Source organism: Furipterus horrens, unplaced genomic scaffold (assembly GCF_987537825.1).
Source record: "Furipterus horrens unplaced genomic scaffold, mFurHor1.1.pri manual_scaffold_6, whole genome shotgun sequence".
NCBI lineage: Eukaryota > Metazoa > Chordata > Mammalia > Chiroptera > Furipteridae > Furipterus > Furipterus horrens.
The window spans coordinates 156,948,551-157,176,561 of NW_028327176.1; the positions used below are offsets into that span (position 1 = coordinate 156,948,551).

The following is a 228,011-nucleotide window of genomic DNA, read 5'->3' on the forward strand; positions in this document are numbered from 1 at the left end:
ATTTAAATAACTTTATACATATATGTACACACATACACACAGATGACATTCCAAAGGAGTCTCCTGCTTACCATATGGGGAAAAGGCTAAGTTCCAAAGACATATATCTGATAACTCCTCTCATGTTTACTATATTATCTACCTCGTAATGAAAACCTGCTCCTTGCTTTAAAAAAAAAAAAAATCTTTAATCAGTCTACTTACAGAAGAACAAGGTGCAATAATCACAAACATTCCTATAGCTCATGTAAAATAGAAATGAATGCTTACTGCCAGCAAAAAGGCACGAAAGGTTCCTTCTGTATGCAGCTGCAAGAGTGCTGCTAATGACTTATTGATTTGAAACTACATTCTTAGTATACTCAAAACTTCTTTTAAATAAGGAAAAAACTCAAAATCTTTTTCCCTTCATGATTAAATATTATTAAATGTATAATATTAGCATATAGCAATATACCACCATTGCATTTTGGGGTGAAGTTGGAAATTATACTCTATATATCAAATAAGAAAGTTTTTCTTGTTTTGTAAACACTGAAAAGAATTGTTAAAAATGGAAATGAAATAAATTAACTTCGCCTCTGAGAGCTATAGTTACAGTTTCAAATGATATGGTCTAAGTGAGCATGGTTATGAGAATTGCTTATTACTGTGATTACATATCTACAATGACAGAAATCTATGTAAGAGAATACAAATAATCCAAACTAAAGGTATGGCTGAGCTGAACTATGCTATGTAAAAACACAGTCCAAGCTCTCAGCTGCTATGCTGCTAGTCAATGAACTACTACTGATATTGAAAACATATCTTCCCAATAAAATAGTTCCTTTAAAAATATCCTCTAAGAGATTCTTATTAATAAGTCTTCAACTATGACAACATTAATTTATAAGCTCATTAACAAGTCAGAAATGTAAAGTATCCATTTTAGCAACACTTCCAGCCCTTGAGATTGTCTCTAACAAACTACTAAAAGAAGTCTAATTCAGTTTCATAAACTGTCATAACCAAAACAAATTCCACTAAAATATAATATCGTTAACATTAAATTACTGAATCCTATTTCAAATATAATACAGGGCCACACTTATTAAAAGAAAATTTCAGGCATGAATTCCTAGTGAATACACTTAAGCTATTTCACATGAGAGACCACTGGAAATTACTAATAATTAACTAAAGTCATCCCTTTTTTCTGACATCAAATGAAAAGACAACCATTGTGCCTTTTGATCTGCACAGGTAATTTGGTTCTTATTGAGACAGCTGTTACTTTATCCCTGCTTTCATGGGACTGAAGCAGAATAAGCTCAATTTGAAAAGCCAGAAGACTAATGGTAAATGTTGATACTATATGAGCTACTTCCTTAGAAGACAAGCATTTACATTTTCAAAAGTATAACTTAAAGGTTTTCATATCTAAGGAAGTTTTCCAATACATTTACTTTACAATTAGGTTACTTTGTATCCCAGACCAATGTCATTGTGATAACTTCCAAGAACATTCTAGTTCAAACCAACACAATAGGTTGTCTTGGGAGGAGAAATTTTTTGAAAAATGAAAATCAAAATTAAATACTGATGAATCAGAATACTACTAGTTTGATTTCCTCCCCCAAAAGCCTCTAAGGGTCTTATTATTCTAATCCCTTCACAAACTCCAGACTCCAGGAGATTACATTTTGTAATTCAAGGTTATACTTAAATTATCATATCTTAATTCTCTTTTTTTATGGAGTGTGTATATATTTTGGAAAATGAAATACATCAGCAGCAGTTTGTTAATTTCCCACTAAGTTTAATTATTTTTTACCTCAAGATAGATGAATTAAGTCAAATTCTGTAAGTTTTAGAAAACTTATTTTAAAAAATAAAATATTTTATCCTAACTAATATATCTGTAAGATTAAAATGACCACGTTTGTTTAAAACAATAATAACTATAAAATCCCCAAACACATAAAACCTAGGAGACATTTAAGAACCTAGTGACCCAAATAAATCAGTGATTATTTGCCCATTAGTACTATACTTTAGAGTGCCTTTATTTCCAAAATTATGGAGACTGAGGGGCAGGGGAGGAAATCCTTTTCAAAGAGAATGTAAAAATGCATGCTGTGTTTGTGACTTACCTCTTTCAGATGCTACTATCTATTTTACTGTAAAGGGTCATTTTTATAGATATTCATTTTTACAAGGCAGAATTGTTTGCATCAGATTTTGGGTACAAATTTACTGCTCCCTGAATGGCTCCAAACCACCAACATTAAAAAGCAAATGAACACATTAGAAAGCCAAGTTCTTACCAGTGACTAAGTCCCTCCTTACTAGTGTTAGGGGCCTTAGGATGCAGAATCGCTACAGTTCACTTCTTAGTGCCCAGATCGTAAGAACTAAGAAGAGTAGGGAGGACTCAGGCACTGAACAGAAGGCAAGTTTGATGTCCTCACAATGCACTATAATTGATTGTTGCAATATAACTATAATATAACTTATTGAGAGCTATAGGTAAGCCAGACTCTGAATTGAATGTCTTCCTGGCCTTACACCACATGTTTTCACTGTTGAAAACAAGAAGAATCTTTTCTAGGAGCAGTCTTTATATGAGTATATAAGCCTGGCAAGAAAACAGACATGTGATCTGCTCATACCCAAAACAATATTATCGCACTTGATTCATACCCCTTATTCCTTCTATCTCTTATTTAGTCTTGACTTAAATGAGACTTGGCTGCATTGAGAATACAGACCAACTTGTAAGGGTCAATGATTGCCGTAACAAAATACATTCAAAATAATGTAATGAATGCTCTGAAGGCAATAAAATATATAGTCCTCCACAATACCAACTAAACCAGGGAGAGACTCATTTGGAAGTTCAAATGATTACATGTCTACTTATGTATCAGCTGCACTTCATAGTGATATCATGTACCCCAGTACGACTAACCTGACCAAGTTTGTATTCTATGAAAAAAACCTGTTTGTAATGTACTTTATCTAATAAAAGGAATTGAAATAGTACCCGATTTAGATTTTGTTTTATGCTAGTGATAATTCAGATCCAAAGAAGACAGGTAGGCTTTTTCTTAGTTTCAGTGTTAAAACAGATACAGAACTGTTAGAATGTAAACATTTGAGATTTGGATAAATAAGCTATTGTTCCAGAGTCATTTTGTTAACCTTTCTTTTACAGTAGTGAAAGGAGGCCTTAACAGGTTTGCATTAATTATATATGGCTTTGCTTACATTAATATATATAGCATATAAGTAAAAAACCGTAAATAGTAAGGGACATGTTAAAATTAAATTATGTTAAATTGCCTTGTGATGAATTACTATGTCAGTGAAAAAGAACATCACACCAAAATTTCACACCCCTACGGCAATCCACAATCACTCTGGAAAAACAGCTGACCTATCGACAGTACTAAAGTCAACCAAGCCCCACAACCTCACCACCCCAGCACAGTGGTTGTTCAGAATACAATGGTTTTGCCGCCTCCTGTGCTACTATTAAAACACTTGCCTGCCATTGGAACTCTTGTTCAGCCAGCTTTTGAAAACCCCAAAGTACAACACAAGCTTCTACATGAAAGAAAAGAAATACAAGAATAAACAGTGTGTGCCTTTCTCAGAAGCTTTGCTGTGACCCTAGAAATCATTCTGCTTTTGTGAATAAACACACGCACACACATGAACAACAGATAAAAAGAAATCCTACCCCATTTATCTGAAGGGTGCTCTTCACAGCTTGGTCCTACAATCAGTAGTCTGAGAATACAGAATTTTTTTTCTTATATACTTTATCATATTTTCAAATGGTAATCTGATTTTTTGTCCTGATTAGATAAGCCCCTTTGAGACCACCTTACATCCCCATTCCACCCCCCACCCAACAAGCAAATCCACATACACACATGCACACAAAAAAAGCCTAGCGCAAGTCCTATGTCACTTGCAACTTTCCAACATGGCTCCTTCAGAGATCAGACGAGATCAGATGTGTTCAGGGTGGGGTGGCCGTAGACCAACATGGCTCCTAAAAAGAAATACGGAGAACTGTATAACACAGCAGCATTTCACAATGGGTCATTATTGCTGTGGGACCAACACTTGATCACTGAGTAATGCAGTTGTCCCCCATGTCCTGAGCATAGCGATCTGATATTGTAGTCCTCAGTTCATCAATGTCTCTCCGTAACTGGCACACATCTGACAGCTTTTTAGTGAGTGTTTCTGGGCCATGGTCATTCTCAGCCTCTTCAGCTGAACAGTTCAGTGCTGTAGAAAAAAAATATGGAGAGAATGTCTCACTTTTTTTTTCTGAACAAAGGCATTTTAAGATTTTCAACTTAATTATCGCTGGCAATATGATGTTGTACACTGAATGCCAGTCAGGGTCAGATTTAAATTATGCACCATTCAATATTAAATAGATCTTATCTACTCAGTCCTTTTAAATTTTTGTTAAAATGCATTAAATTCCTACAGTAATGCATACAAATTCAACATGTTTAATGGATGACAATATTCCAAAAGTAGAAAAGAGTATTCTCTTAACAACTTTATTTGGGCTCAACCAGAGCACTTAGTTCTTCCCATTTGACCAAATCTGAAAATCATTAGTGTGGTGAGGGGTGATCCCTTAAATTTTTTTTTTTTTTTTTGCATGAAAACAAATTTTCAAAATATATGACTAAGTGTATATATATATTGAATTGGGACCCTAAATCCCAAACAACCAAATCAGACTGATAGCACGAGGAGCCCAATGGCTGAATAACTGAGGATGAGTCCCTGAGTCAGATTGCTTTGAATTATCTACTCCAGTTCCTCTCTGTCAGCACAGCTCAACATAAAAGCAGGTGGAGCCAGTGACCAGTGATTGTAAAATAAGCCTTTCCTTATATTTTCAATGACCCTGGTAGCTTGTTAGAACAATAAGGGCCAGATAACTTACTTTAACGATCATTAATTGAACACCTGCCATGATCCAAGCACTACACTTGAAGCTGAGGTCAGCAAAAAGAAGGGATATAGTGGCTTACTCTTAATAATTTACATACACTTCCACAAACAATCAAGCCCAGTCAGGTATCGTTGATGACCTACTACTACACTAGACTCCAGAGGCATAAGGAAGAGAACAACCAGGCCTAACTGGAGCGAGGAACAGGTTCACTGGATGGCCAAAGAAGCAGGCTAGGCAAAGGTACAGAAGCAGAAAACCACAGTCTGATAGAATTTGAGAAACTTCAAGAAAATCAGTAACCAGCTTTAAAATGGTGGAGCACAAATTCTAAGAGAGGGGAGTGCCAAGAAATAAGGCTGAAGTAGGTGTGAGCTACCAATCTCTACTTCAGGGGAGTGTAAGTATTGGGAAATCAGAATCACAGTTTCAACAGATCACTCTGGCAGCAATGTGAAAAATGGACCGGGCAGAGAGGTGGGGGGGTTGACACAGAGACCAGTCCAGAGAAAAGCTTGAATTAAGGCAACAGTGCAGTGGATATGTAACGGTAGAAATAAATGCTAGAAGTGGGAAGAAACTGACAGAAATGATAGAGCCCAATCACCCCCGACTTGCACAGGGGCCAGGGATCGGGTATGGGACACATGATGGAAGAAAGAGGATAAAATTTGTGTTGGGGTGATGGATGGACGGTGGTGCTACCCACCAAGAGGAAGAATAGGTTTGCAGAGGAAAGAAAAGCAGTCTCTGTTGGACACACTGAGTCTGTGACACTTATGAAACAGCTGGTTCCTAATGTACAGATCAATATAATTAGGAGCCAAGAAGGGACATTCTAGGCAGAATAAGAGACAAATGCCTGTATGGGTCAAAGGTACAGTGATAACAGAGCACAACAACAGAACATGGATAAGATTAGTCAGAGAAAAAACATAAAAAGAGAAAAACAAAACAACAACAAAAGGTTTCTGGGAGATACAATATTGAAGTGGCAGAGAATTCCACAAGACTGAGACTGAGCAGTCATTAAGGCAGCAGCAGAACTTAGAGGATGATGCCATGGAAACCATGGTAGCAGAGTTTAAGAAGGGTGGGTGAACAGCATCAACAAATAAATCATCCATGGAGTGACGAGATGAGGATTCAAAAGAATTCATTCATTTTCAACAAATTAACCAGCTGGCTGAAATTTTACAATGCTGAACTGTAAGGTAAGAATTCTGGGGTTAAATTTTGAAGACTGGAAGGAGTATTCATTGGCAGGTGAATGTGGCAAGGTTCTGAAATCTCTCTTTTATTATTATTAAGATAGTTATCTTATCACTGAAAAGGTTAGTAAATATAGGAGTGTGCAAATGTAGAGTACAGAATACTTGAAAGTGACGATCTCTGAAAAGGTGAAGAAAACGAGGTTTTTGAGAGTAAACTTTTGCTTCTTGTTTCAAGAAATCATTGCTAACTAAACCACCCCGTATTCACCTGGCAAACTTCTCCTTTAAGATTCAAGCCAACACCAGCTGCTCCACGCAGCCTTCATAGCCCTTAGCAGATAGATTTAATGGTGTTCCCTTGTGCTGGCACTGTCCCTGTACACATCTCAGTTATACTTAGCACAATGCCCTAAGAATCTGATTAATGTGTGAGAAAGAGCTGTGTTTGAATTCTCTGCATTATCAGTACCTTAGTGCCTGGACTGTTGAAGTCATTAATGAATACGTACTGAGTGAATATACTTAAACTTTAATGTGTTTTTTTACATACTCACACTCATATATGTGAACACACATCTACGAAGTGAAGGGGGAAATTCTGCTGACATCTCTGAGCAGAGTTACATGTTTCATTTAACAAGTGATATACTTTGATCAAGAGTATTATGTATTTGGTTTGACAAAATATTATGATGCATGATGGCAGAATCTTTTTGATAAGACTAAAAAAAGCTAGTCTCCTCTTTAGGTACATATTTACTACCTTTTAAGGTAATAACTCAATACAACATATTGGCATACAAATATTATTGATCTTACTCCATTCATATCTCCTAACTAAAGTCCATTTCTTCTGTATTAAGGAGACCAACATGTCACTATTATAATTTAGAACCACATGCAGAGATGAGCGTTCCTATAACAGTTGCACAGAAGGGGAGTGACTCTTGGATTTCCCGTATCAGCTCTCATAACTTTGTGTGGAGGAAGGTAGAACTGAGGCATTGTGGGTGGGTGTCACATTGAAAGGGACAACATAGCAGGAATGCATGACAGGAACAACAGATCTGTAGGCCATGAAAACTGCTACAGAACATACACTACATAGGAACGCAAGTGAGTATTTTTTCTTCAATATTTTACCACATGAAAGCAAATAGAATGATTCTTTTTAGAAGACTAATCTGGAAATTACACCTATTATCACTCCAGTCACATATTAACAGATTCAGCATAGCTCATCCACACAGGCAGATTTGTAGGCATTCTGGAAAGTGCCAATCCATATCAGGTAAGACCTTGCTCACTTCTATAAGTATAATCAGGTAAGTTCTAGCAATGGAGTAATAACAAGTATTCACAGACTGATTCTGAGATTTATAAATCTATGTAGGAAAGGAGATTAAAAACAAATAGGGAAAATGCAATCAGAAATTCCTAACTCATGAAGACAGGTTTCTAACAGTTAAGCTATACCATAAGGACAAGTCATTAGCCACTTACATCTGATTCCCAATAATAATGAAAGATTAGGCTCCTTGCCCTGAGCACGCTGATTAAGAATACTACATAATGCCTTCAAGTCAAACAAACAATAGGACATTTCCTTGAAGAGCTGATCAATCACATTCAAATCAAACAGTGGTCGTTTGGAAGGAACTGTCTGCTGCCTGGATTGGTCTTCTTCCTGGCCCTGATCCAATAGAGAGCATGTCTCTTCTGTTTGTCTTTGGTTCTGCAATGAATAAAGAAAACAAAAATCTAGTGGTTAGAACAGAGAAAAGGTACTCAAAAGCCATATAGGTTAACATTTTCCCTCAAGTCTATAAATAAAACAGTAGAATATTATATTCATGTTAATCAAATTTAACTACATACACAGAGTAGTGGGAAGAAAAGAGAGAAATAATTTAAATTGTGGAAATGGTTCCTCTGTGCCAGTTGATCCTACAGAAGAAACAGATATCTAAAGAGTCTTAGTCTCCAGGAGTCTCTCATGCTCTCACATAATGAGCACCTTGGTTGTATATGTATTTTCCTATAGCAAGATTTACCCTAAGAACAAAAGAAACTTTACACCTCATCCTGTAGTTTTATCATTATTAGCATAGTAAATTAGTTACTTTGAAACCACTCTTTTGTATACGTATTGATAAAAAAGTACATGTTATATTAACGGGCAGTGTAAGAGAAAAATACAACCACAAAACTGGTTGCCCTGTACTGATGAATACCTAAGACTCCATCCCTTACAACATAACAGGTGCGATAGCTCTACCTAAGACACAGAGGCAAACAAACACAGGAGCCTGTCAAGGTGAGGAGACAGAGAAGTATGACTCTAAAGAGGGAATGGATCAAGGTTCTGGTAGGAGAACTAAGTGACGAGGAGATAACCAACCTAACAGACCCAGAGTTCAAAACACTGGTAATAAAGATGCTCACAGATTTAACAGATATGCTTAAGTATGGCAAACGCATAAGGGAAGAAGTGAAGTCTGTGCTAAATGAAATGAAAGAAAATCCACACAAAACCAGTGGTGAAGAGAAGGACACCGGGGTTCAACTCAATGAATATAAGGAAGAAAAAAACAGTCAACCAGTACAAAATGAGGAAACAAGAATTGAAAAAAAAGGGGTAAGGCTTAGGAACCTCTGGAACAACTTTAAATGTGCCAACATTTAAATCACAGGGGTACCAGAAAAAGAGGAAAAGCAAGAAATTGAAAGTTTATGTGAAAAAATAACGAAGGTACACTTCCCAGATTTGGCGAAGGAAATAGACATAGACATACAAGTCCAGGAAGCACAGAGTCCCAAACAAGCTAGACCCAAAGAGGACCACACCAAGACACATCATAATTAAAATGCCAAAGGTTAAAGATAAAGAGAAATCTTAAAAGCAGCAAGAGAAAAGCAGAGTTACCTACAAAGGGGTGCCTATAAGACTATCAGCTGATTTCTCAAAAAAAAAAACTTTGCAGGCTAGAAGGAGCTGACAAGAAGTATTCAAAGTGATGAAAAGCAAGGGCCTACAACCAAAATTACTCTATCCAGCAAAGTTGTCAGATAAAGTGCTTCCCAGACAAGGTAAAGCTAAAGAAGTTCATCATCACCAAGCCATTATTATATGAAATGCTTAAGGGACTTATTTAAGAAAAAGAAGATAAAACGAGGAACAATAAAGTGACAACAAACTCACAACTATCAACAACTGAACCTAAAAAATCAAAACAAAATCCACCTAAGCAAACCAGAATAGGAACAGAATCATAGGTATGGGGATCATTTGGAGGGTTATCAGCTGGAAGGGGGAAGGGGGAGAAATGGGGAAATGGTGCAGGGATTAAGAAGAATAATCAGTAGGTACAAAATAGACAGGGGGAAGTGAAGAATAATACAGCAAATAGTGAAGCCAAAGAACTTACATGCACAACCCATGGACATGAACTAAGGGGGTGGGATTGCTGCAGGGGAGGGAGGGTACTGGGAAGAGGAGAGCAAAGGGAAAAAAACTGGGACAACTGTAAAAACATAATCAATAACAAAGAAAACAATAAAAAATAAATAAAACCATCAAGGGAAAAGCTGCTGGCAAGCTACACATTCACACAGTTGCCTAAGCAGCACCCCACAGATAACCTGCTGTTTGCAGAGGCTCTAACATTACAATGGAAAAAATCAGTCTGTCACCACCTTAACCCTATGAGGTGAGTTTTGGTGTCCCTTAGAGTGGAATAACCAAACATATATAATTTGATGATGTGAACGGCACCTACAAAGTATTTAGGCCAAAATATGTTTGACCTGAATCTAATGATATCCTGAGCTCTAACTTCTAGCTTACAAGAAAATAGAGGGCATAGAGAACAAGACAAATGACTCCATGCAGAAGCAATCAGGCAAATCTAGAAGTCCGATCATCCGCACGGCAGACAACAGGCACAGTCTTGTCAACAAGTCACTAACATGGGAGAAGAAAGAGACCTTAGGTTAATAAGACAAAATAAAATGCAACTCACGGTCTTTACGTGAAGGCTGGTTTAAAGTCACTATAAAAAACATTTATAAAGAAGTGGAAAGTTTTTAAATGCAGATGGGGTATTATAGAATATCAAGAAATATTATTCGTATTGGGTGTGACATTGGTGGTATAGTTATATCAGAAAATGTCACTAATTTTTGAAGATGCATTCTGAAATATTTAAGTGGCAAATATAACGATGCCAGTTAAAAAATAAAGATAAGTATTATTTGTATGTGTAACATGTCCTTAAATGAAAGTATTTCATCTCATAATTAAGTGAAGAAAGTGTAATTTGTTTTAATGACAGTGCCAACACTGCATTCCTTAAGGATTTTCTAGGGTAACTTTGTTTCTATTCAATTTATGCCTTATTCCATGGCATTGGGGCCTAACTCTATCTAACATTTGACTTTGGTACAGTAAAGCCTGGGAAATTGTATTCTAAGACCAAAAAATAAATAAATTTGTCTTTTTATTATAATTTTAGTAAGAAACCTAATAGATTTAATTAACTGGCACATCAAAATCAAATCTTCAATTTAAAAATGTTTTCTGGATATGTACAAAAGAAGCATTTGTTTCAACTAAATAGGTACTGAATCAACCTTTGAAAGTAATTTGAATTTCTTCTACTCACATCAAGCAATGTTTCTGTTAATCTCTGTAGGTTTCTTTCTTTCTTTTCCAGCTCTTCAATCATCTTCTGTGTGGTCAGTTTTTCTTCAGAAAGTTTCCCTTGCAGAGACTAGAATAAAGAGATTTGGAAAGCAAGGCATGTTAACACTGGAAGCATAATGCAACCCGGTAGGTAACAAGGACACTGGCTCTGAATCCTTCAGATACACTGTCCTCCTCAGCCCCTTGGAAGGTGAAGTGCTCACATTCAGATCAACCCATATTTTAACTCTAGAGCAAATGACTAAAATGGGGGAAAAAATACCATCTTTTTCAAGAAAGTTTTTAGTCTGGGTAAAACATGTTAAATCTAAAGTTGCTATTTAATGCTATATTACAAACAGTTCTTATTTTATTAATAGGATTTTGTTTATGTACTGAGAGTGTATTAGCAAATCTATACCTTTTTCTACATTTTCTTATAATTAATAAGATACAACAAGACAATAAGATCATAAGACCACCCTTATTTTCTGTCATTTGAAACACAGTTAAACACCCATCTCAGCATACAGTATTCCAAGTCAACATAATGTTGCACCCAGGGCAAAGGCCTATTAGTTTGATAAACTAATCTCTTTCTTAACTCCATTATAGAATTACTAATTATCCAGACACAGTACTATTGTAAGAAAAGTTTGAGCATATCAAAGCAACATACTGGATATTTTATAAGTACTTGGGTCATTTCAGTTTATAAGCCTGATTTTCAGCTACACACCAAAGAAAAACTTGCAATGAACCCTGTAGTTACCAGTGATGTCTAGGGGTTTCTATCAACATTTTATTTTTGTTCAACAAGATCAATAAACTTATGATCAGAGAAGAGATTTCATTTTTTCCCTCAGGACTGTATTTAGTCTCAAGTCTGAAAATACTTCAGACTGCTGACCACCTAAATAGCACACAATCTATATGAAGGTTATTTTCCTTACATTATCTCTGAATGGAGTTAGAGAGGTAGTTGTCACTAGGCGCTGAGGTAAGACTGGAAATATGAAACCGTTTTCTCAACAACAGATATTCAACTCTGTTGCTTCTTACTTTCATCTGTCTGCTAAACTCTGAAAAATTGTTACACTGAATAACTCAGAAGTTGGATACAAATGAAGTAAGCTCTATAATAAGTTCCTTTCCTCCTAGGGAAAACTTGTTTCATATTCTACAAAAATGAATCTCACAGCGCAAAGTCACATGGGTTCTCTGAGTATATATATATTTGGAAACTAAAATTCCTTTGTAATTGGGAAAATTATGCAGTGTGTATGCAGACAATACCTTAGGTGTCTGCCTATCACAAATCCCATGAGTTATAAGTAGTCATATTTGTACAAAGTCAAATTCCTTCCTTAACTATCATCTTGCTACCAGATATAACTTTTAAAAAATCCACTTGAGAGTTCTGCTTCTAGCAAGATGACATGAGGAGCACATGTGAATATTATTTTTAAAAACACACAAAATTTCTGAAAATAGTCCTAAGGGCATACAGTAAATGATGAAACATATATTTAAGAAAATCTACTAAAACTCAGTAAGAATAGCATAAGTCTGTGACAGTTTAAGCAAGATCCACTCCATCCCCACTCTCTGATAGCTCAGCGCAATGGCAATTCTACTCCAGCCTAGGACAGCCAGTAAACACACAGGGCTCCCTCTCTCCCCAGCTCCCAGCGGAAGAGCTATCTTCCCAGCAGAGGCAGGAAAACAGCATTTCTCATCCTCACCTCAGCTACCTGTAGCTGAGGCTAAGTTCCAGGCAAGTGCAGGCAAAGGTGGGGCTCTCTTCTGCCCAGACCCTCTCATGAATGGAGGTTTCCATTCCTTAGATGGAGAACCACTGAGAATACTGGGCCCTTGACTGCCTTGCTTTGGCTTCTGGCACAAGGGTTCCATACTGGGAGAGGCAAGCTGAGATTTAGAGCTGCTGCCCACCCTCCCCAAATGGTGCTCATCTCCCAGGGAAGACTCATCAGAGAAGCCTGACACTGTTCACATTCTTACTGACCTGGCTCAGAGAGCGAGAAGCAGGCCACACAACAGAGAGCTCTGAATGTCTCCCTAAAAGAACTAAATTCGTTTACCACTGAGTGTGAAGTGCGAGCCTAAGGCACTTCAAAAACAGTTAAGGTTGTGGTGAAGGGCAGTTCAGAGGACACTGTTAAGATTGATCAGAGGTATATAAGCTTAAGTGTAGGCTGGCTAGATTCCCAGAGAGAAAGAGAACTGGGAAGAACATTCCTGGGAACAGAACAAGTTTCAAACATTAACCTAACAACTGTTCTTCAAAGGAGCCCAAATGGATCAGTCTATGAAGCAATTTATGCCACAGGGCACTGTTGAAAACAACAAAGTGATCGGCTGGCAATTAATGACTTCACAGTTAGTGTGGTGAGAGAGTCACAAAAGACCACATATTGCATTTATATAAACTGTCTAGAATAGGCAAATCTATAAAGATGTAAAGTAGATTAGTGACTGCTCAGGGCCACAGAGGTGATGGGGTTTAAGGGAGTGACTGCTAACAGGTACGGGGTTTCTTTTTTCAGACAATAAAATGTTCTAAAATTGACTGTGGTCTTTGTTCCAAATACCCACATATTGTGTATATTAAAAATTATGGAAACGTACACTTTGAGTGACTTTAGGTTATATGAATTATACTTCAATAAAGCCATTATCAAAGCCATCATAATATAAAGAAAAAACCTTTTTTATTTTTGCCTGGTTTCCTTTCCCCCAGCTCCTGATTTGCTTTCAGGCTTATGAGCAAGAGCTACAAAAACAATTTAAATGTGTCAAAACCACACCCAAGTATCTCAGAAGCAAACTTTTTTTTTTTTTTTTTAATCTAAATCTTTGTCTTCCCTGTCAATTCCCACTTTTGGTCCAATAAGCATGCTGAGGATTATTACAATAGTTCCTAAAGGCTCTAGGACTAGGGCTATTGCCAGGCTATGAAAAAGAACTGCCTGGGGAACTTGTTAGTAATACATATTTCAAGTTTTATCCCAAATATACTGATTCATTAGGTTCACAATGGGGCCCAGAAATGTCTATTTTAAAAACATGCTAAGTAATCTGAATACTCATACAAGTTTGATGACCACTCATAACACATACCGGCTCAAGAATATTCTTTCATGATTCAAATGAACTCCCTTCCTACGACTCCCCATCTCAGACACAAAGAACTGAATCATGGTGAATCATGACTGCACCTGCACAGAAGATTCTACATGCATGACTGCACCTGCATAGAAGATGCTACATGACCCCTGCTTCATTATAATAAATTAGCATCGCGGGCGCCCTTTCCCCTGCTGGGCAATGAAGGAAAATCATGGGAGACTGAATGCCCAGCAGTTTGAAAGTAATATAACTACTTGTATATGCACAATAAAAGCCTGCCAAAAGTAGCCAGGAAATATCTGCCCTATAGGAAAACAAACCTGACTCCTGGTCAAGATGGAGGTATAGGTAAACACCTCACCTCCTCGCAAAATTACAGCAAAAATTACAACTAGATTACAAAACAAATAACACCCAGAATTATCAGAAAATTGAGCTGTATGGAAGTGCAACAACCAACAATTTAAAGAAGCCACATTCATCCAGATGAGTAGGAAGAGTGGAGATGCAGAGACATGCAGAGGTGCGGATGTGGAGTGGTGCAGAGACACCGAACAGGTGGTCCCACATCCATGTGTGGTGGATAAAAGTTGAGAGGGATACCCCAGGAGTGAGGGGTCACAGCCTCAGACCAGACCACCCAGCCCAGGGTTCCAGCACCAGAAAGATAAGTCCCTATAACTTCTGGCTATAAAAACCAGAGGGGGTTGGGGCAGTGATAGAAAGTGTGGGATTCTTGGGGGACTCCTTTAAAGGGGCCCAGAAGGGACTTAGGACTTACACAGATTCAGCACCAAGGCAACTGCTGGAAGGGTACCAGTGCATACAGGAAGAAATTGAAGTAACTGGCATCAGGGTGAGTGCTGGGAGACAGCTTCCTCCTGGCCAAAACTCCAGAGGATCAGGCAGCAGCATTGTCCCCTCTCTGAGCCTTCCCCCAAACAGAGCCATAGAGCAGTGATACCAGCTGCCCCACCCTGGTGATTACCTAAGGCTCCATCTCACGCAATTTACAGGTACGCTTTTCTACAATAGGCCATGCTACTAAGACAGGGAGTCAAAGCAGCTCTACCTAATACACAGAGACAAATACAGGGAGGCCCCTAAAAAGAGGATACAAAGAAATAAGGCCCATCAGTGGATTGAGCGTCGGCCTGTGAGCCAAGCGTCGCTGGTTCGATTCCCAGTCAGGGCACATAACTACGTTGCATGTCAGGTCCCTAGTTGGCGGCGCAAGTGAGAGGCAACCACACAGTGATGTTTCTCTCCCTCTATTTCTCCTTTCCCCTCTCTCTAAAAATAAATAAACAAATTATTTTAAAAAAAAAGAAATATGGCTCAAATGAAAGAGCAGTACATACCCTCAGAAAAAGAACTAAATGAAATGGAGATAACCAACCTATCAGATGCAAAGATCAAAACACTGGTTATCAGGATGCTCTAGGAACTCACTGGGTACTTCAACAGCATAAAAAAGACCCAGGAAGAAATGAAGGTTATATTAAGTGAAATAAAGAAAAATGTATAGGGAACCAACAGTGGAGGGAATGAAGCCAAGAATCAAATCAATGATTTGGAACATAAGCAAGAAAAAATCATTCAATCAGGACAGCAAGAAAAAAAAACAACCAACAACCAAGAATATGCTAAGGAGCCTCTGAGACATCTTCAAACATACCACTATCCAAATATAGGGGTGCCAGAGGAGAAGAAGAAGAGCAAGAAATTTAAAACTTATTTGAAAAAATAATGAGAGAAAACTTCCCTAATTGGGTGAAGAAAATAGACATTCAAGTCCAGGAAGAAGAGAGTCCCAAACAAGTTGGACCCAAAGTGGACCACACCAAGACATATCATAATTAAAATGCCAAAGGTTAAAGATAAAGAGAGAATCTTAAAAGCAACAAGAGAAAAGCAGAGTTACCTACAAAGGAGTTTCCATAAGACTGTCAGCTGATTTCTCAAAAGAAACTTTGCAGGCAAGAAGGGCCTGGCAAGAAGTATTCAAAGTGATGAAAAGCAAGGACCTACAACCTAGATTACTCTATCCAGCAAAGTTATCATTTAGAATGGAAGGGCAGATCAAGTGCTTCCCAAACAAGGTAAAACTAAAGGAGTTCATCATCACCAAGCCATTATTATATGAAGTGGTAAAGGGACTTATTTAAGAAAAAGAAGAAGGTCAAAATTATGAATGTTAAAATGGCAACAAAATCACAACTGTCAGCAACTAAATCTAAAAACAAACTAAACAAACAAGCAGAACAGAATCATAGGTGTGGAGATCATCTGGAGGGTTATCAGTTGGGAGGGAGAAGGGGTAAAATGGGGGAAAAGGTGCAGGGATTAAAAGTACAAGTCGATAGGTATAAAATAGACAGGGGTATGTTAAGAACAATATAGGAAATGGAATAGCCAAAGAATTTATATGCATGACCCATGTAAATGAATTGTGGGGGGTGGGGGAGCTTGCTGAAGGGAATGGGGGTACCAGGTAGAAGGGGAAAAGGGGAAAAAATTGGAACATCTGTAATAGCATAATCAATAAAATATCCTTTTTCAAAAAAATCCTTTTGACACTGAGGGTCAGTCTTTGAAGTTGACCCGTCCCCATGTTCTGTGGAGTGTACTCCGTCGGCAGCTGTCCGTCTCGAGAGACGATGGTGTAGCTTCTTAAGAGTCTATCTGCACTGCCAAGAATGGTTGTGCAGTCCGACTCGGGAGTGACACGGTATCTCTCTCCTCCTGTGTTGAATCGACATCTTGCAATGACGCTGGAGTGTCCTCTCCAGTGAAGCTGAAGCTACAGAGCCTGGGCAGGGTGATATGGAGGGTCTGCTGTTGCCCAGGCAGCAGACCCCCCCTCTCTTCGCAGCTGAAGGGTCCAAGGGAAAGACGGAGTCAATACAGCTTGGGTTCAGGTGCGCCGCAGGAGTTGCCAGTGTTGACTACAACGTCAAACCGCCTTAGGGACTCCGGCTCCGGATTTTCTGTCGGGGTTTACTCCCTTAGCCTTTCCCCTGAAGAGGTATGCCGCAAGGCAGCGGAGGTTTTTTGGAGTCAGAGTTTTCCTTCTCTGATGTGCCCTGACTGGAAGATCGAACCAGCGACACTTAGCTCGCAGGCCGATGCTCAATCCACTGAGCCAAACCAGCCAGGGTTGTGGAGTGTACTATCACTTAATAAATGTGCTCTCTTTCTACTATAAAATCGCTGTGTGTTCAGTTCAATTCGTTGTTTGCAATCACCAAGAACCTGGTTACCTGTGCCCACCTGCGACACTATGATCTTTCAATGGTAGCTGTGAATTCAGAAATGCCATTTTAAATCCATAATTTTTTTCAGTGAGGAAACATTTCAATAGATTAAAGAAGTAAACTTTTTTACTCTGTATTACTTCTGTCAAAAGAGTACAACAGTGGCAGCTCAGTGGGGACAGGTTTATGTAGGTGAAATGTGCGTTTGAGGGCTAATTGGAAGGAAGGCAATGCCCAATGAATAACTCATTCAACACTGACTGAAGCCATGTTTATGGAAATGATGGAGAACATTCAACTGAAAAATGCCTTTTTATATTGTATAATGACAGAAGAAAAACCTGTAGGGAAAGGATCCAATTCAGCCATACTGGTTTCATGGATGTAAAGAAAGGCAATATTTCTAAAGGATCAATGAGTAAACGAGATTTCCATGCTAGTTAACAATATAATCTTGACAGTTGAACAAAATAGTAGATAAATCTGTATTTTTTACAGCATTCAACTCAATTTTAAATTCAGCATATACTTTTATAGGAAGTACTACTTTTTCTATACAACTAGTAGAAGACTGATTCCTCCCCCACTTTCAAAGTTGTGAATAAACTTGCCACTGACCTAAACCAAAGAAGTATTTATTTGACTTCTGGTGCAAGGTGGTAAACTAGTAAAGGTGTGTTTTAAACACAGCATCTTCACTCTGTAACTGCCTTATTTTTATCTCCTATAAACTGGACATAAAATGAACATGGTAAGGGATATTTTTTTTCTCTTGTCATACATTTAAAGCCGTAGAATAACCTGCTTGTACCTAACACAAAATACTGATTCTCCAAATACTCCAAATCAGTCAAATAAACTACTTAAATTTGGTCTCTTCAATAGTCTACAGTGACAAAAAAAGGAGTAAACAACATGGCATGCTAATAATGCTAAGTTTGCTTTGTCTACTCACCTACTACTACTCTAAAACAGAACAACTCTCAAACACTATGGAAGATCAAAGAACATGCAATCTATAATGGCTGTGAAATTTTAGTATTTAGTATTAAATAAAATTAATACTATACTGAGAGCTAAAATGCATAATTCATGTTAACAATGGCTGGGAAGCTCTCTGCTATCCTTTATAAAGTATTTTGTATACTCTGGTTTCTCTTCAGATCATATAAATCTTTTGTCTTTTACTAAAGTATTTTGTGTTATTTTGGCTATGCAAAGGAATTGAAGAAATTTAAAAAACAGCCATAGCATATGAGAAAGACATAATCAACACAGGCATAAGGTTGGCCATTCTTTCTGTAAGCTGGTGGGAAAAAACCAGGCAGCTTTAAAGAATTAGTAATTGAAGGGAACTGCTCTGTTATATGCAGCAACTTGATAATATGCCCATTATCTGTAGTACAAAGCAACAAAAATACTTTTTTAACCTAAGTGTTCTCTTTAGGATTCTCTATGTGGTTTCCAATGCTAGCGAAGGAAGTAATTAGCATTCATTTTTCAGAACAGGCAATATTTTCAGCTTTTTACAGAGTACACACCTTTTATATCCATCACAAACCACCAAATAACAAACCGAAACCAGCTTTTTTAACCATGAGGTTTCAAAAAATAACAAGTTTAAATAAATAACATCAAAGTTGAAAAATGTTCTCACTGAGGCATATTTGTCTCCATCTATAATTTTTTGTCCAAATAACATCTTGATTAATATAGCTAAGTTTGCCAGCTATCAACATTTGCTTTCTGTTTTTGTGAACAAACTACATACTAGACAGAACCAGAAAGCCAAAAAAGCTGAGAGAGAGAGAGAGAGAGAGAGAGAGAGAGAGAGAGAAACCATTGCTTCACAAGACGATATAATTAATGAGTATATTGTATTGTTTGGTCCCAAATATTTGGAAATAAGTGCATCTCATTATTTGACTTCCATTCTCTAATTATTTTTAAGAAATAAAAGAATGTTTACTGAAGCATTTTAAAATCAAAGAATAGAAGGGCATATAATTACATATTCTTCTACATATTTGTTTACATATGGTCATGACATATCTGAATGTGAGCAAAAGACTTGGTTAATGTGTAAGAACAAATTGTATTAAAATGCCTCAACAAATGGAAAAAAATGAACATTTCAACTAATACAAATATATTCTGAACATCTATAATTTGAGAGATGGCATGTGATAAATAAACAAAATCTTATAAGTCTTATCCACCAACACTTCAATGCCCAAGGACAATGTTGACTTTCCTTAATTTGGATTAAGATAACTTTTCCTAGATTTACTTCTCAGAAAATGTTACCAAGTGAAAAGTAAATTCCCTTCATTATGGTCTATAGGTAAAATAATAATAGCTAAGAAAACCCAATCATCTTGGGATTCAACTTAAATTATGTCTGTAGGATAAAAAATTAAGAAATATAACCTCTGAGACTCCATCCAGCAGGCCCACAAACTTATTGATTAAATTGAAAAATTACTTTTGGCCCACTATGGCCAAAAGACAATCAGAAGAGACTACCACCCAAACCATTTACTTTTTCCTTTTTACTTCCATTTTAAAGAAGTAATATTAGAATTAGGAGGTATAAAATTATTTATTTTCTTCAGTTATATTTTTTATTTCATCTTTATTGTATTACTTTCCATTACCATTTAGTCTGCTTATACTCCCCTTCCTCTAGTAGTCACCACACTGCTGTCCATGTCCATGAGCCTTTTTCCTTTTTGCTCAATCCCTTCACCCCCTAAGCAACCCCCCACCCCCGCCCCACAAGCTGTCATCCGCTCTCCACCTATGAGTCTGTAGTAAAATTTGCCCAGTGGCTTTCATCATACTTAGAATAAAATACCGATACAAAGAACATATGCCCCTATGTCATGTGACCCTTTCTACTGTCACTTCTCAACTATCTACCTCACAGTCACTGCACTCCGGACAGCAGCCCTCTTGCTGGTCCCAGAGCATATCGGGCACATTCAGGACATCGGCTGCTCTCTTTGCCGGGAATGCTCTTCCCCTGCTTATCTTCATTCAGATCTGTTTAAATATTGCTTTCTCAGGTAAAACTTCATGATTACTGCATCTAATCCTTCTACTTTTTAAAACAGCTCATATCACTACTTGATATTGTATTTCATTTTCTCCATCTCACCCCACTAACATGGGCAGGAACTTGCTTTGTTCAAAGATGAACTCCTAGTGCCAAGAACAGTGCCTGCCACATATGAAAGTCCTCAGTAAATATGGAAAATCAAGAAAAGAATTTAAAAATCTACTTAATTCACAAAATTAAGATTGTGTATTATGGGTCAAATACTCTAAACTCTGGATATGCAAATAATATACCATCTTCTCTACTATCAGGACTCTAAGTAGAAGGTAAAGACACAAAATGTAAACAAAGTATTATACTTTGACAATACAGAAAGAATAATATATTAAGAAGGAGAAGACTCTTGTACTCACAGGACTAAAAAATAGTCCATTGTCTTTAATTATTAGATCACTGATGATCATAACCAAATGTATTCTTAGTAGCAGAGGTGGACTACACCCAATTAAAAACAGAACAAGTAAGGGCTAAATAATCACAATTTTTTGAAGAACTGATTTACTGAATAGCATTTTTTGTTCTAAAAAACTATTAATCTCTTCATAAAAATACATATATGCTTTAATAGTTTTTAGGCTGTGTACCGTTAAAGAGTTAATTGGCATATATCTAAATTAAAAGAAGCACAGAACATTCTTTACCTGTATTTCTAAAGTCATTCTGTCAATCTCATCTCGTTGGCTATCTATTATCTAAAACACAGAAAATATATTAGTCTGAATCAAGTTTTTTCCATTGCTTTTTAAAAGTATCAGTATTTCAAGAGAACAAAGATAATAACAGGGAATTATAAATTTTTTAAAAATCAGGGTGTTAATATTTTAATAGAAGTATTCATACCAAGTATCCTTTAAATAGCCACATAATTTGGGTCACACATATATAAAACTACAAAATACTTCCTCTACTTCTTGATCAAAAATTTCTCTAATGCAATTTATAAAAATAACTTTGAAACAGATTTGGAATAATTTAGGCAGGAAAAAGATACCTTTTTTTTTTTTTGCTAAGAATATAATTTCCTGAGTTTGCCTTTTATTCAAACTTATTTCAATTATTATCTTTCCAAATAAAAATATTCAAAATAAAATTTCCACCAGCTATTAAATATTAGCTAAAATATAAATCAATTAACTATAAATTATTTATCTAGACAAACATATCCATATAGTATAGATTTCATGTTTATTATCAAAGATATGTACTGACCTTACTAGCATTCTCATTTTGTTCTCTTAGGTTATCATTTTCATTTTGAAGCTGTTTTGCATCTAACATAGGAAGGCGAATTCCATCTTCAAGGCATCTTTCTACTTTTTGCTGCAAACTGTTTTAGAAAGACAATTATACAAAGAAAATAAGCTCTATGTGCTGACTTTGGTAGAAGACTTCAACATAAATGAAGCCCCTTCTTAGGGTCTAGACCATTTTTTAGTCAACCAGTAATCAAAATCTACACACAGTATATGAATAAGTTTGAGTCCTTATATTTCATGCAAGTAAGAAATATATAGGAAGCTGTATTTTCAAGAATGAGGCCAGAGTCAAGACTTGCTCAGTACATGACATCCATAGGCCCTCATTACCCTAGTCTGAGCTCTGCAATCTAAACCCTCTTCTTTACCTTTCCCCACCAAAAGCGGAGTTACTTGGTTAAGATGATGGTGATAGGAAGCGTAGGAATATGAATACACATCTTTGTCCTTCATTCTGAGCTCCAGAAAAATTTGTAAACATAGTTGTTGCCTAAACCAGAATTATATTTCTCCTTCATTAATAAGAGCAGCAATATAATATATGACGTCTGTTCAGTAAAAATCCAGCCATTATTAACATAACAAGAATGGTTTGCACAGCACTGATGTAACCTGGCAGCCAAGGAGAGTGGACTGGAATGTGCATGCATGAACAATGACAACTTCACTGTACTAGTCAGTGGGAGTGGTAGATGCCACTGTTGAGTGAGCATATGTACTGTGTGCCGATAGCATTCAAAATGAATGAGTAACGAATCTGTGTCAAATTTTGCTTTAGACTTGAACATTCCTCCACAGAAATTACCCGAATGATTTGGAAGGCCGCAGCTATGGACAACCGGTGACTGGCAGCTTCATCACGACAACACCCTCACTCGTGCATCATGTCTTGTGCAGTTTTTTGGCAGAAACATCAAATCACCCAAGTGACTCAGCCCTCACACAGCCCAGATTTGGTGCCCTGAGATTTCTGGTTTGTCCCAAAACTAAAATCACCTTTGAAAGGGAAGAGATTTTAGACTGTTGATGAGATTCAGGAAAATACAACAGGGCAGCGGATGGTGACTGGGAGAACTGTGTGAGGTCCCAAGTGCTTACTTTGAAGGCGAATGTCATGTCACTGCCCTATATACAATGTTTCTTGTATCTTATATCTTCTTCAACAAATGCCTCTAGTTTTCATATTACATGGCTGGATACCTTCTGGACAGACCTCACATTTATTAGTTGACCTAATAGTTTCTCATGCTATCCGTGGAATGGAATTGCATTTGGAAGAGGAAATGACAAAATATGCTCTGGTACATTAAGAATGAAAGGATAAAGGAGGGGATAGTTATCCTTGAGAAAAGAAAAATAGTCATGTTTGGGTTAAAAGGAACTATACCATTTACAATAATGCCCAAAATCAAAATATAACATCCAGATACCTAAGTTAGCTTGTGATCATATTCAAGAGTTGTTGAGTACTAAAAGAAATAGACTTCATTTTATTTGGATTTTGATATTTTCATTATTTTTCTTCAAGTATTATGGCTATCTTGTGTTTCCTGTCTTTCAAAAAAAAGGAAAATAAATTTAAAAAAATAGAAAGGAGCCTTTGAAATCTTGCTATCTGGCAATGTCCACAGTTTGGCTCAAATAACACTTATTAAAATTCAAAATTCAAAAAGAAAAAGAAGAAATATCATATCCAGATTGTGGACAAAGAACTGGCCATCCTAATGATACAATAGGGCTTCAGAAGTGTTGGTAAATAATGGCACCAAAGAAGTTTTAATGTACTACAAATGTAGCATACTGCTTTGTAATATATTACCTGTCATAAAAAAATATTTGCTTTTTCAGTCCAGAAGTGAAAAATACATTTCTAATTCAGAATGAGTCTTTTTTTCCAAATGCAGTGTGAAGGCACAACTATATATTTAAACATTCCAAAAGAAATAAGACTTTTAAGGTCTTCCTATTTTAAAAGATGAGCTTACTATAAAGGAGGGAAAAATGTTCTCAGTCGTGGAAGAATACAAAGCTTCCTTTCATGTATCAATTCTCATTTTCTTTATGTCATACAGCATGCTCACTTGGAGCAGTAATAGATTTTTTGATCAGCAAAGGTACCAACTTACCAACTACTGCATTACTAGGGATCACCCCTAGATATTTACTTACATTTTCATTTCTAATAGAAAATTTTTCTTATTTTATTTTGAAATCTCTAAAGTTATTATGTATTCATAAAGCAAAAAACTTAGACATATTATACAAAACAGAAAGCTGTAATGATATAATTCAAAGTCACATATACATCTGCAGTTCTTCTGGAACTTAAGGAATACTACATCATACAGCTGAGGAAACAGAAATAACACTCCTGCCCCAAAGTCAAATGACACCTTAGCCATACAAGTATTGAAGAATATAGAAGACCTTCTTTGGTCCTTTGCACCTACTTGAAATAGAAATTTCCTTTGATAATATATCAGAGAGTATCAAAATAAAATTAAGAATGGGATAATGTACTGTGAAATACACTGCACTGTCTTTCCAAATAAAGAATAGTAGGCTCAGAGTTCTACAAAAAGCTAAGAGAAAATCTAAATAAAAAAGAAGGTATAAAATCACATTAAATATGTAAAAGCATACAGTGTAACAATACATTCAGATTATTTTCAGATGTTCCTAATTCTATATTCATAAGACAATACAGCTTGAGTTTACATCATAATTTCCTATAAAACAACAGGAATAATTACCTCTTTTCATTTTATCAGTAAAATGAAAGAAGAAGATACAGAGTATAATTAGTAGAAATCAGAAAGCTATTCTGAGACAAGAGATAAGATACAAGACATGTAGTAAAGGTCCTCTAAAGAGCAAGAAAGCAGGAAACAGAAAAGAAAAGGTAGAGTCAAAAGTATCTGAATTTTTTGGAGCTTAGGTTAGAAGCACTGAAGACTAAATTAACCTAGAAACTGGAATTTTCTGCTCTGAAATCCAAGATAAAAAAGTAGAACAAGGCATATTTAAGGCTCTGAAAGTAGTAAAACAATACTAACTTGGAATTATCAGACAGATTTTGATTAAATGGCTGGAAGTACACTGAGATATATCACTGATACAAACAGGAAGAGATTGTATCTCTGAAATTTAGTTTTTTGTTGCTTTGTTGTCTCATTTGTCAGGATATTTGATCTATTTATGAATGATAATCTATTAAGTTTTACAGAGATTACATGTACATGCATATATAACATAGTTACCTATGTTTTTCAGGAATCCAATGCTTCCCAGCTTAAATATATTAGCTAAATATACTAACAAATGATATTCACTGTTAATTCTAACTGCAGTGGTTTAAAACAGAAGAGTCTGAGTAAACTTGGAAGCTCTGTAGCAAACAGTCCTATCTGTTCCTCCACAGTAGGTGCAATGGGGGCCGATTGCCTCACTTAGACATATCTCATTAAGGAGTGTACCTTGAGTATTTGGCTGCCCCTCTTTCCCTCTTTCTGTTATTTAGAATTTTTACTTATATTTTTAGAAAGACATTAGATAATTTTTTTTATTGTTCTCATCTAAAACCTTTGAGAAGATGTCAGTATGTTGCATCAAAATATTAAATAACACCCTGGCTACTGTGGCTCAGTGGACTGAGGGTCAGCCTGCGAGCCAAGTGTCACTGGATCGATTCCCAGTCAGGGCAAATGACTAGGTTGCATGTCAAGTCCCCAGTTGGGGGCGCAAGTAAGAGGCAACCACACAGTGATGTTTCTCTCCCTCTCTTTCTCCTTTTCCCTCTCTCTAAAAATAAATAAATAAGCAAATAAACAAACAAATTATTTTTAAAAAATGTTAAATAACAACTGAGACAACCTGTTTTAATGATACAATGCTTCTGGTTCTTCATAGGACATATTTAAGATAAGAATAATACAGAATAATAATTATAAGTTTATGTATTTTAAGTAAAATGCTTTATGAAAAATAAACAACTTAAAAATAACAGAAGAACTACTGAAGGTTTCCTTACCTCTGAACTGTAGTTACCAACTCCTTCTCTTTCTTCTTCTGACATATTAATTGTGCCTCTTTCTCTTGGCACTGTGTTTTTACCTCTTCAAGCTCTTTTTCCATATCTATCAGAGTCTCTTGCAAATTCTTGTTTTTTTCTTCTAGAACCTGCAGCTAATAAGAAATTTTTTAAAGTTCATAAAACATGAAATATTAAATGTGTTTCACTAGAAATTGTTACAATGTTATCGAGGATTCATACACTACGGTTAAAAATCACACTATCTTCATTTCATCTACTTAATAACACTCTCCTCCTCTGCAAAAAGAGAGCTGGGAGAATTGGGATTATGGAGAAGAGGAGAATGGAGTCAAAAACTTCTAGAAGACACAGAGAGAAGGTGAATGATCTCAATTTGGGGATTTTTAAAAATTCCATTTTTAATTGTGGCAAAATATATGCACAAAAAATTTACCGTCTTAACCGTTTTTAAGTGTACATTTCAGTAGTGTTACATACATGCACATATTGTGCAGCTAATCATCAGAACTCTTTCCAAAGTTTCTTTTTTGAAGTTTAAGCAGGAAGGAATGCCCCTACCTCTTTATTACAAAAATGGAATTGTACAACCTGTTTCATTAAATATATTGCATATCATGAATATTTTTAGGCTAATACACACGCAGCATTTTTTTTTTTCAGTTTGATTTAAATATTCCATAGCATGGATGTACTGGTGAATTAAACCATTCCCCTTCTGATGGAACCTCAAGGTTGACTCCAGGTTGTTCTTCTGTTTGCTTGTTGGGGCAATGGGGGGTGGGGGGGAGGGGCAGGGAGCGGTTTGTCATTAAAATAACAGGGCGATAAATGTCTTCGTGGCAATGAGTTCTGGTGCTTTTTTTTCTGTGCAATAGAATTTTTCCAAGTGAGACACACACACACATATCTTATTTTTATTGCTTACACGTTACAGTGGTCTTCATTTTTCCCACTTCGTCCACCTCCAGCCAATCCTTACCCACCCTTCCCTCAGACCATCAATCACCACACTGTTATCAGTGCTCATGGGTCATGCACATATGTCCTTTAGCTAATCCCCTCACCTTCTTTCGTCCAGTCCCACCCTCTCAACCCCAAAGGCTGTCGCTCTATTTGATGTATCTATACCTCTTTCAATTTTGTTCATTAGTTTATTTTGTTCATTAGATGCCACATATAACTGAGATCATATGGTATTTGTCTTTTCCTGACTGGCTTATTTCACTTAGCGTAATATTCTCCAGTTCTATCCATGCTGCCACAAAAGGTAAGAACTCTTTTCATTTTGCAAAGCAAACTTTATAGCATTAACGACTCCCCATCTACTTCTCTCCTCTTCCCCTGGCAACCACACTTTGACTACTCCAGGGACCTCAGACAGTATTTTATCTTTTTGTGACTGGCTTATTTCACTTAGGAAACTGGCCTCAAGATTGTCCATCTTGGAGACTGTGTCAGAATTTCCTTTCTTTTTAAGGCTAAATAGTATATGCCAAATTTTGTTTATCCATTTATCCACTGGTGGAGACTGGGTGGCCTCCACCTTTTGGCTACTGCAAATAATGTTATAAATTTGCATCATGTTTAAACATCTGTTCAAGACACTGCTTTCAATTCTTTTGGGTGTATACACAGGAATGGAGTTGATGGATTGTATGGTAATTATATTTTTAATTTTTGATGAACTATGATTATTTCCTATAGTGGCTACTATTTTACATTATGACCAACAGTGCATAAGGAATCTAATTCCTCCCATGGTTGTTGTCAACACTTGTTATTTTCTTCTTTTTTTGATATTTAGCCATCCCAATGGGGTATGTAAAGTGGTATGAAGTCATGTTTTTAAATCTATATTCCTTGCTGTTCCTGCTCATGCAAACTTTTGTCTCCCTTCTTTAGTTACCTTTAGTTTCACAAGTTGTAAGTTAATTTAAACAGTTGTAGGTCTACAGTCAGCAGAATAATGATAGAGTCAGCAGAATAGTGACACTACATGGATTCAATCAATGATTGCAACTGGGAGCAGTCTTTCCTCCTAGAGAACATTTTCGGTTTGGGGTAGAAGGAAGGACAAAGCAGTGCTATTGACATCTAGTAGGCAGAGGCCAGAAATGCTGTTAAGCATCCTTTAACACACCGGACAGAATCCTACAACAAACAAAATTATCCTTCCCCAAGTGTCAATAGTGCCGAGGCTGAAAACCCCATAATTAGAAAGACTTTGAAAAAAAAAAAGACTATAAAGTAGGTGGTTTATAAATAAGGTTTCAAGAGGACAGGCCCCAGAAAGACTTTGGTTGGGGTATCACTAAGAAAGAAAAAAGGTAAGAAAAGAAGTCAGAGGAGTAAATAGAGATCATAGAGTATAAGAAAGAATTTGTGGAAAAATTAAGAGGAATGGAGGAAGTAAATCAAGTATCTAGAAAGATACTCAAAAAAGGTCTTAGTGAATCTTGTGGATCCCAAGGAATGTTGGGAGAAGTCAGACTGTGGTGCACGCATGTGTGAGTATGGGATAGGTATGTCAGACTGCTTTAGAAACTACCTTTTAGAGTAGAATGTGAAGTGAGAGAGTTAGCAAACAGGTTCACTGGGAAGGCAACATGAAAAACAAGAAAGATCTATTCATGCTTAGATGAACAGTTGTTAAAGTTAATTATAAAAACAGCAATTAAGCAGATTTAACTTATAATTAGACAAATATATAACTAAAATTTTAAATTATAAAAATTATGACATTTCTAAAACATTACCTGAAAACATGTTTCCCATATAATTTAAAGAGCATTTTATTTCATGTTACCTGTAAACTCTGACTCTGTACATCATCGAGAGTTGGAAGATCAGCCAGATACTTTTCCAAGGTCTCAATTCTTCTCTGCTTTTCTTTGTTTTGTTCAGATTCCTTCTGGCATTTCTTTTTCAGGCTACTGATATATCTATCTCTGGTTTTAAGCTATAAAAAAATTATGAATCTTCAGTAGTTTTGTCTCATTAAGAAATAATAACAAAACAAACATTCTAATCTTACATTATCATTGACTTATCCAAAAGGTCTAGATTATAGTTAATACCACCACCAACTAAAATAAGATTTACTTTATTTCATCAATTCTAATATTCACATTTTTTTTCAAATTTTCATACCACTGAAATCCAGGTTTGAAATTTTTGTTTTCTTTTACAACTGATAGTATCCTATAAACTGCAGTCAGCCAGGTAGTAGTGATGATATTTTTATTGAATTTATTTAATACAGTTTGTAATGCCTATATATGTACAAATTTGGGAGATCAAGGCTATTCATATCCTTGGCTTTTCAACAGTGTTATGTACATGTTGAAACTATGTGCTAAGTTTAAATGCTACATTATAATTTGGCATTGAAAAAAGTTATTGGGTACTCAGCAAGACACAGAAACAGATCCACAGGATCTAGTTTTGAAACCAGTGAAGCAAGTCATTCTCTTGAGGAATGAGTCCAATTCTTATTTCTTGCAAAGCTATACTGAAATGGTTTATGTCAATTAAGAAAGGAAGATACCTATAAATAATGAAAGCTGTTCTCCTACTAACAAATTTGCAAAAGAATTACTTATCATGTACTACAGCAACGCAATTAAAGCCAGGAGCACTTACTAAAGTTATCAAATACTTAGGAACTGATAAGGGGACTAGCCAGACCATTCCATACCTCAATTAAGACTAGTGTTAAGGCACTGTGTCATAATTAAGCTTGGAGCATATGTTCTAAAAAATACATAAAATAAAGGTATGCCTTACTATTAATGTCACTTTAGGATTGATGAAATACATGATTCTAGTAAATCCCAATTTGTATAGGCCAGACCTCAGATTTCTATGTAGTAATTTTTTTCACTTTTGCATGTGAAATATACTGTCTTTAAATTTCATCTTATATTTAAAGCTCTTTCATACTTCAGATCAATTAAAAACAATATGTCTATACAAACTGTTGCCTAAAAAGTGAACTCCAGATCATATTTACCTTAAATTACCAGTCTTCCAAACACTTAACATTCTTTTAGAAATTTATAGGGTTCTAAAATTTTTTACAGCCTTTTCCCATATTCACCCAAGAAATAAATGCCAGTAATGAGTGCTATAATAGAATAGTCCTTTCAAATTTTATTAAAGCCAACCCTTGTCTATAATCTAGTTTCTTTCATGCCTTATCTAATTTCTTTTAGGTCCAATGTATAACAACTTTTATCAAAACAACTTCAATTGGAAAAATGAATCACATCTCATTCATTCCATCAGTAACATCAGAATCCATTTATTACCTTGGGTAAGTAGCAAAACTGGTAAAACAGACAAATTCTATCGTTTGCTGGTCTGACAATTTGATGTGTGATCTATTAGAACTCACAGACTACTGGCAATGGTGGTGACCTGAGAGACCACATAACACAAGTCCCTTTTTGAATATAAGGCCTAGAGATCTTTAGTGACTTAACTACAAGTCACAGAGACAGAGCCTGGATTTAAACATACCCTGTTTCCCCGGAAATAAGACATCCCCGTAAATAAGACCTAGTGCAATCTTTTTCAAGCTTAGAAAGATAAGGCCTCCCCTGAAAATAAGACCTAGCGGCAGTCATTGCTACAGCTCCCCTCAAATTCTTGATGGAATTCAGAGTTTGGCTGGTTATGCTGATGTTTGTGATGACATGACTACAGTATATTAATAAATGTTGATTTTTTGTTCAACAATAAATGTGAATTCTTGTTCATGGAAAAATAAGACATCCCCTGAAAATAAGACCTAGCGCGTCTTTACGAGCAAAAATTAATATAAGACACTGTCTTATTTTCGGGGAAACACGGTAGATTGTCTGGTTGAACTTTAAAGCCAATGTTCTTTCGGTTCTGTACTACTAATAACCAGGTTCCCATAAATTCTCTAGTGACCAGCTGTGCCTGGACTGCACACCAACAAAGCCTACTTTTGCCTCAGCAAATAAACCTGTAAGTTAGAGAAGTAAACATAACTAACCAGCCTATTTTCACTAAATGTTCCCTAATTTAACTTAGTTGTTTAAGTGTCTTAAATGTAAGACACAGTAATGTTCTCAAAAAGCAGCCACTGGAATAGGTCAGTCATGTTGTCTTCGACGATGCCAAGATGTCCTAGTTTCCTTCTTTTTCTTTGGTTGGTCAACCGCCTTCTTTGCCGTAATGCCAAGTTTGCTGCCCTTGATCACAAATTTCTGCCAACACTCTCCTACTTGATACTATCTCTGTTATTTGTTGACAAGTGGATAAGCCATAACCACTGAGCCTTGGGTTTTTTTTTCCCAGCCCTGCTCACTGATCAGAATTCTTTTTAGTGTTCTTTTTTTTTTAACTTCAAGGTTTGTGTTATTTCAGATTAACAGAGGTTACTGAAGTCTCCAGTAATTGCCTCCAGGTAAATGAGGCATAACTATAAATTTTTCCTATTCTATTTGTAAAAAGTTAAGTTTTTCATTTCCAGCGGGTATTATGCAACACTAAGACCATTCTTTAAAGGCAACAGGAGGGCTCTGTTTTAGAAGAGGTTAACAAATGAGTTTATTTTCCTTCATTTTAAATACAATAATAAGAATAAAATAGATTAATGAGGAAATTACTCCCTTAAATTTTTTGTAAATCATTATTAGAACCAAAGCATCAGCTGTGGAGCTCAATTGTCTTGACTTTTACTCCTAGCTTTTACACAATTCCTATCTACAGGCAACTAGACAAATTACTCAAATTACTTTTCTCAAAGCTTAGGGTACCTCATTTTTTAAAATGGGGATATAGGATATATTTTACAGGTTTCCTGAAGATTAGGATTAAATAAGAAATGCATATAATGCACACGAACAAGCTGTCTGCAACACACAAGAACTCGTTATAAAATAACTTCTATTACTATTATGCTTATTATTATCACATTAAATGTTGTTCTGTCAAAAAAATCAGTCTTGATCAGCATTACAGAGACTAAATGCAGAAGTAAAGAGTGCAACCCAATCTCATGTGGGTTCAAAGTGCTATTTAGTCAATGAATTATCAATGAATCTGTTTTCCAGTTTATACACTCCCTTCAGGAACTCAGGTCATCTCCATGCAGTTGACACAAACTCTACCCCCTCTACCCCCTACACTCACTACCCTCCTCAAGTTTCCCTGGCACAGACATGCCCAGTCTTAATTGCTTCACTCCACAGAGAGGCAATGCCTCTTCCTTTCCGAGAGTACCTCTTCCATCCCAGTATCTGTTATCAACCTTCCCCCATTTCTCTTAGGAACCTGCTCCATCATGTACCCACTCTGACATCTTTGATCTTTCTCTCTTATTACCCTTTCCCTTGTCCTTTGTTGGAGTTATCTCACTTCCTTCCCTTGGCAAAAATCACTTGAAAGCATTCACTGATTCATTCTTTGATTGGTTAATTGATTAATTGATTCATTCACTCAATATTCCAGGCAGCACAGCTGGTGACACATTCAGACACAATCCTGACTTCATGGAGCTTACAGAGAAATATTTTAAACAATGATTATTCAAAATTGTGTTAGGCACTAGAGAAAAAGAACAAATGCTCTAAGTGTATCTACATCTCAGAGGAAAGGCTTGAGGCGACTGAGACTTGACAAAATAAATAGGTGATGGGGGAGCGAATAAAGAAGCCAAGTATATACCAGGCAAAGAGGATACTTTGTGTAAAGACCCTGATACCAGACACAAACCTGTGTGTGCAACTGTGAGACACTATACCAATGACACAATGTACTAGGAGACTGGCAGAGCCTAAGGCTATATAATTAGGCAGGATCTTTCAGGTCATGGGAAGAATTTGATTCTTATTTTAAAGACAATGAGATGGCATCAATGGGTTTTAACCAAGTAAGTGAAATGATCAGATCTTCTATAAAAGGTTCAGTCCTTCACACTATCCAAAATAGATCTGGGAGGATGTAGAGTAACTAGAACTCATACACATTGGTAGCAGAAGTGTTAAATGGTACAAATACTTGGGAGAACTTAGGGAATCCCTTGTAAGTTACATATCTAGTCTATGAACTCTATGACCTAGAAATTCCTCTCTTAGGAATTTATCCAAGAGATCTGAAAACCTATGTATACAGAAAGTCTGGTATAAGAATGTTCACAGCAGCCTCATTCATAATTTCCTCAAACTGCAAACAATCCGAACATCCATGAACAGGAGCTACTACCTCATACTGGAAGGCAACTCAGCAATTGAAAAAAACAAACTACCATTACATGCAACAATATGAATATATCTTCAAGACCTTGAGTGAAAGAAAACAGACAAAAGAATATACTGTATGACTCTATTTATATGAAGTTCAATAAGACTCAAAACTATTTTATAGTGTTAAAAAAAAGTGTTTCCAGGAGGGAAAGATGACTAACTAGAAAGAAGCATAAGGGAACTTCTTGGGTGATTGAAAGGTTTTGTATTTCATTTTAGATAGTGGTTATATCTATATATACTATTAGCAATACTCATTAAACTGAACACCCAAGATATGTACATTTGGCTGTATATAAATTATGCTTCAAATTTTAATAAATATATAGAATTACAACACCCCTCCCCCCAAAAAAATGTGGAGGAAGGGAAAGAGCAGATAGGCTGAACAGGAGTGGAATCAGAGGCTATTACAAAAGCTCTACCCAGGGATGATAACTTGCATCAGGAGTTAGAAGACAGGCTGGATAGGCTTAGTAGTTTCTAGCATAAGTAACTGAGTATTTGGTAATGAACACTGAAGAGAATTTTGTTTTGTTTAATTTGAGAAGAATAGGGCAGGAGGAATCAAGTTAAGAATTGTGTTTTGGCCCTGGTCGGGTGGCTCAGTTGGTTGAAGCATCATCCCGTACACCAAAGGGTTGCAGGTTCGATCCCCAGTCAGGACATAGACCTAGGTTGCAGGCTTGATCCCTATTCGGTTGCATATGGGAGGCAACTGATCGATGTTTATCTCTCACACTAATATTTCTGTCTCTCTCTCTCCCTTCTTTTCTCTCTCTCTCTCTCTCTCTCTCTCAAATCAGTAAATACATTCTCAGGTGAGGATAAAAAATTTTTAAAAAATTGTGTTTTGGACATGAAATATTTTTAAGACATCTATGTAGAAGTTGCCAAATATGTAGTTAGTGTATAAATTGATTTTACTAAGCACTGGACACCAAAAGTAAAAAAAAAACATTTAGATAAAATCTAAATATAAATTTTAAAATTGTATCCACTGAGTCATCACAATTTTAACACAATCTTTTAATTAACAACTCTCAGGTAAGAAAATATTTTAATCCTTCCCATGTCTGTACAATTTCTCCTTTGCTTCTTTCAAATCGTGATATTGTATAAAGCCCCCAAAACACAGAAAAGAAACAAGGTACTTCCAAGTTAGCCAAGTTAAAATACATCATACAATAGAAATAGAAACCATGTAAAATTTTTGTCAGATTTTTTTGAAGATAAAAATTTTAACTTAAAATGGTGATGGAAGGAGATTTGACTTTGGGTGGTGAATACACAAAACAATATAAAGATATATGTTATAGAATTATATATGTGAAAACTATATATTTTATTAACCAATGTCACCCCCAGTAGTCAACAAACATTTATACACACACACACACACACACACACACTCTCTCTCTCTCTCTCTCTCTCTCTCTCTCTCTCTCTCTTTCTCTCTCAGACAAAAAGGTCAGTTTTAGTTCCCTATTAATAGCTCCAATCTCCCTGCAGAAATCATGGTGACCTGCTTCAAGATCACTTGAATAGAGGGTTCAGTTAATAGAATAATAAGTTGCATATATCAAAAGGGAAATTTAAAACCAGTGCTGCCTCTAAGTAGCAGTTTAAGGATCTGTGCCTCATCAGTAAATTAGGGCTAGCATGCGTCCTACTTTATCTTTAATAATATTATAGAGAAATGAGATGAAATATGTAAAAATAATATAGGCAGAGCAGTCAAACAAATGTACAGATATATTGTATATATATATATAGGTATTTGGCTTTTAGCTACTTATTCTGAACCAGGGGCTTCAACTTAAAGAACTTGAAGTCATTTGCTAATGAAAGGGAGACCAGCCTTATTTCATCTGCCAGTCCTTCATAGCAAGATGATAAAGAAGCAAGGCCCAGAATGAAAAAGGTATTATTGGTTTCACATCTCAGTGTAGGCAACAGACTTTAAAGGTTTCACTATTAGAAATATATAATATAAAATGTTATTTTTATCCCTCAAGAAAATCCCTAGATTTTTATAAATAGGGTTACTCAAGTTACTACAAAACTAACCATCACAATATAGCCTGGTATGATACCTGGCATAGAACAGATAAGAGACAAAATGTTCTTGACCTAATTTAACTTTATTAAAAATACCTACCTTTTCCTCTAGTTTCTTCTTCTCTTCACTAAATTGGCTTATTCTTTGTTTGAGAAACTGATTAAGCTGCAAAACCTCTTTCTCAGAAGATGCAAGCTTTTGTTCAAGTTCCTCTTGCTGAGAACTGGACACTGACTGATCTGAAAATGGAGTCTGGAGTGAAGTGTTTTCATATTGTGGCTATTGGAAAAAAACAAAACAGGTAACACGTTAAAAGTTTACTTGTATTTCCAGCACCGCCCCCTCAGCCTTGCCACCCTCACCTACCCCCCAATCCCTTTCCCTTTGTCTGAGACGATGGGTGCAGGATGCACTGTGAAGGTGATGTTTTATTGAGTCGTACACTTGAAATCTGTATCCTCAATAGCCTCAATTTAAAGCATTTTAAAAAAGCTTACTTGTCTTGAACAAATGGAAAGAAAATGGAAATGACACACAATAAAAGGAATACATACAGGCTTTAGCAACAAACAGAGCTTGACATAAACTCCAGCTCGCTAGCAGCTTAACAGTGTCACACAGGGAAAACATAGTAACACTGTCAAAGTGCTAAAATAGTTGCATGTGTGGTGGCTATGGAAAGACTACAGAGGCAAAATACAATTATCTGTTGTTTATTTGTTTTTCTCATTAGTTTGTATACTCTTTGAAGGAAAAACCAACTTCATTCACATTTATATTAGTAGAACCTAAAAGGTGTCTTATCCATAGTAAATATAAATAATTTTTGAAGAAATGAATAAACATGTCTTTATATACTGTCTCCCTCTGTGGGCTTCAAGATCCATGAAGACAGAAACCGTTCTTCACTCTTGTGGCCCCAGCATTTAACATATTAGATGTTTATGTTTAGTTGGATGGGCTCCTTTGTGAAGGTAGTATTCATTTGTAAAATGCTCATAAGAACCCAAGGAATTGGTAGCAGAAAAAATAGCTGAAGAAAAAAGAAATAGAAAAAAATTGTCTAAATGAAAAGAAATAGGATAAAATGGAAATAAAAGGAGGAATGATGCATAGATGAAGTGAAATAAATATTATTCAGTTGGTCTTTCCAAGGTTCACATGTATGTATATGGAAAAGAAAAAGAGTTCTTTTTTCACCCTGGCTGGTGCAGCTCAGTGGATTGAGGGCCGGCCTGTGAATCAGAAGGCTTTAAATTCAATTCCCAGTCAGGGCACATGTCTGGGTTGCAGGCCAGGTCCCCAGTTGGGGGCATGCGAGAGGCAACCACACAGTGATGTTTCTCTCCCTCCCTCTCCATCTCTCTAAGAAGTAAATAAATAAAATCTTTTTTAAAAAAAGTTCTTTCTTCTTTAGCCTTTAATGAAAGAAAAAGTCCTTCACATTTTGAGGCGTTTTTTTGTTTGTTTGTTTGTTTGTTTTTCTGTGAAGTCATGTTAACCATAGGTTGAAATTTTGGCATAAGGCATTTGGTTCTACCAATTCTGTCCCTAAAACAATCTAAGAGGTTTGAATGTTAGGAAAAGACCTGGATCTCATTTTCTACCTATGAGACTTGGTAATGTCCGTGTCTCAGATCATTATGACTATAAAGCTTTTAATAAGCAAATAGAAGTTACTTCTCAAGAACATGGTTTTCCATCTATAAATTCATAAAATATTATTTCAAAAATTTGCGTTATTTAACCTAGAATGAATAGAAAATTAAAGGTATTATTTTCTTTGTTTAGGTGTTATGGAATTAAAATTAACAAGCTATGACCCCAAAATGTGCATTTACAAAATGCTGTGCATTACAATTAATGCTGTTCATAGATCCAAGGTAAAAATAACTTTGCTAAAAAAATGTTCTATCATTACATTTGTTGTGTCTTCTAACCACTGCCATTTAATGAGCTCTCTATATCTAATTTAAAAGTTTATCTTATATATTTATCACAATCATTTAATATTTCATGTGTCCCTTTTTATTAACTTCCCTAATCTTTTAAAATCAAATTTCTCAACAATATTTTAATTCTTCACATAATTTAAAATCTTTCTAATATTTTTAGTAGTCTAACTCCTTTCCACTTCCTTCCAGATATTTCTGTCACTGCTGATGGGCCTGGAGAGCCCTCTACTGGCCTACTGCTGTGTCAAAAAGCATTTTCTTCAGCTTTAAGATACACATTACATCTTACATGCTTTTGGTAATATAATAATAATTGTATAATTCAAGTAAAGCCTTTATTCAGAATAATAAAATTACAAGGTTCTATTAAAATACTGTTATCAGAAATAAACCTTCACATATATGGTCAAATGATTTTAGACAAGATGCCTAGAACAGTCATGGGAAAGAGACAGTCTTTACAACAAATGGGTTCTGGAAAAACTGTATTATCCACATGCAAAAAAAAAAAAAAAGAAAGTGAAGTTGAGCCCTTACCTTACATCATATATAAAAATTAACTCAAAATGTATCAAAGATCTAAATGTAAGGCCTAAAACTGTAAAACTCTTAGAAGAAAACATATGGCAAAAGCTCCATGGCATTGGATTTGGCGATAGTTTCTTGAATATGACACCAAAGACACAGGCAAAAACACTAGACAAATTAAACTTCATAAAAATTAAAATGTTTTGGACATGAAAATACATTATGAACAGAGTAAAAAGACAACTCAGAATGGAAAAAAGATATTTGAAAATCATATATCTAATAAAGGATTAATATCCAGAATACATAGAGAATTTCTAAAACAAACAACCAAATTTAAAAATGACCAGAGGTCTTGAATAAAAATTTCTCCAAAGAAGATACAGGTATACCTCATTTTACTGTGCTTCTCATTATTGTACTTGGCAGCTACTCCTTTTTTACAAAATGAAGGTTTGTGGCAACTGTGCATTGATGATTAGCATTTTTTAGCAATAAAGTATTTTTTAAATTAAGGTATGTGCATTGTTTTTGTAGACATAATGCTATGCACACTTAACAGACTACAGTATGGAGTAAATATAACTTTTATATCCACTAAGAGGCAAAAAAAAAAAAAATCGTGTAACTCGCTTTGTTGCACATTATTCATTTTATTATGGTGGTCTGGAACCAAACTTGTATCTCCAAGGTATGCCTGTATAACACATGAAAAGGTATTCAATATCACTACCATCAGGGAAATGAAAATTGAAACTACAATCAGATACCACCTCACTTCTATTATCAAAAAACAGAAAATAACAAGTGTTTGCAACAATGTGAAGAAAATGAACCCTGTACCCTGTTGGTGGGAATATTAAATGATACAGCCACTGTGGAAAACATTATGGCAGTTCCTCAAAAAATTAAAGACAGAATTACCATATGATCTATCAATTCCACTTCTGGCTACATTTATTGCAACATTAGTCACTGCAGCTAAAATCTGGAAGTAAACCAAGTATCCACTGTCATGAATGGATAAGGAAAACATGATATACATACAATAGAATATTATTCAGCCTTAAGATAAAGAAAATTTTGGTACATGCTTAAATATGAATGACCTTTAAGGATATTATGCTAAGTGAAATAAGCCAGTCACAAAACAACAAACAAATACTGTATGATTCCATTAAACATTAGATACTTAGAAGCAGAAAAGAGACAGCGATTGTCAGGGATTGGGGAGAATAAGGAGGTGTTGCTTAATGAGCACAGTTCCAGTTTTTATAAGATGATGAAAAGGGCTGGAGAGATGGATGATGGTGCACAGTATTATGAATGTATTTAACACCACTGAATGGTGCACTTAAAATATGGTTAAAATGGTAAATGGTATATGTATTTTAACACAGAAACAATGAAAAAAAAAAAGAGAGCTAACTCCTCCACTCCCACTTTATAGAAACCTCTTAGAAGGGCAAAAATCTCCAAGTTTGAAAACACTTTGTTAACATAGCTATGAGTTGGGAGTGGGGAGGCTTATACACTGCTGGTAGGAGCTAAAAATTAGAATAAGCTCTCTGGACAGCAATTTGACAATATCAGTAAAAATTACCAATTCATACAACACCTAGAAATTTCACTTCTGAGAAGAAGTACTTGCAAAGTAGCAAAACAATGTTTATAAATGATTATTCTCCACAACATTATTTATAATAGCCCCCAAACTAGAAACTATACAAATTTTGATGAGCAGGAACAGGTTGAATAAATTATGCTATCTCCATAAAAATGAGAAATCAAACAGTTGTAAAAGGAAAAATAAAAAGGATGTTGTCTATGTAATGATATGAAAATAATTACTGTTTTTATATAATTTTATATAAGATAAAGGAAAAGAGCAAAATGTCAAATAATGTATGTATTTTGATATCTTTTGTTAAAGTTGGGGGATAAAATACATTTATACCTGCTAGTGATATACATAAACTCTGGAAGGATACTGAAAATTAGTAACAGTAGTTACTTTGTATGTGGGGAGTATGAAGTGGACAGATGGAAGTCAGTATTTGGATTTTTTTTTTACTACATATATAAATATAAACCATGTGAAAAGGTTATTAATTCAAAAAATGTCCTAATTTTAGAAATATAAGATTAACACATGCTGTATTCATAAAACAACTATAAAATCATCTGTAATCTTACCTGCAAACTAGACATATAAGAATCCCCACAATTTACATAGTGTCCTAACATGGCATGCTGTGCCCGTAATTCATTATCCCTTATTCGCTCATGTAGGTGGGTAATTTGCTGCTTCTGCCTGCAAAACATAAATTGAAGTCATGTTATAAAAAATACACCTTTCTAAGAATAGTTAAAAGCAGAACTTCTAGTATTCTAATAATTTGATATAAGAGTTAAAAGTATTATCAATCTTAAAATTCATAATAGGAAACTGAGCAACTTGAATGCCTTTGGAGTATTTCCTTGATATCTTTCTACAATGTACAGAATTAAAGGATATATTTTAATAGATTATGACAGTAACTATCAGCATTTCCTACTGCCATAAAATAAATGTTCATGTCTCCCCTAAAATTCTTATATTAAATCTTAATACCCAATGTGATGGTATAAGGAGGTGGGGGCCTTTGGGAGGTAATTAGGTCATAAGGGCAGAAGCTTCAAGAATGCAATTCATATGCTTATAAAAGAAGCCCCAGAGAATTCCCTGGCCCCTTTCATGATATAAGGTTATAAAAAGAAGATGGCCATCCATGAACCAGGAAGTTGGCTCTCAACAGACACTGAATCTGCCAGTGACTTGATCTTGGACTTCCCAGCCTCAATAACTGAGAGAAATAAAATTCTGTCCTTTATAAGCTACCCAGTCTATGGTATTTTGTTACAGCGGCCCAAATGGACTAAGACAACTATTAACTTACACCACTCAAAATAGTAATTATAATGGTGTTCAAAAACATCATAACAGTCAACTGATTCTGATTGTTTGAAGAACAGTATATCCTATTTATTAAAGTCTGAATTCTGATCTGCTTTTAAAAAATGCAGTACAAGGAACAGAGTCAATAATATTGTAGTAACTATGTACAGTGCCAGATGGTTACTAGACTGATGGGGGCGATCACTTTATAGAGAAGTCTAATCACTATGTTGTATGCCTAAAACCAATATAATATTGTGTGTCAACTATAATTGAAAAACAAATTTTAATAAAAAGTATTAATTTCAAGAATGTACAATAAATTATGTGTTCAAAATGTATACCCAAGTGACTATGTAATTATTCATATATAAAATTCACTTGTATTACAAATATCAAATATTTTTAAAAACTTTTTATAAAATCAATTAAAACTATTTTCTACAATCTTCATTCATTTATAAAAATTGGAAGTATCGAGCATTAAGCATACACTATGTGTTAGGTTCTTTTCAAGAACGTAGAGAAAATAGTAGAAAATAAGAAAGCCCAGATGTCCATGTTCTAGTTCATATTCCAGTAGGTCTTTACTCTCTAAGCAAAATCTTTTGAAACTTCGACTCTTAAGTATATTTAAAGGTTTGAATTAGGGTTTAAATTTAAGGCTAAAATGTCTACTACTTTACCCCATATAAGCACATGAAAATGAGTGTAACTAGCATTTATTAAACACCTTCTCAAAGTATTTCCCAATTACAATGATACAGAACATGTTTAATTATTTCAAAAGTATGTATGGCCCTGGCTGGTGTGGCTCAGTGGATTGAGCATCAGCCTGTGAACCCAAAGGTCGCAGGTTCAATTCCCAGCCAGGGCACATGCCTGGGTTGCAGGCGAGGGTCCCAGTTGGGGGCACACGAGACGCGGCCACACATTGATGTTTCTCTCCCTCTTCCTCCCTCCTTCCCCTCTCTCTAAAAATAAATAAATAAAATCTAAAAAAAGTACGCATGAATGACAAAGAATCAATATATATCATAGATAATTAAGTAATATTAGGCTTATTGTTCAAAATAATCATAAAACTGTTAAGTATAGCACAATATTATTCAGAGCTTTGGTACTCAATCCATGAAGATTTTTGGACTGTCCCCAGAATTTCCAAAATTCTTATCTGTAAATCATTTAATTTCAAACATTCATGATTTTCATAGTTTCTGTGTTTTCATATCTAACAGAGATTAGTTTTAAAAATTACTTTAAAGTAGCTTTCCAATTTGATATTTTCTAAGTGTAAGAAGATGAAAAGACATTTCCAAATAATAAATTACTCTAATGTAAATGCGAGGTTGGTAGAAGAAAGGCAGACAGACTGACCCACCAACCAACTCAGTTTTGAGTATGGTTCTTAAAGGGACTGGGACTGGGGAAGGAAAGACATGAGAAATCAATGTATTTATTTGTAAGGTCCTATTTTTTTAAACTCTACATTGTGCATACAAAGGTCGTTTTTTTTAAATTTTCATTTATTTATGCCTGAATTATTTAGTAATTAAATATATATAATAAAATAAAATATAGACTCACCGATCAATTACAATTTCTTTCTGCCTTAGTAGTCCTTCTTTTATTTTCAGCACTGATTCCCACTTTGTGAAATCCTGATAGCCAGAAGGTGAATAACTTTGATGAGATGATCCAGTCAAAACCTGCACAAACATGCTTAACTCTTAGTATTCTAAAAGTGTCTAAAGGAAGTATTTATATATCATCTAATACTTTCCCAATGATTTTCATTGAAAAAAACATAGAGAACTCTGCCTTTGATTTTTTTAAGAGTAGCTGAAATCACAGTTGTGAATATAACATAACTTGAAAAACCTCAAGGAAGTTCCAAAGTAAATGTAGAAGTCTAATTAAAAGTTTAATCATTTCTTAAAGAGTACAATAAAAGAACGTACAATGGCTAGACCACGCAAACATTACCAGAAGTGTTTCTAAAAAGCAACAGAAACAGTACATGTAACATTCACATTTCAAATTGTCACTCATCACACCATTTAATTATGTTAAAATTTCAAAAGCTAAAATGTTGGCACAAAATAATAAATATATCCATAAAAATATGATTAGTGAGCAGATAATCCAGAGAGCTATTAGTCTCCAGTGTAAATGGTATCATTTAGAAAAAAATACTCTTAGAATTTAAAATTTTTTTTATATATTTAATACTAATCAACAATAAAAACTAATACAACAGATATCCTCAAACTCCTATCACTGAAACAAAAATTTAATACTGGTGTTAGCAGGTTGAACTGTGTCCCCTCAAAAGATACATTGAAGTCCTAATGCCCAGTACCTCAGAATGTGAACTTATTTGGAAATAGTCTTTGCAGATCTAATCAAGTTAACATGAAGCCATTAGGGTGGGCCCTAATCCAACATGACTAATGCACCATGAAAAGGGGAAATCTGAGCACAGACACGCACAGAGGGGAGAGACATTTTCATCACGCGAAGATGAAAGCAGAGATTGGAGTGATTCATGTACAAGCCAAGGAAAATAAAATATTGCCAGAAAAGTACTAGAAATTTGGCTTGGAACAGATTCTTCCTTCATGGTGCTCAGATGGAACCAACTCTACTGACACCATGGTTTTGGACTGCAAAACTCCAGAACTGTGAGACAATAAATTGCTGTTGTTTAAGTTATCTGGTTTGTGTTCTTTGTTATGGCAACTCCAGGAAACCAATACACTGGTAAATCAAGTAGGAACATAAATTCCTTGACAAGCTAAATGATGCTATATATAAACATCACAAAGCAACTTTAAAAGAATTCAAATGTGCAGGGATATTTTTATCCTTTGTTTTTCCAAAGATGCAACTGACAGGACCTAGTTTTGAATAAATCACTAATTGCGTGACATCAACTAGTCATATATTAACCCTTTAAATTAACAAGATTGTCAAGTAATACTAGGACAGAATGTTTTGGGCAAGAGAAAGACAGAACAAAATGAACAGACTAAGAAGAAAAGAAACTAGGTGATAACAGAGTACATAACTAAGAGATGGGCAGATACTTGGAGTGTAACTGATATGCAGTTGTTATAGGGACAAGTTAATCAGATATTCTATCCTGAATTTCATTCTTCCCCTTGCCTAACAACACAACCCAGGTTTATAATCAGCCAGTACGTACCAATATAAATATGTTGGTTGTTACAACACTGAATTACTCTCACTGTAATTGGTAACTAGCAACTGCTCCAACCCCCTGACTGTCCTCTCCACTACCAAACCCACTCATCAAGACTCTCCATCATACAAAAAACAGATACTTCCATTTTTTGGCACACAAAAAAGGACCCTCTCAGGATCCTGTTCCATCCATAAATGGCATCCTTTCTGTTTGGTTGATTCCTGAATTAGCTAGTCCCCCCCCCCCAATTGTCCCATCTCAACACTACTATCAGTATATATTTAATTGGAAGGGCTAGGATTCAAATCCAGGCAGCCCAACAAAAAAGCACCACTTGTGACACTGCTTCTACTGCAGCCTAATTAACTAAGAAGGTATTTGCAAATTTCATATCATCACAAGGGCTGGGAAAAAAAATTGAAACTAACTGTTCTTAGAAACTAAGAGAAGATTCAGCACCATAAATAATATTGTTGATATTAAGAGAAAGTTTCTACTTATTGCAACTCCATGTTACTTAATGACTATCAATTTCATGGTTAAATCATTTCATGAAATTTTTTTATCAAACTGTTGCTCGAACAGGAAATAAAATAATAGAAGCTAGGTAAAACAAAAGATCCTATCGATAATTTCAAAATTCAACATAAAATCTGGAAATTACCAGAATGATTTCATAAAACAATTGTGCTATAATTTATAATACCAAATATAGCATTTATTTGAAGACTAAAAGTAAATACATATTTTATTTATATACTGAGTTGACAGGTATTTTAAAAATTGGTTTTGTATATTGTCATCACTCCTAATAAGAACTTGTAAGGTGGCTTAAGTATCTACAGTCTCTTCTTCCAAAGATCTAAAAAGGCTCCTCTGTTTCAGGAATAATCCATTACCACAAAACCTGAAGTTGTATTTTGCCTTATACATCTTGTGCCCATTTCAGTAAGACTGGCACCTAAGCAACAAATGATGATCTTAAGAAGACATTGATTGTTTTACTCTTCATAAGAGATATGCTAAAAAAATTTTCCATGCTAGCAACTTCCTAAAGAAAAGCCTTTTCGTGTTTTTGCATCAAGAAAGAGGGAATAAACAGCAAGAAAAAGTATGTCTGCAAGAGAAAAGCAAACGACAATACCACTTGGTTTATAGCACTTGAACCAATGGAAGGATGGGTCACTAAAGGACTTGCCAGATACTTTGATAAATATGTGTAAAACAAAATATGAGAATTTATTCTCCTTATTTGAGCCCTCTTGAACTAAACCCTTTAAAAACAAAATAAAAATTGAGCTATGAAATTGGGCAAATAGGAAAAAAAAATAGAAGGAACTCTTCCTTTGTAATTAAGATACAGATACAAAAAATTACCTGATCAGAAGCATCATAATCTTCCTTACTAAACGTCAATCCTAATTCATTCAAGTAGTTTAGAAAAGAGAATGAAACCTAATAAACAACCAAATGCTGCAGGTAAACTTAAAAGTAATTTTAAATACCTGTTTATATCTGCCTATTACTAAAAATGACAATTATGAAGACATTTTACCTCCTACAGCTTTTACAATGAAGCCATAGTGTATGCTATTTGAAATGAAGTTACAGAATGCAATTGGAAGTACTTAAAGCAAAAAAAATTCAAACCATATTGCAAAGTCTCAAATAGCAAGGCAGCCACTGTATCTTTATGATTTTGCTTACAATATAAACAAAGCTACACTATTAAAGACATATTTGGAAAAGAAATAAATGATGAAAATTCATTTTTATTATAATTCATAGCAGTTCAGGATTCAGTCTTGACAAGGCTAAGAGAGAATCTCACAGAAATAGCACAGAATTGTTTTGTAGTACACAAAGAAAAAAACAGATTATCTACCCTGGAACTACTTATCTTTTTTTAAGTTCTAACACAAAGATTGAAGGGTGAGGAGGGAATTAGACTATGTTCAAGTTGGTTCTTCCTCACTTTTCCACATTAAAATCTCACAGAGGTTACTCTTTAAACACTACCAATTTAATATTTCAGCACATGTTAAAGGTTTCCTCTCATTAATTGATAGAACAGAAATAGTTTACTCTTAATTATACATTTGGTAGGCTGAAGCCCTGGCTGGTTTAGCTCAGTGGATTGAGCGTCGGCCTGCGAGCTAAGTGTCGCTGGTTCGATCTTCCAGTCAGGGTACATCAGAGAAGGAAAACTCTGACTCCAAAAAACCTCCGCTGCCTTGAGGCATACCTCTTCAGGGGAAAGGCTAAGGGAGTAAACCCCGACAGAAAATCCGGAGCCGGAGTCCCTAAGGCGGTTTGACGTTGTAGTCAACACCGGCAACTCCTGCGGCGCACCTGAAGCCAAGCTGTATTGACTCCGTCTTTCCCTTGGACCCTTCAGCTGCGAAGAGAGGGGGGGTCTGCTGCATGGGCAACAGCAGACCCTCCTTATCACCCTGCCCAGGCTCTGTAGCTTCAGCATCATCGCAAGATGTCGATTCAACACGGGAGGAGACAGATACTACCATGTCACTCCCGAGTCGGACTGCACGGCCATTCTCGGCGGTGCGGATGGACTCTTAAGAAGCTACACCATCGTCTCTCGAGACGGACGGCTGCCGACGACGAAAGGTAGGCTGAAGAGAACTTACAAAATATTACTAGTTCCAATTACCTATCTGGTTCCAAGCATTGTACCCAAAAGCAGCTGGGAGCAGAGGGGGGCTGCCTTTTCCCTCTGACAGTGACACAATAAGCACTTTGAGTACACACCAGTGCACACTTTACACTTCTAGATAGCACTCTCTTAGCTTTGGAGCATGAACAAGTGGAAAAAGGAAGGCAGCCAAGTGTAATTGCCTTAAAACTCCCACACGAAGAGTTACTGAAAATCAAGCCCAATATAAAAGTGAATGTTTTCTTTTGCATCAGGAGTTATTGTGGATTGCACACTATGCTCTTACACAACGCTGGCTAACATGAAGGAAACAGAAGCAGGAATGGCAGGCAATATCATTCCTGGAAATCATAAAATTCATCCTCCTTTCCCCCAAAAAGCATTAAATGAAAATGCGAAAGTTTGGTATTGGTAAAAGGTAAAACCTGCCAAGAAGATAAAATAATCATCAAGATTTATACATTTAATAGCATCTCTCATGTGAAGAAAAACTATTCAAAATAAATGGGGAAATACATGAATCCATACTCACAGTGAAAACTTTAATAAGTCTTTCTGAAATAGAAAAATCAGGTAGAACAGAACTGGCAAATCCAGTTTACCACTTATTTTTGTATGGCCTATAAACTAAAAATGGGTTTTATATTTATAAATGGCTGAAAATAGTGAAAAGAAAAATTTTATGGTACCTGAAAATTATTAAAATCTAAAAGTCAGGGTCCAGAAGTTAAGTTTTATTGCAACATCACCATGTTCATTCTTTTACCTATTGTATAGGGCTGTTTTCCCAACACCAAAGTTGAGTAGTTGCAAGAGACACTCTTTTCCCCTCTCATATTTGTGGATATGTGTACATATTAATATAAAACTAGTTATGCAAAAAAGACTTTATATTATATTGTAATATACAATATAACAATAAATCTAAAATTTTAGATAAAATGGACAACTTTATTAAAAAAATCAATTACCAAAATTAACTCTTGAGACAGAGTATCTGACTAATCATGGGAGAGACTGGGGAAAAAAATGAGTCTATTCTTTAATTGAGATACTGATTTTATAGCTAGAGCCGACCTAAATTTAAAGAAAAGATAAAGCAATGAAAGAAGAAAAGTTGTGAGAAAGCTAGTAAGGCAGAGCTTGAATAATAAGCATGTTATAAAGCAACAGCATTTAAAACAATACATTTTGGAGCAGGTGTAGATTCAAATGAAATCAATCCCACCGTTTTTGTTATCATTAAACTTAAACACCACATGGGTTGGCAAAATGAAACAAAATATAACAGACTCTGGGATTCAGCTAAAGCAGTATTAAGAGGGAAATTTATAGCACTAAACAGTTTCATTAGAAAAGAGGAAAGGTCTCAAATCCATAATCTAAACTCATCTTTAGAAACTAGAAAATATATACCAAGGCAAGCAGATGGAAGAAAATAAGGCTTAGAACAAAAATAAAATAAGTTTAAAACAGAAAAAAAAGATAGAGAAAAATCAATGGAGGAGAAAAGAAAAGCTAGTTCTTTGAGAAGATCAATAAAATTGATAAACCTCTAGCTAGGTTGAGGGAAATGAAACAGAGGATATCACTACAGACCCTATAAGTATTAAAAATTCATCCAGGATAAAATAGATCATTTGAGTAGCTCTGTAACTATCAGAGTAATTGAATTCGTACTTTAAAAAAACTCCAGAAAAATAAATCTCCGGGTCCAAATAGATTCATTGTAGAATTTTACCAAATGTTTAAAGAATTAATATCAATCTTCCACACACTCAGAAAAGGGAACATTTTCAATCACTTTATGAGGTCTCCGTTACTCTGATACCAAAACCTGACAAAACAGAGGCAAAAACACAGAGCATCATCACATGATCACAAATATAAAAATCCTCATAAAAATCAAATAAAATTAAATCCAGATGCAGAGATAGGTAGGATAATATGGCCTGAGGTTTGTCCGAGGAATGCGAGTTGAGTTCAACATTTGAAAATCAATGCAACTCACCACATTAAAAGACAAATAAACAAACTACCAGAATAAGTGACTTTTAGCAAGGTTGCACAATTCAGAGTCAACATAAAAATAATTATAATTCTATGTGATAGCATACGAAAACAAAATTTTTTTTAAATTAATATTATTTACGTCCAAAAATCATAAAATATTTGTTAAACTTTTATCCCTGTACACTGAAAATTGTAAAATAGCATTAAGAAATTATAGAAAATCTTTTTTTAAAACAAAGTACTGATAAATTCAGTATGAAGATGTCAATTGTCCCTACATTAATTTATAGGTTAAACACAGTCCCAATTAAAGTCCAAGCATATGTTTTTAGAAATTAACAGTTGGATTCTAAAATTCTATGGAAACATGAAGAACTTAACTAAGTTATTTCAAGACTCATTATAAAGCAAGAGTACTCATGAAAGTGTGGTACTGACATAAAGATAGACTAATGGACATTATGCCCCATTTCCCTAATGGTAATGTTTTACAAAACTGAAGTATGATATCACAATCAGGATATGACACGAATACAGTGAAGATATAAAACATGTCCATCACAAGAACTCTTCTCATTGCCCATTTTTCCTCCACACCTTTACAGAAATATAATTTATATATGATATTATGTAAATTTAGGGTATACACTGTGATTTGACACACTTACATAATACAAAATGATTACCATAATAGCATTAGCTAATACCCTCATCATGTAACATAATTACCATTTATTTTTTGTGATGAGAACATTTAAGATCTACTCTCTTAGCAAATTTCAAGTATATATTATGTTATTAACTATATTAACTATAATCACCTTTCTGTACATTATATTCCCAGAACTTCTTCACCTTATAACTGAAAGTTTGTATCTTCTGGCTAACACCTCCCTATTTCTCTATACCCTAGCATCTTGTAACCACCATTTCAGTACCTATGAGTTTAGCTTTTTTTAGATTCTACATACAAGTGACATCAAACAGCATTTGTTCTTTTCTGACTTATTTCACTTAGTCAATTGAATTTCAAAAAATGAAAGAGGGGCAAAGCTAATTAAATGGGGAATTGAAATAAGAAGTGAGAACATATGTCTACAAAGACCTGTAGGCAAATGTTTATTTATAATCACCCCAAACTAGAAACAATCCATATGTCTCCTTACTGATAAATGAATAAACTGTGCTATCTCCATAAAATGCAATACTACTCAGCAATAAAAACAATTGATACATGCAACAACATGGATGGATCTCAGAAGCCTTATGCTAAGTAAAAGAAGCCACATTCAAAAGGGTACATACTGTCAGATTCTATTTATACCACATCTGGAAAGAACAAAACTATAGAGGCAGAAATCAGATCAGTGGTTGCCAGGGTCGGGATAAGGGTTGACTACAAAATAGGAAAAGGCAACTTTAGGGGTTGATGAAAATGTTCATGACTATTGTGGTATATATGTCCATAAACATTTGTCAAAATGCATTGTACATTTTTAAAGGTTGGGTTTTTTTGCAGGTAAATTATACCTTAATAATCCTATTAAAAGGTTTATTTTGTTTGTAAATAATATTTCAGTAAAATTGATTTCTCTAAAAGTATTTACAGTTAAGTATTGTATATATGTATATATATATATATATATATATATATCCCATTCAACAACACTAGAAGCAAGAAGAACTTCTCATAATATATTTGAAACAACCCAAGTATGTATAAACAAAAAATTGGATAATTAATTGTGGTATATGTATAAAACAGGATACTGCACAGCAATAAAACAGAATTATTATACTCAACAATGTGGATGAGATTTAGAGGCATTATGTTAGGCAAAAGAATCCAGATGCAGAACCATACATACTCAATGATCATTAAAAGTCAAGAGTGGAAATGGATGGGTATGGGGTATTGTTATATAGACAGAGAAAAGGCATAAGCTACATTTGCTGTACAATGGAAACTTTTTATATCTTGACTTGAGTCGTGGTTATAAGGATATATACATTACTAAATAGAATGGAGCCATCATTATACTGAAGACTAATAAGACAGACACTCAACAAAAACAAAAAATATAATAACCACAAGGAATAATCTACACTTTATTTTTCTCTCTACTTTAAAGTAGGCCTGAGGGGAAATGAAGACCTTGTCTGGTAGGGGAGAACACTTAATACTCAAAGGTTCACTGTTGATGATACAATGACGATACTTGCTATTATTGCACTCTCTTCATCACTTTGGTGCTATCCTGCATCTGCAAATAATTGAAATAAAAGACCTGATAAATAAATACTGTACACCAAGAATACTAGGAGTTGATAATGAAGGGTAGCAGAATATGGCGTGCCAAAATATGACTATGGAAGATCAGGATACGCCACTCCAAAATATGCTGCTTTGACATACAATTTTGAGCCATAAGCACTGAAAAACAAACAGAAAAATGCAGGGAGAGACTTTTCTGAACTTCATTCATCTACTTAAAGATTCTCGAAAAGGAACTCAATTGTTATAAATGCTTTCCCTGGGAGTTTCATCAACCAGGGGGGATTGACTCCTACCAGAGAAGAGGAGACTAGAAGCACACACCAAACCCAGACAAATACTCTCACAGACTATCACATCTCCTATTCTAAGGGGCCTTTCATCTTTCCTAAATATTTATTCTTCCCCTTAGAGGCCTACATCCTCCTTTCCCTTTCCCACCTGAATTCGAAAGCCATGTCTGAGTCCCTCCTTTGCCCTGTGTACCTTCTACATATACATGAGACACACATGTTAATAATATTCTAGGAGAACAAAGAAACCTTCTGTTCACACAGAGGACAATCTTGCTTGATAACATGAAAAAGAGAAAAGTAGTTTATATTCAAATACCCTTTCCCTTATTATCTATAAGTAAAATATTTTTATCCCAAGTAGTAAGAAAACAATCAGAAATTTCTTTTCAATAAAATCATAACTGGTCAGTAGAGGCATACAATTTTACAGCAGTAAAATACACATTTTGAAAATATTCCATAAAACATAGGCATTGTTTTGTTAGAAACTGAATAAGAGAATGAAGAGATATTTCTAGAAAAAAATTCAAAATTCACATGTCAATAAAGTAGAAAATTCCTGTTCCATTTAGACTTTCAAGTAGTTGGTCATGTTTCTACTGGACTGTAGCCAATATATGTAATCGAGGAGAACATGACAGCTTCAACTTAGGAATATACAATTTATAACTTCTGAATAATAAATAACATGGCTTCCAGTGATATGAACCTGAAATCTAAAAGACAATTACAAAGGCATGTAACTGTGTGAGCTAATTTAAAGTACGTAACAGAAAGGGTATCATCCAAGTAACAAACATTTCAAAATCTGTACAGGTGAAACTAGGACACTTTTTACAAGTAAACATTGTTCATACTTATTTGGTAATTACCAAACTCAGGGATGGAAGAAAAATCCTCATTTAGATGTTTTACCTAAAAATGCATAGGACACATTGTGGCAATGGTGGTTCAAAGAAGAAAACAGTAGTTTACCAGTTGAAGAAGAATCCTAAGTCTCCTTATCTAGACCCGAACCATCCGGATTTATAGACCTATAACATACAATCACCTTTTATTGTAAATAGCAATTTTAACTCTTATAGTTGAATAAAGATAATGGGCATCTACAACAATCCCAAATACATGCTACTTAGATGAGATCCAGATGATAAGAAAAGTTGCCAAAATATGTCACTTAATGGTCAAACATGATTCTAAAATAAGCTTACTATTTGCAGCTGAAAATAGCTCAAAATTCCTTGGCCTTGTCCTGGACATACTGTTAAATTTAGATAATCTAGTGCTACCACACTTAACTGGAACACAACCTCTGCGATTCTTCAAGTTTGTTATCTCTCCTTCATTTGTCTTTGTTCCTTAGCTCATTCATCACTCACAACACGTCAAATAACACAGCAAATCTTCCTGTTTCCTGGAATAGTCTATCTGAAGAGATGTTCTATAAGAGCTTTTTGGTAAAAGAATCATAATGCTTCACCCAAAAATAAATTCATAAAGTTCAATAATGAAGATAAAAATAAATTACAAATTACACAAAATTTAAAGAGCTTCTATTCACCATGGAAGGAAAAACATGGATTATGTAATTACTAAAGAAGTATATATTAAAATAAAATATATCTTACATACTATGTTATTACTAAAAGTACATTTAATAAAAATCTATTAAGTCCATGTAATTATTTATGAAATATATTACTACATATTTTTCTCCAACAAAATAAAAACAAAACAAAAATTATACAAAAAATATTCTATCCATAGCCTGTTCCTCAGAGTGAACTATTTAAAACTCAAGGCTACATCTTGACTCTTAAAATTTATAATATAGAAGCAAGTGTTTTTAATGGTACCATTTATTTATTTTGTCTTTATTACTAACTCTATAATGTTAATCCTTGCCATGTTAATATGCTTTACTGAAATAACTATTCAAATATACGAAGTTACTTCAATGATAAAAGACCCTAGATACAAATGATAAAAAGAAACTGATGAAAGGAATATATACTAATTTTTTTATGGCTTTAAAATACATGTGCATGAAAATAAAGAGAACCCTAAAGGTACTACTGCTTTCCACCATGCTAAGTAACTAATTACTATTAATTTAACTTTTTTTTTTTAGAGGAAGGAGCATTTTTCCCTCTCAAAAATCAATTTGGTTTATGTGTTAGCACTACATGCTTTTTTTACATGCCAACAAAGGAATGATCCATGCACGAAATACGATCTTATCACAGTCACAATGCAAAAGTGGAAAGGGAAAATGGCATATCCATGATTAAGTCAACTCAATCAGAAGATTAAGAAAAAAAAGAAGCTTAAGTCTTCAAACTTAAAGTTAATCATCAATTTACTTATAAAACATTGTAAACTCTACTTTTTCAAATCTTAAGATGAACCCTCTTAATTGTAGAATTTAATATATTTGTTAATTTTAATTAATGAAACCTGATGGCTTTTATTGGCAAATAAACTGGAAAAGTTAAGGGTATAATTGACAATTCATGAAAGGAATATTGCATGAAATGGAAATAAAGGGAAGTTTATTAAAATAAAATTTTTAATATAACTTGGGATCCTGCCCAAGGTTGTGGATAACAAATGTTCCAGACTAGAGAACCAGATTTTACTAAAACAAAGCTGTAGTACAACTACTAACACATTTTATTTATTTTTAAAAGCAGATTGCCAAAAATGTTTTGTCAAGTCTTTTACCAAATTTTACTATCAGGAGATAAAAGAAACATATAAAATAAATATGTTTTAGGACCAAATAACTGCCCACATTATTTAAAAATGTATGAAAGGATTTTTCTAAAAGGATACAAAGGAACTATTCATGATGGTATCTTGTGGAGAGAGAGGGATAGGCTTTTACAGCACCTTACGTCAGCTGGGATTATCTGACTTTGCTTACCAAGAAAGTATACTACTTCTTTTTTCTCTTCTGACAGTGCAATTATAAGCCATTAAATGTTTTCTTCTTCCATACATTAAAATTAGTGTTTACAAAAATGTTTCAAGAGTCAACAATGGGAAATTTCATGGAAAAATTGTTCAGAGGAGTTTAGACAGCCCTCTCTATATGTGAGAATATAAAATAGGAGCAAGTTGATTACTATTCAATTTATCATCCCTTCACATAGTGTCCTAAATCATTTAAGAACCAGAAATATCAGATATTTTTTAAACTACCCAGAGCCAAGTTTATCAACTGGCCCATAGCACACAATCAACAAAAAGAAGACGATTAACTACAATCCCTCAAATATATTTCTCAGCCTTCAAAAAAATTCAAAAATATTTCCAACAGCACAGGCAGATATTAGACTATTGTGATATGTAATCATGATAATGGTTCCTTTTCCAATTTAATCTGTATCAAAGAAAGCCAGGCCATATTTTTATAATCCCTGCTACTCAGCACAGAACTTGACAATCTTTGCTAAATACTCAGCAATCTAAAAGTTAACTATACAAAAGGCTGCCATCTTCTGAATGATGATTATGTAAAATCTCTATCATCATTTTTCAGAGCAATAATATATGTAATAGAAATATATACACTTTAGAGATTATAGTTCAAAGAACAGTCTTCTAACTTAAATCTGAGTAAAAATCATGTTTTCCAGCCTTTAAGGTCCAGCTTCATTTCTTTCAGACCCAGCAAATCTCTGAGTAATCTACATAACTACTTTAACTTTGGCTTGCATTTTAGAGATAAATTTGAAAGACAGTCATCAGTGGCCATACTATACTGGGTTCTATTTTGGAAGTGTGAAGTCTCCAGCATTTTTTGATTACACAGATTCACAATTATCCAAATATTGTGTTTTTAGATATTTTATTTTTTCAAGTTAGATTTTTAAAAAGCAACATATTAATGCTAGAATCAAAAATAAACTCTTCAGATATCCATGGTCCCAACTAAGCGATGAACCTATAAGAATGAATTTATTAACAGAGAAGCCTAATAAACAACTATGCCAAAAGTATTCTTGATCCTATTGCTAGGACTGGTCCTAGAACCCACCTTTGATCAACTCAAGGGCAAATGAAAATAGCAGATATGTTTGCATCCTTTTGCTATGTTTTGTAAGATTTAATTTGGAGATAGGTTTAAGATAAAGTGCAGATTCGCTGAGATATATCAAAAACAATGTTCAACTCTCAGTACATTAAATTGCTGATAAAAAGTTACAATGTCTACTCATTAGGAAGTTAATCTCATTAACCTTTTCCTCTAAGACACTTCACATCTCTTGTTGATAAGGTAAACAGGAATTGCACATATCAGAATCCATTTTACATAACCTTCTGAAGAACACATCTATACTGAAAGATCAAGGATCAGTTACACTCATTTTCTATAAACTTAAAGAGGGCTAAGTGTGTAACCGAAGGACAAAAGCTATTCTGTTCTACAGGGTCTCACCTGAGGCTATCAACGACTTAAATGTTATAATCAAAGTCTTTATATAAAAGTTCAGACCTAAATTAAGGTAAGGCTGTCTCCCCTACCCTCAGCGCAGAAGCACAGTTCAAAAGGCCACCTAAACCAAAAAGTGTGACTTCTTTGGTTGACAGGTTGATTCAGTCACATCACTCTGTATGCCAGTTTCAGTCTAATCCTCACCAAGAAAAATTCTATTCTTAGATAATTTTCTCAAAGAAGTTTATCAATATAAAAGGAAATACTGTCCCCTAACTACCAAAACTTTCAAAATTATTAAATTGGAATTCAAATACAAATCAAATTCATTTAAGAGCTTGATCATCTCTGAATAAACTAACACTTATTTGTAACAAGTTTACCGAGCCAACGGACTTAAAAAAGACCAAGGGAGATAAAAAAATTATTTACATGGATGTTCATCACAGGGTTATTTTCTATGGTTTATAATGGCAAAAGTGAAATCACCGAATATCTAAAAGAGACTACAGTAATGTGATAAATTATGGCACATTTATATGCTAAAAACAACAAACTCAGTAAAATTTATAACATACATTTTAATATATAATTACATCAAAAATGCCCCAAATATTATTAAGTTTAGGGAATGTGGCCTTATGTACCCTCCAAATATATTTAAACATTTTTAAATGACAAGAAAAAAAGTTATTTTCTCAGTTTTTCTACTCTTATCCCTAATCTCCCTCCTCCACCTCCCCCTCCACCACAGTTAGCTTAAAAGTCATTCACTACCAGCCCTGCGGTCTTTTCTGGTTCTCCCTTTATTCACTCATCCAATCATTCATTCAATCAGTATTTAAGAATTACTATGAGCCAGGTTCTGTACTAGGTAACAGTACTATAAAGAATAAGTTGCAGCATAAATATGAGTTATTGGATCAACTCTCAGGGAGCTTGCAGTCTATTCTAGGCACATACACTTAAAATTGCAATAAAAAGAGACAGATAGTAGAGTTACATGCACACTGTTTGACAGACGGCAGGGAGAACTGCACAGCAGCAAGAAACTGCAACAGCAGTTTGATGGGCAGAAAGGCTGATAAAAAGGACATTCCTACAAAAAAGTAGGGAGGCTTAAAATAGAGCAACAGCCTATTCAGAGAGTCACTGGCAGCTGGACAGGGCCAGAGCACAGAATGCAAAGGAATGTGATAAGAGATGAAGCGAGAAAGACAAGAGCCTGTGTGAGAACTACAACTTCTACAACTGAGAAACATCCTTTAACACAGGCATTCATAACTTCTTGTGCCATGGACTTTTCTGGCAGATTTCCAAAGCCTACTGATCTGTTCTCAGGATGTTTTTATATACATAAAATACACAAGAGTCCCAAATAATTTTTATAGACATTCCACTCTAAAGGTAGTGATGCATAAGTGTGGGCTGTGCATAATGACTTTCTTTTGGAGAGCACTGTAAGAAAGGGATCGGGGAGAGCAACTTTACAATGGAGAAACCCCATGAACGTTACACTTCAGCCAGGTGATGAACGTTTAACAATAACGGCGACAAGTCATGCTGATAAGCATGTACACTTCATATGTAATGAAAATGGCACTTTATTTCTCTAGCCTTTCTCTCAAAAACACATTAACCAGTTTAAACATGAGAAAAACATCAGTCAAATACCAACTAGGGAACATTCTACAAAATAGCTGACCAGCACTCCTCAAAATGTTTGGAGTCATCAAAAAAGAAAAGTCTGAGAAATTGTCACAACCAATGAGATGCAAGGAGACATGACTACTACATGCAATCTGGTATCCTAGATGGAATCCTGAAAAAGAAAAGGACACTACAGAAAAACTGAGGGAATCTGAATGAAGTTTGGGTATTTGTTAAAATAATCTATTCTGGTGCAACTCTTGTGACAAAGGTACCATACGAGTACAGGATGTTAACAATAGGGGAAACGGTGTGTGGGGTATAGAGAAACCCTCTGTACTAGATTTGCAATAATTCTATAAACTTAGAACTGTTCTAAAAACTAAGATGCATAGGACTAGAAAGAAAATTAATTACGCTGAAATAATTATTTAAAAAAACAAATTTGTAATAGCTGTGATTCTTTAATATATTAAGTTAAAATATCTATAGGCAGATCTAATTATGGTAATTTCAAAGTAGTAATGAATATAAACAGTATTTCAAGCTATTTGCAACAACTATAACATATATAATTATCTGAGACTGCTATAGTTATGTCAAGCGTCCTGTTCACACTTCTGCAGATTGTGGTCTAAAGTCAAAACTGGAAAAGTACTAAATCTCATTTAGAGTTTAGCAAAAATAAAGATGTAATCTTTCCTATCCAAGATCAAAGACCACTGAACTCTACCCACGGACTGCAAGTTAAGAATCATCTTCCAAAGGAAAAGAGAAAAGTACTAACACTAAACAGACACTGTGTTGCATAATCTCCAACAGTCATTGCACATAATTCATCTCATTAAACCATCACAACAAAACAGGCAGCTTAGGGAAATTGCGTATGGTCATGTGAGCGAAAATGGATTCTTATTATATAGTCTGACTCCAAATGACTATTCTGACAAAGCACCTCTAAAAGCAATTTCTAGCCCCTCACTGTGGAGTTTTTGAGGAATACTCTACTGATTATACTGTAGCTCACCAATGCTCCTATTTATTAAATAACTTTCTGTTTAGTCTGAATCAGGCTAAAACTAAATTGTAATCCTTCCCAGAGCTCCATTTAGACTAATAATAATAATAATGAGCCACAGCTAACCAAAAGGAAAAGCGTAAACACAAAAGTTTCCCACCCTTGAAGTAAATTTTTTGTCTCCACTTACCAATTCTGATAGACAATTAATTAGCATGCTTCTAAAGTGCATGTATGTGCACACCTATGTATGCCTTTAAAGCAAATACAGCAACATGTGAAATGTCTATGGCATATTTTATTCAGTCCATGGCAGTTTCTAAGTTTATCCAACTAAGTATTACTAGTATTAGTAATTCTTTTTCTTAGAACTATAGGTGCTTATACTACAATGATCTATTCCCCTAAGCTTCATTTTCAAATGAATGTACAACTGGCAGGCAAATTTTAAAAGATTTTCTAAAAAGAAAACTTCAGTAATTTATCTATCACTATCAAAATTTCTTAGTTGATATATGCTACTCTATGACATCTACATTCAAATGATGATTTTTCCTTCTAAACATGCCAATCTGTCATTGAATTATAATCAAGTACCCAAATTTGAATCCTCAAGTCTCTCAAGAGATGTGTCATCTTTGACACATAAATGTAAATGACTTCATGCTTGTATTTCAAGCCTAGGTTTTGTATTACAGTCATCACTGGCAATTGATGATGAAAACACATTCTTACTATGAAAGGATTGAAAGGGAAAAAATGCTTGCAGAGCACTGAGCAAATGTCAGACATTATTCACACAATACTTTTAATACTGGGTTTTACTTTTAAGTTGTAGATTTTCCCTTAGCAACATCCACAGAAGACCTTTGCGGAAATACTATTTTCCTGTTTTAGTTCATTCTTTAAATAATGAGAGATTTGCTCTAGAGAATGGTTTTATCTTTCTTTGGAAGAAGCCAAAATCATCTCCATTTAAGGACACATAGCAGCTGCTGCAACACATTTTAGTTACCCATAAGAAAGCAGTCTGAGTTCACTCTAAGTATAAAAAATTAAATATTAACAAATAGCTCTCCCAGAAAATAGATATACTGTTAAAGCCCTAATTGAAGAAAACACAAATGTATTAAGTAGATTTATTGGTTCTTACTTTAAACATAAGAAAAAGCTAATTTTTTGTAACCAAAATCAGTTATTAGCCTGGATTTCTCACACACATAAGTATAAGGGAAGAAAGCAAAATAAAACAGAGAAAGATATAAAATTTGTTTCTGTGAAAATGTTTAATTATTGTGAGGTTAGAAGTTAGCATTACGAAGCTGCAGAATGAAAGCAACAGCAATTCAATAAGCTGTTTGGCTTAAGCAAGTATTATGATTCTCATTATTAAAATTCCTATTACATAAGAACAAATTTTAGTTCTTCAACATTATCACTATCAGTATACAATCATTCCTAAACCCTAAGATTCACGAGTCTTTAAAAAGAGCTTCTACCTCCCCAAACTTATTATTTTATTTATCACATACTTTTTAAAATTAAAAACAAAAAATGAGGTTCAAAGTGTTAATGACCTTTCTACACCTAAAGTAAGGTAAATGACATTCTAAAAAGTTTGGGTGTGATAAGACTATGCTAACCAATCGTAACTTCAGAATTACTGCGTGACATCATAAGCCCTCCCTAGAACACTTTTTCTCCTCTACCTACTTCAATTGTTCCCATAAATCTGGTAACAGAGAAAACTTTCCAGCTAAGCACCGATAAGACTTCATACTACTCATAATACTCTATACATCGTAATCATCACAACAGTCAAGGTAAGAAACAGATTTCATTGATTTTGGTAATTCTTGCTTTCTGTAATTCAAATTTACTGAACTTTTCAAAAAGGAATTAATCATCTATTGTAAATTTCAATTCAAAGTTGATATAACAAAAAGCTTAATTTCTAAATAAATGTTTATTCATTCAGTGAGAGTAAGAATAACTTTGAAATGACAAGGGTTGCATTAATCTTTTATCCTGGTTATTGGTTTGTTATTTTAATTTAACTTTCACTTTTATTTTGCTTTTCAAAGTGAATTTCTGCCAATTAAAATATCTTTCAATTATGTTGCTTGGAGATAGTGTTGATATGATATTTTTTATGCAATGACACGGCTTTATTTTGTTATTTGTTACTCTGCTGAGAATCAGGTTAGGAGCAAGCTATCTATTTACATCTGGAATACTGTGAGCAGTCCTGTGATTGTACAACATGCACATTATTGATGTGAGTATTCCAATACTATCATTATAATTCCTTACAGGGAATATTAATAAACTTGGATTTAAAAATATATAATATAAACTATTTTAAAATGCCTTCGAAGACTTTTTTCCTCTCTATACAGTCCACTCAGCTTAATACTGCTAAAAAAATCCAAGCTTTTAATAAATTGAGTCACTTACATTAAATTCAGTATTATATCATCAAGTTTAGAAATTTTAAAATACTCAAAAATACATGTGAAATTTTTTCTAAAGTTACAAATTAGTAATGCAACACTTCAAAAACAGACATTATTTTGGCAGCAAAACATTCCTAAATATCTCATTTGAGTGAATATGATAAAAACGAGTTTTTATTCTGCCTATTAATGAACATGCTTTTATCAAATTACTGTCTCCCAGTGTTCCTCACTTTCCTCTCATGCATTAGAAGGGGTGGGGGTGGCGACAGAAAAAAATTAAAGAAATTCTCAGGAACAATAATGACATAATAAATCTTATAACTTCTGTTTGAATTCTACTCTACTTTTTTGATGGTGTAATCCTCAATTTAATATATGAAATGTGTCTTCATTCTTAAATCTCAGTCATGGCATAAAGAATAATATATCAATGTTATTGTTTTTATTTTCATATGTATGTCAAAATAAAATTTATCTCTTGAATTCTAAGTTCCTATAATGAATGTCAATTATATTGCTTTATACAGGTAAGAACTCTGTGTATCCCTAAACAGCTTTCCTTAAAGCATGCCAAACCCTCTAATTTTTATCTATCACTGAGGCACCTAACTGCCTCTTAATATCTTCATAGTCATAGAATGTTTTTCCTTTAATATCACACAGAAGTCATCAGTGAAGTTTTATAGCATGTTTTATAGGATGTTTTATAGCATGTTTTTTCATTTATTCAAATTCCAAATTATACCCTCACATTTCAAATGAGATGTTTGTGAGTCGTCATAGTATCGGAATGTCTCCACATCACATATTGTTCCAAAAAATTGACAGTTTCTAAAAAGAGCATAAATTTTCTGTTAAAATTATCCTCAGATCATGTGTCCAGATTAACAGTGACTTGTTCAAATTTCAAGCATTATGCCCTAGTGCCAGACATTATATCACACTAGTTCATCTCTATCATAAGGTAAAATTTAAGTATTGTCTTTGTTTATAAAGCTATGTGTTTTAAAATTAAGTGCTAAAAAAAGTGTCAGGTGCAATAAAATGGAAGAAATGTGAAAGATGTTTAAATTACAAGACACTTGAAAGAGCTAGGGTACTTTGCTTTATTAAGAAAAGTCACATCACTATCACTTCCTAAAACTCAAATTTTAAATATCATCTTAGTAGTATTTTAGTGAAAGGAAAAAAATATTCCAGAAAAAAATTACATTTAGTTTGATATTTGTACATATGCTTCTTAATCTCACTAATTAGAGACAGAGTATTTGTGTAGATAAAACAATTCAAAAAAAGAATAAAAATTTTAATTTATTAAATGTATTATATAACAAGTTATGTAATATATTAAAATTTTAAGTAAACATTAAATGTGAAGATTATATTACCTCTCTAAGATTGTATATTTATTACAAATCCTAGAAATATTCAATTAAAATTTCATTCTTTATTCCTGAACAATTTTCTAAATGCACTGGTGTATACAAATATTTCATTTAATTCTCTTAGTTCCCTATATGTTTGCCCCTCCATCTGTATTTTACAATGTAAGAAACAGATGTGAAAAGGTGAATTGCACAAGGTCACAGAGGTAGGAAATGGTGGAGCCCTGGCAGGAGCCAAGGTTTTCTGATTCTAAACCACATGCATATCCTTTCCATGGATCAACATGGCTTAAAAATAAATCATGACATTGGAAGATCAAAATAAATTAAAAGTTCTCAAATAATGTTAATGGTACTCTAAAAAGCAAAGTTAGAGGATACAAATTTGTATTTTAATATAAAACCACACCATTTCATTTAAAGTTAAATTATTCATAAGATAATATATCTTTAATAGCCTATATAATATTATCCTGATCATTTTTAAAGCCAGAGATATAAGAAAGTGATAGATAACCTTAGTTATTAAGTAATACACCCTAGAAGGCAAAACTCAATTACACAGACCTTAAAAAATAACAATAAATCAAATTAAAGTTTCCTTTTATTTCACTTGTTTCATTGCTAAAATACTTAGCCTTTAATTTATTTAGCCCTGATAACCTAAAATCCAGGTTAACATCTCAAAATTTTTCACAAAACCATACTTTTATACTTTATTCCAGTTCTATATTAAATCTTTAGCTTTCCTCAAATTCATTTCTGACCTCCTTGCATTCTACCATTTAAAATATTGAACCAAATATATTTTGAGGTGCCTGAACAGAGAAATTTTGTTTTGTTATTTATGCTACAGAATCACTAACCTTCATCTAAACTATGCATTAACACAATGCTGATCATACCACCAAAGGAGTAAACTGAAAGGTTCAAATCCAGGAAATAATCCTTCTAAATTACAGCGACCCAAATAGGAAAATATGTAGTCTCCTTGAAGAATTCTAGACCTAGTACATCGATGCTCTTACCCTACATAATTCTGATGGATTTATTACCAAATAAACACATGAGAATGAGACCTGAGTGTGCCTCTCCACCCCAGTATACTTGTAGTCAACTGAGGACCTCTAGTGCTTTTTAAAATGTACTTCACCTTCAGGTCTTAAAAAAGAAAGAAAGAAATTCACTCACATTATTGGAAGTGTATTTAACTGGTATTCATTTTTTCTTAAAGTTCACTTATTCTCCCTCCCCACATGATCTTTCCCAAAAATAAAAATCTAAAGTCTCAAGTACTAAAGAGAAGAATATTTTAATTGCATATAAGTTGATTTTAACATAATGAAGACAAGCCTACAGGAAAAAAAACAACAGCAATGTGACAATTTCAAAGAGAAAATTTCTCTAAACTGTTGTTTACTTAATAAAGTTTCCTCAAGGCACAGCTTTAAAGCAATGGAAACACTGCATTATGGAGTTAATTTAAGGGTTGGGAATATGCTGACTTTTATGCCTATATAATTCTTTTCATAACCAGGCAGAAGCAGCTTAAAGAGTCTTTCAAATAGCCATTGTGGACCAACAAAGCTCTGGAATGTTGCTGTCATATATAAGGTCAATTAGAACTTCCAGGTTATACATTAGATAATCTCAAAAGAAAAATAATTCTACCAAAGTAACTTTTGGATGTTAACAGGATGATGATAGATCTAAAGATGAACTGTCCTGATTTAATTCAACAAATCAAAAATAGATGCATACACAATCACTTCTGGATTATCTGCAAAAATGACAGCAAATAGTAAAAAATAAAATCCAAAAATAATCCTAATACAGGCAAGTCCTGTAAATTCAAACCTATTAAAAAAAAACCTTAATTTGTGAACCAATAAAATGGAAAAAATTCTAATATGTCAGACAGTAATCTTGAGTGTCTATTACTTGAATTTACTAGCAAAATATGCCCACGTTTACTAAAAGAATAAATAAACATGAGTTTGATCCCCAGTCAGGGTACATACAAGAATCAACCAATGAATGATTAAATAAGTTGAACAACAAAAATAGATGTTTCTGTCGCTCTCTCTCCCCCTTCCTTTCTCTTTCTGAAACCAATAAAGAACTTTTTTTTTTAATAAAAAGAGTAAGCAGCCAAAAATAGAAGGGAAGCAAAATTCTTAATTCCACCAATAAAGATTTTAAAATCTCAGGAATTTATCATTTCAGCAGAGGGAGTGCCTTTCTCTCTCAAAAAAATGAAGTTCAGAAAGTTTTGCAAAGGATGGAAAGTACTTAAATTATAAGTGGGGATGACTCAGAATGGTTGATTGCAGAGAAAAGAATGATAAATACCTAACAACCATGTCATTATGATGTTGTATAGACAACCCCCAAAACAGGACCGTGTTGTTTCCATGCACAACTTTTCAATTTCTCAACATATAATAGGAAGCCTCAGGTTGTATGAATAAATTCTGGCTTATTATCATACAGATTTTGGAAGGTTAACAGGACTCAACAAACTTCAGATTGTACCAATGTAAAATAAATTGGATCCAATAAGTTGAATGCGTAGAGCAACACTTCAGCATTTAAAACGTAAAGCAGATTTGTTTTTGATTTTAGTCTAAGATAATAAAGTAACTACAAATCACTTTAGAATTATAACATTTCTAAGTTTGACAAGACACAAACCATGACCTTTGGTTGTCTCCTTTACACTCGACTTATTTCTAAGAACAGACTATCCTTTTTCAATAATAGCTGGCTGTTGAAATATTGTGAGATCATCTTTAAAGTATATTCATCATACTTTCATCAGTAGGGCACACCACTTTGTATTTCACAAACACCAAATACCCATTTGTACAAAGTCTAGTACAGGTTAACACTGTTAATGATTAACAATTTACCTAAACTGTAATCCTCTAATGGAAATACTCTAAACTTTCATTTTCCTCATCTGTAACAGGAAGAGACTAGAGAAGACAATTAGAAATTATGTGGTCAACTATCAAATTCTGTCACTCTAGTAATCTATTAACCACAGCACTAACTTTGATCATTATCAATTTTCTAAAAATGCTAATGTAAGTCACAAACATTTCTTATTCAACTTCACTGATTTATTCAAATAGCATCAGTTATGCACTAGGTACTAGAATACAAAATAAACACGTGGTTCCTTTTACTCATGAACTAGAAGTCTAGTTGGGGACACAAACATGTAAATCAAAATTACAACACAGCCTGATAGCTATCCTGATATAGCTAACATTGATGCCTTACTGAAAACCAGCAGAGTTGAATCAATTCTACCTTCAAGAGTAATGAAAGATTTTATTAAGAAGTAAAATTTAAAATGGGCCTTAAGGATCAACTAAAATTTGCCTGGCAAAGAATCAAAGGGGAGGGGGGGAGGTTCCAGGCAGAACCAGAACAACATGTGCAAAAAAAGAATCATAAAAGGAATGAAGTATTTATGGAAAGATGATATGTTTCATATGACCTACACACCACTCATCAGTGTCAGAAGAGAGAATGACTATTGTATAAACAATTCTTCCTGATAAACCACTGGTTAGCTTCCTCCTTTTCCATGTTCTGTCTCAAAATATTTTTTAAATTCAGACCTTTTAAACCATTTAAGTCCTAAAATTGCACAAAAATTTAAGTTCAGGTAGAAAATGGCTAGTGCTAATTCATATTCCTTTCTTAACTGTACTGTTACATATATATCCTTATATAAAGCAACTAGTCAAATACATAATGGAAAAAAGGAAATCTTCCCCACAATTACCCAATAGTATAAATTCACTCTATCTACAATAAGCATACATAAGCCGAAACAAAGGATACATTTTCTTAAAGAACAAAAGAAAACCTTCTATAGTATTTTATCTGAGGAAACCAAACAAAAATAATTAAATATACACCAAATTTAAAATGCTATAGATAAATTAAATAACAATCACTGGCATATATAAATATACAATACAGATTTTGGCTTTATCTATTTGTGTGTATTTATATACACGCTAGAGGAGTGACTTTCAACAAGTTTGCAGCTAAAATTTTTAAAACCTGAGATACCTATTTAGTCTGGGACACTAAACTCTTTTTCCTTAGACTGTCAAATTTTTCTAAAAAATGACAACAGCCAACACAACAATAGCTGCCAGGTATGAATAAGTCAAAATTATACATATTTTTTTTTTGTCAGTTGTCAGATGAGCAAAAGACATAATATATTTTCTGGTGTGCTGCAGAATTTTAGTAATTAGTGAAATGCAAAAGGTTTAAAACCACTGTGCTAGAGAAACACACTAGAGAAACACAGGTTGTTACCAACTCTTCAAGAGAATGAAGTTTGATATAAACTGGCTGTTGGGATCACACACTACAGACCAACCCTATGAAGAAGGCCAGATTGTCCAGACAAATGAACGTGCTGTCTAGCATATAATCCAAATCATAATACAGCCAAGCTGAAGTACTGGAACTACAGAATCTAATTATCATATACCACATGGTTTCCTTGTAAAACTGAATGCTAAGTTCTCACTTATCGTGCCTGATCCATCTCTCCCCCTTTCCCATTCTTTCAGTTCTCCCTTCTGCTCTCTTCATCACTAGTCTCTGTCAGACATGGATTTGACAGGTTGAGTTGGGCTTTCATGGGATATATAGAGATGGGAGAAAATTAAATCTGGCAGCTGGGGTAAGGTAGTAATCTTGACTAACAATGATATATCAACAAATGTTAACAGCCATGATCTCTAGGCAGTTAATTACGGTTATTTTAATTCCAATCTAATTTTTCTTATTTCAAAATTTATATAGAAGTATCCTGATTGACAACAAAATATCCCTTATCTTACTAGCTATTAACTCTGGACATTTAGTATACAGGTTATTTTTAATATATCTAATTTTTCTATAATGAGGTATTGCTTTAAGTTTTATTTGGTTTGTTTTATTAATTGCACAAATAATTAGGCAACAACTAATTAATTAATTAGGTAGAATAGCATGTGGGAGCTCTGAAAGAAAGCAAATGGAAAACACTGCCTATGAGAATATGCCGTTTGTAAATCGGAATTGTCTGTGGTAGATTGTGAGATATGATGACTTTATTACTGACTTCTTATTCTGTCTTCAGTACTTAATATCAAGTCTTGTTAAATGTCGCTTGAAATAGCATATTCTACAAAGCTATAAAATCATAAAAAGGAACAATAAACATCTGAATCTATAGTACTGGTGAAACACTTCTTATTTAACTTTTATTTTGGACTAAAATCAACATCAGAAGAATACTTTTATATCATGCATTTCTTTTTATGAATTTGCTCTAGAGCTGTTAATACAGTAATGTTCACAACAATTATGCTCACGTTTTATTAATAATCTTAATAAAACTATATATAAGAACTTTTGTCCAAGGCAATAGCCCAAAACAAGGTGCACCCTAAACGAAATGGTATTTCTAGTCATTTTGAGAGGAGGCAAAGACTGAAGCTACTACACTCCAAACACAAGACAAATAAGACATCACGGTGACCCTCGCTAAAAAATAAAAATTAAAGAAGGCAGAGAGACAGGACAGACAAGTAAATACCTGTGTATGTGCACACAAATATACCGACTATGGAAATATAATCACAAATCCAAATAATGTTGAGGAAGAGAAACATAAAATTGTATTTTATCTGTTCAGAGATTACGCTGTACTATGATCCTAATCCATTTACTGTTTTTACATTCCAGACCACCTCAAAGAAGAGAGTGATCTCACATTTGGCTGACTGCATTCTACCTTTCTCTTGATCCTTTAAAACTTCAGACTTCCTTGCCTTCCTGAGTCATGGAGAAAGTCCAATACCTCACTCGCTCTGCTATAAGAAGAGCTTCCACCATTGAAATGCCTCAGCAAGCACGTCAAAATCTCCAGAACCTATTTATCAACTTCTGTCTCATCTTAATATGTCTCTTGCTGATCTGCATCATCGTGATGCTTCTCTGAAGTTCTGCTGCAACCTCCAGTGCTGCAACTGATCACCACCAGCTTAAAATGTGTCATCCCATGAAGAGGGGAAAACAGACCACTTCCTCTGTAGAAGAAATTCTCTGTGAAAAGGTCTCTATTTTCAAAATTAACTTTAAAATGACTATAGTGTGTATAATGTAACTGTTGGTTTCTGCAACAGATGTGTAAGTTTCAATCTCAAATCTTTTCTGATGAACTAGGAGTTTAGTTTTGAAACTGTACTGCTACTAAGTTCACATCATATATATATAAAGCATTAGCTACACTATTGGGGTAAATATAATTTATATTGTACTGTAAAAGCCTCTTTGAGGTTTATTAAGTATTTTTCAGGTAATCGTTCAAATGAAGTGTCATTATTTGAAATAGCCCACAGACACCTCACAGGCTATCTTTGCTATTATCACACAGACATTTTGTAGTAACTATCACAACGTCCGTTCTGAAACAGAAACTGCATTCCCTTTCTATACTTACCCTAACACTTTTTGAAGTTTATGAGAATCAAGTAAAAAAAAGTAAGGCCATATTCGTAGATAAATAAAATTTCTCTTACCCAATTTTTTCAAAGAATTACAGAATTCTAGTACATGTAGATAACCATCTCCCTAGGACAGTATGATTAATCAGTAGGGAAGGCAGTGTAATTAGCAATAATAGAATAGAGTCTAGCCTTAATTTATGGCACTGTAGTTGATTATCTGAGCTAGAGTACATAATTTGCCATACTATATCTTTGGAATCATGAAATCTTAAGACTTTAGATTTTATAGGTTATCTTCTAGCATCATACTCAATATAGGCAAGTAAAAGAATAAAAGAATATAATATCTCAAGCATTAAAAATAAAATTTCAAATTCTCTCTCCAAAATTAACATTTTTTATTACATTTTGAAATGAACTTTTTGTCTTACTATTATGACAGGATATAGCTCTTTTTCTTAATCTTATCAACCAGATGGTAAACACAAGGGGGACTCCCAAAAATGAATTTATTTATAAAAAATTGTGTATTTATTCTTACATGTTTAAACTTCAGTCACCTTTAAAGTACTCTCCATTTGATACATTACACCCATGGACACATTTTTCCACTGCTCAGAAATGGAGTCAACAGGTTGAGTTGGATTTTCATAGGATATATAGAGATGGGAGGAAATTAAATTTGAACTCATCAATTTTGATGCCTTTCAGTGCTTCTGCTGATTTTTGTTTCACCTCTTCCACAACAGCAAAACATTTCCTTTTGAGGACTTTCTTCATCTGGGCATTCAGGTGAATCAGGAGGGTGGGGGACAGGTGTCAAGCTGTTTTTGGTCAAAAACTGCTGAATACTCAGCATGGCACAGTGTACGTAGGTGTGCTCATGATGAGTGACCATCACGAAATGGGCAAAGACACTGAAAGTCTTAAAAAAAAGAATAAAAAAATTCACTGAAGCCGAATGCAGCCTCTCACAACAATGCCAGCTACTGATACAGATGGGTTCCTAGAACACTCACCTAGTGAGGAAGCCTGTACTACAAGGGCCCACCCTCCAGAAGATAATTCCGGTTTTTTTTGTGGGGGGTCACCCTACCACACTAAATTATATACCCAGGAAAGCTAACCTACAATTCTTTTCTTGCTGAATACATTTTCAATTTCCCCTCTGGTCATTTAAAAATATTTCCTAACAACTCATAAAACAACAGTAGTAAAAATTGATGCTGAAAATATATTCAACCCAAATTTGGTCACTTGACTCAGTTGAAAATGAAGTCTAAATGGTTTACACCTATACTGTATCATCCAATAATTTTAACTTCACTTCAAGACATATTACTAATATAGCAAATATTAAAGGAGTAGGAACATTTAATTTGCTATATGATTTGTTAAAATATAGTTACTAACAGAATTTGAAAAGTCAATATTGATCTTGGTTTGTAACACAAGTGCTGCTAGCAGACTAGTGATTGAGAACATTATTTTTTAAATATTTCTGAATCCCAGAGCAGTACAGGACAGGGGAGGAGGTTCACTGATATCTGAGGAACTGAGGGAAAATGATCAAATGATCTCATACTGACAGGGGGGTTTCTTTTTTTTTTTTTTAAGTGTATATGTTTCCTACAGTGTTAACTGTACTGTTTCTTTTATTTATTTATTTTTAAACAGATTTTATTCTATTTATTTGTTTTGAGAGAGAGGGGAAAGGATAAAGAGAGGGAAAGAAACAATAATGTGTGGTTGCTTTTCACACGCCCCCAACTGGGGACCTGGCCGTGCAACCCAGGCATGTGCCCTGACTGGGAATCAAACCAGTGACACTTGGTTCACAGGCCAACACTCAATCCACTGAGCCACAGTAGCCAGGGACACAGGGCGATTTCTTGAGCAAAGGTTTATCTATGGATTGGAGATCTCTAATATCAACTAGAGAGCTTATAAATAACAAGACATACATTCACCTCACTGGTGTCAGTAATTATCCATGCAAAAATAACGAAGTTCTATAATTAACTATAATTAAAAATAAGTGGAAAATTTGAAATAACAAGTCCTATTCCTTTCAAAACACTGTTCATTATAACATTAACTTCAAACTATAAACTGTGCAACTTTAGGTTTTTCCTTAATAGATTAGAAAAAAATGATTTTTTTGTTTTTCATTCTGCCTTTAATAGAAATTAAAACCTTACACTTGATGGTTACAGAATACTGTAAATCAAGTATAATGCAGAACAAAAATCCATTCTTTAAATGTAATTTATTTATTCTGATCATCATGTGTAAAGAGTAAAATATAATGAAACAATGTATTTAAAAAAATTTAAATACCAAATGCTGAAATACCTTCTACTGTAGAATAAATTCCAAACTTAATTCACAGTCCTAAAAATGAATTAATTTTTAAATGTTTAATGTTGCCTTTTATATTGTGGTTTACAATATTTATTTAATGCAGATCACTTATATTAAAATGACCTTGGACTCAGTGAAATTGTTATTTAATACACTCATGATAGATAGGACCATAAAAATATAATATAAACAGTTTTGATTTTGTAGGTTGTTTTCAGTGACATTTCCCATATAAAATAAGATCAAGATTTCCTAGTACAGACACAAGAGGGCAGACTTATGTAAAATAACGAATTTCCTTTTACCTAGAAATTACTTATCCTTTGAATACTTTTGGCAAAGTAGAAAAATAATAAATTCTCAAAACAAAATATGTTCTTCTAAGTAACAGCACACTTTAAAATGTCTAAGAATTATATTCCAGTAGTAGTTGACAGATGAAAAAAAGTCAAGTATTATTAATTTTATTAAATCACATATACAAAATTCACTTATATGCTTTTTCACTAACTAATGATGTGTCATAATGGCATATCCTACCTATTTAGAATGTTATAATGTCCAATCTTTCAATGCAATTATATTATCTTAAACATTAAAAATAAATAAATAAAAGACAAAACAGGGTGTAAAAATGAGAATTAAAAAAACTATTTTTTTCACTAACATGCAATAGAATACACAAAACACTCTCAAAATAAAATAAAACTTTTTCATTCTTATGTGTTAGACAAATTCTAAGTCATTTAACTTTGTCATTTTATTAAATTCTCATTTGTATTTTTGATTTATATAAAAGAAAGTTTTCAGGAAATCTGCTGAAATCATTAAGAACCTATATCTTTGCTAAACATATCCTTCCGTGATTTAATAGGCACAAAATTTTATCTTCCTCTTTGTAATGATTGCAACCAACTTACAAACATTCTAGAGAATATAAAAGAGGATAAACAACTTTGTCAATAAAGAGACCACTTCCTCACTACTTTTCCAGAGATCCACTGTGAACTCATAGAAATTCAATGGGTAATATGTACAGGTACACACCCTTCATTCCTTTCCCACCCCGCTTCTCCCCCTAAAAAAGAAATGTAACAGGGACATGGAAAGAGATACATTATTTCAAAAGAGAAAACAAGACTGTTGGTTTTTTTTCTTCTTGAAGAGTCAGATTTGGGGGAGGGTGGGAGGAGAGGGGTGATGTACAATAGAGGAAAAAAATCAGATACAATGGTGGGCATTACACATGGAGGCCTATATCCAAACCAACTGAGGACACAGATGGCTTCTCTTCATTCACAAAGGAAAATGCTTCAGAGTACTACACTAGAAGAGGAACCAAAAAATAAAATAAAATAAGTTAAAAAAAAAACTGTGTACTTATTCTTACATATCTAAACTTCAGTTACCTTAAAGTACTCTCCATTTGATGTAATATACCTATGGAGACATTTTTCCACTGCTCAAAATAGTTTTGAACTCATCACTTGTGGTATCTTTTATTGCTTCTGCCATTTTTTGTTTCACCTCTTCCATATCAGCAAAATGTTTCCCTTTAAGGACTTTTTTCATCCAGGGAAACAACAAAAAAAGTCACACAGTTGAGATCAGGTGAATAGGAAGAGTGGCACACAGAAGTCATGCTGTTTTGGGTCAAAAACTGCTGAACGCTCAGCACAGTATGGGCAGGTGCACTCGTAAATCACCCATCATGAGATGGGCAAACATACTGAAAGAGTCCTCAAAAAATTTCACTTACACTGAGCACAGCCTCTCACAACAATGCCAGCTAGTACACTGATACAGATGAGTTGCTAGAATACTCATCTAGCAGGGGGAAACCAGTACTACAAGGGACCCACCCTCAAGAAGATACATAATTCCATTTTGGGGGCCTCATCCCGCCCCCCGCCCCGTACCTGCACTATAGCTGATTTGGTAGCAAACCATGGCAATCACAAAATACTATGCACATAGGAGTGTGAGGCTGACTCAATAATTATTCTGGGCTCAGTCCTAAGAAGAGCAAAATTTACCATATTAACCATTTGAGGGGAAAAAAGGGGGGGGGGGAGAAGGCTGTGACGAAAATAAGGATAATGAGATAAAATATTCCAAGAACTACAAAGTTCTGTATAAATCTATTGTGGTGTTAGGTTGTGACTCTCAGCCAAATTCCTTGTTGTTGTAAAACAGTAGTTTTTTTTTTTCACAGTGAGAGTTTAGCAGTTGTGCTTAAAATCATAAAGATTCGCACATGGGAAAGAATGAGCTGATCCTTACTGTGGCTCACCCCTTTATGTAAAAAAGACTAAAAGGAAGTCACAATGTTTTAAAGAGTCTTTGAAGAAACAACTAAGATGAGAGCTTTTAAAATAATAAAGGTAGTACTGGACACTCCAAAGAGAATGTACTTAAGAATTCTGGGGGGCGGGGGTTGGGTGGGATTTGGGACAACTATAATAACATAATCCATAAAACATTTAAAAAATTTTTTTCTGTAATAATGCAAGGAGGGAACAGAAGCAATTGTTTAACTATTGCAATTGATGTGTCTTGTCAAGTTTTCTCTACCTAGTTTCCTTTTTCTGCTCCAAAACTTAAAAAGCACTATAAAGAGACCATCCAAAATAAGGTTAATCAAAAAGTAGAACCTTCCAGGGTGCATGTAAATTTTGTCCATTAGTAGATTTCTTCCTCTGCCAGGTACTGGGAAGATTTAAAAATAAGTTTTGCTCCATAATGCACCTTCGAGATCCCTACCCAACTGCACTGTCAAGGCTGGGGTAAACTTTGTTTACAGCAAAAGTTCGGTCATATAAGCAGAATAAAAGAAATAATGAATTAATACTTATTCCTTCAAATGCACCTATATTTCTCAGTAACCTTCCTATAAGCACCTACTTCAGGCTGGAGTAGATTACTCCACCCCCCCTGGACAACTCCAATTCTGTGTAAAGACACCAACTGGAGAAATAACTGCCTGGTCCCTGTTCTCCTATAATAAGCATTTGAGAACTAAAATATAATAGTATTTTTTAAATTAGGTTTTCTATCTTTAAGTCTCTCAAGCTGATAAATCACAAATAAAACTGGTTAAATTGTTCTTTTCTGATTTGTAATTCAGACATCACAATGCTTATGTCTAAATGTGTGCTTTAAATACATATAATCAAGATTTTAAGAGCTAGAATTCAACACAAGAGTAAAGGAGAGATGTTTGAAAGTGTTAAGGGTTCTCTTATAAATGTAGCATATTAGGTTATGTATGCTTGGTGTTGTACTCAGATTTATGGGGTCCCTAGATATGTGATCTCCTTATCCTTTCATAGACTATATTTCTTCAATCTTTATTATTTTTTATTAGTAGCTGGAATTAATAGTAATTTAAAATTTTTGTGCCAGGAAAATTTTGAAATTTTTGATAGAATTAATTTGTTTACAAGAAAAGGTGCTCACCATCACTTAACATCAGGAAAATGCAAATCAAAGACACAGTAATATATCACCTCGCACATTTAGGGTGGCTATTATCAAAAAGACAAGAGATCACTTGTAGACAAGAATGTAGAGAAAAAAACATCCTTGCATACTGCTGTGAAAATGTAAATTGGTGCAGCTACTATGGAAAACAATATGAAGGTTCCTCAAAAAGTTAAAAATAGAACTACTATATGGTTCAGCAATTCCCTTTCTGGAGAATTTATCCAAAGGAAATAAAAGCACTAATCCAAAAAGATATGTCCACTCCATGTTCACTGAAACATTATTTACAACAGCCAAAATATGGAAGCAACCTAAGTGTCCACGAATGGATGAATGGTTAAAGAAAATGTGGTCTATACAGGGAGGGGCAAGGGCAGGTTATAGTTGTGAGTACACAAGACAGAGTTCCTTCGTGTATTATTAATTATTGTATTATTTTTTCCATATAAAAAACTATAAACCCACTTTTGCCCTCCCCTGTATACAATAGAATATTACTTAGCCATAAAAAGAAGGAAATCTTGCCATCTGTGACATGGTTGAATCTTAAAAGGCAATACGCTATGTGAAGTAAGTCAAAGACAAATATCATATGATCTCACTTACATGTGTAATCTTAAAAAAGAAGAACTCACAGATACAGAGAATAGACTGGTGGTGGTGGCTGCCAGGGGCTAGGAGCTAGAGGCCTGTATAATATATTTTAGAGTTGTTAGGAGTACAAATCTTAAAAGTTCTCATCAGAGAAAAAAAATTTTAACTATGTATGGTGATGGATACAAACTAGACTTATTATGGTGATCATTTTGCAATATGTAAATATATCAAATAATTATGTTGTACACCTGAAACTAATAAATGTTATATGTCAATTATATCTCAATTAAAAGAAAAACAAAAAACAGAGGCCTGGAGATATTAAGTAGTAAGTGCTAGGTAGAGAATCATCCAAGTTCTGAATTTGACAGAACAGAAACAAAATGCAAGATCTCATATTCCCAAATTAATGTGCTTTGATACCAAGCACAGATCCTTTGTTTCTGTTTCAAATTTCCTTAGACTGTTTTGTTTATTTTTATATCCATTGAACAAATGAGAAGGAAAGTAAAATCCAAGTTTTTCATGCTAATCAGCCTCAAATACTTTTTAAGTTTTGTTTATCAGTGCAGTAGTGTTGGAGTTTATAGCCTCTATGCTCATTTACTTTCAGTGGAAAGGAAAAGCAAAACAATCTGTGCCTACGAACACACTGTCATATGCTTACTGCAAGTGTGCTAGTATTATACTCGTAACATCCACTGGAGGGAAGCAAACACTAGATTTTGAGTCTTACCTGCATTGGCGTTTCACCTTCTGGTGGAAACTCTTCAATTTGCTGCTGTTGCCAAGGAGCTAAACTGTAAGAGTCTTCTGTAGTTCTGCCTTCCAAAGGGTTTGTCCGCAGCTGCTCAGTAAGCCACATCTGTGTCCTCACAGAGGGCTGGATGGGCACTCCACCGACTGCCTGTTGACCAAGCATTAAATATTTTGGAGGTTCAAAAGCCTCTGAGCTTGTCATATTGGGCTTGCTTTCAGGTAAGGCACTGTATGTCATGTCTAAGGCCTGTCTCCTAAGAGTGGAAGAAGCTCTAAAACCCTCTTTGCTACAGCTCTCAAATTTATATTTGCAGTCCAGAGTTGATGATCGTTTTTTATTTATTTCCTTGTCCTCTAGCTTAAGCATCTCCATACTATCATGTAAGCAGCTAGGCCCAATCGTCCTCAGTTGTGATTTTAAAGCTCTGCCTCTCCCTGTCTTTTCCAAACCACTCCTAGACTCCTCAGTGTATGCAAAGCCACCCTGACTGCAGTTGTCCGGGGCAGTGAGTTTCGATAAAGATGACCATTTCCGGAGGGGCCGGGAGTCCTTCATGTCGAGTGAAGAGTCCTGCTCCCCCCTACTGTGGTTTCTCAAGGTTTGCATGAGGCTTGTACTCCACTGTGAGCCATCTGATGTCAATGATTCCTTGTGTTTGGAAACTGAAGCGCTGGAGTGAGATGGCATGACATGGGCAGTAGGAAGCGTAACCAATGATCGACTAGGCTTGAAAGTTAATGTGCCACTTGAAGTTGAGTGATCTGGAAAGAGAAAAGAATGTCAAATTAGTTGTAATTAAAAGGAAAGAAAGAGGCAAAATGCCAAACACAAAAACAAAAATCTGCACAAGTTTCCCAGTACAAGTTTTGTAGAGTCATTTATCAAAATGAGTGGTTAATATTACTATCATTCCTTTAAGTTTATGTGAAACAGATAAAACTTTCAAACATTATTTTCTAAAAACAAATACATAACAAAATATATGTCCATTTACCATCATCTACTGAGAGATGAACAATGACTGCAAACAGGTTTACGTACACCCTACTTAATATATTGTACCTTTAAAAGAAAAATGCACCTCCCCACTGAGAGATCTTACTAATAATCAAGCATTGAAGACTCAGACACAACTCTACCAGAAAATGGTATTTTTCAGTGTCTTTCCTAAATTGCAGAAATCTGTGCCAAATCTAAACATTTTAGCAGTTTTCCAAAACTGTAATTCAAATCAGAAATATGAGTAAAGGAGCTCCTGAAATAGTAGAAAATAATCAGAAAGAGCTCTACCAATGTATCTGCAGGAACAGAAGAGTTCTTACATTCCCAGTCTTCCCTAAAGGCACCATCAATGATTTATTTCCCAGGCTAGAACTCTCGTTTGGAGTATCTTTTGGTTCCTATCTTTATCTACACATTCACTAAATCCTCAAGTTGTACATTTTCATTTCCAAAATGATTACATAGCTATCACCTTAGGTCAGGCCTTCACATAATATTATAGTACACACAGGAACAGTTTTAGTAGGCTCTATGCAAACCTAAAGAATAAATAAGTGCCTCTACACTCATCGAACTTACCATCATGTGCCAAATTATCAACAAATGTTCCAAATTAAAAGCAAAGGTTATAACTTTCACCAGAGGATATCTAGAAAAGGGAACAGCAATTTGAAGTGTGGAGGTAGAAGAGGCAAGTGGTGAAAGCAACTTCCACAGTTTATTCTCTATCTTTCCATACTGTTTGACTCATACTAGAACATATTTAAATATTACTTCAGAGTTTTTGTATTTTTTTAAAAATAAAGTAATAGAAAAATAAATGTTGAAAACTTTGTAAGAAAATTCAGATGAGAAAGAACCAGGAAGACTAATTCAAAAAATGGAATTTCAGTAGGTCTTTGCATGGAATTTATTCACCTGGAGATGAAGAGAGAAAACTACTATGATGGAGGAATAAGCAAAAGTATTATGGTGGACATTTATCATATTCAAGCTTCTCATCATCTTCTGCAGAATCTTTATACTCACAAAAATTCTGATCTTGCAAGTCTAACCTCCCAAAATAAATTTTAGACCTCAAATTCCCAACATACTCTCTGCAACTCTGATGCAGACATTCAAAAGCACCTGCACAAAATTTCAGTTTGGAAGCGAGTCACACAAGGAAACAGGCTGACTCTGTGTGGAGCTACAATCTGGGGCTGGCACAGGCAATGGCAGAGGCATCAGCCTTCCACAGTGGCGGCAACAGGCGTGGTCAAATCAAGTTCAGCCCAGTGGCAGCATGTGGGCAGCACTGGTGGTTTCCTCCAGCACTTGGTGGGGCAGGAGGGTGAGTGGTAGTTCTCAGAGGTGACTGGAGACATATCACCTAAAAGCTTCACTTTAAGCCTAGTTTTCCAGCTCTCTCCCAAAATCCAGTTAGGTAACAAACACCCTTAAATAAATTCCTCATTTGCTCAATCAGCCAATCAGCTTCTTCTGCTGATTAAGAATACTAATTGATCTAAATATGAAGCCAGAAAATATGGTCCCAAAAGAAGCAAAGCAAATTTTCCCATTTAATTGCAGTACTGAGTAAGTGTCAAGAAAAGTTGCTCCAGACAATTCATGAAAGGTACAGGTGGAACAGAGTTGTACAAGTCTTCAAATGACATCTAAGGAAAGAGCCTGGCCTTCATTCTGCAAGAAGTGTGACGTCACTGAAAGTTTCCAAACAAACGACTAAGTGACAGGATCAAAACTGCACTTACAGTGATTATTCTGGTAGCGCACTGAGGATGGATTAAGCAAAATGATTGGCAAGAGGGAGATTAACAGGCTATTGTGAAATCAGTGGGAGAAAACAGAAACTGTGCTACTGAAGGTCAGGTATAAATAGAAATAAGGCGCCCTGCTCAGGTGGCTCAGTTGGTTGGACTGTCATCTCATCCACCAAAAAGCCTGCAGGTTCAAACCCTGGCCAAGGCACACACCTAGACTGCAGGTTCAATCCCCGGTCGGGGAGCGTACAGGTGGCAACTGATCAATAGTTCTTTCTCTCTCTCAAATCTATAAACATACCCTTAGATAAGGATTAAAAAATAAAAATAAATAGGGCAAATATCCCCAAAAGTTATGGAATATTTGTATTAGTATATTAGAGTATTATATCTATTTGTCATATATGTTTGTGTTACATACCTAAACATTTGTATTAAAATCACTGTAGCCCCTTAAAAATATATTTATTTTTTAAATGAGCTTCATATCATATTTGAAATTTTCATTTTTTGCATTTAAAAAATTTATAAGTAAAGATATAGTGTACTGGTTAAGTGTTATGTTTTGAAATCAGTGTTTACATTCCGATCTTGGCCCTACTATTTAGCAGCCATGTATGCCTAACAAGTTATTTAACCTCCTTGCATCAGAGCCACCTCACCCAGAACGTGGAGATGACAACAATGAGGACTCAGTAAAATAACACACATAAAGACTTAGCACTCTTGGCACAAAGCTAGATGTTAGTTATTATGACACCACCAAAAAAAGCTAGAAGTAAATCTTATTTTCAATATATCAGACAAGGCTGTATGTCTAGACTACACAAAGAACTAAAAAAAAAAAAAAACCCAAAAACCACTAACAAATTAATATTTAAAATATGCAAACATACAAATGAATACATGTAAATACATACTTATTCAAGAGCAGAGAAATGGTCAGAAAGAATACGCCCACACCTTAACAAACAAAGGTAGCCCCTGCACAGTGGAACAAAAAAAGATACACGCTTTCACATTTCACTCTATACAACATCTTGTTTTAATTTCTTTCCAAAAAGTCGAACTGCAAAGATGTTTTGATTGTGACCTCAAGGAGTTTGAAATATCTCAAAGAACAGTGACCTAAAGTATGAAGAATATATCAGATGACTGACTGTGTCATTTTCCATGCCATAGCTGAAACCTCTGGGAGCAGAGATCACCAGTCTTTGCTGCTACTTGTATGTGATAATATACTACTTTCTTGCCTTTGCTAGCTCAAGGTTTTCCAAATGCAGAGAAAATCAACATTTGGCTAGATTTACTTGTACAAATCTGAAAACCACTTCAAACTTCAGCATACAAAAGAGTTCCCTGGGATCTAGAGCCCTACTCCAAGGGATTGTGAGTCAGGTAAAGTAGAGAGGGGCTCAGGAAATAACACTTTAAGAAGTGACTCCACTGTTCTATTCACTGCAACATTTTCCCACTGGGGTCTGATTTTAATGCTGAAGCCTTCAAGCTTAAATATCCTAAGTTCAACCATCATCAACATCTGAGTTCTAATGTAAAACCTAATTTCCTGTGACGTTCAGAGTTCATTACTGTCAAAACTACGAATCAAGGCTTAGTCTACTCATATACATACACACATGCATACACATGTATGCACATACAACATGAATTAATGAACAAGGAATTAACTATCTGACAGTATGAATATATGAAAAAAGGACCATTATATCTTAGACAGAGATGAGTCTAGATAATATTGATTTTAACAATTTTAATGTTTTAAAATGTTATCTTGCCCTAATGAAAGACAATTAGAAGTAGATGCAATGCAATTCCTAACGTATTACATTATACTATTTAATTGTAGCCACCAATCCTAAATGCAAATGATTACAATGGCATCTAGCCCACATTTAAGGAACAACAATGAAATCTGAAACCAGCAGAGGGCAGTTCTTTTAAAAACCAGAGACAGGATTTAGAGTACTCACAGACAGCACAGGGGAACTAATGCTTTCAGACAGATTTCAGCTTGTAAGAGAAAAATATAAAAGGACATTGCTGTCACCTGATAATGCAAGTGAATTATATTTAAGGTAACATATTCTGAATTCTGAAGAAAATCCCAACCTTCTATTTTACTCTGATGTTATTCCTACCTGGCAATGGATGAGTACATTGATTCTAACTTCTCTCTCTCTCTCTCTCTCTCTCTTTTTTAGGGAAAGTCTATCTGTTCTATCCTTCTTAAAGTAAGAAGGAATTAAATTCAAAACACCAAACCTTCAAACTGTATTATAACAATATAAATCATGAGTGTTTACAATTTAAAAAATTTAGTCATGAAACTATGCAACTCAGTATCAAAATACTCTGTTAAATGTAACAGCTTAAAATATTTATCAGTCTATATTAAATATTATATTTTATATTTTTAAACAAAAATGTTAACTCTAACCCAAAGTCAATAATTTAATTTTATTCACCATGATACTTTTTTCCTTTCTTGCTAATGCCAGAATGATATATAAGAAAAAAACATTTTTAATGCTACATGTAACCCCATCCTCTTTAAAAATAAAAACAAATGAACATTTTTAAGCATTCACTATATTTTTAGGTAAATATTTTAAAATATTCTAAACTACACTTGGGTAGGGAAAGGGCCACATTCAGAATCTCGACAATAATTCAAACAAAGAATCTCCGAGGAATGTATCATGTACAAGGCACTGTGCTAGGTAGAAGAGACAATACAAGCATAGTATTCACAATAAAAATATGAATATAGTCCTTCCCCTTGAGGTTTACAACTTTGCTATTAAACACACACAGCTGCAGAGCAGGACTGAACATTATCATAAGGAAACTACAAAACACCAGACTAGAAGTGAGCCAGAGAAAAGGCAGACTGTTCATAAAAAGCTCTCGGAATGGCAGCGAACTGCTCAACACAATAATGGAATCCACAACACAGTGAAGTAACACCTTCAAAGGGTTAAGAGTAAACCCTGGCACCCAAAAATTGTTTGGAAAGGTACGTTATCTTTCAAGATTGAGGGCAAATATATTTTCAGCTTAGCAAAAACAGAGCTCATCACCAACAGATTCACTGAAAGAACTGCTATAATCCCCTTAATTTGTCTCAGGAAGAAGAAAAGCCCTGAATGGTACAAAGGAATAAATTTTTTAAGTAAAATTACAATTAAAATTTTAAAAAATCCTAAGGACAATGATTGCATAAATTGATTAAAAATAATACCTAATTTATAGGTTTAAAAAAAGATAAAACCAAAATATTCGACAACTAGATATAAAACTCAAAACAAGGGTGGATCAGCATTCCAATGTTAAAAGATCCTTTACTTATGAGAAAAGAAAAAAGATTCTAACCACAATAGATATTCAAATTAGAAATGCATATTATAATTTCTACATTAACAACTAAAAGAATAATTAGATCTGGTACAGCTGTATTGCCACCAGAAAAAGAATAAAGTTGGACCCCTAACCTTATACTATCCACAAAGACAAACTCAAAGTGAACCACAGACCTAAATATAAAACCCTTAGAAGAAACCATAGGTGTAAAGCTTCAGGTCAGGCAGTGGCTTCTTAAATAGAGCACCAAAAGCCCAAGTAATAAGAAAGAAAATTAGACATCATCAAAATTTTTTAAATTTTTGCTTCAAATGAGACCATCAAGAAAGTAAAAAGACAACCCACAGAATGGAAGAACATTTTTGCAAATCATGTATCTGATAGGGACTTGTAACCACATTATGTCAAGAACTCTTACAACTCAATAGTAAAAACACAAATGATCCAATTTAAAAATGAGTGCATTTGAACAGACATTTCTCCAAAGAAGATATACAAATGGCCTTATTAAAGCATGTAAAAAGATGTTCGACATCATTTGTCATCAGGGAAAAGCAAATGAAAACCACAATGAGTTACCACATCACACGCACTAGGATGGCTATCATCAAAATGAAAGATAATGTGTTGGAAAAGATATGAAGAAATAAAACTATTCACACAATGCTGCTGGAAATGTAAAATGATGTCCCTGCTTGGAAACAGTTTGACAGTTCCTCAAAAAGCTTAAACATGAGTTATCATATGACCAAGCAATTCCACTCCTAGGTACAAACTCAAGAGAAATAAAAGCATATTCATAGAGGCATTATTCTTAATAGCCAAAGGTCATAGCAACCCAAATGTCCATCAGCCAATGAACAGATAAGTAAAATGTGGTATTTATACATACATGGCCATAAAAAAGATGTGAAGTACTAATACATGCTACAACATGGATGAATCTTGAAAATATAATGGTAAGTGAAAATCAGTCAGTCACTAAGGACCACCACATATTAGATGATCCCATTTATATGAAATGTCCAAAACAAAGAAATCTATAAAGACAGAAATCTATAAAGACAAGAAAAAGTAGTGGTTACTTAGGGCTGGAAGGAAAGATGAGGAATTACAGCTAATGGAGTTCTTTTAGGGGGGCTAAAAATGTTCTAAACTAGATTGTGGTAATAGTCACGCAATTCTGAGAATATATTAAAATGCATTAAATTGTATACTTTAAATGGGTGAATTGTATGGTATGTGAATTATACCTCAAATAAAGTTATACTTTAAAATGACAGGTAGTTTATCATTTCTAGTGGTCTAGAAAAAATGGCACAGTCAATCAAAAGAAGGCAAGAAAGGTAAAAAAAACTTGAGAAAAGCAGAAAAAGTATACATGATTTTAAACACATCAAAATATAACAATCATCATAGCACATGAAAATCCACTAAAAATAAAAAGATTGTTCAAATAATTTTTTCATCCAGCTAAATACTTACAAAAAAAATACACCTAGTTATTGTATCTGCAGAGTCTGAGAATGACTGCAAAAAAAAAAAAATCATACAAAAATAACTGTTAGGAAAACTGTATGCCGGGTATCAATATCATAAATAATAAATATAAAAAAGCATGCTTTCCTGATTTTATTCTTTATATTTTAAAGATAGTGAGAAACTTCTGCTTCCCAAGAGCCAAATGTATAGTCTATTAGCAATTGTACATGATAGCAATAGTATGCAATTCTGTGCAAATCTTTGTTCTCATTTTGTTACTGTCTAATCATTATTACCATGTTTTGATGACTATTTTATTTTTTCAATTGCATTTTCTGAAGCTACTTCAAATCCCACTAAAACCAAAATAATAAGTTAAAAGTTCTAAAATTACTTATTTAAAATAATTACTGAAGCCTACCATTCACATATTAGACAGTTCTCTAGCCCTTTTTGTACACTGTCCCTTAGTAACCATTCACAAAAAAATCTAAGAAATTTTTTTCTATAAGCTTATATAAAACAAGATGAAAAGCTAGGTTTTTCTTTAAAAGGGGGGGGCATTTATGATTAGCAGCTAGGTCATAAATTATTGGCAATTTAATTAAAGGACAATCTGAGGTACAGCTTTAAAAGGTCAGCAACTCAATGCAAAACTCATTTTAAAAGCTGGTTAGTAAAAACAGACCCTTTCTTTACACAAAAACTTAAATATTTTTTTCTTGAATAACTTAAAATTTCATACAACTGTACCACTTTCTGGATATACCCCTCTAATTTCAATTTAAGATGAAGTATCATCAGGCATTTACTTGCCAAAAGCCATAAGTGTTCTTTCTCTTCTATAAAAATTTTCAAAAATCAGATTATAACCTGACCTCTTCAATTACAGGATGTGGTTTTTGAAAACACAAATTCTCTCAGAAACAAATTATTACTTAATGACTTAACAGACAAGAAACTATTTGGTCCTCTATCTATCTGCAAGTCTGAGATGTAGAGTCATTAAGCTTTTCCTTAAACCCCTGATTGTGTGACTGAAGAGCTTTTCTAGGTCAGTGCACAGGTTCATCACAGGTCTCTAAAATGAACTAAATTCAGCTCAGTATGGTCAGGTACAGGCATTCATACTCTATCAGGCCAAAAAGCAAAATGACAGGGAAAAAATGAGTGGCCCTGACTGGTGCAGCTCAGTGGGTTGGGCATCCTCCCACAAACCAAAAGGTTGGACTTCGATTCCAGGTCAGGGCACATGCCTGGGTTGCAGGCCAGGTCCCAGGATGGGGGTGCGTGAGAGGCAGCCAATCAATGGTTCTCTGGCACATCAATATTTCTCTCTCTCTCTTTTTCCCCTCCTTCTCCTTTCTAAAAATAAGTAAATAAAATCTTTGAAAACGGAAAAAAAGAGTAAAGGAATAAGTGGATGGGTGGGTGGGTGGATGAGAGGGAGGGAGTTAGGGAGAGAGGATGGATGACACTGAAGTTAAAGACAAGGTCCATAAACAAACAAAATATACCTCCAACAACTTTAATTTCTGCAAACAATAGAGCTGTAAAACTCATTTCATTTTAAGCAATAATGTAGATTACTAAAAAATAAGGAGAGATAAAGGGTAAATTAAAAGGGTTTTTTGACTTGAAAAAATATTAATCAAAATTATTTTGAATACTGCCTTGAAATTACTTGATTTCATAAGCAAAAGAAGTGTTCTGCACATGCATAACCTTTGGTCTACACCATACGCAAATGAAGGTTCAATTACTTGACAAAATACAAATCTCAAAATAGAATCCTGGTCTCCTGTTTCTTAGCCTAATATCATCTAAACTATCCTACACCACACCTCTTGGAGCTTCTCCCCTCTAGCATATCCCTTCTGAATACAGATATTTAACCTAGTAGGGCTAAGAGCAGGGCTTTGAACTTAAGACTTAAAGAATCGTTCAGGTCCACCACTTGAACAGCTGCATAATCCTGCATATGTTATTAACATGATGAGTCTTAATTTTTCATAAGTAAAATTAAGATAATTATATTTACGTCAGAAGGATTTCTACAATGAAAAACAGTTTAAATCATGAATAAAGTATAAAACCTCATATTGTAAAAATTCATGGATAAAACCTCATATTGTAAAAATTCATGGTAGATATTTTCAAGTAAAAGCCAACTGACCAACTAATCCACTGTAATATCTGAAAGTCATGTTATTTAAGTACCCATTATCAGAGTTTCTGAAAGTTTCAAAGCTATGAAGTTGCAAAAATGTAATACTTATTCACCAATGAACTGACTGCTAATAACGTAAAACAAGGACAACAGGTTAGAGAATGGTCTAAATAACATTTACTTTACCTATAAAATGGGTATATAATTGTACCTAACATCTAATTTTTGAATTAACTCTAACAATCTTGTAAACCTCTTATCATAATGCCTTGGACAGAGTAAATGCTCAATAAATATTACTGTCATTATAATTAAAAGGCTAAGAGATAGCTCTTGACTTACTTTATTACCAAGGGTCAGAGGGTAAGCAGAGAATATCTGAAATAAGATTGTCGTGTGTTGCAATTTGTAATTGTATAAATTTGATGTTGTGTAGATGTGGATTCACCATTTTACCTTATTTCTACTGTACTTTTTTATAGGTTTGAAATTTTCTGTAAAAAAAGAAAGGGAAAAAACAGAGTAAAACAAGAGGATATTTTACATTAAGATGAGGTATTTTTTAAAAACCATTTGGCAAAATAAACAAATAAAACCTAATCACTGTAATACACAAGCAAAAAAAGAGAGAGAGCGCCCTGGGAAATGTTTATAAATTCCCCCAGAAAATGGACACTGGTGAAAACAATGTGAATATACTGAAAGCCACTGAATCATACATTTTAAATACATTTTAAATGGGTGAATTGTATGGTATGTGAATTCCATCTGAATAAAGCTCTTCGAAAGGAAGGAATATACATTCCTGAATATACATTCGTCTCCTGAATCATCTCATTTTCTCCTTTCCCACTGCTTCTTCTTATAAACAAGTCCCACTGTCTCTTATTTGCAAGGCAAGTGGCCTCCTGGCATCACCCAATTTTGCTGTCCTCTGATCCAGGCTCAGAATGTTCTCTCCCAGATCTGACCATGCCGTTCTCTCGGCTTAGATTACTCTCATCTGGCCCGCCCCCTTTTGCCCTGCAGTCCTACTCACCTTTCTGGGCCTCAGTTTAAACATCACTGCTTTAGGTATGTCCCCCTACCCTGTGCACTTCACCTATCATACTGCTCATCATATTTGATGATAATTATTTCTCCATTGGACTTTATATACACAATGAACAGGGAAAATGTTTAATTCTAATCCCTAGTAGAGTACCTGACACATAACAGACACTCAATAAATATTGGCTACATGAATAAATAAATGATTGAACAAGTCCTTACTATAAAAGGCCTTAGTCTCGTAATAAGATAAAAACAATGCACTATATGGTAACTTTTCTACTTTTTCTTCCTTTCTAATCTATATTCACAGGACGACCTCAAATTTTATATTATTAAATGGCCCTATTATTTCATAAATATAAAACAACTAATGAAGATATGATTAAAGTGAAGTCCATTTTTATCAGTTCCTCCTATTTGAAATAAATGAGGTTAATTAGATAAGAAAATTATCTCCAATACAAATTAGCAGTTGGGAATTATAAAAAAAAAAAATATTTAACTCTATCTGTACCTTTTTAAAGTAAAATATATAAATATGCTTGAATATTAGCCCAAACAGTTAGAAACTATATTTAAGAACTCAGCTTTTTTTTTTTAATAAAATGGATTTATTTTGTTCTACATTGCCATTGCATTTTCTGTGAGTGACATGTACACATTTTCTGGATATACAATAAGGAGAATTTTAGAAGAAAGTTAGATGAAGCAGAAGAAATGGAACATAATTATCTTGAATAATGAGCCTAGAATCAATTTATAAAGACTTTCTCTTGATCTTGCGTCCCCGCGTGTGCGCGCTTATTTTCAGCTGGTCTGCCAAAGACCCCCCTGAGCACCAACCCTAGTCCCCCGCGCGGCCCCGTTTTCTCTCCAACAAGATGAAAGAAACTATCATGAACCAAGAGAAACTCGCCAAACTGCAGGCACAAGTGCGCATTGGTGGGAAAGGTACTGCTCGTAGGAAGAAGGTGGTTCACAGAACAGCTACAGCAGATGATAAAAAACTTCAGTTCTTCTCCTTAAAGAAGTTGGGGGTAAACAACATCTCTGGCATTGAAGAGAGGTAAATATGTTCACAAACCAAGGAACAGTGATCCACTTTAACAACCCTAAAGTTCAGGCATCTCTGGCAGCGAACACGTTCACCATTATAGGCCATGCTGAGACGAAGCAGCTGACAGAAATGCTGCCCAGCATCTTAAATCAGCTTGGTGCAGACAGTCTGACCAGTTTAAGGAGACTAGCTGAAGCTCTGCCCAAACAATCTGTGGATGGAAAAGCACCACTTGCTACAGGAGAGGATGATGATGATGAAGTTCCAGATCTTGTGGAGAATTTTGATGAGGCTTCCAAGAATGAAGCAAACTGAATTGAGTCAACTTCTGAAGAAGATAAACTTGAAGAAGTTACTGGGAGCTGCTATTTTATAATATGACTGCTTTTTCAAATTTTGTTTATGGATCTGATAAAATCTAGATCTCTAATATTTTTAAGCTCTAGCCCCTTGGACACTGCAGCTCTTTTCAGTTTTTGCTTATACACAAATCATTCTTTGCAGCAAATTAAGCTGAAGAAGCCTGGGAATAAAGTTTGAAACCAAGATTAATAAAGTTCTTTGCCTAGTAAAAAAAAAAAAAAAAAAAAAAAGACTTTCTCTTGTTTGTTTATATTTTGTTTTAATAAATTTACTTTTTATCATAATGGACATTAAGATATGTCTTAATTCCATTGTGGGTAGGAATGTAGACTGGCAAAGCTCTTTATTTGTCTGAATCTTGGAAAATATATTAGCAGATTAGGAAAAGCTATCTGATATAGATTGAAATTCTCATACAATAATAAATAAAAATTGTGCTTTAGTAAAAATAGAGATATTATGGATATGGAGAGCTGTGATACAGAACATGGTGAGGATTCTGGGAAATGTGATAAACAGGAAAAACTGAGAACAGACTGCTGGACTATTGGGCAGAACAGAAATATGTTCAACGAGGTCAGGCAAATTTCCAGTTAGTTTTTATCTATGTTCTCTCAACCTTCTTTAGAAAATATTTGCTCTACACTTGATCTAGAATATTAATTCAGCCTGAGATTGCCAGATACAGCAATAACAACTCAGCTTTTAACAGATAAAAGAACTGCCTGTGAGGCTGCCTCTCTGGTGCCATGTGATACCAGACAGGAAGGCTGTGCCATGGAAGGCTTCAAAGCCAAGCCTAAGCAAAAAATAAGTACATTTTCTTTTTTTGGTCTCAGGGTCCTGGTCTCCCAGTTTCCTCTTGCTTTTCCCTTAATCACTCAACTGGAGCACCACATCTAGGTTATGCCCTCCCTACACAACCGTGCCACACAGTTCAAAAGCAACCTCCTCTCAAACTAATTTCTATGGCAACAACAGCTATTTACATGGCCTCCAGGTCCCTGCAAAGAAAAACCTAAAAAGAAACTGGTGATCTGCTGGTGTAGCTTATGTTACAATTTGGTAGACTTTGCAGATGCATCTAGTCTCATGTCACTGATCTATTTCCTACCAACCTGGAACTTGACACCTCAAGAAAAAATCACCACAGCTAAAAAAGTGATGCTGCTCATGTTAAGTTAGTGTCTGGACTCCCTCTTAAATGTAAAAGCCTCACATCCTTATTTAGCATTATTTTAAATCTCAAAATACCACAGCTAAAAGCAAAGGACTCAAGGGCAATTTCAGAACACGATTCAGTACTAGAGGCCCATCCCTGCTGAGATTCTGATGTAATCCTCTCCATTTTATTCTCTTTCCAATTCTGCAGTTCTTGAAACACAGTAATGATTCAATAAGTATTTATTAAGTGAGAAATGAATGAACCTCTAAAAACTGCAGGTTAGAAAAGAAAGGAAAGGTATCTCTATATAATGGTCACTTATAAAACTAGGTATTTGTAATTCACAGTGCATTTATGTTCTGTGTTCAATTACTCTACTGACGTATGAATTTTAAATTTTTAAAGAATTAAAATAAAACACGACATTAAAATAAAAAGAATGCAAGTTATTTTTCAGATGACTCATAGGCAGCTTTGAGGATTTAGCAGTGTCCAAAGAGCATCATTTGTAACATCAGTTATAACCAACGAACAATACTAAAGAACAGGGAGGGCGGTGCAGGGAGCAAGGGTCTGACTACACAGTGCCATTCTGTTCATTTAAGGTTTGATAACTTACTTCACTTCACAGATGTACTCTTCACTTAAAGCAATGTGCCACAGAATTTATATAAAAATTATTCCATGTACTTTGATTTATATCCCCAAGATTAAATTTATATTTAGTATATACAGGCACACCTATATTCAACTATAGTTGCATTATAGACAAAGAGAAAGAATAACTAAGATAAATAACTCAAAATTTACTACTACAGGTTAAATACTTGAATTATATAGCATAAGCATAATGTTATTACTTGCAAAGAGCAGTCAAATTTTAGAAGCTAGTAGCAAGACAGGCTCTTTCCTCCTGAGTCCTCAATTTCCAACCAAATGTTATATAAAAAAGACTGGTGTAATCAATATTCTTATACCTGCTCACCTTCATGTGGGTACCTACTGGCATAGTAGCAAACTATGCTCTGAGACTACAGGGGAATGTTCCCTCCTCCCTCCTAATTAAGTCTGTACCTCAGACCTCAAAGAAGAATTCCTGCAGGAATTACTGACATCATTTCTTCTCCCCATTTCCAACTGAGAAACATAACTCTTAAAAATTATAAGAATTCTAAAATCTAAACTCTTCCCTAACCCAAAACTGTAATCTCACCAGACCCACTTTAACTTTTTCTTCATCAAAGGAACCAGGATAATCCCACTGCAGTGAAGCTCTTACCACTGTCGAACTGCTAATAATATACTTAAAGGCCACTAAATAAAATATTTTCTAGATATACTATAAAACAAACTCAAATTACATTTGGTAATACTGGCCCAAAGTTCATGTATAGTATTTAGATTAATACAATTCTATGTCATGGTAATTCTCAGCTTGGAGTTATAGTACAAAAAGGATGAACTTTTTGGGTTATTCTAGAATACCTGGAATTTAATAAGGATAGGTTTAATTTTGTAAATGAGAAAAATAAACACTTTATAGATCTAGGATTAGTTGGTGACAAAAAGATTTATATAATCAAAGATCAAAGTATGTAAAGCACATCCACATAAGACCGATATGTAATAAGCTAATACACAGCATGTTTTAAAGCTGACCCTATATTATAAATATCAACCTATTAGTTATGTTCTAATATAGGCTATTTTCAATATCCAGTAATCCTCCACAATGGTTATTTCCTTGAGTCCTTACCGTTAAACAGATATGCCATGAAGCAAATCCAACAATGAAAAACAAAAATTATAAATTAGAAGACTAAGGACACTTACTAAAGAGAAGGTAAAGACACAAATAAATAGCCCCCACAAAATGGATTTCATGAGAACTTCACGAAGACATAAATTCAGGAGGGCAAACACATACTAATTGGAATCAAGTCAAACACACCACACTTTCCTTCTAAAAAGTTTTTAATAATCCTTCTAAAACTATTTCCTGTATTCAGATAGCATTTTTAAATAATTAATTTTTTACAAGAAAACACACTTCACTTCTCCAGACCATCAATAATAATTGTAATCAAAATCATTCATTACCACACAAATCACTCCAATCATAACACTGATTCATTTTCCACATAAGTCCCAAGTTTCTGTTATTTATTGTCAGTCTTCCAGAATCCTGCTATTCCATCTTATTTTCATCTACCCTTCCTTATAATCTTCATTTTCTCACAGAACTCTTGCCCTATTTGTCCTTTGTCTTCAAACTTTGACACTGCTTTATCCATATAGGATAGCCTCTAAATAATACTACCTACTATGAGTATGCCTTAAACTCAATGGATTCTTTATTTGAATGGTCTGAATGGTGCTCTGTAATACACTAGTAAAATTACTTGTTGTTTCATGTAGTAAAAAAGAAAACTGGCAAGAAAATGAATGGGAACTCAATTTGAAGATAATGGCAAGAATTAATGAAAGGCCAAAAATACGACATTTTCATATCAGCCCAATCCAAGGAGAAAATGTCAATCATGTATTTTATCCATAAAAGATTGAAGAATTGCATTTAATACTTAATGTATTTATTCCATGAGAAAAGCAGTGATTTTGCTATAGTTAAAACAAATACTTATTTTAAATTAATTCAAAGAATAGAGAAGGCGGTTTCCTAAATAGCAACAGAAAACATGAGTAATCATATAATTACATACAGCAAGATCAAAGACTTTCTAGAGATTATGAAAAAGGTAACTGAAGTATTTTCAGTTCTTCCATCAGTCATTATGAAAAAGCAGCATCCCACCCTGACACAGTGTGGCCTAGTCTGGCCCTCCCTGGCTGAGGAAGGAAAATTCCCAGCTGGACCCAAATTGATACCATAATCTTCTATGAAGGTTGAAGTAAATGACTATAAAAAGTGTATTAGTATTGCCCTGGCCAGGTGGCTTAGTCTGTTGGCATGTTGTCCTGTACACCAAAGAGATGTGGGTTCAATCCCCAGTCAGGGCGCATAGGGAGGAACTGAGCGATGTTTCTCTCTCACATTGATATTGATGTGTCTGTCTGTCTGTCCCTCTCAAGTCAATAAACATATCCTCGGGTGAGGATGGAAAGGAAGGAAGATTATTAGTATTGAGTTTCTAAGGTAAAGCTTAAAAAACCTAAAGAATTTATCTCTTGATCACAAGTAAATTTTGAGGAATCATAAGACAGGAAGAAAGTTTTTTAAAAAGTATGATTTGCTTAAAGCAAACAAGCTTTACAATAACACTAAGAAAATCTCAGTGCATCCACTCTGCAACTTTTAAATCCTCCGATCTGTTACCTTTCCCATATCATGCTTGCCTTTAAAAAAAGTTTATTTGTAAAGTTAACTGATGAGTGCCCTGCGAGTGTGGCTCAGTGGTTGGTTGGAGCATCCTTCCTTAACCGAAGGTTTGCGGGTTCCATTCCAGTCAGGGCACATACCTAGGTTGGAGGTTCATCCCAACCTGGGCACAGCTGTGTGCGACCCCTGGTCTGGTCGCGGCACGGATCCCCGGACTGAATGCATAAAGAAGGCAACCAATCAATGCTTTTCTCGCATCAATGTTTTTCTCTCTCTCCTTTCCTCTCTTTCTTCTACTCTCTCTCTATAAAAGCAAATGAAAATGTCCTTGGCTGAGGATTTAAAAAAAAATTTTAATAAAAAAATTTAATTGATAAGGCCAAATAACTTTAACACATTTTTAAATTTTTCAAAGCAGTTCTCCTGCTTTATTTTCAACTCAACTTAGTTCTAATTACTCTCCAGCAATTATTTTATGCCTTTTTGTTTAACCACACAGTTTGTAATAAAAAGTGTTATGGATTATATTGTGCCCTCCATAAACATACATTGATATATTGACCACTGGTACCTACAAATGTGACCTTATTTGGAAATAGGGTCTTTGCAGAAGTAATTGAGTTAAAATGAGATCATAATGGAATATGATTTAGGTGGACCCTAAATCCAGTGACCAGTGTACTTGGGGAGGGGATCTGAAGACACAGAGGACACACAGAGAAGTAAGCCATGTAAAGGAGACAGAGATGAGAGCTATGATGCCACAAACCAAGGAGTGCCAAGGATTGCTGGTAACCACCAGAAGCTAAAAGAGGCAAGGAAGGAAGATTTGTTCCTAGAGCCTTTGAAGGGAGCATGACCATGTCCATACCTTGATTTTGGACTTGTAGTCTCCAAAATTGTGAGAAAATATATTTGTTGTTTTAAGCCACCCAGTTTGTGGTGATTGGCTATGGCAGCCCTAGGAAACTAATACAGGGAATGATGTATGGGTTAACAGTTCTAAACCTGCTTTACCTGTATACTGAGAGCTGAACAAATAAGTAAATGGATGGTAGACAGTGGAAGGTATCTCACTGTTGGAGAGGAAACTTATAGGTAAGCGAGGTAAAAAGGCTAAAATGAGCTCTGCTGTATTGGATTAAGAGTTGAAGACATCAGTATGAACTCATGTTTAGCTTAGTACAGATACTTATGGACAGACATAAAAATAATTATAGATATTTATGTATATACAGTTTACTATACATACTTACATAGCCTAGCTCTGTCCTCTGTAATGGCCTAGGAGCTATGATACTCCAGTAATAACAAGCACTCCCAGCACCGAGATTTTGGTTTTTACATACCATTCTCAAATAAAAGGAACCAGGGCTCTTTAGGGAAATGGCTGATTCTAGGGCTAGGATAGGTAAAATACAAGATGAGCATGAAATACCTTATAGTATCCAAAAGTAAAGAAGTGCTCAAAAAAACAAAAGGATAGGAGTAGGGCACAGAATGTCTCAGGAGAACAACCTAAAGAGCTGCCAGTGGCCAAAGCTGGAATAATTTGAGCAACAAAATAAATATAATTGAATCGTAACCCAAAAGATAAAAGAAATATACATAGTCCATACTGATTATCAATAAATGACTGAATAACTAACTAAATGAGGAAGAAGAGATAGATCTTTCTTACAAAAGAATTCCAAATAATATCTGTAGATATTTTCCCCTCCGGGATGTAGAACTCAGTACTGCCACTCCCATTTTTAGTTTGGGCTGGGCTTAGTGACTTGTTTCCAAAAAATATAGTATGGAAAGGGAAAAATAATCAGTTTTATAGTGGAGAAATCCGACAAACACATCTCAACCAAGTGATCAAGGTTAACGTCACCAGTGAGGTCACATGAATATCATGTATCCCCTAATATGATATGAGCACTTTCATCGCTGTAGTATTATTCCCAAAAATGTAGCATTAGTCTAATCATGAAAAAATATCACACAGATCCAATCTGAGGAATATTCTGCAAAATGTCCAACCGGTCCTCCTCAAAACTGTTAAGGTCATAAAAAACAAGGAAAGAGGGAGAAACTGTGACAGACCAGAGGAGATTAAGGATACATTACAATTAAAAGTAATGTGATATCCTGGATAGGCACTAGGAACAGGAGTACTTCAATGGAAAATTGGTGAAATTCTAATACAGTCTAAAGTTTAATTAAAAAATAAGCATGTATATACATAAGCCCATATTGATATAAATAACTGAATATGTGAATAAATTAAAGAGAAGGGATAAAAAAATATCTTAAAGAATAATTCCAAATATAAAATTCAGATACTTCCTCTTCTAGAAGGTGGAGTTTAAACCTCCCCCTCTGACTCGCATTAAAAGAATAGAATATAGAAAGGGGAAAAATAAGCCCTGGCTAGTTAGCTCAGTTGGTTAGAGCATCATCCCAATATGCCAATGCTGTGAGTTTGATACAAGGTCAGGGCACATAAAAGAAACAACCAATGAATGCATAAATAAGTAGAACAACCAACCTCTCCCAATCTCAATCTCTCAATCTCTCTCAATCTCTCTCTCTCTCTCTCTCTGTCTCTCTCTCTCTCTCTTCCCTTTCTCTCCCTCGATCTCTCTAAAGTCAATAAATTAAAAAATTTAAAAAAAAAGTTTAAAGAGGAAAATAGTTACTATACAGTGGAGAAACCTCATAAGTCTGATACTACCGGTTACTACACCTTTTTGATCATTTTTAATATATATGCTTATTCTTGAATTTGCCTATTGCTCACTTAGGATTCAGTTCTTTGGGATCCGCTAAGAAAATTTCTTACTTATTGTCCTGACTTAAAACTCCCAGAATGTTAGCTGCTTTCCCTTATTCTCCCTGTCATCATGAGTTGTTTTGTTTTACTGAGCTTTTGTGGAATTTCAGAAAGGAACAAAATTAGGGGAGTGTATTCATTCAATCTGTTGTCTTGAAGTGGAAATTTACTTGGATTTCTTTCTAGGTTAGTAAGTATATAGCTATCTCATTATTTCAACTGGATACTGGATAAAATATTTAACCATTTCCCTATTGACAGATACTTAAAGTTGTTTCTAATTTTTCACTAAACAGTGCTTTATGTGATATTTCTGCTGATGTTTGTTCACTTGTGTGTATACTGAATAAAGAATATATACACTTTACATATGTTATTTATTTTTTTAAAAAGTAATTTAACCTCTAGGTGTTTCACCTTTTCCATCACAGGGCTGTTGTGAGGATTAAATGAGTTAACATGTATAAAGTGCCTATAACATAATAAAAGCTACACAGTTGTTAGTTATCGTTGTCATATTGCTCAGGCCCTCAATATCACAGTCTATTTTGGGGAGAAAGAGGGCAATATCAATAGTGAAAAGCAGCATCTCACTGTCTAGATTTTCGTTGTACTACAACTGAGCTTGATTATCTTTTCAATGTTTATTAGTCATTCGTATTTTTTCCAAGAATTGTTCCTTTGTATTTTTTATCTATATGTTTAAATAATGAGACATTTTAAATGTTATAGGTGAATACCTATTTTGGGGCATTGTCCTTATTTACAGGAGCTCTTTAAATAATATGAATATTATTTCCTTGTTAGTTTTGTTACAAATATTTATTTCCAGTATGTCCCTGTTTTTATTTAGTACCTTTACCAATGTCCAAAACTCTGAATTTTTACTAAGCCAAATCTGTTTCATGAGTTGCTTAAGAAGAATACTTCAAATCTAAGAATATAAAACTAATTTCATAGATCCTAATACATTTATGACTTTTAAAAGAAATCATTAGCACTCTACTCCATTTCAAATTTGTTTTCTTAATAGTTCAGGTTCAGAATAGAATTTTTCAGGCCTAATCTTTCCTTACTGTTTTGAAATGCTGTCTTCATATCATGCATTAAATTTCCAAATAAGCATATGTTTTTAAAAGTATTTAGGTTGATATGTGTGCTAGAGAAATGCTACATATATAATAGAAATTCTAGACATTTGTTTTATTCTAATTTGTTATCTGGTTCATTTGTTGGAAACTGACAAGAGGACTTCTACTCACTCTGTGTGTTCCTTCCAATACGTCAAAAATAGTACCCCATGACAGCCTACTTTACTCTTAAATGCCCAGGAGGTTAAACCCAGTTATAGGCTTATTTCGATGGTTATAACTCCTCGGAGAACAGACCAATTCTAGGAGCCTCAGGTGATGTGACTTAGGTCCTATGTATCATTACACATTAAAAATTATGTTTTTAAGAAATCCCATATAGAAGAGTTAAAAAGAGAAGAAAGTAAATCATAAAGCATACATGTGATAATCCAGTTTTATTTTAAAACCTGTGTGTATGTGAATAAATGCACTTCAAAGATCCAGAAGAATATGCAACACACTAATAACATTTGTGAGCTCTGAAAATAAAGCCAAGATTGGAAAGGAATAAATACCTTCAGTTTCTGCTCTATTTAATTTTATTAAGTTTGAAAATTTTCAAAGACCATAAGTTTAATAATATTTTAAATATAAATTTACTTTTAAAATTACGTTTTTCTTTATGCTTTTTTAAATGTGCATTTATTACCATTTTAAAATCAGGGGGAGGGATAGAAGAAATATATATAGTAGTTGACATTAAGGAAATGTTTTACAATTTTTTTAGTTTTTGTCTCTTCATATTTTATTTCATTTACATAACAATTTCTGGTTCAAGATCACTGTCTGAGTTCACAAAGTTATATTCTCTCCCTCCCAAGACCCAGTGAAATAATAGGAAAATAATAAAGTACAAACTCATGACAATGAACAACACAGGACCATCAGCAAAGAGATTAGAACAAAATTCCAAAAGCTGGAAAATGAAGAAAATATTAGTTGCTGAAGCAGGATAGAAGAAAATATAGCATATAAAAATGTATTGGGAATGTGGTACAGAGAGGTCATCTGCCTGGGGGAACATCAAAGAGGCTCTAACTTTAGAAATATCAGGTACAAAAACAGGTTAAAAACCTAAACTTTAACTGAAAGTTTATATATGTATTGGTTCACTAAACAAAACTGAACATATACCAGTCCTTATTCTAGGGCACAAAATTAAATTTTTTTGGTTTGGTTTTATTTCCTTCCTGAAATCAACTTCTTTCTTTAGTGTGTCACCTTTCTCAAAGGGAGTTTAAAATCAACTTTCATAGTAATACACATAGAATGCAATGCTAAAATGTTATTTCAGACCAATCAAGTACAAAATTCCACTATACAACTGTCAATATACCATGTCAACTTTATTCCAAGGGCCCAAATATCAATGATAATACTTAAACAAATTTACAATAAAGTAAATAATTCTAAAAGTAATCATTCACAAATTAAATAAGGTTGTGAATACAGAATATAAAATCCTAAATTTAGGGAAAGTAAAAAAGAAAATTAAAGAAATACAAGCACTATATATTTAAATTACTTTCATCTTTAATTTAACAAAAAATATCTGTCTTATAATTAATAGATTATTTTTTAGAATTCACATTCCTATTTATTTGCTCCTTCATCACCTTGTATATATTTACTTCCTTTTCTTGAGTAGTATGTTTTAGATAGTCAACTGATATTAGATACAAGACCATACTGAAATTAATATCCTATGTATTGCAGTTGCTAGCAAAGGTATGACAGAGAGTAGTAGTGAAACAAGATTTTTGTTAATAGTCATTAAAAGGTTATGGTGAGAAGATGGAAAAAAACCCTTCCTATACTTCTGACTAAGAACAACTGAAAGCCCTGGACATTACAATATAAAACAAAGATAAGACTTTGAAAGTTGGAAAGAAAGCAGCAAGTGGACTAGGAACCACACGACCCAAGAAACAAGACTGTGGTAAATTCTGTGGGTTTTTCTTTTTGCCTCATAGCTCCCAGAACTGATGCTGAAAAACTCAGCAACGCAAAGAAACCAAAAAGCACAGCCCAAAAAAGACCTAACAAAAGTCTGTTATCCCTAGCCAAAAAGGAGGAAGACTAACAACACGGAAAGTTTTCAGACAGTAACCATTCTTCTCCAGCCAGCAAAGAAAAAACTGCAGCCCAACTCCACCCATGCCAACAAAAGCCAAGTTGGGAGCCTAGGTTTCCAACCTTACCAATCTGTATCAAAATATCCCAATAGACCCACCAGGGAAGTATCAAAGAAAACTAAGTAGCAGAAGAGAAACTTTCATCTCTGTTTGGCAGTATGGAGTTCCCGGGCCCCTCACCATGCATACATACTCAGGTTGTGTGAGAGGAGGCCTAAGAGTCTATATATTCACCATCACCTGGCAATAACAAGGCTGCCCACAGATGGTGGTGTCAGTGATCACGTGAAACCTAAACTTCCACCCACAACCTGTAGTAACAAGGTGCTTCCCTCCTAACTATTCGGGTATCCACTGAGGCCAAGCAGAGAGCCTAAACTTCAGGCTCCTCCTGACAGTAAGGAAACAGTGTCTCTCCCCGCTTCATAGGCCAAAACACTAGCTAACAAAGCCACCTAACAAAAAAAGGTTAAAATATATAAATAAGTAAACATTTATAATAATTTTATGTTATGTTTACTTATATGTAAATACATAATTTACATTTATAAAACACGTAAAAATGTATAAATGTAGATAAACAAGTTATTATGTAATAAATAAATTAAATCCAGAATTTCATAACAATACAAAGTTCTCCAAGTTTCAACTGAAAAGGCATGTCATACAAAGAACTAGTAAGTCCTCAAACTGAACAAAAATAAAAGCAATGGATGCCAATACCAAGATAACAAAACTATTATAATTCTCTGACAAGATTTTAAAGGAATTTTCATAAAACTGCTACAATGAACAGTTACAAATATGCTTAAAACAAATGACAAAAGAGAAAGCATCAGCAAAAAAATAGAACATATAAAGAAAATCCAAAATAAAAATACTGGAACTGAAAATTACAATAATAGAAAGAAAAAGCTCAGTGGAAGGGCTCAACAATAGAATGGACTAACCAAAGAGAAATTATCAGTGAACTGGAACAACAAAAATTACCCAATGTGAACAATAAACAAAAAATAAGGGAAGAAGAGAAAGAGAGTATCAGTCAGAGACCTATAGGCAATAAAAAAAGAATTATGGATTTGTGCCATCAGAGTCCTGGAAAAGAGGGAGAGACTGAGAAAGTACATACTCAAAGAAAATAATGGCTGAAAACTTCCCAAATTTGGCAAGAGACATAAACTTACAGACACAAAAGACTGTACAAATCCCAAACAGGATTAAATGAAAGAAATCCACCCAAAGACATGTGATACATAATTTCTGAAAAACTGAAAACAAAGAAAATATCTTTAAAGTAGCCAGAGAAAAATGACAGCAAATCTGTCATCAGAAACCATGGAAGCAAAAAAGAAGTGGTACAATACTTTTCAAGTCCTGAAAGAAAAGAACTGTCCAAATAAAATCATATACACAATGATTCATGAATAAAGGGGAATCAAGACGTTATTGGTTGGGGAAAAAAAGCTAAGGTAATTCGCCATAAGCAGATGTATCCTAAAAAATTCTCTAAACCAAAAGGAAATATTTAAAGGAAACTTGAAATAACACAAAAGAAGGAAGAAGAAAGTAGAAACATAAATAGGCATCTCGTCTTGAGTTTCTTAAATTGTGACAGTTGAATAAAAATTATAACACTGTGTGACGTGTTTATAAATGTATGTATAGAAGTCATCGGCAGCCGTCCGTCTCGAGAGACGATGGTGTAGCTTCTTAAGAGTCTATCTGCACCGCCGAGAATGGCTGTGCAGTCCGACTCGGGAGTGACACGGTATCTGTCTCCTCCCGTGTTGAATCGACATCTTGCGATGACGCTGGAGTGTCCTCTCCAGTGAAGCTGAAGCTACAGAGCTTGGGCAGGGTGATATGGAGGGTCTGCTGTTGCCCATGCAGCAGACGCCCCCTCTCTTCGCAGCTGAAGGATCCAAGGGAAAGACGGAGTCAATACAGCTTGGCTTCAGGTGCGCCGCAGGAGTTGCCGGTGTTGACTACAACGTCGAACCGCCTTAGGGACTCCGGCTCCGGATTTTCTGTCGGGGTTTACTCCCTTAGCCTTTCCCCTGAAGAGGTATGCCGCAAGGCAGCGGAGGTTTTTTGGAGTCAGAGTTTTCCTTCTCTGATGTGCCCTGACTGGAAGATCGAACCAGCGACACTTAGCTCGCAGGCCGACGCTCAATCCACTGAGCCAAACCAGCCAGGGTTGTATAGAAGTATTTGAAACAATTTTGCTATAAATGGAGGGTAAAGGGACATAAAGGGAGGTAAGGTTCCCATACTCTACTCCATTCAAACAGTTAAAATAAGTTACATACATATAAATTATATCTATTACATATATACATTATACATAATGTAATACCTAGAACAACCAACAGAAATACTATACAGAGAAAAAAAAAAAAAGAAATACTATACAGAGATACACAGATACACTTTAAAATACTATAGATAAAACCAAGTGGAATTTCAAAAATGTTCAAGTAACCCACAGGAAAGCAGGAAAATAAAAACAGAAACAAAGAAAGCAAACAGAAAACAATAATTACATTAATTGTAAGTGGTCTAAATATATCAGTCAAAAAATAGACTGGAAGAACGGATTAAAAATTATGATCCAAGTGTATGCTGTTACAAGGAACTTACTTCAAATAATAATAATACAGACAAGTTCAAAGTAAAAGAAGAGAAAGCATACCACTTAAACATTAATCAAAAGAAAGCAGATGTGGCTGTATAAATAGCAGACATCAGTATAAGGAAAATTATCAGAGACAGGAGAGGGACTTTATATAATAAAATAAGGGCTAATCCAACAACACATAGCAACCTTAACGTGCATGCATCAAACAAAAAAGCTACAATTTGTGAATCAAAACTTTATACACTGAAAAAAAATACACAAATCCCCAATTATAGTTGGAGCCTTTATAAACTGCTCTCTCAACAACTAATTGAAGAACTAGACAGAAAATAATCAAGAATATAGAAAAACTCAGGTCAACAGGGAAGAATAAGTAAACATACTTTGCCTCCTCATGCAACCACAGAAAGAATTACAACTAGACCTCAAAACAAATAACACCCAGAATCGTCAGAAAATCAAGGTGCATGGAAGTTCAACAACCAAGAATTTAAAGGAGCCACATTCATCCAAATGAGTAGGAGGGGCGGAGAGGTGGAGACAGGCAGAGAGGCACGGAGACATGTGTGGCCCAGAGAGGCAGCAGAGGTGGAATGGGTGGTCCCACATTCACGTGCAGTGGATAAAAATCAGAAGGGATACCTTGGAAGCAAGCGACCCCAGACAGCACAGCCCAGGGTTCCAGCACCATGAAGAAAAATCCCCATAACTTCTAGCTGTAAAAATCAGTGGGCACTGGGGCAGCGAAAGAAACTGCCAGATTTTCAGGAGCCTTCACTTAAATTGCCTGCACAACGTGCATATACCCTACCCGCTCTGGGATTCAGCACCAGGGCAATACCTGGAAGGGCACCAGTCACACAGGGAGATTGCCAGGCAAACCGCCAGAAGTCGGGCAGTGAAATTATCCTCCCTTAAAGCCCTCCCTCCACACAGAGCCACAAATCAGTGTGGCAGGTTGCCCCATCCTGGTAATTACCTAAGGTTCCACCCCACACTATTTACACATGTCTTTTCTACATCAGGCCATGCTACTAGGACAGGGAGTCAAAGTAGCTCTACTCAATACACAGAAACAAACAGGGAGGCTGCCAAATTGAGGAAACAAAGAAATATGGCCCAAATTAAAGAACTGAACAAAACCTCAGAAAAAGAACTAAAGAAAATGGTGATAGCAAACCTATCAGATGCAGAGTTCAAAACACTAGTGACCAGGATGCTCAAAGAACTCACTGAGTACAGCAACAACATAAAAAAGACCCATGAAAAAAATGAAGGTTACACTAAGTGAAATAAAGAAAAATCTACCAGGAACCAACAGTGTAAGGGATGAAGCTGGGAATCAAACAACAATTTGTAACAAAAGGAAGAAATAAGCATTCAACAAGAACGGCAAAAAGAAAAAAGAATTCAAAAAAGAAAGGATAGTATAAGGTGCCCATGGAACATCTCCAAATGTACCAACATCTGAATCATAGGAATGCCAGAAGGAGAAGAAGAAAAATAAGAAATTGAAAACTTATTTGAAAAAATAATAAAAGAAAACTTCCCTAATTTGGCAAAGGAAATAGATAGATATACAAGTCCAGGAAGCATAAGGAGTCCCCAACAAGTTGGACCCAAAGAGGACCACACCAAGACACATCATAATAAAATGCCAAAGGTTAAAGATAAAGAAAAAATCTTAAAAGCAACAAGAGAAAAGCAGAGAATTACCTACAAACGAGTTCCCATAAGACTGTCAGCTGATTTCTCAAAAGAAGCTTTACAGGCTAGGAGGGACTGAGCAAGAAGTATTCAAAGTGATGAAAACCAAGGGCCTACAACCAAGATTACTCTGTGTTTCTGACCACAATGAACTCAAACTAGAAATAACAAAGACAACAGGAAAATCTCCAAACACTTTGAAATTAACAAGGCACTACTATATTCTAAGGATCAAAGAGAAAGCCTCAAGCTAAATTTTAAAAAATACAATGAACTGAATGAAAATAAAAACATAAAGTATCAAAATTCATGGGACACAGCTAAAACAAGGTTGAGAAATTTTAGTACTAAATCATATTAAAAGAAGGTAATTTTTGTTGCAAATCCATAATCTAATCTACTAACTTAAAAACTTAGAAAAAGAGCAAAATAAAACTAAAATAGAAAGGATAATACAAGCAGCTGAAATCAAAATCAGAAAAAGAGAGAAAATTAATAAAACAGAGTTGATTCTTTGCAAAGATCAATAAAACTGACAAACTGCTACCAAGACCAAAAAACAACCAAAGGAAAGATGATCCCAATTACCAGTAGTAGAAATGAAACAGGCTTTCTCTTCAGAGGCTGCAGACATCAAGAGAATAAGGTAATGCTACAAACAACTCTACACACATAAATTTGACAATTTAAACAAAGTGGACTACTTTCCCCATCCCCCCCCCAAACTACAACTCATCAAACTTTAAAGAGATCATTTGAATAGCCCTATAACTATTAAGGTACTTGGATTATTTTAAATTTATGAAAAAATAGTTCACTGGAGAATTCTACCAAACACTGAGAATTAACCCAATCTATATAATCTCTTTCAGAAAACAGGAGAGAATACTTCCCAATTCATGTTATAACGCTACTATTATCCTGATATCAAAACAAGACAAGACAGTTACCCCCATAAGAAAACTACAGACCAATATCCCTTATGGATAAACAAACAAAAAAATCCTTTGTAAAGTATTAACACATAGAACTCAGCAATAAAAAGATTATACACCACAACCAAGTGGAGTTGAAAGGTGACTCAGAGTTGAAAAATCAATCAATGAAACTGACTACCATGTGAACAAGCTAAAGAAGAGTATCATATATCAATTGATACAGAAAAAGCATTTGCAAAATCCAACACCCATTCATTATTTTTAAAACTCTTAGCAGAGTAGGACTAGAGGGGAACTTCCTCAAATTGATAAATGGCATCTACAAAATACCTACAGCTAATAGCTGTTATACAACTACTGAACAGTAGAAGAATTGGTAAGATCAGGAAAAAGGTAAGGATGTCCACTCCTACTACTCATATTTGACACTGTGTTGGCTGTCTTACCCACTGCAATAAGTAAAGGAAATAAAAGTCATACAGATTGGAAAGAAAAATGTCCTTATTTACAGATGACATAACTGCCTACAGAGAAAATCGCAAGAAATCTACCAAAAAATTCCTAGAACTGAAGAGTGAGTTCAACAATGTCACAAAATACAAGATAAACATACAAAAATCAATTGTATTTCTATGTAATAAAATTAACACACTGACACCAAAACTGGAGCTATAATGACATCTACAATAACTCCCCTAAAATAAAATACTTCGGTATAAATCTAACAAAGCATGTACAGGACATATATGCTGAAAACTATACAACACTGATGAATTAAATTAAAATCTAAATAAATGGAGAAACATATCATGTGAATGAATGAAAAGACTCAACAGAGTAAAGATGTCAATTCTCCCCAAACATAGATATAATCAACACAATTACTATTATAATTCCAGCAAGATATTTTGTAAATATAGACAAAATTATTCTAAAACATATAAAAAAACAAAGGAACCGGAATAGCTAAAACAATTTTGAAAAATAAGAATAAGGTGGGAATAATTATTCTATCTGATTTTAAGATTTATTAGGCAAAGAAAATGAACCTCAATCTAAGTCTCACACTGTGCAGAAAGGAAAGCATGTCTGGATTTTCCACATCCTGCACATTCCAAGAAAAATTTAGGCTTTGTTCAGTTCCTCCTCGGTAACCTCTAAACCCTTAGGATATCTTATCTAAAGACAGTGTTTTTGTTTACCTTGGGTCACACTCCATAGAGTCTATATTAATAATTTGCATTTGGTAGGAGAGTTGAACCATGTGATAGCACTTTGACTTCTTAAAGGCTTGGAGACTAAAGTCATCCACACAGGCAGTCAATCATGCCAACATAACAAGCCCACAATAAAAATCCTGGACATCAAGGCTCAGATGATCTTGCCTAGTCAGCAATAATCCATATGTGCTATCACACATCATTGCCGGGAGAATTAAACACTGTCCACACAACTCTACTGGGAGAGGCCAAATGAATGTTTAGGCCTGGTGTCTCCTGGATCTTGTCCTTTGCTTCTATTTTTATTGATGATTGAAATCTGTATCTCTTTGTTGTAACAAACCATATCCATCAGTATGACAGCTTCTCTGATTTCTGTGATTCCTAGCAAATCACTGTGCCTAAAAGTGGTCTTGGGGACACCTAAACATACATACTTTATTTTTAAAAATTAACTCAAAATGAATTATGGACTTATATTGAAAACATAAAATAATAAAAACTTTTAGGAAAAAGAAAAAGAAAATCTTTAAGATCTGTGACTAGGCAAAGAGTTCTTAGCCTTGACCCCAATGCACAATACATATAGGAAAAAAACGGATACAACACTTGACTTCATCAAATGTAAACCTCTTGCTCTGCAAAAGACACTTAGAGGATAAAAAGATAAGCTACAGAGTAGAAGAAAATACTTGCAAACCACATGGCCAAAAAAGGATTAGTATCTAATATAAGGAACTCTCAAAACTGAACAATAAAATAAGGAAATAATCCAATTAGAAAATGAGCAAAACATGAAGAGCCAAAGAAAATAAACAAATGGCAAATAAGCATGTGAAAAAATGTTCAACAGTATTAATCTTTAAAGAACTGAAAATTAAAACCACAATAAGATATTACTTCATTCCTTTCAAATAGGCTAAAATTTGAAAACCATGAAATGCTAGCAAGGATGAAGAGAAAATTGGATTACTCATACTAATCCATTACTGATGTAAATGGAAAAGTCACTCTGGAAAATAGTGTAATAAGTTTCTTTCAAAATTAAGCATGCAACTGCCATATGAACAACAAGTGCACAGACATTTCCCACAGAGAAATAGACATTAAGTTCACATGAAAACCTGTACATGAATGCTTGTAGCAGCTTTATCCATACTAGCAAATAGCTAGAAACAATCCAGATGTCATTCAATGGGTAAATGTCTAAGAAGCAAAATGAGGTCTATTCAATACCACCAGTGCCAATACATACTACTCAGCAATAAAAAGAAGGAACACATCGATACACACAACATTCTGGATGACTCTCCAGTGAAAAACCCCAATTCCAAAGGGCCACATACTGTATGATTGCATTTATCCAGCATTCTTGAAATGACAAAATTATAGAAATGGAGATTTGTGGTTTCCAGGAGTTAAGGAGGAGGGGAAAGTGGGCGTGGGCAACATTAGGTATTCTCTGATAATAAAAATGTTTTGTATCTTCATGGTATCAATGTCAATACCCTGGTTGTGATACTGTACTGTAGTTTTGAAAGATATAACCATAGGGTGGGGGGTGTGCACAGAACCTCTGCATTATTTATTAAATTTGAATCTACAATTTATTCAAAAGAGTTTAAAAAGTGAATGAAGAAAAAACTAATATGGTCAGTGGGACAATTTCATTTTGATAGATATCAACACTGAACATCATTAAATACTCAAAACCTACTTTTAAATTTCTTGGTTTGAAACAATAAAATATATCCCTTAAATGTTCTCAATACAACCACTCTCTGAACAGTCATGTCTACACACTAAGAATTTTAGCTCACCTTCCACGCTGTCAGAACAGGAAGTTCCAATGCCAGTGTCGCCACTGTCAGAAGCTATACTATGTCTTCTGATGTGGTTATTTCGATGGTTGGAAGGAAGAGCTGTGGCCTGCCACAATGATTCACTACCAGGTAGCCATGCTGATGAAGAATAATCTGGGCCTACAAAAAAAAATGTGCAAAAATTAACACATAAATTTTAAGAGCAGACAAAATATATTTTTTCTTGTTCTTAGAAAAAAATGCACATGATGTTATATTCCATATTAAAATAGATCAATGGTATCTAAGACTCAACAAATAAACATACACATCACACACATATAAATTTAATGCTGATTTAGCAGCTTCCTCTGGTTGAAGGACTCTGATATCTGCATATAGAGACATTTGAACATTTAAATACATACTGCTCTCTTATTTCAAATGTCAAATTTATCATCTGTCTAGCAGGAAATATCAACACTCTTCTCTGGAATACTTGATAGGTAGGTATCTGTGATTCCATACACAGGCACTGGCTGAGAACTAGGCCTCAGATAAAGTCTGAGTCACACTGCACAGTAATTAAGTAGAATATGCTCATGAGAGGTCAAATAAACCTATTTTCTCTACAATAGCCAAATCACTTAAAATTTAAAATTATATTTCATTATTTAATTGATTTTATTTCTTTAGTTATCTTTTGATAAATGTTTAACACCACAGCCATCTTATGGGCTCTTTGCTCAAGTTTTCTTTTTGAGTTAGATTAAATTACTATTTTTCTAGCTAATTTTCACTCTTTAATATTTCTTGAACTTTATTTTCACTTACCATGTCTATTTTGCTTGATTTTTATTTCCCCTTTTCTGACTTATCTATTATTTTACTTTTCTGCTCACTTCATTCTTTTATTTTCTATTATAATTCCAATCAAAGTATATCCATGGGCTACACCAGTCTGTGGACTATTTATTTATTACTAATTTGTGAAAGTCAGGTGCAGAAATAAAGAATAAGAATTTAGAAATTTTTATAGCAATTTGAAAGATCAATTTTAAATCTGTTGACTTTTATATAAAACTGTAGAAGCCTGTATCTTTATTAAGGGTTAACACAATGATTCTCAAATTGGAGCTTTAAAAGCTCTGTATACAAAGTTTGGACTTTTATTTTAATGATTTCCTTAAAAATTAATAAGCACATTACAGATGATCTGATGAGCTATCTTAGAGCAACTATTTTCACCTAATGTCACTGTCCCTGCATCTGTATAGCTGCCTTAAAACAGATTTATTATGACAATTTCAATGCCCTCATTTGTGTTTTATTTGTGTTTAACTGCAATTGCAGTTACTCATACGTAAAGGCAAATAACACACCAGGCACTCACCATTATGATGTAAAACAAGATATCTGGACAAAAATATTCTGTCACCATGCCTGCTTCTAACTCTAGTCTATTATCTATACCAGTGATTGCTCAACCTTCTTCATCTCATGACAAACTAATTACCAAAATTCTGTGGCACACCAAAAAATATATCATATTTTTTGCCAATCTGACAAAAATAGGTATAATTTTGATTCATTCACAGCAGACAGCTACTGTTGTATTGGCTGTTGTTTTTTCTTTTTTCTTTTTTTATTTGACTGAGAAAAGAGGTCAGTGCCCCTCATAGAATAATCAGGTATTGAATGTTTTAAAAATTCTTGTGGCACACCAGTCAAAAATCACTGATCTATATACCAAAATGTTTTCTTCAATCAGCTCCTCAGGTAATATCTCATCTAATGAACTCAAAGTCCTATATGAACCCTTAGCAAAAAGAACAACCAGCCCACTAGTTTCTCTCCCAAGTGCATACCTATTAGTTGGAGAAATATTTTTTAATACCTAGAAAATAGCATAAATAGTCTGAGAATACACAAAATAGCAACCAAAGATATGAAAAAATATCCAATCTTACTAATAATAAGAAAAATAAAAAAGAACAAATTTTAGATTTTAAAATAATCTATATTATATATAATATTAAATATTATTGGCAAATATTTTAAAAGTTGATGTCAAACAGTACAGGAAATTTCATGTCCTTTTGTGGACATATAAATTGATACTCATTTCTGCATATATATCCAAAGGTAACAAAATCACTATCTCAAAGAGATACCTGAACTCCCATGTTCACTGAAGCGTTATTCACCATAGCCAAGGTATGCAAACAACCTGCATGTCCATCAATGTAAGATGAATGGATTAAAATTGTATGAGATAATAAACATAATAAAATACAGGGCAGGGCAAAAGTAGGTTTACAACTGTCATTACAAGAAAGTTTATTTTTGTATTATTATTTATTAATAACTGTATTATTTTCTGTACAAACAACTGTAAAACTAGTTTTGCCCCACCCTGTAACATTCTGCTGTAAGAAAAGGAAGCCCTGCCATTTGCAACAACATGGATGAACCTGGAAAGCATTATGCTAAGTGAAACAAGCCAGATAAAGAAAGACAAATACTGCATGGTATAACATATGTCGAAGTAAAAAACAAAAGTCAAATTCATAAAGAGCAAAATGGTGCTTGCAGGGTCTAGGGGATAGGGAAAATAGGAATATACTAGAAAAGGGTACAGACTTTCAGTTATAAGATGATTAAGTCTGAGAATCTAATATGATGAATATGATGACTATAGTTAATAAAACTGTTTTCTATACTTGAAATTTGCTAAGAGAGTAGAACTTAAGTGTTCTCGCCTTTAAAAAGAAAAGGTAAATATATGAAGTAATGAATGTGTTAATTAACTCTGGTAAGAATCCTTTCACAATGTATACTTAAATCATCATATTTACACTTTAAGATAATTTTACTTATCAATTATATCTCAATAAAGCTAAGAGCAAAAAGAATCCAATGTTGGAAGGAGAAGAATTACAGACAAAAGAATGTTCATTAAACAGTATGTCTAATAAGAACCAAATACAAATAAACCCAAAAGGGACAAGGGAAAAGAATTTTGGCTATTAAAATAATGAAGAAGATCTAGAAATATAAAATGCTTATGTGGCCAATATAAGTAATAAGACAACATTTCATGGGAAATTCTCAAGTAACCTCAGATTTCATATTGTCTAGGAATTCTCTCTCTCTCTCTTTTTTTTTTTTACTGTTTCTAACTTAGCTCCCACCACATCAAACTGAAGTTATCTGTTCATGTATCTGTCCTCCTTTTAGACTGTAGTAATATTCAAAGACTATGTGTTTCAGATTTTAATCAGTATTGCAGCCAGCTTACACTAAAGATTCAAACAAACACAGAACACACACAGAAACTAGAAAGAAATATAGTAAAATACTACTAGTAGTTTTCTCTAGATGGTAGGATTACTGGTAATGTCTTTGGCCTTTATGTTTTCATTTTTCTGGTAATTTATTTTTGCCAGATGGATCTTATTTCTGCCAAACTTTTCCTTTAAAGAAAGCAAAGCAATTCATTCAGGTTTTCCAAAATCACAATAACATAATAAAATGATAGAATTATCTATATAATTTGATCTCCTCCAGCTTGAACTCAGTTTTGTCTTAACCTTTAAATATACTTCTTAAAAAAAAAAAAGATCCAATATATTTTATGTACGTAGAACACTGGTGATGACTAACAGATGTCATGAATAGAATAACATTCTAACCTTTATTTTAGGTTGAATGTGTTCATTCTGAAATATATGTCTTGTTTCTATACAAGTCAATCCAGAATTACAAAGCAGTAAGAACTATCTGTGAAATATGCTCGCCAGGTGATATAATAAGGAAAACTTTCTCACACAATAGTTATGACTATGCTACTGAAATGGTAACTACTTAATTTCTAGATATGTGCTATGTACTTTAAAAAAATCCTCACTAGAGGATATTTTTCATTGCTTTTAGAGAAACAGGAGAGGGAGGAAGGGAGGGAGAGGAAGAAAAGAGAGAGGGACAGGAGGAGGGAGAGAGAGAAAGGGAGTGGGAGAGAGGGAGGGATAGAGGGAGGAAGGGAAGCAGGGAGTGGAGGGGGAGAGAGAGAGAGAAACACTGATGTATGAGAGAAACATCAATTGGTTGCCTTCTCATACACACCCTGACCGGGGATTGAACCCTCAACGTGGGTATATCCCCTGACCAGAAATCAATCCCTGATCTTTTGGTGCAGGGGATGATGCTGCAACTAACTGAGCCACACAGGCCAGGGTGGTATGTGCTATGCACTTAAAAAAATAACTTAAATAAGGTTCAGTGATCTCTGACATTAAAGTCTTACCTAGGTCCTATCATATTAAAGTAATTGAATGACTGTGTAAAATCAGTTCTCTCCAGAACAAAGAGCATTTCTGTAAGAACAGCAAAGATCTCAGGACAACAAACATTCAAACTTCTGTTTGGAAGGCAATACTTTACATTTTTAATATAAATTTCAATTCTTTTACACAGAATATTAAATGCCCAGGGATAACTTATTTTAAAAATTCACACTGAAAATATTGGAAGATCACATCAAAAAAAAGAAGTAACCTATTATATTTTCTCCCTGAAGTTTTTTAATTGAAAGAATTAATGCATACAATATCAAGTCTTCTGTAATATGTTAATATACCTATAACTGCACTTGTAATAACAACTAATCTTATCTTTAATGACAACTCTAAGCCAAAAGAAAATAAAAATAAGACCACTGACAAAGCAGATTTACACTTTTATGTAAAAAGCTGAATATATACTACAAATCATGAGTACAAATTGCAGGTTATCTCACATTCAGTAGATTTAGACCATCATTTTTAAATAAAAGAGAACAGAACAAAATAGAAAATATCAAAGCACGTTAACCCTAATAAGACGCCCATATCTCACATTTTAACATCTCTGAAATATTACCAAGTACACAGTACTTTGGCAGCAAGTTCAGAAGCGTGGCCTCCAATTGCCCAATTTTACCATCAATAGAAATTAATGTACAACTTAAAAAGAAGGATAAATCCAGGGAATACAAAACAAAAAACAAATCCCTTTTCCTTAACTAATTCATACATCTAAATCAGCTTCTAAAACTGCTCAGTCCATTTCAGAATTACTGATTGACAGAACCCTCCCCCCACCCCATCCCCACTGCCACAGATCATACCTTTTGGTTGTGCTGCTTCAAAGGTCTCCTGCTGGAGTAACTCCACCAGAGCAAGCCTTTACCCTACTATCAGAATTATCTCCTTAAAATCAAACATATTATGACATTCTCCTGCTTACATAGGTGTGTGGGTAACTTACCACATATTAAATAAAACTCAAACCCATTAAGTTTGGCAAAATTCTTCACCAAGTAACAGCTTCATTTTCTAATCCTTTGCAATCCTTACCTCTCCTATTCTGGCACCCCCACAATCCCTTTCCAGCCACACATACCTAACCACTGCCTCCAAATAGATGAGGTTCTTTTGTGACTTCAAGCTAGTTCCCTTCTCTACTGTCTTTAAGAGATCCAGTACAGAATTAACTTGTTCTAAATGTTTTCTGATTCCTCAGGCAACATTAAATGACTACTACTTTGTGCTCTCCCAACATATCATTCAAAATTCTGTAACAGCATTTACTAAATTAAATTAATCTGTATGTATATGACTTTCTTCTCCATAACCAAACTGGGAAAACTAAAAGACAACTTTTTTTCCTCTTTTTTTAGTCTCTAACAGAGCTGTATAGTTAGGCAGGGTCTCAATAAATGCAGTCATTATTACCACTGAGTACCTAATAAATGTTCATGGTATAAAAGGAAAGTTTTAGAAGACATAATTAGATCTAAAAAATATTCTTCCATTTAGAAGAAGGTGGGTATTTTTCTTGGTGGTGGTTGTTTATTTTAAGTCCAGGAGATTTTAAACTATCCCTTAAGCTAGTTTGCATTTAAGTATCTATTTAAAGATTAGTAAATATTTCCCAAAGCACCGAAAAATATACCAATAATTATAAATGTTTTGAGGAGCTTATGATCAAAATTCCTAATGAATATGGGAAAGCAATTTCTAGTAAAGTCAACAGACAAAAAAAAAGGTAATAAAATATTAAATAGAACATTAAAACACATTTTTAAATATTCATATTAACTGTAACCATCAAAAAAAAGAACCAGAAAATCTTGTACAACACTGCAGAATATCTAGCTAAGATGGAAGAAACTTAATATAACCTTAATATTTTCTTTTATTATAGATTTCATAGAATAGCTTAGTGGAAAAGAATGTGGACTGTGAAATCAGGCTGCCCGGGTTCAAGTTCTGTACCACCATTTATTAGCAACTAGTCCTTGAGTAACTCACTTAACCAATCTGTGCCTCAGTTTCTTCATATGGAAAAGAAGAAATAATTATAGCACCCATTTTATAGAGTTATTGTGATAATTAAATGATTCTGTGAAGATATTTTTTAAAAGATCCAATCATAAAAATAAACACACGGATGGAACAAAACAAAGGGCCCAGAAATAAACCCATAAAGAATGGTCAATTAACTTACTTCAAAGGTGCCAAGAATATACAATGGAGAAAGGACAGTATCTTAAATACATGGTGTTGGGAAAACTAGATAGTCGCATACAAAGAAAAATGAAACTGGATCTCTTATCTTGTACTATACACAAAAGTCAACTTAAAATAGATGAAAGACTTGAACATCAGACCTGAACCCATAAAACTCCTAAAAGAAAACGCAGGAGGTAAGCTCCTTGCCATCAGTATTGGCAATGATTTTTTTTCTTTTAATTTGACACCAGAAGCAAAGGTAACAAAAGCAAAGATAAACAAGTATCAAACGAAAAAGCTTCTGTACACACACACACACCCACGCACGCACACACACACAAAGTCAAAAATGAAAAGGTGATCTATGGAATAGGAGAAAATATCTGTAAATTATATATTTGATAAGGGGTTAATATCCAAAAGAAAAGAAAAGAAAAGAAAAGAAAAGAAAGAAAAAAGAAACTCATACTCAATATCAAAATAGTGAAAAATCTTATTTAAAAAATGGACAGAGGTTCTGAACAGCTTTATTTTTTCAAAAACATAAATGGTCATCAGGTACATGAAAGGTGCTCAATATCACTAATAACCAGGGAAATGCAAATCAAAACCACAAGGAGACATCACCTCACACTTGTCAGAATGGCTACTATCGAAATGTATTAGTAAGTACTGGCAAGAATGTAGACAAAAGAAAATCTTTGCACATCGTTGGTGGAAATGTAAACTGGTATAGCCACTGTGGAAAACAGTATGAAAGTTCCTCAAGGAACTAAAAATAGCCCTGGCCAGTGCAGAGAAGCAAGAGGGGGGAAAAAGTGAGACAACTGTAATGGAAAAACAAACAAACAGAAAAATTTTTAGTGGGGGGGAAAAAATAAAAATATAAAGAATAGAAATGCAAGTTCAGTGAATATTAGAAGGACAAGGTTTTTCCTTCACACTGTATATATTTTCTCCCTATCTGATCCCTCCAGAATTTGGCATTCTAAAGAAGTAAGTAATGACCTAAGTTTCTTTGCATAAAACTAACTAGACCAGTTGTTAATAACGATTTTTTGACTAAGACTTTGACTGGAATGTCATGCCTAAAGGAGACATGCTTGGGCTTTGGTTGTTACCAAAAAGCCCTGAGCAACTGGGACTGACTTTCAAAGGTAATAAAAGTCCACGAGATAAAAGGCCTGGTACCTTGGATGGATGAGCGGTCCATAGCAATCTTTCCAGGGAAGGAGCGAAGGTTGTTTTCCTGAAAGATGGCTAGAAGGGACCTTAAGGCACAATGGAAAACCAGGAGGACCTGGAAAAGACAGGTGTTTACAGGCAAGGCTGAATGCCAGGTATGTGGCTCAGCTTCTGTGCCCTGAAGGGCAGACTGAAGGTCACCCTAAATGTTCCTTGCGTAAGTTCCAGCAAAGCAGAACTAAAGATCATAAGTGATCATTTGCTGCTCTTGTTGTGTTTATGCAAATGAACAGGATAAATTAAAAATGAACTTAATGCAGTCCCTTTAATGACAAGGAGGGTAATCTTAGGGAGAAAAATCAAGATTCAAGGAAGATCACAATGCCCAGTGGTAAACTATAAAGTAGTGCAGCTAACCATCTTTAAAGTTTCTTTTCATTTAAAATTTGTTTTCATTTGAAAGTTAAACTATGTCTGTGGCATTATCAAAGATGTTTAATTTACAGGCAAGAAGAATGTCAAATGCCTTGCAACTGGATGTCTTTCCTATAAGACAGTCCTACAGATCTATAAACTTGTGTGTGGGTTATGTTACATAAATTAACATGTGTTTTCTGTTTTCAAAGGGCATAAGCCTACGATCTCATTACCTGAGTGATTGTCTGTACGTATAGACCTCACTTAATCCTGTCTGCATTGCTGCCTCCTGAGACTCAATGGTTTGGCTGAACTAAGTGGCTGGGTTGGTGAAGAACGGGGTGGTCTGTGGGCTTCACTTTAAAACTGGTTTCTCTTTTCTATCCTAATGGCTTGGACAGAAAGAGCCCAGAGGCCTGAGAGGGGGGAAACCAAAAATATTTCCCTCAGTCCAAACTAAGTATAATGGGCAAAAGGGTTTTGGACAGGTGAGATGTACCTGGCATACCTTCCTCCAAAGAAACCCTTCTTTTCCCTAATGTGGGACATTGAAAAATTAATACCTGTCTTTTGTCATCTAGTGGTTACGGATTGACTGATGTCCTTTAACCCTGTTGCCCCCAGAATACAACAAGGATGCCAGCCTGTTAAACCAAGCATGCCGTTGTCCAGAGACAGCCAACCAACCTGGAGTCTGCACGATCCTTCCCCTTGTAGGAAGGCCACCCTCCCCTCCACATCCCCACTCTTATTAGGGATTTCTTGACCCAAGGATAGGTAGGACGACGACCATGTCCAGCTTGAAGCAGCTAGAGGAGCTCGAGACCTTCGTCCATTGTCCTTTATAAGATTGTAAAGGGTCTTAAGTCTGAGAGGGAGGGATTGTTATTTTTTATTGTTAAAATATTTAACTAATTAATTAATTATTTTAAAAAAAAGAAGAATATATGAAAGGGTGAGCCATGGGCATGGACTTAGGGAGGGGATTGTCGGGGAAGGGGGGTGCTGGGCGGAGGGGAGCAAAGGGGAAAAAAGTGGAACTATTGTAACAATATAGTCAATAAAATATACTTAAAGAAAAAATAAAAATAAAAAAATAAAAATAGCCCTGGCCAGATGACTCAGTCGGAGCATCATCTCCCATACACAAAACAGTTACAGGTTCAATTCCCTGTCAGGACACATATCTAGGTTTTGGGTTCGACCCCCAGTCAGGGCTTTTATGAGAGGCAACCAATCAATGTTTCTCTCTCACGTCAATGTTTCTGTTTCTCTCCTCCCCACTTCCTCTCTCTCTCTAAAATCAATAAACATATCTTTGGGTGAGGAATTTATTTTAAACCCCAAAAATAGAATTATTATATAAATGATCCAGCAATCCCCACTTAAGGGTATATATAAAACAAAATCACTACCTCAAAAAGAAATGGCACCCATGTTTTGCTGCATTATTTACAACAGCCAAGACATGAGAACAACCTAAGTGTCCATCAGTGGGTGAATGGATGAAGAAAATGCAGTGTTTATAAAAATGAAATATTATTCAGCCATAAAAAATAAGGAAATCCTGCCATTTGTGACAACATGGATGGACCCTGAAGACCTTATGCTAAGTTAACTATGCCGGACAGAGACAAATACTGTATGAACACACTTAATGTGAAATCTGAAAAAAACAAATTCATGAAAACAGAGAACAGACTTGGTGGTTGCCAAGGACAAGGGATGGGAGAAATGAGTAATGGTGGTCAAAAAACACAAAGTTCCAGCTATAAATTCTGAGGATCTATTTACAGCATGGTGACTACAGTTAACAATACTGTATTGAATATTTGAAAGCTGCTAAGATCTCACCTATAACAGGAACCTAATGAACAAAACAAGCAAACAGCAAAACAGAACCAGAGGCATGAAAACAAGGAACAGACTCACAGTGACCAGAGGGGAGGGGGGAAGGGGAGAGAGAAGGGGAAGGGTCTAGTCAAGGAAGATGTATAAAGGACCCATGGACATGGACAACAGGGTGGGGACTGACTGTGAGGGGGATAGGTTGGGGATGGGCAGGACAGGGGAGAGCAGCAGAAGAAAAATGGGGACAACTGTAAAAGAACAACTGAAAAAGTGAATCCTAAAAGTTCTCATCATAAGAAAAAATATAACTGTCTGGTGATGCATGTTAACTAAACTTACTGTAGTAATAATTCTGCAATATATACATATATCAAATCATTATATTGTACACATTAAACTAATACAATGTTATATATCAATTATATCTCAATCAAACTGGAATTGGCTTTCTTGCATTTACGGATTTAAATGAATTCTAAGTAATCAACAGCTAGTATTCTTTGTTTTCTAAAGTTAAAAAAATCTAGAAGTCTACTAACTACTGTAATTTTAAAAACACCACCATAAAAGGTATAAAACTATGTTCTTCACATGTGAGTCTGAGTTTCCTTATTTTCAATTCTAGTATAACAAGAAAAGCTTTAAATTAAGGTCGGTTCAGGCTGAGGTTTAAATGATCTCAATTAAGAACAATAATCACAGTAAAAGTATGAATTCAAACCAATAAATATTCACCAAGTACTCATTATATACAACAAGGAACTCAAGAGGGTTAGGGTAGCAACCAACAGAGAGAGATAAGACTATCTCCTTCTACAAAAAAATTACATGCCTGATGATTTCAGTGCGGTTACATGAAATGTTATATTCAAAAAGTATTTTGATAGTTATGTGGAATGAGGACCTCATATTTAATTTAGTCGCTCATAGCCTTTGCTTGTTTATAAACTAGAAAAATAAGGTACAGTAAAAACTATTAAGTTTTCAATACAACCACCAGAAACATGAGGGAGTTTACCAAGTGGTACTCCAAAAGGGCTTACCTTTGATTTTGAATATAACTATTTAATGATATGAACTAATAGAGAAAAAAATGCTACATGGCAGCAAATTATGGCAAAACTAAGGATTATGAGTACCCGGTAGAAAATGAGAATATACTTTCCTAAATAAAAATGTTGTTAGACCTAATACATGTTACTTTTGTATGTAGCCACTGACGTCCAAAGGAAGCAGAGTAGGCTAAGTATTTCTCAATTAGCTGTTTTATTTTCTGAAATTGGAATCTAAGTGCTATACACAATAAATTTATAGGTCCAACAAAATTTTAGTTTTTATTACATTTATTGGGTTGACATTGGTTAATAAAATTATACTCGTATGTTTTAAGTGTTCAATTCCATGATACATCATCTGTGCATTGAACTGTGTGCCCACCACCAAAGTCAAATCACCATTTGACCCTCTTTACCCTTTACTATCTCCCCACCCCTTTCCTGCTTGTACCACCATAGTTATCCATGTCTATGAATTTTTGTTTATTTGTTGTTCTCAGTTTTATATCCTATATGAGTGAAATCATATGGTGTTTAACTTTCTGTCTGACTTACTTTGCTTAGCATGATATTTTCAATATCCATCCATGTTGTCACAAATAGCAGTATTTTATCTTTTCTTACGGCTGAGAAATACACCATTGTATATACAAGTATGTACCACATCATCTTTATCTAATCATGTATTGAAGGACACTTTAGTTGTTTCCATCTCATAGCCACCATGAATAATACTGCAATGAACAGAGGGGTGCATACATCTTTGCAAATAAATATTTTCAAATTTCACAGGCAGATACCCAAAAGAGGGGTTGCTGGGTCATATGGTAACTCTATTCTTAATTGTTTGAGGAACCTTCATACTTTTCCATAGTGGCTGTACCAGTTTACATTCCCACCAGTAGTTAATGAGGGTTCCTTTTTCTCTACAAACTTTCCAACACTTGTCATTACTTGTCTTGTTGATAACAGTCATTCTAACAGGTATAAGGTGGTATCTTGTTATAGTTTTGATTTGCATTTTCCTAATAGCTAGTGAAGTTGAGCATCTTTTCATACATCCGTTGACTATTACTACATCTTTTTGGGAGAGGTGTCTCTTAAGGTCCTCTACCCATTTATTAATTGGATTATTTGTATTTTTGGTGTTCACGTGTATGAATTCTTTGTATCTTTAGACATTAATCCCTTGTTGGAGCTGTTGTTTTCAGGTATCATCTCCCATTTGGTTGGTTGCTTTTTTGTTTTGCTGGAAGTTTCTTTTGCTATGCAGAAGCATTTTAGTTTGATATGGACCCATTCGTTTATTTTTGCTTCTATTGCCTTTGCCTTTGGGGTCAGATTTATAAAACCCTCTTTAAGACCATGTCCATTAAGTTTATTACCTATATTCTCTTCTATGTAATTTATTGCTTCAGGTCTTACATTTAGGTCTTTGATATATTTTGAGTTAATTTTTGTACATGGAGACAAACAGTAGTCTAAATTTCAACTTATTTTGGAGTATTTCAAAACTAACACTCCAAAGTAAGTTGAGGAAATTTATAATACCTCCTCAATATTGAAGAACTTAATTGATAGTCAAATTTTTCAGTACATTATTCCTAAAATGAAATAGAATGCTCAGTATTAACGAAAAGACTTCAGAAAAGCTTCAATCATGTCATGGCAAGGCACTATCATATATCTAATGGTCCATAAACATACAATCTCTGCCTCTACAAGAATAATGTAACCACCCCATAGAACACTAGTCAATGAAATATGAAATGTAGTCAAAAGCTTTCATCCAATTATCTTCCAGAAAGATAAATAAAAAATATAGTGTATTTCAGAACTCTGAACTTCAGTGCTGACAAATAGCAACAATAAATTAATCAAATTTATTTACTACACATCTATGTAAAGAGGACAGAAAACAAAGTTCCTGATCTTAAATTCATTCTCTTTAAATTTGAACTCTTATCAATTTAAATTATTAGCATTACCTAATGAAGTCTTAAAACAATTTATCACAAAAAAAGCAAAAATAGTCATAAAATTACAGGTATCCCCTGCTTTTCAAAACTTTGCTTTATGCAACTTTGCTTTTATGAAAGGCCTGCATTAGTACAGACAGTCCCCAACTTGCCAAGGTTCGACTTCACGATGGTGCAGAAGCAATACACATAATAAATTACATGAGATATTTGTGTTGAATGATCTTGTAAGTGTTCTGGCATTCTTAGGCTAAACTATGATGTTAGGCGTATTAAATGCATTTTGAACTTAAAATATTTTCAATTTATGCTGGCTTTATTGGTGCATAACTCATTTTAAGTTAAGGACTATATGTACCTGTTTTCAATAACAGAAAGAAATATGAAGAAGATTTTTGCTTTTCCAAAAAAAGACCAAAAATATCCTTCAGTGTTTGGATTGCAGTAAGTCATTATAAAGGCAGTGTGCACCCAGAGCAGTGAGATTGGCACCGCTTTCACTATATGCTAATGTTATTTTAGGTTTTATGCATTATTCGGTATAATTTGGTAGGTTATAATTTGGGGGCTTGGAGACACAAAAATTTTTCCATATAAATTAATGGTAATAACTTCTTTCCTTTATGCCATTTTGGCTTATAAAAAATGCTCTTCTTTCAGATAGTCAGGGAAACCTGTACTATTTTGAGGCAGATTCTCAGACCAAAACATGAAATAAAACTAAATACCAAAGTACGGTCCTCTGAGTGAGAAAATCTTCTGTTCTGATGGGAAGAAAAGTTTATACTAGTTCAGATGCCCTGAGCAGAATCCTCTAGTCACAGGTCAGCCACTGTTCAAGAGAAGGCATCCAGGAGGCACTTACCCTAGTTTTAAAGCTGAACGTCCCCAGCAAACCCAGATATTTGGTCACTCTAGTTTGAGAAGTGGTAAGGGGAAAGCAATTCAAATATTTATTGAGCACGTATACATCAATCTCTACACAATAAAGTAAGACTTGACTAGAAATCTCTAATCTCTGTCAGTTTTAAATTTTTATGAGTCTCTCACTGAAACTGGCCACAGCATTGACCCACTCTCTCCTGACACCTTCCCTGGCCTCTTGGAAGCACCAGACTTTGGTGACCACTCCTTCCTTCATCAATCTCCTCTCTGCTGGAACACCGCACTCTTCCAGTTTTACTCTTACCTCACTGGTTGCTCCTTCTAGATCTCTTTGGATGGTTCTTCTTCCTCTACCTGACCAGAACAAAGAAGTGTCCCAGAGTTCAATCCTCTGCTGTCTTACCTATAATCTCTGCTATTTCCTCTACACCCTCTCCGTGTGATCACCTTTAAACACCAAATATACACAGGTAACTCCCAAAATTCCTACCTCCACCTCTCCCGTCGCCCTACTGAGCTCAAGACTTATATACCCAACTTCCTGCTCAACTCTTACATGAACCTCTCTCTTAAAAAGCATCTCAAAGTTCACATGGCCAAAACAGAACTCTTGGTTCCACTTATTTTCCTCACACTCTTCCCTATCTCAGGAAATGACACTACCATTCACTATAATTACTGAAGGCAAAACTGAGATACCATCTTTGCCACCTCCAATCTATCAGTAAATTGTCAGTTTTATTTCTCAAATACATTCCAAATCCATTCTCTTCTCTACAAATCCAATCTAACCAGTTTAATCCAAGCTATCAGCTCTCACCTAATTACTACAATGACCTATTAACCTGCTTCTCTACTGTTATTCTTTCCCCCACCCATCCATAATTTCTTCGCCCACCAAAAAAATAAATAAATAATTTTAAAAGCCAGACAAGATCTGTAAACACCAAGGGTAAGGAACGTCTGCTTCGTTCCCCCAGTACGTACAACGTCTATCTCATGGTAGGCACTCAATGTGTGCTGATGGGAAAAACAGTCATCTCTCCTATGGGTTCATAGTTAGTTTCCCCTCTGTAGAACAGAATCCAAACTTCATACAATGCCTTCCAACACCAAGGCCTCCATCCCCTCCCATCCTCCATCCCCTCCCATCTCCGCTTACTATGTTCCAGACTCTCTGGCTTTGACATTCCTCAAACTCCCCACACTCCCATCATGGAACTGTGGCTGTACCCCCTAGGTCTAAGCACTCCTCCCCTCATGTCTGGCTCCTTCTCATCATTCAGCTATCAGCAGTGTCACCTCCTCACAGAGGCCTTCCCTGACCAGTCTACTCAAAGCAGGCTTCTCTACACATCCTCTTCCATCTCACCCTATTTCCTTTTCTTTGTAGTAGTTAACACTAGCTGAACTATCTTGTCAGTTGACTTATAGATTGTTTATCCCCACTAGAAGGTAAGCTTCCTCAGACCTGGGACCTGATCTTTCTTGTTCAATGATGTATCCTTAGAGTCCAGTACAATGCCTAACACTCACAAACATTTATCAAGTGCTAATGTGCCAAGCATTATGCTAGTTAACAACAATGGATTTTTTTTTAATTAAAGAAAACTATAAGTACAACATTAGTATAAAGAGCAATTTAATATTCTTTTTATGGTGATCACTCTTGCTCTTAACATAAATAACCATTTACTATAAATTCCACTTTTCAGAATATTTTGCCAGTGGAAAATATGAATATCCTTAAAGTAGTCATAATAATTAGTATCTTATTGTAGCTTTAGAAATTGTGTAGATGACCACATTCTTCATTTTTAATGCATAATTTGAGGAAAGTACCATATTTTTCGCACTATAAGGCGCACCTGACCATAAAACACACCTAGGTTTAGAGGAGGAAAACAAGAAAAAAAAATATTCTGAACTAAATGGTATACTAAAATATTTAATAAAATATAACAAAATAATATTTCAAGTATGTAAAGTGAAGAGCAGTCAACAGCAGTATTAAGAACCATCATCACTGTCATTAACAAATGAGGAAAGACTTTAAGGTTCAAGTACTCTTCTTGTTTTCTGGGAACCCCAAGAACTCATCAGCGCTAGTGTCAGAATTTATGAAGCTCAGTTGCTCACAATCACTGATATCACTTTCTTCGCTATCTTCATAAAGACCAGAGGCCCTGAGATTCAGCAGTAAAGTAGAACATTTAAGCGTCCCCCGGGGTTTCACGTGGGCCCACCGCTTCCTCTTCTAACAGCTGTTGCCACCGCTGACAGGTCAGGTAATACACATCACAGTCTGTGACGCAATATTTGCTCCATAAGATGCATAGACATTTTCCCCCACTTTAGGGGAAAAAAAGTGCATCTTATGGAGCGCAAATACGGTAATTAAGCTATCACTCTATAAAATACTACCTGGGAACTTTCCCATTTTCATCTTTTTCTCAGAATGCACATCAACACATTTCATCCTGTCAGAAAAATCATGACTCTCTAAAGCCTTTCTGTTCTCAACATCAGAAATAGTCACATGACAAAAGAGGTTGTCAACTCACCATTTATTGCCTGGACTCAATTTACCAGCATCCTTCAGGCCAAGAAGTGATAGAGTTTTAATTACTAATCAAGTTCATTTTACAAAAGTCATCACTAACGTTGAGATTGACCCCTTACCCACAAATGCCTATTATAAAAGAACATGTCCAACTGACTTTACGAGAAAGAGTCAAGTTTCATTGTTACTACAGTACTTTTAAGTCTACCTAACTCAGAACTGGAGCAGAAAACTTTAGTATGTGATGTAATCACAGCAGTTACTACCGCTATCATTATGACATCACCATCACCTTATGGCAATGCATCAAATAGGAAAGGGTATATTTAAAAGCTCAAGGCATAAACAAGTGACATTTCTCCGGACCATGTACATGTTTCCTATAACATTTTACTTTTAACACACTTTAAACTAGCATATACTACCTCCAAATGTTTTAAGGTTGAATATATTTATAAAGTATGATTTATAAAAAGTAACAAATTCAATATAACTAAGTATAAGGTCTCAAAATATCACTGCATCATACTAGATTTTTAACCCCTAAAGAAAATACATCCATCCTTCATCCAACTTTGAAATTATTATAGATTTTGAGTAATAGGTATTCTCAAATACTCAACTAAATATATAAAAGGCATACCACATGTTCTATTTAAAATTAGCTTTCCAACTACACTTGCCAAGCTGATAGAAAAAATAAATGCGGGGGGGGGGGAACTGTACAGAAATAAGAAAATATTTACCTTATTTTCAATTATAATACAGTTACTCCATAAAGCTGAAAAAATTGTTGGTAAAGCCAAAACAAAATTAAATCCTAAAGCAAAGGTCAAAAGTTCAGTATTTTCCAAACCACACATGTTATCAATCCTATTTGCTTTTATTGCCATTACTTTAAAAAGAAAGTTTCCTACAGTTTTTTAGAACACTGGTTCTATATTAACTTTGGTTTTCTCTTTAGTCTAATTACATATTTGTAAAAACAAACCAATTTTACAACACCTAGAATTAACCCACATATTGAGATAAACTCATTTATATATCAGAAATTATTTACTTATCCCTGTCTTCACACTGGCCCTCAAGACCAAAATGATTACTGATAAATTCAATTACAAGACTGGTTCCCTTTGTATTCAGAAAAGCTCTAAAATCACTCAAGTTAGTCAAAAGATATCTGAATAATACTTTTAAAATATGAATTTTCTTCAATTTCTCAGGAAGCAAAAAAAAATCACTACATGAATCAATTCAGAGGCCATTATATTGACCTTCACCATCTGCTCATTTGCTAAAGAAACCACAAAGCTTTTCATGTAATGTATAACTTTTTTAAACTAAATAAAAATATTTTTAAATTTTGTTTGCTCAAGAAGAGAATAAAGGATATAACAAATAATTTCATCACTATTACTATAAAAGTAATCAATTATTTGCATACAGCTGAAAAATTTTTATTGGAAAGGCACATCCTGACTTACCTACAGTTTATCACTATTAAAGCTAAGATAAAATATATGCTTTGTAAAGAAATACTGTCCAAATTCCTTAAACATGGGCAGTATTTATAAAGTACTTCTTCCACTATATTCTTTGTCACAGCAAAGATTTAGAGAATGCAATGTAACCTTAAAGCTTCAGTTACTTATCTTCTAAGCACTATGGTATTTTCTACCTCACAGATATAACAATGGAAAAACTGATACAATTCTTGGATGACATTATTTCTCCAAACATATTAATATTACAAATAAATTTTAAGTGGTTAAGTTACAAAGACATTACAGATGGCTTTTAACATGTACAGATCATTGAAACCACTCCCTGTAGCTCCTTAGGGATAAAGAAATGTCTTCTCACTCACTGGACTTAACTTTTGTAAATACTCTGTAAGCATCAGAAACCTCTCAATTGCTGTCTCCTCTTCTTAGTACAAATACTTTACATTTTAGAGAAAATAGTTCCCTACTTACATTTTTTTACTGTTATTTCTAAAAGTGTTGCATAACCAAATTTAACAAAATTATTTCCAATCTAACCCTGGGTTTTAAAATGCATATATCTCTAGATATAATACACAGCATCGTGACTACAGTTAATACTGCATGTAAGCTTGAAATTTGCTAAGAGGGAAGACCTTAACTGTTCTCATCACACACCTCACCTCATCCTCCAAAAAGAAAAGGTAACTGTGAGGTGAAGAATACCTTAACCAGTTTGACTGCGGAGATCATTTCATAATGTATACATAAGAAAACATCAAGTTGTACACCTTGAATATATATACAATTTCTATTTGTTACAGAATTGCATTGACATTTTAATTAGCAGCAAAAAAAAAAAAAAACACAACCTTCCTAATGTCACTTCTGCTTTTTTATTCTGAAAATAGCTTTGAAAAATGTATACAAAAATGTCAGTTGCACAAGTTGAGCCCAAACATCTTATGGAACAAGGTTACTTAACAAGAGTCCTAGAACCACCTAAAATAGTAGGGAAATGATTATGTACATACGACTTTTTTTTTTTCTGGGTAAAGGGTTCATATAATTTTCAGCTTCTCAAAGGGGTTCAAAATCCAATTAAGATCGAAGTGCCTGGAAGAACCGTCAACATCAAACAACGTGTCCCCAGACTACCCTAAGCCTTATTTTTCATCCCAAATTAGGGTACGATTTATCCAAATTTGGTGGCTCCTATACAACTTCTGAGCGATGCAGGCATGAAATGGCTGTCGGACACAAACGGCTTCTTACACCCAAGGCAGCAAACCCCAAATTTTCCTTGAAGGGGAAAGGGAGAGGCAAAAGGGCTGCAAACAGATTAACACCCTCGTTGCTCAAAGATCGATTGGCTCTCGCAGAGCATGTCGCCCCCTTACTCTGGAGAGGGCTGCGGGGAGGTGACCAGGTTTCACTGTGGAGCTGAAGTTCCCTCGGGGTCATTTGGCAGCGTGGGCATCACCAGCAGCCTCCAGCCGCCCGCAAACGCGCCCTAAAGCAGCGGCTGCAGGCGTGGGCGCAGAGGACCACGGCCCACTGAGGCGCGCCCCAAGACGCCGCCGCCGCAGCACGGACGCAGCGACCTTCCCGCCCGGGTGCCAGAGACCCGTTACCCACGTCCGCCACACACCGCACGAGGGAAAGAGAGGTGAATGGACAACAAAGCCCAACTCGAAAAGGCCCAGAAAAGCTTTAAGTTGGGGCTGCGGGGCCGCGATGCGGGCGGACAGGGCCGGGGACGCGGCCCGCCAGATGTCAGCCCGCGGAGTCGGGGTGTCTGCAGCCGGGAGGAAACGCGGCGGGTGGTCGATCGCGCAGCGGCGTCGGGGAGATCGCCAGGGGAAGCCAGGCCTGGGGAGCAACTACAGCGGCGGCGGGGTCCCGAAGCGCAGCGGTCGGCCGCGACCCCGACCCTAGCCCGGGGACTGTCCCGTTACTTACCCGCTAGGAAGCTGCGGGCTCTGCTCGGGCTGTCCCGGCCGCCGGCCTCCGGGGCCAGGAAGCGCCCCCACATCGCGGGCGGGAGGGCCGGGTGGGCTGGGGACTCGCGACTCCTCACGTCCGTCCTCCCCCGCCTTCGCCTCCTGCTTCTTCGGCGGCGGAAACTTGCACGAAGCCTGGGCCGCGGCGGCACCGGCGTGAGGGCGGGCTGGCTAACGGCTGCTCAGCGACGAGCGGAGAGCGCAGGGGCCAGATTCGCCGCGACGGCAGCGGCTGCCATAGCCGAGCCAGCTGGGCTTAGGCCGGTGCCCAGGAAGCAGCGGCTCCGCGGCTACGGCGACTCGGTTCCCGGCTGAGCCAAGGCTCAGCGGCCCCTAGCGAAGCTTCAGCTGCGGCGGGGCAGGGGCGGGGGCGTGGCCTGGGGAGGCGTGGCCTCAGGCGCTTACATAAGGCGTGCCCGGCGCGGGGGGCGGGGACTGAGCGAGGGTTGCGATGGGTGCTGCCTTCTTTTTACTCCGCGGGTGGCGAATGGTTGAGCTGGACCTACTAGCTGCATCCTTCCTTCCTCATCTTCTCACCCTGCGATATGAGAAGGCTGTAACGTGGCCTGGCACCCCATCTTTCGGTAACCCTCCTCCTTGGGTAAACCCTGAGGCCTTGCGGGCCACTTCCCCATAGAGAACCTGCCTGGAAGACCTGCCTTTGCAGCACAACTGATGAGATAAAGACTAATCTGTGAGGGGTTGAGGAACTCCCAGACTCATCCAGGATTGGGCTTGAAATCATCATGGTGCCCTACACAAACATTGTTTATAGATCACTGAGAGGGATGAAAAGATTTCGTTTTCTTCACCTCGCAAATTCACTGTAGGGAGAGACAGGTCATAACAAAATAGGTGCAACATCGGGATATGCGCAGGTAAAAGCAGAGACGGAAAAAGACCCAAGGGTAGTTAGTACGGGAAGGTTCAGGGAGGTTACAGCAAATTTTAATCGAGTAGGCCACGGTTTCGGATAAGTAACCAAAAAGGAGTCAAAATGGCACCAGGGTATGTAATGGGAGAGTAACTCGCTTTACCACTCACACCTTCACGTTCCTTCTCCACCTAATCAGTTCCCACCCTTCAACTGAACCCAGAGTGCATGAGCAGGTATCCCGAGAATGGTGAAGCACTTTAAAATCTTACTTCTCATTGTTAATATTATAATCCTCCTAACATTTAGATATAAAACAGTTAATTTAATAAATATTAGTCAAGCGCTGTAGGAGGTGGGCTCTGCACATGTCAATTGAATCAGAGGTAAACCACAAAGCAAGCCCCTCCATTTAACAGACTGAATCCAGTGAGGTTTTTTCCTGTTTTGGAGTTTGCTAACAGAGGCCTAATGTTTGTCTTCAAACACCCTGTAACTGGGAAATACTGTTTCAAACTTTTAGAGGTTAAATTACATTTAGGTTTATAGTCTACCACTTACACATTTGTGTTACAATGTAATTTATCTAGTTGCAGTTTTACATTCAGTCTCCCTCTGGTAAAGTTCCACTTATTTCTCGAAATCATGAACAGTTGTCCAATAGTCAACTTCTGTTTCTGAGAATAGAAAGTGACAGAAACATGAAAGAAGAATGTGATTGGCTTCTTTTCCTCATTTAAATGTTCATTGGCTCATTAATATGGCACTTGAATAGTACAGGTTCTTAAAGAAACCTAAAAAAAAAAATTTCCAAAAGAATTTACAGAAACCATAGAACTACATGGGTCTGAACTGTGCAGTTCCACTTATACTCAGATTTTTTTCTACAAACCCTCTATATCCCTGGGGTTTTCCATCTGCAAATTCAACCAGCTGCAGATCAAGAACAGTATGTCCCATGTGCAGATGGGACTCTATGGATGGGGAAGGCTGACTGTATGCATTGTTCTATGCCATTTTGTACAAGATAAGAGTCTTGAGCATCTGTGGATATTCGTAATCCACTGGGGTCCTGGAACCAATTCCCAGTGGATAGAGAGGGATGACTGGGACGTCAAAAGTTATACCCGAATTTTCTACTGCATGGGAGTCAGTTGCTCAAGGGTCAACTGCATGTTAAAGTATCCTTTTTTGCAAGACTTGTAGTTACCTAATCTCATTTTACATACAACATTTATTAAATACCAAGTTTGTTTTATACAGTTCTGAGAAATACATGAACTGTTACACATATAACTTAGTCCTTTGTGAGTTTAATAAATACTTATTTGTTATTCGAAAACTTTGCCAACTGCCACTTAATCCTAAGCAGTATTTTTTTAAAATTGTTTACTCTGGTGTTCTATGTTTTTATCAATGTAAAGGGCATGCTACTTACTATACACACACAAAAAGTATGTATGAAGTTAAGACTATGCAAAATATTTCAATACCTATTACAGAGAAAAAGCAAATAGTAAAGACATGTTGCTGTTTTTGCAGTTAACATCAAAGATAAACATTTTGTCTTCCTGTAATTAAACTTGGGAGGATATAGATCTAACATAATTAAAATAATTGAAATACTAAGTGGAAATATTATGTAAATGAAATACCTGTAACCATCCATTTTTTAAAATATATGAGTATATACTGAACTAATATTTTTCCACACATCCATAATATGCCCACTATCCATGGTTCTCAGAATGATTAAAATTCATCATAACATAAGATCTAGAGCCTAAAGATTTCCTGTTTTAACCATTATTAGACCTGATGTTGTAAACTGTCATATTTTTGTATTGTTGTGACCATAAAGATCATAAGGAAAATCTCACAAGCAAAGATATTTATTATTGAACTTTAGTATTTTGATAATTATTCTTATAAGCAGAGATAATACAAGTAATGAAAATAGTGACTGTATATGTTTGTGTGTGTGTGTATATATAAATTTGATTGTTTATATGAAATTCAGATAATGTTATATGAGGGAACTTTTTAAAAATATAAAATAGATCACAAAGAGGGAAATAGTACTAAAAACACCATTTTTAATATCAAATCATATTAAACTCTTTATTTAAAATATTGCATTCAAAAGAGATTAAAAAATGAAAAATAAATGTTCCACTCATAAATCTTAAATTCTTTGGGTATGAATCCCAGAACTGATTAAGCTGAACTTATATGTATTTATTTTTCTTATATAAATTTATAATATTGAGCAAACAACAAACAGAACTGAAGAATGATATAACAATGGATAAAAGTAATATTTCCAAATTAGGAGAAAATCTTGTGCATAATATGGGGTAACCTCATGAGAAGTTAATGTTTAAAAAATACCAAAACCAACAAAATTTAGCAAAATAAAACAAACTCATAAAGATTAAAACAGTTCCTAAAGAACAATTGCCATTTGATAGAAAATTCCAAGGAACAGATAATTCGGGTGCATCAAGGGTGTTTCAAGGACCATGATACATAACCTCTTCCAGATCATAAAACTAACAAGTTGCTCAATTTATTATGGGTTGTTATAATCTCAAATAATCATTTCTCATAATGATGGATTTGAAAATCTTAGATTTCTTTTGATGATGGATTTGAAAATCTTAGATTTCTAACAGATACGTACATTCAACTCTACCAAGGCAAATGGAAGATCTATAGGTTACTTAACCTGTGGCTCAATTTCCATTTGCAGTTAGGGGAGTATAATAGTAAATACCTCATAGGATCATTGTGGGGATTAAATGAGTAGTCCTTAGAACAATGCAAGTGTGCACCCTATATTGGTGATACAGGCATACAATCTAGAAATGGAGCTCTGATTTACCTCACCAAGAAAAAACATCCACTGGTATACCCAGGTCTGTTATAGATGATGCTTTGTTTACATGTATCAGAATGGAGTAAAGTACTGATGGACATCTTTTCCTGACCTTTTGGAGTTACTAATTAGTCCAGGGATTGTGGTGTAATGGTATGTTCTTGAGAAATACTTACTAAATTCTTTAGGGCCAAGTTCATTGATACCTTCATTCTAGGCTGTGATTCCCTGAACTCTTCCTGTGGATGTCTGCTTAACTACAGGGTTTCCCGTCCTGCCTGGCACTACCAAATTAGAGGAAGGAAGATTAGGAGAGATGACCAGGTGGTATAGCCAGACTAAGAGGGCAAGGACATCTCATCCCAAGTCCCTGATTCCTGGGAGATACAGAAAATGAATTCCACCTTTACCTTTAGCTCCAGAGTTGGGTTTCAATAGAAAATAAGTAAGATATGGACCTCCAAATCATGGGGCAGTCGTTTGGGCAGGAGGTGAGTTTAGGAGGGATGGAATTCAGCCAGTCTTCCAAAGGACCATCAATGTTTACTGGAACTGCTTAGGACTGATGTCTTTGTCAATGGAATTTACTGTGGTCACTACCTGATCATACTGAACCGATAGAAAAGATGCAGGGTCATTTACAATGAAAGAAGACAGCAATTTGATGATGTGTAAGGAGGCCATTTTTTTCTGCCTGTCTTCCTTTCAGACACCAGAGGGAAAGTGGAAAGAGTACAGTGTATATTTCAAGAAAGCAGATCATACTTTCACTACACACACACACACACACACACACACACAGGGCCTCCTATCGAACCTGCACTAGTGGAGAAGAGGATTGTTGAAATAACTTAAAATGTCCAAAACATTATTGAATTGGATTGAGATGTACTCAGTGGAAAAGTAGATTTTCAGTAGAGTACAGTAGGTAGCAGTTAAAGCAGTTACATATTTTCTATGATCCTCAAAACAATCTGTCATCAACAGTCAATATCAGCTCCAGTTTTAAAGACTGAGAAAGAAGACCCAGAGAAGTTAAGTAAGGCTTATAGGCAGTAAAGAGCTAGAATTCAAATCTAATCCATATGACCCCAAAGTCCGTGCTTTTCTCATCATGCTCTTCAACATGTTGCAAAATTAAAATAAGATGTTTCTTCAGATCCATGTGAGAAGGAAGTACCTAATTATAGGATTTCTGTACAATGTTTAGGGTTCAGCTAAGATTGGAAAGCATGTGACATTAATCTGTAGTTTTGTATAATTTTCTTTAGCTGCAGCTAGCAATTTGATTATAGGGATAAAGAAGGTAGATAAACAGGGTTTCGTTGTGTGGGCACTTGGGACAAAGGGGCAAGGAATTTAAGGATACTGGCTGGAGAACTGATGCAATGATGGAGAAGAGAGGCTAGCCTATCTGGAGAAAACAGTAAAATTGAGCAGGCTGGCATGTAGAAAGAAGGTTGAGGGAATAAGAGAGTGGAAGTTTCACGTGAAATCAAAAGAACAGATGTGAGAGTAAGGGAGTGAATGGTGGAAAGATAGGGCAGTAGGGTGTTGGAGTTTAAGATTTTGGCAGTGAAAGAATTAATTTATGAGGGAACATTAAAGATGCATCTCTCTGATCTCCCTTCCAGAAAGACCTTGATGTTCAGATGTAAGGAGTGCAGGTGGCTGACAGCAACCAGCTGTTAGCACCTGTGAGATCTGCCTCAGCTTTTGAGTGGAGGCCACACTTTTCCTGGATAGCCCCACCAATGACTAAGCATGGCAGAGACCCAGAGACCCTGGACCATTCTTTCCCGCACAGAACTTCCTAATCATCGGGCTCTTCTCTAGCTCACCATTGGTTAACTGAGACATTGTCATATCTGTATGGTGTCTGAGCCTTTCATTTCCAATCTGCTTCCTTGCCCCTTTTATCTTTCACAGATGTTAGCCTCCAATAAACTTCTTGCATTCCTAACTCCATTTTAGCATCTGCTTCCCAGAGAACCCAACTGAAAGAATCTGTGAAGATAAAGACTTAAAGAAGTTGGGTTTTCATCTATTTGTTCGTTTAAAATAGTAATGTGGAGGTTCTGTACAACATGATGAGATGGTTTCTGAGGACAGAAAACCAAGCATGGATTGTCCTCAATATCCCTGACTGGGCTGGTTCTGTCAGCTGCCACCCTAGTTAGAAAAGCTTGCCACTATCCAAAATATGAACAACCTATGAAACTTGTTGATTTCATTGAGGTCAACAGGATTTTAATTAGTTACATAAGAGTGATTAATTGGTTACAACTTCAGTACTCAAATAATTTTAAAACATTAAGGCAGTTTCTATAGCAGTTTTCTTACTTCTAGGTAGTTGAAGAGAATTCTAATCAATAACTCTGTTAACTCTGGTAGATTTTCATTCCAAAGAACTTTCACCATATTGCTTACACAATGCAAGAACATAGAGATCTTTGGAACTGCAAATAGAATTAATAACACTGAAACAATCCCTAAAGTGATCTGGGCTAATTTAAGGATTGAATCTTTTTGCTAAAATTTCAATGGATGCCTGGGATTTTAACAAGTATTATAATACATTCAGAAAACAAAACACATCTAGCTACATTTTTTCAGGTTTGCAGGGAAATAAATTTCTTTTTGTGTGTGTGTGTTTTTTTTTTCTGCTTGTAAAAAGAATACATGTTAACAAACAGAAAGAAGACATTATAAAAATATTCATTACTTATTTTCTAGTAAATATTAGTTGAATACCTAAGTAGGGCTTACTTTACTAAAATCCATTATAGTTTCTGAATTTCTATTGTGTAAACATACATATATATTTTTAAGGTGCAAGTTGTTTAAGTTTTTAACCTAAATTACCTCTCAGAAAAGATGAAGTCACTGTGTGCTCCATTCCTTACATTGTCTTATACTAGTGTATCATTCTCTTAATTATTTTATTTTTATCAACAATATACTGATGGGAGAAGTCACTTAGCCTAACATAAATTCAATCTGTAAAATCTGGAATCTTCATTTTTTAAAAATTAGCTATTAAAATATAACTTCTAAATGTAGTGCAGTAGTTATATGGTAGTAATTGTAAATGTATATTAAATATAACAGTGGAAAAAGCAACATCTAAATTAGCATATTTAATATATGTAAACTAATACTGTGTAGACATTTCACTATTTCACTTATACCTCAAAATTTTAACATATCAAGCTGTGCCAAACATTTTTGAAAAAGCACCTGAAAACAAGTGGCATCCCCTTATATTTGGACATATCTAGACTAAATCTATTAAAAATAGTTAATTATAATTGGTCTATTTTTCCTCTACTTTGAGTCATAGACAAAACATTTAAAAATATTTCTAAAATTTTGTAATATTAGGGGAACCTATTTTTAACATGTTAGCTAAAACTGAATTCAGAAAGAATAACCTCTCATAGACTTTTCTTACAAACCTGGTAAGACTTAAAAGTTTTTTAAAACCTAGAAGAATAACTAATTTATACTTTCATTACAGTAATAGAGGCTTTTTGTTTTTTAATGTCCTGTGAACCTCGACTCACCAATTAGCGAATTAAAATGAAAGCACCGGAAAGCCACCTAAATATCAAATACATTCATTATCCTAAGTTCTCACAGAGAATATAAAATGAATTAACAATGAACAATGAACAAAACATCAACAATTAAATTTGCACTCCACACATGTACTGTGAATAATGACAAAATAAATTACAAATTCATATTTGTATGCTATACATTTATGACATTTTCCTATTTGGTATATTATGCAATTTATTTATATTAATTGGTCTTGATATTAACTAAGTACTTTGTTTTTCCGTTACAGATAATTTCCTTATGAAGTTAGGGAGCAAACTTTACCCTTGGTAAACTGTGCAAGTTACTTATACTGTGAAAGATTGCTGAAAGATTACTGTTTTCGATTGAAGCCAAAAGAGATAACAGTTAACATTTATTTCTATAATCTTAAAAAGGTATATACTTTCAACAGTAAGGACCCGCAGTGACACTAAGGAGGAAAAATGGTTGTGGGGACATTTTCATTGTCAGGAGAGAATAGAGAGAAAGGGCTTTATCTAGATAATTCTGCGCAGCAGTTGCCTGAACGCTGCTGCCTTCTTTGCTTACCCTTGGACGTCAATCTGGTTCTGGGCCAGGGCCAAGGACTAAATTTCAGATCATGGCAGGCTTAGGAGAACAGTGCAGACTGGAACATCTAATCCCACCCAGCGAGCCCTAAAATGGCCCCTGAATTTGTCCAACTCCTGAGTCCACTGCCTGAAGCTGTTTGTAGAAAATCGAAGCATAGAAGAGCAATATCACTTACGTCCCGGTTTTGAGTTTAGGTTTTACTACATAATTTTTAAAATTTTTTTCCTAATCCCCCATACCATTTTTTATAACAGTTTGCTTAAAATTTCTTAGAGGAAATGACTCATAGCAGATGAGAGTATGCATCTCCGATGTGTTTCCAGGGTCAAGGTAGTTACAACTCTCTAAATACCTACCTGCTATGCAGGAAGCTGGTACCAGGCAGTGTAGTGTTTCTGTTGCCTTTTTCATCCAGGGGGTTAGGATGAAATTTCTTAAAATGTTTTGGGACATGTGAGCATTCTCCTGATAATACAACTTCTGTTAGGAAGTAAACTTTGTAGGCTGTAAGGGGCTTTCTGCCGCGGTGACTGCTGGCCTCCTGGAGAAGGTGTCTGCCGAAGGGGCCCTCAAGGGAGAGCCACAGTGAAGCTCATATGCCTTGATCCCTTTTCAGATACTGGCAAAAGGCCAGGCCCAGTGTATTGCTACAGTGAGTAGCTGGGTGAATTGGCCCAATGCCATGTGAGGAGCAGACTGTCATTTATAAAGTGATGGTTTTTATAGACTCGCAATGACCTTACTGCCACTTACCTGAACTCTGTGGTTTCTGGAAGAAAAAAGAACCCAATTATTCTCCTATTGAAATAAAAACCAAAACAAACACTGGATTTAGGCTTGCTGGATCCACATTGATCTTCTCTAAATACTTCAGCATGTATTTCACTAAGCAGCCTTTGCAACGTTGTGTGTTCCTTGACTCACACTTTCCTGACTCTGGAGACGCACTTGCTCCTGTTCCTTCACTGTCCCAGTCCCTCCTTTTAGCAGGCCCCGGGGCTTTGTAATGTTGTCTGTAACTGCCTCACTAACTCCCACCCCTCCTGCGTTCTCTGAAACAGGTTTTCTTAAGTATGATAAGGAGAATGTTGCTTAATGTGAGAGATGTCAGACTATTCAAAGAAAAAAGTGAGTTGATAAACTGAGGAAAAACATGAATACCGTAAAATGTCATCCTACAACTTTCCTAGAGTTTAAAATTTGTGTAAACAAAATAGATATTTATTCATGTGTCCTATTACTGCATGCAAGAGTATATTATAATCTATATCCAGAATTCTCTTTTCTTATGCCTTGAAAAAAATTAAAAATAAGGTTTGTGAAATATGGTTTATAAATACATTTAATAGTCAAGCTTATTATTTCCCCTTTTCTTTTAAAATTAATTTTTATAAATCAGAAAATTTTAATCTTATTCCAGCTAACTATTAATAACTAATCAGGATCATTATTGGATTATTTACATTGAAATATTTATTAATACATTAATGGGTTGAAATTTAGATGCAGAAATTACTAAAGAACTTTGTCTTATTAAGAAATCAGAAAAAAAGTAATGTCAAGCTTAGAGATCTTAAATCTCTAACAATGTAAATATAATTATATTATTATTGGTAACACTGTTAAGAGTATATTTAGTTTTATAAAAGCAGTAAATATTTCATATAGAATATTCAGGATATAGAGAAGGAAAACAATTACAAATAAGACAGAAACTAGGATCTATTTACAATGATTGTATTAAAAAACACTACTAAAACTACCTCCTAGACCAATGATACTGTATTATGAAATTACTTGAATTTCAGAGGCAGTGGGGCTACAGCAAATACAAGCAAAATGTGGGCGCTGACACCAGAGACTCAGGTTCAGACACAGCTCTGCTTCCTGCAGGCTGTGGACCTCTTGGCCTTAGTTTCCTCATTTATTACAGGGGATCATTGGAGTACTATCTCATAAAGCTGTTGTAAGGACTAAGTACAATCATGTCTGATAAAGTGTTTCACAAGTTTTAGGTTATTAAATATTTTTAAAAAGGACAAGGGACAAGAAAAAAGAGAGAGAGAGAATCTAGGATAATCATGATAGGTATTGAGTGCTGAGCACTGTGCTGAGAATATTACCTGCACTGTCTCATTAATTTTATTTATTTTTATCCTCACCATAGGGCAATGCTTATTGATTTTACAAAAAAGAGAAAGGAGGAAGAAAGAGGGAGAAAAACTTGGGTATGAGAGAGAAACATCGATCAGTTGCCTCTCATACTCACTGGGACTAGATAGCACTACAACCTAGTTATGTGCCTTGACCAGGAATCAAACCCGCAACCTTTTGTTTTATGGGACAATGCTCCAGCCATCTGAGCCACACCAGCCAGGGATGCACTGTCTCATTTAATCTTCATAACAACACAATAAAGAATACTAGGGATGACTATCATCTCCATCTTGTAGATGAGGAGACCAAGGCACAGAGAAGTCCAAGAAGATATAGTTAGCAAGTATCAGAGTAGGAATAAAAAACAAGTTCAACCTGCCTCTAGACCTGAATACTTTAATATTAGCTATGCTATGGCGGGAAAGTTTAACATCACAATTAAATGATTTGGAATTGGAAATGCAAAAGAATGATAAAGATTTAATTCCAGTTGTCTATGGAGAGAGAGGGAAGGAGTGGAATTAGGAAAAGGGTACACAAAGACTTCAACCATATATGTAATATTTTATTTATATAAAACTAGTGAAATATGGAAATGTATTATGATTTGATAAATCAAGACCATGGGTTAGTATTTTTGTCTGAAAAAGGTCAAAATATGAAATTGCTTGTCCACTTGAATTAAATCAGTGAAAAAATAAGGATAGAAAAAAAATTTAGAAACACCCTAAAATGATGTATACAGAATTTGTGTTAGAATTATGAGATTTTGAATATTTTTCTTTCCTCTCTCTTTCAAAATTTTGATAATATTGTTTTCTGACAAATTGTTTTTGTGATGTAAAATTATTACGTAGTACAAACCTAGCTATGGAAATAATGAGCTATATACAAAAAATAAACTAGAATTCAAGGGACGGGATGAAGAGTTACAAGGAAGACTGTAGATAATGCACAACCAATGCATGAGTTCAGAAGAAGGGGAGACCCCTCAGTCTGGGATCTTTAAGAATACTTCCAGAAAGAGGAGCTGTTAGTGAGCGTGAATAACTGGTAGAGCAGGTAAGAGCTGAGGGCTAGGAGAGGACCTAAGGGAAGGGGGCATGCAAGCTGTAAAAGTAGAAAGATGTGCAGTGCTTGCAAGAGATAGTACTTTACATCATGGAAACTATTATTTTTAGTTTTTATCTGCTGATTTTTTTCAGAAATGTGGTGACTTTAAAGTTGTCAGGGCTGAGTTAATTCCTCAAAACAGCTGGTTGTGGAATCATAGCGACATAATTGTGAGCTGTGCTTCTGGCTCCAAATCTTTCATCTAAAAATAATCGCAATGACTACATCTTGGGAAAACAAAACCATTACCTATTCTTGTGCGCCAGCTATCCTGGTAGTCACTTAATGGAAAATGGATGATAGGAAAAATAGCTGCATGTTTTTAGAACACTGCTTGTCACTCCTACCTTAACTGAGTTGATTAATGAAATAATTTTAACTTTCAGTCTACAAGCATTGAAGCATGAACATGACTGTGGAACAATCTTTTACAATCACACGAGTGTGCTTGTGCTCCCCAAGAGTCTCGGCCCTGGCACTCCTGAGAGCCTGTGTTGTTCCTTCAGGGAGCATATTTTCTTGTGCAGAAAGGATCAAGAGGCCAGGAGTGGAGATTGGGGAGTAGCAGGAGGCATGTTAGGTAAGTCTCCCACACAGGGAAGATGAATGAACCTGTATGCTCCACTGCTCCCCACATACACCAGCTGCTCTTTGTCCAGCTTCCTTGGGATAGATCTATAGTCATTGAATAATATATGAAAGAACAGGGTGAATGATGATAGTTATCATTTATAGAATGATTACTTCGTGATAGAATTTACATCCGTTAACACTAATTGTTAGAATGCTGCTGAGTGTATAAATCAAATGCCAGGGTACTTAGGTTCTTCAGCTGACCCTAGTTTCTTTTTGTTTGTTTGTTTTTTGTTTTTTATCCTTTAAGATCAGTGTAAAGTCAAAATGCCTGATTGCCATCTCCCACATGGGTGATAAATCTGCTATTCCTCCCCACATCTTCAGGTTTCTCTTCCTCACTGCACACTCTGTTTATTGCCCAGACCAAATTCTCCATCTCTCCTTTACATCTCCCTATAGTTGTTTCCTCTTCTGCTGTACTGCCTTGCATAATACCATAAACACATCACCCCCATTTCTTCACTCCCCAAAGCATCGCCTGCATACAACTGTGCAATAAACATCTATTTATGTTCTCGCCAAAAGGTAAGGAATGGTCCTCTGAGATGCCAACTAACACACAACTCAACCTTATATATTAAGACTACTGCAACAAATAGAGCCCTAAGCTTTTGACTATTTTGCTGAATGTCTCTCTTACTTGGGGTTGGTGCTTTCATCTCAAGCTCAGGGATACTCAGAATTCTTACTTTATCAGGCAAAGTGATTTAGTCCTCTGCCTGGGTCTTCCTCCTTCATATCCAAAGCAGGCCCATCCGGTAGTTTTTCTAAATTTAAAGTACTAGGAATCAGAAGGCCTATAGTCTGCTGTAGTGTTAAGTGGCATTCCCATTCCTTACCACCCCCAACCCGCCAACTTGCTATGTTATTGTCCACATTTTACACAAGATGAAGCAAGTTTAGTGAAATTAAATGATTACCCAAGAGAAATGGCCAGAGTTTGAATTAAAAGCCTGGCTTGCCTAACTCAAAGCTTATGCTCCTCTCACTGAGCCAGGATGCATTCATGAGAGTCGACACTTACTTAAGTGTTTATGTGTTTGGTTCTGTTCTAAGAGCTTTATGGGTATTAACTCATGAAGTCCTCACATTAGTGAAAATCCATTTGATAGATACAGAAATAATAAGTAACTTGCCCAAAGGCACAGAGCTCACAAATGGAAAGACCAGGATTAGAACCAGGGGCATCAGTCTCTGGTTCCCATCATTAGCTGTCATGCTCTACCAGCCTCATGCTTTCAGTGACTACAAAGGCAGATACTGGTGACAGTTCAATCTGCACCCTAAAAATGACCCAAGTGTGGTTTGGAAACTCAAGTTTTCTGAAGCCATGAAAATGCAGGGGCATTGTTGGGGACTGAAGGTCTCAACTAGATTTGCTCAGTAACAAACTAAATTATGAACTTTATAACTGCTACTTTTGAAAATAATAACATCATCCACTTTTCTTGGTTAATGAGTTTTTACAAACTCAATTTAGTCATTCAAGTGTCCTCTGTAAGTCAGGTACTATTAGGCACTTAGCAAGCAAAGGTGAATCTTTCAGGTCCAGGCTCAGTCTTGGAGTAGCTCAGAATCTTGTGTAGTCTAGACCATGCTGTCAAATGACTTATTCATCAGATAGTTACACATTTGACAATATTTAAAGTTCTGGAAAGTCTTACTTTAGATCAATGTATGAAAGAAATGTCTAAGAATTACTCTTTGGAAGAAAAAGAAGTGGCAAACCCTCCAACATAGAAAATGGACAAGCAGAGCCTGAATGGGAAGACTCTGCTAACACTGACTAGCCAGCTACCAATTATTGTTTCTATAATTAGGTGCTATGTAATCTAATTTGATCCTCACAATAATCTGTTGAAATGAGCAGAGCAAATATCTCTCCAACCTTCACCCTTAATTTTGAAAAAGGTAAAACAGTCTATAAGATAGATTTTCTTAAAGAAACATACTAGGAGATTTTTTTTTAAAGACCCCAAATTCCAGCCTTCTGACTTTTAGAAAGACAGGGATCAATTCATTTCATTAACTCCTGTTTGATCCAACTAGCAAGAATAAGCAGTGTCTGTGTAGACAGTCAACCAATGATGTCACTGAATTGGATAGCTCCAAAAATTGACAGGCGTTAAGAGGCAGAGGACAAAAGTTTAGATCCCAACACATGAGCCATGTACATCTGCTAAAATTATTACAAGGGGACCCATATTTCCATGAAGTACACTTATCTGTATCTTAAATGAGGTTACTTGCATTGATATATACACCTATTCTTCAAATAAATGTGAATGCTCTTTTGTTAAGAAAGTATGACTTTCATTAAAAGTACTACTGGCTTTATAACAATGTTTTGTCCTGTATTTTCTCAAATTCTAAAAAATTACAATTATGTGGGGTTCTGTGACATTCTTTTTTTGTTGAAAATGGGATAATATTTGAAAATTTGGGGATCATCTGTTCTAGACTGCAATAAAGGGAACAGAGGAATACTAATATAGGAAATAATTCTTTTAAAGCATATCTTGTATCTTTTTCTGTGTTGCTATTTTAAAGTTATATAGCTAAATTATTACTCTTAGTTTTTCATGTTGAATGGCTACTTCTTATCTGGCTTTATTATGTGTGATGAGATCACTGATTCTCAGAAAAACTACCCTCCAGCCCAGCCCTACATTCCTCCAAGATGTATCATCTACAGGGGTCAAGTTTCTTGCCAGGAGAGTCAATTCTCAGAAGTAAACAAACTGAATGTAAAACCATGTTAAAGAAACTGTCAAACTTGGGCAAGGAGATTAATAACAAATTCTACCTTAACTATATTATGTGTCTCTAAAAATATATATATCCGATCAAACTGACCTCCAGAATTGAAACAGTAAACAGAATACAAAAAAGGGCTGTAAGCAATACCATCTAGGAACATCGAGGTAATGGATAGGTTCTGTGTCTGCTGGGGATTCGGGGGGAACAGCTGTTCCCTTCTCTCAAAACAAACCTACTTCAGTGCATTTCAGTTCACTTACTAGCTCAGATCTACTTTTGAGGAGTAAGCCAAACACATAGCCACTAGTGACTTACCTTAGGGAGGACTTCAGGGAAACTTAAAAAAACAAGTCAACTTGGAAAGGCTGTTTTATATCTTTCTTCCATCTCTGGCAGGCTTCCCTCCTCAGCCCATCTCCCCACCCCTTTGCCCTTTCTTACATTTGGTTCTTTATCAGATGAAACAGGAAGACAATAAACAGCAACTGGGAAACAAACTAAACATTTCCTTCCGGAAACATTACTTATTTTTAAATAACAACTCAGAGCCTATAAATATATCTTTCAGAAAAACTCTATGAAAAACCAATGTCTCCAAGTCAGAACCTGGAATTTAAGGTCCCCCTTCAGTGTACTGTACTACCAAAACTCCGAGTATTGGCAGCCAGTGTAGGCCTTTATATCTGGAGATTGAAGTTTAGGACCTTAATCATCTACTTATCTCATGAATTAAACTCATATAATTCCATGAAGAGTTGGACTTTGGAGGAAGAACATAGATAGGAAAGTTAGAGTTAAAACACTTAGTTCTGTGTAGCAGAGCTTTGAACTGACTTATAAGCAAGCCACATAATCTCTCTGGGCCCCAGATTACTCATCAGTAAAATGAAAAACTCATACTAGACACTGTTTAAGTTTTCTTACAAAGTCAATATTGTTTGATGCTTAGAAGTACGAGATGGGAAGTAGAACATGAAGGGGTGAAGCAAATAGAATTATGGTTGTAGTAATTGGATTATTCCCCATTCTTCACTGTTAAAGAATCACACAGTATTTGTCAAGTGGTTTCCTAGTACCTTCCACCAGAGTAGGGTCTGTTTCCCCATCTACTTCATACTGGACTTAGTCATGTAAATTGCTTTGGTCAGTTGAGGTTAACAGATACAATGCAAGCAGAGACTTCAGCTGTTTGTCTTTGGCTTGACCTCCTTTGCTTCTGTAACCTACTGGCAAGAGCCACTGACTCTAGAATGAGATGTGGAGCTGACCCAAATCTTGAACTAATAAAACAAGCATTTCTTCTTTTAAGCTTTTAAAAGGTTGTGGATGGTTGTTATGCAGCACTATTGTAGCAGACTGACTGATACAATAGACCTCTTACACTTTTATTTTTTTGGTGCATTTTATCCAACAATATGCCCTCTGATCTGAAAATTTATTCAAGGCTATTGAGCTGTGTTAGAGGTATCTAGGCATTTCACTTTGACTGTGAGAATGTTCATATAATCACCAGTAGGATTACTATTAGTGTTAAAAACACAGCACAACATGAAATGCATTTACTGAACTTTCTATTTAAAGACCTGTGTGTTCTTAGCCTGTATTGAGAAATTACCCCTATGAAACTGCTGTGTTGCCTGTAGAATGGTGTGATCATGACTTATAGTATGGTTTTCTGGAGAAATTTCTCTCTGGTTTCAGTAACTTGAGAGAAATTTTGTTCATCCTAAGCAAGTGGTTTGAATCTATGAACAATGGTTGTATAACTGGTTGTGAGCCCTCTTCAGATTGCTTGAAAAAGTCAGAGAAATATATATAGACTTCCTTAAGCAAAGGCACAGAGGTGACCTTACAGCATACATTTTGTTTACCAACTTCTTTTGCAGTTTTATCTGTTCTCCTACACCCTTTTTCTCTGTTTTTGCTTTCTTTATAACTATTTTTATTACACTAGGCATTATTGAAGTGTATATGTTTATGTTAGCCATTTTAAATCCTTTTTTTGGAACAGAATTGAGAATATATTAAACACTATTATTAATAAGAAAATAGTAATTTCAATTAGTACAATGAAAACAAAAGTACAGTTTCATCACTGGTCCATCAACTCTTTTTTCTTTTTTCTAGATTTTATTTATTTATTTTTAGAGAGAGGGGAAGAGGGAGAGAAGCATCAATGCACATGAGAGACATCACTTGGCTGCCTCTCTCATGCCCCCAACCAAGGACTTGGCCCGCAACCCAGGCATGTGCCCTGACCATGAATTAAACTGGTGACCCTTTGGTCTGCAGGACGATGCCCGACCCACTGAGCTACACAAGTCAGGGCTTTTTGATAAAACTCACTGAAAATATGGTATTTCTCTACTCTAGATCATCTCCAGGAAAGTATTATATAAAAAGCGTTGATAACCATTTTTACCATTTCAAATGCATCATAAAAATAAATATAAGGATAAAAAACTATCTTCACACTGTTTAATATAAGGAAAACATTTTCTGTTTACTAAGAATTTGATACATTAGACTTTTAACCAAGTGGATTATTTAATATTCATTGAGCACCCACTGTGTACATACATGGTGTTAAGTGCTATGGCAATATAAAGGGGAATAAGGTACTTCAATATCTTTAAGAAGCTCCTATGTGTGTGTTAGGTACATCTACATTACCAAGTCTTGGATAACTTAAGTGTAACCAGGGTTCAGTATAAGAATGAAGACAGGTAGGGCAATGTGAAAATGCCAGGGACCTCCAGCATAAGCACAATCTGGTCTTCAGTCTTCATACCTCACCAAGTTTGGGGTCAGACAAACATAGAAAACACAACAAAAAACATGAAATAACCATTCAGGTTGAGAAGAATAGAAAGCAAAACTAACCTGAGTCATTAGATAGAAACCAAGAGTAATCAGTAATGAATGGGGCCAAATCAAAAGCTGAAATAAAGGTTCTGATTGAAGACACTGATCTAAGTATACAGGTTTTAACTATTATTGAATATCCAAAGGGATATAAAAATAGGGGAAATGTGAACTGACACTTGCTATAAACTTTTGGGGATTTCTATTAAAGTGTTCTGCATGATGTGTAGAGACAAATGTGAGACAAAGGACAACCAGTTCCTCAAAAAGTTAGAGTTATCATATGGTCTAGTAATTCCACTCCTACATATACACCCAAGATAATGAAATATACCTAAGAAAAATAAAAAACTGTTTACACAATACCTTATACACAAATGTTTATACTAGCATTATTCATAATGGCCAAAAATGGAAATAACATAAACGTCCATCAACTAGTGAATGAATAAGCAAAGTTGTACACACACAGGGATATTACTCAGCAATAAAAAGGAATGGAGTACTGATACATGCTACAACCTTCCTGAACCTTGAAAGCATGCTAAGTGGAAGAAGCCACACACAAAACACCACATACTTTATGGTGCTATCTATAGGAAATGTTCAATATAGGCAAATCCATAGAAACAGATAAGTCGTTGCCAGGAACTAGGCAGGCAAAGGGATTGTCAATAAGTAAATAGGGTTTCTTGGGGAGATGATGAAAATATTCTGAAATTAGATAGTGATAAAGATTGTACAACTCTATGAATATGCTAAAAAATACTGAAATGTACACTTTAAGGAGTGACTTCTATGGTATGTGATGTTTACCTCAGTAAAGCTGCCACTTAAAATTAGCATTACTTATTTAAAATGAGAACTATCTGAGATTTGGAAAGATTGTTTTAGAAATGAAAATAAGATAACTAAAAGATTTTTTTGAAGAATGCAAGGGAAGCAGTAAAGAGCAAAATTGGAGAACATAGAAAATCAAATCAACAAATTTGAAGGTAAACTAAAATAAAACTTTCAAAATTCAGAGGAAAATGATATAGGAATGAATAAGATGGTAGAAGAAATGATGTATTGGGTACAGATCTAGGATATCTAATAAAGGATTTCCAAAACAGAGAATAGCATAATTTATCAAAGAAATAATTTTTAAATTTTTTTTCTTGAGCAGAAGACTAAGCTAAATTAATCTAAGATTCAGAAACTCTAGTGAAAAGTTATTTTTATTTATTTTATTGCTATTATTATTTACTGTTAATTTTCTTTTTCTACCAACATTAGTCACCTTGAAACTTATTGTTTATAAAATTGTGGAGTCACTATCCCATGTCGTTCTTCAATAGAACATTAAGCCATGATCCTGGAGGTCTGGACACATTCAACAGTGTGGTAATTGCTGAGGGGGTGGGGTTATGGGGAGGTGGAAGAGGGTATAGGGGGATAATTGGTGATGGATGGAGACTTGATTTAGGATGGTGAACACACAATACAGTGTACGTAGGACGTGCTATAGAATTGTGCATCTACACACTGTTTAGTTTTGTTAACTAGTGTCACCCCAATAAATTCAATGAAAAGGAAACAAATTATGCAGCCTCCTCGAGCCTCAGGTTGTCATCTGGTAAAAACAAAGAAAAGCTTGAACTACATGACTTTAACAGAACTGACTTTACTATGTGCATGGGTCAGGAGAGTGATAGAAGATAAAGGAAGACAGCTACACAGGGGTAAGATAATGAAGTCCTGATCCAATGGAACTAAAATATGGGGGTGGGGTGCACACAATCCCGCCACTGTCCATAGTGCTGAACAATCATTTTGTCTGAATGCTATTTGAAGGAGTTCAAAATTAATTTGGTAAGCAATATGGAGATCTGACCTCAGAAAAGAACAGTGATACTCTGAGCTCATGTCCATCTATATTTTTAACTACCACATATATGCTAATAATCCCCAAACCTCTATGACTAGCACTAACCACTTCTCATCTCTCAATGCATATTTTCAGTGATCTGCTAAGCATCACTTGCATTTCACTGCATTGAGTTTACTTCAAAAAGTGAGCTCATCATATTCACTAATGATCCTGCTTCTTCCACTGTATTTTCCATTTTGATTAATGGCATCGAAGTTTATTCTTTCTCCCAAACCAAAGATGTAGGACAGCTCCTAAAGGATCTTAGCTTGCCTGCCATCTGTAGTCAATCACCAAATTCTACCAATATCACCAAAAATACCTCTTACATCCATCTCTTTCTCTCCACTATTTTGTCTCTATTCAGATTCTGAACATTTTTTTTCTTGTACTACTTTAAGATCCTTCTAATTAATTTAACTTCCATTTTGCACCCTCTCAAATTATATATATGATCGACTTATTTCTCTATGAAAAGCCCTCTTTGGTTCTAATTGATTGCAATACAAAATCCAAGTCACTTAGAATGTCATTCAAGGACACTATAATGTGTTCAGAAAAGAAAACTCTGAAGCACAAACTAATGTTCAGGACATTTATTAGAGTTCCTTGAAGGCCGCTACTCATGGAAGCGTCAAAAAGGAAGCAGGATTGGGCAAAGGGAGAAGTTGAGCTGTGCTGCAGTTTCAACAAAGTCCTCTCAGCCCATCCCATGGGCTCTATAGCTACAATGGTCCCTCAGAAAGGATCCAAGTTGGGGAAAAGGGGCCAGAGCTTTATATAATGCCTCAATCAGGCATTTGGATGTAGGATGTCCTTGGAAGGAAGTATGACTTTGGGTAACACTTCAATTTGAAGGTTGTATTCTGGCAGTATTAAGAAGCTGGGAGACCAAGTTCTTCATCCATTAAGGGGGATCTGGGCAACACATCAGAAAACCCACCATTTTCTGAATACCTGTCTACGTCCTTCTGTGTTTCCTTGACTTCCACTATTTATTTTATTATAACACTTATTACACTTGATTTTATTGCCTCTTTACTTCCCTATATCTCTCATTAGACTGTGATTTCTGTGCAACAAGTGCTGGAACTACAAGGTCTGTCCAGAAAAAGTCCAGCCATTGTGAATATAATTAGAATGGTTTGCGCAACATAGAAGTAACCAGGCAGCCAAGGAGAGTGGACTGGAATGTGCATGCGTGAACAATGATGAGTTCACTGTACTAGTCAATGGGGGCAGTAGACATCATTGAGTGAGCATGTGTACTGTGTGGCTGTCACATTCAAATGACTGCGTGAGTAGAGCAATGAATCTGCATCAGATTTTGTGTTAAGCTTGAACATTTCTCCATGTAAAACATTCAGATGATTCAAAGGCTTTCAGGGATGATACAACAAGTGCAGTACAAATAAAAGTGTGGCACAAATGCTTCAAAGATGGTCAAGAATCTGTTGAAAATTATCCACATTCTGGAAGGCCTGCAGGAAGCAAACACCTGAGAATGTTGAACATATGCAGGCTGCAATCAACAAAGATCAGCAACTGACAGTGCGAGAACTAGATGCTGACCTGGGAGATTCCAAAAACTACTATGTCTGAGATTTTGATGCAGGATCTTGGCATGAAACGTGTTATGGCAAAATTTGTTCCACAGCTTCTGCTACCAGAGCAGAAGGCACATTGTGCTGCAGTCATTAATGACTTGATTCAAATTGCTACCAATGAACCAGATTTCCTCAAGAAGGTCATAAGCAGAGATGAATGGTGGGTCTATGGCAATGATCCAAAAACAAGGCCCAATCATCCCAATGGAAGTCACCTTGTTCTTCACTCCCAAAGAAGGAGTAACAAAGTCACAGCAAGATCAAGACCATGTTAACTGTGTTTTTTTATTGGGAATGTGTTGTCCATCATAAGTATGCCCCTTCAGGCCAAAGAATTAATAAGGAGTACTACCTCAATGTCCTTCGTAGGTTGAGAGATACAACACAACAAAAATAGCAGCAGCTATGGGCAACTGGTGATTGGCAGCTTCATCACAACAACACACTTGCTCATGCATCACATCTCCTGCAGTTTTTTGGCGAAACATCAAATCACTCAGGTGACTCAGCACCTTCTACAATCCAGATTTGGTGCCCTGTGACTTCTGGCTTTTCCCAAAACTAAAATCACCTTTGAAAGGGAAGAGATTTCAGACTGTCAATGAGATTCAAGAAAATATGATGGGACAGCCGATGGTGATTCCAACAAAGGATTTTGCAGTGTTTTGAACAGTGGAAGAGACACTGGGAGAATCATGAGGTCCCAAGGTGCCTACTTTGAAGGGCATTGAGGTGTCATTGTCCTATGTAAAATGTTTCTTGTACCTTGTATCTTCTCCAATAAATGTCTCTATTTTTCATATTATGTGGCTGGATACTTTCTGGACAGACCTGATATATGTCACTGTTATATCCTCAATGTTTGTCACACAGGAAGTCATTAAACAATTTATCAAATGAATCATTAAATAAATAAATAATCTATTTTCTCCAAACTAATAGCTGTTCCCTGCATCTCCCAAGCCTACCATTGAACCCATGCCTTGGGTTTGCTCTTCCTTTGGCTTGCAATGCATTTATATGACTTGATCATCGGCTGAATGCCTACTTCTCCCTCAGGCATCAGCTCAATCACAATATTCATTCTCTGTGTTTCCACAGAACACAGTTCCTACACACTGTCACAATCTTGTTACTTTTAACTGGCACATTTGATCCCCTTCAGGGGATATGAGACAGTGACCTTCTTACTCATTTTTGCTTCCTTAGCCCCTAAAAGGGCCTGGCACATAGTAAAGAATGGAAGAATAAATGAATAGACAATAAACACATGAGTAAAATTAAGCTCTGAGAATATCAGCCAGGAAGTGTACAGAATGAACTAAAAGGGAGGAAATTATAAGGTTATGTAAGAGGTATGTGTTTGTGGACACTGAATTAGCTGTAAGTCCTTATTTCCAGATTAGTTTTTCCCACATACAAAATGAATGACAGATGATGATATCAGCACAATTGTTGCTTTGCTTAACGTCTTAGTCGCACCATCTCTCAGTCCAGTTTTTAAACGTTAGCTCAAGAATGTCAAATTCAAGTGCTTTCAGAGGCCAAACAGACTACCTCAAGGTGGGGGCCTGTAGGGAACAAAATGTTCATGTAAAGGGCATTTAATTTCATGTTTTAAATCATGTAGTCACCAAACAACACAGGTTTGGGTTCTGATGTGGTCTGCAAGGTGCTGGTTTACCTCCCTTTCTATATATTTTGAAATCAAGTATTTTCTAAACTATAATGAAACTGAGTGACATGTGGGCAAACTTTTTACCTTACAGAAAAAAAAAGGGTGTTTCTATGCTTCTAGTAAGAAATACTTTCTCAAGTGGTTTCATAGTCTACCAGAATATTAGATCAGAAATTTCACTGGCAGCCAATATATATATATATATATATATATATATATATATATATTTTTTTTTTTTTTTCCCCTATATAGGATATCTTGGTTCTACCCTTGGCACTGCTTTTGTTTTTTTCTAAACAAACAAAAATGTTCTTCTATTACAAAATATCTCAAAATTACATCACCAGTGAGCAACCTCTATTAGCATTTTAGTTTATGCATGAGGTAGTTTGTAGAATTGTGGCATTGATGTCCTTGCTCAGAACTAGATAGCAAGTAAGCAGGGGAAAAAATTGTTATAAACAGCTGGGTATCTATAAGAATTTAGGACCCAACTGAGTAAAGACATTCTGAGGTACCTCTGAAGAGCCTGATGGACACCAGATGTCTGTCTGCAGGACAGGGCCTGCTGAGGAGAAGTTTAGTATTGTTGAAATGGAACTTGGTTCTGAATCCACAACAGGACTATTGTGCATATGACATTTGGGATTGATGGTAAACAAGAGCTTTTGAGTCCAGTCTGCAAAGAACCTTCACGTGGTTGCCAAGTTATTCAACATAAAATGTTTACCAGTAACTCAACATAGAAAAGTACAGTTTTGACCTTAAAACATTGAATGCATCTCTGAAAATTTTTAAATGTGGATTTATGCAAGTCTAATAAGAGAAGACAATTACAACAAACAAAACCACATTTTTTATACAAGTACTGTGCTGTGTTTTTATCCAGCGTGCATTGCGTTCAGGTATTCCTGGGTTCATCCATAGAATCATAAGACGGAGAAGGATTGGGAAGAAGCAATCGGACTAATCTGATTTCTAATTATCTGTGATTTGAAGTGAAAATATGTCCATTATTAATAATAAGCAGACCATATTTTCAAGAAAACTGAAAGAAATTAAATATCTGTAGGTCTATTTTTTCCACTGAATTTTGAAATTTTTGCTATTTTCCATTTAATAGTGTTTGTACCCCTGTGAAAATTTTCTGTAAAGTCATAGTATATTAGGGGATAGAGTTTTAAGAATATCCTAGATGAGGGATTAGGAACATTTAACCTAGTATTGATACCTTTAAAATCCAGATTTAGTTTACTTTATTATTTTATTATGGTTAAATCTGTGGTACACTTAAATCTCATTGTGCAGTTCTAACATTTCCCTTACATTGTATTCATTTCAAAATAATCTCAGAAAAACAAAAACAGTCAAGAAAAAATAAAGTGTGGTAGCTTTCAAAAACTGAGCAGCTGTTCATTCATGCTTAGTATCATAAACTAATTTTATTAAATAAGGTTTCACATTTCCCAGTTATGGCAGTTTGTAAATAAATGATTACTATTTTACTGATTCCTTCTATTCATCAATCATGTTTTTAATACTTTATGTACTAGGATTATACTAGATGCTGAGATTCAGAAACATAGGCTCTCTGGGTGTGAAACATGGGCCTCACCTCCAGGAACCCACAGTTCAATGGCATAAAGAAATGTTAAAGAAGGGGTGCCTTCACTGTGTATGTTTATTAAGGAAACAGAAGTGGTATGGCCCCAAATGGCACAAGGAAACGTAAGTGTCCCCTCCACTCCTGATTTGTTTGTGTTTCTTTGGTTTGTGTGCTTCAGGTAGAAGTAAGTGAAGCTTCAAATACTACAGGGGTGGGCAAAAGTAGGTTACAGTTGCGAGTATGCAAAACAGAGTTTATTCTTGCGTTATTATTTATTAATTATTGTATTATTTATTTGAATTACGATTGTAAACTTGCTTTTGTCTACCCCTGTGTTATGACTTAAAGTTAAATCCTCCTACTTTTGAAATATATACGCACACACAGACACACACACACACAGAGACACACACACACTTTCAGGTTGCTCTATATTTTTGTTCTTGAATATCAAATACATAGTAATAAAATGTTATTTTTACAGTTCACAGCTCCAATACAGAAAAAAACTTGGATCAATTAGTTTTGGTCTTACTTGAGTTTCCAGGGTGGTAATAATAACCACCATGAGGACAAGGGAAGCAGAACAATGCCAAATGGTCTGAATTTGAAGAAGCACAGGTTTATACAGGCATGAAGATTAAGGCAGTTGGAATCCTGTAGCTGCTACTAAGAGAGGTGATGGAGTTCCTGGAGCCTTCCACAGAGGGATCATCCTAAATCACAAAGGTATATATATATATATATATTTTTGATGATTCCTGGAAAAATGTTTTTGAGGGTTCTTAGACTATAATTAGAAAAACCTGATAGCTACAATTAAATACAGAGCATAGTGTTTTTACCGCTTAAGATTTCAGCAATTTGATCTGACAGCTTTCTTTTGGGAAGACCTCCAAACCAATGTTTGGAGGAGAATCTAATCTTTTTCATGTTGAGGTTCCCCACCTTTCAATGTTTTTATGGAAAGACATAAACCATAAGTATTTTTATATGAAAACTTAACTTTTTAACCTTTTATTGGCTGCATTGCAAGAAGTCATTTGTCCTTCAACAGTCTTTGGTCTCCTTCCCAACTCCAGGAATAATGGAAAATTAATGCAGGTTCTGGGTGCATTTTTTGCAGTGTGGTTTGACAAAGATCATGTAGTGACAGATGAATGTCCCTTAGTAAATTCTGATGTTTTTCTTACTGAAACAAGTGATTAGCACCTGGGTGTAACTATGTCTACTATGGCTACCCAGTTTTCACATAATTAATTAAAGGGCAGGATTCAAAATCATGACCAACTAATTAAAAGCCCAAAAGTTAATTGTCTGTCTTCTGCAGGTTTCAACCTATGAGGCAGAGAAGCATTTGTTGACTCTTGGCCTGTTTCTGTCTGGAGAGGATCTTTCAAAAGACTGGGCCCTCTTTTCAGGGAGACTAGATAGAGGGCTTAGGGCCACTTATTTTGCTTAGGTCCTTTTGGCCTTGCCAAATTGACTCTCCCTTCAAAACAATATAGAAAATTATGTGGAAAATTAATGTTTAATTTTTCATAATAATGTTTTCCCTTTGTTTGTTTTTCCCCAAGTTTCATATCTGTACTTAACATCCATCCCAAAGGACTTACGCAGGAAACAGAAATCAAAGCTAAAGCAAACTCACACCCTTATTTTAAAATGAACAGTTAAAAATCAAAACATAAAACTTGTTCTGTTGAGATACTCTCCCCCTAGGTTACATTTTAAAATCTACCCTACACTTAAATGGAGTTTGTTGCTTGTTTATGATCTTAGTTTCATTATTGTGGCTTAACAAGTACATATAAAGCTTCAAGATATTTGAAGCTGCAAAGACATGTCATAAATTATGAGCAGCCTACAAGAAATGAAAGCTTACCATTGTTTCTCTCTACATTTCTCCAAATAGGGCTAAACAATTCTTGTGTACCGGTATGCAGTCTGCCATAGCATGTCTGAATATATCTATCCCCCTTAAGGCCAGACATAATAGTAACTCTGGCTTTATAATCTCACATACAGGGCATGATGATCTGTAGTCCTGATTGTTTCTTTTAAACTGAATTTTAAAGAAATTTAGAATCTCTGTTTAGGTTTTTGTTACCAAGAAATGAACTCCAACAATATAGACTACTAGTGTGTTAATAATTTCCAGCATAGGGTATCTTATGTGAAAGGCAGATGAGAAAATTAAGAACTTGTCCTTTGTTCTACTTTCAGGGAAATGTAGTTTTCTTAGTTATGTCTATAATTGTCCTTATGCTTTTAAGAATATAACAGAAGAAAATTGAAATGAAACAAGTTAGGAGGTGCCAATAGATCAATTACAATATAGTACTTAAAAAGATATGAAGACCTGACTGCTGTGGCTCAGTGGATTGAGCGTTGGCCTGTGAGCCAAGTGTCGCTGGTTCGATTCCCAGTCAGGACACATAACTAGGTTGCACGTCAGGTTCCCAGTTGGGGGCACGAGTGAGAGGCAACCACACAGTGATGTTTCTCTCCCTCCTTTCTCCTTTCCCCTCTCTCTAAAAAAATTAAATAAATAAACAAACAAACAAATTATTATTTTTTAAAGATATGAAGGTCCTTAAAATCAGAAAAGTAATGGCAATCTCTAGTTAATAAACCAAAAATAAGCCCTAAATCATTGCTTGGCCTTAAGACACTTTTTTCCCTAAGAAATAATGTGATAAATAGTGTTCCTTTTACTGGGTCAGCCCAGTAGAGTACAGTTTTATCAATAAAGTACATTTTGTGCCCTGGTAGGGTAGCTCAGTTGGTTAGAGCACCATCCCAATATGCCAAGGTTGCAGGTTCGATCCTGAGTCAGCACACATACAAGAAGCAACAGAAGAATGCATAATGGGTGGAACAACAAATTGATGCCTCCTTCTCTCTCTCTCACTGCCTCTCTCTCTCTATCTAAAATCAATAAAAAATTAAAAATAATACTTTTGCAATAAAATAGTCTTATTAATAATAAAACTAATTTAAAAATACAGTTATATACTAATATGAAAAAAATTTAAATATGATTAATGACAATGCTTCTATTTCCCATGAATGTCCTAGAGAGAGAGCAGGTTGATTTTACAACAGTGAAGTAGAAAGAAGTTTTGAGGATATTCTTGAGAAGGACTTTTGGGTACTTTCAATTTTAAAGGTTGATATGACAAAGTACTGCTTAGTCTTTCCTTTCTCTTGATAGTAATGTGTTCCCAATACTGTTCTCCCATATATAGGCCTGAGGGGTCACAAATGGAACAAATACAGAGAAAGAATGATGGGTGACAGTGAAGAACATAGAGGTAGAAAAGGGAGGAAGAGAGGAGAAAAAATAGAAAAGAAAATAGTAAATAAATTTTCTTAAAATAATTGGCAAGACTTAGAAAAGTGAGAGAGAAAAAGTGAATGGACTAAAGATGATAGAGATTTCTGACTGAAGAACCTACCAACCTGAGAGTTCTGAAAACAGGAAAAATGGGGAAAGCTTGGAATGTGTATGATGTCTCGAGTGAAAGTTGGGAGAGTAAGAAATATTAACTCAGCTGATTTTCAGAGTAGGCCATTGGTGACTGTGGAAAGCGGGGCCAGCTTGGTGCTGCCTATAGCAAGGAGGATGGGGGAATTCTCAGGTCAGGCCAACGTCCGTGGAGACCATGGGTCCATATGATCTGAAGATATATGTTCTAAATTTAGAAATATCTACATATTTTTAATATGTTTTTGAATTATAATTTACATGCCTTAAAATTCACTTAAGTATACAATTCCCTGATTTTCAGTAGATTTGCCACGTTATGCAACCATCACCACCCTACATGTTTTGGAACATTTTCATCACTCCAGTAAGACCCCTCCCACTCCTTTACTGTTGATCTGTGCCAACTCCCAGCCCCAGACAATCACTAATCTGCTTTCTCTATATATAGATCTGCTTTTTCTGGACATTTAATATAAATAGAATCATGCAATTTGTGGTCTGGATTCTTTCATTTAGCATGACGATTTGGATCATGCTATAGCATGTATTATATCCATATTTCCTTTTATTGTTAAATAGCTTTCCATTGTATGTATAAGTGCTCGAGGATAAACACATTCTGTGTTTCCACTCATGAGTTAATGATGTCTGACTTACTTCCACCTTTTGACTATTATAAATAATGCTGCTAAGAATACTTGCATGCAAGTCTTTGTGCGGACACCTATAGGTGTTTTAGGCAAAGCATGACTGAGAGATTCACTTGTTCGTGGAAAATACAGACTGAGGTCTGTCATGTTCCACAACTTCAGGAGCCACAATTGCCTGTAGACACTCTCCACACAGCAACTAGAGTGAGCTTTTTAAAACAGAATCAGATCATATCCCTACTCTGATTAAAAGTCTGCTGCTATCTTCCCGTCTCACTAAGAAGGAAGCCTAAACTCCCTGCCATAGCCTGCAGGGCCCCATCTGACCTGGCCTTCGCAGGTGTCGCATAAGCTATTCCCTTTGCCCATTATGCTCTTCCCTGATCTTCATTTGGCTTGCTGCTTCTCATTCACTTCCCTCCCCCAATGTCATTCATGTAGAGAAGCCTTCCATGGCCAACTTATCTAAAATAGCAGCCATGTTTCTTTCACTATTCACTTACCCTGCTTCATTTTCCACTAGCACCTATCAATGAATAACCTAAAATTACCTTTCTAATTGTTTACTGATTGTCCACCAACAAGGATGCAAGCTCAGTGAGGAAAGTACTTTGTTTATCTTGTTCGTTGATGTATCTTCATCACCTATATGTGGTAAATATTCATTAAATTTGTTGAATTAATACAGAAATAGAAAGCAGAATTTGACTCTTTTTACAATTCAATACTTTAGCTCTAGAATCTCTGAGAAGTCAATTAGACCATGCTATGAATTCATTTGTGAACTTTTAAGCCAAAGTCCAATAGTGGCAAGACATGTACCATATTCAGTCTGCACATATGTTTGTTTTATGTAGCAGATACTTTGGAGTCTTATTTCAATTCCTTTGGCTCATCTTTGTTTCAGCAGCTGAGGGTTCAGATTCACCTCCTGTTGACAAGGTACAGAGTTATTCTGCTTTCTACCTTTGACCTTTCTCACGCCCTGAAGTCACTGGGAATATATATACATATGGTCCTGAAGTGGGAAATATAAATGTTTCCCAGTGTGAATACCAGGCATCACCCAATGTGGGAGCCATGCTTCATCTTCACTTCCTTCAGGTAGAAAATTCTGGAAAAAATTTACACTTCCCAGAAGTGTCAACCAAACTGAGCCTCTGTGCCTTCAGCAGAGACTTGGATAACATATCATTATACTGACTTTTCCTCTTCTCTTGTCTCACCCTCCCTGCTGCCTTACTCCTGTTTCTGGAATCATCTCCTTAACATATGGCATGTGGCCAAGACTTTGCCTCAGCCTCTGCTTTCAGGCAAACCAAGTTAGGGTTCTGACTTACAGACTTGTGGGGGGGGGGGGTTAATTGTAAATTATTTGTCTGAATTTTAAGCTGAAAGTATTTCAACTTAAATTCTGGTTTTCAACTTTGTACACTGCATGTAGCATTATATAAGATACTTTTTATGGTTCTTGTTTAGTAAGGAAAATTATTCTTCATATAGACATTAGCTTATTTTCAAATCTTCAGCCTCTCAGTTATTAATAGGTTATTTCAGCTGTTCTGTGAGGAAAATGGTCGTAAAACTGATTCCATTAAGAATAAGAGGAGCTAGGGAGCTCTTTATATTATAGAATGTGTCTTTCCTATGTTTGAATAACATCAAAAAGGTATATATTACTTTTTTCTTTTAGACCAATATCTCACAGATAATTTGATACAGAAGATCTATATCAGCCAAGGGAGCCTCAGTGTAATCAATAGAAATGGACTCTGTCTGGCTTGGGAAGAAAAGAGATTACCAAAGTGATACTGGTTAGCTCAATAGTTCTCCAGAAGAGGAATCAGGCTCAGAAGCCACACAGCTTGGGATACAACCAAGACCATATTACGAAACTAGTCCTGTGAGAACACAGAGGCTGCTGCCACTTAGTGTCAGGTATCACAGCTTTCACAGTGACACTGTTGGCACCACACATTGGATTTGCTATGGATGTCACTGGCAATGCTGCCCCTGGAAACCACCACAAGCAGACATGCTCCCCTCTCTCTTCTTGTTTGTTGACTAGCTCCCAACTCATAGTGAGGTAGAGGAAGGGAATACCTCCTATTTTCCTTCCCACAGATGAAGAAACTCTCACAGAGCTAACCTCACAGAAGACTGGCTCATTGCCAAAATTGGGTCACATGGCCCTTTTGAAGCCAACCACGCATAACATGACTAGAATAACCATGACTGGCTAGGTTAACTGATTCATCTGTTGGGGTGGAGATGTGACCAGCCTTCCTGGGAGTATAGAGTCACACAGAAGAGCATGGATAATGGTACAAAATTGTGGTTTTGTGCACAAAAAGGAAAATAGCTATTGGGTTGACAACCCATGTCCCAAACATTTATATAGGACCCAAATGTCTTCACACTGTGGACCCCTTTCATGACACACACCCACATGCTTCTTCCCAAATTTCTTTGTCACCAATCCTCTGGTCTTCTTATCTTTTCACATTCACAACAATCTGACCAAACCATCTGTTACCATCCATCAACTTATCTCTCTTTCCAGGAAAAATCAAAGATGTTACACCACTCAAGTTTTACCTGCTGGGAGAATGTTCCACCTTCACTTCAGTGGGACTCAGCAATGCATTTGAGGCTGGTGTCAGTTCATTATGCAAAGCATCTGTAAAGTATGCTTTCTTCTTCTTTTTCTTTAGGTAACTGATAATAGAGAACTGGTCATGATCCTGGAAGTATTGGTTGGTGGAGACGTGGCAATGTGGTGCGAGTAGGCATGATAGGAAGACATCAGTATGTGAAACATGAGCTTTCAGGACCTGCTCAGATGCACTCACTATATACTGTTTCCACTTGGATATGTTTGGCTTTATAGCTGGGTGGGTCAGATAACATTCAGTTCATGATAGGTAGCTTATATTTCATAGTCACCTGGTTTCTAACAGAGCCCAGTGAAGCTAAGTACTATTTTTTCAAAGAAGAATGGTTACTTACTGAAGAAAGTATAGCTTTGTTCTAAAACCTTGACGTTTCTGCTGTGAACTTTGTATTCAGTCTTTCTGCACCACAGATTTCACTTAATTTTTGAGCACCGTGGATCTCACTGTGTCCTAAAAGGTCCTACGGAAAAGCTGCAGCCTGGACCAACTGAACAGCCTTCCCCTGAGCTCTGCTCAAAGATGACAGACGTTCAGGTCACTTGGAAAAGAGTTGAAGAGCACACAAAATATGATATATGTGGCCTCTAAAATTCAAGGAGCACCATCAATCATAGTACGTTTTTCTAGGGGTAGGAGAAAAATTGTCCTTGACGTTAGAGAGGATAAACTCACATGTCACACAACACGAACTCTATGAAACTTTAAAGTTTAAATAACAGGCTTTATTTCCCACCTTCTGGCGCACATAATTGTATCTAAAATACCAGTTAATCCCTGCTCTCTGGAGTTCATCAGCATATTATCACCAGCTTCATCCTGAGAATGGTGAGACAACCTAGTTTTACAGACTAATCTAGGTAGAGAGAATAGAAAGTTAAAATAAGATTTAATTAAAAATACATTTCTGTCATTTTAGGTGAAATCAATTTACTTCTGAAACTTTCTGTTTATTAGAACAGAGAAAAAGGATTACCCAGATAAAAGCTGTAGTCAGTATGCCACAGCAGTATTCCCTCACTTATCACAGGTATTATGTTCTATACCCCCTGCAAAGTAGGAACCTTACATTTATTCTACACTCTTAAACCTACGTAACTTTAACAACGTACGTATACAGTATCGCAAAATCCCACAATATAGCAAAAAATCCACGATAAATAATTAAATATAATATTTTTTTAAATCCCGCAATACAGTGAGGCCGCGATAAGTGAACTGCGATATAGAGAGGGACTACTGTATATGTGGATTTGATACAATAAAGCAAATACATTTGGCAGATCATATGTACTTGGAATTACCTGCTTGACTCAACCTACAGCAACCCGCAGTGATTCTGAAGACTCATCTACCTTTGCCATGGCCAAAAGTGGGCATGTGATAGAAAACACAGTGGCCTCATCTTTGTGATTTCCCTAGGCATGCAGTAAAAAATAAATCAAATAAATGTTTAAATTACAGTAATTTTTATTGAAATACTTCTTGGTTTACCCTTTTGGTTAGGAAGTTGAGCTCCCGGCTTTCACTAAGCCATTCCCACCCTGATAACTTTGTTATCAGGAGTCCATGTTGGAATTCTGCCATTAACTGAAGCCATCAATTCCAATAATGTACCCAGAAACTCAGAAAATAATCATGCAGGGGCTCAGGGTCATAGTTACCATGAAAATGGCAAATACAGAATAGCTTTCAAGATTGGATTCCTGAACCAATTACTAGGGACAGGGAAGGCATTAACATGCTGGCTCAGCCTAGTCAGTTTACCCCTGTACATGAGGATAGGTTGAATACCTCAATAAAATTGAGGCTTCCATTAGGGAAGGGGAAGGGTGTAACATCTACGATATAGTACAACATCTATAGAGAAGAAGTATTCTTTCAATCGGTAGCCAGAGAAGAATAAAGGTAATGTATACACTATTTAAGGTTATTGTGCCACCTTGAAAACAAATTCATTATGTTTTCTTTGTATTTACTCTCCATAGATAGTTCTGCTTTGGCATAATAGGACTTTCACTTTCTAGTGGAGATTCTGTCTTTCATATCATCTTCTAGTTACACCTAATAAATATAACTACTAAATGATTACCTTTTATTTACCTAAATAAAAAAAGGTAATGCGATTTTAGTTATAAACTTGTTTAAATGAAATAAGTGTTGGGGGGAGTAGTGTGTGCATTTCTTTAAGTATAACTCTTGATATACTTACTTATACTTTCTAAAACAAGCTGATGTTTTCCAAATGTGGTAGATTAAAACTGTTCACAAAATTGTTTGCACCTTTCATAAAAAGGGAAGTCTATTTTCTACCCCTTACATCTGAGTAGACCTTGTGTATTAGTCTCCTAAGGGTGCCATACCAAAATACCATAGATTATGTGGCTTAACTAGCAGGAATTTACTTTTCATGATACTGGAGGCTGGAAGTCCAAGATCAAAGTGTTAGCAAGATTGGTTTCTGATGAAGTCTCTATCTTTGACTTGTACATAACTACCTTCTCACTGTGGCATTTTCTCTGTGCCTACTGATCTCTGGTCTCTCTTCTTCTTTTTATAAGGGTACTAATCCTATTGGATGAGGGCTCCATTCTCATGACCTGATTTAATCACAATTACTTCCTTATAAGCCCAAATCCAACTATAGCACATGGTGGGGGTCAGGGATTTAATATATGAATTTGGGGAAAATACCATTATTCCGTAACACCTTACAACTTGCTTTGACCAGTAGACTACAGCAGAAGCGATGATGTATGACTTCTAATAAGGCCTCAACAGGCCTATGCAGCTTCAGCTCTTATATACTTTAGAATCTCAACAATATGTGAAGGAGCCTGATCTAGCATGCTGAAAAGGCATCCTGGTTGTTAACTCCACCTAACTGCCCACTGACTGCAATTGTAAGTAAGACCGATCAACACCATGTGGAGCAGAGATGAGTTGTCCCAACTAAACTCTGCACAAATTGCTGACCCAAGAATTGTGAACTAATTGTGTTATACTAAGCCACTAAGTTTTGAGGTAGTATTTATGCAGTAATAAATAACTGATACAGCAAGCCTTTTGTAATTTTCACTGTTTCTTCATGTTCTATCCTTTTACTGTCATTTTTGTGAGATTTAGGAAGTGACCAAAACATGTATTGTCATTCAACCATGCTTAATTATAAATCAGAAATTTGTATGTTATAGATAAGAAAAGTTTTTTTTTTTTTCAGAGTGGAATAACTTAAAAACTCAATCGTATTTTATATGTAGAAAACCAGAAAAACATATAGCCCCATATGGGAGCTGATAATATAAGTAATTCCATGCATCCCCATAAATTATGATGTGATAGCCCTGAGTGGGGACTGGGAAAATGCCATTCCACTTCTGTTTACTGCAAATACATAATGAGCCCCCTCTATGTGCTATTGCATTGAGACCTGTGTTAGGCAAGTAGGTCAGCTGAGGGGAGGGTGGGGACAGGAAAGTGAAGATGGGGAAGTGAAGGTTTCATTACTAAACAAAATAAAATTCTTAAACAATTAAATAAAATTTAAAATATACATTTAATTTTTCTCATCTCATATGTATATCGTAGTCTAATGACCCGTGTATCATTAGATAATAAATGCATATAGTTTATGAAGTAAAATATGCATACATTGGGAGGAAAAGCTCACAATATTTTTACTTATACATGTAAATAGTCAAACAATGTGGAGGATGGGCTAGGAAACACAACTGCAATTTTAAAAGACAAATATAGAAGAGAAGTATAGATGTCACCTAACAGAAATAAACACATCCATGCCTTGACAAAGGTGCTGAGAAAACATCATGGAATATCTATCCACAGTAAATATATATTGACTTACTCTGGGCTATTGCACTGTAATAAGCTGTTTGGAAGAATCAAAAATAGAATTAGAAATTTCCTTGCCTGATCTAAAGTACATTCAATTATCATGGCATTTCTCTTTTGGGTCAGGCCTGATGTAGTGGTTTAAAATCCTAAATGTTACTTTAAAGTCATTCTAAGGGTTCATACCTATTGTAAAACATTACAGAAAACAGATCTGGAGCTGTCCTGCCTCCCGGCTCATCTTCTGAGTGGCCTAACTTGAAGTTTGTTCCAGACACCTTGCCACAAGTCCACCATGGTGTGACCTCAGACACCAGGAAAGAGCTGCACTTGAAGCTGAGAGTTCACTGCTGGGGCATTTTATCCCACCAGTTGCCTGGCAGCTTTCCCTGCAGATGTGTTCTTATGCTTCTGGCTATTTTTCCCTTTTTTTTTACTTACTTATTTTTTTTTTTTCCCCAAATGCCTTCAATTCAGTCTTCTGGTTTTTCAGTACTACAATATTCATTTTCATGCTTTCTTTACTTTTCTGTTTGTCATTCTCCTCTTAGCTCTCCCTCACCACCATTTCTGCCTTCCTCCTTTTCATTTTTTCCACATTCGTTTAGTCCATGCTGTCCTAGCTCTGTTCCTTTGTTCAATTCAGAACATCAGCCAGAAGGTTCTCTGTTGCTAAGTAACATCACCCACATACACCCTTTCCCACTCTCTGCTCATTTCTTCTGCTGCCTTTATAAGCTAATGGGTCTTCTGTATTCCCTTCATTCTAAGGGGATGCACATCCCCCGCCTCCTGCCTCCTCTTATTAGATGCTGGCTTCTTGTTTCAGCTGATAATTTGCCCTAGGCGGTGAAGCAACACTAAAAAAGCACAGAACATCCCTTTGAGCTTAAACAATTCATAGACGGGAAGAAAGGATGTACTTTCTGCTAAAGGAACAACAGAAGAGAGAATGTTTCAAGTTCAGTGACAAAGCATGGCATGGGCTCATCAGGGGCTTCTGCTTAGACCCCTGCAGCAAAACCAGTTTTAAGAGGTTTCCATTAGGGATTAAAATAGCTAGCAAGTCCCTCTTATAAGAGGGACTTTTATCTTGTTGAGTTGTGAGGAAGCTACTGAAGGCATGTTGAGTAGGGTTCGCACAAAATAAAGGATAAGAACAATACAAGACCTCATTGTGCAGTTTTCCAAATTTCAATCCTTTCCCAGACATCAATCTGACATGGTACTTGGACCAAAAGCATAACTGGAGTGTGCTCATAACATGCTCTTAAGAGACTCCATGTCTTCTGGCACATTTTAATAGTTTATTGGCAATGCTGACTCCATATGTCCACCCACTAAGACAGAGTAACAGAGATACCAGGACCTTGAAGAAATCTCCTTTTCACCCTTGCAATACCATAAATAATTTCCCTCTGTGGTGTAAATTCTTTCTCTCTCCGTGTGCATTTATGCAATGCCTGGGAGTCCTTCCCTGATAACTCTGCCCCACATGGCTGCTCTCAGCTCTGTGCCACAGTCAGCCCTGAGCTAACTAACTGGGGGCTCTGGAGGTTGCTTTGTTTGTAGTACCACATAGCCTTCCACTGGGTGTGTATCCCTTATCCTGATTTGCAGACGGAGCATTTCAGTAGAGAAAAACTTCAAGACCCTTACTTGTCAGGACCTGTTGATATTCTGAAAGTGGAATCTCTATGAGACTAAAGCCCACTCCAAAGTATTCTAAGTATGCCTGACCAGAACTGGAAACTGGAATTGGTAAGCTACTAGAGCTTTCCTTCTAGAATCAAGCTCCTTTGAGATGTTAGGTCTTCTGAGAGGTTCAGAAAATTTTAATTTGATTTCAGTTTTTATCATTGCCTCAACTAATGAAACATGCATTTGAAGTTTCTGGAATTTTTGTTTTACGGTACTGCTTACTTTAAACCACAAAGAATTAGACAAAATTTTCACTACCTCCCAGTGTTCACTTCTTTTTTAAGTCTCTTCCCTCCAACTTGAGGTATCAGTGAACACCACCTATGTCATATTAACTTCTTTTCTTCCTATCGCTCTGTGTTTAATCACCTTATCCCTTTTCATCCACCTTATCAATGTGGTCTACAGCTCACAGTCCCTTCTGTCATTGAAAACTGGCACTCTTCCCAGAAAACAGACTTACTCTCCACCAGGGACATCTACATGATGATATATTCAGTGCCCTGGAGATCTCTCATTTTTCTTTTCTTTTTTTCAGGTTTTTTGGTATTGTATTTTTTTCCATCACTACACTTTCCCACCTCCACCCACACTCCTCCCTTCCCCACAATCACCACACTGTTGTCCATGTCCATGAGTTTTTTTCTTTTTCGCTCAATGCCACCACCCTCCCAACGCCCCTCCAAGAGCTGTCATCCTGCTCTCTATTTATGACTCTGTCTGTTTTTCTTATTAGTTCAGTTTGTTCATTAGGTTCCACATATGAGTGAAATCATATGGTATTTGTTTTTCTCTGACTGGCTTATTTCAATTAGCATAGTGTTCTCCAGGCCCGACCATGGTGTCACAAAGGGGAAATTTTTCTCCACTTTTATGCCCAAGTAGTTTTCCATTGTGTAAATATACTGTAGTTGTTTTACCACTCATCTACTGATGAACACTCGGGCTGCTTCCAAATCTTGACTATTATAAATAACACTGCAATGAACATAAGAATGCATATATTCTTTTGAATTAGTGTTTCAGGTTTCTTTGGATAAATTCCCAGAAATGGAATCGCTGGGTCAAAAGAGAGTTTCTTTTTAAATTTTTTGAGGAAACTTCACACTGTTTTCCACAGTGGCTGCACCAGTCTGCATTCCCACCAACAGTGCAAAAGGTTCCCTTTTCCCCACATCCTCACCAGCACTTGTTGTTTGTTGAGGTGATATCTCATTATGGTTTTAATTTGCATTTCTCTGATGATTAGTGATGTTGAGCATCTTTTCATGTCTATTGGCCATCTCTATGTCCTCTTTGAAGAAGTATCTATTCTGGTCCTTTGCCCACTTTTTAATTAAATTATTTGGTTTTTTAGTAATGAGTTTTGTAAGTCCTTTATAAATTTTGGATATTAACCCCTTATCAAATGTATTAGTGAAAATGTTCTCCATTTAGTGGGTTCTCTTTTCATTTTGTTGATGGTTTCCTTTGCTGCACAAAAACTTTTTTGTTTGATGTAGTCCCATTTGTTTATTTATCTGAGGAAATATATCAGAAAAAATATATATTGCTATGAGTAATGTCCAAGATTTTACTGCCTGTGTTTTCTTCTAGGATTTTTATGGTTTCAAGTCTAACATTTAAGTTTTTAAGCCATATTGAATTTATTCTTGTGTGTGGCATGAGAAGGCAGTCTAGTTTCATCTTTTCTGCACATATTCATCCAATTTTCCCAGCACCATTTATTGAATTAACTATCTTTAGCCCATTGTATGTGCTTGCTTCCTCTGTTATATATTAACTAAATAAAAAGGCATGGATTTTGTTTTCTGGAATCTCTATTCTGTTCCATTGATCTGTGTGTCTGTCTTTACGCAATTACCATGCTATTTTGATCACTATGGCTTTATAATATAGTTTGATTTTAGGTAGCATGATTCCTCCAACTTTGTTCTTTCTCAAGATCATTGTTGTTATTCCAGGTCTTTTGTGAGTCTATATACATTTTTGGAATGTTTGTTCTAGTTTTGTGAAATTCTCATTTTTCTTGATCTCTCAAAACTAATGACCCTTTCTTTCATTCAGACAATTTAACCTCTTTAGCCATGACTTCAACCCATCAACTGGAGCATCACTTCTGAAACCCTTAGGTAAGAATTTTTCTCTCCAACCATAATCTCCTCCTTTATGACATTTAACTTAGCTAGTCTTCCCATACCCAACAGGACTTGCCCTTCCTGAGCTTGGTCCTACTCTTTCCCTACTAGTTTCCTCCTTTCTTCACTCCCTCCCTAACCAGCTGAGGTCCCATAATCCATCACTTTAACCACTCTCTGCAGTGTGTAAACTTCCTTTCTTCTCATTAGCCTGGAAAATCCCCAACACTGAATGAGTTTATCTTCATGTTTTCCCTGTCTGCACCCATGTTATTGAGGTCTCCTGGAGAAATGACACAACTCTGCCACAAGCGCTATTCCACCTCCATGTCACCAAGCATGGGTTCTTCAAAGCTGCACAGCAACCCTCACCATACTTCTCCACATGTACTTGATGTTATAAAGCATCATTCATTCATTCATGCATTAACTCATTCCTTAAATATTTATCGGATGCCCACTCTAGGGAGATAGTTAACTCCTGGGAGATAACTATGAATAAGGCAGTCAAGGTCTCAGTACTCAGAGAGCTAAAGATCTAGCTTAAAATACTGAAATTGAAACAACTCCAGAAAAGTGAATTGTTTGGAGGCTAATATTTTAGAAGAATGGACATGGTCAGTGGGAGTCAAAATGGCTTGAAAAACACAAGATGGTTGATGGGCCGTTTTGAGGGACCAAGATTGGAATAGCACACATGGTCGAATCATGTTGTTTCTCCAAGGAGACCTTAATAGCCTGGATGCAGACAGAAAAAACATGAGTGTGAATTCATTCAAAGTTGGGGTTTTATCATGCTCATGAGGGGCAAAGGAGGTGAGATACTAGAGAGAAACACTATGAACAAGATAACATTTCAGATTTCAAAGAATTAATGGTTTTGCAGTACCTTTTGATAACTGTTTCTTTTCTAAACATACTAAACTTACAGTTATATGATTATCCAGAAAATTATTCAACAATTAAAGGGGATTCTCATTCCAGAAAGTTGTAATCTCCTTATATATTGTTTTAAGGGATATAAAATATTAATTTTTGCTAATTACTAGTTATTTTTCTCTTTTCATTTTTAAATATGTGTAAGTACAATAAAAATATTGTCATTTTAATATGGACAACGGGGAGGGATATGATTGCGGGCGAGGGGGTGGGCTGGGTAGGGGAGAGAAATGGGGGAAAAATGGGACAACTGTAATTGAAAAACCAAAAATAAAAAAAGAAATTTTAAAAATAGAAATAAAAAAATATTGTCATTTTTAAAAACTTCACACATTATAGAAGTACTCAGAATAAGAGTGAACTCTGCAAATATTACTTGCTTTTTCCCATTTCCTGTCCCTGCATATAAGCCCTGTTAAGAGCTTCATGTGGGTTCATACAGTTCTCCTTTCTATGGGTTTACAACAAAAAGCAGTTTGTGGACATATACATAGACACCTAAGTTGTGGAGATTGCTAGTTAAATGTCTTTCTGGGAGGGAGAAATATAAACATTATAAAGGAATGCTTTTCCTTAAATAGGGATAAATTTTACTCCCTATGAAGCAAATCATTTGGACCTGAATTTAAGCTACTTTCTATAAGATGATAAGAAAGTTCAATGATAGAAAATATTAATGATCCAAGGACAAAACAAAGAACTTACTTGCTGACTCATGAGGTTGAGATGATAATCTCAAGTAAAATTAAATTGTGTCCTATGCTTTGTTAAAAATTATATCTAAATAAGGAAACAGAGAGGGTCTGTAAAGATAGATAAGCACTCTGATGCTTCCACTACAAGCACAGCATTTACCCAGCAGAAGTATAAACTACCTTTAGTTACCATATCAGGGTTTGTAAAATGTGTTATAAATAATATAGAAAGTCATAAAGTATGGCAATATCTGATTGATAGATAATAAATCGTGTCACTTCAGAACTAATAGAAGCCCCAAGTAACTGACTCACTAGGTTTAATATGTTCTTATCTTCCTTTCCCATCTTAAAATCATCATATATTTCCCACATTATAAATACTCAGTGTACCTTTTGGAATTTGACTTAACTTTTACAATTGCTATCTGCTTCTTGCAGTGAGCCAAACAATAGTCTGAGAGTTCCTAAGAGAAAGTCAGTTTCTTCCACAATATGTATATATGCACGTGTAATTTTGGATAGAACTATGCAATATATATTCTACAACTTGCTTTTTTAAATTTCCCAGTATGCTGAAATGCTTTTATGCAGCACATGTAGATTTACCTCATTCTTTTTAACTCCTTATTCTCTTTCATAATAAGGAAATACCATAATTTATTAAACTATTTTCTTTCCATAAATTTTATTTATTGTTACTATAAATTAAGGTCTAATGGGATGCTTATTCACACAGTTCTGTTTATGTATCTAAGTATTTCTGTAGATACATACCTGGAATTGGAATTTTCAGGTAAAAAGGACTTTATACTTTTTGCTTTTATATATTGAAATAAATGAAAACTTTTATGTGTCAAAATGATTAAAAAGTTCATTAACACAACAGCAAATCTAAATCACCAACAAACACACATAAAGATACTCAAACTGATTACCAGCCAGGAAAAAAAAAAGTTAAGCAATGGGTTATCATTTTATAGTTATTAAACAGGCAAACATTTAATAGACCAATAAAAACCTACTATTGGTGAAAATATGGGAGAAAGTTGCTTTAGTTTTTTTAAAAGCAGTCTAGCAACAACTATTAACATTATAAACATATGTACAATTTGACCAACAAACTCATCTCTAGAATCCAATTCAATAAAAGCAAAGGGACAAAAGTTCAGAATATATAAATAAAGATGTTTGGGGGCAGTATTCATTTCTTTCTACAAATATTTGTCAGGTGCTAACTATGGTGCCATCACTTTAGAAAAGTAAATTGCATGACTTTGTAAGATACAGCATGTTTCTAAGGCTTTGGATAAAGTCATCTGGTCCAGCACAACTGAACAGAGTAAAATAACTGGACACAGGGAAAACATGATCCATAAACTTCCCATGAAACAAAATTATGTTACTAGAAGTTATGGGTAATCCAATTGTTCTAATGGCAGTGGAGACAGAATATGAGATACACCACGTAAAAATTATTTTCCTTTGGGGGTACAGAATCAAAAGACTGTATTATTAGAAGGTAGCCAAAAAAACGCTGTTTTGTTCATGTGCCTGGTCCACACTACACTCCTGATAGATGTTTGTTGAACCAGTCCAGCAAGACGGGACAAGAACTAGTCAAGAGATTTAGCCCAGAGAAACTTGGGATTAGTCAATAAGCTCATCTATTCAAGACTTTCCTTGAGGACATTTTTCTTCCCTTCCTTTCTCCCTCCCTTTCTTCCTTTCTTCCTCCCTTCCTGTTTTTTCCCCACCATTTTTTAGGAAAAGGAAAGACTCCAGTCACATTGGAATTCTAAATCCTGTTCAACTCACTTTGACCCTGTAATTTCACCATTTAACAACGAGGCAAGATTATCCGCTTTTAAATCATGAACTTTAAATGGCAAAAACAGTGCTGAGCAACTTTAAGAGTATGAATGTTATATAGGAAAAGAATGTCCAACATGAAAAGCAAACAAACAAAACAGACAATTCATTAGAAACCGGTCATCTATGACAACCAAGCAGTTGTGAGTAACGGATCTCAAGAAGGGATTGTCAGACTGTGGAGAAACAAGAGCAGCTCATCTAGAAAGAAGGTACACTTTCTCCCCAACTATTGTCGTTAAAGGAAAAGGCATTAGCACAGGTTCTCTACGGAAAGGCGGGGACCTCCATGGAATAACGAAAACGTTCCCAGAGTCTAAGCGCTGCCTGGCCCTGCTCCCATATCAATAGCAAAACAACTGCATAGCAACCTCCATTTGCCGTTTCCTCCCCTCCGTTACTGTTTGTCCAGAGAAAACACCCCCATGGCTCCCTGTCTGCTTTGTAAATTTTGTCAAGCAGGGGTGGAGTCTATGTGCCAAGTTGAGGAGCGACATGCGTTGGCATTTCCCAGCACATGCTGTCCACCACGTGGGCTCCTGCAGCCCTGCCTCTTGGCTTCAGAGGAGCCAGCGCTGCTCCCCTCCCTCCCCCGCTTCCTCTCACAAAGAACACGCAAGAACAATTAGCAAGCATGTGTGTGAGCTCCCAACTAGCCAAGGACTCTATAGATCCAGTGACCTGTTTTATGGATATTAGGAAAGAGTTTCCAACTTGGGTTTGGCATTCTCAGGAGTACATAGAGTTCACAGGAAGAGCAGAATAACAGTCTCCTCTAAAACAAAGGAAACCCACTCTAAATGCTGCTCTGCGAGGACCGTTTGCCATCTGTTCATCTCCTGTGGCAGCGCTGCTTATGGGGACTCCAGCAATGACACCGACGAACAAGTCCACACCAGAGTACTTCTCCTCTTTCCAGAGGGTGTTTTCCTTGAACTTTCCCATCTGTCTCTGAGTAAGATGTGGAAGACATTATTTATAAAATAAGACTAGCAAATGATTCACAGTGAAAAAGACTAAATGAGGGTGCTGTTTGTCATCTTTAAGAGAAAAAGAAAGTAAAATCCTCCACAATTGGAGAAACAACTCACTTTTTCAAACCTCCTCAAAGAACGTCTTCAAATGATAGGCAGGAAATGGGTTTGTGGGGGTTAAGTGCAAGAAAACTCCAGTGGCAAGAGCAAGATCCAGCCTCATCATGCATATTCATAAGAGGCAACCTGAGCTCCCGTGTAAAACCACAATGTGACTGTGTTTCCTGCACACAGCTGGGAAAGGCTCTAGCGATGGGGAGCCTGGGTGCCTTGCTTTGTAATCTGTTCAGGAGAATGATGATTGTTCACTGCCGACTTAACTCACACATTGATTGGATTTTCTCCATAGGCCTTATGACAGCTCAAGAGTATCCATCTGTCAGGATGCATTTTTGAGCCATCATTGTGCAAGTGTGAATTTCAAGGCTTTGGCTAATAAGCAGAAAGGAATATGGTTATTTTACATTTTCAATAGAGCTTTAGGCATTTATTATTGATACTTTAATCGAGAAATAGGTCAGTATGGCGTATGCAAGGAGATAATTATATTCTGTACATTGTTTCTCTTCTCAACATACTTTCTACAACAAAATACCCAGAGTTAGTTTCACATGTAGAAAAACACAAACCAAGGACCTTAAGTGTTCCAATAGGAGTTAGGGATGCATATATTGGATTTTTTGTTTATCCACACAATAAGTAGTTATTGAGAGCCACTATATGCTGGGTATGTTTAAGCACTTGGAAGACTGCAATAACAAAACAGGTACAAGTCCTTCCATCATGAAACCCATGGCAACCTATTGCCATGCTCTTCTAGGAAGAAAGAATACCTTACTTTGTACCTATTTGTCACAGAAGGCCCTGGACCTCTTTGTTCAATTTGTTTCAAATGCCCTTGATGAGCCTGTGAATGAGGAAGTTGCTGTGTGTGTCCATGTGTGCTGTGTGAAAAAGAGACAGGAAAAGAAAGCAATGTTGAAACACATGGACTGAACTGAGAGGGAGGTTATTTTTAAAGTGATAAAAAGGTTTACCTGTATACTCTAGTAAAAACACAAAAGACAGTAGTACCGAGAAACACAGATGCAAGAACATACTCATGCAGACAGAACACACCTACTATAATTCTGTGTTAGGAAGACACAAAATATTTTCAAGATGTCAACTGTCCCTAATTTCATCTGTAAATTTGACACCAAAAAAGACCCAAAAACTTTCATAATGATGTTCTCAATTAGATAAGCCATTTATAAAGCAAGAAGAAAAATCTGGGAGAAGAATGTAGTGGAGGAAGGACAAAGTCTTATCAGATACCGAAATATAAAGCTTTAATAGCTAAGAGTTTGGTACTAAACTATAAATAAACAGACACAAATGGAACTGATTTAATGCATATGGAAATGTAATATCCAAAAAACGTGGCACATTCCCCATGAGTATTTGCCTCACCACCGTCTTTGCATCTTTCTCATTAAGAGGCTCAGCGCCAACCAGAGGCCCTTGGCCTAGAACCAGTTTAGGATTAGGACAGAGTGCAGGTTTTACATGGTAAGAAAGAATTAACTTGGCTGAGTCAGTCCTACTTTACTACCTCTTATAGCTTGGTAACCTTGAATGTGTAGCTTTGGTTTCATTGCCTATAATATGAGAATAACAATATCTACTTCAAAGAATTAGATATATGAATCTACTTAACAAATTCTGGTACTTAAAAAAAACTTATTCTAGTTATATAGCAGAGTATGCATTTTAACTCCAGGTTGATTGTTTAACAACTTGTTTATCTGTAGACAGCAATTGCTTTCTAAAAAATCTTAAATTATTCTTCACCGCACAATATTAAATAAATAAAATTTAGTACAAAGAAAGAATTTTCTTTAAATCCAGTCTTTAGAATCAGTTATTTCCTTATAGAGAAAACATTTTTTTTAATTTTTAAATTATATTTTCCCCCATTATCATTTAGCCTCCTCCCCTCTGCAATCACCATACTGGTTTTTGTGTCCATAAGTTCTTTTCCCTTTTTATTCAATCTCTGCACCCTCTACCCACCTCTCATAGCTGTCATCTTGCTCTCTATCTATGAGTCTGTCCCCGTTTCCTTGTTAGTTCAGTTTGTTCATTAAATCCCACATATGAGTGAAATCATATGGTATTGGTCTTTCTCTGCATGGCTTATTTCACTTAGCATAATGTTCTCCAGGTCCAACCATGCTGTTGCAAAGGGTAAAACTTTTCTTCTTTTTCATGGCTGAATAGTATTATGTTGTGTAAATGTCCCATAGTTGTTTTATCCACGTATCTACTGATGGACACTTGGGCTACTTTCACATCTTGGCAATTGTAAATAAAGCTGCAATGAACATAGGGGATGCTTATATGTTCTTTTAGGTTAGTATTTTGGTTTTCTTTGAATATATTTCCAGAAGTGGAAGCACTGGGTCAAAAGGCAGATCCATTTTTAATTTTTTGAAGTATCTCCATACTGGAGATTTGGTTAGTATTTTGGGTTTCTTTGAATATATTTCCAGAAGCGGAAGCACTGGGTCAAAAGGCAGATCCATTTTTAATTTTTTGAAGTATCTCCATACTGGAGAAAACTTTTTACAAAGGATGTAAAGTTCTTCAAGTGGGTTGATTAATCCAGCAAGAGAGGTTAGGCTACATAGCACAAGGAAGGATTTTCTGACTTCAAAGTTTGTTTGTTTTTAATGTGGAATTTTTAAAGATGGCCCTGACTGAGCTGGGACTAAAGGACACCCATCTTATGTGTGGGTACTGCCTAAGGCCTGGGTGTGGCATGAAAAATCAAGACTGACTCTTGCACAAAGAAGCTTGAGCAATTTATGGAGAGGGTAGAAATACAAAAACAGTTGCATGTAAATTTTTAATTTTGACCTTTAGTAGCATTGTACAACTCAGTGCCTAAGGGGAAAAAAGGATGCTGAAGAGAGTTATGGTAACGAAAGCATGGAAAGTTCATATACTCTTGGAAAACCTCATGATAAAGGACAACCTTGAACAGTGTTGGAAAGGGATTAAGTGGCATCACTTGGTGGAAGGGGCCAGACCAAATGGTCTGTGGATGCCTCAGAGGTGGAAGGTGGACAAAGGAAGGAACAGTGAAGGTTTGATGCCACAGGAAGAGCATACAAGACAATAAATTGAGGAATAAGCTGATAGGATTCTTGCCGAATAGCCCTGATTTAATTTTGTTAGGCCAGTGATAAAAAGAATGCTTGCTGCTGGGCAGGATGATTTGCATAAGGAAAGAACTCAAGTTTGGAAGAAGAAAAAGCTATTTCTAGTGTCTAGGTGTGATACTTAGGTCCAATGCAGCTGTACCCATGATACGGCTTTGAGAAGCCCTGTAGGGCAAGAAATCATGGAACTAGTGTTTTTATGGACTAAAAATTGGGAGGAAAAGGTTTGACAAGATAAGGAACCTAGGAGGCCGGGAGGAGAATGGAGTCATTGACAATAGCAGGAAACCTTAGATCTGGTAAGGATTTGTAAGGAGGACAGAGACAGAAAATAAGTCTGATTTTGGCTGTATTTAGTTGTATGGGGCAAACAACCAATATATGACCCCCAACTCTATCAAAATCAGAATCAAAACTTTAAATAGAATAAATTCAGGATTCATAACAAAAGAATATTTTACTATTGTTATCATTATGAAGCTAAATTTTTCCCATTTGAAACATGCATAAAAATTTATAAACATCATGCTTATCACTGACCTACATCTTATTTAAGAAAAAATGTACCTGTTATAGACACTAATATAAGAATCTTTCCTCCCACCTCCTCCTCATTAGAGAATATAGCAGAGGAGCACAGTTTGGGAAATCTTGCTGAGACTGGAAATAGTTCCTGCAAGATCATTACCTCCACCATCTGTCTTGCTCAAAAGTTCACCAGCTGCTAAACTAACACATTTTCCTTAAATCATCATTTTGACCTTTTCTTGGACACTGGTCATTGAGTAGGTGAAAGATTACTAGGTCACTGTACAGACTCCCTGATGGACATCAGTGTTGGGGTCAACGTTGGTTGTGAAGGAAATACAGTATGTCCCTAATCACTGTATATGTCACAGTCTTACTCAGAGAATGACATTACTATTTTTATCATTCACATCTTGTTCTTCATAACTAGATTGATTACTCTCCCAATTTCCAGGTTTGGTTTTGAATGATCGTCAGGCATTTTATTCCCCCTCAAAACAAATCCTCAATGTATTTTCAGAGAATTTTGAGAACGTATTCTCAAAAGAATGTATTATATTTTCTAACACTTTTTAGCCACAAAAGTTTTATTTTCCTTACGAGAACCCCAACATAATTAATATCAATAGTCGAAGGTCTTTCTCATCTCAGTTATAACATAAGGGATTGAGAAGAAACATGTCATTCTTTGTGAACCTCTGAAGTGTCTGTGGAAATGAAGGCAACTCCAAAAGAGAGCCCAGCATCTTTTCAACACCAGCGGAAGAGCATAGCTGCCCAATGAGATTGCATGTAAGAGCCGACATTATATGTGATCTGATATAGTTTTAAAACATTAGCCACACCTTGTGCTACATAACAGCACAGGCTTAGATTCAGACAGACCGCGGTCTCAATCTTGCTTAGCCTCTCCAAGGCCCACTTTAAACATCTGTCAAAGTGATACAATGATACTCATCTAAATGTTATGAGGAGAAAATGAGGCAATGTATGTCAAGAGCTAACACAGTGCCTAACGTATAGTAAGTGGCTCAAAAATGGCAGGTCATAATAATTATTATAACAGTAGTAACAACAAGAATAACCCTGGCTGGTTTGGCTCAGTGGATTGAGCGTCGGCCTGCGAGCTAAGTGTCGCTGGTTCGATCTTCCAGTAAGGGCACATCAGAGAAGGAAAACTCTGACTCCAAAAAACTTCCACTGCCTTGCGGCATACCTCTTCAGGGGAAAGGCTAAGGGAGTAAACCCCGACAGAAAATCCGGAGCCGGAGTCCCTAAGGCGGTTTGACGTTGTAGTCAACACCGGCAACTCCTGCGGCGCACCTGAAGCCAAGCTGTATTGACTCTGTCTTTCCCTTGGATCCTTCAGCTGCGAAGAGAGGGGGCGTCTGCTGCATGGGCAACAGCAGACCCTCCATATCACCCTGCCCAGGCTCTGTAGCTTCAGCTTCACTGGAGAGGACACTCCAGCGCCATCGCAAGATGTCGATTCAACACGGGAGGAGACAGATACCGTGTCACTCCCGAGTCGGACTGCACAGCCATTCTCGGCAGTGCAGATAGACTCTTAAGAAGCTACACCATCGTCTCTCGAGACGGACGGCTGCCGACGAACAACAAGAATAATAATTCCCTTACTTTATTATCCCCACGGTGGTCAGAAGGTATTGTGGAGCTGGTAATAACTTCACACCTGGCTAGCTTGACCTGAAATGAAATTTCTAACTCTACTATAGAAATAGCATCAAAAAGCAAGGCAATAAGGAATCAAAATGCCACATGGGTATAAGATACCATGAGCAAAGTACCTATGATTTTAGTTAGAAAAGCTTGACAGCCAAACTAAGCTATCTTCTTTCTTTCAGAAACCTGGAACCTTCTTCCATTTAATAGATATTGTCTTATTTTAAGACTCTCCAGGGAAACAGATTCCATAACTTCCCTTAATAACCTACTTTAATGTTTAGTAACTGTCCCTCTTAGTAACTCTTCAGAGCTCATCTAAATCCTCTCTGCTCTAGTTTTTTAGGCCAGTCATGTCACATATAATTCAGATTTTATTGATGCTTACATTGGTTTTGAATCAAATTAGAACTAGAAACACATACACACGTGTCAACAGGAGCTTTCAGAATCAGCACATGCTCTTGATAACCAACTGTGATGGGCTCACATGCAAGAGTGGCACTGCTCATTTCAGCAGAAATGTGCTAGCAGTGCTTGCTTACCGGCGCAGGTCAAGTTCAACCTTCACAGGTCTCCCTCTCTGACTTGTGGGACATGAGTCAGAGAAAAGCAGCATTTGTAAAGCCAGCAAAATGAATGGAGCTGTCCTCTGAGCAGTTTCTGCCATTTACTGCTCTTGGGGCCAACTGAATCAAAGGCATTGGCTCATTCTCTTTGGATGGTATCACTTCCTGCCCACCTTCTGGGAGGTCTCAGCCTTTGCTCAGTGTCCAAGATACTAACAAAATCAAATAGTAACAAAAATAACAAATTCCCTGAAGCCACCACCAAGGTACATGTGACTTTCTTTTTTTATCCTTATGTGTCAGAGGAGTACCAGTGCCAGGGCCACTGCTTTGTTAGGATAAGTAAAGCAGTGCTAAAAAAAGGGATAAGGTTGGACAATAGCATGTGCCCAGGCATCTCCCAGCACAGCCAGGTTAGCTGCCAAAGACCCTGAAGATTTGACATTTAAACTCGGTCAGAATTCCTGAAGAGTGTATTGTGAAACATGGTGCCTTGAGTACTGCCCCACCCTCCAAAACGGGAAGTGATTAAAAAGTCCACAAAAGACAGGATACAGAGTTGGATTGACCATGAACTAAGGAGGCATAAGCTTTATTTGTATAGGTCTCCTCAAAGCTCTATACCTAATTTATATTCATGGTTTTGCATTGCTTAGACCACAATTCCCTGGACCTCTGAGATGCATTTCCCTCTTCCGTATAACAAGATTAATGGTATCTTGCCCACACCTAGTGTTCCTTCTCTTTCTTAAAGTATATGTTGCTATTGATTATGCTATTACAGTTGCCCCAATTTTTCCCCCTGTGAGAAATGCTCACAATAAAAACTGGGACACAGGACTTGAGCAGCAAAGTGAGGCATTTATTCACAAGTGTGCAGAGCCGGTCGGGCACACGACCAGCCAGGAGAATGTGCACACAAAGTAGACAAAGAAAACTGGTTTTATACTAATGCGATTAGTTTCCCCTCCCCTCTCCTTCTCCCCCATTTCTCCATTACTGGTTAATCCGGGTTCACAATCTAACATGATTAACTACTTAACTCAGGGTGTGATTAAGTAAGGGTAATCTAGTTATAGGTCTGTCTCCAACTTATTTGCAAAGTTATCTAGCTACATCTTCCCATTTCTCTGTGTTTGGTGACAACAATCTTCCTCCTTTTGATCCCAGAGATATGTGTGAGGAGCTGCAGAATGTCATTTCCTGGCCCCATTTCCATGATTCATCTGTTAATTATCTCCTACAGGTTTGAGAGTCACTGGCTTGCTTTTTCATCTCTAACACCCCTTTGCCCCCTCCACCCAGTGCCCCCTTCCCTCCAACAATCCCCTCCTTGGCTTATGTCCATGGGTCATGCCTATAAGTTCTTTGGCTTCTCCATTTCCTGTATTATTCTTAACATCCCCATGTATATTTTGTACCTACCAATTATGATCTTTAATCCCTGTAATTTTCCTCCCATTCTACCTCTTCCCCCTCCCCACTGATAACCCTCCAAATTACCTCCACATCTATGCTTCTGTTCCTGTTCTGGTTGTTTGCTTAGTTTGTTCATTTGTTTGTTTTAGATTTAGTTTTTGATGGTTGTGAGTTTGTTGCCATTTTAATGTTCATCACTTTGGTCTTCTTTTTCTTATATAGTTCCATTTAACATTTCATATAATGGCTTGGTGATGATGAGCTCCCTTTAGTTTTACATTGTCTGGTAAGCACTTTATCTGCCCTCCCATTCTAGATGATAGCTTTGCTGAATAGAGTAATCTTGGCTGGAGGTCTTTGCTTTTCATCACTTTGAATATTTCCTGCCAGTCCCTTCTGAAATGCAAAGTTTCTTTTGAGAAAACAGCTGATAGTCTAATGGGAACTCCTTTGTAAGTAATTCTCTGCTTTTCTTTTGTTGCTTTTAAGATTCTCTCTTTATTTTTAACTTTTGGCATTTTAACTATGAAGTGTCTTAGTGTGGCTCTCTTTGGGTCCAACTTGCTTGGGACTCCTTGCTTCCTAGACTTGTATGTCTATTTCCATCACCAAATTAGGAAAGTTTTCTTTCATTATTTTTTCAAATAACTTTTCAAATTTTTGCTCATCCTCTTCTCCTTCAGGCATCCCTATGATTCAGATGTTGGCACTTTTGGAGATGTCCGAGAGTCTTCTTATTCTCTCTTCATTTTTTTTTTTTTTGAATTATTGTTTCTTCATTCTATTTCTGTTGAATGTTTATTTCTTCCTTATGTTCTAAATTGTTGCTTCGAACCCTGGCTTACTACCCTTCACTGTTTCTTCCTTGTGGATTTTCCTTTATTTCACTTAATGTAAACTTCATTTCTTCCTTGATGTGTTTCCTGTACTCAGTGAGTTCTCTGAGCATCCTTATCACCAGTGTTTTGAACTCTTCATCTGATAGGTTGGCTATCTCTGTTTTGCTTAGCTCTTTTTCTGAGTTTTTCATCTGTTTTTTCATTTGGGCCATATTTCTTTGTCTCCTCAATTTGGCAGCCTCCTTGTGTTTGTTTCTGTGTATTAGGTAGAGCTGCTTTGACTCCCTGTCTTAGTGAACCTGTTAAGTTATATGGGATGGAGCCTCAGGTATTTGCTGGAGTGAGTCAACTCACTTCACCACTTTGTGGCTCTGTATGTGGAGAAGGGGTCAGAGAAGGACCAATGCCACTGCCTGGCTGCTGTAGGCCTGGTCAGCACTCCCCCTGTTTCCAGTCACTTAAGCTTCTGGGGCCCTTCCACTAGAGTGGGTGGATTTGCATATGTTCTAGGAGCATGTGGATCCTTTACATGGACTCTCCTGAGAGACTAGCAGTTTCTTCCACCGCCCCAAACCCCACTGGTTTTTACAGCCAGAGGTTATGGGGATTTATCTTCCTGGCACTGGAACCCTGGACTGTGCAGTTTGGCCTGGGGCTGGGCTTACTCACTCCCAAAGTGTCCCTCCTGATTTTTATCCACTACATGTGAATGTGTTACACCAGCTGCTTCCACTGTCTCACCACTGACACATTGCATCCTCTCTGCCCTGATTCCCCATCTCCACCCCTCCTACCCATCTAGATGAATATGGCTTCTTTAAATCCTTGGTTGTCAGACTTCCATAGAGTTCGATTTTTTTGGCAGTTCTGTCTATTTTTGGTTTTGAGGTTAGCTGTGATACCTTTTATGGTTGTGCAAGGAGGTGAAGTGTGTCTACCTACACTTCCATCTTGACCAGAAGTTAATACTTCTTCTCTTAAAAGGGCCACCCAAAAGAGTCAGACCCCACCCCTAACTTCATACCATACTCCTCTTTGGGAGATTCATAAAGCCTACTTGTGTATTAAACTCCCTAAGTCCTGAAGGAAAGACTTCTGCTTAATTTTACTCAATCTAATGTTTTTTTCTAAATGGAAGCAGATGACATCCTCTTAGCCAGTAAGCATGTGTCATGTGGGAGGGACAGGTGAGAGAGCTCACAAAGTCCTTGTGTCACCCAGGCTACTCCAGAAGTCTGCATGCCCCCTCCTCCTAGTCCCTACCTCTCTAGACATTCTCTTCTTAGGGACCTTTCACCAGGCAGGTGAGCAGAACTCCGGAGTCATTATTTTGGGGCCCAGATATCCACTGAGAGTGACTGTCTTGTCCAGAGCTTACAGGGAAATGCCACTCTCAGTTAGAACCTTCTGGATATTGCCTGAGCTCGAAGGCAAGGACTGGGTACTTGAGGACATAAGGAGAAAAAGAAATAGAAAATTAGAAAGACCAATGGTGACTGGTAAACTGACATTGTATTTACACCAGGGGAACATAAAAATGGATGTGAATATAATACTTCATCAAGTGTTTATAAATTTTTGCATAGGAGTGAGTTGACAATAACATTTTTGTTTTTAAGCATTTGGTTTTTAGGACTACAAAGGATACCCTAAGCTCCATTTTAATGTTGAGAAGAAAGGGCTGCCTTCATCTACCTGCCAGGTCTATTCTAGAACCCAATGGGAAAAAGAAAAACCTGTTCTTGGGCTTCACACCCTCCCTCCAAAAGTAACCTACCCACTCCTTACCCCGTAATCCTCTTGTCCAAACCTCAGAGGAGGGACTCGGTGGGAGGTGGGGGCATAAAAGGCTTGTACAGTTTCCCTGTGTGGTAAACTTGGGTTAACCTCTTTGAAAAGTTTGCTTTTTAAAAAAAAATGTATTGATTTGAAAGAGAGAGAGAGAAACATTAATTTGTTATTCCACTTATTCATGCATTCATGTGCCCTGACCAGGGATTGAACCTGTAACCTTGGCATATCATGATGGCACTCTAACCAACTGAGCTGCTCAGCCAGGGTCTAACTAAATATTTTGAGGAAAATAGTTATTTTCACTAAACAAATCTCTTATTTGTGTTAATATTTTTTGGTATTTTTAACAAAGTAGTAATTTCTTTTTTTTTTTTAGATTGCTCAGTTTTAGTTTTCTTATTGTATTGAAAAGAGCCCTGTGTGGTGGGCAGAGGGTGGCAGGAGTCACAGCCCCGCCACTTACAGATCCTGCACAATTTCTTGGACCCCGTGAGACCCAGTTTTATCCTTTATGTAACAGGACGAATGGTACCTGATCTGCATTTAATAGAGCTTAATAGCTGTAGCCGCTGCATTTGTGATGATCTGATAGCCTGGGTCAAGGACCTTGGGTCCTCAGCAAGCATTGAACAGAAGTCACCCATGGGGCTGTGTGTGGCTGACCACAGCAGTGTTGTTGTTCCACCTCCTTGTGCATCACTCAGACCAGGTCCCCTGCCATTTTCACCTCCTCCCAGTCAGATTTCAACCTAGAGGGGCAGCTGGAGGTCACAACACTTAGACACCATCAAGCCCAGACATCCAGCCAAGGTGCACATGCTGCTGCCATGAGCACCACAAGGTTTGGCTCAGTGGCTGCAGGAAGAGAAAACACTGAGCACAGCGTGGTTTTGATTTCTGGGTGTTCTCTCTTTTGCTTTTTCGTGCAGGAAAGCATAAGGGAAGCACCTGGGCTTTTCTTCCTGTCAGATTTCTTGTCTGAGTCTACACTCTTTGTTCTTATCCAACAGCTTTCATATTCTCAATTTCATTTCATTTTCTCTTTTCCTCCTTGAATTCTCATTTCTACTTCTTCTGATCACCTTTCTCCACATTCCCATTCTTTTTGCCTCTTTAGTTCCCTCAAGTCCCTTTGAAAGCATCTCACTAAGGATTTGGGGCAACTTCGCTGTAGGGGAATCCTCTCCACGAAAATATTCTGGCTGGCCCATGAGATTGCTTCACTGTGAAAATACATCTTAGACCCTAAGCCAGGGCATATGTGTAGATACAACAAAAACCTCTTATCCTTAGAACATATGAGGTACCCTATTCCATTATATATTTTTTTTCTTCATTTCTTCCTTCCTTTCTTATTTTATTTCTTTCTCCTCATCCCCTGCTCCACTAAACTGATCTCGAGACTCATTACCATCCTTAATGGATTGAAACTTAGGGGCTCTGTCCACTGGCCCAAGGGAAAAGGCCCTTTTCTTCATTTTCTGAAACACATACTGCCTGTATTTAATGAAAAACCCATTTTTCTCCAAACAGTTGAAATCTAAATTATCCTGGAGTGAACTGAAACACAAGAAGAGAAGAACAACAGGTCTTTAAGGTATACGGTGGCGCCATCTTGGGATTCAGGACGAGGGGATGATGCTCATGATGATTTGAGGTCCCCTTGTTCCTCTACTCATGAGACCCAGTGTTTTCTGCCTACCTCCTCCCCCCCCCGCACCCCGCCAAAAAATAAAGTACTGGGGAAGGATCTTGTGATAGGCAGAATAACGTACCCCCTCCAGAAAAGTGTCCATCATCTGTGAATATGTTGGTTTGTGTTGTGTGACAAAGGGAAATTAAGGTCGTAAATGAAATGTTGCTAATCAGTTGATCTTGTAAAGGACAAAATATCCTGGACTGTTTGGTTAGGAGCAATGTAATCACAAATGTCCTTTTATGTGAAAGAGGGAGGCAGGAGAGTCAGACTTGGAGTTACACAGTATATGAAAGACTCTGTGACTTCTGGTCCAAGTTCTGCCAGAAGGAGCTTGGAAGTTACCACTCTCTCCTAACAACAAGTAAAAAGCTGAACAGACTGAAAAATCAACTCTTCTTGGACCCCTAGACAGTGGAGGACACAGGGCAAGCCACTCACTGCCTGCAAGGTTAGAGACAGGTGAATGCAGGGCATCTTGGCTTCCCCAGCAGAGTTGAGAGAGAAAACAGCCATGGGGACTAGTACTGGGGTTACAGTGAATTATAATTGCTGAGTTGCTGGAGACTCAGTATGGACAAGGCTGGGTTAAAAACTCCAGGGGAAGTCAGTCACAGGATTGTGAGAATCCATTCAATATTGTGAGATTTACCTCCAGGAACTCTGAATCAGCTTTCCACACTCAAGGTTAGGGGGAAATCCCCTCATGTTTTCAGCAGAGGGTGAGGGAAAGGAACCATTGTGAAACATACCAGAACACTCCATTCTTAGCAAGGCCTGCCCTCGGGAGAAACTAGTTAACCACAACCTAACCTGCTGGGTACACTCAGAGCCTAACTGAACTGGGGAAAGGAAATACCCACTTTCAGCCTATTCTAGCTATCTATTCACCCAAGAGGGGAAGAAAAAAGGCCGAGAAACACTTGCCTGTTCACAATCCAGAAGCAAAGGCTCACTACAAGATTAAGACCTAATCTCAGGATTACAGAATGCTTCTCCCCACCCCCACCCTCGCCATCACATTACTAAAGGGCTATCCACAGCAGTTCCTTTTATCCAGTCCATCATGTCTGCCTATCAAGAAAAATGACAAGGCATCCCAAAAGACAAAAAAAAAAAAAAAAACACAAACAAACAAACAAATTAAAAAAACACTATTTCAGAGACTGAGCAAACCTCAGACAGGGATGCTGGAATTATGAGACCAGGAATTTAAAACAACTTTGATTAGTATGCTATGGTCTCTAATAGATAGCATAGAGAGTGGGCAAGAAAGACTCCATTGTTGGCTTGGAAGATGAAATGAGGGCACAAGCCAACAAATGAGAGCAGTGTCCAGAAGATAGAAAAAGCAAGAAAATGGATGCTCACCTTGATGCTTCAGAAAAAAATAATTTTGCCAGCACCCTGATTTTAGCCCAATGAGGCCCATTTCAGATTTCTGGTCTCCAGAACCATAAGACAATAGATGCATATTGTTTTAAGCCACTGAGTTTGTGGTAATATGTTGTGGCAGCAAGAGGAAACTAATACAGACATCTTCTTGGTCAATCACAACACACTGAATTAGAGCATTTCTGAGGTTTGGGTTTATGAACCTAGTTTCTTCTTCCAAGGCTGGCCCTTGGCTCTTCAGTCTGGGAGGAGAAGAACTGGCAAATGCCGGGCCTGGAACAGTTATGCAGCCTGCTAGCCTGCTGAGCCACTGAGACCAGGGAAGTCAGCTGAACACTGCAGCACAAGGTGGGGTAACTGGGATGCTGGGGAAAGGGGGGCTTCTCTGGAGGGTAGTTTTTCTTTTAATACACATCAGAAAAGCTCACAAAACCCTATCACCCCGAAAAAGATAATTTTGCCTAATATTTTTTTAAGAACAAAGACTTAGCTAACTAATCTGGCGGGCCCCCTTCCACTTCAGTTTCAGAGCAGAGATTTCCTAGAGCAGGTGGTGACGGAAAGGGCTTCACGTGACACTGTGATGCTTGCTGGTGGGGGCTCCTGTTGGGCTGGGCCTGGGCCTTCTTCATCTCGTCACCCCCCTCACGGTTACACTCTACCTCAGGACTGCCATTGCCTGGACAAGAAGTCTTGAGAAAATAACTTAAGCTCCCCAATTTAGCATCCTCCTCAATAAAATACCAGCCAGCACTGCCCAGTTTTGAGGTCTGACTACAACAGCCAATGCGGCACTCAACCAAGGCTCTCTCTGGAAGGACTGCAGGAGGATTTCTCTGTGGAGAGCTGCGTTCTGTCTGCTGTGAAGCCCAAGGCTTTGTGCATATTCCCATCTGGACACTTGAAATGAAGTGTGTGTGTGTGTGTGTGTGTGTGTGTGTGTGTGTGTGTGTGTGTGTGTTTACAAAATTACAAAATATTAAACATACAAAATTCTGTTTCTTATTGTGAGTCTGCTCACTAGCATCCACAGTTCCTCTCAACTCAGGATCCTTCTAAGTCAGTTAAGATCATATAGCATTCATTGATTATATCAGAGAAATATTAGAAATAGATATTTTGCAAATTTCTTTTTCTTCTAGCCCAGACACAGAGTTTAGAGTGCTTCTAAATCAACGTATTCTTTGTGTTGTAGGTTTATAAATTCTGACATGCTTTGTGATCTTCAGGATCCTAGACCCTTTACTACTAAATAGTTTCCTTATATTTGAGAAGCTGCTTAGAATACTAACAACTCCCAAAGCTCAATGTCTCTAGAATGAATAATTTATCTTTATTTATTTACTTACTTATTTACTGACTGATTTTTACTAGTCCTCACTGACTAGTTGGCTAGCCTATGGTCTTCCTGGCACTAAGCCATGCCCTTCTCAGTCTCTACCTAATCCCGACTTTATGCAAAAGAGCTGTAAACTTTTGCTCCACATTCTAGGACTTAGGCTCAGTCCCACTTTCTGGACAATCTTTGTCGTAAGATCTGATAACTGGGATTCTGTGTGCTCAGAATTTTGCCTTTCTAACCTGCTGATTTTCTGTTCTCTTGAGGCATAAGGTTCTCCTATGGTTTTGCCAATCTCCTTTCTAGTAACAACCCTAACAATGAACTGCTAACAAGTTTCCCCAATATCTTCTGCTTATCTAAGTTCTTTTGGATCCCAGATTGTCACCACCTGCCAGGATTCCATGTTGGGACACCCTGCAACTTTGTGATGATGGGCCATTTGATGGTCATTCTTGCCCTGCTACCTATTCTGCATTTTTTTCTTCCTTGGCACCTGTTCCCTGGTGCTTGTTTCTCCAGCCCCTCCCAGGCTGCCTCTCCCACTGCAGTTAACTGGGTTATGCCTGGCCATGTCCCAAAATATGTCAACAATTGATAGATCACACTTTAGGAGCCAAAAAAATCTTACTAGACTGAAATTTTAATTAGGATAGGAACTCTCGGAATGTTGCAGCAGGCAGACGCATCAAAGTTTGGATGGTGGGGAATGTGTAAGCATCACATTAGGGAATAATTCTCAGCAAAATACAAAATAGGATACCTCAAACTGAAGGGAAAACCAATGGCTGCTGATTTTACAAAGCCTGAAATTTTTTAAATTTTTTTGTTGTTTTTTATTTGTTTATATTTATTTTAATTATTTTTAATTGCAGTGAAAGACATATAACATAAAGCTTACCATCTTAATCATTTAAATGTACAGTTTAGTGGCATAAAGTACCTTCACTCTGTTGTGCGGCCATCACCATCATCCATCACCAGAACTTATTTCATCTTGCAGACCTGAAACTCTGTCCCTGGTAAACAATAAACTCTTCTCTCCTCACCTCCAGGCCCTGGCAGACACCCTTCTATTTCTTGTCTCTATGAATCTGACTACTTTAGGTACTTCATGTAAGTGGAATCACACAGTATTTGTCTTTTTGTGACTGGCTTTTTAAATTTAACACAATGTCTTCAAGGTTCATTCACATTAGCATGTGTCAAAATGTCCTTTATTTAAAAAGATTGAATAATAATCCATTGTGTGTGTGTGTGTGTGTGTGTGTGTATCTCACATTTTGTTTACCCATTCATTTCTTGATGAACACTTGGGTTGCTTCTACCATTTGGCTATCGTGAATAGTGCTGATATGAACATGGGCATACAAATAGCTTTACAGTCTCTGTTCCATTCTCTTGGGTATACCCCAAAGTGAATTATCTGGATCATGCAGGTAATTCTTTTTAAATTTTTTTGAGAAAGCATCTTACCATTTTCCATAGCGGCTGCACCATTTTCCCAAACAGCATACAGGAGTTCCAATTTCTCCACATCTTTTTCAACACTTGCTATTTTCTTTCTTTTTTTTTTTAATAGTAGTCATCCAAATAGGTGTGAGATGGTATCTTTTTCCCATAAGTTATTTAGAGATTTTCATCTTCTAAAAATATTTACAGGTAAAGATCTTGTTATCCCTAACCCAGAGATAAATATTGTTCATGTTAGTTGATGTCACCTCTTATCCTCATTAATTTGTAGGTTGATGCTATTTTTAACAACAAGTTTTTTCATCCACCTAAGTCTAGAGTTTAGTGAGGCCTCATCAACAGTTACTACATTTAAAAAATGAACTAAAGATCTCGATATGTATATTTGATTTTGTTTTCATGATTTTAATAGCTATAAGTTTGTTTTTTATTTTGTCCTGTTTCAGAATTCCAGTAAGTTTTTTTCTAAGATGACATATTCTGTAGGTATGTAAAAATGTAAAGTTTTAGGGTTTTCTGAGGTTCTTTAAAGGATAACTAAATCCTTAGACATGTGAGACAGATCATAATTACAACAATCATTACTCAAATTATTCCACTATTAAAGTATTTCAAGAAATAAAAACATGTTAAAAAGCAAATTACCAATGAAACATATCTAAATCATTGTATTTCACATATAATCTATTAAGACTATAGAGTGATTAAAAATGTTCCTTTTAATTATTAATTTAAAACATCCATATTAATTCTATGTTATTCAAACAATTTACTGTTAACTATGGAATCATGGTTTCTATAAATGGCCCTTAATTACACAGAAGTTAAACAAATTATGTTCATAAAGTGATTTTGCCACTCTTTTATTCCTGGTGCCTTTCTGGTTTCATGTGAAACAAACTCCAATCCCTATGCTTAGAATGTTTCTCCTTATATAATTTTCTAGATTCTACTCATCCTGCAAGTCCTAGCTCAAGGCTTCCCATACTAGAAGATAATCTTCAGAAGGACAAATATTTTACCAGTTTTGTTTAATGCTATATGGCCATTGCTTAGAAGAGTACCTAGTGCTAGAGAGTGCTCTATGAAGGTACACTGGATAAAAGATGAATAAATGAGTGAGTGAATTAATATCCAGATTGTATTGCTCACTCCCTCCACTAAACTTCTGCATCATGTGGACTCAATCCATATAACTTATATGCATCTTAACATGAATAAAGCATGGGGGGAAAGTAGGATCACAGTTGTTCATATGGAAAACAATACAATAATTAATAAATAACAATATAAAAATTCTGTGTTTCACATACTCATAACTGTATACCTGTTTTTGCCCCATCCTGTATTTTGTGTTTGACATTTGTGTTGTCTATGAAATATTTAGAGTTCTGGTCCTAGCATATGGTACAATTACACTTCCCCATCCCTTTGGAGGTAGGTGTGGAGATGCACTTGCTTTAGAAAAGGATATATGAGCAAAAGTGACAAGTGTGACATCTATAGAAAGCCCTAAAAAATTATTTGGTGATTCATCACCTTCCCTTTCTCCTGCTTCAGTGACTGTAAAAGTTAAGTATCAGTGTGGAGCCCTCATTAACATGGATTACTGAGTACCTTCACTAAGCAAAACTCCCATGTCAATCTGTGATGGCCACATAGGAGGATTGAGAAGTAATTTTTGTTGTTATTATCCTCCAGAAAGTGGAGGTTATTTGTTTCTGCACTATAACCTAGCCTTCCTTTACTTGTACACACTTTGTATTTGTATTTTTCTGTTAATTTGTGTCTGAATCCTAAACCCTTTGGAAGAAGTAGCTATGACTTATGGTCCTTTGATTTCCCTTTTTCCAGTTTATTACCTTAAACACTGTTGATACTTTATGAATGTTTACTGATAGTGGGTGATGGTGATGGCAATGATGATGTTCATGTGGAGAAGAAGATGACAATGGCATAAAGTCAATATCAGCTATATTTATATTTTGAAGTAACCAATTTGGCTTCTGTATTTTTTAATATTTTTAATGGACAGTTAAAAACAGAAACAGATTGGAGTTTGCCATGTTTTTTTAACTTATAAAATATGTACATTTTTAATCATATTTCCTGTGTACCCTAGGAACCTGGTCAAATAGAAACTTACATGGAAACAATGCTGAGATTCTAGTCATATAAATTTTCATGTTAAATTTGATTTTTAGCTATGAATTATAATTGTAGATTGCAATTCAGAAGGCATCTCTTGAGTAAACATGCTTTCAACTTGTCACTCACTTGGTTTAAAACACACATCCCTCTTTGTTTGCTTCATAATGCCTAGTATAGTGCTGGATATTCTGCAGTCTCTGGAGTAGCTTCAACACTATCCTGTTCCAATTTCAATGACTGTCCATTCCAGAAACATTCTCCTAGCAAATGAAAAAAAAAAAGCCATCCCTGGAGTTTGGTTTTGGGTCACCCTAAATGGCTTGAGACTGTCATGAATAATTTCCTCTCTGGAAATGAAGAAGGGCTTTCTAAATCAAGTCATTTGTATAGCCTTGGACAGAGGATTATGGTAACATCTGTCATGTTTTTCTATAAAAACAATTTTGCCTAAATCTAATGTATAATCTTATCTTTAAAAGCATGATAATTCCCTTAGGGCTCTTTTCTCAAAACTACTTAACTCTAGCACCTAAAGGTTGTACCACTTAAGAATGAAGGAGAAATAAGGCCAGTCCTTCTGTTTGCTCTCCCCCAGCATGAACTGTCTTCATTCCTTCCTCTCCTCTACTTCACATCACAGCTTGCATGCTACTGATACCTGGTCTTTGTCTCCCACTGCTCTATTATCACCTTTTCTCACAGTCCCAGAGTTGGGATTTCACCTCCCTCCTGACCTTCATCAGCATTTCGACCTCCCACCCTTTCTCCAATTACAGTGCATATTTTCAACATTGATTCCATATCTCTGTTCTCATTTTCTCTTTCCCTAAGTGCTTTTGAGAGAGAAGATAATTGAAGTATGTCACTTGGAGATCACTATCTTCTGCTGACACCAAACATCTCCCACAGTGAATGGGCAAAGTAATGCTTAGAATAAGGACAAGAAGACATGCTAGAATATCAGATAGAGGAGAGACAGAGTGTAGAGGCTTAAATAAAATTAATTGCAATTATGTAGAGAGGAGGTGGTCGTATAAAGCTCATGATCAAAGAAAATATAAGTCCCAGACATTCACATATGATTTTCTCATTTGCTTGCCAATCCCCTTTCCTTCTATGCTCATCACCCTTCCTTCTCTCTTTCTTTCATTTACAATCCATCAGCACATCCAGGCATCTCTACTTCAGAAATATACTGTAAGCGCACTCACCATTAGCACTGTAGTCCAAGTCACCATGATATCTTGCCTGGACTATTGTGATAACCTCCAAACTAGTCTTTCTGCATTTCCTTACCTTTATCTTCTCATTCTGTTCTTAACACAACAGCAAGAATTATTTTCTTAAAAACTGAAGTCACATAATGTCATTCGTTTGCTCCAATAGTATATCCACATTTCACAAGAATAAATTCCCAAGCCTTAGTGAAGGTTCTAAGGTGTTCCATGAACTGTGTGCTCTGGTATGTTTTAATCTCATCTCCTTATTACTCCACTCCAACCTCACTGACCTCTTTGCTGTTGCACAAAGATTTCTAGTATGCTCCTATGTTATAGCCCTTTCAGACACTGTCCCCTCTACTTAGAAAGTTGCTTCCCTATATAGCCACACAGCTTCTTCTTTGAATTAGCTGAGCTCCAAACTAAGCCATTATAGCAAAACACAGTTTTTAAAATTCAGAACAGAAGTCTATTTCTCTCTCACACACAAGTGCAGGGATGACCAGTCAGCTCTGCATTTCACAATGTGGTCTCCAAGGTGGCTCCAGTTACCACTACCTCCCAGTTAGCAGGGAAAGTGTGAGTGTCTTTAAGGACATGAACCAGAGGTTGCACACATCAATTCTACTCATGTACGATTGGCTCAAAATTAATCCATGGCACATGTAGTTGCAAAGAAAGCTGGTCAGTACAAATATCATCCATTTATTTCGCAAAGACTCAGAAGGTTCTTTTATTAAAGGCAATAAGGAGACTTCTGGCCAAGATGGAGGCCTAGACTGACACGCTCCATCTTCCTCCACAACTAAGAAGAAAGGTAACTACCACAAAACTAGAAATAACCAGAAGTTCCAAAAAATAAATGTAAGTCCAACGTATGAAATTATAAAGAAGTGGTGCTCATCTGGACAGGTAGGAGGGGCGAAGCCGGGGTGGAGAGGTCAAGCTGTGCTGGCAGCGGCAACAGTGGCTACAGTGGTGGGACAGTGGTAAGCATAGACACTCGTATTTAAGGGGAGGCAAGAAGCGCCTAGGTAGCACCCCCGGCTGCAGACCAGACCTGTCAGTTTGCGATGTCAATGCTAGGGAAGGCAGACCCCCATTGCCTTGGACTGTGAGGTCTGGAAGGGGTAGAGACAGAAGAGGAGGCTCTCAGTCTCTCCAGAGAGTGAATGGCAGGAATCCATGTTGGACCCCCAACCCCACAGAAAATGCCACAGCGTGGTGAGAAGGGTTGCCCGGTTGTTTACGAGTGCATGGGGCTCCACCTCTATAGCGTAGGAGGTGTGACAGCCCTGCCCAGGAAGCAAAGGTAAACACAGAACTGTCAGGATGGCACAGATCATGATAGAGATCCTGGTGATGCAGCTGACCAGACAGCAAATATCTATCTAACGAAGCAGCAGATAAGAAATCTTTCTGAGGCACAGTTCAGAGCTTTGGTTATAAAAATGCTTATAGACATAACAGCAGATCTTAAATAAGACAGGAAAGGAATGAAGGCTAGTCCTACTGAAATGAACAAAAACACATATGAAACTAGTGGTGAAGAAAAGAAAACTAGGGATCAAATCAACAAATTGGAACATAGGGAAGGAACAAACAGTCAACTAGCGCAGAAAGAAGAAATAAAAAGTGAGAAAAATGAGGAGAGGCTCAGAAACTTCTGGGATAGCTATAAGCAGGCCAACATCTGAATCATAAGGTTGCCAGAAGGTAAAGAAGAAGAACTAGAAATTAAAAAATTATGTGAAAGAATAATGAAGCAGAACTTTCCTAACTTGGAGAAGGAAATAGACTTACAGGTCCAGGAAGCACAGAGAATTCCAAAAAAACTGAACCCAGGGAGAACCACATGAAGACGCATTATAATCAAAATGTCAAAAAATAAGAATAAAGAGAGAATCTTCAAAGCAGCAAGAGAGAAGAAGACAATTACGTGCAAAGGGGTCCCAATAAGACTATCAGCTGATTTCTGAAAAGAAATTCTGCATGCAAGGGACTGGCAAGAAATATTCCAAGTAATGAAAAGCAAAAACCTACAACCACAAATACTCTATCTAGCAAAGCTGTCATTCAGAATAGAAGGGCAGAGAAGCGCTTCCAGGACAAAGTAAAACTGAAGGAGTTCATCAGATCCAAACCACTGTTATAGGAAATTTTAAAGGGACTTGTTTAGGAGAAAGAGGATCAAAACTATGTACATTAAAATGAAAACTGTATCACAACAACCAACAACAGAAGTGAGGGAATCAAAACAAAGGCAAACTAAGTAGGCAATGAGAGTGAGAAAAGAATTATAGGTATGGGGAAAATTATGGGGGAAGGTCAGCAGAGAGGGGGACGGGTAAAGGGAGGGAGATGGTATAGAAATTAAGAAGCAAAGTAGGAGGTAGTGGAATAGACAGGAAGATGTTGAGAAGAACTATATGCACAACAAATGGGCATGGACTAAGGGGGCGACAACTGAAGGGAGGGAGGTCACTGGGCAAAGGGGAACAAAGAAAAAAGAAATTGAGACCACTGTAACAGCATAATCAATAAAACATATTTAAAAATAAAAAATAAAGGCAATAAGAGGATAAAGTATGCTGAAGTGTTATTAACAATCCCTGTCATACTCCTTCCCTTGATTCAGGACTCTACACAAATGCATCCTTATCAGAAAAATCTTCCCTTTTTACCCTTCTGAAAATATTCTCCCATTGTCATTCTTCATCCCTTTACTGTACTTTTTCTACCTTTTCAAAAAATAGCATCAGCTGATATATTCTAGTACTATTTATTCATTCACTGCTTTCCCTCATCAGAATCAAACACCAAACACCCTGAGAAAAAGGATTTTCTTTGTTCATTGCTGTATCCCTGGTACCTAAAGCAGTGCTGGGCACATAGTAGGTGTTTAAAAATATCTGTTGAATGAATAAATAGCAGTTGAATCATATTTAGAGTTTAATAAATACGTAATAGATTATGGTAGAGACAGGGTTTTTAAATTAAATTTATTGGGGTGACATTGGTTAGTAACAGTATATGAGTTTCAAATGTACAATTCTGGTAATACATCATCTATATATTGCACACTGCTTACCACCCAAAGACAGGTTTAATTCATCCTTGAAAGTCAGAGGAACACTAATTAAAGCTGCTAACAATCATATGTCTCTGTAACACTTTTCTGTTCCTGAGATAATTACTAGAATGTGCCATTTATTTATTACAAATATGGAGTGTATTAGGGTTCTCCAGAAAAACAGAACCAACAGGATATATATAGAAATATAAATTAGAGGAGATTTATTACTGCAATTGGCTCACAGGGTAACAGAAACCAAGAAGTCCCACCATCTGCCATCTGCAAGCTGGAAACCAGGAAAACCAGTGTACAATTTAGTGTGACTCCAAAGACCTGAGAATTCGGAGATCAATATGGTGTAACTCCTGATCTGGGTTTAAAAGCCTGAGAACCAGGAGTGCCAATGCTCAATCTGTCCAAGGGCAGGAGGAGATGGGTGTCTCAGCTCAAGTGGAGAGAGACTGAATTTAATCTTCTGCCTTTTTGTTCTTTTCATCCCTCAACTGATTGGATGATATCTACCCAAATGGGGAGGATAAGGGTCTTCCCTCAGTCTACTGATTCAAATGCTGATCTCTCCTCACAGCTACACCCAGAAATAATGTTTACCAGCTATCTGGGAATCCCTGAGCCTAGTTAGATTGACACAGAAAATTAAACATCAAATAGAGGGAAAAAAAAATACCTTTTTTTGAAGAAAATATGAAATTATCATTAAACTGAAGAAACTACAACTTGAGATGTTAAATGTTCTGCATAGTAATAAAAACTAAGGGTACATTTCATGGGGTTTTTTACTTTACCAAGGTAAAGAAAGCTGTTAGGAAATGTGGGTTGAGATAGGACTGTCCTTGGAGATTCTTGTAGTTATTTGTGTATTTTCATGTCCCAATAGGTACGTACCCACAGGAGGTTGTGAACCTGAGTCCCAGCAGGAGGGAGAAGCAATCTGGCCTTTTCTTCATGGTATGCTGAAAGCCAAGGAAGTCCATGAGAAGGAATGGGCCAGGTGTGGACCAGGGCTCTTCAGGTTTGACAACTGGTGCCCTGTGCATGGTGATATTTAAGACTGTGAAACATACAAGCAATGATTCAGTGCCTTCCTTGTCTAGTCCATGGAGGAAGCCTAGCCACATGTGGGGGTTAAGCCTCTTGGAAGGGCATGGATATTCCCACTGTCAGTCATTCTGGTGTGGGGATAAGGTCCAAGATGGAGAAAGAAAGCACCTTCTCTTCCCAAGACTTTACTCCAAGGTAGAAAGCTGGTTGGGCATGCTCTTTAGCGGGGCTTGGTGGGCTTTGATCCAGCTTCTCCATGTGAAAGTCTAATGGCTCTGTGACTGATCTGGGCAGATGACCCTAGGAGCACCCTTCCAGCAGCACTGCCTGTTACTCTTTATTCTGGATATCTGTTCATTCCCACCACAGCCTGGTCTTTGCCGGGCTGTGAGGACTAAAGGGAGCAACCAGAGTTTCTGCTCAGAGCACCAAGCACAGGGGAGCCAGGGGGGCTGGAGAAGCCAGACCCAATTTGCCCTGGAGGATTCGTGGGGCTCCATAGAGCAAGGATTCAACAGATTACACGCCTCCCTCCAGGACGGCCAGAAACTGCTTGAGAGGTAAATTCAGTAAAAAGAAAATAAATTAAAAATGGGCTTCTTGTGGTCTGAGGTTTTATTGCAATTTGGACATAAAAGGAAGAAGTTTCTTTTTTTCAGCTGCTGAGATCTGGGGACATATCACTTGCATCCAACTGAGAGTACTGAGAAAAGGATCTGTATCTCCTGTTTCTGACATCACAGCTGTCCCAAACGTTTCTCAGGGAAAAAATTATTTTGCACCTACTAGGAAAAAAGAGATAGACAAGTAAACCAGAGTGTGTGGCGTGCCCCATCAGAAACAAGTGGGCCTTCCTTGGACGTGGCTTTCATCGTTTGACTCTTACAGCCAAAGTGTCCTGCTCTCTCGGATACCAAGCTGGCATTCACTGCTTGACTTTTCCTTTGCAAATAAAAAAAAAACATTTTAAGCACTGAACTTACTCCCACTTTCACCCACCATGAGCTTTCTTAGCCATAAGTGGACTTTCTACCTCTGACCCACCTTGTTTATTCTAGCCTTTACCTTTGCTCATTTCGTTCACACCACCTGAGTAACTTATTCCTTGACTTAGTCACTATCTTGAATTTTGTGCTAAGGTTTTTAACACTTATTTGTTTTGCTTCTTCAACTAGAAGACAGGCTCCTCCAGGAAAGAGGCAGTGTCTCTTCTTTCATGTTTCTTACTGCACCTGTCACCATTCTAGACACCTGAAAGCTCAATGAATACATTTTTATTAAACTTTGAAGAAGAGTCTGGGTATCACTATTCTATAACTAAATACCCTTTGTCCTGAATCACATGAAGAATTAGTGGTACTTTGCTAATGCCACTGTAAACTACTTGCCACAAAGTTGGTGGCTTCAAAGAACAGAAGATTTTTCTCTCCCAGTTCTGGAGGTCAGAAATCCAAAATCTGTCTCACTGGACCAAAATCAAGGTGTCACCACAACCACTACTTATGGAGGTTGTGGGAAGAGCTGGTTTCTTACTGCTTCCAGTTTCTTGTGGCAGCCAGCATTTCTTGGCTTATGGTCACATTGCTCCAATCTCTACCTCCATGATCACATTGTCTTCTCTTCTGTACATCAAATCTTCTGTTATCTCTCTTTTATAAGGACATTTGTGATTGCATTTAGGCTCCCCCTAAATAATCCACAGTAATTTCCCCATCTCAAAATCCTTTGTAACATCTGCAAAGATTGCTTTTCTATATAAGGTAACATTTATGGGTATGAGGACATGATATCTCTAGGAGCCATTATTCAGCCTACTACAAGTTATACTTTAAATAACATTCTTAAATTTTAATTAAGTAAATGAAAAAGCAGTGGAAAAAGATTACTTTGAATACATAAACAGGAAGTTCTTAACAAAGTTATGGCCAGCCCCCCAAACATGTACACACATACACACATGCATGTACACACATGTACACATACATGTACACACACGAGTTTGTGCACTAGCAAAAACATTTCCCATCCATCTTTCATCTCATTATGGATCAGTGTCTTATTTATAGAAAAAACAAGACAGAATTAAATTACATAGGGCATTTAACTGATACTGACAACATGACAGAAAGAAAGGTTGGGTTCTATGGACGGAGAGATTTGTTTGTAACAAAAGTATTTCAAAACGTCATTTAATAAAAAGAGTACTTAAAGTTAATATGGGTTAAATAACTATTGGGACAGGTAGCCTGAGATAAGACATAATTGAATTTGCAAATGTTTCCATCAAATTATGCTCTTACTCCACTATTTCCTTCTAATCTCACGAGGAATTAAGAAATAATGTGAGATATAATTATAACACCCAACATTTGTATAACAATTATAGTTTCCAAACCTCTTGACATTCCTAATCCAATTTGTTTCTCACCATAACCAAGTGAAATAGGCAAAGTGAGTGTTATTTCTCCCAGTTTTCAGACAAATTGATTTAGAAAGAGTAAATGACTTGCTCAGTAAAACCTGGCAAATAATCATCAGATGTTAACAATGACTCAGATTTCCAACTGTTGAGTAAATCCCATCAGGTACACTAGTATTGAATTCAAGATTAAAATGATAATAATTAATTTAATCCTGAATTGAGAAATATGTAAATTGGCGAATAGACTGTCTGGCTGGAACCCTGGCAGCTACCCACTCTAACAGTCTGCCTCTTCCATATTTGTCTGGGTCTACCTCTAAACTGGACCCAAACTTAATCCAAATTTGGGGATATTCCTGACACACAAAAGTACTGGCAAGCAAGACCAGCAATCTGGTTTTTATTTTAGTTCTGTAGCTTAGTTTAATGAGCATATTTTGGGACCCAACTTTCAGTCAATCAAATGGTATTATTGATTGATCCAAAAATATGTGCAAGGCATTGTGTCAGATACTGTGGGGAATCTCAGAAAAGTATCCATCATCCATTCACTCATTCATCCACCCAGTTATCCAACAATCTACTTATTCATTTAATATTTACTGATCACCTGCTATGAACAGGCACTGGAGTCAACGTCGAACAAAACATGGTTGCTACTATTAAGACACTCACAGTCCAATGAGGGGGAGAAACATATGAACAAATCAGTAAAAGAGCTGGGATAAATCTAATATTGATGTTATATGCAGGGATCAGGAAAATGTTCCCATAAGTACATCTGAAATGCATCTTTTAGAACAAGTGGAATCAGCAGGGAGAGGGACGAGGAAGAAAGGAGGCAGAGGACAGGTGAACAGAGGTCCAGAGATAAGACACAGCATGGTATGCATGAGATACGCCTCTGCGTCACCTGGATCAAGATATCTGAAATCTTAAACCCCCTTTGTCATCCAACTTCCGCTCTAGGCTCCCCAGTGAGAGCCGCAGTCACAGGAGCATGCTCTGGGCAAGGCCACTGTATCAGTAGCATGTCCTGTTTGAAGCTGATGAGCTGTGCAGGACTGCACAATTGAGTTTGCAGCCCTGGGCAGTAGAGGGAAGAGAAGGGAGGATCTGGCTTCTCAAACTCCACCAGCCACCAGGTGAGTGGGTGACCCAAGAGCATCAACAACTATCCAAAGGAAGCAACCAGAGGGTAAGGGGAGGATCCAGAAAGACCCTTCAGGGGAGAGCAAGAATTGTTGACATCCAATATTTTTGGCCCTCTCCTGGAAGGTTTCACCCTCCAACCGAGCACCTGTTGTTTGTCCTGGACCCTTCTCAGGATTCCTTTCTTCTTCCTCGTGGGGGAGAGCACGCCCCCTAGTGGTTCAAGTGTAACACTAACTGATCCGGGGGTGGAGGTTGAGGCTCAGGCTAGTATACACCTGAGTGTATGTCCTGGAGTTTAGGTAAAAAGTGGGGTGTGGTAAGCAATGAGGCTACTGGGTTTTATAGAACAGTGCTACCCAAAAGAGTCAGTCATATATGTACTTGTAAGTTTTGTAATAGTCACTTTTTTTAGAAAAACAGTAAAAAACAGGTAAAATTAATTTTCATAATATATTTTATTAAACCCAATACAGTATATCCAAAATTTTATCATTCCAACATGTAATTGGTATTAAAAGTAATTAATGGTATTTTTACACTCTCTTTTTTGTACTAAGTGTTCAAAATCTACTGAGTGTTTAAAGCACATTGGAATTCTGACTAGCCACACATTTCAAGTGTCCAATAGTCATGTGTAGTTACTGTCCACCTTATTGGACAGCGCAGATCTAGAATTTTTCTTGAACATACATGGAATTGTGGAAGGGATTTAAGCATGATAACAGCAAGTCATATTTGTATTCCAGACACATCGGTACAGTAGATTTAAGGAAGGTAACTTAAGAGAGAAAGGACAGGAGGCAGAAAGATGGGGTAGGCAGCAACAACACGGAAGTACAGGTGAGGGATGGTCAGTGTCCAAGTTAATCATTAGAAGGATGCTGGTAAGTATAAGAGGGGAGAGTTAGTTAGGAGCCAGTGAGGAGAACAGAAACTACCCCAGGGGAACTACTACAGTGAATTGATTTCCTAGCAATGAAACTGCTGCAACACATAGAGAGTACACTAAAGCCATCCAGAGGGTAGCAAAAGCAGGAAGTCACTGTCACCCCTGGGCTGAAAGGACAAAGGAAAAGTGGTAGAGTTACAAGAACCAGAAGGTGAAGCCATTTGGTGGCGCCATGGTGGGGCTGGCAGAGAGGAGCTAGCCTGAGGGAGATGCTATCAGAGGCGGAGCAAGAGGAGAGAGGCCCTGGCTCTTCCTGCCTCCTGCGTCCCAGCCTTCCAGCAGTGCCTGCCACTGCCAAACCTGCCTGGCAGCCAGGTGCCCGGGGAAATATACTTTCCTGTGATGTAGACCAGAAAAGAGGAAAGGTGGGGAATGGATCTGAGGGCAAACAAGCAAATGATCGGGGCAAGGAGACAAATTTTTAAACTTTCAAGAGGCAAGTTAGCATTAGCTGAAGGCTGTGTGTAGGATATTATATTTAGAAACATGGTATTAAGTGCTGAGTTTCCTTACCTGTCCTAAGACAGGACAGAAAGAAGCTAGCTGCACACAATCGCGTAGCAATCTACAACCAGATACAGAAGTCCACCTCCCTAGGGATAACACCTATGCCTCAGTTGTATTTCAGCTCCAGGCCCAGAAAAGCAGCAAAACCAGGTGGGCAATGCCAGGGCCAGCTGCAATAACTAATGAGCCCTGCTCCGGCACTGACCAATCAGTGGAGACCACAACAGTAAAAGGACACACCTAGCAAACTGATGTTCTGCTGAAACCCTCCCCTGAGACCTTTTCTAAGATTTTTGCCTATAAGAGAGATAAAAGCCTCGAGACAAAGGACCCAGGGCACACACTATTCCTCTGGGGAGCAGCTGTGCCATTCACTCCCTTCCCCTCTTCTCCCCCTACTTCTCCCACAGGCACGCGTCTCCTAAACTCTAAGGCAATGGGCAGCTGGCAGCTTGTCCCAGGCTAATGCCCTGAATCTGTCTCCAAAGCCCCCTTTTCTCTGACTTCCCAGTAAGCTAAGGCAGCCCAGCCTAGGCTCTCCTGTTGCTGCTCCTATGCTAAGCCCTTCCTTGTTTCACTGTCCCCAACTTCAATAAACACATCCTCATAGTCATCTAGATTCATGTTGTGAAATCGTTCCTACATGAAGTCAAGAATCCACACAGTAAAGCTGGCCCTAGGCAGACCGGTTCAGAGCCGGGCCCCCTATCCAGTAAGAGAGAAAAAGTGTCAAAGGTGACCATCAAGTTTCCTAGACTCTGCAAGTCCAGGCCAGACAGTCTGCGCATACCTCCCTCTCTTAGGATGAGCCCTTTAGCAAGAAGACTTGTAATCCCTCTTGTAAAAAGGCCTCTGAAGCAGATCCACTCTTCCGGCTGACCATGTCTGACTCCTCCTTCATCCCATTTTGCACTCTCCACCCTGGTCTTCCCCCTGCCCCTAGAATATCTTAGTGGCTAACACACAGGTACAGACAGGACCCAGAGTAGCCTTCCCAGCCTGCTCAGAGCCCTAATCAGTTCCTTATCTCTGAGCACCGAGCTGCAGATTTTCCTGGCAGTAAGCTCTCCAGGCTCCAGTGTGCAACTGGAGGGGAAGAGCAGGACAGACATCTTTATGAACTTCCAAACTGGCAGTGTGGAACGCTGACAATGGCTGCTAGGAGAGGCACAGGACAGTTCCTGGCTTCTAGGATGGCCGCCTCTGAAGGAGAGCTTTCATGCGGGTGAGACAGATTTATAAGGAACAGAGAGAAGGCCACATGCAAATCCTCCACCCCAACTTCTCTTCTGCTCCACCTCTTTGCAGTCACATTTCTAAAGTGACTTAAAAAACTGGTGAGAGGTGAATCTCTTTTCACTGACTGCACAGATGGCAGGCTCTCTGGCTCGTTCCTGAGGTCCTCATTGTCCTGTCCCACAAGGCAGGGACGGTGTGTGCGGCAGCGCCCTTCCTGGCTTCCCTGGGACAGAAACACCACAGCTTCATGCTGTGCTCAGACATGCTCACTGAGCTCTCCAGGAAATATTTATGCAACTCCTTCCTTCCTGATACAGAAGTCAAAACATACCTTATCTTCCCAGATGGTAATGTCAGCTCTTCCCACACACCTGAGGTCATTCACTGGCCAAGTCCTCCAGCTAGGATGGCCTGAAAGAATAGAATAAAAATAACAGAAAGTCTCTAAAGGGCAAATAAAAGAAAATTGAGATGTATATGTGTACATATACTACATATATCAATATTATGCACATATATACTGTTTGTATAAATTTATATTCACATAAATATGTGTATGTATAGCAATATATGCAGATATATATACAGATATATGTGTATTCAAACACACACCCTAAATAATAAGTGCACACTAAGAAAGTCAGAAAATAATTTCATTCAAGTGCTCGCCTACATAAAACAGAATAGAAAATGAGAGTCTGGGCTTTTAAAAAATTACTTCTAATGTAGTTTGTTTATGATTACAAAACAACCAGATGGAAAGCAATCTGGAGAAAAAATCTGTTTCATCATTGGAGTGAACAAACACAATTAGAATGCTAAAAACATTAAGTCTCACGCAACTGAAGAGAACAAGAAATTTTTTTTGAATGATGATTGGATGAATTACAGCCACCTACGCTCCAGTAATCTCTAGAGACTCAATATCCCTTACAGCATCAGCTGCAGGCCAAAGAGAAGAGCTGGCTAATTTGGAATTAATCATTAACATTCATTTTTTATCTGCTACAGCTGTAGCGAGTGTGGTGCATCATCTTTGCTGTCCATGTGGCAATGCGTTTCCTTTGAAGAAAGCAGGATTGATTGGTGAACTCCCTTTATTTACTTGCTCATTTTTTCATTCATTCACTTTCCTCTTAAAAGAAAAAAAATCCCTAGAGTTCTCTTCAAGTGACTTTTAAGTAACCTGAGCTAAAACAAGTTATTGTTACTGTATAATTTTTTCAGCCATGTGAGTATTTCAAACAAAAGAACATTTTATATTGCTTTTACTGAAAGTACTAACAATTCTTTAAAATAAAACTATAGAGTAATTTTTGCTATTGATTTAAACAAACAAAAAATCCAGAATCATTGCACATAGGAAAAAACATTGAACAAAAATATAGTCATCTCTTTTAAGATGCTGTAGAAAATAGAAAGTCAATTTCCATCTTATTTCCACTGTCGATCACAGCAGCATGTAGCAAACTACCTAGCCCTTCCTGTTCTTGCTTGAGAATGCAAAGACAAGCTCGCAGCATGTCAAACTGAAGTACTAAGAGCACTTTCAAGCTAAGGGATGAACCGCATGTAGTAACCCTGTTTGTTTTTTTTCCCTTACACCCACCAACATTCATTTATAATAAATGAACATTTCTCTTATTTTTTTAACCAACTCATTTTTATTATCAAGTTCACTTTTAACAAATGTATTTTCACTTAAAAATAGAAAAAAGTCCATTATTCTGCCATATTCATGCAGACATATTAAGCATTTGGATTTTTTCACATTAATCTTTTTATATGCATGAATTTCTACTAGTTGTTATTAAAATATATTGCTAATTTTTATTCTGCTTTTTATACTTACTATTAGCTCTATATTTTTCTCTTGCTGCTGTATAGTATTTTTTTTAATTGCGGTGAAATATACCTAACATAAAATTTACCATCTTTACCATTTTTAAGTGTACAGTTTAGTAATGTTAAGTACATTCACATTGTTGTACAACCAATTGCCACAACTCTTTTCATCTTGCAAAACAAACTCTTTATCCATTAAGCAACAATTCCCCATTCTCCCCTTCCTGTAGCCTGTGAAAACACCATTCTATGGTCTGTCTCTAAATCTGACAACTCTAGTACCTTATATAAGTGAAACCATACAGTATCAGTCCTTTTTTGACTGGCTTCCTTTCTTTAGTATGATGTCTTCCAGGTTTATTAATATTGTATCATGTGTTAGAATTTCCTTCCATTTTAATGCTGAAAAAATAGTCCATTGTATGTATTTACTACATTTTATTTATCCATTCATCTGTTGTTTGGCATTTGGGTTTCTTCCACCTTTTGGCTATTGTAAATAATGCTGATATGAACAATGATGTGCAAATATCTTTTTAAGACACTGCTTTTAATTCATTTGGGTATATACCCAGAAGTGGAATTGCTGGATGATATAGTACAGTCACACACAGCTTGACAACAGGAATTTGTTATGAGAAATGCATCATTAGAAGATTTTGCCATTATGCAAACATATGGTGAACTTACACCAACCTAAATGGTCTAGCCTCATGCATACCTAGGTGGTATTGTATAGCCTGTTACTCCTGGGCTACAAGCCTGTACAGCATATTACTGTATAAAACAACATGAGATAAAATCAAGCGTAAGAGAAAATGATACAATCAAGAAACATGGTAAATAAGAAAAGTGTGAGGCTGTTGGCGTAACATGGCATTGTGTTTTACAGAAAACTGTTTTTATAAGTAAAAAGAGTACGTTCTAAAATAATGATTAAAAGTATAGCATAGAAAATACATAAACCAGTAACATAATCATTTACTATCACTGGCAAGTGTTACATACCATATATAATTACAGGTGCTGCACTTTTATACGCTGGTAGTGCAGTAAGTGTGTTGACACCAGCATCCCCACAGTCACGTGAGTCACACATTGCGCTACAACAGTATCATGGCTATGCTGTCACTAGGTGATGGGAGTTTTTCACCCACTAGTTAAAATGTACATGTAAGCCCCACATCAGTACTTCCAGCATTTTCACAGTCAATCATGGGCAATGCACAGAGGTGACAAATTTGAGTCATCCAACATGAATGTTCCCAGCTCACATACTAAAACCAAGTATCCTTCTTGCAGCCTATTTTGTGCCATCAGTTTCATATTTCTGCACTTTTTTGTGTGACTTTGCTGTCTAAAATGGTCCCCATATGTAGCACTGAAGTGCTTCCTAGTGTTTGTAAGTTCAAGGAGGCTGTGATAAACATGAGTTATAGTACTGCTGGTGGTGAGTTCAATGTTATGTACCAAAATATATAAAATAAAGTGTCTTTAAACCAAGACACACATAAAACCACACTGTGTACTGGTGGATGAAAAAGTTGTTACCAGACTCACAGGAACCTAACTCTGCACTTCCCCGAGGAGGAATCGTTCAGTATTCACTAATTCTGTGTTACCATGAATTTATAAAACATTACCACAAAGACAATGACTATCTCTTTGTGCTTTGCTTAAAAATATTTAAAAACTCCTTATTGTAAACTTTATATTCGTAAGCATGTTGTTCAGGGTCTACACCTTTATGCTCTGAACCAGCAGTTCTCAACCTGTGGGTCGCAACCCTTTCACAGGGATCACCTAAGACCATCGGAAAACACATATATAATTACATATTGTTTTTGTGATTAATCACTATGCTTTAATTATGTTCAATTTGTAACAATGGAAATACATCCTGCATATCAGATATTTACATCACGATTCATAACAGTAGCAAAATTACAGTTATGAAGTAGCAACAAAAATAATTTTATGGTTGGAGGTCACCACAACATGAGGGACTGTATTAAAGGGTCGCGGCATTAGGAAGGTTGAGAACCACTGCTCTAAACAAATTACTGAATCTTATATTGTGAACGTCTGTTGCTGAGAAAGACCCACCTATGACTGTAAGAAATAGTGGGTTGAAATAAATCACTTTAGCTCTGTCAGCAGAAGGCTCTCTGGTGGGAAAGACGAGGTCTGCTTTAAGATAAAGCTCTACAGCAAAGGGCCCTTATTTCTCAGAAAACAGCTCTTGCTCTTTAACTTCTCTTGGCAGCATGGTCAAGGGTCTTTGTTTCTGGAAAACTGTTTACTGTTCCCATTTTACTGCTTCATTCACGGTCCTCCAGCCAAGTTGGACTAGAGTTATTTTTGTTCGTGTGAGTTTCCGCACACTGATGTTAATGCTGACATTCTCTTAGAGCACACTCAATCCTGTGGCCAGAAACACTTCCAGAAAGCATAACCAAATAGTGATATCACAGAGCAGAGCCTTTATGGGTGAGTGCAAATGTTTTTAATCAGCTTTCAGAGGTTTCTGGCATTAAGAATGGCAGGTTTGGGTTTTGGAGCTGTATTTAACTCCAAATAAATTTCTTGCTGTCATGTGAACCTTCTTCAGTGCCCCAAAGCTTCCATAATCTCACATGTCTTTATAGCCTATGGAACAGTGTTGGTGAAAATAAAAAGGGTGTGGCACCCACACTCACCTTTCAGCTGACAACAATGCAGAGGTGGCATCACTGTGCCAAGCAGCATAGTGGTCCTGGAGCTCTTGGAGGAATGACAATGGCAAAAGAAGCAACTTCAGTGTGGAACAGGCTCAGAAGTTATTGCAAGACTGATGCCCCTTTCCCAGATATGCTTTTATGGAAGCAAAGATCTGGGTTACACACCAGTCATGGACAGGTCCTCACTCCATTGGCCCCCACGGCCTGTGTGAATAAGTCCACATTCTTCAGCCTCCACATCAGAAACTGGTGGCAGTCCTCCTCACCTCTCACTCCTTCTGCCCCACTCAACACCCACTGTTCTCCAAACACATCCAGCCTCTGTTCATCACACCTGCGGGGATTGCCCTTCTGTTTTTTTAAATAGTTGTTTCCTCTAAAATATCATCTGCTCTGAGCCTCCCCAGAACCACTGAGGCTGACACAGAGTTACTCACACCTCCTGTGTGCTCCTGTTTCACCTCCTCATCCTGCACTCCAGAACTACCTGGATTGGACTGGAGAGACTCATTTTTATGTCGACCTCCTCAACTACTGCACAGAGAGCAGACTGAGTCTTTCTCCTAATTGTGTCTCTGATGTCAGCCTGGTCCCTGGTATGAGTAGCTGTCTGTGTGTCCTGATGAATAATGATTGAATACAGGGAAACATTTTGGAAATGTTCATTCATGTACTTTCGTCTTGCCTATCCCATGGCTTCCTATTAACAGTTTAGTCTGGTTGGCTCAGAAGGTGGTGTTCCTTCTATAGTTAGAAGATAACTAGATGACAAGACTTGCTGTTCTAGGGAAGGAGGCTGTAACATAAAAGAAGTTCCAACCAGACACCAAGAGGAAGTGGAAAGCCCACTCCATCCAACCCAGTGGAGAGAGAGAAAGAGAAAGAAGATGGAGGTCGGGAAGGAAATATCTAGGCAAATATGTTCTGACTTCTCTTCAGACAAAATTCCAAAGAAGTGGGTGCTGCTCATTGAGGGGAAATGGAAAGCAGAGGGCTCTTGTGCCCCACCCCCGGTTAGAGCTCCGGAAGGGGACATAGGGGGCGGCCCCAAGCAAACAGCAGATCAGCAGGCACCCTCACTGAGAGAAGGTCTGGTTAGTGCCCAGGAGGCCTCCCGTTCTGCGCTGTGGGGGGGACCCTGACGTCCATGGAAGCCCCTTCGGTAATCAGCGGACAGCTGCAAGGTACCTGCCATGAAGATCATGGAGGAACGTAGAAGGTGTCTTCTGCACAGAAGCCGTGGCATGGACAGCTGAAGCCAAAGGCCAAATGCAGAGAACTGGCTAAGATGTAGAGGGGTCCGCAGTAGCAGTGAGAGCAAGGACCCCCACTCCCCACCAAACCAAGAGAACAGGCCACATACCACCAGCGTCAGGCTTCAGCTGCAGGTACCAGCAGAGCCGAGTGACCAGGGAGACACCTGGGGGACTTTTGGGAAGTCCGGAAAGCTGTGAGATGGCTATCTCTCCCCCCTGCACAAAGTTATATCCATATCAATGCCGTAGTTACTACCTTGGGAACAGAGGAACTGGGGCAGGAATCCAAAAGATACAGTATTTATGTGTACAAGAACAAATTAAATTGTTTACATAAAGGAGGGTATATGTTTAACTAGCCAGATAGGGGTTCCCACCTCAACTTTATCCAAAGAGGTAAGAGCTTGAAAGGAGGATTTGTCCAGCCAAAGTGAGGACTGTATTTGGCCGTAGGGGAGGTGCCTATGGTTTGCTGTATGTTCCTTTTCAACCCTATCACAGTATAAATAAAAGGCAAAAAACACAAAGGAAAGAGCGCCACGGACCTTTTCACTGTATCTAATGAAAAAAGCAGCAAGCAGTGAAACAGTGACGGTGTCCTGCGGCTTCTGTGCCCCTTCGCCCAGTACCACGCCTCTGTTCTATGTTCTCGTACCTTCCTCTTTGCAAGAGGTCTGGGCTTCCTCACAACCCTGTGAAGAGAAGACGCCCAGCGTGGGGAACCCTGATTGGGCTTCACACATCGGCTGCTGCGGCTACCACTCCTGCCAGGTGGGATTAGCCTCCTGGCCGCCACTCCCCCACCCCATGAAAGCACTGTGTGCACGTGAATGCACATCTACGCATGCGTGTGCATGTGCCACTCATGTGTCACCTTTGGGCTGGAGGGGCCTTAGGGAATCATTTTAATATTCATGGTTTAAGTAAAGGAACAAAGGACTTGCCCATGACCAACCATCTTTCTGCTGGTGGAGGGTGCTAAAGCTCCCAAATCTGACACCATGAATTCTTGGGTCTAGCCTGCGTGCTTTGCTTCCCAGTTCACACCTGTGCCTCTGCTGGCCTCCTGGTAAGAACTTTGAACAGAACTTAACACGCTTGACAACTAGTCAAGGTCCACAGGGTGACAATCGGTTTCCTTCCACAGAACACCATGCATTTGCATTGTTATGGACAATAATCATTTGCATTATGATTATTTTCTACAACTAGAGTACAAGATAACGCAAAGACAATGAAAGGCGGCTATGAACCGAAAGGGTGTGTTACACAGAACACCCAACTGTCATTTTAACCTATTTTTAGGTCTTCTGCAATTTTTTCTGAAATCCTGAACATAATATTTTATTTTATGACTGTGTCGTAATGTAGCCACTCTCTCTGCACAAATACGCACACATACTGCACATGCCTAAACTGGTTTAAATCCAACTCGTGAAGAAACATTTTCTCTTCAGAATGAATGTGATAGAATCAGCTGGCTCTCTGATCCTCTTTAAGTGGCATTTGTTAAGGATAAATATTCCACAACTAACCATGTATTATTCCCAAAGGATTCCACCCAATATCATAGGTCATTAACTTTTTCCCAAAACAGTGTCATGAGTAGATTGTACTGGGATAGTCACCTCTTATCTTTAATGCTGTCTGTGCTCATATGGCAGTCGATCACAGGACATTCACAAAGATAGGAAGCTTTGAAGCCCTAATTAAATATTTTGACTAGAAGCCTGCCTTTCCTTTAACAGAACAAATATTTACCAGAAATACTTCCTAAAGGATGATGTGGTTCTATCTCTTAAGAAACCACCAATTTCTTCCTTCCCCAGACACCTGTTTCCTGCCTTGAAAATTCAGGCTCTTTTTTTGTTCTAATAATGGACACTTGCTGAGTAAGGACATAGCTGGTAAAATTTAAAAAGCAACAGCCCCCCAAAAGGCCGTGTACAATCACCCAGGACTGGTTTGGCGAACAGCACTCCAGATCCAGGTTGCTTCAGGGTCTAAGTCATTTTGTCCCCTCCTGAGGGAAGGAGAATCTAAGACAATAATTCATGTGCAAACACTTTATTTGGAAGGTGGAGGAAGAGAGCAGAGCAGTAGGCAAGCCATAAATGCTGTGTGATTGAGCCACTGTCACAGTGGGTGACTGAAGCTTCATCTCACAGAGAAACTCAAGGAAATGGTGCAAAACACAAACTCAGAATTATCAAACCCAAAGGGCAAGGAAACTGAGGTAGTATTTTTTCATTTATTGACTCCTGGGAGCTGTTGATTTGAGGGCTGCTCCTGAGAGGTGCTAACTCCCCAGCACATCTAGCCTGCTGTATGGCCTGGAAACAAGGCCTTTAGACTCAGAGATACAAACACCAGCAGCTGGAGTCAGCCAGTCACTAAAAGGCTGGAGGGGGTGGGGGAGGGGTGGAGTGGGCAGATACTGCTTGTAACTGCTCCCCTTCAGGGATCATCATTAATGTGACTCAGCCTCTCTCTTGGACTCTGCTTTCTTGCTTTTTCTCCTGCTACCAATTCACTTCTATACCTCTGTCTTCTAATTCCAAAAAGAGAGAGCTTGAGAGATCACCTCATTGATAAGCTCACCTTATTATCATCAGCCTTGTTGGCATAGGCTTATTGCTTTGGGCCAGCTCACAGGTCACTGGTGAGCCTCTGAAGTGGTTGTCATAGGGTCAGGTACACACCCCTGCTCCTATTTCTGAAGGGAACAGAGACAAGTGACATAGAACATGACCATTCCTGCTAGAGAATCGCCTAGGGACTGTGAGCAGGTCAGCTACTCCAGGCAAGCAGATGCCATGCACGTTGCTTCTACCAGGTAATGGCAGAGTTATGCCTTTGTGTGATTCTGCAAACGTACATTCACCTCACCTGGAGGAAAAGGTGAAGTTACAATTCCTTAGAAGCCTTAACCTGCAACTGTAGTTTTTCATTTGTATGTTTGCCCTAGAATTTAGTGTTTCTTTGGTTTGACTCAGTTTAAGACTTGTATTTTATCTTTCATCATTTTTGTCTCCTCATTTGACTGTTTTCATGAACAAAAGCCTGACATATATGCAGTAGGGTCGCACTATATCAAGAATTGCTATAATTCTTGGTTTCCAGGAGTAGAAAGGCATTTAAGCATGGTGACACTATATTAATTGAACTCCTGACTATCATCTTTCTGTTCCCTGAGAGTCCTTGCTCTCCCACTTACACTCGCTCCTTACCATATGTTCTTTATTACATTCATCACTCTGCAACTTCTTTCTTTTGATTTTTTTTAACTGTTTAATTTTCTGACTCTCCACAAAAGCTTCATGAAGGCAAATGCCAGAATGAGATAATCAAAATAATATTTGTTGAGTGAATTTATCATGAAAGCAAGGACCTTAGGTTTCTTTTTTAGAAAAGGAGCTGGGAAATTAGTTTGGACTGATCCAGTGGCATCTGTGGTATGGTCCCTATTGTGATAAAAACAAGTATTGGGGTGGTGACTGGCCCAGGATAGTGTGAATCATCAGCCAGAACTGAAGCTGTGACCTAGACCTCGTCAGCATGGCTTGGGCCAGCAGAGAGCCTGCTTGGAGACAGAAAGTTTTTTAGGGACCATCAGGCAAGATGAGTAGGGTAGTGTTACAGGATGAGAAAAGGGGTCCCCAAACCACAGGTCTGGTTTGGGGAATGGGGGATAAGACTCGGTGGAGCAAAGCCATTTTTCCTAAGAGATGCCTTTGCAATATCTATGGCCAATAGCTACTGTCTTAGTTATGCTAATAGCTATGGCCTTCCAAGGACCCAAGAAGATGGAAGTGGTTTTGGCCATAGAATGGTGATAAAAAAGCTTATGGGGCCTGTGCCAGGTTCTACTAATGGCCAAAACCACTTACCACACCTACTGTGTCACAGGCCGCAGTTAAGAATTTAAAAATAAGGCAGCAGCCATTAATCAGGAGAAAGCCATGCAGTCTGCAAGGACATAGGGAGAGAACCATGTGGTTTTGTAAGGACATGGAGTCATGCAGCCTGAAAGAAGGAAAGGGAGGCCATGTGGCCTGGGCTGGTAAGAAAGCCGGCCTGCTGCTGCTGCTGCTGCTTTAACTGCACCGACTTCAGCGGACTCCAGAGCCACCAGGGATTCTGCCTTGCAGACCTGGACTTTTGGACTTTTGGAACTCGGGACATGCGAAAAGGACTCTGTTAAGACCTGGACTTCACCATGATCCAGAGCAACATGACACATGGTTTCCTGGACTGTTATAAGGAGGCTGATGACATCATATCCCAGATCCGGAAGGAGAGAGATGGCAGATAAGGGATGGGGAACTTCTGGGCATGTTTTTGGCTTATAGCCTTTTTGGGGAGCAAGGGAAGTGCTGAGTCCCATTGGAGAATAGGGCTCTGAGCTTAAGTGCTCACAGCCCCCCTGAGGTTGGAATATTGTAAATAAAGACCTGTTTTCCTCAACACTAGTTGTCGGGTCTTACAACAAGGTACCACATGAAAGAACCTCCTTTTGCTCAGTAACAGTAGGAGCATGTAACCTGGGCAGAAGCAACACTGGAACATCTGGCAGCCAGCAGGGTAAAGGGCAGAAGATAACCTAATTGGAGAGCAAGACCCTCCCCCTGGATGAACAGAGTGAGCCCTGCCATGGGCCAGCCCTGTGTGAGGAGAATTTCAAGTCAGGGAAGGAATTCACAGCAGCCATATAGCTGACGCCAACCACACCACAGCCACCCACACTCAGCATGCCAAAGCTCTCTCAAAGCCAACATAAACAGCTGCAGAAAATCATCCTCAGGAGCTCTCAAACGTGCTGTCCTTCCAGGGATGCTGACCGAGACTTACACTCATTCTGAGTGCGAAGAACCAGCCCTCACAGTTATTATCTGTATGCTGGTCTTTTCATTTCTGATTTTGGAAATTTACTTTGGATATGGAATTTTTTTAAATTGTAAGTAGATGAAATTAAATGAGCATGACATTAATATTTTCCATCCTGACTGCCCTGTACTTAAACAGCAAATCCAACAACGCATCAGAGAATATTAAATGGCTCTCAAGCTTTGCGCCATTCATGACAGATACCCTTTGGAGAAACTGGAAAAATGCAAACTTTGCCTATAAGGACTTGGGACTGCTGTTAATGAGCTAAATAGCTTTCAAATCAAGGCCAGTGTGGGCAGAAGCTGATCATATGCAAATGTGAAAATGGTAGGACATTGAGTTTCAGAAAGGTAGGATAATTGATGGTTAGGCTTCAAACTCCTAAAAGAAATTGACAAACTCGCTGCCATGGTCCTGTGTCAGTAAATGTATGGAAAGGAAATTGACTTCTGTGGTACGTTAGGTAAAATGTTTTATTAGAAGTTTTAGTGTAAATGGAATTGCTAAATTGTAATAGATACTACATTTTTGAGAGGAGAAAAATCCAGAAGTTCGAGGCTCTGAATCAGAGTGTGAAGAATGGGTCACACTGAAATGTTCATCGAATAAAATAAAGTCTCTAGGGCAGATTATTCAAACAAAAGTGACAGCAAAGAATTTCTTAACATTATCAAAAATTCTTTCTCTCTTTAGTAACTGCCCACCTATAAATTTATTTTGTTTACTTTCAACACATTTTTTTATTCAAACCAATAATAATGACATACTCTGAAATAATGTTCTTTAAGTTAAATATAGGGCTTTAAACAAGGGGCTGTTAGTCAACCTCAGAAATCCCTGAGGTTTCCAACCATGTTTCCAGAGAGAGCTGCTAAGGAGAGATTGATCCTGGAACTACATAAAGGTGACAGCTGCTCTGAACCCTCCAAGCTCACAACGTGCTGAGCTCCAAAAGCATCGATTCCACTTCAGTTCACTTCAGCCCTCCTTCAGCATGGCCGCACCTGTCCTGTCTACTCTGATCTTCAAATACGACCACAGCTTTCTGTCCTGTACATTTTTCTAGTCAATCATTACTACCATATCTGCATATCATCCTCATCAGGAAACTTACTCATTCATTTCACAATGTATTGAGAGTCTACAATACACCAGCGAATAAAACAGACAAAAATCCCTCTGTGTATGATGGGGGAGGAGGCGGATAATAAACAAAAGACATATAATATGTTATGCGAGAAAATGATGTGCACTCTGGAAAACATAGGGCGCACTGACAGGGCCAGGGAGCTGCGGAGTGGGCTGCAGTCAGTGGTGTGCTGCAGCTGTCTTGCACCAGCTCCCAAATCTTCCCAATTTGACTCCGTGTTCAGCAATAGCAATTCAGTAACAACATGTTGGTAACTTGAAATTGCTATGTATTTGCACTGTGGAAATTTGCAAATGATACAAAGTTCAGCTTTTGTCCCAGATAGGCAGCTGATGAACATTTACCAGCATTCCACCAGTGTGATTTTAAATCAAACACTGACATTTGAGCAAAGACATGAATGAGGTGAGGGAGTTAGCCTTGTGCGATCTAGGTGAAGAGCATTTGAGGCCATGGAACAGCCACAACGGCCCACCGTAAGATGCAGGCCATGGGTGTCTTAGCAATAACAAGGGGTCCGATGGACAGAGAGGAGAAACTGAGGTAAAAAGAGTTGTAAAGATGCACTCAGTGGGAGAGTTTAAGAGCAGATCACAGAGGATCTTACGAGCCATTGGAGGGACTTGAGCTTTCACTGTGAGTGTGAGGGGAAGGTATTGAAGGTTTTAGGACAGAGGAAAGAATGTCAGGATCTAACTTACTTTTTAAAAGACCACATTGCCATGTTGAGAATAAACTGAGCTGGGAGTTGATGGGACTCAAAAAGGTATAAGCAAGGTGAAACTATCCTAGCTATTCTATTCTGTTATCTAGGTGAAACATGATGGCTTAGAGTGTTGGGAATAGACAGAGTGAGAAACGGTTGAATTCTAGGTATATTTTGAAAGCACCTACAGAAGGTGCCAACTGACTGGATGTAAAGTATCAAAGAAAAGCGTAAATGCTGACAGTAAGACATTTGATCTGAACAAGTGGAAGAATGGAGTTGACGTGAACTGAGACGTGGAAGACTATGGGTGAAGCACATGCATCAGTGGGGCCAAGAGGGACAATCTGAAGTTCTGTTCTGGGAACATTGAGCTTGAGAGATACATTATGTTGAGTAAAAGATGCAATAGGAGTGTAAATTTCAGGACAGAGTTCTGGTCTGGAAATATACATTTGGGGGATATAAATAGCATTTAAAGCGCTGGGACAAGACAGTAACACCAAGGAGTGAGTACATAATAAAGAGAAAAAGAATGAGGACTCAATATTAGGATACTCTAAGGTTCACTGGTCAGGGAGAAGAGGAGGGAGCAGCAAAGGAGCAGGATGAAGGAGCAACCAGAGAGGTAGTAGCAAAGGCAAGGGTATGGTGCCCTAGAAGCCCAAGGAGGAAACTGTTATCAAGCAGGAGGAAGTGATCAGCTGCATCTAATGCTGCTAATAGGCCTGGAAAAATGAGACCTGGGGATCCATCATTGTATGTAGCAGAATAGAGGTCACTGGTGACCTTGACCAGCTCATTTTAGTGGAGACAAGCCTCTCTGGAGTGGGTTTAGGAAAGAATGGGAGGAGGGAAATTTGAGACAGTGAGTGTAGGGAACTCTTTCAAGTACATCCGCTGCAAAGTAGAGCAGAGAAATGGAGCGGTAGCTGGCAGGGAAATTGAGGTCAAGGGTAGGGCTTTGTCTGGTTTTGTTTGAAGATGAGAGAAATAACAGCAAGTTTGTATGGTGACAAAAATGAGCCAATGGATGGAGAAACTTCAGTAGAGGGGATTTTCATCCCTCGACCTTTCTCTTCTCTCTCAGGCTGGTTTCATTCCCCCCCCTTGCTTCATTCCCCTCTTTAGCCAGCCTCATCCCATGACTGGCTATGTCTATTATGCATTTACTAACCCCCTAGAATGCCTCCCTTTGTTATTCCTTCCTTCCCAAACCACCATTTTCTTTCTTTTCGGGAACTTTTGGGTTGCCAGTTGGCTTTACCACAATAGATTCATGCTACCTAACCTCAGTTGAACTGACAGAGCTGTCCAAGTACCCTTTTATTCTTATATTCTTTCATGGTTTACTTCCTAGCAATTGACCAACAGTGTTTATTCCATTAAAAAAACCCTCTTATTCAGCATTCATTCAACATTCATTTATTGAGCAATGCCGTGTTCCAGATACTGGAGCCTGACACCCACTCCGCACCACTGCTTCCTGGTCTCTCAGCGATGACCTGTACTCCACTTTACTGAAATGACAGATGTGAATTTCTTCAATCCTCTCTCTCACATTCTCAATTTTTAAAAACATTCTTTCCAAAGTTATTTATAAGTGATAAAGTTTCCCTGCTAATCTCAAAGATTAACTCTTTTACTTGGGCCTTGATTCTATTACATCTTACATTTATTACCTTGTTCTACCAATTAATCTTACTGCACTTTTAACATCACCCCTCCACACTCAGTCCCCTCCCTTCTTCCCAGAAGTAACAACTATACTGACTTTTGAGCTAATCATTCTTTTGTTTTTCTTATGAATTTTTTCATACATACACACATATGTATATATATATACATCATCATCATCGGCAGCCGTCCGCCTCGAGAGACGATGGTGTAGCTTCTTAAGAGTCTATCTGCACCGCCGAGAATGGCTGTGCAGTCCGACTCGGGAGTGACACGGTATCTGTCTCCTCCCGTGTTGAATCGACATCTTGCGATGACGCTGGAGTGTCCTCTCCAGTGAAGCTGAAGCTACAGAGCCTGGGCAGGGTGATATGGAGGGTCTGCTGTTGCCCATGCAGCAGACCCCCCCTCTCTTCACAGCTGAAGGGTCCAAGGGAAAGACGGAGTCGATACAGCTTGAGTTCAGGTGCGCCGCAGGAGTTGCAGGTGTTGACTACAACGTCAAACCGCCTCAGGGACTCCGGCTCCGGATTTTCTGTCGGGGTTTACTCCCTTAGCCTTTCCCCTGAAGAGGTATGCCGCAAGGCAGCGGAGGTTTTATGGAGTCAGAGTTTTCCTTCTCTGATATATATATACACACACACAGATAGATAGATACATACATACATATATACAAGGTGGGACAAAAGTAGGCCTGCAGTTGTTCATATGGAAAACAATACAATAATTAGTAATAATGTAAGAATAAACTCTGCTTCGCGTACTCACAACTATAAATCTACTTTTGCCCCACCCTGTATGTAGGTAAATGTGTATGTGTATCTTAAACAATATGGTGTTCACTTTTGACAAACCTGAAGTTGTGCTTTGGCATTTAAGTAAACTGCAAGCTTAGCTATGTACGGAGAAGACCATTTTGCCATTACTAGGAGATCAGCCGGAGAGCTACCCTGGCTTATAATCTGGCTTCCACTTCCCCTTTGGGTTCGTCAATACTGATGGTCCCAAGTGAGTCCTGGAAACATGGAGAAGGGGCAGGAAAGTGGTCACGGGTGGGCTGCTCTGCATTTCCTCTTGCACGTGCACTGTGGCTTATCTCCACGTTAGCCTGCCTGAAGCTCTGATCATTTCACTCTCATTTTTCCCTTCTTTAGTTTATTCTGCGGTCTCCAGAATAAATTCTAAACTATGTAGAGAACATTACAGGGTCTCACTAACTTTAAAGCAGTATTTCCTATTGCTTCTCTTTTGCTCCTTACATCAAAATGAGCTAGTGTAGCTGTTAACTGTGAATGAGCAGGATTCATAGAACACAATCAGAACACAACCTAGATCTTTCCCCCCATGGCCCAATCAACCTGCTCTGGGACACTTTTCCTTGTCCTCATGAAGTTTCAGGTAGATCACATAGCTTATCTACTCACTCATGGATGACAGAAAAATCCTCTGGTCAATATAAATCCTAAGAATAAATTCATTTCTGGAAGTTGTCAAGTCACATGTAATAGTCAGAACTCCCGATCTTGCTCAGAGCCTCTCTCCCCAGTTTAGGCTGATGTTGTGAGAAAAGAGGGCATAGTTGGCTTCTGTGTCTGAGCTTCTGACCATGCTCCTCTCTGTCCTCTGCTGACAGCACTGTCCCCAGATCCTCATGGAGGGGGACAGCAGGAAGAGACAGGGGTAGGAGCAGGAAGTCTCTGTCTTGACTGGCAGCAGGAGGACTTGGCACTGGTTTCCTCCAGGTGGCAGAAGTTTAGAGCTGATAGTTCTCTTGTAGCGTATTTGTAGGTCTATGGAGGCTTCTTTTCCTCTTTTCAGTGTCCTCCCTCAACCCTAGGGACCTGGGAGTCCACTCCTTCCATTAACGTCACAGCCTGCTCCAGCCAAGCTCTTGGGCAGGCTGACTCTCTCTTCATTGTGGCCACCTCTGGCCCATAGAAAAAGTCCTGAATATGTTCTGTCCCAACAACCTCCATTCTCTGTGCAATTATCCAGACTCTTGATTTTAGATTTCCCAGTTATGGGTCCAGATTATCCATACAGAATCCAGTGGGCACAGGTCCACAGCCCTGGGTGGTAGCTCAAGGGGAAAGGAAACACTTTCGAAGGGGAAAAAGGAAAACACCCACAGCACTCCCACAGCTTTCTCCAAAGATATCATCTGTCGGATTCCCAATCTCTTCTATGTAAATTCTAATCTTTTGTGTATCCTCCAATTGTGTAAGGTGCCAAGGAATACAAAATTAGTTTTTGACGCCCTCCTTTTAAAATCCTGTGAGGCTGGTCTAGCACTTAACTTTTGAAAAAATAAGTTTGTGCCACTTTGGGAGGCTGCAGTTAAAATAAGACAGAACTTGTTATAGAATTTGTTTTCTTTTAAGACACTCCCGGTTTTCCTCTGGGCCCCCCCTCCTGTTACTACCTTCACCTGGAATGTCCGTCTCGCCTGTGTCATTGATAAGGGCTCAACCCTAAGACTGCCCACTGCACAGAACTGCCCCAATTTCTCACAGCCACAGGGGACCTCTCCCCTTGTTCTATTTTATCCCCCTCAAATAGTGGTTATCCACCCTCTGCCTTTGCATTGGAATTATTCCTGAGTACGCCGTCTTCCTTATTGAATGTAAGTCTTTGCTCTAGAGAATATGCCCTTATTAGTTGGCTAGCGTTGCTATAACAAATACCAGAGATGGAGAGAGTTAATCAACAGGAATTTATGCCCTCACAGTTCCAGAGGCTAGAAGTCTGAGACCAAGGTGTCAGCATGGTTGGTTTTTTCCGGAGGGTTTCTTTCCTTGGCTTACAGATGGCCATCTTCCCGAGTCCTCACATGGACTTCCCTTCGTGCTGTGTCTGTGTCATAACCTCCTCTTCTAATGACACCAAACACAGTCATGATCTGATGTACTGGGGTTAAGGGTTCAACAGATAAATTTTGAGGGGATACAATTCCATCTCTAATAATGCCTTACTCAGCCTTGTACCCCCACCAACTGCCCACATGGCGCTTGCATAACATGTGCTTGTTGTCCCAAAGTGAAGAACTCTTTAAACACTTGAGGCCAGAAACTCTGAGAAGAGGGTGTGAATTATAATGCTGTGATAAGAGTCTGTAGAGAGCGAATTCTGACTCCTTTTTAAGGGCTGAGGTGATTTGGGAATAATTCATTCTTTGTTAGTAATTGAGACTTTAAGTTCAAACGAACTGAAGGAGAAGAGGAGGAAATGGTGCTGATGAAAGTGTCAAACGATTGAGAATTGTAGCAACATTAAGTATCCCAGGAACTTAGAAGCTGACACACCCTGGCCAGATACCTTTCCCTCCTAGGCACTGTTTTTCCTGGCTGGGCACCCAGGGATGCTCAGGAAAGCCCAGCTGCTCTTCACAGCAGAACCTCAAAGCAAATGTGGCCTCCTCACAATGCAGTGTCTTGATTAGGATCTGTTATCTTTTTGAATATTTACCCAAAGTAAAAATCATACATATATCAAAACCATAACTGCATAAGTTAGAAAGTGTAAGTCTTTTCCTTATATTATAACCTTAAATATCTATATTACAAGAAAACACAGAAAATGAATAAACTTTCAATTAGAGAAGGCAGAGGAAGAGCAACAGAGGACACCCTAAAAAAATAGGAGGAAAGAAATAGCAAATATAAAAACAGAAACTAACAAAATAGAAGACAAAGAAAATGCAAAAATAATCAATAAAACTGAAGTTATTTCTTTGTAAAGATTGCTAGCCTAAACATAGTCCTAGAAATATTAATCAAAGAAAAAGAGAAAAAGCATAAATAAAGTTTGTAATAAAAATTAAGCATAAATACAGAGGTAGCAGATTTAAAAATCGAAAATACAATGAAAAGTCTCATGCTAAGTATTCAAACCTAAATGGAGCAGACAATTAATGAGAAAAAATATAATTTATTAAGTAATATAGACTACAGTGGGTAGTCTACATAACATGCAAAACATCTATGTGTTAGTGTGTGTGTACACCTATATATAATTAATAACATACGTGTCTCAAAAAGAAACACCAGGCCCAAATAATTTTAAAGTAAGTTCTACACAAATACTTAAGAAAGACATAAGTACAATATTAAGCAAATTACCCTGTGGGAATAGAAGGGATAAACTGAATCCTGACTGTATGCCACGGATAAAAATGAATTCCAAGTGAACTAAAATCCCAATATGGCATAATGCTCAATATCCCAAGTTAACAGAAAATAAATACTATTTCATACTCATCATTTTGACAAAAACAAAAGAGGTTGATAACCAAGTGTTGACTGATAAGAGGTTTATATCCAAACTATATAAAGAACTCACAACTCAAGAGTAAAAAAATACATAACAAATAACCTTATTTAAAAATGGCAGAGGAACTGAATAGACATTCTCCCAAAGAGGACATACAGATGACCAACAGGCATGTGAAAAGATGATCGACATCACTAATCACCAGAAACATACAAATCAAAACCACAAGGTATCACTTCACATCAGTTAGAATGGCTATCATCAAAAAGATAAGAGATAACAATCGGGGGTGGGAGAAACAGGGAGATATTTGTAAAAGGGTGAAAACTCTTAGCTATAAGATAAATAATGTCTGTGGATCTAATGTAAAACATGGTAACTACAGTTGATAAGACTATATTGTGTAATTGAAATTTGGTAAGAAAGTATAACAAATGTTATTATCAAAAAAAGGTAAATAAGTGATAAATACGTGAGGTGATGGGTGTGTTAATTAACTAGATGAGAGAAGATATATATACATATATATGACTATGATGTACACTTTAAATATTTTACAAGTATTTGTCAGTTATGCCTCAAGAAAGCTGAAGTTTAAAAAAGCACCAGATGTTGTCAAGAATATGGCACAATAGGAATGCTCATATACTGCTCTTGGGAATGTCAGCTGGCGCAACCTCCTTGGAAAGTATGGAAGTTGGAATGTAAAGCGAAGTTGATAAAGAACTTCTGGAAGCTAGAACAGGAGAATCTCTGAGCGGGAGGGTGGGAGTTGGGGTGTGGGGGCAGGTCTCTCTATTCCTCAAACATGCCCTCAATCCTAAATCAGATGTAGCCTAACTCTTAGAAACACAGGAAGGCTTTTCTTCCCTAAAAAAGAAACCCCCTTTTCCACATACTCTTTTCTCTCGTTTGGGACACTGGAATGAGACTGTGATGCCCAGAGCCATGGAAGCCATCTCGTGTTCCTGAGGTGACAAGCAAGAGGACCAGAGCCATCACACTAAGGTAGCAAGAGTGGAGGGGTGGAAAGTGGCTTGGTTATTTGTTGGCAATGTTAGATAATTAAATCTATATTGCTTAATAACTGTCAGTGAGCTTTCCTGTGACCAAAAGCTTTCCTGATAGCACAGTTTGCTAGTAAAGTTAAAGAAAAGCTGAAAACCCAGAAATTTCACTCCGAGGTATTGTCGGCAGCCGTCCGTCTCGAGAGACGATGGTGTAGCTTCTTAAGAGTCTATCTGCACCACCGAGAATGGTCGTAGAGTCCGGCTCGGGAGTGACACGGTATCTGTCTCCTCCCGTGTTGAATCGACATCTTGCAATGACGCTGGAGTGTCCTCTCCAGTGAAGCTGAAGCTACAAAGCCTGGGCAGGGTGATATGGAGGGTCTGCTGTTGCCTATGCAGCAGACCCCCCCTCTCTTCGCAGCTGAAGGGTCAAAGGGAAAGACGGAGTCAATACAGCTTGGCTTCAGGTGCGCCGCAGGAGTTGCCGGTGTTGACTACAACGTCGAACCGCCTTAGGGACTCCGGCTCCGGATTTTCTGTCGGGGTTTACTCCCTTAGCCTTTCTCCTGAAGAGGTATGCCGCAAGGCAGCGGAGGTTTTTTGGAGTCAGAGTTTTCCTTCTCTGACTCCGAGGTATATGCCCTAAATAATTGTCACAAATATGCACAAGAATACACACAGACATGTGCACTGAAACACTGTCATAGTAAAAAAGCATTGAACAAACTACATATTCATCAACCATGAATATGGATAAACAATTTGAGGTTTAGTCATACAGAAATTTAAATAAACCGGAGTTACATGAATCAATAGTCTAAATCTTAAAAGAATGTTGAGCAAAACGTACAGGCTACAGAGGATTTACACAGCATGTTACATTTAGATAGAATTTCAAAACATGGAAAAGAATATATATTGTTTACGGATGAATTAACATATAATACAAACGTAAACCATGAAAGTTAAAGATCAAATTCATTGTAGTATTTGTTTCCGAGTAGGAAGGGAAAGAAATGGTTTAGTTGGCTTTACTTTCATCCACAATATAAATGTAAAGTGCTTGACAAATACTAATTATTACAGATAATGACAATAATATTCTAAGATTTCTCTAGAGGCACAAAAACTGTAGCATTTCATTATGAGAAACATCAAGTCTTCCTTAGCTTATTCTAGTCATCATGCAGCATTTGAACTGCAAACTTTTGAGGCCTATAATTAATAAGAAATAGCAGGGAATCATTTCAATGTATTAGAGACTCTCAAGGTAATTTCTGTTGATACAAAATAACTCAGTGAGCTATAAGTTTCTTTTCAATGCTGGTCACCATTCTTTGCAAAGTGCACCAATACACACAGCCCTGGATTCACTGGGTGTAAAAAGTATTGTTCCTAAAATTTCTTATGCTTGTGTTTCTTTATTTTCAAAGACGAGTTGAAAAATCATAATATCTTCAACCTATTCTCACAAAGACTCTGCATTTCAAAATCACAAACTTTCCCAAGTTGGAATACTAAGGCAAATAAAAAGCTACAACAGAATTCAAGTTTATTGAAAAAGAAAGAAGACAGGAGAAAACACTGTTTGTACTAGGGAACCAAGATGGTCTTCATTCTACATCAAAAGCCAGATAAATATCATTTATAATTAATATTTCACTCTTCATGGCAAATTTTCTAGTGTCTTAAAAGTAATATTTCTTGCAGAGACTTCACAATAAAAATTACAAAATCTTTTTAGATATTTCTGGACTAAAAGAATTGTATAGAAAAGAGTAGGTGCTTGAAACAAACAAGGAAATTCCAAGTCCTATGTCAGACAAGAAGGGCCAAGGAATTTTGGATAAATGAGAATGCCCCAACTATGAGTTCAACGAGCAGAGGATCAAAGATATAAAGTACTCATTCCAAGTTAGTGGGAAGGGGCTGCTGGGTAGGTGACCTTGACCACCCCTAGACATCCCAGAACTGAGCAGCTCTGCTCTGCCTCTTTGGGGAGAGTGACTGCAAGTGCCCAGCATTTCCCTGCCAGTTAGAATTCCTTAAGAGAAGTACTAACTCCAATACAATGATTGTATTCTGAGCTAAAAGCACCATAAGCCTCCATAGCTTGGACCAGAAAAACCCCATCCCGTGAATTAAGGTGGGGGGTGGACAGAAGGGTGGTCCCATATTTCAGTTCTACCATGCCACCCATTATAAGATTCTGCTGTGAGAGTTGACTATCCCGGGTGGGCCAATAAAGTGATACGGGAATATCCACAAGCATGGCCTAGAAGTCTATTCAACCCAGAGAATTGGAACATAGGTACAAAACAGGGCTGGAGACAAGGTGTGCAGAGACAGGAGAACACAGTGGACCCTGGCTAGTGTGGCTCAGTGGATTGAGCGCCAGCCTGTGAACCAAGAGGCCACTGGTTCAGTTCCAGGTCAAGGTACATGCTTGGGTTGCAGGCCGGGTCTCCAGATGGGGGCATGTAGGAAGCAACTGATTGATGTTTCTCTCTCACATGTGTTCCTCTCCCTCTCTTTCTCCCTCCCTTCCCCTCTCTCTAAAAATAAATAAATAAAATCTTTTTTGAAAAAGGAGAGAACACAGTGAACAAGGAAGGCCGGAACTCCCTAGGAAGAAAGGATCTACAGAGAAAAACAGGAGATGAAGTTAGAATGAAGAGAGAAAATCACAATAAAGAATGCCAAAGGTCAAAGAGTAGGTGAGATCATAACACATATCATGTACAGAAACTAAAGAAAAAGGCAAGTTCTAGTGGACAGGGTTAGGTGTCAGACGACCCCCTGTATCTTGTTCAGCAGGGCTCTGATCACCCTAAGATCCCTAGGGGTGAGTGCAGAGCTCTGGCCTCTAGCTCCAAAGCCCTGTGGCCCCACCAGCTAGAAATACTGGCCTCCTTGCTACTGTCTCGTCTACAGCTCCGCTCTGCCCACCCCCCACCCCGCTATGCAGGTCTGAGGCAGAGACTCCCTCCTGCTTCTCCTTACTTGGCTTTGGGTGCTGACTTATCCTGCTGCATGTGTGGTCTCTAATGAGTCTGAGCTCCCTATTATTTCCAGTTTACCTCGCAGTGTTCCTACCTTTCCTGCACAACAATCTGATTTGCTGACCCTGAACTGTCCACTGACCTTTGGCATTCTCTCTAAAGGTCAGCCTTGGCCCTGGCAGTTGCTTTGGGGTCCTACTGGCTCTGTAGAATGAAGCAGTCATCGGGACAGTCAGATAGAGCAGAAATGTCAAAGAGAAAGAAAGAGATGGGGGCGACATCCTGGGTGTTGTCTGAGCAGTCAGTTTCAAGAACGCAAACTGGAGAGTCTGAAAGAAAGGGAGGGGCAGGAAAAGAGGAAGGCAAACAGGAAAAACAAAAGAATCTCTACTCAAAGCAAGCAGGTAAGGCAGTTTTGTGACCCACTTCTAGCTGTCTTCATTTCCCTCTTGCCCCAGAGGGAACCGCTCTGAATGAGGGCAGCGGAAACTTTCAGGGGAAGGCAATTGGAACCGGGGACTTAGGTGACATGTGGGTGAGAAGAAAGCGTTTCCTTACTGCAGCTTGTGATAAGGACATGCTTTCAGCTGTCGTCTGCTTGTGCTCCCTCAAAGGAAGCTCTAGTTGCCCTACTGAGTTCTAAGTTTTCAAAATCCTATCTGTTTGCCCTTGGTAAACAGAGAAAGAAAGGGAAGCTGAGCTTCCAGGTCTGTGGGTCCCTGTTCTAGGACTATCTTTTCCAATCCAGTTTGGCAGTCAACTTGCTTTCTCAACATCCTCCTCTTGGCCTCTAAGTCTCAGTCTGAAACAAAAGTTACTGTACTGGAGCTTTGAAAGTTGCTAAGAGAATAAAATTATAAAGTTCTAATATCAAGAAAAAAAATTGTAACTATGTGTGGTGATGGATGTTAACTTGACTTCCTGCGGTGACCATTTCACAATATGCAGATGGTCCTTGATTTACCATGACCTTTTGCCCCAGTTAACATCATAAATGGAAACATCCTGCTGAAAATGCATTTATGCAGCGAACCTACCAGACATCATAGCTTAGCCTAGCCTACCTTAAACATGCTCTTGAGCACATATCTTATCAGCCTGCCATTGGGCAAAATCATCTAACACAATGAATTCACTGTAGAGTATGTTGTTGACCCTCATGACCACTGCCCCTGCTCAGCATCACCAAAGAGAATCGTCCTTCATATTGTTAGCTTGGGGAAAAAATCAAAATTCAAAGTACAGTTTCTACTAAATAGGTATTGCTTTCACACCACCGTAAGTCAGGGACCATTTGTATACATATATCCCATAATAATGTTGTACACCTGAAGCAAATATACTTTTATGTGTCAATTATATTTCAATTTAATTTTTTCAGAAAAGAAAAGCAATTTTTAAGAAACAGATAAATTAGCATGGGTTGTTCACATTTGCCAAAGTACATGCTCATTTTAAAAACTATCACCATAGGGTCTTTTTCAAACTTACTGAACAGAGATTTTTTTATAATTATTAGTTGACTAGCTCCCTGACTGAGAGTAATGTGCATTTTCAGGTGATTATAACCATTACTTTCTACTAACAGTCCATGGATAAAAATTAACATTTGAGAATAAAAATTGTTTACATATAGTTATAGATTTTTCCCCCTCAGGCCAAATATGGCATCACATTTTGATTTGGAGAAAAGCCTGAGTAATAACTTTAAGTTTGCCAGAACTTCATGGAATGTAAAGAAATGTTCCTGGTTATTAAAGTGGCTTTTTCCTAAGAGAAAAAACAAAGCCTTAAGGATTCCATACAACACTTGTAAATTTATGATCACATGTTTTCTGTTCTTTCATCTGGACTCCCAACATCTGGTGGTTGGCCAGTCCTGTTAGTGCCAGATAACTGTACAATTCATATTATTTTTATCCCCTTCAGTAACTGAACTTCCATTACCCATTTTGTGCCAGTACATTCAAGAGACCGCAGGGAGAGGCAGAGAATGCATGCAAAGATCTATCAGACCCTGAGCCTTCCTAGAAGTCAAAGGTTGGCAGGAGTGATCAACTGCCGCTACACTGCTCTTGCTGTATGTCAATTCAATGTCCCTTTGGCTTTTAAAGTGGCCTCATGGGAACGGGAGCAGCTCATAGTCTGTGTGTTTAAAGGGAAGAACAAGGGCTTGAGGGGCCCCTGAGAACCAGGCCCAATTTCTCTGCTCAATCACGTAATAGCTGCAACCTGTGCCAGTTGAGTCACTATTCAAAACTCCAGTTTTCTTATCTGTAAATATAAGTAAAAATCTATATCTTATACAGAGCAGGCATAAATTTAATCAGTGCAGCTTAATTGAGTGAGGTGCCTAGAGTCAGACTCCCTGAGGGTTCAAATTCTGGCTCAATCACTTATTTGCTGGGTGAATCTGGGCAAATTGCTTGAAGTCTTTAAGGCTCTATTTCCTCAATATATAAAGTACTCATATAAATGATTCCTACCTTATGTGCTGAGCAAAGGAGATCGCCCATAGAAAGAATGCAGCACAGTGCCTGGCACAGCAAGTGTTCAAACTACAGCTGTTACTATAGAAGGCACCTCACTCAACCGAAGTCACTTCCTGTTCTCTTAACCAGGTTGCGGATTAACAGGAGACAGTTGTGCTAGAAGTGCCCAAAGGCAGACCTTTTCTTTACAAAGCATTTCTTTCTCTCTCTTTTTCTTCTTTCTTTTCAAAAATGTTCTGGTACACATTAGAAAAACACCTTGGGGGAAGGGCGTCTAGAAAGCCTGTAAGTGGCAGTAGCTCCTTCACAATGAAACCCATGTGCTTTGAGAAGAAGCAGCGTCCTGGAAAGGGGCCAGTTAGAGTATGAGCCTAAGATTGTAAATAAGGCACAAAAGAAGAGACTTCATGAATCTAAATTAAAGATAAATCATTATTACCATTAATATCTTTATTCATGTTTTTCTATGTATGCTTTTTTTAAAGTATAAATTGTGGTTGGTTCAGAGATTAAATTTTAAGAGGTGTTAAAAAAATAAAAACTTCAACTGAGTAAATTTGAAGATCTAATTGGCTTCATTTAATGATTCATGAATCGGGCAGCATTCCATCTAGTATATGAAAGGAGCTCCAAAAGCTTTATATTTTATATTATGTTTTATATTTTAAAAGCAAATTAATCCTCCTGGAAGAGCATAAAAATAGTTTTGCAGTTCTAATTCTTGAGTGATATTGTTACAATCATTTCATGAGACCAGAATGGATTATTTTCTCTTTTTCAGAGGAGGCCAGCTAGAATAAAGGTGGGAAAGACATCTCCACGTACCTTCATCAGATTGCAGGAAGAATTGTACTGGTGGAACTGTGACTTTTCCCTGTTTCCATCTTTGAGTCTTTGTTTTGGTCTTCTTCCTCTCCTTTTCACGTACACACAGTGCTATAATAATTAAACTTTGTGCATGTCCAGCATCCACTTATTCCTTGACACAGCCCTGTTAGGTAAAGGATGGTTAAAGCAAACATTATTACTGCAGTTTTTCAGATTTAACAATGAGATACAGAAAGGATAGTGAAGCTTGGCTGGGTACAGGAAGAGCAGGTCCTAAAACCCACATCTTGCGACTGGTCTAGTGTTGCTTCCACAGCTGCTGCCAGGATTCTGGGATATGAAAAGGACAGGAACACAGAACCACCAGATATAGTGACTTTGGCAACTGGTAGGTGTGATGCTCAGAACAATTCACCACTAACTTTTCTTAAAGATGCTCCTGGGAGCTGCCATCCTGGCTATTGAGTAACATCCATCCATCCATTCATCCATCCAAAATGGAGGTGGTTTAGGAGGTATTCATCTGGGGGAGGCCAAAGGTACCTGTGTCCTCTGGATTTCAGCCATTTTTATTCCACATAGCAGGGGAGATGTTACAATAAAATTATTTCTCAGAAGACTCATTCAGTTGTCATTTTGAATTATTATCCAGTTAATTCTAGCTACACAGATACTGAATTTGGGTAACTTAAAAAGCATGTTTCCATTTCCATTTTCTCTCAAAGGATGGATTTATTTATGTAAAAATGCAAAAGGTTACCAAAATCATCTTGATATTATGATTATTTGATATCTGTTATGCTGAATTGTCATAACTTAAGAACACTTCTAGTTTTCTAAATCAAATCTCTATTTTCCCTTGTTATTATATTTAATATATTATATATATATTATATATATACATATATATATGTATACATATATATATACACACATACATCCTGGTGTGAGGAGCCTGAAGCTTTCAAGGTACACCAAAAACAGTGTCTAGCTTTTATTCTCCATCACTCTTTGCAATTACCTAAAATTTTATAAGAGAAGTTCCACCCAGAATACACTCAGGTCACAATTCACATTCTTTTTCTTATGATGCTAACCAGTGACAAGCAGAAGTGAATTCAATTTAATCTTTGTGGCACCCTCTGGTGGCTGAGAAAAGTCACAAACTCAGTGTCTGGACTCAGAAGGCCAGTGATCTTTGAGGTTTTTTAAACAATGATCATCACTAAATTTTCCATTCAACACTGAAAATGTGTCCAGATCAGGAAAGCAGGAAGGAGTGCAAGGAATGTGGAGTCACGAGACTTGGACTTGAGTCACAGTTCTGTCATTTATGAGCTATTTGAACCTGTGTCTGACTGATCAGTTTCTACAGAACTGAAGCTGAGTCTGGAATTTTTCATCAGAGATAAGAGGCCATGTCAAGCTGGAGGGGCATATGATAGCATTTATCTGATGTGTCCAAAAAAATGCAACTCTACAGAGACAGAAAGTAGGTTAGCGGTTGCCTGGGACCAGGGATGAGAATGGGGTTACCTGTAAATGGCCATGAAGAATTTTATTGAGGCGATAAAAACATCCAAAACCGGATTGTGATGATTGTTGCACAGCTCAGTAAATTTACAAAAAATTATTGCAATGTACCTTACAAATGGGTGAATTTTGAGGTATGCAAATTATACATCAATAGTGTTTAAAAAAACAGCTGGAGAAGGAAAGAGAGTAAATAATCTCTGTAAATCCAGGTACAGAACTAGGAAGCCTGTACCTGGTAACTAAATGTTAGGAAAAGGGAATGTGGTTAGGGTAGGGGTGAGCAGAAGAATGCCTAGGACTGGTGCTGCTGTTTGCAACTTTACTAGGCTCACTTTTATTGTCTGTAGCTGGTGCCTAGGGGAGTCGCCTGAGGTTAGCAAGCTGAAAGGACACACCCTCCTAGCTCAGCTTCTTATTGCAGGTAAAGGCAGGGCTTCCATGGACCCCAAACAGAAAGTTCTGACCATTCAGGGGCATTTCCAGAGGAGGAAAGATTGTGGAAACCAACGTGATGCCCTTGCATCAAAATTTGGAAATATAAAAGCTGTGTTTTCTTTGTAACTTTTCTCAGTAAGAGGCCGTTTAATGTGGTTGGGGAATTAGATGATATTAGGGAGTGAACTGGGGAGAGAATGTCTTTTTTTTTTCCTTTCACATTACTTATTAATAGAAAACTTGAAAGTGTGAGGGTTTATAAAAGTACTAGAAGAAAGTTCAGGAAAATAACTCTGTAGAGTTGGGTAGAGAGAAACTTGTTAAGAATAACACCCAAACCAGAAACTCTAAAAGAGACGATAAATGGATTTGATTAAGAAAGAAAGAATGGA

The 228,011-nt window shown here is 36.8% G+C and overlaps 2 protein-coding genes and 1 pseudogene across 3 annotated transcripts; 2 read left to right on the forward strand and 1 right to left on the reverse strand.

Moving 5' to 3' along the window:
• Positions 1-3,350: 3,350 nt before the first annotated feature.
• Positions 3,351-127,094, reverse strand: CEP85L (centrosomal protein 85L). Its single transcript, XM_090279789.1, has 13 exons — positions 126,733-127,094; positions 106,816-106,977; positions 75,607-76,391; positions 42,059-42,180; positions 39,730-39,847; positions 35,150-35,329; positions 28,518-28,670; positions 25,688-25,842; positions 21,611-21,728; positions 21,043-21,093; positions 10,854-10,961; positions 7,693-7,924; positions 3,351-4,287 (listed from the first exon to the last, which is right to left on the reverse strand). The coding sequence occupies exons 1-13, from the start codon at positions 126,803-126,805 to the stop codon at positions 4,124-4,126; spliced, it is 2,421 nt and encodes an 806-aa protein (XP_090135915.1). The 5' UTR covers positions 126,806-127,094; the 3' UTR covers positions 3,351-4,123.
• PLN (phospholamban) lies at positions 59,762-68,061 on the forward strand. 2 transcript variants are annotated; one of them, XM_090280626.1, is made up of 3 exons: positions 59,762-59,869; positions 60,249-60,324; positions 67,660-68,061. In XM_090280626.1, the coding sequence occupies exon 3, from the start codon at positions 67,757-67,759 to the stop codon at positions 67,913-67,915; it is 159 nt and encodes a 52-aa protein (XP_090136752.1). In that variant the 5' UTR covers positions 59,762-59,869; positions 60,249-60,324; positions 67,660-67,756; the 3' UTR covers positions 67,916-68,061. The 2 variants fall into 2 exon arrangements, with proteins under 2 accessions (XP_090136752.1, XP_090136751.1); XM_090280625.1 differs by lacking the exon at positions 60,249-60,324.
• Positions 87,531-88,111, forward strand: LOC150007678 (transcription factor BTF3 pseudogene; annotated as a pseudogene).
• Positions 127,095-228,011: the final 100,917 nt, after the last annotated feature.

What these genes read in the sequence shown, in the direction of transcription:
- PLN (XM_090280626.1), top strand. Translation starts at nt 67,757, where the DNA reads ATGGAGAAAGTCCAATACCTCACTCGCTCTGCTATAAGAAGAGCTTCC.
- CEP85L (XM_090279789.1), bottom strand. Translation starts at nt 126,805, where the DNA reads ATGTGGGGGCGCTTCCTGGCCCCGGAGGCCGGCGGCCGGGACAGCCCG. An exon ending in TACAGAGTCAGAGTTTACAG is followed by an intron (nt 25,843 to 28,517) that starts GTAACATGAAAT and finishes ATTTCTTATTAG; the next exon opens with CTGCAGGTTCTAGAAGAAAA. An exon ending in GAATGACTTTAGAAATACAG is followed by an intron (nt 10,962 to 21,042) that starts GTAAAGAATGTT and finishes TCTTTATTCTAG; the next exon opens with TCTCTGCAAGGGAAACTTTC.